Here is a 218,306-nt window from a genome sequence, read left to right as displayed (position 1 = left end):
TTCAGAAAGGTGACAGAGAAGCATTTTCTACCTTATGTGGTAAATCTCTTTGAGGACAAGAACCGTAGTTTATTTATTCTTATATTCCTGAACACATGGCTTGATAGTAAATATCCTATAGCTATTTGTCAAACTGAAGAGTAGTGAAATAGACGTTTTTAAGGAGCTGCAGAGTCCATGAACTGTTTGAGAAAAATTTAGTAACATTACATCCACTGTCCATGGTTACAGTCACACAATTATAGTTAGCAAACAGGGATCAAATATCAAAGTCATATGCTTTGGTCCAGTACTCTCTAATATGTCATCTTCTCTCTTTAGGTGTCTGGTATAACATTTTGTGAAAAAAATGGGCACATTAAAAAAATTTTTTTTTAATATTTATTACTTTTTTGGGACAGAGGAGACAGAAAGAGAGAGAGAGAGAGAGAGAGAGAGAGAGAGAGAGAGAGAGAATGAGTTAGGGAGGGTCAGAAAGAGGGAGATACAGAATCTGAAGCAGGCTCCAGGCTCTGAGCTGTCAGCACAGAGCCTGACATGGGGCTTGAACTCATGAACTATGAGATCATGACCTGAGCTGAAGTTGGAGGCTTAACCAACTGAGCCACCCAAGTGCCCCCCAAATAGGGCACATTTTATTTTTCTAAAGAAAATTTTTTGAAGTGTAGTGGGGAATTAGAAGTTTTGTTTATTCTAGCTTAAAAAACATTTGACTAATGGTATTAGAGAACCATTTTTCTAAGCTATAAACAAGAAGCTTAGATCAGGATTTTGTATTCTCAAATTTTAGTCTTTCATGTATCACCTACACTCCTTTTTCCATGCCCATGTATCGTTATTATTTACTTCATATTTTTCTTCAAATCAATGTTTTTTTCTTAAAAAATCAGTTTTGTCCTAAGTAAAAATATTAATAATCAGATTTGATGTGATAGTTAACATATAATTTACAACCATGAAAATAAAACTTATACCACATACAAGTATGTTTATATGTTGTGCACTTTGAGTTTGGATTAGATGACCTCTGAGGTCCCTCCCAGATAGACTAACATTCTGTCATTCTAGGTTAGTTCCTCTACCTGAGCATTTTAATTATTCAGTAAAGAAAACTGATCAGTGCCATAAGGAACTTAACTATAATCTTGTAACCATAAAGAAGTATTTACTAAGATCTGTGCCATGATATTCTGCTTCATAAAATCTTAGATATGCTGAAATTTATAAATTCAGTACAGCCAAACAGCTGTTAGATTGGAACATATAAAATATTTAGAGGGTATAGAAAAAAGTGATGTGGTATATGGTATGAAGGAAGTAACTTATTTTAAGTTAGGAGAATAGAAGAATTAAAGAAAACAAATTTACTCTCACCTTGTTCATTGGGAAAACTTTACTCTTTTAGACCTTCTGGAGACTCAAATGGAGGTGTGTAAGAGCTGCAAAGATGAGGGTAATTAACCATAGATTTTGTCTGAGGAATATGTTTCAGAAACAGGAATAAGGCCATAAAAAGAAGAGGCAACCCTAATAAAACGAACAGGGTAGACAGAAGAGAATTTAATGTTCTCAAACTTCAGCCAATCAAAATTCAGAACAGAATGGTGAATGGCCTTTAAATAGAGAATTAAAGAAGAAAAAATTACCCACCAGAAATTACATTTGATGGGTATGATTCCAATTCTTGGTCTCAGGTTACTCTGAAAAAGAAGGGCAACAAAAGTGTCAATTGTTTCAACTATAATGTTTTTTGGTAGTGGACACTATCTGGGTAAGATTAAAAACTAGAAAACTTTTGAGTTTTCATTCAAAACCTACTTTTTATTAAAAATTTCAGGGCATAAGTCATTCAGCTCAATATTTTCAGCAAGAGAAAGCCTATCCAAGTTATATTCATTTGCTTTTTTAAAACCAAAAATAAGTAACAATTTTAAAGGTTTTGGTAACAAAAATTCTTTAAAAAAACCGTAAATAGTGGTGCCTGGGTGGCTCAGTCGGTTAATCATCTCACTCTTGATCTCAGCTTAGATCTTGATCTCTTGAGTTCAAGCCCTGTGTTGGAGCATGGAGCCTACTTAAAAAACAAAAACTGTCTAAATAATCATCCTTCTTTAACTGTGGGAATAATACTAGTAGATAATATAATATTCCTATGTAGCAAAGTGAGAAAATTGCTTCTTTTTAGAATGAAGAAATTACTCTTCACAAATGTGACTTATTTTGGGTTTGAGTAGTTACCTGTTTAACACTAAGATTATTAAGGAGAATGAACTTAAGGAAGTGTGGTAACTGATGCTTTAAAATGCAAAGTCTTTATCCAGGAAAATTATTTTTCCATCACTTGTATGGAAGTAGGCTTCAAACAACTGTTACTCTTAAAATTTTTAGTTTTTAAATTTACAAATTGAACATATCACTTCATATAAATGTGAATTACATATCATAACTTTTAGTGTTTGGTTTTTTTTTTTTTTGAGAGAGCACAAGTGAGCAAGGGGCCAAGGGGAGCAGAGAGAGAGAGAGAGAGAATCCCACAAGGGGCAGAGGGAAAGAGAGAGAGAGAGAGAGAGAGAGAGAGAGAGAGGTGGGACTTACCTGAAACGGGCCTCATGCTCACCCCATGTGTGTCTCAAACTCATGAACCCGGACATCATGACTTGAGTTGAAGTCAGATGCTTAATGACTGAGCCATCCAGGCACCTGACAACTTTAAGCTTTGTGAATTTATATTATACAATACAAATGTACACATTCTTCTTAGATTTGAATGTTGTCTTAAAAGATTAATTTATGGAAAGTTAAACCAATATAAGGAGTATATGTAAATCCATAACCTAAGTACCATGTCTAAAAATTCTTGTAAATACTCTATCTTTGGTCATCAGAACTGAAAGTTACAGGTAAAGAAATATATATCCCCAAATTTCATTTTAATTTATAGGAATGAGACTGTGCTAATTGTAGGGTAAACCTGACCAACCAAATTTGCTTCTCCACTGGGATTAACATTTGGCCTTAACTACTTGTTTTCACTTAAATTCTTAACGAGTATTGATATTTGGTAAGCCAATCTACTTTCCGAATGTGGCCATTTGATTTTTTATTTATTTTTAAGGATTTTTTTTTTTTTTTTTGAGAGAGAGAGAGAGAGAGAGAGTGAACATGAGTGGGGGAGAAACAGAGAGAGGGAGCGGGGAAGGGGAGACAGAGAATATCCCAAGCAGGCTCCATGCTCAGCCCAACACGAGGCTTGAACTCACAAACTCATGACCTGAGCCGAAATCAAGAGTTGGACGCTTAACTGACTGATCCACTCAGGCACCCCATGGCCATTTGATTTTTATTAGCTTTTTCAAATTATAGCTTGTAGTCCTTTTAGACATAAAAATTCTACTAAAAAACTAATCATAGTAGTTTGGGAAATATATTAAACTTCTTGCAAAAGGTAGTTATACGGACAAAAACAAGCAAAGTAAGGTTAATGGTAAAGTGCCAGGAATTAAGTAATACAGTGCTTTGCAAATCAGATTTAAAAATTAGGGACAGTGTTAGTCTATTGGGAAAAAAAAAAAAAACAAAAAATAAAAACTTGTATATATTACACCTGCCAACAACTCAGCAATCACCTAACAGGCTATAGGCCCTGTGAAATGGAGAAACTGGTTAATATGTGATGACATGTATTCAGGAAACCGAAGACAGGTGATTTTAAATGGTAAAACTGGCAAATTTGCAGGCAGGAAGAGAAGCTTTTGAGTAGTGCACAATCACTTCCAAATTTTGGAGTACAGGGGAAATTTGGAATTTCATAAGTAATAACTAATAGTAACGTGAAGACAAAAAAAAAAAAAATGGCCCAACACTACTGCCAAGAATTCTTGATGCCAAGAATTCTATTGTAGTGCTAATAAACATCACTATCAGTTATGTATTCTTAGACTTGAAATGTGGTTCAAGTCACAAAAGAGGTCAGTGGAATTGTTTCTGAGGAGAAAAAACCCAGAGTAATGAGAAAAATTTCTTTTTAAGTAGGGTTGTTTTTACAAAGAAGTTTTTTAAGCTAGAAATATAGACCAGCTATCCAAGCAATTTGTGGTGTCATCAACTTATCTGAAAGCTGAGTCAAAGTAAAAAGTTTTTATTGGACAAACTGTCAGTGAGATGTGGCCTTAAGCTGCAGATTCATCAAAAAGTACAAAATCATATATGGTTCTAAAACTTGGATTAATATTTCCTGAGGTTTCCTTACAATCACTTTGATTTCTAATGTGATCAAATGTAAAGCAGTAAAATACAGAACTGAGGAAAAAAAAAAAAAAAACAACCCACCAAGGCATTACTTAAAGTTTGTTTCCTGAAAATAAAATTCCTGAAGCTGGATGTGTATCAAAAAAGCATAAAAACAGAATTACCAAGAAGGTAGCCGAGTGGCTAAGTAGTCATGGAAAACACACCAAGGACAAACCTTAGATCTTAATGTAACATGGTGTAATGGAAACAACACTGGACTAGAAGCCAAATAACTTGGATTCCACTCCTGTCTGCTACAACTAATGTTGTGACCTTGGCCTATTTCTACAATAGAAAACTGGAGGGTTTACACCAAATGGTTTCTAAGATTCCCTGCCTGTTTAAACCACTATGATTTTAAGTCTTCTAAGAAACATTTCTATCAGGTAACCCTACCTGGAATGTTCCAATCAGATGAGTTTCTAGGAATATAACTATACAATATATGACAATTGTAGAGATAAAAATGGTTTTTAAAAACTTGTTGCTGCCACCATTCTCAAAATAGGCTACATTTCCATGGTTCTTGTAGTGGGAGAACCGTATGTTGTAAATTGGTCTCTTCAACTATATCAATATTCCTGAACAAGAATATTGTTAGCAGCAGTGTTTATTGGAGTCCAATGATAGGCAAAATTCTATTTTTGTGATACTGCTATTTAAGAAGCTGCTATTGAATTGTAGTTGTTATCTCTCTTCCTCCCATCCTCCAATTCATATGTTGAAGTCCTGAGCCCCAGTACCTCAAAATATGAGCTTATTTGGGGATAAGGTCTTTACTAGGTTAAAATAAGATCATTAGCGTTAGCACTAATCCAGTTATGACTGGTGACCTTATAAAAGGGGAAATTTGGGAGACAGACTTGTACACAAAGAGAACAGCACGTGAATAAAGACCGCCATCTACAAGCCAAGAAGAAAGGCCAGGAACACCTTATCTCTCAGATCTTCGTAATTCTATGTTAACACTACAGTGTTAATATACCCACTATAGTGGGTTTTCTCAGTCAATAAATGATTTGACATTGGAAGTTTGGGCTGACTTTGCTGTTGCATAACTTAAAATAAATTGTGAACAGGTTGTGAGTTATAAAATGTTACTTTTTATTGTCAATGCCCTTACCAGTTCCTCCTCACTCCTATCTTAAATTATTTAACTCATGGATAGGGGTTGAAACAGAATAAAATAAAGACTGCCAACAAAACTGGATCTTAGCTTCCTATTGTAACTTTTGCCTCCTAGTGTTATTAAAAGAATTACACAGATGGAGAGTCTACTGACAGCCTTGAGGATAATTCCTGATGGGGCATGCAAGAGGGAGAGTCTGGGTTCTTATTAATGGGAGTATCAGTGGACTTAATTGTATATTACGTTGCATTTTAATGACTTTATATATAAAAAACTGAGCTTGTCTTGAGTTTAAAAAAGTTAATAGCACTCATGGTTACAGAAGGAAAACTGTGGTCTAGTTTCTTTAGTATATCTCTTTCTCATCAATTCATGAAATCAGAGCGTATGTAAGAAACAAGACACCAATAGTGGTTAAAACTATGAACTACCTGCATTGAAAATACCACATTTAGGTTACCATTATAAATGTAATGAAAAATGTAGCAATGCTAAGAAAATGGGACAATTAAAAAAAATCTTACTTGTTAAAGACGATTCTCATAAGTTGCTTAAAATCATCTATTTTAACATCTCCAAAAGTCAAATTTATTATTTTACATTAATATTATGGCAGTTAAAGAAAATAATCAAGTTGTCTCATGGACTGGAAGGTGACTTATTAATTCCCTCTCATTTCCAAACCTCATCAAGCAGTCACTACATTTATGAGGTAAGTCAGCTGCATGCTTAAAATCTAGATGAATTTTAAGATCTTCAATTTGTCCTGTTGAATATTCACAGTATTGACATAAATAAATCCCTTCAGATAAATGTGAATTTAAATGTTTGCAATATTCTAGCATACTTGAAAAGCCTTTCCCACAGTCATCACAAACATGAGGAAAAATTTTAGTATGTTCGATAGCAACATGCCTGTTAACATTTGTATGAAGTCTACTCCGAAAACCACATACTTGACATACAAAGAAGTTTTTACATTTGTCAAAGGTAATTTTGCTTAAGAGGCTATACTGTCCATGTTCTCCATTGTTATACTTATCACTTAACTCAATTAATTTACATGCATGTTCATTTACCACGTGGCTATGCAAGTCTTCTGGATCATTTGTTTCATGTTCACAAAACTGACACAAGTACTGTTCATCACAGCTGTGCTCCTGGAAATGTAGGTAGAGTTCACTGCTTGAGGAGAACTGTACATCACACTGCTCACACCAATAAAGGTGGTCACTAAAATGGGTGTCTGCAATGTGCTGGCTGAGGTTCTCAAAAATCACTGTTTTATAATCACAGTATTTACAAATGTAGGGATCCTCTTCATGCAGTTTGGCGTGCTCGATCAGAAGCACGTTGGTAGAGAAACTTTCCTTGCATACTCGACATACATTTGAATCAGTACGCTTATGCTTCAGGATCATATGCTGCTTTAAGTCAGAAAAATATTTGCTGTTGAACTCACAAAGTTCACATTTATAGAGGCCACTGCTATTAGCTCTCAGTAAAGGCCACTTCTGCTGGGCAGTCACATTCAAAGCTTGGCTCTTGTCAAGAATTTTGCAAAGTTTAGATGGCGGCTCCTCATCAGTTTGGTCTTGGAGACTCTCAGAGGAATTGTTTTCTGTTTCTATATCATAATCTTCAGAAATTGCATGCACTTCTGCAGCAATTGGAACATCTTCAGCGGTGTGAACTTCTATAGGACTCTCTTCTTGTGTTTGTTGGTTGACTGATTCAGGTGAGTCACACTCTTCATCACAAATTTCAATATCAGCAGATTTTTCTGAAAAAATGTAATAAGTCTATTATTATCATTAAATAAGACCTATTAAATAAATAATTGGTACAAAATTTATTTTACACATTTTATTAATGTATATAAAATAAATAAATGCTATTAACTAGTTTCCCTAACCTGTAGAAAAGGCAGTGTGGTCTAGAATTCTAAGTACAGGACTGGGAACCAGGTAGTTCTGATTTCTATTTCTGGCCTTGATCCCATCTGTAAATTTTGGCAAGTCATTTGATGTCTCTGTATCAGAATCATCATCTGTAGAAAGAGATTTGGAAAAATACTTATTATTTATACCAAAGTATTAAATATTAATTATTACTAAAGCACTAAGCATTTTCGATATAATTTTGAATTCTGATAGGAACTAAAGGACTTAGATTTAGCCAGGAAAAGAGATGTTATCCATATGCCACAGATACCCAAAAAATCTGTCCAATCAAGCAACTGCTTTTGCTTCCATGTGCCCCATTTGTACTACAATCTACTTTTTAAAGTTACTCAGGAATTTTAAGTTTAAATTTCTGACTTTGAATAAACCTTTATTCCCTTAGCCCAGCCCCAATGTTTTAAAGTTAGCATGGGGAAACTGAAATACAGGTCAATAGAAAACGCTGGGCTTCAACATCATGTCAGTGTTGTTTTTAATAGACTTTAAATTTTTAGAAGTTCTCAGAAAAACATTTGAGAAGATTGTACACAGAATTCCCACATAACCTGAATCCAGTTTCTCTATTCTCTTACAAAAAGATGGTACATTTGTTCCAATTAATAACCAATACTGATAAGATGGTATTAACTAAAGTCCATACTTATCCAGATTTCCTTAGTTTTTACCTAATGTCCTTTTTCTGTTCCAAGATCCTAAGATTCCACATTACATTCAGTTGTCATCTCTCTCTAGGCCTCTGTTAGCTGTGGCAGTTTCTCAGACTTTCCTTGTTTTTGATGATCATGACAGTTTTGAGGAGTACAAGTCAGGTATTTTGTAGGATGTCCCATTAATGAAATGTTGTTTTTTTCATGATTAGACTGGGATTATGGGTTACTGGAGGTAGACCAGAGAGGCAAACTACCATTTTTACCACATCATATAAAGGGTACACACTATTAACATGATTTATTACTATAGACTGATTACCTGGTTGAAGTAGTATTTAGCAGGTTTCTCTGCTGTAAAGTCACTCTTCTACTTTGGAAGGAAGTCCCTGCTTGCAGTCCTTACTTAAGGAGTGGGAAGTCATGCTCCACCTCCTTGAGGGAGGAGTGTTCATATAAATAACTTGGAATTCTTCTGTATAGATTCCTTTCTTACATGAGGGTGCCTGGGTGGCTTGGTCAGTTGAGCATCCGACTCTTGATTTCAGCTCAGGTCATGAACTCATGGTTCCTGAGTTTGAGCCCTACATCAGGCTCTGTGCTGACAGTGCAGAGCCTGCTTGGGATTCTCTCCCCCTCCCCATGCCTGCTCTCTTTCTCTTTTAAAATAAATAAATAAACTTAAAAAAAAAATTTCTTTCTTATTTACTTAGTCATATCAGTATGACTCATGTGTATTTATTTTATACTTTGGGTTATAATTCTTTTTTTTTTTTTTTTTTTTCCTCTCTAATTGTTTCAGCTTTGGCTGCTGGGAGCTCTTTCAGTCAGCCCCTGTGTTCCTTTGACATACCTGTATTGTGTGTGTATGTATGTGTTTTGAGTACCTCCTTATTTTCTGGCACTACAAAATACTCTAGTCTCATATATTTCCTGCTTCAGAACTAGAATCAGCCATTTCTCTAAGTACCAGTTCTTTTTACTGGAGAATGGTTTTAGAAACCAAAATCTGGGCACTGGTGTGCTCACTCCTACTGGGGTGTCATTTCTTTTAGGCCCTCTCGGCTAACAGACCAAAAATGTGTGTACACTGCCAGATATACAGAGACATATCTATAAATATCTCTGTATGTAACCATCTATGTCTCTATTAAGCCAAACAGGAGTTCACACAGATGTCTCCAACGCCTCATGTTTTTTAAAAATTTATGTTTCTGTGTCTATGAGAGGAGTTCAAGGAAATTGGCAGTTTTGATGGTTGCAAAGAAAAGAACAAATGCAAGTTGTTATCATTTACCCAATGCTCTAGAAAAGCCTCAATAGAAGATGCAACATTGAAAAACACTAAATCATTCACCCTGTTTCTTCCTTCCATTAGCCCTCTAGACTACAGCTAAGTGGAAGAACTGTACGTAATACTATTCCTAACCTTTCTTCATAAATCCTCCCAACTCTGGATTGGTCTCACTTTGCCATCAACTCTTAGCCACCTAAAATGGACTTAGGAGAATGTGCTTTTTATTTATAGGTCTGAAATAACATTAAAAATAAAAAATTCACATACTTGTTTTCTTACAAAAAATTGTTTCCTTACATTTAAACAAATTTAAACACTTGCCCACTTAGAAATCATCATTTTCACCCACATTTTCAAAGAAATACAAATACATAAAAGCAACTTAAAGAATATTTCGGAAAATATTAGATATACCTTTGTTGTCAAAATATTTTAAGTCTGGTTGTCTCATAGAACAAACACTGTAACAATGATCAGAAAAAATTCCATTGAATCCATCTGCAATTCTGCTTATTCCAGAGGAATCTGAACATAAGAGCAAAATTTTACAAATTCCAGGTAAACATACATACACTTAATAACAGCCATCCCATTATCCAACATATTTTCATATTTGAAATTTTCATATTTGTAATAAAGTATTAACATTTCCCTTAATTCTGAAAGCTTCTACATTTCAGACCTGATACTGAACTGAGCTTTGAAAGAACCACAAATTACACAATTTACAATATAACACCTTGAAGCACACAAAAATAGACTTGCCTTATAGTCAGAATTCCACAAATTATAAATATGTGATAATGTATTAACTGCAAAAAACATTGAATTAACTACCAAGATCTGCCATATAGTGAAGGCAAAACCCAAGGCATAGGGGAAATGGTCTGAGGATCAGTTAGGGCTTCTGAAGAGTCATTTCAAGTCTTGTCTGGGATGAGCTGGCAAGCACTGAACTAGATTTAATTTCCTCAGATATGAAGAATGTGTAGCTTGGGTGGGTTAACAGGTATGCTAGAGACTGTCTCAAATACATGTGGTCACAAAGACTTCTCTTCTTAAGACCTCTCTTACTACCAAGACAGCAGAGCCAACCTCAACCAAAAGATCTAAAATAACACAATCAAAATGGAAGTTCACATTTCTGAAAATAATGTACAGAATAAAACATTTTTTTCCGCAATCATGCAAAATATCTCCCACCAAGGTTAATGTTGTGCCTTAAGAACAAGTCTGGGAATCACACAGACAAATCTCAATTATGCTGTATAAGTATGCAACCTTGGGTATCTAATTTTAAGTATCTATCAACCATTAAATTGTATTAAATAATGTTTGTAAAGTTCCGATGTGTGCCTAGCACATGGTAGACAATGAACAATGTATGTTCAGAGAATTTAAAGTTTTCTCTTACCTGAAAATGGACCCAGATATTTAACTGTTATCTGATCCATTTATGAGAAAATGGGTAAGAATACAATTGTATGGGAATTAATCCATGGCCCAACTTTAAAAGTCTACTGACCTGAGTAACGAGAAGGGTGTAATGTCTTCCTTTTTCTTTTTTTAGGATATTCATTCATATCTTTTCAATCTGAAAATGGAAAAATTTAACAAAAATATCAAAAATAAAGACTTAATATTTTATAAAAATTCCACCTAACCAAAGAATTTATTGGCAATAAGAAATGTGTGTGCCACTTGAAAATCTATTTCCTAAGAGAAATGTTAAATAATGCCTCCATTTGTATTTTGGATTTATTTTTCTGATCAAGTTTAAAAGTAGGACACCAATATCTGCGTTGTTTTTTTTTTTTTCTCTTGGTGAGGTTGAGAAATCCATTTCAAATGTTCATGTAATTGTGAATACTGGACAATTACAATAAGCCGTACTCTTAGCTTTTATTTAAAAAAAATTGCTCTTATGGTACCATGTTAAGAATAAAACAAGTCCATTTCTTACAACTGAGAATATTTTGATACACTTTTCAATCTAAAGGTGGATATAATGCCTTCAAAAAATATTGTCACAAATCTTTATCTCCTGACTTTCAAAAAATATACTCATCACATAGAAGCTCAGAATACAATTTTCAAGAAAAAATCCTTTTCTTACTTGTAAGGTCACATTCAACACTCTACTGAGAACAAAACAGGTAGCAATCATTTAATGATTAATCATTTACTCAATTAATCAAATCATCATTAAGTGATTGAATTTCCACAGACTGTTATAAAATTTACTAATTGGTTTTGCCACATTCCACTTACTTGGTATAATTCTTAATACTGTGGTGAGGAGAAATGAATTACAGGGAAGTTTTCACAGATGGTAAAAAAAATAGCCTGTAGCAAAATACACAACAGAAGTCATATAAGCAAAAACGTAGTTCACTTCTGAGACTCAAGAATACAATGGCACCAGGTCTTTAATTAACTGGAAAATTATATGGAAATAATTCAAGTATAAATAAGCTTTTGGATATACTGTATAAACACTAAAAATTGATAAATATATATGTGTCATATTTCTCTGAAATAAACTTACTTTCTAAAGCTATAGCTATATTTTAACACCAAAACAGGAATATAAATCAGCCTACTTTATTCAGCCATAATGAAAGCAAATAGAATGCAAGCAAACCAAATCAGACTTCAAACTGTTTAAGTCCTTATAGATTATCCAACAATATAAGAACAATGACCACTTACTGAGCACCAATCACATAACAGGTTGTGCACCTACTTTATCTTATTTAATCCTATAACATGATAAATGTACAACAGTCTCTCAAAATTATTTACCCCTTGTTATTGATGAGGAAACTGAAACATAATAAGATTAAATAAAGACAATCTTAATAACTGGTAGAGTTGGAATTTGAATAAAGATCAAATTTTAAAGCACATGCTTTGAAAACAAATAGGGCAATAAAGAGATCACCCCAATTCAAGTAACAGATTAGTGTCAGAATCAGAACTACCTCTTCCATTTCAGGTTAGTGTTCCTTCACTGTAGAAATGGGCAAGTAAGGAATGTCAGAAAAAGATATTGAAGTTTTCTCCGCCAGCTTTACATGCTGCTTTTCTTACCATCAAAGCAATATATATAGCAGGTAGAACTTGGTACCATTAGTGAGACCATCTCATTTCTAATGATAAGTGTACATACTGTCTGCTGCTTCACTAGGTTCTGGGTGTATTAATTAGCACTACAGGTGATGTGATAACACAGTATTAAGACAGTGCTTTTTAGTTTACTGAACATTTCTCTATCTTATTTTACTGATGAGGAAACAGATTCAGGGAAAGTCAAGTCATCTAAGTTGCAGAACCAGAGACGAAAAAGCATGCCTTCTGAGTTCTGAACAACTAACTCTGTGTAAGTAATTTTCATTGCTAATCACTATTACCAGTAAGTTACATCTTGGTTCCAGTTCTTACTTAGCCCTTAGGAAGGGAAGGAAATCACCCAAAGAAACAGACAACAGTGAGATTTATAGAAATATCTATTATATCTATCTATCTATCTATCTATCTATCTATCTATCTATCTATCTATCTATCTATCATGCCTCACCTACCACAAATAGCATTCCTTGAACCCTTCCCAGTCAAGTGCCTTAAAAAATCAAAAATTTCCCATTATGTAATAAACTAAAATTTCAAGACTTATTCCTAATACCTCTTCTGTATGCTTCTAAAATTTAAAAAGCCCAGAGCATCACACTTCATGTTTTAAATGCTCTAAAACTGTCAGCCAAACATTACAGTATCTTCTTGCAATTTCAGAATACACTTCAAATTCTTTCCAACCAGAAGAATGAAAAAGTAAGGAAAGGAAACCAAGCATGGCATTAAAATTGATGTTGCAAGCTGGCATGGATTCAGGTGAGAGGAATAGGATCAGCTTGATCAGTAAAGGTCTGACTCCTACTCAGGGCTGAACAATATCCAAACATTTATCAGACCCCCCGCCTTGGCAGGATGCTAAGATGCCTACTCAAGACCAAAAATGCTATCCATCCTTCATTTCAGCAAATATTCTTATGGACTTTTTGTATACATAACTACCCTGATGAAGAAGTTTGGCTTTTTACTCAGAGATGTCACATAAACATTTGCTCACTAGCCTTCCTCTCATGGGTAAGATTCTGAATCACATGCAACTTATCATTCACTCCCTCTTCCCCACTTAAACTGCACATGTAATACATGTCACTGCAGGAAAATTAAGAAAAGGTTTAGAAACCAAGTTAATTAAATCACCTAGAATCTATTCACCCAGAAAAACCATTAGCATTTTGGGGTATAGACATCTAGGCATTTCCCTATGTTGAGGTATATATACCTTAACATTTTACATTTTTGTAAAAATGTATATGTTTCATGTTTGACACATGAAACAATTTTTTTTAAAAGCAACTTACAAAATACATATCAGCCTCTTTCCACCTGTCATTTTTTTCAATAAGAATGTACAAGGGGCACCTGGGTGGCGCAGTCGGTTAAGCGTCCGACTTCAGCCAGGTCACGATCTCGCGGTCCGTGAGTTCGAGCCCCGCGTCAGGCTCTGGGCTGATGGCTCGGAGCCTGGAGCCTGTTTCCGACTCTGTGTCTCCCTCTCTCTGCCCCTCCCCCGTTCATGCTCTGTCTCTCTCTGTCCCAAAAATAAATAAAAAACATTGAAAAAAAAATTAAAAAAAAAGAATGTACAAAACACCACATTAACAGGCAGTTAGTACTTGTATCAAAAAGATCAACATTTTAAGGCCTTTCACTCAGTGTAAATATTCTCTAGCAGATACAGAAATAAGGCAAGTATTTACAATCAAAAGCTCTATTTTTACAACAGCATTTTAACAGCAAGTTCTTTTCTAGCCTCATTTCAAAATAAGTATATACGCTCCAGATGTTAAAAGAATTGAAACATAAAAATGTTTCGGGAGAGTCTTTGAACTAGAACCAACTGTGTGCCCAACTTGAGTGTCAGTCTTCGCTGAAATACAAATTTTTATCTCTTTGTAAAGAGATAAACTGCTTCAAATTACTTGCGTCCCAGGTTATGCTGAAAAAGAAAACCAAAGGGGTGTATAAGCACCCTAACGAGGGGCCGAGGCCACCGCCCGGAGACTGGAGCGCCAGAACCAACGCCTGCTTTCTGCGGCTGTGGCTCGGGGCGAACAAGGGATGCGCCGCCAGAGGGTCTCGAAGCCGCCCCGCACGACCGGGGGCGGGAGCCCAGCCACCGTAGGACACGACTGTCGGAGGGGCCGCGCAGGAGCTTTCGGGACCCAGCCGCCTCCACGCCCGTGCCACGCGCCAGGCCCACAGGGGCCGGGTGACCAGCGGGGACTCCCAAACCCCGGCCCCAAAGGCGCCATAAGGAAAAGAGCCGCAGGGGGCCTAGGCGTCCTCCCCGGGAGGGGGAACTGCCTTCGGGATGGGGGAGGGGCCGGCATCCCGCCATAAAACGGAGGCAGGGTTTCAGTTTAAAAGACGCCGTCCGGTCTTCCATGTCCTCTCGCGTGGGAGGCTGCGCCCGCACACCGCCGGCCCGCTCTTCCCTCACACTCACCGGGACCCCAGGGCCTGTCCGGCCAGCCCAGGCGCAGCTCCGAGGCGGCGGCGGCCAAGGCGCCCGAGCGCGGGAGGAGGGACCGCGCCACTGTGGCCCTCGCGCTCCCGGGCGCTCCTGCGGGGCAGCCCCTCTCCCTCCCGCGCGCCTCACGCCCTGCCCGCCAGGCCCTAGGCCCAGGCTTGGCTGCCGCACTCACCGCCTCGCTCCGCGCCTGCGCCGCGCACCTCAGGGGCCCGCCGACTAGGCGGGGAGGTGACTAGGTGAGAGTGAGAGGGGGGAGGGCGGGGGGGGGGGGATCGGGCTGCGAGGCCACGCCGCACTCCAGACTTGGGAGGGACCACCGGCCTTTAGCCCCATCGGCCCGCGCCCCCTGCTGGCACCTCTGCGCCGCCGCAGGCTTCTTCCGGACGGGGTACCGCCCCTCCCATGCGGAGCGGGTGATTCCACTCCCTAGAATTGCTCCCGACGAGGCCACCAAGGGGACTCCCCCCCCCCCGCCCCGGGCGGGCTTTCAGCCCTTTCTCCCGCCCCTAGAGAAGTGGGAGAAGCGCTGCGTGCCAGCGGCCCCTTTCCCACCCGGCTCCTCCAGGGGGCGTGCTAGAGTGGTCTGGGACGGGTTAGGCGTGGCAAATGGCATTTCAACCCCCAGAGTGGCAGATGCTTGCTGCGTATGTAAAGGGAGACGGCAGAGTCACGGTTTTACCGAGGCCCCTTCAAAGAACTACATAGGGCTGTGATGCTGTTTACCAGGGCAAGAAGGTGAAAATCTTGAAGATCGATGAGTCGTTACTAGGCTTCAGTGGGAAGCCTTGATTCAAGAAATCCCGGTGGAATGAATGTGAAATAATGGGGGATTGGATTTGATTATTTAATTCTTTTTCCGATTGTGAGCTTCTAGGAGCAGATGTAGAGAGGATTAAATTGAACAAGCATAAGTAAATTTGTGAACACGGTTTCATAAATGATCTCTGTACAAGTGTGGTCATATGTTTAATCTTTAATAGTAAATTGAAGTTGTCAGTCCCAATTTACAAATTAGAAAAGCAAAGGACTAGACACTAGATTTTATTCATTTTTGTAACCTCAGCACCCGGGTTACAATAATTGTTAAGTCGATGAATGAGGCCCATGTGGATTATCACATGCTCAAGGTCACTCGGATAGTTAGGGCCGCAATCTGTGTCTTTTCATCCATGGCCATTGTGCTTTTTCTGATTACCACATGCTACCCAACCAAACGCTGGAGAGTAATAATCACAGACCTTACTCCGATCCCTCCAGCTGTATCCCAGAAGATAAAGCCTGATTTTAAAGAGACAGTTTGTGAGGCTCAATTTTTATGACCTCAACTTTTAAGTGTATACTCAGCCCAAATAAGTGAATGTTTACGAATGCAGCCGTGGCCTGAATAAAGTAAGAAGAGATTTAGTGGTATCTTTTAATCCTAGTATAGTTAGTACCTGCCACCGAATAGGGAATGGACACGTTTGTTGAATTTATGAAGAACAGTATGCCTCTTTCTCTCCTCTGGCTGGGCTGTTTCCGGATGTGACACAGTGGAAGCCACAAGGGGGTGGTATGGGACCATTTTAAGTTACTGCTTTGCTCTCGCTTAGCCTTGTGCCAAACGAAATCATTACATTTTAGGCTGAAGTTTTATTTCAAAACATTTTGCAGTAAGAGAACCCCCCCCCCCCCCCACTTCAGCGCATTACTTAAGCAAACAAACAAACCCACATGATTTTCCCTTAACCAGAGAAGTAAATAAGAGCATCACAATGTTTACATGTCCTTTAGCATAATCACAAGGCAGAGGCTACTTGATGTTCTTTGATTAGCTGGAGTATGTTTTCCCGTTTCATTTTTTGCCTCTCCCTTTTCCGCTCCTTCCTCTTAAAGGGAGGGTGGTGGCGGCAGGGATGAAACCCTCAGATCTCAAAAAAGTACCAAGTTGTAGAGTTTGCGATCTATAATTTTGACTAAAGGGCTATTGAATCATCCTTTCTTCCAACTTTTTAAAATCACATTTGTAGCACAGCTTAATTTTTTCCTGATTAGAAAAGGCATACATCTTTATTCCATAATAGAGACAATAGAAAGGTATGAGTAACAAAAGGAAAAGGTATCATAATCCTACAACCCAGAGCTAACCAATGGTAACATTTTGCTCAAGAGCTGTACATTTTTTAAAACTCTATATCCATCTAGAATTTGTTTTAAAAATTTGGATATTATTGTTTATGTTATTCTATAACAGCTTTTCCCCCCACTCAAATATGGCATGAATATTTTTTATGCTATTAATGTTAATGGCACCTTGGAATTCTACTATAAGCAACCATACAGTTAAATAGTGGATGGTTAGGTTGTTTCTATCTTAAAAAATGCTTGCTAATTTGCTAAATAAAATACAGTATTCCGTTTTAATTTATATATATATTTTTGTGAACTTGAATATTTTCTCGTGTTTATTGGCCATTTGTATTTCTCTTGAGAATTTGCAGTTGGTATTCTTTGTCCATTTTTCTATAGGCTATTTATCTTTTTAAAGAAAATGGAAATTTTTAGCCTTTTATCTGAGATATATATTGCATATATTTCTTTCTAGTTTGTTGTTTGCTTTTCAATTTTGTTAATGGTGCAAATGTTTTAAACTGTTGTGAAATCGTGTCTATTAATCTTTTCCTTTACAGATTCTATTATTGGCCTTATGCTGAAATAAACTTTTCTTCTATCCAATATCTAGTTGCATTTTTTACTTTAGCTTTTTAGTTTGTAATTTATTTTGGGGTGTGAGATGAAGAGAACTCTCTCACCCTCTTTCTGTCATAATACTTTTTTCGCATTTCTCTCCATCTTGGATAGCAGCCTGAAATTAAATTTGTAATAGTAGCTTCATCTGATGCTCAATTAACTTCTTAAGGCATTGGTTTTCAAACTTTAATTGCATCAGAATCACTAGCAGGTCTTGTCATACTATAAATTTCTGTGCACTAGCCCCAGTTTCTCATTGGATAAATCTGGGCTGGAGCTGAGTGCTGCTGATGTTGTTGACCTTAGGATCATGCTTTGAGAGCCACTATCCTAAGGCTTTCCCCGCCCAACCCCATCCTAGCAAATAGGCTTTTCACTCTTCCACAGACAGGCTCTAGCTTTTCTTGCCTGTGTGGTTCAGGATGTGGTTCAGCAATTTCTTTACCTTGTTTGTGTCTGTAAGATCAAGCTCACAATTTATGTATTTTGTGAAATCTTTGACTTTCCCTAGCAGAGATATCTTATCACTCTTCAGAGACTCAACAGTATTTGGTACATTGGTCCACTTACACCAGAGATGCATTTACTGTGAAGGAAACAATGCTTAAGCCTCAAGTCCCCTCAGTTGCATGAATCTCTTCCAAAATGAGGTATTTGTAATTTTATATTCTTGTGTAATTTTGTATTTAAATTAAATCACATTTTGTATTTATAATTTTATATTCTTTTTCTTAATTTGGTTCCCCCAATTTGCATAAACTTCCTTTCTCACAAACATTGGCTTCACCCCTGTTTATCATATTGTTTCTCCACAGACTTTGAATTCTGGTTTTATTATATTCCAGTCTGCTCCATCTCCCTGCTTAGCAGTGTCTTGCATAGACCCTTATTCATTTTTAATTAAAAAACGTGTTTTATTTTTGTATGTTAACTAGCTTGGATCTAAATTAAAAAAATAAAGTAAATGTTTTCTTTTTTAAAAAATATTTATTTATGGGGTGCCTGGGTGGCTCAGTCGGTTAAGCATCTGACGTTGGCTCAGGTCATGATCTCAGTTTGTGGGTTCGAGCCCCGCGTCGGGCTGAATGCTGACACCTCAAAGCCTGGGGCCTGCTTTGGATTGTGTCTCCTTCTCTCTCTGCCTCTCCCCTGCTCATGCTCTGTCTCCCAAAAATAAATAAATGTTAAAAAAAATTAAAAAAATATTTATTTATTTTTGAGAGAGTAGGGAGGGGCAGAGAGAGAGGGAGACAGAGAATCTGAAGCAGGCTCTGTACCATCAATGCAGAGCCCAATGTGGGGCATGAACCCATGAACTGTGAGATCATGACCTGAGCAGAAGTCAAATGCTTAACCGACTAAGCCACCCAAGTGCCCAACTCATTCATTTTTTAGGTAAAATATTCACTGCACATATACCTTGGGTCCAGCACTATACTAGGTCCTAGGGATATAGTGTGATCCGGATAGACATATGCTTGCCTTGCTGTTCCTTATAGTACAGTAGGGAAGATAGGCAATTAGATGGCACTAGAATGTGATGACTAAACTTATATAAAGTAAGTGAAAAATGTTATGGGACCATATGACAGGTTGCCTTACTTGGTCTAAAAGGATGGGGCAGGTAGAGAATCTAGGTATTCAACTTATTGTCCTGGCCACCTAGCTTGCTGATGCTAGTGCAGACCTGACTGAGTGACATACTTATGACTCAGACATGAGGCAGCTGCATGCCATAGCCTAGCGTCAGGGACCTTACATCCCCAATAGAGACAACTGGACTCCATAATTTTGAACCACTGAGACAGAGGTCCTCTAAACAGCCAGCCCAGTGCTTTTTTTGTGTAAGTTTACTTATTTTTGAGAGACAGAGAGAATGCTAATGTGAGAGGGGCAGAGAGAGAGGGAAACACAGAATCCAAAGTAGGTTCCAGGCTCTGAGCTGCCAGCACAGAGCCCGACCCAGGGCCTGAACTCACCAACCATGAGATCATGACCTGAGCTGAAGTTGGACACTCAACTGACTGAGCCATCAAGGCGCCCCAGCCCAATGCTTTCAAAACCAGCAACCAGATGTACGTAGTCAGCCCACTCACACTCTGCTTCCTTAAAATGGAACAGAGACAGTCTTTTAGCTTTAAAAGACACTCCATCTTCCCTTCCCTGAACCTTATCACTGAGAGTCTACCTAGACTGTATTCTGGATCAAGTTCTCTGCTTGGCTATCAAACTTTTCCACTCAGTGCTGAATCTTCAACTGCTATTAGTCTTTATTTTTTCTTTAATAGAATGAACAAATTAATGAATGATAAAATCTGACTAGACTTCCTTATTATAATATTAATAATAACTTGTATACTGTACAGCACTTTTTATTTTCTAGAGTACTGATTTTACAGCATCTGGGAATGAAGGTCAAGAGTTGTATCCATTTGATAGATTTAAACTCAGACATATATACCTGCAAAGATCTGAAGACTGAACCATATTAAGGGAGATTGAGATTAATAGATGACAAAGAGGAAGCATTTTCCCAGTAAATAGGTATATTTGTTGTCCCTAGGAAGAAAACTCATTGATTGTATAGATTTGCGGAAGGTGTTACTATTGTTGCACAATATCCAATGTCTGGTGCTCTCTGCTTTCAGGCATACAGGAGATTATACTCCCTGCCCTGTTTAAAGTTAGGTAGAACCACATGATGTGCATTGGCCTTTGAGATGTCTGTACAAGTGTTATGTGTTACTTCTAGGTGGAAGCATTTCATTTCTAGCACTTGCTTCCCTAGCCTTCCCTTCCTCTGACTGAAGAGCTACCAGCACTCATAACAGACATGACATGAACAAGAAATTTTGTTGTATGAAATTGATAAGCTTTGGGATTGTTATTGAAGAATCACTAATTCATCAATAATCATTGACTGATATACGGGCTGAATTTATACATTCCCTTCATTGTGGTCTGAGGCCAAAGAACAGAATCTATTAAAATCTGTATTCTATTAGAGTGTCTTTGGACTTTAAGTTCAATTATTTATTCAATTAACAAGCATTTGTGAAAGCCTACCATTTGTAAGATAACTATAGTAGCCACTGTGGAGGGGAAAAAACAAAACTATGTTTTTGATTACTTTTATGGCAGTCTTACCAGGTCACACTGAAAATCCATGTAAATCTATTAGAACTATAATTTTCTTGTAGTATTTTCATGTAGCACTTCTCACATATCACACCAAGTGGTGCCATATACTACCAAATGATAACCATGGGGGCTGCTTTTGACGATTGGGAATATCCAGATGACTTACCTGTTTCAAACTTTGACTAGCCCAAAATGAATAGCATTGCTTTCCTTGTTGGCAATGGGAGTCAAAAAATTGAAGGCATAATTATTCATTATGAATGCTAATCACCATAAAATACCACTTCTGGGAGGGGGTAGATAGGAGCTCTGTGGCATCTTCCCAAGTGGACTGTATGCTTTGTGAAGGTAAGAAATGAGTCTGCCTTGTTGAATGTAGATCCTGAAGCCTAGCACAATGTTGACACAGAGTAATCACTTAATATTTATTGTGTGAATGAAGGAAAAAAGGAAAGGATGCCTGAAATCTGTACCACAGGTAAATATTGGTAAAATGTTTAGCTCATTTTGTGTGTTCAAACTATGTTTAATAGTAAAAATTTACTTAGTACCATTCCTTCTCATTTTAAGCTTTCCTCCAAAATGTGTTTTGAAATGTGAAATTCATTCTGAAATAGAAAAATTGATATGGATCCTTAAGAGAGGGTAACATCGAAGCAAGTTTAGCTTAGTGACTCCATGAAATGTAATAACATTGGTATCATTGAAGTCCCAGAAGAAGAAGAGAGAAAATGGAGTTTATTTGAGGAAATTATAGCTGAAAACTTCCCTAATCTGGGGAAGGAAACAGACTTCCAAATCCAGGAGGCAGAGAGAACTGCCATCAAAATCAACAAAACCAGGCCAACACCAAGACATATTGTAATCAAAATTGCAAAATACAGAGATAAAAAAAATCCTAAAAGCAGCAAGGCAAAAGAAGTCCCTAACTTATAAGGGCAGAAGCACATCTCTACTCGGAAACATGGCAGGCCAGAAGGAAGTGGCATGATATATTCAATGTGCCAAATGGGAAAAATATGCAGCCAAGAATACTGTATCCAGCATGGCTATCATTCAGAATAGGAGAGATAAAGAGTTTTCCAGACAAAAACTGAAGGAGTTCATGACCACTAAATCAGCCCTGCAAGAAATATTATAGGGGACTCTTTAAGTGGGAAAGAAAGACCCAAAGCAACAAAGACTAGAAAGGAACTGAGAAAATCTCCAGAAACATTGACTTTACTGGTAATACGATGGCACTAAATTTATATCTAGCAAGAATCAGTCTGAATGTAAATGGACTAAATGCCCCAATTGAAAGACATAGGGTATCAGAATGGATAAAAAAGCAAGAAAGATGTATCTATATGCTGCCTGCAAGAGACTCATTTTCAACCTAAAGACACCTGCAGATTGAAAGTGGGGGGATGGAGAACAATTTATCATGCTAATGGATGTCAAAAGAAAGCTGGAGTAGCCATACTTATATCAGATAAACTAGATTTAAAATTTGTTTTTTAACGTTTATTTATTTTTGAGACAGACAGAGAGAGCATGAACAGGGGAGGGTCAGAGAAAGAGGGAGACACAGAATCTGAAACAGGCTCCAGGCTCTGAGCTATCAGCAGAGCCCGGCGCAGGGCTCGAACCCACGGACCGTGAGATCATGACCTGAGCCGAAGTCAGACGCTTAACTGACTGAGCCACCCAGGCGCCCCAAGATAAACTAGATTTTAAACCAAAGACTGTAACAAGAGATGAAGAAGACCACTTTATCATAATAAAGGTATTTATCCAACAAGAAGACCTAACGATTGTAAATATTTATGCCTCCAACTTGGAATAGCTAAATATGTAAAATGATTAATAACAAACAAATAAATTAATTGATAATAATACGTAATAGTAGGGGACTATAATACCCCACCTATATCAATGGACAGATAATCTAAGCAGAAAACCAACAAGGAAACAATGACTTTGAATGACACACTGGACCAGATGGACTTAACAGATATTCAGAGCATTTCATCCTAACGCAGCAAAATACACATTCTTTTCATGTGCACATGGGATATTCTGCAGAATAGATCACATACTGGGTCACAAGCCAGACCTCAACAAATACAGAAAGATTGAGATCATACCATGCATATTTTCCAACCACAATGAAATTTTGAAGTCAAAACCACACACACACACACACACAAAGTTTGGAAAGACCACAAATACATGGAGGTTGAAGAACATCCTACTAAAGAATGAATGCATTAACCAGGAAACTAAAGAAGAAATAAAAAAAAATACATAGAAGCAAATAAATATGAAATCATGACAAGTCTAAAACCTTTGAGATGCAGCAAAAGCAGTCATAAGAGGGAAGTATATAGCAATACAGGTCTACCTGAAGAAGCAAGAAAAATCTCAAATATACAACCTAACCTTACACTTAAAGGAAATAGAAAAAGAACAGCAAATAAAGCCTAAAGCCAGCAGAAGAAGGGAAATAATAAATATTACAGCAGAAAAAAATGATATAGAAATTAAAAAAAAAAAAACACCAAAAAACCGAGTAGAACAGATCAATGAAACTAGGAGCTGGTTCTTTGAAAAAATTAATAAAGTTGATAACCTCCTATCCAGACTTATCAAAAAGAAGAGAGAAAGGACCCAAATAAATAAAACCATGAATGAGACAGAAGAGATGACAACCAATACTACAGAAATACAAACAATTAGAATATCATAAAAATTATAATGCTAATAGTAATCTGGAAGAAATGGATAAAGCTAGAAACATATAAACTACAAAAACTGAAACAGGAAGAAATAGGGAATTTGAACAGACTGAAAAGCAGCAAAGAAATTGAATCAATAATAAAAAATCTCCCAACAAACAAAAGTCCAGGGCCAGGTGGCTTCCTAGGGGGGAATTCTATCAAACATTTAAAAGAGTTAATACCTATTCTTCTTAAACTGTTCTGAAAAATAGAAATGGAAGGAAAACTTCCCAAATTATTCTACAGTGTCAGCATTACCTTGATTTAAAAACCATACAAAGGCTGCACTAAAAAGGAGAATTACAGGCCAATATCCATGATGAAAATGGATGTAAAAATTCTCAACAAAATACTGGCATATCAAATCCAACAGTACATTAAAAGAATCATTCACCAAAATCAAATGGGGTTTATTCCTGGGTTGCAAGGGTGGTTCAATATTCACAAATCAATAGACATGATACACCACATTAATAAAAGAAAAGAACCACAGGATCCTGTCAATAGATCCAGAAAGCATCTAACAAAGTGTAGCATTCATTTTTCCCCCAACATTTTGTATCTTTAATAACATACACAATGGTTACCAACCATATTCATAATGAAAGTTATTCATAAAATATACCTAAAAATAACATTTTCCCACTTTTTGGTGTGAAAATGTTGAGAATGTCCCAGTGGTGGGTGGGGGTGGGTTGAGTAGGAAGATGGGGTTGGAATAGGGGGCCCTTGATTCCCTACAGCCTGAACCCCCATATCCCCTCCCTCCACCTGGGCTCCAGCACAACTCTTCAGCAGGAATAGAGAGACCAGAGGGTCTGTATGACTCCATGGCTGGGACAAATCTCTGGGTTATGATATAGTGTTCCACTTAAGTGAGGTCATGACAGAATAGAGGGTGGGGAAAGGATGAAAGAAAAGAGGGTGGGGAAAGAAACCAAAAGCCAAACAATCCTTTCCCTTATTCTTTTCCCCCATGTCTTTCAGCAAGAAGACCTGGGAGTGGACAAGGGTGTGTATTGGTTGTGGGAAGGGGATGTTAAGGCAACAGATTTCCTGACCTCACTTGCTGCCCTAGTTTCTGGCCTTCAACCTTTGCATCTGGAGAGCCAGGGCTGGGGGAGGGGCGGGAAGTGGGGAAGGTCTAGGGGGTCTGGAGGAGGGTCTTGCTTTACCCTTTCCCCTCGTAAAATTCAGGCTCCCCTGCCACTTTCTTGGCTCAGAGAGAGGCCTGGGGATTCTAAAAATGAGAGGGAATGATAAGAGAGATAAACCATTAAGAACTATATAAATATGCATCTTAAATAGGCCAAAGAAATTAATTGTAGAGAACCTCTGATATAAACAGGGCAGAAAGGAAGTGAGGGAACGGAGGGTGGCTCCTGTCCTCCAGGAATGATGGGAATGGGGAAGGAGAAGAAAGTGGCGAGGAGAGAGAAAGAGGCTCCTCCCCTCATCCACCACCTTCTCCTCAGCTCCTCTCAAATAACATCCAGGAGAGCAGGTTATCTACCCCACTTCTCTCTCTGCAAATGTCAGGTGGTTCTGAGCAGGCCCCACAAGATAGGAGGAAGCTGCTCCCTTGGGAGGAGCAGGGATGGGGCGGGGCCAGGTTGGGGATGAAGGAGGGAAGGAGGGGCAGTTGGGCTGGCTGGTCCCTGCCCCCTTTATCCTGGTTGCTCCCTACTTACCTGAGCCTCCACAGAGATCCCTCATTGAGCCTGGGAGTGAGCAAGGCATGTGCCAATGTTAAACAAAAGTTAAAAGGATGAGAGGGTAGAGAATTACTAGCATGTATAGCTGAGCCAGCTCACCTTCTCACTGTCATGGAGAAGCCCTTTGGGGGTTAGCCCTCCCCCCCTCCATCACCACCCAGGGAAGCTGTGCGTGCGCTGGGCTGTGGGTCCCATCAGATGGTGGAGGTTTTGTCTGTCCCATCTGTGGTAGGAAAGAGAGGAAGGGAGGAAGATCAGGAACTGGTGGGAGGCCCAAGATAAGGTAGCCTGTCATCCCAGTCATGTCCTCCCTGGAAGCTGGGCTCCCCTGGGGACCCCTCAGGATCCTCTGAGTTGCTCAGTTCAGAAGTGGAAATGATCCTGGGTAGGTGGGAGCTGGGTCAGGGAAAGAGGAAATGCTCACCACCCAAGGTGTGTTCTATCATGCTCAGACAAAAAGACTTCAGAGTGATCAGGCCCAGGGACCATGAGAATGGCCTGGGGTGAGAAATGGACAGGGAGAGAATGGGTGCTCTGCACAGAGCTGCGGCTCTGGCTAGACATGTTGTTGCTGCCTCTGGAGTTGGCAAACCACAGGTTCTGTGGGCTCTGACTCCCAAGGCTGGGGCTAGTGTGGGCATGTCGGGGAAAGATGCCCCCAATGCCTGAAGGGCTCAGACGGCCCATCCTGCCAGGCGGGAAGGCCTGGGGAGGCATGGGGAACCACTGCTGGGTCCCCCCCCCCGCCATCCCCATCCACACAGACCCAGGTACAGGAAGTGAGTTGGAGCCGAATGCCCAGCCTTTCTGCTGCTGGTAGTTCTGCATCTCTAATGCTGCTTTGTGTGGGACCATGCTGAGGAACTTCAGCACTTGCTGTTTCTAAGACAGCAGCTGTTTCTTCTGCATCTCTGTGAATGCCTCATGGGTCAGGCACTTTTCAGTGAGCTGGAGGTAACTGGTGATGTTCTCCTGGTCTGGTTGGGACACCAAGAGCCGGGTGCACACTTTGCCCATCGCTGGTATAAACTGGCTGGGGATGTCTCCATTGCCAATGGGAGCCTTCGCTGGCTCACTGCCATCAGTGGGAGCTGGAGTATAGCTCTTTTTATTCTTGATAAAAACCCTCAACAAAGTAGGGATAGAGGGAACATACCTCAACATCATAAAGGCCATATACAAAAGACCCACAGCTAATACCATCCTCAATGGGGAAAAACTGAGAGTTTATCCTCTATGGTCGAAAACAAGGCAGGGATGTCCACTCTCACCACTGTTATTTAACATAGTCTTGAAATTCCTAGCCCCAGCAATGAGACAACAAAAAGAAATATAAGGCATGGATATATAAAGCATGGAAATATAAAGCATGGAAGAAGTCAAACTTGACTATTTGCAGATGACATGATACTCTATCTAGAGAACCCAAAAGACTCCACCAAAAACCAGCCAGAACTGGGGCACCTGCGTGGCTCAGTTGCATAAGCGTCCGACTTCCGCTCAGGCCATAATCTCATGGTTCGTGGGTTTGAGCCCCGCGTCAGGCTCTGTGTTGACCGCTCAGAGCCTGGATCTTGCTTCGTATTCTGTGTATCCCTCCATCTCTCTCTCTCTGCCCCTCTCTCTCAAAAATAAATAAACATTAAAAAAAAAAAACCCCATCCAGAACCGATATACGATTTTAGCAAAGTCATTGTACAGAAATCTGTTGCATTTCTATATACCAATAATGAAACAGCAGACAGAGACATCAAGGAATTGATCCCTTTTACAATTGTAATTACAATTACAATTCCAAAACCTATATAAGACATCTAGCAATAAACCTAACCAAAGAGGTAAAAGATCTATATACTCTGAAAACTATAGAAAACTTATGAAAGAGATTGAAGAGGACACAAATAAACGGAAAAACATTCCATGCTCATGGATTGGAAGAACAAACATTGTTAAAGTGTCTATACTACCCAAAGCAATCTACACATTTAATAAAATCCTTATCAAAATATCACCAGCATTTTTCACAGAGCTGGAGTAAACAATCCTAAAATTTATATGTAACCACAAAAGACCCCAAATAGAAAAAGCAATCTTGAAAAAGCAAAACAAAGCTGGAGGCATCACAATTCTGGACCTCAAGCTATATTACAAAGCTGAAGTGATCAAGACAGTATGGTATGGGCACAAAAACAAATACATAGGTCAGTGGGACATAATAGAAAATTCAGAAATGGACCCACAACTCTCTAGTCAACTAATCTTTGGCAAAGCAGGAAAGATTATCCAATGGAAAAAGGTCAGTCTCTTTAACAAATGGTGTTGGGAACAACTGGACAGCAACGTACAGAAGAATGAAACTGGATCACTTTCTTACACCATATGCAAAAATAGATTCAAAATGGTGAAACACCTAAATGTGAGACAGAAAATCATCAAAATCCTAGAGGAGAATACAGGCAGCAACTGCTTTGGCATCAGCCATAGCAACTTACTAGACATGTCTCTCCAGGCAAAGGCAATGAAAGCAAACATTAACTGTTGGGACTTCATCAAGATAAAAAGTTTCTGCACTTTCACTTTTTTTTTTTCAGAGAAAAAAAGTCAGAGAAAAGACAAATACCATATGATTTCACTTATACGTGGAATTTAAGAAACAAAATAGATGAAAATAGGGGAAAGGGAAAAAAAGAGACTCATCTATAGAGAACAAACTGAGTGTTGCTGGAGGGAAGGTGGGTGGAAGTGAATGATGGGTATTAAGGAGGGCACTTGTGCTGAGCACTGGGTGTTATATGTAAGTGATGAATAACTAAATTCTACTCCTGAAACTAATATTACACTATATGCTAAATAACTAGAATTTAAATAAAAACTTGAAACATTAAAAAAAAAGAATTTTTAAAGAGATTACGTCATTGATTTGTTCATAAAAATGATGAGGTTTGATATATTCAAAGGGTAGTTTATTTGGATGAGAATCTCACTTAAATTTATTTTTTCCATTTCTTTTAAAGATTTTTTTTGATGTTTATTTTTGAGAGAGACAGACAGAATGTGAGTGGGTTGGGGCAGAGAGACAGGGAGGCACAGAATCTGAAGCAGGCTGCAGGCTCCGAGCTGTCAGCACAGAGCCCAACGCGGGGCTCGAACTCATGAGCTGTGAGATCATGACCCGAGTTGAAGTTGGACGCTCGACCGACTGAGCCACCCAGGTGCCCCTATTTTCTCCATTTCTAAAAAAATGTTTATTTATTTATTTTGAGAGAGATAGAACTAGCAGGGGAGGTGCAGAGAGAGTGGGAGACAGATAATTCCAAGCAGGCTCTGCGTTGTCAGCGTGGAGCCCTATGAGGGCTTGAAATCACAAACTGTGAGATCATGACCTGAGCTGAAATCAAGAGTAGGTTGTTTAACTGAGCCACCCAGGACCCCCTATTTTTTCTACTTTTTTAAATAAAAAATTTTAAATGTTTACTTATTTATTTTGAAAGAAAGAGGGAACACAAGTGGGGAAGGGCAGAGAGAGAGAGAGAGAGAGAGGGAGAGAGGGAGAGAATCCCAAGCAGGCTCCATGCTCTCAGTGCAGAGCCCAATGTGGGGCTCCATCTCACAAACCATGAGATCATGACCTAAGCCAAAGTCGGATGCTTAACTAAGTGAGTTATCTAGGTGCCCCTATTTTTTCCATTTTTAATCTGCATGCTCTTTGGGTATTTTTCATAGCTTTTATAAACTTTTTCAAACATACATTACAGAGAATAATCAATGAACCCTCATATACTCAGCATACCATTTTCAGTAATTATCAAGCCATACTTTACTTGCTTTATCTTTTCTTTTTCCTTTTGCTCTCCCACCCTCCCTCACTTCCTTTTATCCTTTTCTCACTTGTCTCAAGCATTTTAAGAAGATCATAGGTCATTTCAGTCCTATGTAATTTTCTATAGAATGTGGGCATTTTCACACCTAATAAAAAGAACATTAATTCCTCAGTATCATCAAAGACACAAATTTCTGTTCTCCTAAATATCATTTTTCAGTTGGTTTGTTCAAAAACAAGATCCAATAAAGCCAATAAACTAATGAAAACTAGTTGTCATGTTTATATAGTCTCAATTAAGTCAGAGAAATCCCCTTCCCACATTTTTCATATCATTGATTTATGAAAGATGAATTTTTTACTTTCATATATTCAAAATTTGTTACAAACAGAACTCCAAAGATTTGTACTTTAAGGAATATTTCCAGCTCTTAGTCTTTGCCAGTTTACAAAAAGCAGGAAGAATTTCAAAACACAATAACCAGTCTTATGGGGTGGGGATGTGGAGAGGGAATTACTCTGTTTCTATTAATTTATTTGGCTTCATGATATTAAGCAGAGAGGGAAATCTCATTTTTCAAGGAGAAACGAAACATTATTGAGTGCAGCATAAGTCATTCTGTCACATTTTCCTAGCTTATCACTATTAACCCTTCTTCCTTCTCTGGTTACTTCATTTTTACATCTATAAGGACCTCTGAAAATTAAAGGTTAATTGCAAATCAAGATAAATTGAGACTGAGATTTTCAGTTCCCTATCTTGCCTTCTTCCTTATGAACTAAATCCTGACTTGATGTGAGGCCAAAACGTATTTTCCAGACTTCCTTGAAGATAGAGGTAGTATTAAAATAGGTCTGGCCAATAAGAAGTAAGCACAGTTGGTTGTGAGGAGGAAGCAAGGAAACCTTTTAAAAAATGGAGACAAAACAGTTCACAGAGAAAGAAATAGAGATGGCCCTTAAATATATGAAAAAAATGCTCAATTTAATCCATAATAATATAAACACAGATTAAAGCTATCCTGAGCTATCATTTCTCACTGTCAGATTGACATAAATCCAAAAAATTGAAAATGAACTCTTTCAGAGAGGTTTATGGGGAAACAGGTGATTTCATGAATGCAAAATGATACAACACCTGGGGGAAGATCTGGACAATACTAGCAAAATTACAGATAAATTTGCCATTCGATTGATACATCCCACTTCTTGAAATTTACACTTAAAACATACCAGCACAAATATGAAGTCACACATGCACAAGATGTGTGTGTGTGTGCATGCGTGCGTGTGTGTGTTAGCCTCTTCCTGAGTTTCTTAAATCATATTTGATTATTGAAGCAAAAATCATAACGTTATCTAATGTGGTGCACACTGTGTGTAAAGGAAATACATAAGATGACTCTTTTTAAAAAGTGGAGAGGGCAAAGGGACCTAAATGAAATAAGGTTTCTGCATTTCCCATGAAGTGGTAAAACATTCATACCAGTAAGCTATGGTAACTTGCATGTGTATATTCTAATAAAAGAACAAATACTAAGAAATCCATACAATGTAATATACTAAAAGAACCCTTCAAATCAATCAAGATGGAATCCTATGTGTCTAATTAATCCATAGGAAGGTAGGAAAAGACGAATGAGATACAGAGGAAACAAACAGAAAACAATAAAATGATGCTTAAGCCCTTACATATCAATAATTACTTTAAATGTGAGTGGTTTAAATATATCATTAAAAGATTGGCAGTATGGATTAAAATTTTTTTTGATCTAGTGTGAGGAAAATGGGTGAAAGGGAGATGGAGATATAAGCTTCCAGTTATGGAATAAGTAAGTCAAGGGGATAAAAGGCACAGCACAGGAAGTATAGTCAGTTGTATTTCAATAGTGTTGTATGGTGACAGAAGGTAGCTATACTTGTGGTGAGCATAGCATAATGCATCGAGATGTTGAATCATTATGTTGTGCATGTGAAACTAATGTAACATTGTGTGTCAACTATACTAAAATAAAATAAAATAAAATTTGATCCAACAGTATGCTGCTTATAAGAAACTTACTTCAAATTCAAAGGCATACGCATAGGCTGAAACTGAAAGAGAAAGTAAAATGACCAAAAAAATACTTATTTGATTATTTTGGTAAGCTTTTGCTAACATTATTTAGTGACATTTTGTTCGAAATTTTTATGGAGAGTGCAAATTCAAAATTGTTTTTATTTTCTGCCAAAGTCTTTGATCCATTTTTAAATTATTTTTTCCAGCTTTGTTGAGAGATAATTGATATATAATATTCTGTAAGGTTAATGTGTACAACATGATGATTTGCTATATGTATATGTCACAAAATGGCTGCCACGAGATGGTTAGCTAACACATCTATCACCTCACATAGTTACCATTTTTTTTTTTGCATGTAGCAAGCATTTTTAAGATCTATTCTCTTAGCAACTTTCAAGTATACAATACAGTATTGTTAACTGTAGTCACCATGCTGTACATTACATCACCAGAACTTATTTATTTTATCAGTGAAAATTTGTACTCTTTGACCGCCTTCACCTACTTCCCTCATCACCTCCCCACTGGTCCCTGGAAAGCACCAATTTATTGTCCATTTCTAGAAGTCTGTTTTTTGTTTTTTGTTTTTTGTTTTTAGATTCCACATACAAGTGAGATCATATAGTATTTATCTTTCTCTGTCTGACTTAACTTACTTTGCATAACACATTCAAAGGTCATCCATGTTGTCACAATAGCAGAAGTTCCTTCTTTTTTATGGCTGAATAATATTCCATTGTGTATATATGCCACAGATTCTTTATCCATCATCCATTGATGGACACTTAAGTTGTTTCCATGTCTTGGCTTTTGTAAATAATGCTGCAGTGAACATAGTAGTGTAAATATCTCTTCAAGACAGTGATTTCATTTCCTTCAGATATATACAAAGAAGTGGAATTGTTGGATGATATGATAGCTCTATTTTTAACTTTTTGAGGAACCTCCATAGTGTTTTTAAATTTTTTTTAACGTTTATTTTTGAGACAGAGAGAGACAGAGCATGAATGGGGGAGGGGCAGAGAGAGAGGGAGACACAGAATCGGAAGCAGGCTCCAGGCTCTGAGCCATCAGCCCAGAGCCCGACGTGGGGCTCGAACCCACAGACCGTGAGATCGTGACCTGAGCTGAAGTCAGACGTTTAACCGACTGAGCCACCCAGGCGCCCCCTCCATAGTGTTTTTATAGTGGCTGCACCAATTTATATTCCCATGAGCAGTGTACAAGTGTTCCCATTTTTGTAAATACATGTAGCACTTGTTATCTTTTTTTTTTTTTTGATAATAGCTATTCTAACAGGTGCCAAGTTATAGCTCTTTGTGGTTTTGACTTACATTTCACTGATAATTAGTGATGTTGAGCACATTTTCATATACTTTTTGGCCACTGTATATCTTTCTTTTGGAAAAATGTCTGTTCAGGTCTTTTGTCCATTTTCAAATCAGATTTTTTTTTCTATTGAGATGAGTTCCATATATATTTTGTAATATTAACCCCTTATTAGATAGAAGGGTTTGTAAAGATTTTCTCCCATTATACAGGTTTCCTTTCCATGTTGTTAGTATTTTCTTTTACTGTGCAGAAGTTTTTTAGTTTGATGTATTCCCACTTGTTTATTTTTGCTTTCATTGCTTAGTTTTGGTGTCATATAAAAAAATTGTCAAGATCAATGTGAAAGACTTTGCTACCTATGTTTTCTTCTAGTTTTATGCTTTCAGGGCTTACATTAAAGTTTTAATCCATTTAAAGTTAACTTTTGTGAGTGATGTAAAAAAGAGGTTTAGTTTCATTCTTTTGAATGTGAATAGCCAGTTTTCCCAGCACCATGTATCAAAGAGACTATTTTTTCCCTAGTGAGTATTCTTAGCTACCTTGTCAAATATTAGTTGATTATAAATGCATTGGCTTATTTCTGGGTTCTCAGTTGTGTTCTATTGGTCTTTGTGTCTGTTTTTATCTCAGTATCTGGTTTTTGTTTACATTTTCTTGAACTGCCATATTTTTTTTTGTTTTTATTTTTAATTCCAATTAGTTAACATATAGTTTTATGTTAGTTTCAGGTGTACAATATAGTGATTCAACACTTCCACATATCATCCTATGCTCATCATGACAAGTGCACTCCTTAATCCCCAACACCTATTTAACCTATCTTCTCACCCTCTCCTCTCTGGTAACTATCAGTTTATTCTCTATAATTAAGAGTCTGTTTCTTGATTTGTTTTTTTCTTTCTCCCTTTTTTTCCCTCCTTGGCTTGTTTTGTTTCTTAAATTCCACATATGAATGAAATCATATGGTATTTTTCTTTCTCTGACTGACTTATTTGGCTTAGCATTATACTCTCTAGCTCCAGCCATGTCATTGAAAATGGCAAGATTTCATTATTTTTTATGGCTGAATAATATTCCATTGTGTATACCACATCTTCTTTATCCATTCATCAATTGATGGACACGTGGGTTGCTTCCATATTTTGGCTATTGTGAATAATGCTGCCATAAATATATAGGTGTATGTATCATTTGAATTACTGTTCTTGTATTCTTTGGATAAATACCCAGTAGGGAGATTTCTAGATCATGAGGTAGTTCTATTTTTAACTTTTTGAGGAACCTCCATACTGTTTTCCAGAGTGGCTGTACCAGGTTACATTCCCATCAACAGGGCACAAGTGTTCCTTTTTTCTCCATAGCCTTGCCAAAACCGTTGCTTCCTGGGTTGTTGATTTTAGCCATTCTGACAGGTGTGAAGTGATATCGCATTGTAGTTTTGATTTGCATTTCCCTGATGATAAATGATGATGAACATCTTTTCAGGTGTCTTTTGGCAATCTGGATGTCTTCTGTGGAGAAATGTCTGTTCATGTCTCCTGCCCATTTTTAAGTTGGATTATTTGTTTTCTGGGTGTTGAGTTTGATAAGTTCTTTATATGTCAGTAACAGTTTGATTACTATAGCTTTATGATATAGCTTGAAATCAGGAAGCATAATGCCTCCAGCTTTGTTCTTCTCTCTGAAGATTTCTGTGGATATTCAAGGCCTTCCTCCATATAAATTTAGGATTTTTTTTTGATTTCTGTAAAAAAAAATTGCCATTAGAATTTTCATAGGGATTGCATTGAGTCTATAGATGTAATAGATGGTTTAGGCAGTATAGACACTTTAACAATATTTTTCTGGTCCATGAGCACGAGTTATCTTTCCACTGATTTGTATCTTCTTTAATTTTTTTCATCAATGTCTTACAGTTTTCAGTGATCAGATTTTTTCATCTTCTTGGTTAAGTTTATTACTAAGTGTTTTATTATTTTTGATGCTATTGTGGATGGGATTGTTTTCCTTGTTTTTTGGATTTTTCATTGTCAGTGTATAGTCTGACTAAATGTCAATTTTATCTTTTCAAAGAACCAACTCTTAACTCTCGTTAATCTTTTCTATTATTTTATTATTCTCTATCTCATTTATTTCTGCTCTAATGTTTAGTATTTCTTTCCTTATGCTAATTTTGGCTTAGTTTGTTCTTTTTATAGTATCTTGAGGCACAATGTTAGGTTGTTTGAGATCTTTTTCTTTTCTTTTTTTAAAGTAGTCTTCATGCCCAAGGTGGGGTTTGAAATCACAATCTTGGGATCAGGATTTGGGAGGGGTGCCTGCGTGGCTCAGCTGGTTAAGCGTCTGACTTCAGCTGAGGTCATGATCTTGTGGTTCACGAGTTTGAGCCCTGTGTCAGGCTCTGTGCTGACAGCTCAGAGCCTGGAGCCTGCTTTGGGTTATGTGTCTCCTTCCCTCTCTGCCCCTTCCCCACTCATGCTCTGTCTCTCTTTTTCAAAAATAAATAAACATTAAAAAAAAAAAAGAGTTGGATGCTCTACTGACTGAGCCAGACAGGTGCCAAGATTTTCCTTTTCCTTAATGTAGGTATTTATAGCTATAAACTTTTATCTTAGATTTGCTTTTGTTGCATCCCATAAGTTTTGGTATGTTGTGTTTCTATTTTTGTCTCAAGATATTTTTTAATCTCTTTTGATTTCTTCTTTGATCTGCTGGTTGTTCAGGAATGTGTTGTTTAATATCAACATATTTGTGAATTTTCCAGCTTTCCTCCTGCTATGATTTCTAGTTTCATACCATTGTGGTCAGAAAAGATACTTCATGTAATTTTATCTTCTTAAATTTGTTGAGACTTGTTTTGTGACCTAATATATGGTCTATCCTAGAAGATGTTCCACTTGCACTTTGGAAAAATGTGTATTCTGCTGCTTTGGAATGAATGTTCTGTATATGTCTGCTAGGTCCATTTGGTCTATAGTGCTGTTCAAATCTGCAGTCTCCTTTTTGATTCTCTGTCTGATCTATCCATTGTTTATAGTGGGGTGTTAAAGTCCCAACTATTACTGCATTGCTGTTTATTTCTCATTTTTGTTCAGTTAATATTTGCTATATATATTTAGGTGCACTGATGGGTACAAGAATATTTACAAATATTATATCTTCTTTATGAATTGACCACTTTATCATTATATAGTGACCATCTTTGTCTCTTTTGACCATTTTTAAATTTTATTATTATTATTATTGTTATTATTATTATTTTTGAGAGAGAGAGGAGAGACAGAGTGCACATGTGTGCATGAGCAGGGCAGGGGGAGAGGGAGAGAGAATCTTAAGCAGGTCCCACACCCAGCATGGAGCCTGTTGAGTGGCTCAATCTCATGACCATGAGATCATGATCTAAGCTGATATCAAGAGTTGGATGCTCAACCAACTGAGCCACCCAGGCCCAGGCACCTCCTTTCCATTTTTTAACTTAAAGTCTCTTTTAGTAAAGTCTAGCTCTTCTTTTTTTTGGTCAATATTTGCTTGGAATAAATATCTTTTTCCATCCCTTCACTCTAGCCTACATGTGACCTTAAAACTATAGTGAATCTCTTGTAGGCAACATATCATTGGATCTATTTTTCTTAATTCACTCATCCATTCTATGTTTTTTGGTTAGAGAATTTAATCTGTTTATGTTAAAGTAATTATTGATAGTTAAGGACTTATTATTTCCATATTGTCAATTGTTTTCTGGCTGTTTTGTAGACCCTTTGTTCATTGCTTCCTCTCTTCTGTCTTCCTTTGTGATTTGATGAGTTTTGGTGGCAATATGCTTTGACTTCTTTGTCACAATGTTTTGTGTATCTAAGATAAGTTTTTTCTTTGTGGTTACCATGAGGCTTACATAAAATATACAATTATATTGTATTTTTTAAATTGATAGCAATAATTTGTAGAATGCATATTATGTGCCTGTGTTTTGCTACTTACTGGGGAAGGCAAAGTTGAATAAAAGAAAGCCCCCACCCATGAAAACCTGATAGTCTTTTGGGTTAGACAAATATTCTCTGGGCTGGTGAGTCCACGGTGAAAGGGCTTCTTGGAAAATTGGCCAGAATTAGCCATGTGGTAAAGAGGGGAGAATTTATTGGCCAGAGAGAATGCACATACAAAGGAAATGAGAAACAACATGTTTTGGCATTTCTGGAAGAAAGGGTTACATTTGAAGGTGGATGCGTTCTTACACTGGAGAAATGGAACAGTGACCAAGTATGGGAGGGTTTTGTTTATCTAACCAAGAAGCTTAGAGTTTATCCTGTAGCCAGTAGGAACCTATTGATAAACAGTAGCATAAACTTCAGATTTGCATTTTACCAAGAACAGTATGGAATAGGGGTTGCTTCCCTGGAGGTAGAGAGAAGAGTTAGAAGCTATGGCAATGTTCTAGGTGACCAATGATAAAGACTCTGAAACAAGGTAGTAGCATTAGGGATGGAGGAATCAACACAAATTCAAGAAATATTTAGGAGGTAAAATTGTCACAACTTGGTGACAATAGGATGTTTGGAGGTGAGGAAGAAGAAACAGCACAGACAGAATTCCCAGTGTCTGCCTTGTGTGACTAATTGAATGGTAGATTAACTGGCTTAAGCAAGGGGACCACAGAGAGCTCTGCGTTCTGTCAACATTCACCAGGTGGAGCACACCAGAAACACACCTGGAGTTAAACAAAGTTATGTTTATTTAGTTTTCTGCAGCAAGAGAGAACACACGCCAGAGGAATCTTGGAAGCATCTCAGTAAGGAAGAATTGGGAAGGAATTCTTACAGGATTGGTCTGTTCTGCATGATTCTAAAGGGGGATTAGGAAAGAAGTGTGCCATCGCTGGATGGGATGTAGTTGAGAAATAGGGGAATTTCAGCAATTGGATATCTCAGAAATCTTTGTTCAGGAAACTGAAGGAACAAAACCAGACTGGGCATGTCACTGATAGCAAAGCACCAGTCCCAAGAAAAGATTGTTAGTCATTTTGGCAGCTGTGGTGTAGCTCTGTATAGAAATACTGTCTATGTGACCTTGTCCCGTCCACTGGAAACATTGTTTATGTTCTTTTAGGAATATCACAGTATGATTACCACCAGGGCTGATTTTCATTTTCTCAAATCCAACTGCCTATAAGAGGGTAACTCCAAGAAGCAAGCCAATTTTCACAGCAGTATCCTGGAAAGACTTGAATTAGATACAGCAGGCATAGGAATGAGTGAGACTGAACATTTGAGAAAGTCTACATGAAAATTAAAGTCTACTTAAGAAAGGAGTTAGGACTTGTTATGGACTGAATATTTCTGTCTACTACTGTCCCCCCTTGCGCCTCCCCCCCCCCCCCCCGCCAAATTCATATGTTGAAATCCTAACCAATAATATGACGTTATTAGTAGGTGGCACCTTTGGGAGGTGATTAGGTCATGAGGATGGAACCTTCATGTTTAGTGCCCTTATAGAGACCCTAGAGAGTTCCTTTGTTAATTCCACCATTTGAGGACACAGTGAGAAGATAGCTGTCTCTGAACCAGGAAGCAGGCTCTCACCAGACACCAAATCTGCCCATGTCTTTTAAAAATTTTTTTTAAGTTTATTTATTTATTTTGAGAGAGACAGAGACAGTGAGAGTGGAGGAGGGGCAGAGGAGAGAGGGAGACTGAGAATCCCAAGCAGGCTCTGCACTGTCAGCTCCAAACCTGATGCGGGGCTTGAACTCACAAAACCATGAGATATGTCCTGAGCCCAAACCAAGAGTCAGGTGCTTAACTGACTGAGCCACCCAGGTGCCCCTCTCATTTCTTGATCTTAGACTTCCCAGCTTCCAGAACTGTGAGAAAGAAATATTTGTTGTTTAAGCACTCAGTCTATAGGGGTGCCTGGGTGGCTCAGTCGGTTAAGCATTTGACTTTGGCTCAGGTTATGATCTCACAGCTCGTGAGTTTGAGCCCCACATTGGGCTCTGTGCTGACAGCTCAGAGCCTGGAGCCTGCTTCAGATTCTGTGTGTCTCGCTGTCTGCCCCTCCCCCACTCATGCTCTGTCTCTGTCTCTCTCAAAAATAAATAAATATTAAAAAAAATTTAAACACTCAGTCTATGTATTTTTGTTATAGCAGCCAGAACAAATTAAGAAAGCCTCTAGAACTTTTTTCTCTACATACCTAGGCTCCAATTCACTACCTCAATAGAAGATGGAGAGTTTACTCTGTAGAGAGGTTGAATTAGAGAGACTAGTTTTGGGAATATGAGAAATAGCAAAGGGGAGGGAGATTCTACTGGAAGTGAGGGAAAGTTTACACAATTAATAGATTCTGGCCTCCCGCCCCAGCTCAGTTGTCAGAAGACTAATTTTTGGGATTAGAAATGGGAAGATTCTTCTCTCGGGAGGCCAGTTGTTCCAAAGAAAAAGCTTGTAGATATGGCAGCAGGGAAAGTGGGCCCCAAAAGAAATAGCTGGGTCCTAGCCTGATCACCCTATAGTGAAGCCCACATTTAGTTTCTAACTAGCTTTTTTTGTGCCTTACTCTTAAACATGGACAGCACCTGAGGACCATGAGAGACTTGAGAAAAGTATTTAATATGAATGAGAAAATAAAACAAACATTTAAAACATCTAGAGGAGAAGAAGCAATCCGAGGAGAAGATATTGAATCCATGAGATAAGAAAACGGTACTTTAAACAATGAATATTCAGTGGTCAAGAAAGAGGGTGTTTTTTTTATACTAAAAATACATTAGCTAATCTAAAAATTAAATTAATAGAAGCCTTGGAAGATAGACTTCTCCTTCACAGTAGGAAAAAAAGGTCTGAATTAGGAGAGAAAGTATAAGGAAAGTATCAGAACCAATTTTCAAATAAAAGAGTTCCTAAAAGACAGAACATAGAAAAGAGAAGAGGAAATAATCCGGGAAAAAAATTCAAGAAAATTTCTCAGAACAGAAGCACAGGAGTCTCCAGATTGAAAGAGCCCACTGAGGGCCCAGCAAATTGAATGAACAACAACAACAAAAATCCCACACAAAGACAAAAAATCGTGAGATTTTAAAATGTTAGGGTTAAAAAGAAGGTTCTAAAACTCTAGGGATGGGAGGGGAAGTGATCATATGCAAAGGAGAGGAAAGCTGGACCACCATAAGGCAATGCCTTCAAAATTGCAAGGGAAAATGAAATCCAATCTAGAATTCTTTTTTTTTTTTTTTTTAATGTTTATTTATTTTTGACAGAGAGAGAGAGCATGAGCAGGGGAGGGGCAGAGAGAGGGAGACACAGAATCCGAAGCAGGCTCCAGGCTCCAAGATGTCAGCACAGAGCCTGACTTGGGGCTTGAACTTGCAAGCCACGAGATCATGACCTGAGCCAAAGTCAGAGGCTTAACAGACTGAGACACCCAGGCGCCCCTAGTGGTGCTCCTTTCTTGGCAGAAATTGTTCTTCACTATTTATCGCTAAAATCTTGTTAGAAATGCAGAATTCAAACCCCAGAATCTGAGATTCATTGTGCCAGAATCTAACTTAGTTACCTTGGCGCATATATATATATATATATTTTATATATTTATTTATAATATAATATAATATAATATAATATAATATAATATATATAATATATAATAAAAAATATATTTTATATATATATATATAAAATATATATATATAAAATATATATTATATATATATATATATTTTAGCGCTCCAGGTAACTAGGTTGTTAACTAATGGTCTGAGCAAATCATAATTGTATTCCTGCTTATTTAATATGTGTGACTGAGTTAACAAAATCAGTGTTTCTCAAAAATTTGTGTTCATATAGATCACTTGGGGGGTCTTTTTTTTTTAACTTTTTATTTCAAAATAGTTGTAGATTCACAGGAAGCTGCAAAGACAATAGAGAGAGGATCTGGGTACCTTTCACTCAGTTTCCCCTAATGGTTACATTTTGTGTAACTATAGTGCAGTATCAAAACCAGGAAATCCATGTTGGTACAAATATAGAACTATTCCATAACCACAAAATTCTGGCTTATATTTTCCCTTTACAATCACATGTACTCCTTTTTCTCCACTTACCATTTAACCTCTGACAAGTAATCTGTGTTCCATCTCTATTTTTTGTCAGGTTGAGAAATGTTATATAAATGGAGTCCACAATATGTGGCCTCTTGAGATTGGCTTTCCTCACTCTGCATAAATGCCCTTGAGACCTATACAAACTGTTGCGTGAAGCGATAGTTTTTTCCTTTTCCTTTTTATCTTGAAATAATTATAGATCCACAGAGGATTGCAAAAACAGTACAGAGACCCCCTGTTTTCCACAACGGTACCATCTTAGATAACTATAGCACAATGTCAAAAGCAGGAAACTGATATTGGTACAAGCCACAGATCTTATTCAGATTTTATCAGTTTTATGTGCACTCGTTTGTATGTTAATGTCTATGTAGTTCTATGCAATTTTAACATGTGTAGATTCATAGAACCAACACCATAATCAAGATTCAAAACGACTCGATCACCACTCAGATCCTTGTGTTACCCCTTTATGGTCCCCATCCCCCTTCCCTCTTCTACTCCATCTCTAACCACTGGCAACCATTAATCTGTTCTCCATCTTTATAATTTTGTCATTTCAAGAATGTCATATCAATGGAATCATGCACCTATAACCTTTTCAGATTGGCTTTTTTCCCCCACATAGTGTAATCCTTGAGATCCATTAACTTGTTGCTTGTATCAATAGATTTTTCTTTTTTTCTTGAGGAATGGTATTCCATTGTTTCTTTCAGGACATTTTGCTTGTTTCCATTTTGGGGCTATTACAAAGGAATCTACCATGAACAATCATGTACAAAAAGTGTGCGTGTGTGTGTGTGTTTAAAAAGCCCAGCCTCCAGCCTAAGTAAATCAGGATCTCAAGGGTAAAGCCTGACATCGGTTTTTTAAAAGTTTCCTTGAGAATTCTCATGTGCATCAAAGATTTCTAAAACTTAATTTAGAACCTAAAATCAAAAGCCTTAAAACCTTAAATTTTAGAAATCTGTAAATTCTGCAGAATCATTTGTTAGCGACAGTATCATTATTATGAAACTGCGAGATGCTAGGCATTGTACGTATTTAAACCTCTTAACCCTGTGCGGTATATATTTTACTCTCCCTTTACATATGAGGAGGCTGAGAGGTGGGTGAAATGGGTAATTGTGGTAAAAAGGTAAAAACATCCTTAAAAAATTTTTTTTCAATGTTTATTTTTGAGAGAGAGAGAGAGAGAGAGACAGAGACAGGGCACGAGTGGGGGAGGGGCAGAGAGTGAGAGGGAGACAGAGAATCTGAAACAGGCTCCAGCCTCTGAGCTGTCAGTACGGAGCCCAACTCCGGGCTGGAATTCACGGACTGTGAGATCATGTCCTGAGCCAAAGTCAGACGCTTAACGGACTGTCCTTTTATAAAATAAGTAAGTCCTGGGAATGTAATGTACAGCATAGCAACTATATATGATTATAATATATAGTATGTATATAATAATATATATAGTATAATGTACTATAGTATGATTATTATATGAATATAATGTAGTATAGATTATAGATTATATTATATATAATCTATAATATATTGTAGATTATATGTAATGTAATACCGTATTGTATATTTGAAATTGCTAAGAGAGTAGATCTTAAAATTTCTTATCACAAGAAAAAAATTGTGACTCTGTGGCAATGGATGTTAACTAAGCTAATTATTAGGGTAATTATTTTGCAATATATACAGATGTGAAATCATTATGTTGTACACCTGAGCCTAATATATGTCAATTATTTCTTAAAAGAAAAAAATCATTCCTTAGAGATATCTGTTAAGCATCCTATATTATAAATTAATTGTAGTTCAAGAGAGAAAACTTTCAAGAAAGGGGTATTCTTTTCTCCTTTTAACTCAAGAAAATATTTTAGGATAGAACTTCAAAGAACCTTACAGGAAAAAAAAATCCCACAATTTATAAATTATAAAGAAAAAAGGATTTGTTTTCAAAACGGTATCTTACACAATTAGGAGCCAAGTGAACTTAATTACCATGCAAATGATTCAGAAAGGCAAATTAACTGTAGTAGGATACTTTGGTCTATATCCGAATTTTGATTCTCTATATCCATACAACTCAGTGAAATGTGAACAAAGAAAAAGGAAATGATCTATATCTCGGGATAGCCACATTCATTGACCAAGCTACCTTACTAAAGTGTGTGGACCAGAAGGAAGTGAGGGAGAGAGACTCCAAAATCTCTTCAAGTAGAAGTTTTGAGAAGACTGTCCTAGTGCTTCACAATAGCACATGCCAGGGATACCAAACGTCAGCATAGAATGTTCACTGAATTATTTGATTATTGGCTAATTGTCAGATGGCCTGAGAGAGAGAGAGAGAGAGAGAAAGGAAGACAGAAAATGATGGCTTCAGCCTTTGCCTGTGAAGTTCACAGTTTGAGCCTGCCAGATCTTCCCTTCCTGACTGCATGTCTTGCAGATTTTGGATTTGCTTAGACAGCCCTCATAATCAAAGAAGCTAATTCCTTGTGAACACACACACACACACACACACACACACACACACAGAAAGAGAGAGAGGGAGAGAGAGAGAAGATTGAAGGGTTGGGGCTGAAGACATAAATTTTGGGAGTCATGATTGTAGAGATGCTTATCTCACAAAATTGGTTTGGATCACCAAGAGAGAGTACCTAGAGAGAACATGAAGGGAAATGATTGAGTCCTGAATGGCCCAACATTTAGAGCTCCAACAGAGCAGGGAAGCCAAAAAGAGCATGGAAAAGGAGTGGTCCCTGAGGTAAGAGAGAACGAGAGGACTGTCATGTCACAGAAGCCCCTAGAAGACGGTGTTTCAAGAAAGGAGAGGCCAAATGAGTCTAATACTGGTGAACTGTTGAGTAAAGTAAGGTGGCCATTGGATTTGATAATGACAATGACTCAGTGTTTGTATAATACATTTTGGAACACTTTTGTGAAAACTGGAATGTCAGTTTTTTCTTACATGAGTCATTGGGAGGTTGTTATGGTCATTATTATCTTTCTTTTCTTTAATTTTTTTGACGTTTATTTATTTTTGAGACAGAGAGAGACAGAGCATGAACAGGGGAGAGGCAGAGAGAGAGGGAGACACACAATCGGAAGCAAGCTCCAGGCTCTGAGCCATCAGCCCAGAGCCCGATGCGGGGCTCAAACTCATGGACTGCGAGATCGTGACCTGAGCTGAAGTCGGACTCTTAACCGACTGAGCCACCCAGGCCCCCCTACCTTTCTTTTCTTAATGAGGAACCTAGGTTCAGATTTCAGGGAATGGCTCAAGCTTAAAGTAGCTAGTTATGGCAGACCTGGGTGAAAACCAGATTTCTTCATTCCAGATAGGTTCTCTGATTCTAAATCCTGGTTGGCATAGGAATCACCTGTGGAGCTTTCTAAAAATGGAGCTACTCCGAACCTACTACAAATATGTCTCAACAAGGAACTCTGGGGAATGAGCTTTAAAAAGAAAGAAATACAACTCAGTGAGAAGTTCTAATGAGTGGCCAGGATTGAGGGTCACTCAATTAGTTTGTAGTGTGTTCTGAGCAACCTTACAATTAGACTTCCTAGGATTAAAGTCTATGCAGTGTTTGCTTAACCTAGTTCACAAAGATCAGCTGAACTGTCTTTGAGCTTCCTCAGGGTGGAAATGCTAATTAACCCAACATGTTAATGCCTCAGTTCAATCTGCTAAGGTGTTTTTCTTATAATTAGTCTCCTGCTTCTGAGTGGAGAAAGCATTTCCCCAAAGACACTTCTTTCCTTTGCAATTGAACCTCCAAATTAAACTTAGTTGTCTCATCAGGTGAATTTCCATGACCAGGTCCTCAAGAATCATTTTGGGGTAGAGATGCGACTGATGGGAACGTGTGGAGATAATGATCTATTGTAAGTTCATGAAATAAGAATGGTGTCCAAAACAGTATTTTTACCTATTACAAAAGAGAAAAATGTGCTTTATAGGTAATTTAAAACAAGGACTCAAATTTATTAAATTCTGAGGTAATTTTTCTAAAATTTTAGCAACATATGTTCACTCACTGGGCATTTCCAGCCTTTCCTTCCTTCCCTCTTTCTTTTCTTTCTTTCTTTCTTTCTTTCTTTCTTTCTTTCTTTCTTTCTTTCTTTCTTTCTTTCTTTCTTTCTTTCTTTCTTTCTTTCTTTCTTTCTTTCTTTTGCACAAGCAGGGTAAGGGCAGAGAGAGAGAGGGAGAGAGAGAATTCCAAGCAGGCTCTGTACTGTCAGTGCAGAGTCCAATGCAGGGCTCTAATTCATGAGCCATGAGATCATGACCTGAGCCAAAATCAAGAGTTGGACATTTAACTGACTGAGCCACCCAGGCACCCCCATTTCCAGCCCTTCTGTAAGAAGAGGTCCTGCTGTACCTCTTTTTTTTCCTGGGAGTGGTCAGTCCACACTAGAGCAACCTCAGGACTAATCCTTAGACATGGCCCCTCAGAAGGACCGTTTTGCATTTGCCTTTCATTTATTATTCGACAATGTATTTTTCTACCTCTTCCTCTAAGGACTTAATGCACATTAGAATCATCTGTGAGTTTTTTTTAAAAAATGATGCCTACGCCCCTACCTCAAGGAGTTTGATTTCCTTAGCTGCTGCTTCTATAACTGTATGTTTGGACTTGTACAGTAGCCTCCCCACCTTTAGTCTGTTAGCAAACTGATATATACTACATATTCCTGACAGGTAAATCTTTCTAAAACCTAAATTGATGTGTTTAAAAGATTAAAGGTAAAAAATGATCTTCTGCCTCTCCTCACTATGCACAAAAATTAACTCAAAACAGATCAAAGATTTAACTGGAGGAGCTGAAAGTATAAAATTCTTAGATGAAAACCTAAGAATGAACTTTGTGACCTTGGATTAGACAATGATTTCTTAGATATGACACCAAAAGCACAAGGAATAAAAGAAAAAATAGATAAGTTGGGCATTATTAAAATTAAAAACTCCTGTACCTCAAAGGACACCCCCATTTCCCACACACTGGGAAAAAATTTCCAAATATATATCTGATAAGAGATTTGTATCTAGACATATAAAGAGCTATTACAACCTAATACAAAGATAAATAACCCAATTTAAAATAGGCAAAGGAAGAGGCATTTCCCGAAAGATAGGTGATGGCCAATAAGCAGACGAAAAGATGCTCAACATCATTAGTCATCAGGCAAATGCAAATCAAAATCACAATGAAATAACACTTTGCACCCAGTAGGATGGCTATAATAAAAAAGTTAGATAATGGCAAGTGTTGGCGATAAGATGGGAAAATTGGAACCCTCGTTCATTGGTGGGAATATACAATAGTGCAATAGCTTTGGAAAATAGTCTAGCAGTTCCTCAAAAAGTTCAACATGGAACCATATGACCCAGCAATTCCACTCCTGGGTATTTATACCCAAGAGAATTGAAGACATGTATCCACACAAAAACTTGTATGCAAATCTTCAGAGCAGCATTATTTACAATAGCCAAAAAGTGGAAACAATCCAAATGTCCATCAACTGATGAATGGATAAATAAAATCTGATATATCCACACAATGGAATGTTATTCATCAATAAAAAGAAATGAAGTACTGATAACATGCTGCAACATGGATGAACTTTGAAAATATACCAAGTGAAAGAAGTCAGTTCCAAATGACCATATTATCACATGACTCCATTGATATGAACTTATGAACTGACCCAAATAGGCACATCTATAGAGACAGACAATATATTACTGGTTATCTAGGGTTGGAGGGAGAAGAGGTAGTGGGGAGTGATGGTTAGGGGTAGGGGGTTTCCTTTTAGGTAATGAAATGTTCCCAAATTAACTGTAACAATAGATACCCAACTCTATGAAGATACTAAAAGCCACTGGACTATACACTTAAAGAAATTACCTTCTAAATTGAAGAAGATATAAAGAAATGGAAAAAACATTCCATGCTCATGGATTGGAAGAATAAATATTGTCAAAATGTCAATACTACCCAAAGCTATCTACACATTCAATGCAATCCCAATCAAAATTGCACCAGCATTCTTCTCGAAACTAGAACAAGCAATCCTAAAATTCATATGGAACCACAAAAGGCCCCGAATAGCCAAAGTAATTTTGAAGAAGAAGACCAAAGCAGGAGGCATCACAATCCCAGACTTTAGCCTCTACTACAAAGCTGTAATCACCAAGACAGCATGGTATTGGCACAAAAACAGACACATAGACCGATGGAATAGAATAGAAACCCCAGAACTAGACCCACAAATGTATGGCCAACTCATCTTTGACAAAGCAGGAAAGAACATCCAATGGAAAAAACACAGTCTCTTTAACAAATGGTGCTGGGAGAACTGGACAGCAACATGCAGAAGATTGAAACTAGACCACTTTCTCACACCACTCACAAAAATAAACTCAAAATGGATAAAGGACCTGAATGTGAGACAGGAAACCATCAAAACCCTAGAAGAGAAAATAGGAAAAGACCTCTCTGACCTCAGCCACAGCAATTTCTTACTTGACACATCCCCAAAGGCAAGGGAATTAAAAGCAAAAATAAACCACTGGGACCTTATGAAGATAAAAAGCTTCTGCACAGCAAAGGAAACAACCAACAAAACTAAAAGGCAACCAACGGAATGGGACAAGATATTTGCAAATGACATATTGGACAAAGGGCTAGTATCCAAAATCTACAAAGAGCTCACCAAACTGCACACCCGAAAAACAAATAACCCAGTGAAGAAATGGGCAGGAAACATGAATAGACACTTCTCTAGAGAAGACATCCGGATGGCCAACAGGCACAGGAAAAGATGCTCAACGTCGCTCCTCATCAGGGAAATACAAATCAAAACCACACTCAGATATCACCTCACGCCAGTCAGAGTGGCCAAAATGAACAAATCAGGAGACTATAGATGCTGGAGAGGATGTGGAGAAACGGGAACCCTCTTGCACTGTTGGTGGGAATGCAAACTGGTGCAGCCGCTCTGGAAAGCAGTGTGGAGGTTCCTCAGAAAATTAAAAACAGACCTACCCTATGACCCAGCAATAGCACTGCTAGGAATTTATCCAAGGGATACAGGAGTACTGATGCATAGGGGCACTCGTACCCCAATATTTATAGCAGCACTCTCAACAATAGCCAAATTATGGAAAGAGCCTAAATGTCCATCAACTGATGAATGGATAAAGAAATTGTGGTTTATATACACAATGGAGTACTACATGGCAATGAGAAAGAATGAAATATGGCCCTTTGTAGCAACGTGGATGGAACTGGAGAGTGTGATGCTAAGTGAAATAAGCCATACAGAGAAAGACAGATACCATATGGTTTCACTCTTATGTGGATCCTGAGAAACTTAACAGAAACCCATGGGGGAGGGGAAGGAAAAAAAAAAAAAAAGGTTAGAGTGGGAGAGAGCCAAAGCATAAGAGACTGTTAAAAACTGAGAACAAACTGAGGATTGATGGGGGGTGGGAGGGAGGGGAGGGTGCGTGATGGGTATTGAGGAGGGCACCTTTTGGGATGAGCACTGGGTGTTGTATGGAAACCAATTTGACAATAAACTTCATATATGGAAAAAAAAAGAAATTACCTTCTGAGTTTTTTGAACGCCTTAGCCTGATTTTCACTGTTATCTAGGGTTAGGGCTTCTGCTCTGTTCAAACTTTAGCTTTATCTCCTTTTATCCTCCGTCTGTGCTAGGTGACAGCCAAACTGGACTTCTCCAAATTTCTCCAACAGGTCTTGTGCTTCTTGTAATGTGCCTCCTTTCCTCCTCTGCGTGTCGTGCCATATCTTCAAAAGTCCAAGTGAGGTGCCTTCTCCTCCATCTCTGCCCATCCCAATCCCCATGCTATGTTTGCTCAGTCTGCTATGTGCTTAGTTTTGATAGAAGATGGAGGAAAACCTTGCCTCTCCTCCTCCACCTTCTTATTCCCCAGGGTGTCTCTTTCATCCTCTCTTCTTAATTATTGCAAAACATGTGAAAAATGTAGTCAAAACTACTTTTGGGGGAGGAGTGGGAGAGTTCAAAGTACACTTGTATTTTTCATTTTGCTTAAGTTGTTTGTGAAAATGTTCATATGTTCCTATGCTAGAGTGCATCGAGACGCTGACCATCAAGGTCAGGTTGCTCCAACCAGAACAAACCTGGAGTGAGAGAAAGCTGGGAGTGAGTCAAGATTCCAGATGTCCGCTTACAAAAGCTCCCCTTTCTCTGGAGGGAGTGGGATGGCAGGCACATTGAGTAGTTCCTCAGCTGGGGGTCCTCCCACACCATCTGCTGCTGACCTTGTGTGACAGCCCATGTGCCTGGTTGCAGGAGGCCGTGGGCAGCTCCCAGACACAAGAGGGGAACAGGAGGACTACCCCTCGATAGCTTTGCCTAGAGTGTCCCTCCTTCCTTTACTCAGGATGCAGAGGGTACTTTCCAGGTGGCAATAATAAAGTACAAGAGGAACCTAATGATTTGTCTTTAATCACATGTGTTAGTTGTGAAATTAGAAATTTAAGAGGGGAAGCAGGAACACAAAACCCTCCTCCGGAATCAGAAAGAAAACTTGAAGAGTGTCGGGTGTGCAATCTTAAGGTCCCAGATTTTTACAGAAACTTGAGAATTCAAGAATTGTTTTGGTTGAATTTACCTTTCCATTCTAAATGTCCCTAAATTAAGATTTTAGAAAATTATAGGGGCGCCTGGGTGGCGCAGTCGGTTAAGCGTCCGACTTCAGCCAGGTCACGATCTCGCGGTCCGTGAGTTCGAGCCCCGCGTCAGGCTCTGGGCTGATGGCTCGGAGCCTGGAGCCTGTTTCCGATTCTGTGTCTCCCTCTCTCTCTGCCCCTGCCCCGTTCATGCTTTGTCTCTCTCTGTCCCAAAAATAAATAAAAAACGTTGAAAAAAAAAAATTAAAAAAAAAAAAAAAGATTTTAGAAAATTATAGAAGTTTCTGGTTAAGGTAATCTAAAGTGAAGTTTGCCTTACGCTCCAACGCATTATAGTTTTTTTCTCATTGAAAATTGCTTGAGTAATAGTTGGTGTGGTAAGAAATTCCAGTACTAAGGAAGCAAATATCTGGTTTGTATGTACAGCATTTAGCTGATCATCTCTTTGTGTTTTCTAAACGAAAAAGCACTATACCATGAGTAAAAAGGCGTGGGCTATGGGGTCAGACAAGTCTAGGTTCTAGCCTACTGGGTGTTTTCCCTTGGGTAAATTGCTTAATCTATCTGAGTCTGTTTCTACAATTGCCGACCTCCTGAAAGGATTGTTTATGAGGATTAAACAAGATAATAATGATTAATGATTTAGCATATAGTGTTTGGAACTTGGATAAGTTTCAGCAATTGGGAACTAACAAGAGAAGTGCATATACATGTTCTTTTTTACTCAATTATAAGCCCTTTCAGGACAGCAACCGGTTTTTATCCCCGCAATGCCTAACAGAGTTGAGACTCAATAAAGTTTGTTGAATGAATGAGTGACTGAGCAAGTGAGTGAGTGAGTGGAGTGGTCTTTATTGGAGTCCCTGATATAAATAAGTAATGAAACTTTCAGTGGTGCGATTGTGTCTTGCATTTTTTTTCCTGCATGTTTTTCTTTTTTCTGAAGTCACTTGCTTGAAGTCACGCTGCTTTGTTTTTTTTTTAAGTAAACTCTACACCCAGTGTGGGGCTTGAACTCAGACCCTGAGATCAAGAGTCACATGCTTCACTGCTTGTTTGTTTTCATAGAAGGTTTGATTGAAGTTTGTTTTTTCTGAATGAAGTTTTTATATGGTCTGAATGCTTCACTTGCAAGTGTTTTTTCCCCACTATTTTCCCTTACTGCAGGGTGATGGAGATTTAGAGAACTCAGGGATTTATATCACAGACTTTGCAGTGAAATTAGCACTAGAATGTTTAGGCTTCACAGTCATAGAATTCTTTTTTTTTTTATTTTTTTATTCTGCTAAACTCTCTTTTCTTCTGCTTTTCTATTATGTATAGAGAATCTATTATATAAACATCATCTCTAAAGTTCTTATTTCTTGGGGCACCTGGGTGGCTCAGTCAGTTAAGTTTCTGACTTCACCTCAGGTCATGACCTCACCGCTGGTGAGTTTGAGCCCCGCGTCAGGCTCTATGCTGACAGCTCAGAGTCTGGAGCCTGCTTCAGATTCTGTGTCTCCATCTCTTTCTGCCTCTCTCCCACTCACGCTCTGTCTCTTTATCTCAAAAATAAATAAATGTTAAAAGAAAAGGAAAAAAAGTTATTTCTTCACTTCCCACAGGTGAAAAATGGTATTCCAAGTAAGAAGCATCAAAATTAATAAACCATCCAGGTGAAAGGTGAGGCAGTTGATTGATGGTTTATTTAGCCTGCCACCCCTTCTCAGCTTTTAAAACACTTCTATTGTAAAATATTGCACATTTGTTCAGAAACATGCAGCAATGTATCTGTGCAGCTTAACAAGTATTTATAGACACCCATGTAACTGGCACTCACGTTAAGAAATTGAACATTGTGAGCACTTCGTCCCAATCCAGGTATTAATTTCATGTTTTTTAAATTATTTAAAAAAAATTTTTTGGGGGGGTGGGGCAGCACAGAGCCCGACATGGGGCTTGAACTTGTGAACCGGGAGATCATGACCTGAGCTGAAGTGGGACGCTTAACCGACTGAGCCACCCAGGCGCTCCTCCATGTATTAATTTCTGATCTCAACCCCTATTCTCTCCCCAAAGGTAATTGTTATCTTTCTTTTATGTTAATCATTTTCTTGCTTTTCTTTATAGTTATACTGCTTATGTGTGCAATATCCTTAAACAATATTGTGCAGTTTTTGCCTGTTTTAAAACTGTATATAAATCATACTGTATATACTCTTTTGCATCTTGCTTTTGGCTTTTTGCTCAACATTATGCTGTTAGTCACCATTATTGTTACATGTAGTTGAAATTTATCAATTTTGTTGCTGAGTGATATTCTTGGATGAGTATACAGAATATATACTTTTATCCATTCTACTGAAAATAGGTTGCTTCCTATGTACATTTTCATATATGTATTCTGGTTTACATGTACATACTTTCTCTAGGATATATACCCAGGAACATACTTGCTACATCACTGGGTATGCAGATCTTCAACTTAACTGGATACTACCAAGTTGTTTTCCAAGGTGACAGTACCAACTTACAACCTCACCAGCGATGTATGAATAGAGTTCCAGTGGCTCTGCATCTTTAACAACATTTGATCTTTCCTTTTCCTTTTTCCTTTCCTTCTTTTTGTAGCAATTCCACTGCCAGTAGAGTATATATTGTTGTGGTTGGCATTTGCATTTCCAGGATGACTAATGAAATTTAGTGCCTTTTCATTGGCAGTTTGGATTTTCTGTTTTGTGAAGCATCTGTTTAAGTCTTACTCATTTTATTTGTTGGACTGCATACCTTTTTCTCAGTAAATTTGGCCTGTCCTTCCTTTCATGAGTAATATAGGTGGATGTTGACAGAGAATGGAGTCTCGTGGTCATTGCCAACCTTTTTGAAATCTGCCAAGAGCAGTTTAAGTTTTTGGGGAAGAGGTTGTAACCAGTCAGTTCTCCTTTTCTGATGTTACCTCCAGGTGGTTCATGAATTTTCTGTCCTTGAGCCTGAGCAAGTGACTCTTGGTAAGATTTGAGTAAGTGCCATCAAGGGAGGGCACAGGAAAACTTTCCTACACGTTGCAATCAGGAAATCATTTAATGGAGGACATCTAAGGATGTTCATTGCTTGGGGAAGGCCTCCAGTTAATTATTACCTAGAAGCCAAAAGCACAGCATGGTCTGATCAATTCCCAAACTGGTGAGTCCCCTTTAATCAGTGTTTTGAAGACATTTAAATTCCCATCAGACTAATTAGTTCATCTGGAAACTAATGTTTACTTGGAAATGAGTCAAATGAGAAGGGGATTCTCTGAAACAATTTCCTGGAGGAATGTGTCTTCCCTCTCCTTAAATAAAGTGGAGGATAGAGAGGAAAAGTAGGATAGAGTTACTTGCTGTTACTAATAAAAAAGCTGCTGGAGCATTTCTGTACGTCTTTAAATGTTGTTCTAAACAGAGTTGACAGGTTGACTTTGCAACATAATGACTGGTAGTTTCTGCATTTGAACATTTTTTTTCTATCCAGAAAAAAGTTTTTCTTATTAAGAGTATTTTGTTTGTTTGTTTTTTAATAATGCTTGAGATGGTTGAAATTTTGTAAATCTTTATTTCTCAAAGAAAAATGAAATTACAGCTTTTGATTAAACTCCACAAGGGCAGGAGTTTGGGTCTCTTGTATTCACCACTGTTTTTCCAGAGCCTAGAGCAGGGTCTGGTGCATGGCAGGCACTCAAATATTCATTGAATAAATGAATGAATAAATGACTTTCCGGAACTAGGGGGTATTGAAAGCTAATAGCCTAGAACAGAAAGAAACAAAGATGATGCTTATTATTATGTGAACATATGCAGGCACACGCAGTCACTGCTTTGATTTGACCATGTTCATGACTTTCTAGGCAAAGAGATGGAAAATTTCTGCCCTTTCGAGGAGAGTGTGTATAAATAACTAATGAGCACGAGAATAGTTTTACAGTCATAAAACTACATACAGTCATATCTTAAAGAAAAGTTTTAGTTCTTGAGGGCAAAAACTGCTTTCCTCTCTTCTATTTCTAAGGATCCTGTGTCTTAGAAATGCCTAATATAGCTCTGTACCTGAAAGGTTTTCAAAAAAGTGTGCAAAGTGTGAACATTGTTTCAACACAGTTTACCTGGAATTATAATTTAATTCATTGCAAATCAACACATTCTTTGCAGCATTTTTTGTCTGTTGGAAATAAGCCCTGAGGCAGGAAGGGTGTGGGTGGGGCAGCATCATAATCATCTTTGTGTTCTTAGTGAACATCACGAGGCATATAATAGGACTCAATCATGTCAGTTGAATGCATGAATCGATCCTATAAAGAAGAGTTGAGGAACCAAGGATGATTAACCTGGAGAAGGAGAGGTCTTGAGGAGGAGACAAGATCGTAGTCTTTGGATACTTGAAAACCTAACCTGTGGCAGGGGAGTCAAATGAAGACACTATGTGGATGCTTCTAACAGGCAGATTTTTATTTGTCACACATCAGCAGAGGAACAACTTGATCTCAAAACCAAAATCTGGAAATAAGAAAAATTGCATTTTTTTGTATTTATTTTTTGGTCTTATTTTTTTTCTCAGGATTTGTTGTGAGGCACCTCATTTCCCCCTATTATTCATTCCCTTATTTTCTCTGAGGTTCATTGTACGAGTCCCTTATTCAGCAGGCCAACTCCAGCTCTCACTCAGCATATCTGTTTCCTAGGGAATGATGATTCTTTCTGGGTCATTCCATACATATTTCAAGGCTTAGGATTCCATGCTACAATCAGCTAAGAACAATACCGGTCTACCTTTGTCTATAAATATGAGATCTAAGACATGTGATAAGATGTGAATCAATTTCAGGACTAACTAGACCTCCACATTGCTCCTGATGAGTATCTTATTGCTAAGGACTCTTCTCAAATCAATGTGAAAAATTAGTCTCTGTAGACAGTGCTGTGTCTGTTGCTCTTGGTATTATTTATACATCACCTTGTTACTAACATGAATGGCATCTTGAATTATATACTAGTTTTACCTTGATTTTTGTTTGGACAATAAAAGTCTCAATTATTGGGCTATTCCACATCAATCTTTTCTGCTTTAAATTCAGACCTCATTGCTTGTTTGAAAAATACAAATAATTTGAGAGAAATGCTATGACTTAGAAGAGAGCTAGATCCAGGGCAGAAATAGAAAATGTCCCAACCTGAAGCGTGCTCCTGAATTCTTATATAATCTTAGGTAGATTGCCCAATTTCTTAGCATCACATTCTCCTACCCATAAAGTAATGTTACCAGGAGAAGTTCATTATATTCTTCCTGTTGAAGGTAGAAGTCTGCTTAAAAATTCTTGACATGTAATGTTAAGTTGTCCCTGAAAATAGTGTTAAAAGGACTAACTTTGAAGTCATTTAGTCATATATTAAAAAAAAGTCTTTATTCATACTTTTAGCTTTCTTTCTCAATGGGGCTACATGGGACTCAACTTTGGGGCACCCAGTGCCTGAGGTTTGCAGAGTGAGTGAATCATGGTGAGGAAGCAGGAATCACCTTGATGAACTTAACCAAGGAGGGAGAGGGCTGGTATAGGAATGTGGTTAGTTTGAGGGATGATCCCCCAAATGCCAGCAAATCAACCATAGTAGTCCATAAGTTCAATAGTGCCTAACTACCGGTGGTGTGGTAGAAAGGTCAGTGTTAGGAAGCTTGGGTTAGTTCTGGCTCAGCTACCAACTGGCAACAACGCTGAGCAAGACACAAACTCTTTGGGCTTTGGTTTCTTTGTAAGTAAGTCTAGAGGGTTTGGGCTAGATCTACACTGTCCAATAGAGTAGCCATTTATTGGCCATGTGTGGCTATTGAACACTTGAAATGTGGTTGATGGGATTGAGAACAACTGAATTTTCTAATTTAATTTTATTGAATTTGAATTTAAATTAAAAATGGAAGCAGTGTAATAATTTTTTCTTTTAAATACAACCTTAAAACAATTTCTTTTTACATTTATTTATTTTTGAGAGACAGAGGGAGACAGAACACAAGTTGGGGGAGGGGCAGAGAGAGAAGGAGACACAGAATCTGAAGCAGGCTCCAGGCTCTGAGCCATCAGCACAGAGCCTGATGCGGGGCTCGAACTCATAAACCGCGAGATCAGGACCTGAGCCGAAGTCGGATGCTTAACTGACTGAGCCACCCAGGCGCCCCTTAAATACAACCTTATAACATTGGTAGGACTACATTTTAACTGCTCAAAATTTGGCATCCTTACTGAGATGTGTTACAAATGTAAAATACACACTGCATTTCAAAGTATGCAAAAGATGGTAAAATATCTCATTAATAGTATTTCTGTTTGTATTGGTTACATACTGAAATGATAATATTTTGGATCTATGGGGTTAAATAAAATATGTTATTAAGATTAATTTCACCTGCCTCTTTTTTACTTTTTAAAATGTGGCTACAATTTGGGTTGCCTGTGCAGCTCAGTCAGTTAAGCATCTGACTCTTGACTTTTGCTCAGGTCATGATCCCAGGGTCATGGGATTGAGCCTGGCTTCAGGAGTGCAGAGCCTGCTTGGGACTCTCTTCTCTCTGTCCCTGCCCTACTCTCTCACATGTGCTTTCTCTCTCAAAATAAATAAACATTAGATAAAATGTGGCTTCTAGAAAAATCTGAACTACATACATGGCTCACATTTTATCTAATTGGATAGTGATGGGTTAGATGATTTCAATCACATCTCCCAGATATGCAGCCTATTGTTCTAGGTAGCTATTGTAAAAGTTCAGCTCTGAGTGGCTTGGAGCATGAATTTCAAAGAATTTAACAAGAGATTGTGAGTTGTAAGCTCCCCGTGCTAGCTGTGTGATTTGGGGCAGCTACTTAACCTCGATGGGCCTCAGTTTCCTCATTTGAGGAATAAATACATTTACCTCATAGAATTGTTGTAAGGGTTATATGAAATAGTATATGTAAGGTACCAAAGTGCATGTGACCATGTAGAAATAAACATTCTCCAATCGTCTCATCTCTCTGATTATAATTTTTAATACCCATGAGGACCAAAAGAGGAAGTCAGGACATGAGGGTTTTAGCACAAGCTCCAGCCCTTATGAAGAGCCAAGGTGAGAAGAGGTTAGGTGGTCACAGAAAATGGGTGGCTTGGTTAACAGGAGTCCGCTATCCTCAGGTTGGATCCTTGATGTGATCCAGGTGCTCACTTTCTAGCCGCATGTGGTCATATCTCTCTCCCTTTACCCTCTTCCTTTTGCCCTGACGGTCTTTGTAGTTAGTTGTAGTCCAGACTTTTGAAGCGTCCTGTCCTCGGGATGTAGGAATGTTGGAAGACATAATTGAGACTGTTTGGGAAAGAAGACACGCGCCTTCCTTTCCTGGGTATCACTGTGGAGCATGGAGGTTCCCGAGGAAGCAGATGAGAGAAAACCCTGCAGCAGGTGCCAGCGTCATCCTACTTTGTATAGGCCCCTCAAGGCCTCCCCATGAGTCTAATCACCAACCGAGTTCCCCAGGCAGAATGTTGAAAAATAAAAAAGGCAAGGAGTCCAACACAACACTTTCTTTAGGAAATGGGGCAATCTGAAACGTTAAGGATAATAGATTTATGGCATACTCTAGTTTTATTGAATCTATTTATTCATCACAAGTTTTAATTTTATTTTATCATTATTGATTATTCATAGTGATGAGAAAAATAAGCCCTGGGGTGAGAAAAACCTAGATTTGGATGTTAGTCATGATACTCACTACTGTGTATTCTTGGAAAGTGACATGCCCTCTCTGGGTCTAAATTTCCTCCTGTGATGGCAAGGGCTTCCACTCACATAAAACTATTTTTTTTTGAAGCTGCTTTTCATCTCTTGCCTGATTTCTGTTAGGGTTACTTTATTTCTTTGGTATCTGTGTAATTGGTTCACTTTGATGCGTAAAGCAAAGAATTATAATATAAATCAGGAAAGACAATATCCTAACTTGTGACTTGTAACTCTAAACATTATCTTGTCTCAGAGGGTGATTGTTTCAGTTATGTTGTCCCTGTGGGTGGTTGAAGTGGGATTCTTCTATGTGTCCCTTGAGTCAACTAAGGCGACTGACGTCATTTGATGTCCTCAGCTGCTCCCTGCCACCCCCCGGCAGTAGAGATGCTCAAAGGATCTGATGAACTTGGCACTAAGGTTTCCCCTCTAGAAAATGGGGAAAACCACCTAAGGGATTAAATTTAAAAATGTTTGGGCGCCTGGTGGCTCAGTTGTTAAGCCTCTGACTTCGGCTCAGGTCACGATCTCACAGTTCGTGAGTTAGAGTCCTGCATTGGGTGAGCTTGAGCCCTGCTTCAGGTAAAAAAAACCAAAAAACAAAAACAAAAACATGAGCCCCGGTTCAGGTGAGCCCTGCTTCTCTCTCTCTCTCTCTCTCTCCCCCTTGTGGGATGCTCTCTCTCTTCCTCCCTCTATCTTTGCCCCTCGCTCACTCGCACCCTCTCTCTCTCAAAAAAAATTTTTTTTAACCACCTGTTGTTTTTATTCTTTCTTTCTTTATTTTTTTAATGTTTATTTATTTTTGAGAGATAGACGGAGAGTGAGTGGGGGAGGAACAGAGAGACAGGGAGATACAGAATCCAAAGCAGGCTCCAGGCTCTGAGCTGCCAGCACAGATCCCCACGTGGGGCTCGAACCCACAAACCGTGAGATCATGACCTGAGCCGAAGTCAGGCACTTTAACCGACTGAGCCACCCAGGGAGACCTGGTTTTACACTTTAACACCAGCCAATCAGTAGCATAATCCTGGGAAGAAAAGGCTAAAGGAGTCATCAGCGTTTAGGATTCTTGAGTCATCTGCTCCGTAGGCTATGGAGCATCAAAAGTCAGCCCCACACCTCACTACTGCCCAGGAGCTGTGCATTGGGAGTGGATCTGGAAGCTAAGAAATCTTCCTTTGATCCGGTATGAATTCCTTTCCTGGATGCACAGGAATGAACCATGCAGGAATGTGCAGAGGCATCCAAACCCTGGGCTGCTGTGGGTGTCAAACAGGATGGATAGAGACATTTCATTACTTGACCAGGTTCCCATGACCCTTTGCACATACCTTTATTTCTATACTTGACACCCACAATTATTTTTTTTATGGCTTTGTCCTCCGCAGGAATAGGAATGCCTCTGGTAGGGTTGTAAACTTCCAGGGGCATCTTTCACATGGTAGCTGGTGTGAATGGTGCCTTCCTGAGGTGTGCAGTGCACAGCCTTAGCAGTCCTGCAGCAGCTCAGCTGGGGATGGGTTGGAGTGGGTGTAGTAGATTCACCTTGTGCATCTTTTTTTTAACTTTTAAGTTTTTAAAATTTTTATTTATTTTGAGAGAGACAGAGACAGCATGAGTGGGGGAGGGTCAGAGAGAGAGGAGACAGAGAACCCCAAGCAGGCTCTGTGCTGCCAGTGCAGAGCCCGATGTGGGGCTCGACTCCATGAAATCATGAGATCATGACCTGAGCCAAAACCAAAAGTCAGATGCTTACCTGACTGAGCCACTCAGGTGCCCTGCCTTGTACATCTTTTATCCTGACATCTGGTACATGGCACATACTTACTCAACAAATAGTTTTTGAATGAATGACACTGGCCCTATCATTTATTTTAAATTGATTTGGCCATTTTCCTAATCCTGTTATGATGAGCCCCCCCTGCTCCCTACCCCAAAGGATTGATGTTATTGATGTTTTTGTGCATCCAGCAAAACTCTTAGAGAGGTGAGCTCCCACATGGAGGGAGCTGGGGAGTATTCAGGCTGCTTAATGCCACTGGGGTCTTGCCTGCTGGAGTGAGTGGACCTGGGGAGATAGTTGTGTCTCTGCTTGACCCACTTTGGATGCTGAGAAACAACTCAGCGACCTTCTGGCCTCATTTTCAATGTCACAGATGTGGCCCTGGAAAAGGAACCAAGTTTATAGTTTCAGAATATAATAGCACGGAGTTTGGGTCACAGCTGCAGCAAAATCAGCCCAAAACAGACACACAGGATGTAAACAAAGTGGGAATGAATTCCGTCCGTTTTCCAAATTTGGAGTTTGGAGCTGAGGAGTGAGATTGTGGGTGGATGATCTGTTTTGGATTCTTCTGATTTCCTGAATTCATATTTCAATGAAGAGAAAGTTAGCCCTGAACGCTAATGGCAGCAGGATGGGAAAGCCCTCCGGTTGTGCCCTCACCCCTGAGTGTCTCCAGTTCAGGTGGGTAAGAAGTTACCCAGTGCCCCCCTTGGCGCAGGCTTGAGACGGCCTTCAGGGATTTTTCACCTTACACCACCAGCCTTGTGTTCTATGGGAAAAGAAGCCACCTCCTCCTATGGTTTTGAAGAAATTAAACTTCTGAATTCACCAGACCTGCTTCCTCTTTGTTGAAAAGGAACATAAAGGCATTTAGCAAATCCTTTTGTCCTGCCAGGCCTGGCTTCCAAAATCTGTGGTGCTCCTGTTGATCCCAAATCATATAATTGGATGTCAGAGACTGAGTACTGAGTCTTTCCGCTTGACATTTCTGTGGTAAAAACACTATCCCTCCTTATCTCTGCCTAGATGTCCCGGGATGCCTGTAGAGAAGAGATCACGCAGGTGAAGATGCAAAGGCAGAACTTCCATTACTGTATTTTCACAATGTTTTCTGTAGGGGCACCTGGTGGCTCAGTCAGTTGAGCATCTGACTTCGGCTTGTGATCTCACATGATCTCACAGCTTGTGAATTCGAGCCCCGCATTGGGCTTTGTGCTGACAGCTCAGAGCCTGGAGCCTGCTTCCGATCTGTGTCTCCCTTTCTCACGCTCTCTCTCTCTCTCTCTCTCTCTCAAAAATAAATAAAAGTTAAAAAAATGTTGTCTGTAATCACAGAATCCACGTCAAGGCAAGAGGCTCAACAAATCAGCTTCTTGAGGAGAGAAAACACTTCAGGAAGGAAATAGGAAGAGACACAGTACCAAGTGTTAGGACACGAGAACGTAGTTTGCGCTCAAATTTTCTCAGGCAGCTTATGTTGCTGTCTTACACCTGACCTCTCACCCCACACATCTGAATTACCTCACCCAAAATGGAAGCATGGCTGGGCACCTATCTGGTTTGTGAAATTAAGCTTTTATAGTTCTCTTCCTGAGGAGTGAATGGAAATTCATTTGGTTTATTAACAAAGGCTTACTAAGGATCGACAGGCCATGCTATAAAACACAGCTTTGAAGAGGGTAAGTAGATCTTTGCATTTGGTGCTCGGGATCCAGTCAGGGTTATGACTTGCAGGGTTTCCTTTGCAGCACCCCCACCCCCCACCTTTGTTGTTAATTTGGCAGAGAAATGTGACCTAGATTTCTCAGCTTGGGTGAATCAGATGGGGTAATCTATGAAGTTGCTGATTGTTTTTGCCTCTGTGGCTGCAAAGCCAGGCACCTAGTTGTGTGCTCTGGAAATAATACTGGTATAATATGTCCTTAAATGGAGTCCTGTTTCCCTGTTGCCAAAATAATGGGCATCTGATAATTTAACTCTGCCAATATTGGTAGGTAGTTCTGGGCTTCAATTTATGATTAATAATTGGCACAGAGAGCAAATTTGTTTTTCTAGCTGATTTGCTCCTTTGTAAATCATTAGGCATTTAAGGTGGGTAAACTTGGGGGGGCATCTGGGTGGCTCAGTGTGGGTGGCTTAAGCCCCTGACTTTGATCTCAGCTCAGGTCTTGGTCTCAGGGTCGTGAGTACAAGCCCTGCGTTGGGCTCCATGCTGGGTGTGGAGCCCACTTAAAAAAAAAAATAAAGTGGGTAATTTCACATGCTCTCTTCATTATCTTCAAAAGTTTCTGAATGGGTCAGGTGTCTGTAAAGGAAAGAAGAAAATAGGGATAGTTACTTCTAAATGGCTTAGAAATTGACATAAACTCAACTCTATCTAGCTTCAGCAAAAAGTAAATTTATTGACTCATTTACCAGGGAAATGTAGCCAGGAGTGGATAGCTTCAGGCACAGCTGGATCGGGGGTTCAAACATTATCATCCAGGCAACTTTCCTGTATCTTTTTGCTTTTCCTTGTCTGTTTTACAGACACCTTAGAGGGGTGACAATAGCCCAAGGCCCATATTCTCTAGCTTAGCAACCCTGAGTGAATATAGAAGGTTTCTCTTCCATTGCCCTGACATTCTCAAAGAAAATTCTCATTTGCTCAGGTGGGGTCTTGTATTCATCTTTGAATGAGTCCCTGTGACTGGAGGGATGGTACATGTGAACTGGACAGTCTGGGCCAACTACTCATCCCTGTGGTGGAAATGGCAGGTACTAACCCCGAAGAAGTTCCTTTATGTCTAATTGGCTATAATTAAGTCACATGCCCACCCCAAATCACACACTTGACTAAAGAGTGTGATGTTCTGATTGGCCAGGACTGAGTCTCCTGTGTCACTTCTGGAGACAGAGAAATAAGACAAGAATTGAGAGTGAAGGAGGAGCAGTACCGAAAGAAAATTGGGGCACCGACAGAAGGGAGAATAGAAGTTGGCTAGCTAAGGCAATAAATATTAAGAGACTTCAATGAAAGCTTGCATTTTTTAAAAGTAAGCTCTATGCCCAACATGGGGCTTGAACTTGCAACTGTGAGATCAAGAGTTGCGTGCTCTACTGACTGAGCCAGCCGGGTGCCCCAGAAGCTCGCATTTATCGTTTACAATTTTGAGGTTGGATTTGTTTTCCCTTCTACGCAACATTATATTGAGATCTAAGGAAACATAAGCTTATCCGGATTATAAATACCTATACTAATAGAGCTTTTTTGATTTTACAAAGTTCATCCACCAATCCCTATAACAACGCCATGAAGTTTGTATCTGTTCTCATTCCACAGGTGAGGAAATGAAGGTATGGAGAGGTTAAACAACTAACCCCACACACAACTGTAACCAGAGGAGCTAGCACTCAAACCCAGGCTGTCAGATTCTATAGCTCCTGCCTTTTCCACTCTGCCCTGTGAGAGAAAAAGAACACTCAACAAAAGCAGGTCCAGTATGAATGAGAGCAGGGCATAGATTCAAGAGATAGTTCAGAGGAGTTAGCAGCAGACTGGAATGACTCACTGATGGTGGGTGGAGGTGGAGGTGGTGAGGAAGGAGAGGAGATGACTCAACCTTCAGGCTTGGATGACTGATGGGGTGGATGCTGCTGCCATTAATTAAGATATTGCTCACAGGTGGAGATGATCCCCAGCCTCTCAGGTACATCCCTCTTCTCAAGTCAGTTCTTGAGCCACTACTGATGAGCCCTAGGCAGTAACCATCCCCCTTACTCCTATGCCTGTCCCTATCTGGTGGGGCTCCTTCCTCTAGCCCTGGGATTCAAAGGTATAGCTGGATCTAGCTTTTATGGTGGTCTAGCGGCCTAGCCTTTACATCTTCTCTCAGAGTGCCTCCGGGACTCAGGTTTCTTTGCTGCCAACTTGGACTCTAGGAGCTTGATGACGCTGGGAGTGAGTCCTTGTGCTTGAGCAGCCAGTTTCAGGACATAGTAAGCTGCCTCAGTTTCTCCTCCTTAGTTTTAGTATTCTAGTGCTGCCTTGAGAATGGGTCTAATGGCTGGGCCCTGGTGTCCTACTTCTGTCTGATTTTCTGGCATGTTGATTAGGGCCATACCTCACATGGACAAATATCCCTCAGTGATGTGCTATCATCTTGACTCCTGAATATTGGCCACAGCTGGGATGCCCCAGAGTGTCACTCTGCTTGACTATTTGCATGGCCAAGGGTCAATAGGCTTGCCTCTTCCAAGGCTCTTAGATCCTGCTTCCCCCAGTTGGGGGTCCCTTCCATAATCATCAGGTTTGTTCTTGTTCCTGTTGCTGACCAAACTTTCTCCCAACCTCTGAGCCTTTGCACTGGCTGTGTCCCTGCCTGCAGTGCTCTGCTTCCTGGCCTGCTTGGCTTTTCCTTGCCATTCAGGTCCCAGCTTAAATGCCATGTTCCCATCCAATGTAGCCTGCCCTCTTCCTGATCTCTTTCCACATCATCATCCCATTTCTCTTTCCTCATCACATTAATGTATTTGGAATTCTTCCATTTGGGTCTTTGTTTCTTATCTGTTTCCTCGCTAGGATGAAAGCTCCCACAAGGTAGGCACCTCCCCTCTTGTGCTCACTGTTATATTGGAAGGCTTAGAACAGTGCCTGCTACACAGTAGGTGCTCAATAACCTATTTCTAGAATGGTATTGAATGACTCTTGATCGCTGAGACCACATCATGTCTGGTCTACGCCAGGGAAGGAGATGAGATGGACCTTGTGCTGGCTGAACTGAAGGGCTGTCCACTTGGAGCCGTCCAACTCCCTGTGCCAAAACTGCTCACCTGGTCTGTCAAGCAGACTCCTAGATTCAGTTCAGAATTTTCCTCTCAAACACCTTTCCTTGCCCTGACCTCGAGAGTGGTACTAGTCATTCCTCTTCCTTGCTCTGGTAGAAGCTCTTCCCAATATTTAATCATACACCATCACATAGCATTGTGTACTTGTTTGCTAGCCTTTCTTCCCAGTTGGACTGTGAGCTTTTTGCCAGCTGGAAATCTGCAGGGTTTGTCTTTGGATCCCTGGTGTCTAACACAGAGTTGCAATTCAATCTTACAATTATTTGTGTGGGAATATACAAGTTGGAGAATGCATGAGGAAACTGGGTGTGTGAATCTGATATGCAAGAGATAAGTCCAGATTAGTGACGCAATAATTAAATTAACTGATTTAACAGCCATTTATCCAAGAATCATGTCACTAGAGAAAAAAGTCTTTGAAACGTGGGCCATTCCATTGCAAAAGAGCTCACGTCATTATTATCGTGTCAAGTTACGTTTATCTGAGCCAACCTCTTATTCATATCCTATTCACACGCTCCTATTCACAAGCCTGGGATAGAAATCCGAAGTTGTGTCCTGACCCACTTGGGATAACTCCAGAGTCATGGTTCTGACGTTCTAAGCTTTTGAATGGCTCTATTTTCATCTAACCTGAGTTACAGTCACTAGCTTTTGTGAGACCAGCCTCATCAATCATAATAGTGTCTGTGCTGGGGAGGATCCCTACCTCATTGCACCCACATGCAGATTTAATGACATACAACCTAAGGGTGAGCTCAGGCTCATTCTATTCACGTTTGATTCGCTGCATCCTTTGGTCCAATGTGTTATCACAGATTTGAGATCCAAAGCCATAATTCAGTTGGTAATTTTATGTAACGCCATCCTGGAGATGAAAGTTTAACTGTGAAAGAAAATCAGTTGTTTATTCACTAACCACTTGCAAGTTGTGGATTACACGGCAGGCCTTGTGCTTGGGCCTGAGGACAAGGATGAGTAAGATCAAGTCCTTGTCTTTGGGGAGCTGACAGTCAAAAGGACAACACGAGACAAAAGGGTAGATGATTTTAGTCTGATTTGGGAGGGCCATGTTAAGGTGAAGTCTTGGGGGATGAACACAAACTGGTCAAAGGATGGGGGCAGGGAGGGGACGGCAAGAACAAAAGACAGGAAAGCATGGACAGGGAGTGGCATGAGACCAAAGCAGAGCAGGCTCTGGCCCATGTAAGGCTCTTGAATTTAACCTTCAGACTGTTTTCCAAAATATATTTTATTTTATTTATTTTTTAAATGTTAATTTATTTTTGAGAGAGTGCAAGTGGGGGAAGAGCACGGGAGGCGGGGCGGGGGGGAGGGGACAGGCTTTTTCACTTACAGCAGGCAGCCCACGGGGGCTTGAACTCATGAACTGCAAGATCATGACCTGAGCTGAAGTCAGATGGTCAGATGGTCAGAAGTCAGATGGTCAACTGACCGAGCCCCTCCAAAATAGATTTTAAAGAATACTTGTTTTGTGTGATAACTGCTTTTGCACTGTAAAAGGGTTTATGATTAGCCAAATTTGGGGGAATGCTGACTTAAATGGCAGTATTAATACTGTCCAGTTGGTACCTGATTTTCCTGAGCACTGTGTGTTATCCTGTGATAGGCAGGGGAATACAGGGGAGAACAATATATACTGTCCTATGCTCATGGAGCTTGCCAGGCCAATGAGGAAAGGAATTAAACAAATAGCTACAAATGATTTGTTAAGTCTATACAAATGAGAAAAGTCCCAGAAAGGAGACTGTGTTATAGGATGTAGGATAGAATGGTTAATAAGAGCAAGAACTGACATTGTTTTAGCCCTGCCATGAAGCAGACATTGGGCTAAGGGCTTCGTAAGCATTATTATGTCTAAACAAAGCTAACTGGGACAATATGCGAATACGCTTTTTGCATTTCCTAATGCTGGACACAGTATTAAGGCATTTCCAAGTGGATCTGACCATGGTATAGTTTTTTCACAGAACACCCATTCAATTGTATGGCAATTTTGGCATAGGGAACCATTGAGGGGTTCTCAAATGGGGAGAGATATGGTTAGGTTTAATTTTCCAAATGGTAGAAAACATTTACTTTGTGATCTTTGTGGCTTAGAAGTGGTCAGAGATTTTAGAAAAAGTTTAGGGATCCTCAACCTTGTCAATAAAATACAATTACCTTCACTTTTTGAAATACTGACCTATTAAATCTGAGTGTCCTAGAGCAGTCTGTAGTTATAAAACCTCTGGGTACACAGGAAACTAGTAACGTTGGTTGCCTCTGGAGAGGGGTCCTGGGTGGCTGGACTAGAGGGACAGGAGGAAGACTCCTCACTGTAGAGTGGTGAGCCACGGTTGTATATTACCTATTATAGAATAAATGTGTAAAGTAAAAAAATCCTTCTGGGTGATCTAGATGTAGCCAGGATAAAGAATCACTGGTGGAATTAATTAGTGAATTTAAAAAAATGTGGGGTGCCTGGGTGGCTCAGTCAGTTGAGAGTCTGACTCTTGATTTCAGCGTAAGCCATGATCTCACAGTTCATGAGATTGAGCCCCGCATCTGTGCTGTCAGCACAGAGCCTGCTTGAGATTCTCTCTCTCTTTCTCTCTCTGCCCCTCTCCCCTGCTTACACACACACTCTCTCTAAATAAATAAGTAAATAAATAAATAAACATTAAAAATAAAAACAAAATAATGTGAAACAAGTGATTAAAATTTCCTATTACAAGTAAGATGTGCTAGATAGATTTGATCATTAATCTTAAATGCTTAAAGAAAGCAACTCCCTAGGAATGGGGAAAGGAGGTCAGACCATGAGGGATAAAAGAGACAGAAAAAGGGAGAGCAGAGGCCAAAGACTAAAGTTTTCTGGTGGACAGCAACAGTGTGGACTGTTGGAACCCTGATGTTTCTACTCACTAGCTGATGAGCCATGGGACTTGGGGGCGTTTCTTAGTCCTCCCCGCTCCCCATTCCTCACTGTAACATAGGAATAATATTAGCTGCCTTAAAGGGTCGTTGGGAAAATCAAAGGAAATAATGAATGAAGGTTTTACACACACACACACACACACACACACACACCCTTACTGTCTGGTTTAAGAGAGAAGAAGAGAGGAAAGGGTAGACCTGGACATCTTTGTAGGGAGAGTGGAAGATGGAAGTTATAAAAGTGGAGACAGATCAAGATCCTTCAGAGGACAGAAAAGGAGGAGAACTCTTTTCCTCTGGGAGGAAAAGGAAGAAGAGGGTGGGCGGGTAAAGAGGTGAGGTGGCAACAGACATTTCAAGAGGGAGGAGGGAAGCTGAAGGAGATGAGTTAAAAAATCTTACTCTTCTCTGCAAAGGAAGAGGCAAATTGGGAATTTCATCAAATGTTTCAAATACTCACAATATTGGACACAGAAAAGCCACGTGTTTTGGTTAAAATAAATTGGTGCCAGTCTGCATATCTGATAAAAATATAGGCAACCTCCCTGCTGTGTCACCTCCCTGCTTTTTCTTTTTCTTTTCTTTCTTTCTTTTTTTTAAATTTAAATTCTAGTTAGTTAACACAGAGTGCAATATTGGTTTCAGGAGCAGAATTCAGTGATTCATCACTTGCATACAACAGCCAGTGCTCATCACAAGTGTCCTTCTTAGTACCCATCACCCATCTAGCCCATCCCCTACCCTCCTCCCTCCATCAACCCTCAGTTTGTTCTCTATCATGAAGAACCTCTTGTGGTTTATTTCCCTTTCTTCTCTCCCCCACCCCTTCCCATATGTTCATCTGTTTTGTTTCTTAAATTCCACATATGAGTGAACTCTCATGGTATTTGTCTTTCTCTTATTGACTTATTTCACTTAGCATAATACACTCTAGCTCCATCCATGTTGTTGCAAATGGCAAGATTTCATTCTTTTTGATGGCTGAGTAATATTCCATTGTATGTATATACCACGGTTTTTTTATTCATTCATTAGTCGATGGATGTTTGGGTTCTGTCTGTAATTTGGCCATTGTTGATAATGCTGCTATAAACATTGGGATGCATGTACCCCTTCGAATCTGTATTTTTCCAGTCTTTGGATAAATACCTAATAGTGTAATTGCTGGATTGTAGGATAGTTCTATTTTTAATTGTTTGAGGAACCTCTATACTGTTTTCCAGAGTGGCTGCACCAGTTTTCATTCCCACCAGCAGTGCAAGAGCGTTCCCCTTTCTCCACATCCTGCCAACACCTGTTGTTTCTTGTGTTGTTAATTTTAGTTGTTATTGTTATGCCCAGAATTCGTGATCCCCAAAGACCACCAGGGAGCTGAGTCCGATGAAAAAGCAAAGGGCCTTTATTTGAGCTAGCTCGAGCTCAATCCCCTACCTGCACCGACGCAGCGGTGAGATGCCGGGGAGAGAGAGCGAGTTTCAAAAGCACAAAGGTTTCATTGGGGTCTAGGGGCAGTTGGTGAGGTAATGGCTGTGGCCTCAGCTGATTGGCTGGGGAAGTGTCGGAGTCCTGTTACGCAGGTTGCCGGGCATGTTTTGATCGGGAAGTTTGAACGGGTGAGCAGGAGGTTACTCAAGGGGAGGAGGCGTGGTCAAGGTGGAGGACACAGAACAAGATGGAGTCGGCTGGCATAGGTCTGCCCTTTCATTATGACAGGTGTGAGGTGGTATCTCATCATGGGTTTGATTTGTATTTCCCTGATGATGAATGATATTGAGCATCTTTTCAAGTGTCTGTTAGCCATCTTGATGTCTTCTTTGGAGAATTGTCTATTCATGTCTTCTGCCCATTTCTTAACTGGGTTGTTTGTTTTCTGGGTGTTGAGTTTGATAAGTTAAAAAAAAATTTTTAATGCTTATTTATTTTTGAGAGAGGGAGAGAGAGAGAGAGAGAGAGTGGGGGAGGGAAAGAGAGGGAAGGAGACAGAATCCAAAGCAGGCTCCAGGCTCTGAGCTGTCAGCACAGGGCCTGATGTGGGGCTTGAACCCACCAGCTGCGAGATTGTGGCCTGAATCGAAGTTGGACACTTAACTGATTGAGCCACTCAGGTGACCTGAGTTTGATAAATTCGTTATAGATTTTGGATACTAACCCATTTGCAGATATGTCATTTGCAAATATCTTCTCCCATTCCAAAGATTGTCTTTTAGTTTTGTTGATTGTTTTCTTCACTTTGCAGAAGATTTTTATCTTGATAAAGTCCCAACAGTTCGTGTTTGCTTTTGTTTTCCTTGCCTTTGGCGAAGTATTTACTAAGAAGTTGCTCTGGCTGAAGTCAAAGAGGTTGCTGCCTGTGTTCCCCTCTAGGATTTGGATGGTTTCCTGTCTCACATTTAAGTCTGCCATCCTTTTGAATTTATTTTTGTGTATTGTGTAAGAAAGTGGTCCAATTTCATTCTTCTGCATGTTGCCATCCAGTTTTCCCAACACCATTTATTGAAGAGACTGTCTTTTTCCATTGGATATTCTTTCCTGCTTTACTGAAGATGAGTTGACCATATGGTTGTGCACCCATTTCTGGGTTTTCTATTCTTTTTCATTGATCTATGTGTCTGTTTTTGTGCCAGTACCATACTGTCTTGATGACTACAGCTTTGTAACATAGCTTGAAATCTGGAATCCTGATGCCTCCAGTTTTGTTTTTCTTTTTCAGGACTGCTTGGGCTATTCAGGGTCTTTTGTGGTTCCATACAAATTTTAGGATTGTTGATCTACCTCTGAGAAGAATGCTAGTGGTATTTTGATAGGGATTTTATTAAATGTGTAGATTGCTTTGGGTAGTATAGACATTTTAAAAAATGTTTACTTATTTTTGAGAGAGTGAGAGAGAGAGACAGGGTGTGAGGAGAGGAGGGGCAGAGAGAGATGGAGACACAGAACCTGAAGCAGGCTCCAGGCTCTGAGCTGTCAGTACAGAGCCCGATGCGGGGTTTGAAGTCACAAACCATGAGATCATGACCTGAGCTGAAGTCAAATGCTCAACCAACGGAGCCACCCAGGTGCCCCTGGGTAGTACAGAAATTTTAACAATATTTGGCCTTCCAATCCATGAGCATGGAATGGTTTTTTTTCCATTTCTTTGCATCCTCTTCAATTTCTCTCGTAAGTGTTCTATAGTTTTCAAAGTACAGATCTTTCACCTCTTTAGTTAAGTTTATTCCTAGGTATGTTATTGTTTTTCCTGCTTCTTTTTCAATCTTCTGTCACAAATATCTTCAAGAGGACATTTATTCATTCAAGCCTTTTATTTTGAGCCTACTGTGTGGCAGGTCCTAGAAGACCAGGGAGGTCAACATACTGAGGACAGTGTGGGGTGATAAGGATGAGGAGGGGGTGGGGAAGCAAAGCATAGCTTTGCTCTTCTTATGCATGGTATGTGAACTTAGAAACTCAGAGAAGGCTGGATGTTTTCAGCCTGAAATTCCAATTTCAGGTAGGAATTGTGTGGGCTTCTCTTTGTATAGCACATTGAAACGGACTTATTTCCCTAAATGAGCCGATTGAGATGGGATACAAATCCACTTGAATAGACATGTTCCCTGTGGCCCAAGAAAGATGATGGCACTCTGTATGGAAAAGCGTGGAAAAGAATATGTTGAGTCAAGCTTAAAAAAAATTCCTGCAAAATAATTGTCCACTTTCTTAACAACAAGGATAACAGTAGTAGTAGTGTTCAATCCCTTCAGACCCAATGCCTCCTTCATAGCAAATACTTATAATAAAGTTTGCACATTATGTTATTTTTTAAATGTATATGGGTAGGTTATATCATCAATGAGATTCATTGATGATATAACCTACCCATATACATTTAAAAAATAACATAATGTGCAAACTTTATTATATGGGGAAATTAAAATTAAGTTACCATTAAATATGTAATTCTCCATGTAAATACTTGAGCATGGCTACATCAGTAGTACAATGAAATACACAGATAGTGACACCTATATGGATAATCACTGTGCATGTGGCAGCTGGCAATGTAGGTCAATTAGGTGTTTTATTATATTAGTAACTTAAATGCCAATTCAAACAGCTTTGCTGATGGTGGTGTGATTTCCTCAAATGTGAAGAACTTTTGATGAATTTCTGGACAAAGTGGGTACACATGTCTCTGAATTTACACCATAGATGCATTTTTGGAAAATTCAGTGGATATTGAAAAAGGTGCAAAACAAACACAGATATTTTGTGTTTATATGTAAAATGAAGTTAGGTTTTAGCTCAGATCATTATAAACACGCTTTTCATCTACATGAATGCCCACTGACACATGGAAAGTTCCATGGAACTCAGGGCAGTTCTTTGTTGTGTGGGACTTTCTTGTAACTTGCAGGACATCTGCCCCATCTGGCTGTCTCCTCCAATCATAAGGACAACCAAGAAACACTCCACAGATTTCCAAAATGCCCACCAGGGGGTGGCACCATCCCCTTTGAGAACCATAGCAGCAGAATATGAATGTACTGGGAGAAGCTCACTAAATGCTTGTTGAATAAAATGATTACAAACCTTGAGGATCCCCACAGCCAACATTTAGAACTTTAATTCACACTGTGGAGAGCCTGTAGATGTAAATGGAGACCTAGACAGGGATAGCCAAATGTTTTCATCTTTCAAGCCCACCTATCCCAATTGGTTAGAAGTAGTTGCCCTTAATATCATATATAGAATAATTTTCGAGGTAGTGTCCATCTCATTCAATCGCTCCAGAATGATTGATGGAGCACACGTGCTAGGCATGGTCCTAGGAGCTGGAGATACAGTCATGAATAAAACAGACACAGCTTTGGGCCCTCACAGAGCTAACATTTTGAGTTCAGGAGGAGCTGACATAAAGGTGTCTGCCATGAGATCAGGAACCCACTGGCCACAAATGTGTCTTACCTGGAACAGAAGAGTTAACCTGAGTCATTACTAACCCAGGAACTCTCCTGGAATTTTATTAAAAAATAATTAAGTTTCTGATACTCATCCATTTTCCTATCATTTGTCTTTTTTTCCTCAGAAAGAGAAATAGCAAAAAACAACAAAACAAAACAACCCAGACAACTTCTAGTTAATTGATAATTCTGATTGAGTTCTAGTGAATAGAGTTATTCGATAGTTTGTAAAGATGTATTAAAATTAATGAAGAGACATCACTTGCCAAGAAATTGGTCAAGTCAGGAACAAGAATTTATCTAAAAGTAATTAGGACACACTCAATACCCATCAAAACGTATGACCATCTGGTCTCTGTGAAAACCTGGCCACCAACATTCCTGTGAGAACCTGAATAATAAGACACATATCCTGGGGTGCCTGGGTGTCTCAGTCGGGAAAGTGTCCAATTCTTGATTTTGGCTCAGGTCGTGATCTCAGAGTCATGAGATCAAGCCCTGTGTAGTAGTTCCATGCTAGGAATGGAGCCTGCTTAGGGTTCTCTCTCTCCCTCTTCCTCTGTCCCTCCCCTGCTCTCTCTTTCTCTCTCTCTCTCTCTCTCTCTCAAAAAACAAAAACAAAACAAAACAAAAAAACAACAAGACACATACATATCCCTAGCTACTGAGAGAGGAGGCAGGATATTATTGTCAATAAAAGGCTTTGAATCTGATCTGTTTTAGAGGCCTGGACCTGCCCTTGATTACTGTGGTTTTATGATTTGGGGCAAGCTATTCAGCATCTCTAGGCTTCTGTGGCCTCATTTTTCCAAATTAGTGAAGTATCTACCTCTTTGGGTTATGTGACTGAGGGAATAATGTTCCCAAAGCACTGAGCACAATCCCTAGTGCGGGGTTGCTCAGAAGCCTGTGATCACTACTTCCAGGAGATGTGGGGTGGGGTGGGAGGTTGGGTTCTTTCCTTTCTAGGTGAGCACTGCCACTCAGCAGCTGAGGTAAGGAGTTCTTACCTTATTGTGAATCCAGGAGAGGAGATAACATTTTCTTGCAAACAAATTTATGGTTTCATATATTTCAGTGGATCTTAAAAGTGGAAAGTACATTAAATCATCTGCTCTAAACTCCTCACTGTACTGAGCTCAGATCCAGGGAGGTCGTGTGATCTGGGACTAGAGACAGAGTTCAGTTTTCCAAGGTCAGGCTTCCAAGACCTATTTAACCCGTAATGTGACCTGGGGGTTTCCAAAGAATGAACATAGGACCACTTGTATTAGAATCACATGAGGAGCTTTTAAAATGCAGGTTCCTTGGTCTTATAACCAAGCTATTTTATCAGAACCTCTAGAGATGGGACCTAGGAACCTGTATTTCATAGCAGGTCACACTTAAAATCAAGTGCCACTCATGTAGTGATCAATACCTTGATCTGCAATATTGTAAAGCATGCCCAAACCCAGTGCCACCTGAAGACTTGGTTGCAGTGGATTTGAAATAGGATCATAAATCCAGGACTGTTGAACTATGTAACAATTTCAGCTATTGCTTCTATTACTTTCTGCTTCAATTATCCAATGAGTTGTCTTTATGCCAGGAGACGCTCAGTTCTCTGGCTCCTGTGAAATTGCATAACTCAGTGTGGCTCTCTACTCTTGCAAAAGCCCAAGGAATGAATTAATACATGTAAAGCCTTAGAACTGTGCCAGGCTCATAGCAAGTGCTCAATAAGAGTTAGTTATTAGTATTATTTCTCATTAGAGCAGGAAGAACATCTGCAGAGGGGTGATGTTGGTTTCTCTGACATGAGCTTAGGTCATAGGATCAGTGTCTATTTGATTAGGGAAGATGGCTGGAGGCAGTCATTAAGATAAAGGCAATGGAAGATCCCGTTACGACTCCTTAAGTGCGTGGCATAGATCATACACTCTTGTTGTTTTTGTTGTTTTTTTCCTGTGAAGAGAATGTAAGATCAGATATGACTTTACTTTTGATACTTTAAATTGTTGCTTGCATCAGCAGAAACTACTCATAATGGGATGATGTTTCAGTTGGGGATTTATTTATTCTCCTACCTACAAACACACAGACACACAAGAATGTAGGCTGTTGTATACTTTTTAGGTTGCTGTAAATGACTTGTGCATGTCTAAATTTGAAAAGAGAGCCATAGTGTTCACGAACATGGAGAATTTCAGCTACAGAATTCTTAGCTGTGATAGGTAATGTGTAATTGAGAGAATGTGAAAAAGAATGAGGAAGTAGGTTCTCCAGCATGATAAAAGGGAAAAGTAGTTCTTTTTTTCCCCTTGAGTAAAGCATTTGTTAAATGCAAAGGAAAATGACTATGGGCTCTGGAGCGAGGAGTCCATGATGCCAGCATTTTACAATAACATCCCCTTTCATCTACTCATCTCACAACAGTTTATGGGCACTAATTAAGCCTCACCATACTCATACAATTCACACTGTGTTTTATTTACTCCCTTTTTACTGAGGAAAACCAAGGCAGTGAAAGTTTAAAGGGTTATTTGGAGTTACAAAGCTGGGATTTGAACCCAGTACCCAAAGCTTCTGGCCCAGAGAGGAAGGGGACCCACATGGTGGGTTTGACAGTTGACTCATAGCTGATATTTGGTGGAGCAGGAAGTGATCTCGGGCAACTCTGAGAGGAAGGCATAAACCAGGAGCTCAGGGATGGTCTAGGGGACCAAGAGAAGGGAACAGACGCCCTGATATATAGTGAAGGCACATGTACCTGGTGTCTCTTACACCATACTCCTTCTGCCTTATTTGCCATGTCCCTGAATAGACACACTGGCATTGCAATTCATACTGACCATTCTAGATTTTTGGGACTGTGAGTCTTGAGTGAAGTATGTATGTGCAGGGGACTTGCTGTAGGGGCCAGAGGGGGGTGGGCTGGTAGTGGTGGGCAGAGGTGAGTCACCAAGTGAAGCGGCAGTAGGAGGTAAATCAAAGGGCAACAGATTGTTACTCCTTTTCACCTCTCATTGACCCTATTTAAAAGGGAAGAGAAAACAAAGCACTAGGTCTGAGATCAATCTCAGATGGTCAATTGTGACAGCTATGCCTCAGACATATTCAGGCCCTGACTTGTCTAGGACCTCAAACAAATGTCTGGGTCTCTCAGAACTCTTGAATGGAGACTAAAAGTAATTGGAAATAACTCACTTTCTCTCTACCCTCTTAAGATGAATTTTTAAAGATCATGCATGAGGGTTTTCATGTAATGGAGTAAGAATCAGAAAAAGGGGATGACCAGAAGGCCCCAGGAAAGGTGGATTCAAGTCCCGGGAGCCATGTAGGGATCTCACAGGCTCAAACATTAGTATATTTTTGAGATTGAATCAAATATGTAAAAATAGTAGCAAATTATTTACCTCTTCAAAGAGAGTTACATACCAAATTTCAGGGGAATTTATTAGCACATCTACATCTGAAAAAGAAAGGTTATATATTTGTAAGGTTAAGTTGCAAGGAGGGGGCAGAAGGGAAAAAGTTTTAGTTGCTATTAGATTTTATTCCAAATTATATCAGTTCATTAGAAACATATAGTTTATAAAAGACTTAGGCTATAACTCTAAGAAGTATATCAATACAATATCATACTCTCAGAAGTATATCAATATATATTTTAAGCAATATTAAATAGCTGCAAGTAACAGTTAATCTGGCTATATATACACGGATATTTACAGAAGAGATTATGCTTACATTCTTGCCCATGGTAATGTTTTGGAAAATGGTAAGATGATATTACCCTTATTAAAAACATATGGCAAAAGTGGTCTATCTGACATTTTATTACTCACCTTTTAGTAAGCTAATTGATGTTCATGATTTGAAAGTATTGAAACATCTCCAAATGTGTTCTGGGTTATCAAAGAAAGATAACAAGATATTCGATACAATTTTTTCAAACCTTGATAAATTTTATTTTTATTTTTTGTAACTAGGTCCCACACCCAGCGTGGCCCCCAAGTGTGCGGGGAGGGGGCTTGAACTGAGGACCCTGAGAGATGAAGACCTGAGTTGAGATCCAGCCAGATGCTTACCCCGCTAAGCCATCCAGGCGCCCCTTGATACAGTTTTAATGGTGAGTTATTTTATGGCCCTTGAAAATTTGGGAAATCACATATGGTATAAAAATGAATTCTCTTAATTGGAACATGCAATTAACCGGAAAAATCCACTCTCTACGCTTGCACTCTAACAGACAATTTGTGAAAAAGGAAACGTAGTCAGGGCAAAACATTTCCTCTTTTTATAAACCTTGAACTGAGTATGTCTCTCACCAATTACATAGGGTCCCTGGGGCCTCAACTTTCCACAAGCGATTAGGTCTCTATGGCAATGCAGCTGGCTGCTGGAGCGGAACCCAGGTGACAAAGCGGAACATAGGTGACAAAGCGGAACACAGGTGACTAGGCGGAGGCAGGCGCTGGGTGACCATGGGGAGAAGGTCTGGATGCAGAAGGTTATTAACGGTCTTCTTGAGCGTCTAGGATTGATACTCTGCTTTTTGAGAAAATGCAGACCTTCCTCCCACCCCCTCACCCGCCCCTGCCCCAGCCTGCCTCGACTTCCCACGTCTCCTGGAAAGCGGGCGCTGTGCACCGCTGCTCCTGATGGCTGCCTGCGCTGGGACTGGCGGCTCCCTCTGGGACCCCACTTCCGTTGATGCCTAAGCTTCGCCCTTCTTGTGCCCTCAGAGGCTATGACTCAGGTGAAAGGAGTCCATTTTGGCCAGGCCCCTGGTCTCATGCAGCCGTTCAGCATCCCCGTTCAGATTACACTCCAGGGTGGCCGGAGGCGCCAGGGGAGGTAAGCCACCACCAGAATCTCTCTTGCTGCATAGTGGCTCCAAGAGCGGCCATAAGGAGTATGAGGTTAGATTTGGTCGTCCTCCTCTAAGGGTGCCCACTTGCCATGGCTCCTGAGGGACCTTGGGGCCTTCTCCCCCCAGCAGCACTGACTTCAGGGGGCTGCATCCTTTCTTATTGGCTTCCTCCTCCATTTGCATTGCAAAATTTTGAAGGCCAGGGACCTTTTTTTTAACTCCCCTGTGGCTCCCTAGCACTAGGACATGGCCCAGTACATGTCTGGTGCTGAATAAATATCTCTTGGTTGAATGAAGGGATGAAGAAATTGCCACCAGCATTTGGTCCCCCTGGTGAAGCATGCTTGGGTCTTGGAGTCACAACTGAACTGAACTGAATTCAAATCTCAGTTCCGCCACTTAACTAGCTATATGACCGTGGGCAAGCCATGCAATCTCTGTCTGCCTCATCTCCTTGTCCATAAAGTGGGGATAGTAACAGTCTCTACAAGCCTTGGCATACTTTCTAATACTGCTCTTGGCACTATTCCATTATACTTTCTCTATATTTCAGCCACTGTTTTTAACCACTCACCTTTTAAAAAATGTTTATTTATTTATTTTGAGAGCGAACAAGCATGTGCATATGTGAGCAGGGGAGGCGCAGAGAGAGGGAGGGAGAGAGAGAATCCCATGCAGGCTCTGCAGTGTCAGCATTTAGCCCAACTCAAGTCATAGGACTTGATCCTATGAACCATGAGATCATGACTGGAGCCAAAATGAAGAAAGAGTCAGGCACTTAACTGACTGAGCCACCCACTTCTCCTTAAGGGAGGAAGTGAAAGGGGCTATCTTCAGGACTTCCTTTTCTCCCCCAGAGAAATGCAAAGCTGAGGGGCTGAGAGCCTTAAATGAAGCTGTGGTCCTTCTGTCTGCTCCTGGGTTTGGGCCAGTGGGGTGGTTGGAACTGGGCACCGAAATTGAGAGAAGAGCCATGCCGGAGGGTGTGTGAGGAATGGAATATTAAAAGCTTGCCAGTTTGCTCTTGGAAGGGGCACACCTCACAGCCAAGTTCACACACTCTATCTGGAAAAAAGGCTGGTTTGTTAGTGGCTCCAATGGAGTTGGGAGCTGAGAAAATGGAAACAGTAAAGACCACAGCTGCCATCACATTAATCCTGTAACTATACTCATGGGAAGTTGAGTGAGAATGAGGGAAAGTGAGATAGAGGGGTTTGGGGGGAGGTGGGATCAGAGAAGAAAGGAGCAGACCAGAAGGGGAAAGACGTGGGGGCAGAAGCACTTCTCTCCTAGAAATGCACTAATGCTTTTGTGAAAAGACAATTAAAGTGAATTACTCTATGGCAGAAGGTCAGATGACGAACATGCAAGGGAGCAAGTTTTAGTGCCCTCTTCATAACATAATTAACTAGATATAAGAATAGTTGTTTTCTCCCCAAAGCAATACAGTCTCCCATTTTCGTTTCTGAGATGCACGATTGGAGTATTGCTCTTTCCTCTTGCTGAACTCTGTGAACCATGCTGACTTTACTCAACCTCATTTGCTGTTTCAAAAGAAGTTGTTAAATAATTTTGTAATTAAAAAAATATGAGGATAAGAATAATCACCCAAATCGTCTCTGTAACACCAACAAATTACAGGGAAATGTTAATTTAACATCCCAATGCTTAGAAGTTGCACACACATGTGAAATGGGTGTCAGATGGATTATCAAGCTTTGATGAACAGCAGCATCTTCCCAAGGACGCTTCTCACACCAGTTACAGTGTTGGAGGAAGAGGCTGCTGGCTTCTGCAGGGATCACAGCCAGAGAAGTATGTTCAAGCTCTTTGAAACTGAGTTTGCCTGAGGCTAAGCCAGAAGGTGCCTGTAGCAGTGTGTGGGAAAGAGCTGGTGGGAAAGTCAGTTCTGTCTGCAGGGAAGCAACAGAAGGGGGTGGGGGCTGCCTAGACTATGAATACAACATCTCCAGGTAACACAGTGGCTAGAAGTGGAAATACTTTGCTGGCAAAAAGGAATAAAAATGCTAGTCATCTCACTGGCTAGAGAGCAAAATGAGATCATTCTGAAATGCTTTGAAGTCCTTGGATGAAAGGTGCTTGTAAATACCACAAAGTTAATTACAGGGATATTTATGGTCTCAGAAACCTGGAAAAAAAAAACCCCAATAATTAACAATAAGGAAATAGGTAAGGAATTTATGGCATATCCAATTGATGGAATATTATGTAGCCAGTAGAAGGGTTACAAAGAAATGTTCATGACATAAGAAAGTGTTTATTATGGTAAGTGAAAAGAGATTAAAAAAATATAACCTATATCCAAAATGATCTCATTCTATTTAAAACAATATAGAGGAGGGAAATAACCTAGTAAATGAACAGAAGTGATCTCTAACTGGTAGAACTGTGGGTGAGTTTTATTCTCTTCTCTAGACTTTTCCACACTTTCTGAGCGTCATAACATGAGCATATGAAAAGTACATTACTTGCACGAATCCTCCATTTATGGTTAGGTCTCATAAATGTCCTTATATCTTTGAGAAGAATATATATTTTGTAGGGGATAGCATTCTATATTACCATTTAGAAAACATAATTGCTTAGATAATATAATTACTTACAAAGGACATCCCAAACATTACAAAGAAATGTTACAAAGTGATGTTACAATGTTAATTACTTTGCTGAAGTCTATTTCCTTACTGATTTGTCTGGTTATCAATTACTGAGGGAGGATGCAAAAATATCTCATCATTTGTTCCTGAGTTTTGTCTGTTTCTTCCTATAGTTCTGTCAGTGAGGGAATGCTATTAGGTACATATAAATTAGTATTGTTAGCTCTTCTAGGTGAATCTTTAATCAACATTATTACCTTCTTTATTTCTAAAAAGCTCTTTAACCTTAAGGTTCATATCAGCTTGCTTGTCATTAGACTTTGCCTGACAAATTTCAACCTTTCTACATCTGCGCATTTCCCATGGTCTCTCTCAGCCTATTGGCAAATATTCCTACCTTCTGGTTGCCATTCCTGTTATGGAGAAGTAAGATCTCAGCCTGTCATTCCTTTGGGGTTAATCTGTCTTTTTCTCTGGCTGTTTTTAAGATTTTCTGTTGTGGTGTCTGTGCAATATCTCTGTGATGTGCCTAATGTGGGTTTCTTTTTATTTTATCCCACTGGGTTTCTGTAATCTACAGACTGGGTTTTCATCAATTCTGAAGTTTATTATCTTTTTAAAATATTGCTTGTGACTTATTTCCCTTATTTCTGAAATTCTGAATAGATCACATGTTAAACATTCCCTTTTTATTTTCCATGTTTCTTCATCTCTCTTCAGTATTTTCCATTACAAAAAATTATTCCGTATTATACTCTGGCTATTTTGCAGATCTATTTCTATGTTTGCTAATTATATTTTTAGATGTATCTAATCTACTGTTAAATTTGTCCATTGAGTTTTTATTTAAATTATTTTATTTTTCATTTCTAGGAATTATATTTGATTCTCTTAAATATTAGCCTGGTCATATTGTAGAGTCTTGCTCTTTCTGATATTTCTTTTTTTTTTTTTGGCCTTTTTTAAAAATATTAATTTTATTTTTAAAAATTTACATCTAAATTAGTTAGCATATAGTGCAACAATGATTTCAGGAGTAGATTCCTTAGTAACCCTCACCCATTTAGCCCATCCCCCCTCCCACAACCTCTCCTGTAACCCTCAGTTTGTTCTCCATATTTATGAGTCTCTTCTGTTTTGTCCCCCTCCCTGTTTTTATATTATTTTTGTTTCCCTTCCCTTCTGTTCATCTGTTTTGTCTCTTAAAGTCCTCATATGAGTGAAGTCATATGACTTTTGTCTTTCTCTGACTGACTAATTTCACTTAGCATAATACCCTCCAATTCCATCCAGGTAGTTGCAGATGGTAAGATTTCATTCTTTTTGATTGCTGAGTAATATTCCATTGTGTATATATATATATATATATATATATATATATATATATACCACATCTTCTTTAGCCATTCATCCATCGATGGACATTTGGGCTCTTTCCATACTTTGACTATTGTTGCTAGTGCTGCTATAAACATGGGGGTGCATGTGTCCCTTCGAAACAGCACACCTGTATCCCATGGATAAATGCCTAGTAGTGCAATTGCTGGGTCATAGGGTAGTTCTATATTTAGTTTTTTGAGGAACCTCCATACTGTTTTCCAGAGTGGCTGCACCAGTCTGCATTCCCACCAGCAATGCAAAAGAGATCCTCTTTCTCTGCATCCTCGCCAACATCTGTTGTTGCCTGAGTTATTAATGTTAGCCATTCTGACAGGTGTAAGGTGGTATCTCATTGTGGTTTTGGTTTGTATTTCCCTGATGATGAGTGATGTGGAGCATTTTTTCATGTGTCGGTTGGCCATCTGGATGTCTTCTTTGGAGAAGTGTCTATTGATGTCTTTTGCCCATTTCTTCACTGGATTATTTGTTTTTTGGGTGCTGAATTTGATAAGTTCTTTATAGATTTTGGATACTAACCCTTTGTCTGATATGTGGTTTGCAAATATCTTCTCCCATTCCATTGGTTGCCTTTTAGTTTTGCTGATTGTTTCCTTCGCTGTGCAGAAGCTTTTTATTTTGATGAGGTCCCAGTAGTTCATTTGTGTATCCTCATGATTAAAAAAAAAATGTTTATTTGTTTATTTTGAGAGAGACAGAGGGAGAGAGAGGGAGTGCACGTGCACATGAGTGGGGGAGGGGCAGAGAGAGAGGGAGAGAGAAAATCCCAAGCAGGCCCATGCTATCAGCACAGAGCCTGACACAGGGCTCAAACTGATGAAACATGAGATCATGACCTGAGTCAAAACTAATAAAATATTGTATGTCAATTATACTTCAATTAAAAAACCTGCATAACCTGATTCTGATCTAATTTAGAAATAAAACAGACCTGATAGTATAGGAGACTATACTTTCTCTTTGTAATATTTCTGTTGGTTTCATTCCAATGCTTTATGGAAAGGTGACAACCTCATAGATGTGTTATGAAGCAGCTTTTTCATGTTTGGGAGGAAGGATAATATAGCCACTAAAAATGAATATTCAGATATATTTTTATTATTATGAATTGATAGGCTTTGGTTTCACCATCACTGTGAACGAGATATTCACTCTAACTGCAGACAACTAAAAAGTTTTGGTCAAAGCTTACCAAAAGTTGGAAATACTCAAAGGACAAAAACTATGGGAAAGTAGGAACCTAGAGGGGGGGAAAATGTACTGAAGTAAATTTTCACCTTGAAGACATTTGCACTGCAGAAACTGATGGCCTTGAGCTTCAGTCTCACAGTATGGGGGAAGGACACAGGGATGAGAAACACTGCCCAGGGCCTATCCAAGGCATGGGAGTTAATATACCACTCAACTAGAACTGAGACCACCAAGGACCTCATACTCAGTATAAAAATGAACTAGAAATAATCACTCTCACAGCTCCACAGGACATTGCAAGGAAAATGCCTTTCTCAAACCTTGACACTGAGCAGAGCAGGAAAATTACAATCTTCCCTGAGATTTTCTAATCTCAACATAATCTTCAAGACAGTTTCTGCCTGAATTCACACTACCTAAACAATCCAAAACCCTTAACCTAAGAATTGTGTTTAATGTTATCTCAAGTAGGTCGTACTCTTTGGCAACTGGCAGAAGCAAATACGTAACTTTTCTGTAAGAGCTAACCTCTAATCTAGGCCTCAGGGGAGTCCTATGAAGTTTCAAGGAGTACATGTTCTCATTCAAAAGTCATAAAACACAGTAAGGCCTTTGAGTGAGAAACAGAATTGCATCCACAAAAAACTTCAGGTATTTGGGCAGTATATAAAAATGTATTTTGGGGCTCCTGGGTGACTCAGCCGGTTGAGTGTCTGACTTCAGCTCAGGTCATGGTCTCACAGCTCATGGGTTCAAGACGCACATTGGGTTCTGTGCTGACAGCTCAGAGCCTGGAGCCTGCTTCAGATTCTGTGTGTGTCTGTCTCTCTGCCCTACCCCCCCGCCCCCCACTTGCTCTCTGTCTCTCTCTCTTTCTCTGTCAAAAATAAATAAACATTAAAACGTTAAAAAAAATAAAAAATTAATAAATAAATTAAAATGTATCTCGGGGCACCTGGTGGCTCAGTGGGTTAAGCGTTCAGCTCTTGATTATGGCTCAGGTCATGATCTCACAGGTTGTGAGTTCGAGCCCCATGCCAGCAGAGAGCCTGCTTAGGATTCTCTCTCCCTCTTGCTCTCTGCCCCTCACCCACTTGCTTTCTGTTTCTCAAAATAAATGAAAATAAACTTCTAAAAAATGTATCTGGGGGCTCCTGCGTGGCTCACTTGGTTAAGCATCCAACTCTTGATTCGACTCAGGTCATGATCTCACGGTTCTGACTTATTAGAACCATATGGTTCAAGCCCTGCATGGGGTTTTGTGCTGACAGTGCAGAGCCTGCTTCGGATTCTCTCTCTCCCTCTCTCTCTGTCCCTTCCCTGCTCTCTCTTTCTCTCTCTCAAAAAATAAGCTAAAAACATTTTTGTAAATGTATCTGTAATATGTTTAAAGAAACAAAGAAAGGAGGGCACTTGGGTGGTTCAGTGGGTTGAGCATCTGATTTCAGCCCAGGTCGTAATCTCACGGCTCATGTATTCAAGTCCTATGTCCAGTTCTATGCTGACAACTTGGAGCCTAGAGCCTGCTTTAGATTCTGTCTCCATCTCTCTCTGCCCCTCCCCTGCTCACATTCTGTCTCTCTGTCTCTCTCTTTCAAATATAAATAAACACTTTGAAGAAAGAAAGAAAGAAAGAAAGAAAGAAAGAAAAAAAGAAAGAAAGAAAGAAAGCAAACATTAGAAATATCAGAAAGAAGTTTTTTCCTGCTTTCTCCTTGAGGATTTTGATGGCTTCCTGTCTTACATTTAGGTCTTTCATCCATTTTGAGTTTATTTTTGTATGTGGTGTAAAGAAAGTGGTCCAGGTTCATTTTTCTGCATGTCGCTGTGAAGTTTTCCTAGCACCACTTGCTGAAGAGATTGTCTTTATTCCATTGGATATTCTTTCCTGCTTTGTCAAAGATTAGTTGGCCATACACTTGTGGGTCCATTTCTGGGTTCTCTATTCTGTTCCATTGATCTGAGTGTCTGTTCTTGTGCTAGTACCATACTGTCTTGATGGTTACAGCTTTGTAGTATAGCTTGAAGTCTGGGATTGTGACGCCTCCTGCTTTGGTTTTCTTTTTCAAGATTGCTTTGGCTATTCGGGGTCTTTTCTGGTTCCATACAAATTTTAGGATGATTTGTTCTAGTTCTGTGAAGAATGCTGGTGTTACTTTGATAGGGATTGCATGGAATATGTAGATTGCTTTGGGTAGTATCGACATTTTAACAACATTTGTTCTTTCTATCCAGGAGCATGGAATCTTCTTCCATTTTTTTTGTGTCTTCTTCAATTTGTTTCATAAGCTTTCTATAGTTTTCAGTGTATAGATTTTTCACCTCTTTGGTTAGATATTTATTCCTAGGTATTTTATGGTTTTTGGTGCAACTGTAAATGGGATGGATTTCTTGATTTCTCTTTCTGTTGCTTCATTGTTGGTGTATAGGAATGCAACCGATTTCTGTGCATTGATTTTATAACCTGCAACTTTGCTGAACTCATAAATCAATTCTAGCAGTTTTTTGGTGGAATCTTTTGGGTTTTCCATATAGAGTATCATGTCATCTGCGAAGAGTGAAAGTTTGACCTCCTCCTGGCCAATTTGAATACCTTTTATCTATTTGTGTTGTCTGATTGCAGAGGCTAAGATTTCCAATACTATGTTGAATAACAGTGGTGAGAGTGGACATCCCTGTCTTGTTCCTGACCTTAGGAGGAAAGCTCTCAGCTTTTTCCCATTGAGGATGATATTAGCGTTGGGTCGTTCATATATGGCTTTTTGATCTTGAGGTACACTCCTTCTATCCCTACTTTCTTGAGGGTTTTTATCAAGAAAGGATGCTGTATTTTGTCAAATGCTTTCTCTGAATCTATTGAGAGGATCATATGGTTCTTGTCCTTTCTTTTATTGATGTGATGAATCACATTAATTGTTTTGCGGATATTGAACCAGCCCTGCAACCCAGGTATAAATCCCACTTGGTCGTGGTGAGTAATTTTTTTAATGTATTGTTGGAGCCAGTTGGCTAATATCTTGTTGAGGATTTCTGCATCCATGTTCATCAGGGAAATTGGTCTGTAGTTATCCTTTTTAGTGGGGTCTCTGTCTGGTTTTGGAATCAAGGTAATGCTGGCTTCTTAGAAAGAGTTTGGAAGTTTTCCTTCCATTTCTATTTTTTGGAACACATTCAAGAGACTAGGTGTTAATTCTTCCTTAAATGTTTGGTAGAATTCCCCTGTAAAGCCATCTGGTCCTGGACTCTTGTTTTTTGGCAGATTTTTGATTACTAATTCGATTTCCTTACTGATTATGGGCCTGTTCAAATTTTCTATTTCGTCCTGTTTCAGTTTTGGTAGTGTATATGTTTCTAGGAATTTGTCCATTTCTTCCAGATTGCCCATTTTATTGGCATATAATTGCTCATAATATTCTCTCATTATTGTTTTTATTTCTGCTGTGTTGGTTGTGATCTCTCCTCTTTCATTCTTGATTTTATTTATTTGGGTCCTTTCCTTTTTCTTTTTGATCAAACTGGCTAGTGGTTTATCACTTTTGTTAATTCTTTCAAAGAACCAACTTCTAGTTTCATTGATCTGTTCTACTGTTTTTTTGGTTTCTATAGCATTAATTTCTGCTCTAATCTTTATTATTTCCTGTCTTCTGCTGGTTTTGGGTTTTATTTGCTGTTCTTTTTCCAGCTCCTTAAGGCATAAGGTTAGGTTGTGTATCTGAGATCTTTCTTCCTTCTTTAGGAAGGCCTGGATTGCTATATACTTTCCTCTTATGACCACCTTTGCTGTGTCCCAGAGGTTTGGGGTTGTGGTTTTATCATTTTCATTGACTTCCATATACCTCTTAATTTCCTCTTTAACTGCTTGGTTAGCCCATTCATTCTTTAGTAGGATGTTCTTCAGTCTCTAAGTTTTTGTTACCTTTCCAAATTTTTTCTTGCGGTTGATTTTTAGTTTCATAGTGTTGTGGTCTGAAAATATGAACGGTATGATCTCGATCTTTTTGTACTTACTTAGGGCTGATTTGTGTCCTAGTATATGGTCTATTCTGGAGAACATTCCATGTGCACTGCAGAAGAATGTATATTTTGCTGCTTTAGGATGAAATGTTCTGAATATATCTGTTAAGTCCATCTGGTCCAGTGTGTCATTAAAAGCCATTGTTTCCTTGTTAATTTTTTGATTAGATGATCTGTCCATTCCTGTGAGTGGGGTGTTGAAGTCTCCTACTATTACGGTATTACTATCGATGAGTTTCTTTATGTTTGTGTTTGATTTATGTATTTGGGTGCTGCCACATTTGGCACATAAATGTTTACAATTTTTAGGTCTTTTTGGTGGATAGACCCCTTGATTATGATATAATGCCCTTCTGCATCTCTTGATACAGTCTTTGAAGTGTAGATTTTCTTTTTTTCTTTTTTTCTTTTTTTCAATATATGAAGTTTATTGTCAAATTGGTTTCCATACAACACCCAGTGCTCATCCCAAAAGGTGCCCTCGTCAATACCCATCACGCACCCTCCCCTCCCTCACACCCCCCATCAACCCTCAGTTTGTTCTCAGTTTTTAACAGTCTCTTATGCTTTGGCTCTCTCCCACTCTAACCTCTTTTTTTTTTTTTTCTTCCCCTCCCTCATGGGTTTCTGTTAAGTTTCTCAGGATCCACATAAGAGTGAAACCATATGGTATCTGTCTTTCTCTGTATGGCTTATTTCACTTAGCATCACACTCTCCAGTTCCATCCACGTTGCTACAAAAGGCCATATTTCATTCTTTCTCATTGCCACGTAGTATTCCATTGTGTATATAAACCACAATTTCTTTATCCATTCATCAGTTGATGGACATTTAGGCTCTTTCCATAATTTGGCTATTGTTGAGAGTGCTGCTATAAACATTGGGGTACAAGTGCCCCTATGCATCAGTACTCCTGTATCCCTTGGATAAATTCCTAGCAGTGCTATTGCTGGGTCACAGGGTAGGTCTATTTTTAATTTTCTGAGGAACCTCCACACTGCTTTCCAGAGTGGCTGCACCAATTTGCATTCCCACCAACAGTGCAAGAGGGTTCCCGTTTCTCCACATCCTCTCCAGCATCTATAGTCTCCTGATTTGTTCATTTTGGCCACTCTGACTGGTGTGAGGTGATATCTGAGTGTGGTTTTGATTTGTATTTCCCTGATAAGGAGCGACGTTGAGCATCTTTTCATGTGCCTGTTGGCCATCTGGATGTCTTCTTTAGAGAAGTGTCTACTCATGTTTTCTGCCCATTTCTTCACTGAGTTATTTGTTTTTCGGGTGTGCAGTTTGGTGAGCTCTTTATAGATTTTGGATACTAGCCCTTTGTCCGATATGTCATTTGCAAATATCTTGTCCCATTCCGTTGGTTGCCTTTTAGTTTTGTTGGTTGTTTCCTTTGTTGTGCAGAAGCTTTTTATCTTCATAAGGTCCCAGTAATTCACTTTTGCTTTTAATTCCCTTGCCTTTGGGGATGTGTCGAGTAAGAGATTGCTACGGCGGAGGTCAGAGAGGTCTTTTCCTGCTTTCTCCTCTAAGGTTTTGATGGTTTCCTGTCTCACATTCAGGTCCTTTATCCATTTTTTTTTTTTTTAAATTTTTTTTTTAACGTTTATTTATTTTTCAGACAGAGAGAGACAGAGCATGAACGGGGGAGGGTCAGAGAGAGGGAGACACAGAATCGGAAGCAGGCTCCAGGCTCTGAGCCGTCAGCACAGAGCCCGACGCGGGGCTCGAACTCACGGACCGCGAGATCGTGACCTGAGCTGAAGTCGGCCGCTTAACCGACTGCGCCACCCAGGCGCCCCCCTTTATCCATTTTGAGTTTATTTTTGTGAATGGTGTGAGAAAGTGGTCTAGTTTCAATCTTCTGCATGTTGCTGTCCAGTTCTCCCAGCACCATTTGTTAAAGAGACTGTGTTTTTTCCATTGGATGTTCTTTCCTGCTTTGTCAAAGATGAGTTGGCCATACGTTTGTGGGCCTAGTTCTGGGGTTTCTATTCTATTCCATTGGTCTATGTGTCTGTTTTTGTGCCAATACCATGCTGTCTTGATGATGACAGCTTTGTAGTAGGGGCTAAAGTCTGGGATTGTGATGCCTCCTGCTTTGGTCTTCTTCTTCAAAATTACTTTGGCTACTCGGGGCCTTTTGTGGTTCCATATGAATTTTAGGATTGCTTGTTCTAGTTTCGAGAAGAATGCTGGTGCAATTTTGATTGGGATTGCATTGAATGTGTAGATAGCTTTGGGTAGTATTGACATTTTGACAATATTTATTCTTCCAACCCATGAGCAGGGAATGTCTTTCCATTTCTTTAAATCTTCTTCAATTACCTTCATAAGCTTTCTATAGTTTTCAGCATACAGATCTTTTACATCTTTGGTTAGATTTATTCCTAGGTATTTTATGCTTCTTGGTGCAATTGTGAATGGGATCAGTTTCTTTGTCTTTCTGTTGCTTCATTGTTAGTGTATAAGAATGCAACTGATTTCTGTACATTGATTTTGTATCCTGCAACTTTGCTGAATTCATGTATCAGTTCTAGCAGACTTCTGGTGGAGTCTATCGGATTTTCCATGTATAATATCATGTCATCTGCAAAAAGCGAAAGCTTGACTTCATCTTTGTCAATTTTGATGCCTTTGATTTCCTTTTGTTGTCTGATTGCTGATGCTAGAACTTCCAGCACTATGTTAAACAACAGCGGTGAGAGTGGGCATCCCTGTCGTGTTCCTGATCTCAGGGAAAAAGCTCTCAGTTTTTCCCCGTTGAGGATGATGTTAGCTGTGGGCTTTCATAAATGGCTTTTATGATCTTTAAGTATGTTCCTTCTATCCCGACTTTCTCAAGGGTTTTTATTAAGAAAGGGTGCTGGATTTTGTCAAAGGCCTTTTCGTTTTGTCATTTTGAAGGGAGAAAAGGAATTAATGAGGTAGAAAAATTAAAATTAAAAAAATTAAAATTAAAAAAATATTAAAATTAAAAAATTAAAAACACACATTCAGAAAAAAAATTGAATAAATGATGCTAGATCCTAGGTGTGTTTTGGTTTGGGTGTTGAAAGTGGTTTGACAGATTAGAGAAAAAAAGGGGTGGGGGAAGAAAATCATTTGAGAATTTGAAAAAATGAATACACTGAAGTAGACTAAAATGAAATGATGGGAGTAAAATAGAATTTGAAAAAATTTACACAAAAGTAAAAAATATATTAGGAAAAAATTAAAGAAAAATATTTTTAATAAAAATTAAAAATAAAAATGAATTTTTTCTTTTTATATTCAAAAAGAAAAGAAACAAAAAAGAGAAAAAAGAGAAAAAAGAAATCGTTTGAAAATTTGAAAAAGTGAATACACTGTAGTAGACTAAAATAAAATGATGGAAGTAAAATGGAGTTTGAAAAAATTTACATAAGCGCAAAAAACAGTAAAAAATTTAAAGAAAAATATTTTTAATAGAAATTGAAATTGAAAGATTTCAATTCAAAGAAATTGAAAAAAAATGAAGTTTTTTCACTTTCTGCATTCAAAAAAAAGAAAAGAAATGATAAAGAAAAAAGAAAACAAGGAAATTGTTTGAAAATTTGAAAAGGTGAATACACTGAAGTAGATTAAGATAGAATGATGGAACTAAGATAGAATTGGAAAAAATTTACACAAAAGTAAAAAATATAGTAAAAAATTAAAAATATTTTTAATAAAAATTGAAAATAAAATGAATTTTTTCTTTCTGTATTCAAGGAAAAGAATGTGTAAAAGAGAAAAAAAAGAAAAAAGAAAAAAAAAAGAAAGAAAATTGAATAGATGGACCTGCTAACAGATTGAAATAGGACTGAAATTATTTCGTTTTCCCCTAGAAGTCAGTCTATGTAGCGCTTTATAGTCCATAAACTAAGCCGGTGGTGAGACTTGTATTCTTGAAGAGCGAGGTTGGCCCAGTTGGGCGGGGCTCAGTGAAACAGCTCCGTTCTCCACTAGATGGCGCTGCTAGCCTAGTGGGGTAGATTGTTGCAGGGCTCGTAGATATGTATGCGCATGCACGGGAGTGGTGAAATGGCATCATCCAGATATCCAGTCTCTAGTATGGGAATTTTTCTCTCGGATCAGCAATCGCACACCCATCCTGTCTTCAGCTTTTGTCCGCTCTTCGCTTCTTCACTGTCCTTGACCAAGCCCCAGGCAGTACCTCTCTCCCGAGTTTTATCTCAGATGAGGCTGTTTTCCCTGGCCCCTTACTTCCAAAGGACTGAGGCTTTGACCCATTCAGCCCCTCTGTGGGAGGGTCTCGCCGAGCAATGGCCGAATGCCAGCTGTACCCAGGAACGCCTGCTGGACCCTGCTGCTGCCGGTGCCCCGAGACTGCAGCCAGGTGCCAGCCCGCCCCAGAAAAAGTTTGTGAGATAGTGTAGCAGCAGCTTTTCAGGGACTGTGGAAAATCACAACACACATCTGGCACCAGGCTTCATCCTTAATGACCTTGTTCCAGCACCAGCGAATGTGGCCGCCTTCTGGGGTCTGCTGGGACCAGGTGGCTTCAACAGTCTCTACCAAATGTCCTTCCAGCAGTGGAACCGCTTTTCCCCGTGTGGCCCGAGAACCTCCCAGACCCCACTCTGTTCCTGGGGATTCGCCCTTCCCACCAGAGCACTTCCAGGTATCGAGCTGCGGAGTTGCAGCCTTTGCGCTCCCTTGTTTACAGTCCTAATGGAATTTAAACCCTCTCCTTTCTCCTTTCTCCCTTTTTAGTTTAGTCCCTGCGGCTATTTCCGATTTTCCACTTTCTCTCCAGCTGCTTTTGGGGAGGGGTGCTTTTCCCATATTCTCCCCTGACCCAGTCTCCGTCCTCTCTCTGCCTGCAAAGGTGACTCCCTGCCTGCCACCAGCTTCTCTCTCCCCAAGTTTACCTCTCTGTGCCACGTACCTGCTGAATTCTGTGGTTCAGGTTGTGCAGATTGTTGTGTTAATCCTCCAGTTTTCTAGGCATGTTAGACGGTTTAGTGTTGGTCTGTCTATATTTCATGGACGCGAGACACACAAAAAACTTCCATGGTGTTCCGCCATCTTGGCTCCTTCCCATGACTTTTTCATTTTATAACTGGAAGTCTATACTTCTTGTACTAATTCAATTAAGTAATTAATTAATAATTAATTAATTATTAATTAATTAATTATTAATTAAGAGAGGGGGGTGCGGGGAGAGAGAGAATCCCAAGTAGGCTCCATGCTCATCATGGAGACTGACATGACCCTGGGATCATGACCTGAGCTGAAATTAAGAGTTGGACGCTCAAATGACTGAGCCATCCAGGTGCCCGTGGAAGTCTGTACTTCTTGATTATCTTCCCCTATTTCGCCACCACACCAAACTTCCCTCTGGCAACCATCAACTTGTTCTCTGTGTCTTTGAGTCTGGGTTTTGCTTTATTTGTTTTGTATTTTAGATTTCACATAAAACTGAAATCATACAGTATTTGTCTTTCTCTGTCTTATTTCAATTAGCATCAATATCCTTGAGGTTGATCCATGTTGTCACAAATGGCCAGATTTCATTCTTTTTTTACGGCTGAGTAGAATTCCAATATATATCTTCTATATCTTCTTTATGCATGCATCCAATGATGGACACTTAGGTTGTTTCCATATCTTAGTATTATAAGTAATGCTGTTATGAACACAGGGGTACACCTATCTTTTCATATTAGTGTTTCATATTTTTTTTTTTTTTTTTTTAATTTTTTTTTTAACATTTATTTATTTTCGAGACAGAGAGAGACAGAGCATGAAGGGGGGAGGGGCAGAGAGAGAAGGAGACACAGAATCGGAAGCAGGCTCCAGGCTCCGAGCCATCAGCCCAGAGCCCGACGCGGGGCTCGAACTCACGGACCGCGAGATCGTGACCTGAGCTGAAGTTGGACGCTTAACCGACTGCGCCACCCAGGTGCCCCTGTTTCATATTCTTTAGATAGATATCCAGTAGTAGAATTGCTGGATCATATGGTAGTTCTCTTTTTAGTTTTTTGAGAAACTTCCACACTGTTTTCCCTAGTAGCTGCACCAATTTACATTCCTACCAACAGTTCACATCCTCACCGATATTTGTTACTTCTATCTTTCTGATTCTAGCCATTCTGACAGTTGTGAGGTGATATCTCCTTATGGTTTTGAATTGCATTTCTCTGATGATTCGTGATTTTGAACACATTTTCATGTGTCTGTTGGCCATCTGTATGTCTTCTTTGGAAAATATTCAGATATTCTGCCCATTAAAATTTTTTTTTTAATTATGGTTTTTTTTTTAAGTTTATTTATTTATTTTGTAAGAGAGAGAGAGAGAGAGATAACAAGTGAGGGAGGGGGAAGGAGAGAGAGAATCCCAAGCAGGCTCCATGCTCTACACTGTGCCTGACATGGGGCTCCATCTCATGATTATGAGATCATGCCTTGAGCTGAAATCAAGAGTTGGATGCTTAACTGACTGAGCCACCCAGGTGCCCTCTGCCCATTTTTTTAAATTGGATTTTTAAAGTTGTTATTGAGTTGTATGAGTTCTTTATATATTTTGGATATTAACCCCTTATTGGATATATGATGTGCAAATATTTTCTCTCATTTGGTAGATTGCCTTCTCATGCAGAAAGCTTTTGGTTTGATATAGTCCTGTGTGTTAGTTTTGCTTTTGTTTTCCTTTTCTTTGGAGTTAGATCCAGAAAAACATTGTTAAGACCAATGTCAAGGAGCTTTCTGCTTATGTTGTCTTCCATGAGTTTTATGGTTTCAGGTCTTGCATTCAAGTTTCTAATCCATTAAAACAAATTTTTTTTTTAAATTTTATTTATTTTTGAGAAAGAGAGACAGAATCTGAAGCAGACTCCAGGCTCCTAGCTGTCAGAACACAGCCCGATGTGGGGCTCAAACTCATGACCTGAGTCGAAGTGGGATGCTTAACTGTCACCCAAGCACCCCTGTTTTCATCCATTTTGAGTTAATTTTTGTATATGATGTAAGATAGTGGTCCAGTTCCATTCTTTCACATGTAGCTGTCCATTGATTGAGGAGACTGCCCTTTCCCGCTGTATATTCTTGTCTCCTTTGTTGTAAATTAATTGACTATATAATCCTGTTTTTATGCCAATACCACATTGTTTTGATTGCTTTAGGTTTGCAATATAATTTGAAACCAGGCAGTGTGATACCTCTAGTTTTGTTCTTTTTTCTCAAGATTGTTTTAGTTATTCTGGGTCTTTTGTGGTTCCATATAAATTTGAGAATTATTTGTCCTATATCTGTGAAATATGCCATTGGAATTTTGACAGGGGTTGTACTGAATCTCATTGGTTTGGGTTTTTATGGGCGTTTTAACACTATTCATTCTTCTAATCTATGAGCACAAGATATCTGCATTTATTATTTCTTCAAGTTGTTTAGTCAATGTCTTATAGTTTTCAGTGTACAGATTTTTTTTCCTCCTTGGTTAAATTTATTCGTAGGTGTTTTATTCTTTTTGTTGTGATCATAAATGGGATTATTTTCTTGATTTCTCTGATAGTTTGTTATTAGTGTATAGAAACACTACAGATTTTGTATATTAATTTTGCATACTGAAACTTTCTTAAATACATTTGATAGTTCTAATAGTTTTTTGGTGGTCTTTAGGGTTTTCTATATATAGTACCATGTCATCTGCAAATAGTGATGGTATTTCTTCTTCCTCTCCAGTTTGCCTCTTATTTCTTATTCTTGCCTAATAACTGTAGCTAAGAGTTCCAATATTATATTGAATAAAAGTGGGCATACTTGTCTTGCTCCTGATTTTAGAGAAAAAGCTTTCAGCTTTCACCACTGAGTATGATGTTAACTGTAGGCTTGTCATATATAGCCTTAATTATGTTGAGGTACTTTCCCTCCATACCCATTTCATCAAGGGATTTTATCAATAAATTGATGTAGAATTTTGTCAAATGCCTTTTCTGCTGTTGGGATGATCATATGGTTTTATCTTTATTAAAATTTTTTTTTAAGAGTTTATTTTTGAGAGACAGAGAGACATAGCATGAGTCGGGGAGGGGCAGAGAGAGAGGAAGACAAAGAATCCAAAGCAGGCTCCATGGGGCTTGAACCCATGAACTGTGAGATCATGACCTGAGCTGAAGTTGGATGCTTAACCAACTGAGCCACCCAGGTGCCCCTTATCTTTATTTTAATGTGGTGTATCATATTGATTGATTTGTATATGTAAAACTGTCCTTAAATCCCTGGAATAAATCCCACTCGATCATGGTGTATAATTCATTTAATGTTTTGTTGAATTCAGTTTGCCAATGTTTTGTTGAGAATTTTTACTTCTATGTTCATCAGGGTTATTGGCCTATAATTTTTCTTTTCTTTTCTACAACTCTGGGCTTCATTTGTTTTCTTTTTCTAATTCCTTTAGGTATGAAGTTAAATAGTTTCTTGTTTCTTGAGATAGGTTATACTGCTATGAACTCCCATCTTAGAACTGCTCTGGCTGTATCCTGTTGATTTTAGTGTGTCATATTTCTGTTTTCATTTGTTTCTAGGTATCTTTAAATTTTTTCCTTCAATTTATTCTATGATCCCATAGTTATTCAACAACATGTTGTTTTATCTCCATGTATTTGTAGTTATTTCAGTTTTCTTCTTGTATTGAATTCTAGTTTCATACCACTGTGGTCAGAAAAGATGCTTAATATTATTTCAGTCTTCTTGAATTTATTGAGACTTGTTTTTGGCCTACCATGGGATTTATCGTGGAGGATGTTCCATGTGCATTTAAGAAGAATATAAATTCTGCTGCTTTTGGATGGAATGTTCTAAATATATCTATTAAGTCCATCTGGTCTAATGTTGTTAAGGCCAATGTTTCGCTATTGATTTTCTGTCTGGATGATTTAGCCATTGATGTAAGTAGGGTGTTAAAGTCTTCTATTATTTCATTGCTGTCAATTTCTTCCTTTTAAGTCTATTAATATTGGCTTTATTTTAGTGCTATGTTGGATGCATATATATTTATAAATGTTATATCTTCTGACTGGATTGACTCCTTTATCATTACGTAGTGCTCCTTTTTGTCTTTCATTACATTCTTTGTTTAAAGTATATTGTGTCTGATATGAGTATACATACAGCAGCTTTCTTTTTATTTCCATTTGCATGAAATGTCTTTTTCCCACCCTTCACTTTCAGTCTGTGTGTGTCTTCTGACGTGAGTCTCTTGTATGCAGTATATAGATGTGACTTGTTTTTCTTTTTTCTTAATCCATGCAGACACTCCACATTGATTGGAGAATTTAGTATGTATACAATTAAATTAATTATTGATAAGTGTGTACTTATTGCCATTTTGTTAATTGTTTCTGGCTGTTTTTATAGTTCCTCTCTGTTTCTTTCTTCTCTTTTTCTCTTTCCTTATATTTTGATGAATTTCTTTAGTGTTGTGTTTACATTCCTTTCTCATTTTTGTATGTATGTATTTACTTTCAGGTTTTGCTTTGTGGTTACCATGAGGTGCACACATGTCATCTTATAACAGTCTATTTTAAGTTGATAGCAACTTAAATTTGAACACATTCTAAAACTACATTTTTACTCCTCTTTTCCTACTTTATTATATTTTTTAATTTTTTTTTTCATGTTTATTTTTGAGAAGAGAGAGAGCATGAGCGGGGGGAAGAGAGAGAAAGAGGGAGACACAGAATCTGAAACAGGCTCCAGACTCTGAGCTGTCAGCACAGAGCCCAATGTGGGGCTCGAACTCACAGACCACGAGATCATGACCTGAGCTGAAGTCAGATGCTTAACTGACTGAGCCACCCAGGCACCCCGTCCCTACTTTATATTTTTGATATCACATTTTACATGTTTTCATTTTACATATCTCTTAACTAATTATTATGGTTTTAGTTCATTTTACCACTTTTGCTTTATATTTACCTGTTCCAGTGAGGGTTTTTTTTTTTTTTTTTTGTATGTTTTCTTGTTATTAGTTAGTGCCATTTCTTTTCAGCAAAATGAAATCCCTTTAACATTTCTTGTAATGCCAGTTTAGGAGAGATGTACTTCTTTAGCTTTTGCTTATGTGGCATACTTTTTAATCTCTCCTTCAATTCTGAATGATACTATTGTCGGGTATTGCTTGGTTGGAATTTTTTTTTTCTTTCAACATTTTGACTATGTCAGGCCACTTCCTTCTGGTCTGCAAAGTTTCTGCTGAGAAATCTATTGAGAGCTTTATGGGGTTTCCCCTGTACATAACAATTTGTTTTTCTCTTGCTTCTTTAAGTTCTTTATTTGAATGTTTGTCATTTTAATTATAATGTGTCGTGATGTGGATCTCTGTTTGTCTTATTTGGAGCTCTCTGGGCTTCCTGGAGCTGGATGTCTGTTTCCTTCCTTAGGTTAGGGAGTTTTTCAGACATTATTTCTTCAAGTAATTTTTCTGTCCCATTTTCTCTCTCTTCTTTTGGGACCTCCTATAATGTGTATGTTATTTTACTTGATGTTGGTCTCTTAAGTGGTCTTCATTTTTTAAAATTCTTTTTTTCTTTTGTTGCTCTGTTGGGATGAGTTTTATTGCTTTGTCTTCCAGCTTGCTGATGTGTTCTGTTTCATCCAGTTTGCTCTTGAACCCCTCAAGTGTATTTTTCAGTTCAGTTATTGTGTTTTTCAGCTCTGTGACTTCTGTTTAGTATTTTCTTATAATTTCTCTCTCTTAGTTCAAGTTCTCACCTTATTCATTCATTCTTCTGAGTTTGGTGAGCATCTTTATGACCATTACTTTGAATTCTTTATCAGGTAGATTACTTATCTCTGTATCATTAAGGTCTTTTCATGAGGTTTAGTGTTGTTTTTTCATTTGGAACATATTTCTTTGTTTTCTCATTTTGCTTGACTCTGTGTTTGTTTAGGCAAAACAGCTACTTCTCTCAGTCTTGAAGGAGTGGCCTTGTGTAAGTGATGAATGTTCTTGTTCACCCTTTCCCTAGCTCTTGGTTGTTTCTCAAAACTTTGTGGTTGTCTAAACTGCCTGATTTATTCTTTGTATGTCCCAGCTGTTGAGGGTGTGTTAAAACCTGTCAGTGTTCCAAGGGAAGGAATTTCATTTAGCACCTAGTTTAAGGCTGATTGGAAGCCAGACCCTCAGGCAGCAGCTGTAAAAGTATGCAAATATATACAGTCCTGAGGGGCTGCGATTGGAAACCTAGTTGGCCTTCAGACAAAGTGATCTAGAAGTGTCTCCCAGATGAGAGTTGCAAAAACTGGGGCTCCAGACAAGTGTATAAGCTCCTTTCTGGGAGGTCTTGTCAAGCTACAGCAAGACCAAGAGGGTGTGCAGGGATTGTGTATCCCTGCTTGTGTTCCCTGGGAGTGCCTCCTTAGCCTCTAGATGTGTAGGGAACCTGAAGCCTGTACTTTAGGCTGAAGCTCCAGGCTAAGGAGATAGTCCCTTTTCACAGGAAGATTGTGTATTTTAGTCTGCTATCTGTGCAGTACCTTGGGGGTGGTGGCCTACCAAGAACTTGTCTTCCTAATCATTACATTCCAGTGGCACTCAGGAACAGCAGCCTCTTGGCTACCAGGGTCAGGTGATCAAAGGTGTCCCCTGTGTAGATGCTTCCCATGCACACTGAAATTATGCCAGTTTTCTATATCAACAATTATAATTGGGTCTGTTAAATCAATATATGAGAAATGCAGAGAGGCCTTATAATAAGCCTCTTCATGTGTAGATTCCATGGGTATCTTACAATAAACCTCTGGGATGCCTTAATATGAAGCAACTAAAATCTAGTTTCAGAACATGAGGGAAAAGATGGGATATTGGGTATTGGAAACCCACAAAATATCCAAATCTTAGTTTATGGCTGAAACTCTTAATCTATCATACTTGTTGACAAATTATAAAATGTACTGGCTCAAATTCCATTAAAAAAGTTTTTTCCTCTTCCCATTTTCTGAGGGTGGCATGATTGAAAGTGAGTGAAATATCACAGGAGACTAAAAATCTCCAAACCAGGTCTTGAACTCAGAGTAGTATTAACCAGGGAGTGTTGCTGTCCTCTGAAGCCAGTGCTTCCTGGTGTAGGCTCCTGGAACATCCTGGATTGCCTGACATTCCCCTCACTCTCTTTGAATTCTGAAGATGTTGCCAGAGAGAAGAGGAGCTAGGGAGAGAAAGGAGAAGGATGTGGGATAAAGTATAAAATATACTTTTGGAAGAAAGCAAGTAGCAATTCCCTTGAGGGTTTTTACTCAGCTTTAACTTTTAGTAAGCTTTTTAAGCAGCTTGATGGTGCCTGAATTTCTACCATTATAGCTGCATTCATTTGGCTTAAGATTTCGATAAGACTCTTAAAGTGGAAATACCTCTGGGACTCATATGCCTAATGAGCAAGGAGTAGCAAACCAATGACATTGACCATAGGAAGTGGTGGGACTCTGGCAAATTGGAGAATACATGCCTGTCCATGGGGACAGCCTCTGTTTGGCTTGGCCAGCTGCTCATAGGCAGGAGTATGGGATCTTATGATATTTTCAAAAGCTAGTAATCAGTATTTTTATGAGAAATTTTATGATTTTTAAATTGTGAGCAACTAATTCCACATTGCACACACACACACACACACACACACACACACACACATACACAAGGCCAAACAAAACACATTTGTGGGCTGGATGCTGTCCATGGGTCACCAGTTAGCAACTTTTGTTTTGGACTTTACTGTTCACTGGACCCCCCACTGTGAAATAATTTATCGCATCCTTTGCTGGTACAGAACAGAGGGAAGGAGAGAAGAAATATAGGACCATTCACACAGAGCTGTGAGTGAACAGAGAGGAGATGAGGGGTGAGGGGAAAGAAAACAGCAGTGAAGCCTTCATTATTCTGAGTGGACTGACCATGGGTCACCAAGCCCCATAGTAGATATGCTGCTTTTCCAACAGCTGAATATAAAAGAATAAGTCAAATCCTACTGTTTCTGGATGCTGTTAATTTCAAACCTTTTAAGTCATTCTTTACATATGGAACTCATAAAATAGTGTAAAAATCATTTTCATGGGTAATGTGCAGTATACCTGACAGAGAAGTAAGCTCATAATACTTATTCACATAATACAAATGAAAACTACAGACAGGCAATTCTTTCCTAGTCATTGATTAAACAGATCTCTAAAGACTTCCTTATGATTGTTTGTTATATGTAAGAAATAATATATTATATTACATTATATTTTATAACACATAATTTTAGCTTATTTAGATGGACTTTAAGCCAAGCTCTGAACATGGGATTTCATGGTGTTGCACTGAACCTGCTCACAAACCTGAGGTGGACAGCAAATGGGATCATCCCTCCACCCACCATGGGTTGGTATATGTTTCCATTTCTCTATGGGCTTATTGAAATATCTCCTTCCTACTTCCTCCAAAGGACAGCCTTTTCTGCCTCAGGCAGAAATAGAAATATAGACCATGATGATGGAGACTTACCAGATGTGCACAAGAAGCTGCCATCCAGTGCTGGAGAGGACCGAGCCTTGCTGCTGGGCTTTGCAATGATGGGCTTCTCAGTCCTCATGTTCTTCTTGCTTGGAATTACCATCCTAAAGCCTTTCATGCTCAGGTAAGAAACACAGAAAGGAGACCCAGAATTTTCAATTCGGATCAGATCCAAGCACAGTGGTAGAGAAGAGGAAGCTGGCTTTGGCCTCTTCAGCCCTCCTGACCACTGTGTAAGGGATGATAGAATCACCTGTTTCGTTATCAGTGCTGGGAGGCAGTTGGGTGTAGAGAAAGGTGTGGTAACAAAGTGGAAGATACTCCTTTACCACTCCCCCTTGTCAATTTGAAAAGTACTTCCAACAGCTGATCCATAAATTAGATATGCATGGAAGGAATAAATTCTTCCTTTAACAAGCAGATATCATAGGGAAGGGTTAATTTAAGTCTTCTATGTGAACACAATAAAAGTTATTTAACTCTGAGTTTTTTGAGTTTGACAATATCTACCTAGCACATAGTAGTTGCTCAATAAGTGTTTCTTCCCTTTTGTTTTATTCATTATTAAATACAGCAAATAACAGTTACCATTTATTAAATATATACTATATGCCAAAATATACTATATTTTATCCTATTTAAATCTATAGCAAACCTATCATGGTAGCATTATTTTATCATTTTAATTTTCATTTTATTTTTTTATTTTTATTTTTTAATGTTTATTTTTGAGAGGGAGAGAGAGACCACCAGCAGGGAAGGGGCAGAGAAGTGGGGAGACAGAGAACCCCAAGCAGGCTCTATACTGTCAGCACAGAGCCTGACATGGGGCTTGATCTCAGGAACTGTGAGATTATGACCTGAGCTGAGACCAAGAGTCTGATGTTTAACTAACTGAGCAACCCAGGCGCCCCTTAATTTTCATTTTATGAATGAGAAAGCTGAGGCTCAGTCCAAGTAACTTGCCCAAGGTCACCTAGCCAGTAAAGAACTTGCCTGTCATTTTGATATAAGACTCCTGGTCTCCTAATACTTAAATGAAGTTTGTAGCAATGGGGGTGGGGGATGGGAGGTTTCATTAGGGCAGGGGAGGAGCTGTTTAATTTTGGAGGATACCTTTTACAACATGGGGTACTTTGAGGGAGGGCAGTATTGGGTAGGGGGACAGCAAGGGGCACTTTCCCTTTTGTTAGCCAAAGAGTGATAAAAGGCCCAGGGAGAATAGGGAGAGGGAGGCCTAGGAGTTAAGAAAAAGGATCACAGAATAGGAAGTAGGTGTCCTGCTTTTGTCATTTATCAGATTCATCTCCTGCCATTCCTAACTTACTATTAGGGCAATAGTGTGGAGGTCACCATCACTACAGAACACAGTGCCACTATTAGAAGCATTCAGGAGAATTTTCCCTCTGGTATTATCACCATGTTCTGCTTCTCATCATCCAGCTTACTTTTATTTAGTAGACACCAGGAAACTTATATGTGGTTATACTTCCTTCATTGCTTTGGCTGCTAGGAAGCTCAGAGCGAAATTTGTGGCCCAGTTCTCATAACTGTAGGGGATCTTATGGTTTTCAGTTTACATGCTTTACCTTACTCTTGACTTCTAGCTTCTACCTTCCTTTTTCTATTACTCCATTATATGTAGAGAGATATCTATCTATCGCCTATCTCTGTCTACCTACCTACCTACCTTCCTACCTACCTGATCATCCATCCTTCCTTCTATCCATCCATCCATCCATCCATCCACCCATCCAATCATCAATCTAGCTGCATTACACATACCTACGTAAGCTGAATAAATTGTGTGTGTGTGTGTGTGTGTGTGTGTGTGTGTGTGCGCATGCTCACGCATGTGTGTGCATGTGCATAAGTGCTTGTGTGCAGGTCCAGGTCAGATTATTTTCTAAAATGTGATAATTTGGGAGATGTTTTGAGGATACCTTCTGCAACCTGACACCAAACTGTTGCTCGTATTTAAATTTTACTTTGCTAAGCATTTCTGGAAATTGTTTGCTTAAAGTAATTGAGTGCTTAAGAGTGGTGAGTTCTCATCTGTCTCTTGCCTTGTGATTTTGTGCCACCTCAGAGAGTGGTTTTGCTCCATGGAAGATGGCCTGCTCCCACGCCCTTCGACCATCATCTCTCAATCAAATGATGGATTTTGTCTATTTGTAGACAAATAGACACACAGTGCTGTTGAAAGAACATGCTCATGTTTCCAGCTCTAAATACATGCCTGGTTCCCGGTGCCTGGGTGTCTCCGTTGGTTAAGCATCTGACTCTTGATTTCAACTCAGGTCATGATGGTGCGGTTCATGAGATCGAGCCCCACATTGAGCTGTGTACTGACAGTGCAGAGCCTGCTTGGGAGTCTCTCTTTCTCCCTCTCTCTCTCTGCCCTTCCCTTTCTCTCTCTTTCAAAAAATAAATAAGTAGACTTTAAATATGTCCCTGGCTCTCCCTGAGAGAACTGGCCTGACCCTTGTGCACAGGAAGAAATATACTGCTCTCCATAATGGAGCTTTCTGAAATCTTCAAGGAAGGTTCCAACCACACTCAGTTCAGCATTTGATTAGGATTCAGAGAGCCTAAGTTCTGACACAGACAAATAGGCAACTCTAAAGAATTATTTTAAGATGCCTAGTCTAAATAAGTCCAGAATTTAATTTTGTGGAAAAGCAGCTGGTGTTAAACCTGTGAAAGAACCTTATTTTTCATATTTGTATTTTCACTTGCCCAACATTTTATTTATAAAATTTATAAAATATATATAAAATATATTTATTTAAAAAATCCAATGATTTTTTAATGCCCTGGGCCTTGAGATTATTTTAAACTGCACTGTGTCTCAAGTTTATTATATTAATACAGAAAAATGTTTACTTATGGCCAAAGATCTTAACAGGAGAGCAGTATGAATCCAGCTAAATGAGGCTTTTCAAACATTCTAGACTTTAGAATTTGCTAATCTGACTTCTTGTGTTGAAGTCACCAGGAAATAAGGTCAGGGACCCACCTGGGTGTGAGTGTGAGGGCCCCGAGGAATGGACCTATACATTGTCAAGCATTTCTTCTTACCCTCCTTTACTTTATCTAGGACTTGTTCTCTAACAATTTCATACATATTTGTCTTTTCAACACCACCACAAAATTTTCGTGGGCAGGAATTTTGTCTACCACTTCTCATGGCACCTAGAACATTCTGTGCATGTAGTATGTGTGCAAATACACAAGGAATGTTTTCCAAATCAAACTTTCATTCAGTACAACATGTATTGAGCCTCTGCTATATGGGAGGCATGGTGCTTCTTGCTTTAAGGAACATGAAGATGAATAGGATATAGCCCCTCACCTCAAGGAACCTACTGACAGTGAAAACACAGTAAGTTTTCTGAGACATTCCTTCTATGATTTGTATTTGCCTCTTTGGAAGTAGAATGAGTAAATGGAATTGTACCTTGTTACTAAATTCTATATTGACTAAGGGTCACATTGACTGTGGTTGGAACCTTCCAAAGGCACATTTTCATCAGGACGGGCCAATGGGTGCATCTTGAGATGATAAGGAATGGAAGAGGATAAGATTTCTGAGTATGTGGTTACAGTAATATTTGTCAAAGCATGGTTCGCCAAATACCTGCATCTTAAATACTGCTGAATATACAGATTCCTGGATTTCAACTCAGATCAACTAAATCCAAATCTCTGGGTGTGAAGCCTTAGAATCCACAAATACTTCACTCTTAACAAATTCGCTCAGGTGATTCTGAAGTTTGAAAACCATTGCTGTAAGGGTTGGTGTAGTAAGAAATATGCCAAGGGGGTCATAACTGAGATGAAACTTAGCAATATGCTGTTGTTTCTCTCCTATCTCAATGTTCCCTAATCATTACGTACCTTCCGTAATGGTTCCACATTCCCTGGAAATAGACACGTCTTGGGTTATCACATTACAACTATAAAAGTAAATTTTCTAGAGGGTGAAGATCATTTATCTTTTGCAATTGAAGCATTCAGAGAGAAGAGTCGAACTGTACTACCATCCACACTCATATCACGGACGACTGGATGGACTGCGCTTTCCCCTGTGGTGTAGGCTGCCGAGGCCGGGGCGAGTACCCATGTCTTCAGGTGTTTGTGAACGTCACCCATTCAGGTCAGAAAGCTCTCCTACATTATAATGAAGAGGCTGTCCAGATAAATTCCAAGGTAATGTCAAGTTCATGTAATTAAAGAGTTCTAATTACAGCTGCCCTTCCATGCCAGACTGTCCCCTGCAGAGTGCAGTACCCAGGACCATCTCTGGCAGTAAACCCGTTTCCTTCCAGTGAACACCCCTACAGTGGTCAGATCGGGATAAATGAAGCTAAAGGCATTCTTGGAGGAAAAATGGGGGTTATAGAATGGAAAGGAATCATGCCAATTTCACACACTGGTGTCTGGAATTTACAGGCTGAGCCAGTGGACATAGTCATTTGTAGGCAGTTTTACTTGTGGAAGCCCAACTCCCCATTGTATCAAAAATGTTAAAATGTATTCAACCCATCTTACATCAAGTAAGCAATTTTTCTTATCAAAATAAATGTAAAAATTATTATAATTTTGATTTTAATACATTTCTTGATTGGTTCATATGATGTATAGTGTACATTCTCACCTAACTATGAAAGTTAGGTTGCATCAGATTAGCTGACATACTATGCTTTGTTGTCTTTACTTACTTAGGCACTGATTAATCTGATGATCTCGGTTTTCTATTTTGGATGCAATAGTTTTTAAGGTCTCAAACATTTTTGTAGACCCTAAGCACGGTGCCTCGAGTGCCTACTGGATATACTAAAAAACCTCAGGCATTTTTGAAAAAAAATCACCAGCTGTCATATCCCTTCTTCACTGGTTCTGCCACCCAGGAACCAAAGCCCATGTAGGACCCCTCTCCGTGGGCCTAGGGCAAAAGCTTCAACATGCTATCCTTTAGGGAAAGATTTTACTGTAGGAAATCAAGACAAAGATGATAGAGGCATTAATAGGTGTTGAGAACACATAGTGAGCTCAGCAGATATTTGTTGAATGGACAAAGACCAAGGGGGCCTGCGTGGTCCTTATGAAGCTGGTCACTGCCTCTTCTGAAATATTTGTATTCTAAGAATCCCTTTCCACATTTCTGCATAGTGCCTGGAAATGGCCATATCACTCTGTGCCCTCCTGCCCACACTTCCCCATGAGCTTTACAACAGCTTCCATTAGCCTCTGAGATTGCAACTCTCCACGAATAGCTTCAGTGTGAAGCTCTTTCAGAATGAAAACTGTTGTTTAAATGCTTGGTTTTGGGGACAGTGCCCTCATCTTTCTTCTTCTTCCATATTCCTAGTGCTTTTACACACCCAAGTGCCACCGAGATAGGAATGATTTGCTGAACAGTGTGCTGGACATAAAGGAATTCTTTGATCACAAAAATGGGACTGCCTTTTCATGCTTCTACAGTCCAGACAGCCAATCTGAAGATGTCATTCTCATAAAAAAGTACGACCAGATGGTTATCTTCCACTGTTTATTTTGGCCTTCACTGACTCTGCTAGGAGGTGCCCTGATTGTTGGCATGGTGAGATTAACACAGTACCTGTCCCTGCTGTGTGAAAAATACAGCGCTGCACTCAGAGATGAGGTAGGTGGCAAAGTACCTTATATGGAACAGCATCGATTCAAACTGTGGAGTGTGGGGAGGGACAAAGAAAGGAGCAGAAAGATCTGAAGACAGTGGCCAGATTAAAGTCCTGGCCTTCAGATACCTGCAATTTTTGCACCTGTGGACCTAATGACGCCTGCTCGCAAACTAACCACGTCGAGGCAATTCAAACTAAGTACATTTCTTTTGGGAAACATTTTTAAAAAGCCTCACTATGTATTCCATTTATTCTATGAATACATACAAACTCACCATCTTTTTTCTACCCCACATTTCTTTCCACATGAGCCAAGGAAGTGCTTTTTGTCTCCACATGGCGAAATGAGCTCACAGTAGCTGTGCTTTATCTAATTTCAGCTCTAGCTGAACTTGTCTGCGTGGAAGTAAATGATGGAGGGTATCTAACCTATTGAGTACTGAACAGCCAGCCTAGATCTATGCAACACAGTTTACATCAAAACATTTCCCAAAAAAGTGCTTAGTGAAGAACAGGTCATTCACTGTTAGGAAGATAATAATCTGGTAATTTCAAAAAAATGTGGGCCATTTTGCTTCACCATTCATGATAAAGGAAAACTGCTCCTAGCAAATGGCACTGAGTTTAGAGTTCTCTGTACTTAACCTTGCCATGTACCATGTAATTTTTCTTTCAGCAACATTCTCCTAGTTAATTATGCTTTCCATAAGCTCATTTTCTTCTTTGTGCACATTCTGGTGGGGGTGGGAGAGATGGCCAGAAACGTGAAGTAGGGAGAAGCTGTATTGGATGGAATTTAACATTCATCTCAGATAATCTGCAATTGTAGAAAAGTCCCACGTGGACAGTCAGCAAACATCTGTACTTTAATGACTCAATCCTGGTTATTAACTAATGAATGTCACAAGGCTCTCCCAACAAGTGCTTTCCAGAGTAAGCTGAATTGGGAATTGAAAACATGTATTTGTTCTGAAAACCAATGTGCCTCAAAGTATCTCTTCAATTTTACTAAAAAAGTTTTACATCACGGTCCACAGAAAGAATGAGACTTTGAAGCAACTTTTATATGCAGATGTAATTAAAACAGAAATTTTGATTCCAAGTAAATATTATGCCTTTTAGCAGTTAATTTCAAATCACAAATTACTGAAGAGACTGAATGATTAAATAGAGCAATATTGACTTGACAAGTAATGAACAATTTTGGTACTTTCTCCTCCTCCTAGTGTGGAATAGTAGAAAATGCATGTGTTTCAGAGGATTTATTTGAATTCATAGGTCATAACTACAGCTTTTCAGATACGTATCCCCTGGAAGTTCAGCTGAACTGAAATGAAGGTTCAAGCCTCTCTCTTCTCATTTATAAAATGGGGATAATCTCTTCCTTCATGGGGTTAAGGAAGAGACAAGGTAGAGTATATAAAACACCTTAGTTTCTTGCACCTAGTAAAAGTGCTCAAAAAATGTTAGATAAATTTTTTTTGCTAAGTTTCAATATTCAGTCAGCCTTATCCCTCTTTTGGGTATGTATCCAAAGGAAATGGAATCAGTATCTCCATCTGTATTCCCCTGTTCATTGGAGCATTACTGACAATGGGCTAGATATGGAAACAACCAGTGTCCATTCACAGATGAGTAAATTGTGATCTTACACACACACACACTGTACACACATATGTGAGGTGTGTATACATATACACAATGGAATATCATTCAGTCTTAAAAAAGGAGATCCTGCCATTTGCAACGGCACAGATAAACCCAGAGGGCATTATGCCAGTAAAATAAGCCAGACACAGAAAGGAAAAAACTGCATTTCACTTATATGTGGAATCTAAAAATGTCAAATACACAGAAGCAGAAAGTAAGATAGTGATTACTGGGGGTGTGGTCAGGTAGGGGAAATGGGGAGATGTTAATTAAAATGTACAAACTCTGTTTTAAGATGAGGTCTAGAGATCTCACGTACAGCACGATTATGGCAAGAATTCTATATTGAATACTGGAAATTTGCTAAGAAAGTAGATTTCAGGTATTCTCATCACATAGACACACATACACACAATGTGAGGAGACGATACATTGATTAGCTTGACTATAATCATTTGCTGTACATGAATATCAAATCATATTGTACACCTTAAATATATACAATTCTCATTAAAAAATAAAATAAATTCAGTCAGCCTTGGTACCTTTCACTGGACAGCCGGTTATAGGGCTAGCGTAGGGAGCTGTAGGAGAGCATTCCTTCCCCTTGTCTTGGCGAAATATAATATGCATTTAAGATTCAGAACGTGCTGCTTAAAAGGTTGCGGTAAATTATTTTGTATACCAAAGACTTTCCTGAAATAAAAGAGATGTAGGCACACATATTTTAAATCATTCTACAAATTGAGATTCTGTAGATTTCTAAAGGGCAGATCTCTATTCCATTTCTTAGTAAGTTTTGACACCCATCTAACAACGTGCAGTTCTTGGGATTTTTCTCCTAACAAATTCAAAACCACTTGTTTAAAGCCTAAAAAGTGTGTGAAAGTGTGAAACCTAGTGTTGCAATTACCAGTTTTCCACTCATACAGTGCGGCTACTTGGTTCATCTCGTAACCTCATCTCAGGAAAGAGGAACATTATGCTTGAAGAACAAAGTCCATTTAGAATAATGTTAATTCAAAGTCACGCAAACCATTTGGCAAAGAAACAAAATGTGAGCAATCATTTGCTGTTAATTGCTTAGAAGTACAGAGTATCAACACTCACATGTATGTACTGGTCCAAGTACAGACTCCCCTTTTGCAAGGTTTACGATAACTGAAAGTAAAATCAGTTTGCCTCTAGCCCAACCTCACTTCTAGGTTCTGGTCTTCAACTGACTTGAAAAAAAAGTCTGTCTGCACGTACAAACACATTCATACGTATATGTGTATGTTTCTGCTTGAAACACAAACATACAATTCTTTTTGCTTAAAGGAAATGAATATTCAAACAGATATTTCTCTAATATTCATTACTTTACTGGGGCAGAAAAATTGCTTTTAAGGCATAATAGTTTCAGGTTTTCAATCAACTATTCTTAGTTGTTACTGATCAGAACTCAAGTTCAGCTAAATTTTGATTATTAGCAACACCAGTTTGCTTGTAAGTATTCCAAAAAAATGGCAAAGTATAATTATCAGTTTTTTGTTTAAAATATGTAGTACACTAAGGACTGCTTAGACACCAGTCATTTTTTTTTTTTTTTTTTTTTTAATAAACAGCGTGATGTTACAGACTGCAAAGTTAAAAGAAAAGCAGACATTGACAGTTTCTGATGAGCACAAACAGTAAGTGCAGTCACAGGCCAAACATCTTGCTAGGAACAGCAAGACTGGGAAGAGGTCTTAAATTTAGTGACACTGTATTATTCTATATTCTCAGTACAATAACACATGCATCTTGCTGTGTCAAACCTTTTTGGGCCATCAGTAAAAGAATATGTAAAAACATTTTTCTCCTAATGAATGCAGTATACCACAGGACTTCAATTCATTGAATGACAAAATAGAAATAGATTTGCTACAATTAAAAGGGGCCAAAAGAGGGTGGTAGGGGCTGTTTTTGAAGCTTCCAAAGTCAACATTTGATGTGCTTGTAGTCTTCTTTTGGTAATGCCACATTCCTCAAGATAGTAAAGCGTTACGTTCCAAAAGGATATATTCTTTTAGATTGTATTTAACCCAAGGAAGTCTGAGGACTGAATCACATCAAAACTATCAATTGTATTTGACTTAGGTTCCGTAGCCAAAAGCGTTTCTAGAAACCACATGAAATCCAAGCTCTCCAACCACTCTTCAGAACATATATTAAATGTGATAGGGGCTTTTTTTTTTTTTTTTAATGAAATTGATAGATCATGACTACATTTGTAAATTCATACTTGAATAAGTTTAGTCTTATTAAAGATATTTTGAGAAAATATAAAACAATGAAATTTTTCTTCCTCCTTGCTTAACCTAGAAGGAGTAACAAAAATAAGAATCACCTAAAAATATACATGGCTCTTAGCATAACCACAAAATTATTGTAGTGACAGATTAAATAAGGTTTCAGATAAGATTTAAGACTTAACTGGCTTACAAAATGCATTAAGAAAACCTTTCCATACTTACCAACATGAAGAATGGAGTCTACTGTTGGTAGTGAAAATCAGTTACCTAAACTACACTAAACGTACAATGGACTGATCCCCTCCCCCCGCCCACCAACCGCCCCCAACCCCCTACTAAAACTCATATGTCATTGTGTAAAAAGTGAGAAAATTTCCTTATGGCTCATAACTGTCACTTTATGCTAACTAGCACGGCTGTAATATTAACATGTCTAAAACTAAGGAAAAGGAACGACGCTTCACTGATAAAAAGAAAGTGTAAAACCTTAATCAAGTGGAATACTTGGATGAAATAAGTTTATTTAAAAACTAACATCCCAACTTGGGAAGCTCCTAATGAATTCTAAACACTTCTGAGCTTTAGAACCTGATGCTTACACCTTTTATGAATGATACTTCTTGACTAGGACTAGCGAGCAGTGTGTAGGCAAATAGAAATGTGTGCAGATATACACACACCAATTTCACTAATAATAAAGAAAAGGAAGACAGCTAATTTTGAATGCCGAATTCAAAAACCTAGTACCACAAACCTGGCGCTGTAGCCTTTTCCATGGCTGGAGCAATGATTAAATTTTAACCAAATTTTTTTCTTAATGTCTCCAATGCCATTAAAAAAGGCATGCCAACTCTGACTTTTTATAAATCTAAACTACAGTGCTCTGGAAATTTCTGTAACATCAGAGCCTGGTATTGAATTGTGACTCATTTACTTTTTTTTCTTATTAACCTTCTGAGGTAGAGTTACCAATCCAATTTTATCAGGACCATAGTTATCTCGAGCTAAACCCCATAATCTTTTCAGAAAATGAAAATAACTTTGTAAAGAAAAGAAAAAAGGCTTTCCAGGCCATGGCGCGTAAGATACATTTATAATTTTAATGTAACAATTAAAAAATAAAAATGGTTTGTGTTTATATTTTAAAAAACAGCCCAGCTGTATTTCTCTGTCACCAATAATTGTTATCTGAGGATCCTGTCCATGCTGAGTTTTATACTTCAGCCCTCACAATGCCATCCTTGAGGAAGAGTTATTTCCCTCCTGGTATGCACAGTATACTCACAGCTTTCTGCCTTGTCTTTCGAAGGCCCCGTCTAAGGCTTCCCTTAGAAGGGCCCCATCTGAGCAGGATGGGCACGAAGAATGTAATTCATTCAAACAGACTCCCCTTCTTCTTCTGCCCCCTCCTTCCACATTCCCCTCTTCTCAAAAACATCTGAAGTATGAAAGTTGTTTTTAGATAGGAGAAGCACCACAATCCATTAACGCCGCATAGGGTCTTTAAACTCAATATTTTAGTGATGTCTTGGACATCAAAATCGATTTTTAAGGTGGATTCCAAGTATGTGGGTCCAGCCCAGGTCTGCAGTTTGTGTAGACATAGAAACAAAAGTCAAAACATTCAGAAAAGGTTAACCTGCTGACTTTAAAATAATGCTGGAAATCAATTTTTTTTTTTTTTTCAAAGAGTTGGCAAGCATGGGCTATTGGGTCAGAATAGGAATTAAATGGATTTATAAAATCGTTAACAAACAAATCCAAGTTTATGTGTTGTGAAATTTCCATGGTTCTTTTAAAATAGATAGGCTGCTCATAATTTTTTTATGATGCTAGATCGCTCAATTTTTGATGGAAAAAGAATACAGATGGACTGTGTTTTACCTATGTGAAAATCACCAATCCATTTAAAATAAAATCCAAGAGGGTATATACATTCTAATCAAGTCATTGATTATTTTCCTGATTAATAAGAACTACACTTTACACAAAATACTTTATCAGCAGCTGTTTTCATCAAAAACCAATAGTCATAGTTTCACAGTTGAAAAAATTACACATTAAAATATTTTACAATTCATTGTATATTCACCAGGTTCCCATTTCCTAAAGGGCTTATAATATAAAGCAGATTAGAAGGGAAAACCTCAAAGTTGATTACTTTGACACTGAGTTTTACAGAGGACACTAAGAACCACAAAAAGCTTAGGTTCTATCAGAAAATAGTGACCAAATTCCATTCTTCTTTAAAAAAATCCAATTAGAAACATCTTTTTTAAAAACCAAATTCTACAATATGATTAACAGATTTCAAATTAACAGCAGTCTAAAAATCTTCAAAATAAATGATTCTGTATAGCTGAGAATATGATAAAAAGTTAAAACATGATTTTCAGATTATATCTTACTAGAATGTGTTTAAAATTAGGTTTTATTTTCTTTAGGTTCTTTAAACCTGCTTGTTTTTTTTTTTTCCTCCGAAAGTCATTGAAGGAAGTTATTTCTCAAGTGACCAAATGAGACTGTCGAGTCAACAGTGGGTTATACCACATTCAGTGACAAGAATGGTCGGCCACAGGAACTGACCAATCCATTGGCGGGGGGGGGGGGGGGGGGGGGGGTGACCAGACACTGCACTACCTGGAAACGGCTTACCATTGACTTGACATCTTAGTCACCCCATGTAGCATTCAATTCAATTTTTGGTTCTTTGCCTTCTGAGCACTACCTGGCCTTTTTTTTCTTATTTTTAATGTTGTTTGCTTAAACTCCGCTTGGATTTGTTTAAAACTTACTTTGCTTTTAGCGAAATCACTTAACCTATAGAATCTTAATTCTTAGTAAAATTTGTCTACGCTTCTTCAAACAGAATTAACTTGGTTGTAATAACTATTGAAAATAAATGTAAATGATGAAATAAGCTGTGTGGCTTGTGTTTTAATGGTGGAGAGGTCCCAGGGGAAGGGAACTATCTGGGCTCATGTGAGAAATGCACAAATTATATACATTTTGTGCAAGGAAGCTCAAAACTTTTTTGGCACTCGGGTAAAATGTGGTTCTCGGTTAAATCTCCAGTTTCTACCATCAGAGTTTCAGATTTGTACCATTTCACTGAGTTTTCCTGTAATTAATTCCTGACATAGAAAAGACTGGGATGTTAGCATGTGTTAACTGAATATATCTAAAAGGCACAAAATGTTAAACAAATTTTAATAAGTTATGAAACCTCTATCTGCAAAAGAATCTATTTGGCTTCCTGCTTAAAATGGGAGTTTAAATTCTTAACTATTCCAAGACAGTTTACAGAAGTAAGTTCCCCTAATTTTCAAATTTATTTTTCTTGTTGGCAATATTATGTACATGCTTTAGTGAAGTACCTAAATCTCCAATAATTAGGCCCTTTAAGGGTTCTAAGACAGCCAAATATTAAGAGTATTTGTATTAGAGTCCCTTGTTCGCTATTCAAGACTTCTATTATAGGTAACTGATTTCATAAGTGAATATCGTTTAAGTGATGCTGTTTTACTAGAGTATATAATGTACACTTTTTATAAAGTTGTATTCCAATAATATGCCTAATCTAGAAAACTGTCAGTAAATTATTGCACTTTTTCTGGTGTGGCACCTGGACGTTTGCTAAAGCTATTTCCTAGGGCATTAATCATTCATTTCAAATACTGACTAAAATAACAGATTCTAGAGTGATGACTAGCATTAGCCCCTACATCTTGGGTTAATGTTTTCCAAAGTGTTTAAGAATGCATCCTGTACTCAAATGCAATTTAATAAAGTTGAAGAGTGAGCCCTAACCGCTTGGAAATGGGACATGATCTTAAAATGGTTTAAGGTCCTACTTTTATTATCAAGATATTGCATAAAGAGCCTAAGAAGGTAGAAAGTTCATGGTTTCTATTCCCCCATATTGTAAAGTATTATTCATGAGCATACCTGGGTAGAGGGGCTGAAGCAATCAGGAAGATATGCTATATTGTGTCAATTTTGGTAACTAGTTTCATGATTGAGGCAATATCAACTATAAAAGAAGGTGGAAAATGGGGGATTCATATGAAAACAGAAATAAAAGGAAAGAGGATGAACTGTAATCTGTTTTCCTTATGTAGTTATGCACTAGTCATTGGTATAAATGGGATAGTGCCTGAGCCTCACCCACGGACCGAGAGAAAAGCTGACCATGCTGCTACGGACAATAAAAAATTTGGGGTGCAAAACAATGCATGACTATGGGACAGATCATGTAAATAAAGAATATATATTAATGATAGTTTCTATAATATAAATAGCCTTTAATAAAAAAAATAATCTTTTTAATAACATTAATACTCACTTCTATTTTCTGGAAACATGCATGAAAAATGTATTCAATTCAATTGCAAAAGGAGAAAAAAAAAATCAACCTAAGGCGAATACTGTACAATTCTGGAGCAAGAGCTTTTCCTGCTCATTCTTTCTCTATGATGATTATTGTACTCTGTGGGAGCCCAGAATTTCCCTGGGATAAGAATCAGATTCTTGTAAATACTGTCCAGAAAAAAAAAACAAAACCAAAAACACCACCTTATAACAGGTCTCATTTGTGACTGCTTCCAAAACTTTGCAGATAAGACCCCATATCGTCAAAAGGTTTGATTTATTAAAAAGGAAAAGTCTCCGGTGAAATCTCAAGAGTCCCTTCCACCCCAAGCAGTTTTCTTCATTAAACAAGGAGTCAAAAAAACCCACTTCAAACTATAAATTGAACAGCAATGGAAAAATAAGAAATCTTCATTATTTTCTAATCTTAATGCAATTTAACATCAAACTTCAGTTTCCTTGGACCTAATGCAATAATAGACTTTGTTGTGTCCACAATTTCAAAACATAGAACATTTGCAAGACAAAAAAAGAACATCATTCTTTTTCCTTCTCCACCATTTCTATATATTTTGGGGTTTTTTTGTTTTGTTTTCTTTTTTAAAAAAAGATACAAACAATCTTCAAAGTTTACCTTTTTGGACTTAAGGCATAACATGAAATTGCGCATTATTCTAAAGCTTAATTTTGAAATGAACTAGTTTAGTGCTCTCAAACCCTGTTTGCGTTTACATTATTTAAATTATATAGTATTTTATTTCTGTTCTTGTGTAAATTCTAATGCTGTTCATGGATTGTGCAATTCCTATGCAATCAGTCTTTGCCTGTTGACAGTTATTAACAGTGCAGTATAGAATCCAGATAATGAGCTTTTGGTTTCTCAGTTATCATTTCAGTTCAAAGCATGCTGCTTAATTGTGTGGAAGATCCAATCCATTTTTGTTGTCCAGCCACCATGATGTGCATCATTCATTTGTTTCATGAAATATTCCAAAGCCTCTTGTTCAGTTTTATCTAAAGCTAGGGTCTTTCGAATGTATGCAATATCATCAAAAGATTGCAGTTCTGGCATTCCAGAGCCAAGCATCATTGAGAAGAGATTTATGAAGAGATTGGCATGCTGCCGAATAGCTAGATAAGCCTTGTAACACATCTCCTGAAACCTATAAGTAATAAGAACAGTTTCATCAGTATGGAACAAATGGGGTTAATATGTTCAGGTCTCTGCTCAAATGTCACGTCATTAGACAGGCCTTCTTGGGCAAACCTATGAAAAATAACATTTCTCTTCCCACTCCCCTTACCAACACTTTTTACTCTCTTTACCCCACACTAAAATGTAACCTCTGTGAGTCCATAAGGATTTTGTTTACTGCTTTATCACCAGCACCTAGAATGATGCCTGGCACATTAGCAGTTTACCAAGGATTTATTAAATGTTTGAACTGGTCCATACTAAAGCCTTTAGGGTTTGGGCTACGGCCAGGATAGAGTTACAGACAAAATGAGATTTTAGAATTTAAAAGTACTTTAAGGTTTGAGATAGACTGATGATATACCAGAAGGTGGTAGGAAAAATTATGAATACACATGGTAATTACGGTTGACTGATTTCCTCAAATTGTAGGGCTAAAAAAATGTTGTCTTAAGCACTACACATTATTTGTCAATATAGAGAAGGTGTAGTCCATTCATTTAAACAACAGTAAATAAAAACTTTTAATATATTAAGAAGATTAAGAATCACTTTCTTAGGCTTTAATTAACTAAATAAATCATTTCAGGCCTTAATTAACTTAATAAATTGTTTTCCCTCCAGTTTTCATAGCATTACACAACAAATAAATAAACACATTAAAATATTCAGTTATGCCAAAATGTTAACATTAAGTTGCTTGAAAAATATCACTTATTTTTGATAGAGCAGCAAGAATTCGGTACTTTGCATTTTTGATTTCTGGAACTTACCTTTCGAATTCTCTTGTCTTTGTGCATTCTTGGGCTCCTTTACTAATCACTATTAAGAAATCTTGTGTCAAAACAAATGGCACACGTTCCCGTTTATAACCAAATTTTTTCTTCTTATGATCCAAAAAGTGTCCAAAATCTATATGAAATAGCTTTCAAAAATAAATAATTATATTATAGTTTGACCAATGCAGAATACAATATCCTGAATTAATAAATTTAAGAATGCCAAAACATTTTAAAAAGAGAAAGCTATTACTTGTCCATCATCTTTAACCATGATGTTACTATTGTGACGATCTCCGATTCCCAGTATGAAGGTGGCAACACAATATCCAGCACATGAACGTGTGAACAGGTCAATGGCTGCATCGTATCTACAAAGAAGAAATAAACACCTTTTCAGCAGTGTGGAAATACAGAGTAAGCCAGTCCAAATTGGGAAAAGATGATCAAAGTCTCTACTGAAGAAGGAAAACAATCACTGACATTAAGAAGAGGAAGTAATTATGTGCAAAGATTTGAGACAGAAAGTACATTTCTACATATCCTCTGACTAAAGTGGAATTTTTATTATAGTGAAAAAATACTGAACATGTCATGAAAAAAACATTTTTTCTAATCACTTCAACAGTGACCTTGAAGTATATTTTGAAACGTTCAATGATCATTTTTTTTTTTTTTTTAAAGAATAAGCAATAAGAGAAACACATTTTAGATACCTAAAACTGGATGTATAAAGTTGGGTATATAGGATTTCACCAAAATTATAAGCAATTCAATTCTGATCATTCAAACACAAAATCTCAAACATTTCAAATGTTGAGCATGGTTTTTTCCCAAGTAAGTACAAATGTCTTCTCTGGTCTCAGAGAAATGTACACAACCATTAAAAGCCTCAGCTAACAAAAACTTAGATGAACACAGGAAGACAAGAATAATAAACTCACATTTCGCCTTTGTTCTTGTCTTTGAGCCACTGGTGTAGCGTGTGGCTGTTGAACTGCAGTGCGCCTTTCAGGCCACCTTTGCATTGAATCTGCATAATAGTGTGAGAATTTCTCACCACCTCAATAAGTCCCACACAGTCACCGATTGACAGACAACCATAAGGTAACATTCTGAAAAAGGATCAAAAACATTTGCAATTAAATGATGGCATTTTAAAATAGCAAATATTTTAATAGTCTAATTACAGGAATATTCTTTTTGCAAATTTGTCATGCATCATCTTCACTCCTTTAATTTTAATTTTCTTTTATTGAAGTATGACAAACATTCCTAGAAAAATCCTCAAAATTATCTGCCATCATTTGTTATAACCTTCAAATGAGAAAGCATTTAATTATGTAAGAGAAAAACATTAAGAAAATTATTGTGGCAATTAAAATTGCGTAAACATTTATGACTTTAAAAATATGGGTGAATTTCAATTTGTTTAACTGACATCTAAGTAATACTTTAAGGCAGCAGTTCTCAGATATTTGGTCTCAGGACTCCTTTGTACTCTTAAAAATTACCCAGATCCTAAAGAGCTTTTATTTATGTGGGTTATATCTACTGATAATAGAAATTAAAACAGAGAAAATAACAAATTAAAGTATTAACTAATCTAAAAATAAACTATTCTGTAGTAATATAAATAATATTTTTTTAATGAAACGAAGAACCTTATATTAAAATAATTCTTGGTAAGAACAGTGACACAATCCCCTATTTTAAAAATCTAATGTCTCATTCCACAGTGCTGAGTTGGATGCTCATGTACACCTTCTGTACTCAATCTAATGCCATGTTTTAATTGAAGCATATGAAGAAAATATGGCCTTGTACTGTTATGTAGGTAGAAAAAAGAGGAGTATTCGAATAGCTTTTTCAGATAACTGTAGATATTTTTCTTTGGTACTACTCTAAAGCTGGATAAGAAGTAGTTTCTCAAGTTGCAGTTTGGAATATGAAACCATCTTAAACTCTTTACACTCTGTTACATTAAAATCCATTTGTCTATCTTGCCTCTGAATCGAACTTTTACCCATATGTGACTTTATCACATGCTGCATTGGTCACTTGGAAGATACCAGTTCACTGAGTTATGAAGATCTTTCAAATGCTGATATGTTTCATCATACCAACTAAAAAAATCACAATTGTTAATAACACCACTGATCTCCTCAGTAAAATCTTTACTTGGAGGAAGCTGTTCTGCTTACATACAAGTTTTTCAAAATTCTGATTTTTGCTTGAGAGCTCAAATTTGATCTTTGACAATAGTGTCAGTTGTTCACCTTGAAGGGATAGGCTCATATCAACTCATTTGAAAGAAAATGTCTGCCAAACACCTATGTCTCAATAACCAAAACTTATCTATTAGTTATTCTTTAAGTGGTGTTCCATGAAAAAAAAAAAAGCAGCTAGTTCAACTTACAACTCTAATAACCCACAAATGCTTTTTCTTGATAAAATCATACTTGGATACACAGCAGAAGTGCTGTATGGATTCCTCCCATTCATCACATGGTATTAAAAAGGACATGTAGTCAAGGGAGATGTGAGGAGGAATTAAAGAGACAATGAAAAAAAATACCATTTGGCACGTAAGTACTAAAAAGTATGGTTTTCCTTGCTCTGTTGTTCTCATAAGCTACTGGCAATTCTTTCCATCTTTCTTCGACTTAAGTTCCTAAAAGATTACAATCCACACTTATTTTCATTTTCTGAATTCCATATAGCATAACTTCTACACCTACTACTCTACTGACTCAGTTCTTCTTACAGTTAACCATGAATCATCAAATCCAAGAGCTTTTTCATAGTCCTTATGGTCTTACATCCCCTGAAGCACCTGATACTATAAACTGTTTGTGACTCTCTCCTCTCTTTTGGATTCTGCGAATTAAAAATTCTGGTTGACCTATCCCTTTGACCATTTCTTTCCTGGAAGCTTTCCTTCTACCTGCCCTGATAAATACAGGGATTTCTTAAGGTTGTACTCCTGCTCATTCTTTCTTTACATTTTAATTTTATTACTGTTGAACATGCTCATAGTTTAAAGAGTCATATAGTCCTGTAAGGCTTGTTATAAAAAAAATAAAGCAGAGAATCCAAGTTTTTTTAAGAATAAAAATGCTATGATTTTGCTTAAATTTATATTTTATTTATAATTAAACTTAAAAAATGTTTACTTAAATTACTTAAGTTAAAGAAATTTAGAAAACATTTTAAAACTTAAAACCTTTTTGAAGATCCAACTTACCTTCCAATGATCTAGCGTAACTTTAGGTGCTTTTTTAGCATAGTCTCTAATTCACAATTAAATATTGTAATTACCACAGTTACAGTTAACTTCTTTACTCTGTCTAGTTCTGCATTCTCTCTTTTGTTTTGTACTTCCCTGGGGACAGGGTAGTAATGGCATGTGTCTCTCAGATATAGAAAATTATACCAAAAGAGGAACCTTGATTAATATAACATTAATTGTTTTTGGAAAGCAGAAGGGATTAAGTCAGGAATTAAAAATTTGAAGATGATGACTCAATTTTGTACTTTAGCAAATTACTTGATGTGTCCATTTTTCTTCTGCAATAAGAGAGTTCTACTATGTGTCGCTGATACATCTTTATATAGCAGCTACCCTCCATCTTTAAGAGGCATACAAACAGACCCTAATCTACTCTGCTGCTGCAGCTAGAGTTGACTCCTATGATCACTTAAACAGACATTTTTCTTTTGGAAAGAGAGTGGCCTTTGCTGGAATGACCCTAGATTTGCAAAGAGATAATAAAGAAAAGGAAACACTATGAGAAAAGAAATGACCAGGACAAGATGAAGCATGACAGAAAATTTAAGAGATAATACTGATAATTGTAGAAAGTTGGGCAGAAATCAACAGAATGGCAAAAGCTTTTTTCTTTTCCTTTCTTTTTTTTTTTTTTTTTTTTTTTTTAAAGCTTACTTATTTATCCCGAGAGAGACAGAGACAGTGCGAGCTGGGGAAGGGCAGAGAGAGAGGGAGATGGAGAATCCCCAGCAGAATCCGCACTGTCAGCACAGAGCCCGACGCGGGGCTCGAACTCATGAAATTGTGAGATCATGACCTGAGTCAAAACCAAGGGTCGGAGGCTTAACCGACAGTGTCACACGGGTGCTCCGAAGGGCAAAAGCTTTGAGTTCTTTTAGTTCTTTTCATAAATTTTGCTATCAAACTGATTCAAGATTAGAGGCTTTATAAAGTTTTAAAATTAGAAAATTTATATTATGAAAGAAATTGTCTCTAAACCTCTTAACTTCTGAATGAAAATAGGGGGCTTTTGCATCTTCTATGTCATGTCCCAAACAGTAACACTCCAGACACAGTTGTAGAGCCCTTACCAGCTTATTAGAGATACCTCTTCTTACCTACCTGAATCTCTCAGCCATTCTAAGGCAAAGAAGAGGAAGACAAATGAAAGTTGTGTAATCGACTAGTATTAATTACTCTACTCCATACATTTCCTTATAGATAAATGCCCCGTTATGCTTTATAACTGATATTTACTAATTTTCTCAGGATAACTTTTAACATACATGTTGCCTTACTTGTTACCTACCGAAGATCAAGGCCTTGATTTTGCCAGATATTTTCCATAATGCGAATGATCTGCAGTGTTAACATATCTTGCCGTAAATCTGCAATTCAAATGATATGTACCACCACTTAATGCCATAAATGCAAATTTGGGTGTCATGTTATCACACTGCTTTCAAACAGAAAATAAATACAGCTATATTTACTTTTCAAATTGATCTATAAGGAAGCAATATTTTGATTCTTTAACCCAGTCTAAAGTATCTGCATAAACCCATCTGCATAACAATGTAGGATAAGCTACTATGTATTTCAGAAAAATTTTAGACTAAAATATTTAAAGTACTTATTTTTCTGAATCCTTAGATTTGAACTTGTTTATATTAACATATTGGGACTAATAGAATTCAGTGCTGAAATGTCATTCCCCCAAAGGCAACCCATCAAAAATCCTTCCATTGCTCCCCCAGCAACCTGTTTTCCAAGTACATTAGAACCTTCTTTAATATTTCTTAGTAGACTACACTTTTCTTTTGTAGCATGTGTAATTCTATTTTTGTAATTATTTGTTTAGTATCTCTCTTCTCCCTGCTAGACTGTAAACTTTAAGAGGGCAGGGATTCTGTTTTATTTTTACAATTTGATGGCTTAGCACATCAAATATTTATGGAATGAATGGATACTCACACAGCTAAGCAAATAGTTAGAAAGTTATTTCAGGCCATTTGGTTCTCAATTTAGTACTTCTTTTCTTTTTAATAATCATACATACATGTTCTAAAGGTTAAGACATCTGTTTAATATTATGTATTTTAACCACATGCATATTCCTTAAATGGCTTTCAATAGTCTTCATAGTTCATAAATATCCTGTGTATAAAAAGATAGCTAAATTCATGCATCATAAGTTCATTAATACTCTTCCTTACCATCCCCATTTTTAAAGATGATCTCATTGTTCTGAAAGAGTAACTCTGACATGATGTCTGGGTTCTCCCAATTCAACCACAGTGGCCTTTTTGCAGAGGACATAATTCGACACTCTTCAAGCCTTTAAAATAGTTAAAAACTTTACCAGGTACCTTACATTTTTTATTCTTTCACCCTCAAATTTATTTTAAAATACACAGTATAGTTTTTGAAGTGTTATAAAAACTTAAAACCTTCTCACTTCCATTTATGAATTCATTTCTAAGGGGAGTATAAAGAAAAAATAAATATTAAGGTTAAAAATTTCTTATATGATAACAGAAATTTTCAACAAATATAGGGACATACCACTAGGTTTACAGATATTACATTTCTTTTTTTTATTATTATTTTTTAATGTTTATTTCGGGGGGGGGGGAGGGGCAGAGACAGAGGGAGGCACAGAATCCAAAGCAGGCTCCAGGCTCTGAGCTGTCAGCACAGAGCCTGATACAGGGCTGGAACTCACAAGCCGTGAGCTCATTAGCTGAAGTTGGACGCTTAACTGACTGAGCCACCCAGGTGCTCCCAGATACTACATTTCATTTTTGTATTGTATGAAACCAGAAATTCTGGCCAGAGAAAGTTTTAAACTGTATTATTAAAGTAATAAAAACTCATTCTGACTAAATGCAGTTCTGAACTTAAGGAAATTGAACAACTCTTATTTTGCAGGGTAGGATAACAGGAGAGAGAAGCATATATAATTGAACATTCTAATTATAATGGACACTTTAACTTTTCTCTACATTTTCTCCAGACAGGGTACTTGTTTAAACATCAATAAAACTTCCAATAAGGTACGTTACCTGAGATTTCCTAGTTGATGAGCAGGATTTAGAGGAGACAGAAAACCCTGTAGAGCATCCATGAAATCTGGTCTCCGCATTTGCTCAACTAAAAACTTCATCTGTACCTAATACATAAGCACAATCATGGTTAGACTTCATAAAAGGTAACACTAACTGCTAATCGCTTTTATATGCTGGAACCTCAGTACTGTATAGTCTGTAAATCCATATCCTGTATTTCGATCAGAAGGATTTCTATTGCACAGAGCAACACAACTCAGGCAGAGGCAGGAGGGGCAGCACCATGTACTCCCCTGTGACAATTCTGCACACTGACACAGACATGTTTTGCCTCTATAGCAGGGCTTGGTCAACTATGGAGGTTTTTGTAAATCAAACTGCATTGGATGTAGCCGTGCCAATTTATTTAGATACTGGCTGTTTTCACACTAAAATAGCAGAGTTGAGTAGTTATAACAGAGACTGCATGGCCTACAAAGTCTAAAATATTTACTATCTGGCCTTTCAAGAAAGAGTTTGCTGATCTTTGTTCCAGAGGAAAAACTATGGAGACATCACGTCAGCTTAGTAACTTTACTTTTAAGCTTTGCAGAAAACACCATGTTCATTTCTCTGTTGAGTGTTAAAAAACATCTAGTGAAGCTAAAAGAAACTGTTCGAAAAGTATTTATAAAAACATGTTACACTGAGTCTCACGCTATACTCAGGTTCAGTACGTATGCAGAAACATCTCTTTTTACTCAATTTTTAAAAAAGATTTATTTTATTTTGAGAGAGAGTGTGAGTAGGGGGAGAGGGACTAAGGGAGAGAGAAAGAGAATCTCAAGCAGGCTCTACACTCAGCACGGGAGCCTGGCATGGAGCTCAATCCCATGACCCTGGGATCCTGACGGGAGCCAAAATGAAGAACTGGGACACTTAACCAACTAAGCCACCCAGGTGCCACTCTTGCTAATCAAGTGAAACCAGAGCCCAGACTGCTGAACTATATAGCATGTAATAACTGCCATTTTGTTTTAGAAAATCTTCATCTGTCAAAAATATAAAAGGTAAGTGAGGGACGAAAGAGGTTAGAAGCTAAGGAATTAACAATAAATAATTTTCGTGCTGTAATTTTAGTAACAAAGCTTTTTTTTTTTTTTTTTTCTTTTTCTTTCTCACTATGGGTAAGTGAGTAGCTAGAAAATGTAGTTATCACTGACGAGGGCAACTCTTGCTCATGTAAAGGCATTTCTTTTTCTACCATTATCAACCGTAATGTTAGCACACTGCTTCCTATGCTTTACCATGGTTATGCTACAACATGACACCAAAGAAACACTTTTGTACCTACAGCATTCTTAGTTTCCTGTCACAATCCCATTTAAGCCAATACTAATGTAATGACTTTCACGTTCCTAATTAATCCACTGTATCAGAGCCAATCTGTGATATTAGGCTGTGAAAAATCTAGCTTTAAAGAAACCCTTATATTTACAAATTTAATATCTAGTTTCTTTTTTCTTCAATCAGTTACAATATAAATATAATAAGTTTTATTCTTTCAAAGCAGACTAGTCTACCCTTGTTCATGATTCCCAGAATCAGAAACAGTACAATTATTTTCTAATAACCTTTATTTGAACTTACATTTCACAAGTTCAATAAAGTCAATTCAGTCACAGGCTCTATGACATTTAGATTAATACAGTAACTGTCTTTTAATTTTTTTCATGCAATATTAAGGTATTGGAAAAATTCATTCAGTAGTGCTAATTTATATTCTTGTGCTTGGGAACTCATCAATATATGGGGATTTTTTTTTTTTTTTTCCATTTCATTAGAGATGAGGAATGATCTCACTTTTACTATAGGATGTGGTAGATTGAATAAAGGATAGAGAGGAAAGGTCATGAGAAATCTTTACATTTCATATTCCTCAGTTACACTAAGCTAGACTGCCGATGACGAGTGTGTGATAATGCTCACTGGGTGACTAAGAGTCCATTTTATTGTATTTATTGTATTTTGTATTTTACAGAAAGAGAGAGTGCATGTGAACAGGGGAGGGGCAGAGAGAGAGAGAGAGAGAGAGAGAGAGAGAGAGAGAGACAGAGTGCAAGCAGAAGAGGGGAAGGCAGAGAGGGAGAAACGGAATCTGAAGCAGTCTCCAGGCTCTGAGCTGTCAACACAGAGCCTGATGCCAGGCTTGACCCAGAAACTGTGAGATCATGACCTGAGCCGGAGCTGGATGCTCAACCAACTGAGCCACCCAGGTGCCCCACCTAAGAGTCCATTTTAAACTTAGAAACATACAAATTAATTTCTATTATTTTCACTTGACACTTATTTTCAAGGTCATTACTAAAAGCTAATAAATGACGAAAATTACGAAAAAAATCATTTTACAAGTTATGGTGATATAAAAGAGAAGGAAGGGAAAGAACAGAGTACATTTATTGAGTACCTTTTGTGTTCTGGGGACTGTGATATGTGCTTCAGCATTTGTCATGTAATTTAATGCTCACAACTACACTACGAAGAAAGTATCAGTACGATTTATAAATGAGGAAAATGGATCTCAAACACTAAATAACGTGTCTAACATTACACAGCTGAGAGGCGGTGGAACATGGATCCAAATCCTGATATGCTTGATTCTAATGTTCACAATCTGCATCTACATCGGACTCTCAAATTACCTTGCCCCACTGCAATGAAGGGTCTCAAAAACAATCTAAAGAGTCACATACCTTTTGTGTTTCATCCTTCTTTTCTTGTTTGAGAATGTCAGTTAAGTTAATGAGTTTTTCCATAGCTTCAACTTGCCTATTTAGGTGCTTCAAATACATCCCACATGCACGACAATACGACTCCAAAAGCAGGCCAAACCTCTGACTAACTGTTTTATTGTGCATCTCAGATCTAAAAGAACAGTGTAAGATTAAAAAAAAAAAAAAAAAAAAGAAAGAAACCCATACACACACACACACACGCACGTACACAGATGTGCACACACATTATATATATACATGGTCCTTTAAAAATTTTTTAATGTTTACTGTTAAAAAAATTAATATTTTTGAGAGAGAGTGCGTGCGTGCACACACACATACGCACACACACACATGTGCAAGTGGGGGAGGGGCAGAGACAGAGGGAGACACAGAACCTGAAGCAGGCTCTAGGCTCTGAGCTGTCAGCACAGAGCCTGATGTGGGGCTCGAACCCACAAACTGCAAGATCATGGCCTGAGCCAAAATCAGATGCTTAACCGACTGAGCCACCCAGGTGCCCCTATGTGGTCTTAAATGAGTATACGTATATAATCGCTTTTAAGAAAATAAGAAAACCCATTTCTGAAATCCAATAAATGTTATAATCATACTAACAATAAAGTGATTCAAAACCTATCACTTGTAAGCAAAAATAATCAAGAGTTTAAGATCATTCCTGGAATTGTAAATTTAATAAACTAGATTTTAGGCCTATTTCAACTACTTTTCATTTACTAATGTCAGCACAAAAATCTATTAACTATATAGCACTGATGGCTACCAGAGAGGAGGTGAGTGGGGGTGGGGGGGGGATGGGTTAGATGCATGGGGATTAAGGAGAGCACTGGCTGTGATGAGCACTGGGTATTGTATGGAAGTGCTTAATCACCACATTGTACATATTGTATACCTGAAACTAATACACACTGCATGTTAACTGGAATTTAAATAAAAACTTAAAAAAAATATAAACATGGAAAAAAGGAAATTAGGCACAAAAGTAATAAAACGAATAGGGAGGGAGTGAAGAGCTCAGTGAGTACTATTTAACTCTTCTGGCATACATGCACCTTTTCTATACTGTCTTTGAATTTAAGTTATTTTAGACCTAGCTTCAAGATTCCACCTTTGATTCATTTTAACATTAAAAAAATCAAGTTAATTATAAAGATATCAAGTTAATTTTAAATCTTTCTAAATTTAGAAAACAGTGTATGACTTGTGATGACACTGAGTATTAGATCATATTCTACAAAATACTTTTTACTCTTAATTAGCTTGTTTGCTTGTTTTCTAGTAAGAAACTTGGGATTTTTGTATTATTATTCTGAATTCTGAGGTAGGAGCTTTTGTTTAATTTTGGGTATTTTAATCCACACATACAATGAAACCAACTGCAATATTAAACAATATTAATCTAGCAAATTTTGTTTTGCTCAAAGAAAAATATAAGTCTTTAAAAATATTTCAGCTCTAATTTCTGTATAAAATTCAGTTTGAATTTTATTGCTTAAAAATTTGAGGGGAGGGGCGCCTGGGTGGCTCAGTCGGTTGAATGTCTGACTTCAGCTCAGGTCGTGATCTCACGGTTCGTGAATTCGAGCCCTGCGTCGGGCTCTGTGCTGACAGCTCAGAGCCTGGAGCCTGCTTTGGATTCTGTGCCTTCCTCTCTCTCTGCCCCTCCCGTTCATGCTCTGTCTCTCTCTGTCTCAAAAATAAATAAACATTAAAAAAAAAATTTTTTTTTAAATGAAAAAAATCTGAGGGGAAACTTACAAATATACTTTCATTATGGAATAGTCTTCCAGACAAACAAAACAACAGTATATAAGTAACGAATATTTATAGATCTATTAAGAAAGCAAGTAATATATACCTAAGAATTTAATGGGAAAATAGCGTGACTTACTTTAAATGCCAAAAGAAAAAGTGCCCAATCCTTTGATTAGTCAATGCTTTCTTGAGTAAAAATCTCACAAGCAGGTTATCCAAATACTGTTCATATTTTAGGACCTATGTGATTAAACACAAACATAAAAACAACTTTGCGTTAATCAGGGTCAGTTTTTGCATGGTTAGATTTACAGAGAATTTTTTAGAAAGCAAGTAGTCACTAATGATAATAAAACTGATTTTTAAAAAAGCATAAAACCAGGGTAGATAAAGATCCACGGTTTGGGTAAAGTTGCACAGATTTAGAATAAAACACTATTTTTCTATTTTACATTATTTTACCTGTACTAGCTGAATTAAGTACTGAGAAAGCTTGTCATCTGTTAAGTATTTTTCCAAGCATCGAACAGCAAAACCTCGAACCATAGGATCTGGGTAATTACAATCCAGAAGCTCCATTGCCTGTTCAGGTTTGATTGGAGGCCAATCTTTTACTAAGCAGTACATCTGTTATAAGAAAGACAATAAATCGTATTTAAAAAGCATAGGATAGTTGTGAGTGAATGCTGTTAAGACACTGTCTTAATTTCTTATTTTAAAATTGGTTTAGATAAGAGCTCTTCTTATGAATTCAGTGCTTAAAATGTTTAATTCTAATTAATTTTATCAGTAGACGCAGTTTGAATGGTATTTTTCTCCACCATATTACCATTATTAATATAAAACATAGTCTATTTCACCTCTTACATTTATGCAGACTTTCTGAGAGAAAACGATTTGAACAACATACCAATTTTATACAACAGTTATTCCGTAATCTCCAACATGCATTTACCTGAGCTACTTCATCTCTAGAATTCCATTTAACAGACAGAAGCAGTTTGGGTAGAATTTCAGGGATAGTTACACAATAGTGTCTGTGTGGAAAAGACAAAACAAAACAAAAAACATTTCTGCATGTTATTCAAAAGGCCTACATATCTAAATCTTCAACTATGTAATCTTTAAGAAGTTCCAAACACTTTTAAAACTCACCATTACTAGCCTTCCTTAAAATCAAAAGAAATCAGTGTTTAACACTATAGTTGCATATATATGTACATGTATCCTTAGACATAGTTATAATGGCAAGGAAGACAAAAGAAAAATCCAAATGGCAGACAAATACTTAGAAAAAATTATGATTTTATTTCATAACACTTTTTTTTTTAACATTTATTTATTTTTGAGACAGAGAGAGACAGAGCATGAACGGGGGAGGGGCAGAGAGAGAGGGAGACACAGAATCGGAAGCAGGCTCCAGGCTCTGAGCCATCAGCCCAGAGCCTGACGCGGGGCTCGAACTCACGGACTGCGAGATCGTGACCTGAGCTGAAGTCGGACGCTCAACCGACTGAGCCACCCAGGCGCCCCTCATAACACTCTTTATATAGCTCTTTTAATTTACCTACTTATGCAACAGAAACCATGCAAAGAGTCACCAGTTCTACTGTTAAGTTGCTGGACAAAATTTCTGCAGAAATGCACTGCAACTGCTTTATTTAAATAAATCACTGTATACTTTCCAAGTAGTGGGATAATTTCTTCATAAGTGAAAATAAAGCACTGCACTATTACTTTGAGGAGGTATAAGAAAAAAAAATGGAAGGAACGCCTTAAAATGGAAATATCTAGACCAGCTAAATCACAACTAAATTGATCTAAAACTACTAGTTTTTTTTTTTGGATCTTGAATTTCATTAAAAAAAGCTCCAAAAACCAAATCCTAAAAAAGTGCTATTAGGGATTTAGAATTTTAAAAAAGGCTTCAAGGGTTTAAGATTCAAGGTCAGTACCAAAGGAGCGTGGGTTGCTAGAAATACTGATCCTCATCCACAGCTTTAAAAAGAATAATGTTTATAATAAAAAAGTTATGTAAATTATGCTTTATGTACTTTAACAGGTATGACAGAATCTGTAAGATAAGCCAAAATCAGTTCTTTCTCCTTAATAGAAGAAACAGGGAATCTCCATTTTAACATTTACCTGTGGCTCCACAGAAAATCTTTCTCTTGTTCAGTGATTTCAGATAGAGGATCTCGGGTACAAATTGCTCGGAGCTGTTCTTTATCATTTTCTCTTAATTCGTTGTCTCTAGCTAGTCTGTTACTCTGTAAAATAAAGTAATATCTTATATGATTTTCTTTGCCATATTTTCCCCTGGATTCATGAGTTATCTACAAAAAAAGAAAAGTGCCAATAACTTTACATTGCTTATTAACTGTTGTGAAACAGTTTATTCTCATCACAAGACTTTATTTTCAGGGACAGGAAAGAATAGACTTAAGGCAGTATTTGTGGAACAAATCCAGTATCTTACTAAGTTAACATTACCACCAACCACAGAACAGCAACTGCTAAATTAGTCAAGGATAAGCCCAGACTGGGATACTAGGGGGTAGCAGTAAATAATTTGTCTTACTGGTGAGGCCCCTTCCTAGTATTCTATTAACTAATCTGCTCATGTTTCTGGAATGGAAATAAACAATAGTAAAATAATAAAATAAAAATGTAAATTCTTTCCTAAGAATTTATTTTATTCCTAATCTTTGCTTGAGTATATCCTTATAATCACTGCAAGGCTTTCAAATTTAAAAGGTAAAAATAAGAGAAAAAGGAAGAGAAAAACCCCTATTAAAACACTGAACGTTAAATGTTCAGAAACTAAAATGAAAACACTATAACTTTTAGTATAATTCCAAGATTCCAAGTAATGTGTTTATTTCCTTTAAATACAGATATATTAACTGCATAATGAATAATTCTGAATTTATATTAATTTATTATGAAAACATATATACATTCCTTCGAATGGGTTACACATATCCCCAATGGCTAAAAATGAAAGCAGGCATCCATGCTACTTGGTTTTTATTAACATTTGTTAACATTATACTAACATTTAAATACTGTTTTTATATAATAGTTCACAGAAATATCATTGGCACATGTCCATCAACAAATATTAAAACATGTACTCTGTGCCTTGTTTTGTTCTTCCTGCTGGGGTCTTAAATAATAAAAGAACCTGCACTAACAGGGCGTCCATTATAGTGAAAAAATTCAATGAACAAATAAGAAAAATATTCAAGAGTTGATATACTCTGGGTGATGTAACGGAGAATGACTGAGTGCCCATGTCACACTGGGTGTTTGGAAATGGCCTCTGAGAAGGGAATATTTAGTTTGTGATCCAAATGACAAGAAAGAACCATCCACACTTAGATGAAGGAAAAGACAACTGCAGATGGAGGAAACAGTGAAAGTGACCCAAGGAGAGGAGTTTGGCAGGAAGATCTGTAAGCCTGAAGCCTAGTAGATGAGGGGGAGGAGAGACAGGAGGTCTGTTCAGAGCATGTAAAACTTGCAAATCAGGATGAAATGTCTGGATTTTTTTTTTTTTTTTTAGTGAAAGCTATTTAAAGGATGAATCTCATGATTTGATTTGTTTCATAAAGGTTATTTTGGCTGCTCTGTGGACTGAGTAAGACCATTTAGGCTATTATAATACTCCAGGTAAGAGATAATAAATACTTAACCCTCAATTCACCAGGAAAAGTTGTCATTGTCATTTGTCATTATCATTTATCATCTTGGTCCAATGGACTCAATATTATTTGCTTATTTTTATCTGCTTTTACTTTTAATTCAAAATAACTTACAGAATAAACAACTGTGAAAAAGCTTTGTGAAAAACAATTGTGAAAACAATTTTATTAGACATCTTATTAAGAATTTAAACACAGTAGGGGAGCCTGGGTGGCTCAGTTGGTTGAGCGTCCAACTACGGCTCTGGTCATGATCTCACAAGTGGACTCATGGGCTTAAGCCATGCAACGGGCTCTACCTATGTTGACAGCTCAGAGCCTGAAGCCTGCTTCGGATTCTATGTCTCCCTCTCTCTCTGCCCCTCCTGCACTCACACTGTCTCTCTCACTCTCTCTCTCACTCAAAAATAAAACATTAAAAACCATTAATAAACAAAAATAAAACATTAAAAAAAAGAATTTAAACACAGTAAAACTAAATTCATAATCCAAAATGGGCAACATATTTTGAAAGCCACTAACTCCTTGCTCATCAACGGTCATGCAAAAGCCTGGAACATAATTTATCAGTATATACTGATTCCTAATTTCAAATAGATAGCAATAAGTTCTAGCTTATCATTACTTCTGGTTTTTCTTCTTGTACTTGAATTGTCAAAATGTATTACTTTTGAAAACTCGGACAGTAATCCAAGAAATTAAAAAATTTCTACGTCACCTTTTTCCTTCAATCATCTTTGTATACACACTTGTCTGTGATGTTTCTTCACTTAAAAAGTGTATCAGGTAAATTTTAGTGTACAGCATCATTAAAACTGGAAGAAGGATAAGGCATGGTCCAGGTTCTTGTAAAAAAAATATTGTGTGATGAGGTTATTCCTGTTGAATGACTGAGTGTGAATATCACATTTCCTTTTTGTTCTTGGAAATATGTTGTTCACTCACCATTTCTTGAGTTTGAGAAAATTCATCTAAGATATTGTTACCTGATGTTTAACCTATATGATCAATTTACTGTCATCATTAGAGACTGGAGTAGTGGTTCTCAACTGGGGTGAATTTGTCCCCTCTACCTCCCAGGACCTTTGGGGTATCATTTGTATCCTAGATTTATAAAAGTTTTCAACAGACCCAATGGTAACTGAAAAACTGACCCAGTTTTATTCTATAATAAAAATAAAAAATTTTTCTTTTTCCTTTAAAGAAAAAATTCTTCCCAGAAAGAAAAGAGTAATAAAATATTAATCCTTACAAAGAGTTAGAACTGCTCAAAAAAAAAAACAAACAAAATGTCAAAAGCTAATTGGCACAACAGACTCTGATGGTAAACTGAATTCAGTGATGAATGTATGAATAAAATAGGAAATCAATGAGTTTTAAAGTGAACTTGACTCTGATAATTCAAATGGTTTATAGGTATACCTAATCGGACAGGACTATGGACATTTTATGGGAATGAATGCTCATCAATATTTCAATCCCAATTTCAAAATTAAGGAGTTCCTGTTCAGTTATAGCAGAAGAGTTAAGAGTGAGAGGCTCAATACTTATTAAACAGTGACATTGGAGAAGTTAAACTTAAGCCTGTTTCCTTACTGGTAAAACAGGGATTATAATAGTACCTACCCTCATAGAGACTGCTTTTGAGGTTAAATGAGGTAAAATGTGAAAAAGTGATTGGTATGACTTTTGGTACACAGTAAACACTTGACAAATGTCAGCAATTATCAACAAGAAATTAAACTGACAAAATAGTAGCTACATTTTTCAAGAAAAAGAATTCCTTTTCTAAAAAACAGTTTATGTATTCTGAGAGAGACAGCACAAGCAGGGGAGGGGCAGAGAGACAGGGAAAAGAGAGAATCCCAAGCAGGATCTGCACTCTCACCATGAAGCCTGACACAGGGCTCAATCCCACTAACTGTGAGCTCATGACCTGAGCTGAAATCAAGAGCTAGACACTTAATGGATTGAGCCACCCAAGTGCCCCAAGAAAATTAATTCCTTTTTAATGTGAAAAAAGTTAATTGTACTTTTAGTATCTGATAGAATTCAGTGATGATTTTAAATTAATTTGTACTTACCAAAACACCTGCTACATGTGTCTGAAAGTATACAGGCAGCAAGGTTATGATTATGATTCTTTTTTTAATGTTTATTTATTTATGAGAGAGACAGAGAGCGAGTGAGCGAGGGGCAGAGAGAGAAGGGGACACAGAATCCAAAGCAGGCCAGGTTCCGAGCTGTCAGCACAGAGCCTGATGCGGGGCTTGAACCCACGAACTGTGAGATCATGACCTAAGCTGAAGTCAGATGCTTAACCGACTGAGCCACCCAGGCACCCCAGTTATGATTATTATTAATCAGTTTACAAAAGGGATTTGTAAACTCCTTACTGAGAACATAGCTGTAAACTAATAAAGTTCCTCATTGCAGGATTCTAGCTGGCCCTGGGTATTGCCGTTATTCAGGTAGGCATATTTCAGGACCTCTTGACCCCATATTCATTGATTGGTCTATCTTAATGTAAAACCAGGCCAAAGAAAAAGTGATAAATTTGGAACTAGGGAAAGAGACAACAAAGAGTAAAAATAACCTTTTCTCCCAGCACTGACACCTTTGCCCTTGAGATATAGTAGAGTTAGTGGTTCTTGAACCCAGGTATATGGTGGTTCCAAAGTAATGGCCAAGATGAGACAACTTGATCCATATTTAAACTCCATTTTATATGTAATCTCTCTAGGCAATCTGGAGTATGTGGTAAAGTTATTTCCTCTGCTTCCAAGCTCAACTACTAACAACATACTCATACTTTTGTTTCAACTTCAAAGTTACTATCTCAGAGAAATAAGTTCTTTCTTGAATCCAATATATATTAGCTTTTCCCCCCCACCCTCTGTAGTCATTCTTGGCACACTATTGACTTTTCCTTCATAGCACTTAACCATGATTTATAATCTTTTATTTCTGATTTTACCACTCTGATGTCTATTTTTACCATCAGACTGCATACACAATGGAGGTCTCTTTAGGTCACAACTTTATTACTCAGTACCTTTCATACAATAAATATAAACATATAGTTTACATTCAATAAATACTTATTAAGTGAAAGCAGGAGGGCTCAATAAACTAAGAAGAGGAAGAGCTGCAGTAAAAGAATTAGCATATGGAGAATGGGATTATATCGCAATACTGTCTGAGAGCCCATAGGAGCTAAGAAAACTCAGTGATTTGCCTTACCAGTCCTGCATGGGAATAACTAAATCCTGCTTCTCGAGACACAGACCAGTTGGCATGCTCTTCAATCACTGACATATCTGGGAACTTTACCACACTGCTGAACCAGTCAAACTCCAACTCTAAGCATGGGGTTTCCTAAGAGATGGAATAAAAGTTATCATATATATTACGCTTGACTGTAATGAAAGAAAAATTCTAACGTATGATAATAAAAAGCTTACTTTATTTGGATTTGACCCAGTAACACCAATAGGGTTCAGCAAATCTTCTAATCCATGAGGTACTGGCCAAAGATTCAAAGCCATTTTTCCAGATACTAGAGTATCTGTGTAATCAAACAAGTTTATATTTCCCCAGGCCAGTGGACAGTGTTCCTTAAAAAACACAGAGAAAAGTATTCACTACTCTGTGGATTAAATTATAAAATGCATTTCAAAACACTTTTCTTTCCCAGGAAGAATTCAATAACTAATCATTACAATGATATCTATAATAAGCCATATTAATTTTTTTGAAAGTATAAGCACTCTCTGTTTCCCCATTTGAAATTACACGTATTTTTCCTTACTTATGAGTAAGTAACATGAACCAAAGCAAGCCAGGAAGACATTAACATGTTGTCATTTAACAGGTATTTGTGTGCAGTCACTTTGCATGTTTAAAAAATTGTATCAGTGTGAACTCAGGAAATACTCACTCATCATAAATAAATTCGGGAAGTTCTCCAAAGGTACTTACTCTTAGACACATTCATTTATTAAAAATTTTAAAATATTTGATCAATTTTTAAATGACGAAAAATACATTTCTTGATAAAAATTCAAATCAGCAGTTATAATTAGGAGCTTCTAGAAGTAAATATAATTATTCTTTCTGAAATACTTTACCTCTTTAGCACCCTTTCGGCCTTTAACAGAACAAATGGAAAGGCAAAGTCGAGCAGCACGAGGAAGATCAGGAATGTATATATCGTAATTTAGCCATTCATTCCACCTATGTAAAATGTTAAAGGAAAAAATAATTTACCATAAAAAGGCTTCATCCAGAGTATATAAATGACTCCTACAAATCATCAAGAAAGAGAAATCAAATGAAAAGCAGGCTGGAGATCAACTGGAACAGGCATCCTTCACAAGGTCATATCCAAACGGCCAATAAACATAAGAAAGTAGTCAATATTATTTACCATGCAGAAAATGCAAAATAAAACACCATGGAGATATCACTAAGGTAAGGATGTGGTAAGGATGTGTAGTAACAGGAAATCAGGAAATCTCATATACTGTGGAGTGATGAGTATTTGAGTATTTGCAAATATCCCCCAAATACAAACCGTCCAAATGTCCAAAAGTGGAATAAATTGCAGGAGAGTCACATAATGGTATACTATACAGCAATGGAAATAAACATGTTACTTACAATATGGATGAAATCTTACAAACATGAGTGAAAGAAGCTAGACACAGAAGAAAATTGATGCCTTGAATACATTTAGATACAATTCAAAAACAGTTCAAATGAACAAACAATGTTAGAAGTCAGGATAGTGGTTGTCCAGGGAGGTGAGAAGGTTAGTGGGAAGGGGCAATGTCATATTTCTGGTAAATGTTCTATGTCTTCACCAGCATGGTGGTTAAATGGGTATTAACTTTGTGAAAAGTCAATGAAATATACAATTAGATTTATATATTTGCATGCATTTGTGCTACACTTTAGTAAAAAAAAAAAAATAATTAAAAACAAACCAGCTTATAGAAAAGGCACACAGAAACTAAACAAGAAGCGTGAGATTTCCTATTATGATTACAATCATATTTACTCTTATATATGGTGTAGTGTTACTCGGAAGAACCCATTAAATAAGACAGCATGTTAATAAAATGAAGGACATGTAAGCAGAAGTATTTGAAGTTGAACATAACTCCTTCACGAGAGGTAATACTTAACATTCATAATAAGGAAAGAATTAAAAGTTGCTATAGAAAGTGATGATAAAAAATTACTCAAATATTTATGATAAACTCCTTTCAATTTACTGGATATTACATGTGAAATTATGTCTATTTTGTTGGACATATTTGTAAAGAGCCAAGTATAACATATTGTTTTGTTTTGAAACAATATAGCAATAGCTACGAAACATTATAGCAACAGCTACCAGTTATAAACTCAGAAGTCAGACTAAGTTGAGTAGAATCTTGTTTCTACTATTTTATTAATTGCTTTTGTCTGTTTTCTCATCTGTGGAATGAGACTAATAACAGTATTTACTCTATAAGGTTGTTGTGAAAATCCAATGAGATAACACAAGTGAAGGGGCGCATGACTGGCTCAGTCAGATAACACAAATAAAGTGATCAGAATAGTAACTGGTCCATGGTAAACGCTCAAGTGCTAAATATTAACCAAGAAAATTTTTCAATAGGCTTTTTCATAACTCAATTTTTTATTATAAGTAAAACAAGACAATAAAATGACACAAAAATTCTATTTTTAATTAGCCAAACTAGGGTATAAACTTTATCAATAAAATAAGTGCTATTTATGGGCAAAGATGAAAAAAATACGGTCTTTTGATGCAGAGAAAGCTTACATTTAATGGGAGAACTTAGTAATGAGGAATTCCAAAGGGAAAAGAAACAATAATTATAGGCAGAAGAAATACTGTGGGTTTTGATAAGTCTACAGTAATTTAAGAAAAATTAAAGACACAGGTACTTAAATGTACCCGTTTTTATTACTTCTCAATCTTTAGAATTGCTCATAATTAATGAGGAATATTCCACACACTTTCTAAGAGAGCTATATCCTATGAGTGTAGTTGTTCAATACTATGCTAATTGACTAAATTATGTTTCTCTGTTTCTCTAAAGTCCATATAGACGTGTGTGCAAATACCAATTAAGTTCTTTATTTTTACGCAATGGTTTGCTATATATAGTCCAAACTGGTTTTGATTTTGGGAGAGAACTGGTAACCTCTATGAAGAAAGCATTATGTATCTAGTTTATCTCGTACATGGGAAGCATGGATTTGGAACAATCACTTAATCTCAGTAAGAATTTTTTAAAAATCTACTTTTCTACCTTTCCAATAACTTCATATTCTTTTATCCTTGACTTTAATTCTGTAAATACAGAAAAGTTAAAAAAAATCTACTTAAATCCTCATACTACTACCATAGAGATTTTACCCTTTAACCAGAGAATTTTTTTAAAGTATCTTTTATTTATTTATTTATTTATTTATTTATTTATAAATTTTTTTTTTAACATTTATTCATTTTTGAGAGACAGAGACGGAGCATGAGTGGGGAAGGGGCAGAGAGAGGGAGACACAGAATCAGAAGCAGGCTTCAGGCTCTGAGCTGTCAGTACAGAGCCAGACACAGGGCTTGAACTCACGAACTGTGAGATCATGACCCAAGCTGAAGTCGGACACTCAACCTACTGAGCCACCCAGGCACCCCAAAATATTTTTTATTTTAATCCAATATAGTTAACACACACTGTTATATCAGTTTCAGGCATACAATATAGTGATTCAACAATTTTATGCAGTACTCAGTGCTCATCACGATGACTGTATTCTTAATCCCTATCCTCTATTTCTCCCATCTCCCCACGACCTCCCCTCTGGTAACCCTGTCTGTTCTCTATGGTTAAGAGTCTGTTTCTTGGTTTGCATCTTTCCCCTCCTTGGTTCATTTGTTTTGTTTCTTAAATTCCATATGAGTAAAATCATATGGTATTTGTCTTTCTCTGACTTACTTCACTTAGCACTATACTTTTTAGCTCCATCCACGTTGCTGCAAATGGCAAGACTTCATTTTTTTTTTTTATGGCTGAATACTACTCCATTGTATATATATACCACATCTTCTTTAGCCATTCATCTATTGATTGACACTTGAGTTGCTTCCATAATTGGTGTATGGTAAATAATGCTGCTATAAACACAGGGGTGCACAGATCTTTTAAATTTTTTTTTTTTTTTTTTTTTTTTTAACGTTTATTTATTTTTGAGACAGAGAGAGAGAGACAGAGCATGAACGGGGGAGGAGCAGAGAGAGAGGGAGACACAGAATCGGAAGCAGGCTCCAGGCTCTGGGCCATCAGCCCAGAGCCCGACGCGGGGCTCGAACTCACGGACCGCGAGATCGTGACCTGGCTGAAGTCGGACGCTTAACCGACTGCGCCACCCAGGCGCCCCGAGGGTGCACAGATCTTTTAAAATTAGTGTTTTCATATTCTTTGGGTAAATGCCAGTAGTGGGATTACTAGGTCATAAGGCAGTTCTCTTTTTAATTTTTTTGAGGAAGATTCTTTGGGTAGTATGGACATTTTAACAATATTTGTTCTTCTAATTCCTGACCATGGAATATCTTTCCACTTGTTTGTGTCATCTCCAATTTCTTTTAACAATGTTTTATAGTTTTCAGAGAAAGGTCTTTCACCTCTTTGGTTAAGTTTATTCCTAGGTATTTTATTATTTTTGGTACAACTGTAAATGGGACTGCTTTCTTACTTTCTCCTGCTGTTGCTTCATTATTGATGTACAGAAATCCAACAGATTTCTGTACACTGATTTTGTGTTCTGTGACCTTACTGAATTAATTTATTAGTTCTACGGGTCTGTTGGCTAGAGTCTTTAGGATTTTCTATATATAGTATCATTTCATTTGCAAATAGTGGAAGTTTTACTTCTTCCTTGCCAATGTGGATACCTTTTATTCCTTTTTTTTTTGAATGATTACTGTGTCCAGGACTTCCAGTACTATGTTGACTAAAAGTGCTGAGAGTGAACATCCTTGTCTTGTTCCTGATCTTAGGGGGAAAGACCTCAATTTTTTACCATTGAGTATGATGTTAACTGTAGGTTTTCTATAGATGGTCTTTATTATGCTGAGGTAAGTACCCTCTAAACCTACTTTGTTGAGAGTTTTTATCATGAATGGATGTTGTACCTTCTCAAATGGTTTGTCTGCATCTGTTAAAATGATCATACGGTTTTTATCCTTTCTCTTAATGATGTGAAGTATCATGTTGATTGATCTGCAACTACTGAACCCCTTGCATCCCAGGAATAAATCTCACTTGATTGTAGGGAATTTTGTTTTTAAGTTTACTTATTTTGAGATAGAGACAGAGAGAGACAGAGAGAGAGAGGGAGAGAGAGAGAATCCAAAAAAGGCTCTGTGCCACCTGAACCCATGAACCTCGAGACCATAACCTTGAACTGAAATCAAGAGTTGGACACTAATTTGACTGAGTCACCCAGGTGCCCTGACCCTGTGAATGACTTTTTAAAAATGTATTGTTGGATTTGGTTTGCTAATATTTGTTAAGGATTTTTTGCATCTATGGTCATCAGAGACACTAGTCTATTGTTCTAAACTAGGGAATTCTTCAAGAAAAGATAATCAAATGAAAGTCCTTTCTAAATAGTTAATTTACTAAAATTTTGAGCTTTTAATCTTGTATTATTAAACAAATTTACCTTCTACTTTTATAAAACTAGTGTATTTACTTTTGATACTTGAAACAACTAGGATAGATCTACCCAATATTATTTTGGGGTCTTTGCTTGGGATTGTTGAACTCCTTAGATTGTTTATAGGTTTCACAAAATTTAGAAAATTTTTGGCCATTATTTCCTCAAACATTGTTTTTCTCTTCCTCACACAACCACCCCACCCACCCTGTGACAGACATGCAGTGTGGATGGGAAATAAACTTTTGCTGTTAAAACAAAATTTTAAAAGAATCTGTAGTTGTTTGTTTCACAGTGCAATCTAACTTAAATGATGTGTTTTCTGACTGACAATTGTTCAGGTAGGGCAAGGAACTATTTCACTTCTTCCTGGTGAAGGCTATCATCTCTTTGTACATCACCTAAGCCCTAGAATGATGGCCACATCCAGCAGCTTAATTAAGTACAAGACCAGAACTTTTTCTGGACTCTTCTAGAATTCAGTCTAAATTCATTATAAAATTTACTTCTGGATGTTTTACTAGTTGTCTTTATTGCTAGTCTACAAAAATCCATCTTTAATCTTAATAACAATCTGAGTGCTCTTAAAATACTTCTATTATATTCATGGGTAGATTCTTTTTTTTTTTCTTTTATTTTTTTAATATTTATTTATTTTTGAGAGACAGAGTGAGACAAAGTGAGACTGGGGGAGAGGCAGAGAGAAAGGGAGACACAGGATTGGAAACAGGTTCCAGGCTCTGAGCTGTCAGCACAGAGCCTGACGCGGGGCTCGAACCCACAGACTGTGAGATCATGACCTGAGCCGAAGTCGGACGCTCAACCGACTGAGCCACCCAGGCGCCCTGCCCCCATGGGTAGATTCTTAATTCCCAAATCATTCCACAAAGAGCCAAAGAAATGGCAGTATGGCAAACTGTTGGATTATATTACCTTTTATTTCTTCATTATATCTAGGCAGTAATCATTTAAAATGTTCCTTAAAACTTCCCCTCCTTCTAAGAAACTGATTTGTTCCCAAAGACTCTTCATTTGAATGTCATAAATACCTATTCCTGTGAGTGATGTGAGTGCCTCAGAGTAGTCTGGCTCTGCAGTTGTCTGCCAACTCTCACTTCTTAATGTAAATGGAAATGGAGAGATGAATAAAATGCTAGGTTTATTTAACATTTAGATCTAAGGTGGGGAATCATCATGGTACAAAATGTAACCATATTCTGTTTTCTACTTGATATAATGGAAAGAGAGAATCAGAAAAGTCTTTCACATAAAATTTTACAGAGACTCCATAAAATGATCTTGTGACTGATACTCATTTGACCGAAAGACCTTATGTTCTATATGTAAGTGTCTGGTAATTTATATGAGTTGTATAAAACTAATGATGCCAAAAAAAAAAAAAAAATGCTTCTTGTATTGATTACATTGCTAAACACTAACAGGGCTTCCTTACCTGGGATTAGAACAAGGTACTCTTTGAGTGTTCACATTATCACATAAGGGTTCTCCTCCATGATAGATACCTGTTCGAACATAGATCTTAAAAAGAAAAAAGAAGTATGTGTATACAAATATATACAAACATAATACACACGTGCGCGCGCGCGCGCACACACACACACACACACACACACACACTACAGAACCAATAGTAAAATAATGTAACTGATATAAATGAAGAATCCATTAGAGGTTTCTGTTCAGATATAGCTTTTCTGTTCTCCCTTCACATATATAATAAGGTATGTAATTTAGAGTTTTTCATATTTTAGGAAGATAAATTAGTACATATACTAAATATTACTTCATATTCTTAGCAGCTGGAACAGCACTCCATAAAGACATTAATATTTCTGCAACAAATCACATTAATATTTATACTAAATGGGATATAAAAAGACTATAAAAATTCCTGTTTCAGGTTGGGTCAGGTTTTGCTGACAAATGAATTCTGTAAACACTTGGTTTTAAGAACTTAGATTTATGGAAATTAGAATTATTAGAATATTAGAATTATGGATATTAGAATTGCAGAAAAAGTACTGTACACTGTGCAATAGCTAAGGCAGAGGAGCAGTACTGTAGCTCTCTGAAACACAGTGTGGGTCAACAGATTATTACATACAATGCAGTTAAAAAGTTTATGTAAAATAATTTATATAAGATAATAAGCATCAACACTTGACTTCACCTTGTCGATGTCTCGAATATTTACATTCACATAGGTTGCACAAAGGATTTTTATTCTGAGTGCACTATTTATAACCCAAAGGGACTTTGTAGATGTTTCTCCATTCATATATGGTGTAGCTGTGGAGATACGTCTGGAATAAGATGGCATTGTGAAACAGTCCATTGGCAGTTGGGAGTAAAGGCTTTCTTTAGCCATCAGCATCAAATTGGGCATCCTCCCAAGCATTATACAGCTTCTTATGTACTGTAAAAGATGAAGAGGGGAGGGGAGAAGTAATTTCTTATAAGGTATTTCATTTTAAAAGCAACATGTAAGCAAAAAACAACAAAAAAAGGAATTAAAAACAATGACCAAAGGATATTCATTATGAAAACACTGTTTATATCTTTTTTTTTTAAGTTTTATTTATTTAAGTAATCTCTACACCCAGCATGGGGCTCCAACTCACAACTCCAAGATCAAGAGTCACATGCTCTTCCAACTGAGCATGTGGTGCACCAACACTGTTTATATCGCAATAAACAATTTAATCATCTTACCCATATATCTACAGTCACGCCTCAAATATTAAATACATAAAACCTAAAGGAAAAAAAGAATCTATTCTCTCAAATTAAACACATCATCAATCTCTCAAATTAAGTAATTATAGTATTAAAAATAAACTTATGAATACCGTTCATTAACATTAATCACTGAATTTTCAAAAAGTATGTCCTAAAAGTACAGATATTTGCCCCAACTTTTAAATTTAAATTTAATATTTTTGAAGCTTGTTACTCACCTTATACTGACTTAGAGGATATTTTTCAAGGAAGTATTCATCACATCCACACACTTTTAAAATATACTTGCCCTGGTATTCTAAAACACAGAGTTTTAGTTGTTCAGATGATAGCAACATACTTCGAGTTTTTTTCCTGATTGCTTCAGCAATTACTTGTTCTGGCACACAGTCATGGTTGATTTTCAGAGTATACTTCTGCTTGTCATTATTTGGAGAAACTATTACCCAAATCACCACTATTATTTGCCCTGTAACAGGAAAACATTATTAGATGCAATCATCATATAAATTTCATTTGACAGATTTCAAAAAATATGCACTACCATTATTCTAATCAAAATCGGAAATTACTTATAATCAAACTAATTAAGTACAGGTAAATATCAGGTAGAAACCATAAATCTTCAAATATGATAGGGCTGCCAGACCATGCTCAGATCTCATGTTTTATGGCAAGCACCCAACACTGTGATTAGTGGGTAACAAGTACCTGAGGCCAAGCTAATTTCCATTCTAAACTTCATGACATACTTCATGACTACAACCCCTGTGAAAAGTGACTTATGATGCTATCAAAGGTTCAACAGTACTTAAAATACAGAAGACTTTCTGGCAACTATGGGAAAGAATCATGGAGACATGAAGAAAATGCTGAATCAGAATAAAAGAAAAGATGGTGGAGGAAGGAAAAGAGTATGAATCTTTAAATGTTTTCCTTTTAAGATAAATTAAGCTGGGAGGAGGGTGGAAGATGATGAAAATGGAAAGATTTAAACGATGGTAGAGTGGTCTGGGTGTTCACAGTACAATTTTTTCAACTTTACTGCATGTTGGAAAATTTTCATAAAGAATGTTGGAAAAAAATGAAAAGAGAATTCCATTAAAAAAATTTTTTTAATGCTTATTTATTTGTGAGAGAGAGACAAAGCATGAGCAGGGGGGAGGAGTAGAGAGAGAGGGAGACACAGAATCAGAAGCAGCTCCAGGCTGCAAGCTGTCAGCACAGAGCCCGATGCGGGGCTCGAACTCACAAGCCATGAGATCATGACCTGAGCCAAAGGCGGACGCTTAACTCACTGAGCCACCCAGGTGCTCCCAAGAGAATTCCATTTTAAAAGGTATACTAGAGTAGAGAAGATTTTCAAATGAAGATCTTATGTTATACTGCATTAAACTACTTTGAATATTTTGGGTGGAATAGTAATAAGATGTCTTAACGTATTCTACTATCAAAATTTTGTATTTAATTGTGTGTGAGAGTTAACTTATTCTGTAACTTCAAATTGAAGCCTTCACTTTGTTATCTTGGAAAATACAGATATTTATCTGATACAGTGATATTTTCATTTCCCAAACTATAATATAGTTTATAAATTTCCATGTTCACTTAATTCTAGAAATTGATTCATTAAGTATCAAAAGTCAATTTATATATTATTCACTATCAGATTTAATTATTGCATTTACCACTAAGAAATTTGTTTTTCTTTCTACGTATGATAAAAGATAACAAGAATGTGCAAAGTTTTCCCAAAATTTCATAAAGTATTTCTATTTATAATTTTTTTGGTAAAAAGATAATTGATCGTAACTGTGTAATAATGAATTCCACAATCAAAGTTCTTTAGTTTTATTCTAAGATACAGAATTCACCAAGGGATCAGCACCATATGCACACAATTCATTCAATCAATAAATACTCATTACATACATATGTATTTGGCACTCAGCTATATCTTGTCAGCATAAGCAGTCCCTGCCTTCAAGAAGCTTATCATCCAGCATCTAATAAAAAGACTGTACAAATATATAGGCACAGATAGAAATTTTTATTATAGTAACCAATTACGGTAGATTGACAATTTTCTTACCTTTATCTAGTTTATTATATATGTGCTTTGGCAGTTCTGGTGAAGATTCTACATTTGGAGGATAGACATACATTGCTCTACTATGAGGTGAATTAAGATCCCGAAGATCCACAGCTTCTTTACAAACATTCAGAATATTTCTTCGGAAGTCCTGTACTTCTGGATCTTTAACCATATCAAATTCACACACTGGCATGCCAATAGCAAAACCTTAAAAAATTACATAAAGAATATAAGATTCTATTAAACATAAAGTATGAACATGTTTCTTACAAATGGGGAATTTGACAGATCTGGAAGATCACAATAGAGTAAAGAAGTCTCTCTGGGTTTAAAGAAATTTTTAATAAATACATATAGTAAAGTAAGAGTTGACAAGGACTCAAATATCTTTAACATACAGAACATAATATATTCAGCGATTTGGATCAGAGGTAGCAAACATCTGTGTAATTTTTTTTTTGAAGAGTAATACAACAAAACTGGACTATAACAAATCTAAGCCAACCCTACAAATAATATTTCTTAAAGATAAATTTAACACCAAGGTGTTAAAAATAGTTCCTTAGCCAAATAATCAAAAGATTATTATAGATTTGTAATGGTTTTTATTTCAAAATCTATTTACCTGAGGTTACAAAGGTAATTAACTGATTCAGACAGAAATATTTTAGTAATGAGAAAATAGTTAAGTTTCACAGTTATTTGCTTTTAGAATAGGACGACAATGCCATTTAGTTAAAAATTGTGTCATACCAATTTCTCGATTGAGGATCTTTTCTTCACGGTTGCCTACTGGCTCAATTACTTTTAAAAAGGGTTGAAAAAGCCGAAGGTCACAAAGTCGTCTTGTTTCATCAAAAAATTCTTCCCTTTCTGCTTCTTGGGTAACACTTACGAAAATGTAAGAAGATTCATCTTGAAGAAGTTGATGGAGAGGATATTTTCTTGCTTCTTTAAATAATTCATGCTTTATAGTTATTAATGTAGCCTCACGGAGGCATTCTAACGTCACTATCATTCCATTTGGTAGTAAACATTCTACTAGGATTCTTGGGGGCATCAAGTGGATGCCCCACAGTTCACCTGATGATGGTCTTGGAGGCATTGTTCTGATTCTTTACAAGTTTTACATATAAAACTGTTTTAAGGAATTAGATGCGTGGCTGTCCCAAAGCAGAAATCTAAACCGAAGGGGGAAAAAAAAACATGTTAAAACAAAAACAACTATAGAAGAGTACATTTATGGCATTACTAAATGTAAAACCTTTTTCTGTAGTTTGAATTGTTAGGGCAAGCATTTATCTTAAATATTTTAATGGAGACTGTTGCTCCAAATTAGGCTGAAGGAACTGATTCCAAAGCAGAAATTAGAAAAAAACAAAAAAAACAAAAAAAAACAAAAAAAAAAAACAAACCAAAAAAACTACTTGAATTTAATTATATTTAATAAAATCACTAACTAAAAACATTTTATTTTACTAGATTTTTTAAAAGTCAGGTTTTATCAGACAGAGCTGAAGCTATGGGAAGAATGAACAGTAAATTGTAATTGAAACTAAAATTCCCATCACATATCACCTTTATCATTCTCTTCTATTTTCTAGAGCAAGAGAATCTGAGCTGGAAAGGATCTTTTAGATCATGGGTCCATTGCTCTCATTTTAAAGATGAGTAAAGGCGAGAGAAGTCAAATCTTCCTTTTCACTCCCTATCTGCACTCTGTGGTAATGGGAAATTACATGGCTTAGTCTTTTTCTTAAATTAATCTTTGTAATTTCCCTCTTTGTACTGATTATTGTCTAAGTGACTTCATAGACCATTCTGCTTTGAAAGTATAATTTAGGTATATATTCACTATAATATAAAGTGTCATCAATGCATTTTCCCTGAGATATGATGAATTTGAATGATTCATCTACTTTATCAAATAACCCACTAATACTTCTGATTGAAGTGAATTGATCTACACACAAATGAGACCCACTGACTCTCTGTTAGTACAGTGTTAGAGTACTTGTAATATTTTTAAAAATACTAAGTAGTATTATGATTAGAGGCCCTAATTTTTAAAGATGTCAACAATCTCGGGGATTCTTTAGAAGATACTACAAAACCCACAAAGCACAAGTTCATTCTTGCTACTTATGTTTATATTTTCTTTTATTCAGTAAGTTACACTCTAAAGGCAGTAAAAAAGGTAAAGTGAGAGACACTAAAGAAATAAAAAAGAAATGAAAGTCAGGCTAGAGAAATGAACCAAAAGCTCAGGTAACTTCAGGCACGGTGGACAACAGCCATAAATGACACTTTGTTTATTCACTAAAAAAGTACTGGGGCTGAAAAAAAAAAAATGTACTGGGGCTATTCTACAGGACCATGTTAGGTCCTGGGAATATGATAATGGGATAAAATAGACATGGCCCTTGTCCTTACAAGGCAAAGTCAAGAGTATGAAGATTATGTGTTTGTTGGGTATAGGATAATTAAAATCACAAGTAATTAAATCCAGAAACTTTCTTTCTCTGACTCCTGTATGTCATACCCATCAAAATCTAATCCATCAACTTTGTTAATTCTATTCCCTGAATCTGTATACTCCACTACCAGTCTTAGTACCCTGGGTCAGGCCACTACTATTTCTTGTCTAGACTGCTAAAGCCTAAATTGTCTCCCTAGATCTAGGTTTGCCCCCTACAATCCATCTTTCTTTCACCTTACAGCCAGTAGGAGCTAGAGGGCAATAGGGCCTACTTTGGGCACACATTTCCACTGGTCAGTTGCAGACAAGTGCTTACAGTATGCTTCAGAGTTCTAACACATGAAGGAGTTAAAAAATAGAAATAGAAATTTCAAGCCCTCTCGCATCTCTAGAAATACAGAAATCAACTGGAAGACAGTAAAGAATATAAAACTATTTTTAATAGTTGAAAATGTTTCTTCAAGTTTATAAAAGAGTCCCACTGAAGTTATAGGATTTAAAATATAATTATTCTATTTCCTATACTTTTAAATGAAAATTCATTGGTTACTAAAAAGACCAGATGGATCAATCTGTGTGCATAATTATAGAAGTGACTTAAGCTAAGCTTTTTAAAACATACAAAAAAATTTGAAGAATGCAAGGGAAATGCCAAATGACTACTTTTAAATGATGATCTGCCTGCATAAAAAAGTTCAAATAAAAACAAAACAAAACCACAAGCCACACTAAAACAGCAGCTGTGTTTATAGTTTGCTTTGTTGAATAGTAATAACAGGTCCATGGTATGGAATCATAGGGGCACCTATTTTATATAATAAATAACATCTCAGAATCTCATATGTTCCCTAAGAATTACCAAGAGAGAAGTCTAGTACAGTAGAGAGATCATGGATTCTAATCTTTATCCTACTACGGTATATTTATGGGCAGTTAACAACCATTAAATATTCAAGACACACTCTTCTCATTAAAAGAGTAAATGTGATCATAGTCATAAAACACTTGGAGATCATGGAAGCCAGGCACTGGTTGGCACTATGGTAGTACTAACTAGAAGACAGAAGATGCTAACTTTCTTATTTGTCTTATGTCAGGCCTTATTCTGTACAAACCATTACCTCAGAGCTCACATAAACAGAAGCGTAAAAGAAGGGAATGGAGCTAACATTACTGTTAGTCCGCATATATCATACACTTAGGTGGGCAATAACCCTTTCAGCATAGGCATTACCATTTTACATATGATAATGTAAAATGACCTACAGGAAACTGAAGGCCAGAGATGTGAAGTTATTTGCTATGGATTTTGAAGCCAGGTCTAGATGATTTCAAAGTGCACACTATGACCATTCTGCTGTTTGGGCTTCAGTTATAGCCAGGTGATACTCATTGGTGGTGAATAAGAAAAATGGGTCTGGGGGCGCCTGGGTGGCGCAGTCGGTTAAGCGTCCGACTTCAGCCAGGTCACGATCTCGCGGTCCGTGAGTTCGAGCCCCGCGTCGGGCTCTGGGCTGATGGCTCGGAGCCTGGAGCCTGTTTCCGATTCTGTGTCTCCCTCTCTCTCTGCCCCTGCCCCGTTCATGCTTTGTCTCTCTCTGTCCCAAAAATAAATAAAAAACGTTGAAAAAAAAAAAATAAAAAAAAAAAAAAAAAAAAAAGAAAAATGGGTCTGAAGTTACACAGGATTTAAACTCTCCCTGTCAGGTGGGGAGGGCGGGGTGCCTGGGTGGCTCAGTTGGTTAAGCATCTGACTCTTGATCTCAGCTCAGGTCACGATCTCATGGTTTGTGAGTCGAGCCTCATGTTGGGCTCTGCGCGGACAGCATGGAGCCTGCTTGGGAATCTCTCTCTCCCTCTCTCTGCTCCTCCCCTGCTTGTGCTCACACATAGTCTCTCTCTCAAAATAAATAAGTAAACATTAAAAAAAAAAATCTCATTGCCTTAGTAAGTGGCTGCCTTGGGCAGTTTAATTCATCTCACTGAACTTCATTCTTTCCACCCCTTCTTAGATTGCTAAATTGGCATAATGGCAGAAAATTCATCAAATTGTTGTATTAAATGAGGCAATATATGAAAAACATGTAAGCAAAGAGACTGGCATACAGTAAGCACTCAATAAGTGTTAAATATTACTAATAAACCTGTAAAGTACACCCACACTATCTTTTCAAGCTATTATGAATTATCCAGGAATGGTACCAGATGGGGATGGAAAAAGGGGTTTGAGTTCTCTTAGGGAGGCAAGTAAATGAGCCTTATAAAGCAGTGCTAGTTTCAAGAGCTGAATCTTGAAGGTAGCACTGGCAATGGAAGGCTCACACACAAGTCTGGAATAGTACTGAGTGGCTCAGAGGCTGGCACCTTCGTAGCTGTTTCTAGTTCCCCAGACTCCTAATATTCCTATTTAAATGGTACAGCCATCTACAGCTTAAGTAAGGAATCCCTTGCCCCTTGTTATTCCCCCTTCACCTTTTTTTTTTTTTTTTTGAGAAATATCTACTTGTGCTAGGCTCTAGACTAAATATGCTATGAAAACTAAAGTAAGTAAAATGTGTTCTCTTTGGTTGTTGAGGGACTCATGGTTTATTGGGGAATGAAGTTAAAAACAACTTTGAAAATGGAAAAGTTTGGGGCGCCTGGGTGGCACAGTCGGTTAAGCGTCCGACTTCAGCCAGGTCACGATCTCGCAGTCCGTGAGTTCGAGCCCCACGTCAGGCTCTGGGCTGATGGCTCGGAGCCTGGAGCCTGTTTCCGATTCTGTGTCTCCCTCTCTCTCTGCCCCTCCCCCGTTCATGCTCTGTCTCTCTCTGTCCCAAAAATAAATAAAAACCGTTGAAAAAAAAATTAAAAAAAAAAAAAAAGAAAATGGAAAAGTTGTTATCAGACAGAACATGCACTTTGGAAGAGTCACAGGAATTGTCCCAACTGCCTAAGGAAGTTAGAGAAGGCACCAGCAAGATAAAATTTAAGGAGAATATTCTAGATTAGTAGGGATTTTGCAGAGAAGGTAGCTTGGACATGGGTGAGATGGATGAGGAAAGCATTTTAGATTGCCACAAGAGTACACGTGCAAAGTCACAGACTGAAAGGACACAGCCTGTTACCAGCAATACAAGTTTTTCATTATTTGAGACTGAAATGCATGGGAATAGGTAGGGTGTGTGACAGGAGGGAGATGGGAGAGGTAGGCAGGGGCCAGAAAGGTGGGCAGACCCCATGTTAAGGAGTTTAAATTTTATGTAGTACATTATAAGTAAAACAGAGTCTTCTAAAGTATTTTGAATAAAGAACTTTATGACACTTTTTTCCATGATTTTAAATTTCAGATTTTTAAAAAATACTTCTTTTCAGGGGCACCTGGATGGCTCAGTTGGTTAAGTGTATGACTCTTGGTTTTGGCTTAGCTCATGTTTTCCTGGTGGTGAGATGAGCCCCATGTAGGACTTCACACTGGGCACAGAGCCTGCTTGAGATTCTCTCTCTCCATCTCCCTCTGCCCCTCCCCCCAGCCTATACTCCCAATCTCTCTCTAAAAAAAAAAATGTATATATATATATATATACACACACACATATATATATACACATATATATATACACACACACACACACACTCTCTCATATATATGCATAGAATTTTTTTAAATACAAGATATAATCAAATAAGCCTTAAATCAAGGTACAAAAACATACCTTCTCAATTCCCCGAATTTGGACAAAAAAATCCCTAAAGTTAAGAAATCAGTGTATATACATATATAACATTTTAAATAAAAGGGCCTTTATAGAAAAAAAAAACAATTGCTGATAAAGAAGGTTTATCCAAATGTAAGTGCATAAGCTATTTACAAAGAAAAATAACTTATTTGAAAAGCAATAGAGGGCAACAAATCACTATAAAACTAATACTCTACTGGGCTTTTGAGTTCAGAATGCCAGTACTAAATATGCATATACTGAAAAATCAACAAGTATTCAGGATTCTTAGGAAATAAATTGGTTTTACATATCCTAATTTTTTAAAATTTATTTTTGAGAGAGAGAGAGAGAGAGAGAGAGAGCGAGAGCGAGCAGGCACATGCATGAGCAGGGGAGGGGCAGAGAGAGAAGGAGAGAGAGAATCCTAAGCAGGCTCTACATTCAGCACAGAGTCTGACAGGGGTCTCGATCTCATGATCGCCAAGAGATCAAGAGTCAGAATCCAGAGTCAAACACTCAACCAACTGAGCCACCCAGGCACCCCCACAATTTACCCTTTTCTTGATGAGTTACAGTCTTCATTATAAAACCAATTACTGTGCTATTCTGAAACACAATACAGCAAAGCTCTTCAACATCATTGAATACTCTGAGTGTATTTTTGGCCCTAAACCCAATGACCCCAGGTTGGAGATGGTGCTTTTAAAAATGTCCCCATCTCCTTGTTTTCTAGCAGTCAATGGTTACTTCTCAGCTGTGGCCTGCCTGCATGTGATAGTAGCTTCCTCTTCTTCAGTTATTCATTTCTAGTCAGCATCAACACTTGACTACCATTTTATAACCGTCTATACATTAGAGACCAAAAGACCAAATGAGGACACGAGAACCTTTGCAATACAAACTTGGGAGCACAAAATATGTAACAGATATCAGAGATTTTTGTATACTTCCTTGTCCCGGTGTTAAAATTACTGTTAAAAATTACTGTGTTTGGGCAGGAGGCACTGAAAGTCTTTGGTTCTTGGAAGGTTCATTACCAGTCCAAGTGAGATTGATGGGTTTGTTCAGGTGGAGTAAAGACAACTTTAAGCACAAAATAAGCAGCAGAAATGAACGGCAGAAAATAGTGTCAGATTCTCCATTGTCACTTGACTTTTATGGTGAAAGGTTTCTTAATTCATTGGACAATTCAACTTAAACATCGGATGTGCACTCTTTCAGTCTAAGAAGACAATGACATTTTGACAATTTTTTTAAATTCCTACATTCAAAGCCTCTCCTCGCTTATATTAATCTAAGGGTATTTTCAGGTTTCATCATTTAAAGCAAAGATTGTCAGGCTATGGCCCACATGCTAAATCCAGCTCACCACCAGCTTTTGCAAATAAATTTAAATGGGAATACATCCAATAAATTGTGTTTATATATTGTAAATAATGCTTTCCCACTATAGCAGCAGAATTGAGCAGATGCTCTAGAGACCATGTGGCTTAAAACATTTAATATCTGGCCCTTCACAGAAAAAGTTTGCTGATCTCTGATAAGTTATCAGAATTAACCCGATATCAACTGGAGAGTTTTCTAAATGCATGCTGCTTAATAAATCATCCCTAACCCTGCCTTTTTTTTTTTTTTTTTTTTTTTTTTTACCATCATCGTATACTTTCACTCAAAGTCCTTTGGGGCTGAGGTGGAGAGGAAGCATTAATTTTAAGCCAGTGAGGTCAAAATCCTGAAATAGGAAAGTATCTCAGAAGTCAATTAATTGGATATTTTCAGTTTGGGGAGCTCACTGCCTGATACAGAATTTTTTGTGGAGCATTTCTAAAGTTATCCCTAAACATTATTATTTCTAATCTTCATTCCATACTTTCTGCCTTTTCTACCTCTTCACATGCTTGTCATGTTAGAATTTTTTCTGGGTCTTTTTACCTCCAATTCCTTTAGCCATAATTCAAGCAAGATAGTTTATCATCAGCTTCTTTGTCATCACTTAATGTATTAAATACTTAAATACTTAATACTTAAATATTAAATACTTAAAGTATTCTTTTGCTAACTAATACTCATCTCAAAATGCAGCAACCAAAATCTAGTATGTACCTGTGAATTATGAATCTCTGTAAACACACCCTAAGACTGCAGAGACCTTTTCTGACTTGATTACTTTAAAATATAAAGTATATTTTAGGTATTTTAATTCAGGTCTCAATTTCAAAATGTATGTTTTAAACACATTTAATTGTTTTTAAAATAATCAATAGTACATCTGCATCAGAAAGTCATTAAAAATAATACAGGGCATCAGGGTGGCTCAGTCTGTTGAGCGTCCAACTTCGGCTCAGGTCACGGTCTCATGGTCTGTGGGTTTGAGCCCTGCATTGGTCTCTGTGCTGACAGCTCAAAGACTGGAGCCTGTTTCGGATTCTGTGTCTCCCTCTCACTCTCCCTCTCCCCTGCTCACACTCTGTCTCTCTGTCTCTGTCTCTGTCTCTCTCAAAAATAAACATTAAAAGAATTTTTTTTAAAAGTCACCAGAAATAATAAAGCTATTTTGAAGTATACACTTGGAAATTTAGGGGGTTATCTATACTGACTCCACTGGCAGCTTAATCACCTCAAACAGCCATAATTTTGCTAAAATAAGCACCTTGTGTTTCCTAGAGATCTATGTTCCACAAATACAGAAGCTTCATAAGTGTTTACTGAATGACCAAAGTTTTACAAATACTTATTTCTCATTTAACTGATACATTTAGCCAATGCTATTTGATTTAATGGATACATTTATAAACCAGTAAGTGTATTTAGATATATGTTGACAAGATATTTTCACCCCTCATTCTCAGAGAGATCAACAGGGAAACATTAACATGTAGTTTTATTGCTAGTTCAGTTCCATCTTTTTATTTGCTCATTAACTAGAAAACATGCTTTCCTGTTTTTAATTACCAAATGAATCCTTACTTTAGTCTGATATAAAACAAAATAAAAAACTTCTGTACTTTTACAGAAAGAACATGATGAAAATCTAGACTATTAATTCTATACTCTGATTACTCTCCTTAAAAGTTACTTTAAATACTTCCCTTTAGTTACTCTCTTTCTTAAAATTTTTTTTTTAACGTTTATTTATTTTTGAGACAGAGAGAGACAGAGCATGAATGGGGGAGGGTCAGAGAGAGGGAGACACAGAATTGAAACAGGCTCCGGGCTCTGAGCTGTCAGCACAGGGGCCCAATGCGGGGCTTGAACTCACGGACCGCGAGATCGTGACCTGAGCCGAAGTCGGCGCTCAACCGACTGAGCCACCCAGGCGCCCCAGTTACTCTCTTTCTTAATGTTACCCCGTCTCTTACATATATATCTATGACTGTTTATTCTTAATAAAGTTATTAAACATATCCATGTTTGACTTGCTACTAGACTATGGACTCTTCCAGGATAAGGTCTTTTTTTGGGTCACCACAGCCCTAGAGGATAAGAAGTAAGCAGGAAAATTAAATTGTTGAAGTTATCCGAGAGAAAATGTAACAAGGGCCTGAAACAAAGAGAAGTACCAATAGTAACAGAAGAGATGGACAAAGATACCTGATAAAGGGAAATCAAAAACACCGAAAGACTAACTGGATTTGAAGGGTAAGAAGCGTGATTTTAAACAAATTTCACTGCAGTGGACATGCATGGGAAGCAAGTGTTTTTTGGTATAATTCTTCATGAGCCCCGGTTAGGGCCTCTAAAATTCTCTTCCTCCAAGAGTCACTGAGCTGTTGTTGGAGTGAATCCAAAGGGACAGCTGTAATATACACTAGTGCTGGAAGGATGTATTTTATCCACTTCTTTCAAAATGCTGTCCTTTACTGACCTTTACAAGCTGACCATGAGAAAACAGATTTAACTCATTCTTTTAGTTATTCACAGACCTTAACAACTTGGGGGTGGAAAATCGAGTTCTCATGACTGGTATGTAGAAAATTCAAATTCCTTTAGAAGGGCATACAATTCATTTTCACTATTACATTCACAGTGCTGTGAAATACACTTGAGAGATTTAATGGGTTATTTAAAACAAGGGTTCCCAAATACGAGGTTCATAGATGGGCTTAGGAAGGGTCTGTGCTAATGGATTTTTTTAAAATAACGACAAACAGTGAAGGTCTAAATCAGTAATGCCTATGCCAATGTAAATTTGTGATTATCAGTAAATGTGAATAAGGACTTTATTTAGGTGGGTTAAAAGAATCCAAGGTGAATAGCAGAATCAAATGGGGTAAACAAGCACAAGAGCCGTTAATGAAGTGAAGTATAGATTAACAAATACTTGATCTTAGGTTATTACATAATGAATTTAAATTCCATATTTTATATAGATATGTAAAGAAACCTTACCAAATCTCAAAACATGTAATCACTAATTTTACCAATTTGAACTTTAAAAGTTTAAAAGTTCAAATTTTAGTGTGTGGTAGAATGAAATTTCTTAAAATTTAAGCTCAAAAGGAGACTAAATATTCACAGATAGAGATGACAAAGGGATAGATACGATTATGAGGAAAGGTAAATGTAGTTAAACCATGTGGAAAATACAAGAGATATTTCACAATATCATACAATTTAATAAGACAAATGATTCCACAATGACATAGTTTTCCAGGAAACGTTTCTTTTCTCTTTGTGAGGGAGTAAAGGCAGATTATTATATCTCCACATAAAACAAGCAGCAGGCAGTCAGAGGTCAATGGTATATTAGGCAACTTTAGAAACTCCATTTACTTTTTTAGATCAAGATGGCAGTACATGGTAAATTATGATTTCAAAATACAGAACTGAAACAATGACTAGTACTTCAAATGATAAAAATACATTAATATTTCACCTTGCTTTTCCTTTTTTAAAAATTTTTGTTTTTTTAAAAATTGTTACTTATTTTTGAGAGAGAGAGAGAGAGAGAGAGAGAGCAAGCGAGCACCAGTGGGGGAGGGGCACAGAGAGAGGGAGACAAAGAATTCGAAACAGGCTCCAGGCTCTGAGCTGTCAGCAAAGAGCCTGATGTGGGGTTCGAACACACAAACCTTGAGATCATGACCTGAGCTGAAGTCAGATGCTTAACCAACTGCACCACCCAGGCGCCCCTCACCTTGTTTTTTCTGGTAGTAGTATATTTTTGCTATAATTCTTTGGTTCCTCCTTATTAGCCAGCACACCTTGTGACTGATGGCATGTACTGATAAGACAGGTGGACAGAATTAAGGGTGACTTCTTTTGCCCAAAGAAAAGGACAAAGCTAATGATTCCATAAAGAGAATCTAACCTGTGACTTGAGCTTTAACATCTTAATACCCCGAGCAAACAATCAATGGACCTGAAAACATTTTGGAAACCTCTACATTTTTTCAACTATGGTATTATTCAGTGTTTAACAGCAAAGAAAACATAAATGAGAGCAGTCTAGTTCTAAGGGTACAGTAGAAATGGCCTAACCAATGTTTCTGCTTTGGTTCAGATCACTGCTCCATCATCCTCAGCTCTACTGACCCTCTGGAGAACTCTGCAGTCCATAAAACCTCCCCAGGAGTTTTCTTATTTGCACAAAGTGAATAAAAAGTTATTATCCCACAGTGACTTATAAGAATTCAATGAAATAATACATATAAAATCCTTAGCACAGTGCTTAGAGTATGAAAACTCAATAAAATTTCCCTCTCTTATCTACTGGATCAATTCTATCAAGATCCATGGGTCCAGAAAAGGGCCAGAACTTTATGGTTTCAAGCCGATTTCATAATTATGAAAAAATTTTTGATGCAGAGTATTTTGCTTATGTACTTGATATCTGTAGACATGTTTCTGTCCTCATCTTTATATCTGTCTCTGTATTCTTTTAAAAAAAATTTTTTTTTAATCTTTATTTATTTTTGAGAGAGAGACAGCGTGTGAGCAGGGGAGGAGCAGAGAGGGAGACACAGAATCCGAAGCAGGCTTCAGGCTCTGAGCTGTCAGCACAGAGCCCGACGTGGGGCTCGAACTCATGAACCATGAGATCATGACCTGAGCCGAAGTCAGATGCTTAACTGACTGAGCCACCCAGGCGCCCCTTGTCTCTGTATTCTTAATGAACTGCAAAATGCCTAAAGGATGAGACCTGTATCTATTTAACTCAGTTTGTACACTTTGAGCAGAGCATAAGCATCAAATGGGTATCTGACATATTTCAATAATGATAAAACAATCACACAAGTCAACAAGAGACATAAGAAAAAAAAACATATAGGACTACATGCCAAAAAATCTTATTTTAGAATTATGCTATACATAATTTGTAAAATCTACTTCTTTACATTCATACATGAGATTATACTGGTTTTCTTATTTAAAGAAAAACAGACAAAAAGGAATGAGCAACAGAAACAAAAATGCAAAGTCATAGTTACAAATACTTTTGGCTCTTGGACCGAAAAAAAATAACAACCAGTTAGGAAAAGAGAGAAGTGAAGGCGAATTACATAGACCATACCACTGATTTCATGTTAAAAAAAAATGCCTTTTAATCATATTTGGTTTGATTGAAAATGGGCAGGAATGATCTTTTTGGGCTAAAACCCAACAACACAGCCCATCTTCTACATTAAGTAATTGACTATCTGGTTCACTTAAAGGAAATTTGGTATAATGTGGAGGATAATTTTTTTTTAAGCATAAGAACAATTTATTTACAAAATGTCAAAGTCAGCTGCCTCATATTGGAGCATAAGTTTTTAATGAGGAAAAAAACCACTCTCCTTATAAATGGTTACAAACTAGTATCTTTATATAAAACAGAGAAATAACCCTAAGGTATTTAAATTTTATAGCTGTTTCTACATTGAAGGGCCAAGAGTATTCTTCAACAATACAGGGAAAATAGAACCTTAATTATGCACCTGATTGCCTTCATGAAAATTTAACCAATATCAGATCAATGGAGACCAGCCCAGGAAGGAAGGAAATGCAAAATATGGAGGGGTTCTTGAAATGTTACTCTAATTTCCTGCTAATCAAATATTTTAGCTCCCATGGAACATAAAGAGAAAAGGGCCTGAAAGATTAACCTTTCATAAGTAAGTTTATAAACTTATTACTGATGATACCCAAAATATGGGGCTCACAGTCCTTTGTAATTCCCCTTTACAAATGAGACTCATGTCCTATCTACTTCAGGAAGAATATCAATATATTACTTGGAATTACACAGATGTTGCCAACCACACATTGTTTCTTTCTTTCTTTTTTTTTTTTTATTTTAAATTTATTTATTTATTTATTTATTTATTTATTTATTTATTTATTTATTTATTTTTTAATATATGAAATTTACTGTCAAATTGGTTTCCATACAACACCCAGTGCTCATCCCAAAAGGTGCCCTCCTCAATACCCATCACCCACCCTGCCCTCCCTCCCACCCCCCATCAACCCTCAGTTTGTTCTCAGTTTTTAACAGTCTCTTATGCTTTGGCTCTCTCCCACTCTAACCTCTTTTTTTTTTTTTTTCCCTTCCCCTCCCCCATGGGTTTCTGTTACGTTTCTCAGGATCCACATAAGAGTGAAACCATATGGTATCTGTCTTTCTCTGTATGGCTTATTTCACTTAGCATCACACTCTCCAGTTCCATCCACGTTGCTACAAAAGGCCATATTTCATTTTTTCTCATTGCCACGTAGTATTCCATTGTGTATATAAACCACAATTTCTTTATCCATTCATCAGTTGATGGACATTTAGGCTCTTTCCATAATTTGGCTATTGTTGAGAGTGCTGCTATAAACATTGGGGTACAAGTGCCCCTATGCATCAGTACTCCTGTATCCCTTGGATAAATTCCTAGCAGTGCTATTGCTGGGTCATAGGGTAGGTCTATTTTTAATTTTCTGAGGAACCTCCACACTGCTTTCCAGAGCGGCTGCACCAATTTGCATTCCCACCAACAGTGCAAGAGGGTTCCCGTCTCTCCACATCCTCTCCAGCATCTATAGTCTCCTGATTTCTTCATTTTGGCCACTCTGACTGGCGTGAGGTGGTATCTGAGTGTGGTTTTGATTTGTATTTCCCTGATGAGGAGCGACGTTGAACATCTTTTCATGTGCCTGTTGGCCATCCGGATGTCTTCTTTAGAGAAGTGTCTATTCATGTTTTCTGCCCATTTCTTCACTGGGTTATTTGTTTTTCGGGTGTGGAGTTTGATGAGCTCTTTATAGATTTTGGATACTAGCCCTTTGTCCGATGTGTCATTTGCAAATATCTTTTCCCATTCCGTTGGTTGCCTTTTAGTTTTGTTGGTTGTTTCCTTTGCTGTGCAGAAGCTTTTTATCTTCATAAGGTCCCAGTAATTCACTTTTGCTTTTAATTCCCTTGCCTTTGGGGATGTGCCGAGTAAGAGATTGCTACGGCTGAGGTCAGAGAGGTCTTTTCCTGCTTTCTCCTCTAAGGTTTTGATGGTTTCCTGTCTCACATTCAGGTCCTTTATCCATTTTGAGTTTATTTTTGTGAATGGTGTGAGAAAGTGGTCTAGTTTCAACCTTCTGCATGTTGCTGTCCAGTTCTCCCAGCACCATTTGTTAAAGAGACTGTCTTTTTTCCATTGGATGTTCTTTCCTGCTTTGTCAAAAATGAGTTGGCCATACGTTTGTGGGTCTAGTTCTGGGGTTTCTATTCGATTCCATTGGTCTATGTGTCTGTTTTTATGCCAATACCATGCTGTCTTGATGATGACAGCTTTGTAGTAGAGGCTAAAGTCTGGGATTGTGATGCCTCCTGCTTTGGTCTTCTTCTTCAAAATTACTTTGGCTATTCGGGGCCTTTTGTGGTTCCATATGAATTTTAGGATTGCTTGTTCTAGTTTCAAGAAGAATGCTGGTGCAATTTTGATTGGGATTGCATTGAATGTGTAGATAGCTTTGGGTTGTATTGACATTTTGACAATATTTATTCTTCCAATCCATGAGCAGGGAATGTCTTTCCATTTCTTTATATCTTCTTCAATTACCTTCATAAGCTTTCTATAGTTTTCAGCATACAGATCTTTTACATCTTTGGTTAGATTTATTCCTAGGTATTTTATGCTTCTTCGTGCAATTGTGAATGGGATCAGTTTCTTTATTTGTCTTTCTGTTGCTTCATTGTTAGTGTATAAGAATGCAACTGATTTCTGTACATTGATTTTGTATCCTGCAACTTTGCTGAATTCATGTATCAGTTCTAGCAGACTTTTGGTGGAGTCTATCGGATTTTCCATGTATAATATCATGTCATCTGCAAAAAGCGAAAGCTTGACTTCATCTTTGCCAATTTTGATGCCTTTGATTTCCTTTTGTTGTCTGATTGCTGATGCTAGAACTTCCAGCACTATATTAAACAACAGCGGTGAGAGTGGGCATCCCTGTCGTGTTCCTGATCTCAGGGAAAAAGCTCTCAGTTTTTCCCCATTGAGGATGATGTTAGCTGTGGGCTTTTCATAAATGGCTTTGATGATCTTTAAGTATGTTCCTTCTATCCCGACTTTCTCAAGGGTTTTTATTAAGAAAGGGTGCTGGATTTTGTCAAAGGCCTTTTCTGCATCGATTGACAGGATCATATGGTTCTTCTCTTTTTTTTTGTTAATGTGATGTATCACGTTGATCGATTTGCGAATGTTGAACCAGCCCTGCATCCCAGGAATGAATCCCACTTGATCATGGTGAATAATTCTTTTTATATGCAGTTGAATTCGATTTGCTAGTATCTTATTGAGAATTTTTGCATCCATATTCATCAGGGATATTGGCCTGTAGTTCTCTTTTTTTACTGGGTCTCTGTCTGGTTTAGGAATCAAAGTAATACTGGCTTCATAGAATGAGTCTGGAAGTTTTCCTTCCCTTTCTATTTCTTGGAATAGCTTGAGAAGGATAGGTATTATCTCTGCTTTAAACGTCTGGTAGAACTCCCCTGGGAAGCCATCTGGTCCTGGACTCTTATTTGTTGGGAGATTTTTGATAACCGATTCAATTTCTTCACTGGTTATGGGTCTGTTCAAGCTTTCTATTTCCTCCTGATTGAGTTTTGGAAGAGTGTGGGTGTTTAGGAATTTGTCCATTTCTTCCAGGTTGTCCAATTTGTTGGCATATAATTTTTCATAGTATTCCCTGATAATTGTTTGTATCTCTGAGGGATTGGTTGTAATAATTCCATTTTCATTCATGATTTTATCTATTTGGGTCATCTCCCTTTTCTTTTTGAGAATCCTGGCTAGAGGTTTGTCAATTTTGTTTATTTTTTCAAAAAACCAACTCTTGGTTTCGTTGATCTGCTCTACAGTTTTTTTAGATTCTATATTGTTTATCTCTGCTCTGATCTTTATGATTTCTCTTCTTCTGCTGGGTTTAGGCTGCCTTTGCTGTTCTGCTTCTATTTCCTTTAGGTGTGCTGTTAGATTTTGTATTTGGGATTTTTCTTGTTTCTTGAGATAGGCCTGGATTGCAATGTATTTTCCTCTCAGGACTGCCTTCGCTGCGTCCCAAAGAGTTTGGATTGTTGTATTTTCATTTTCGTTTGTTTCCATATATTTTTTAATTTCTTCTCTAATTGCCTGGTTGACCCACTCATTCGTTAGTAGGGTGTTCTTTAACCTCCATGCTTTTGGAGGTTTTCCAGACTTTTTCCTGTGGTTGATTTCAAGCTTCATAGCATTGTGGTCTGAAAGTATGCATGGTATAATTTCAATTCTTGTACACTTATGAAGGGCTGTTTTGTGACCCAGTATATGATCTATCTTGGAGAATGTTCCATGTGCACTCGAGAAGAAAGTATATTCTGTTGCTTTGGGATGCAGAGTTCTAAATATATCTGTCAAGTACATTGTTTCTTTCTTGATTGACGGATTAAGAAGTATAAAAGGACTCTAACTTTTCTGATTAAAGTTTGTATGAAAACTAACTCTCCCCTCTCTTTCAAAAGCCTGGGACTTCACCAAAAATAACCTCATTCATTCTTGCCCTAAAGAAGCTAACACCATCCTGGATTTGGTTGATTTGTAAAACTGTTATTTCCTAGCTGCTAGTGATGTACAGAAAAAGAAGAGACAAAAGAGTACATTATTCAGGTCCTAGCTGGATAAATTCACTAAAAAGTTTAAGAATATCCAGATTAAACATCTGAATTAAGAACATCTAGCAAAAGGTAACCCTAGCAATATGTCTTCCAGCTCACTTGACTTTATTCTTTTAAAGATCTGTAACACACTGAAGGCAAAATGTTTCCGTAAGCCACAAACTTCCTTCCTAAAGTTTATCAAATGACTTTTTCTTATTTATTTATTTACTTACTTATTTACTTATTTATTTATTTATTTACTTACTTACTTATCTGGTATAGTTTAATTCCTTCACAAGCCTTTCCATGGCTTTGAATACTTCAACAATCTTCTTCCAAGTCTTCCTGCTACTATGGGTGAGGGTGGATGAACTTCGGGAAAACACGTGCTTCACAGTGTTCCCTTTTGTTTTCTATATTCACCAAGAATGAACAGCTATCTTATTTCTTTATGTCACAGGATGAAGACATAGTTTAACTACTATGGGGGCTTCTAGTCAAGTACTATTCCTTCTGGTGGTAGCCTGGTAGTGTCTAGATGCATTAAAACCTGCCTGCACTCCAGCAATTAACCATATGGTCTTTCTTGACAATGAAAAGATGAGTCTACTGCCATTATAAAGTGAGACCAGAGTTAGCTACAGATTTCTCAGTAGATCCAGTTGTTCTGTCTTCCTCAGAATGAGTAGTTTGTGGCCACAAAGAGAAAAGAACCCCCAAGTGACAAAATAGTAAATGTTCAGTCTAGTCTAGTCCAGTCCAATAAGGAGAGCTAGCTTTGACTGGGGGTACTAGCAGACCCAATATATTCACCAGATTTATTTCACAGAAGGTCTCTTTGCTTTGGAGTATAATTTTCATTTTTGACCAACTCAACATTGTAAACCCAAAATCTGCCATCCGCTCCATTTTCTGGCAATAACAGAATAGTTTAGTATTTAATAGTAAGGGCAAAAAACTCCACTGAATTATTGACCAACTTTAATCATGATTTATCATCCTTCAATATTTGATCTCTGATAAAAAGGCTATTTCACTAAAGCAAAATTTTAAATAATGCAGAATAGCTGTTTGGAAGCAAAGGAACACAGACCTCCCAGAAGTGCAATCAGAGAGAGAGGGGCTTACTTTCAGCACAAGCATCACCTACTGACATGTGAACAGAAGAGTTCTATGAGTGATAGCAACAACAATGTGGAGGCATGGAAGCGCAAACATTTTTAAAAATCATTTTTTTTCAGCCACTCTAATATGGGCACAGTACTTCAGAATCCATTTAATGATGAAAGAGATATATTAGATGGTCTTTGCATTTTAAACATTTACTGTTAACTTATACTTAATATAGTATAATACACTGTATGTCTGGGAAACTACAGTTGCTATACCTTAAAATGAGAGCAATGAGAATGACAAATTGAAATGGGTGTAAATGTGTAAAAATAGCAACATAAGCAATCAGTACATACAGTATTTCTATTTTATTCATTGATGTTCAATGTCACCAGTTGACCACTTAAGGTATATAGTTTAAACAATAAAAAATACCTTATAATAATTCATTAAGTTAAACTGCTTCCTTAGAAAATGTATCGACTGACAGGAACTAGTTATTTAACCTAAGTCATTAAACTGTCTATTATCCCAACAACTACTTCACACATTATAATGTATTAGGTAATCTTGCTGAAATTAAAGGCACAGAGAAAGATGTAAGAAAGTTTGAAGAAGAAAATTTAAAAGGGCTAAAATTCTGAACCCTCACTACGGAGTAATACTCAAAGGGAATGAGTGTGCAAAGAAAGAGATTGTGGGGGATGATAAAAGGGACTTTTGAGTCTGCGCTCAGTAATGCTTACTACAGGGATGGATACGTGATGGAGAATGCTTAGGTAAAAATTTAAAGTGAGAGCATCTATGGTAAAGAGCACATTCAAACTGCTATTTCTAAAATTGCAAGATTAAGGTTAAACTAAAACTGGACTGTCTAAACTTTTAATTTCATCTAGTCAATGCTTATACTTCCTATCATTTGACAGTGGCTTCATGGTCTAAGGGATCACAGTTTGATAGTCTCATACCAATTTGGTGGGGCATAAGAAAAAAAGGCACAGAAAAATTCTATAAAGTATTCCCAGTGTCAATACTGGAAATCAGAAATTCACCTTTTGTCTCAACCTCAAAATGATGGTTTTTTTTCTTTTAAGATAAAAGTATGGGCTCTATTTTTAAAGTGTAATTAACAAAACCACAATAATTAGCTTATTAGTTTAAAAAAAAATCTACTTTAACGTCCCTAGGAAACGGCTAATTAAAACCTGTGCTTGGTCCCTTTGTTTCAATTGGCTTTACAATACTAGTGTTCTTACCCATCACTAGTCTCTCACAATGGTATCATTAGCACTAAGATCCAAATAACAGTGCTGTATTTATGACTGCACTTTAGTTTGCACAAAAGCAAAATTCTGAGAAGAGCATGAGTCATTATCCCCAGGGTAAAAAAAAAAATGTTTCTTTGGTCAGAATATGAAACTTATTACTGAAACCAGTAATTTAGCCTAGAAATTCCTTTTCTGAATAAATGGAACAGAATGTTTCTTTTCTGTATTCGAACACTCCGAAACTAGCAGAACTGTCCATCTGTCTGCTTTTACTACTCTACATATCTGGTGTGTGGTGACAGAAAAACAACCTTTAATCTAACTATTTTCAGTACTGCTCTTTTGTTCTGTCCTGTCATAATCATAATGTCATCTTCCCAGGACAAAATACAGACAGACACACACACACACACACACACACACACACACACACACACACACACCCCTACCTCCCCTTCACTATTTGAGTAATCTATTACAAAGTCACTGCAATAATGTAGAGAACAGTCTAAAAGTGGATTATTTCCATAACGTTAAATGTTAGGAAGTTCTCAGGTTCGTATTCTATATCTTGTCTTAAAATATCTTCATAATTGAAAGGTAAAAGTTACAAAGGTAAGGAACTATTGATGTTTTAAATGATTTAAAATTTCCCCCCAAATTTCCCCAATAAAAGTCAAAATAATCTTTCTAGGATATTTTCCTGGCCTCTTTTAATTGTTTTTCTTGTTGGTACCTCTTACTCTGTGTATTCATGACACCACCACTCTCTCAATCTCCAAGGCTGGACCCTTTGGAGTTCTCAACTTGTCTTGCATGATGTCACTTCCACCCATTAAATCACCCTCAAATGCATCACTTTGGCGGGGGGGGGCATCTTGTCTATCACTTCTAAACCCTAACAAGTTCTCATATGGAACAATGACAGGTCTCTAATTCAACAAGCCTTCATAAAGTAATTGCTATCTATAACACACTGGCAATTAAAGTGAAGGGATGACTGATGGAAAAGAAGAGGGAGAAGATCATTCATATGTGTATATAAATGAAGGTGAAAAGAATAGAGTTCTAATACCTTACAATCTGAAAAGCAGAATATAGTAATTACAGGACAAAGCGTATGTATGCGCTTAAGGGAAAGGTGCTTAATGAATGATAGGATTTCTGACTGGTACAAAATGAGCAGCAGCCTAAGTGCTGTATGAACTAAGGCAAAAAGCCGTGAAAGCACAGTATTTAGTTTCTTCCCTCCCCAATTAATTAGCCAGTGTGAGGAATACTGGCTACCTAAAACATCTACCTAATCACATCACTACTCAATTAAAATAATATGGTGAATTTCTAGTATCTACAGAATATAGTTCAAACTCAAAGCCTCACCAACCATTACAACTATGCTCCCCCCCTTACTCTCTTTCCCCCCACACTTCAAACTCTAAGCTTTCTAGATCAATCATTTTCCTTTACAGATTTTTTTTTGGTTTTGGAAAAAGGGCCCATGATCTTTCTCCTACCTCTATTCCTATTCATTGCCATTTCAATCATACCTATCCTTTCAATTCAGCCCAAATGCTTTCCATTCAGTCCCATTAAACCTGGTTTCTAATTCCAAATTAACTTCAGATTCATTTCGTTAAAGTCAAAACAAAGATCAAAGCAAAACTGGTATTTTGATTGAGAAACTCTGATTTCTACTAGTTTAGGGAGGCATACTTCCTATCCAAGTATGTACTTACAGTTTTCTGTTTTTCAATGTTCCTTAGTATTAACTTTTTAATTGTACTGTAATTAACTTACAGTGAACTGCACTGTGTTCTTAACTGAGCTTAAGTGTTCAGTTTGATGACTTTCAACAACTTTTTATATCCATGTAACCACCATACAAACCAAGATATAGAACATATCTATTAACCCGGAACATTATTTCATGCTCTTTTGCAATTCATTTCTCTCTCTGCCCCTTGATTATCACATTTTGATTTCTGTAATCATAGGTCACTTTTGCAGGTTCTTGACTTCATATAAATTGAATTATACAGTGTATATACTATTTTGTGTTTGGCTTCTTTTGCTTAACATACTGCATTTGAGATTTATGCATGCTGTTGATATATGACCAATTAATTCTTTTTAATTGCCAAGTAGCAGACCAAAATATATTTCAGCTCATTTATCCATTCTCCAATTGTTGAATATATGAGCTGTTTCCAGTTTTGGCCACGAACATTCTTACATTAGTTTTTTTGTTTTAGTGGACATATACTTTCACTTCTTTTGGTAAATACTCAGCAGTAAAATACTGGGTTGTAAGGTATGCAGACTGACTACTTGTCCTTAAGAAGGCCTGCTTGCAAAGTTGGCCCTTGGCGGGTATTTAGGAAGTTGGATCAAGGAGTTTAGTGAATTCTTACTCCCTAACTGATAAAAGTGGCTCACTGTGCCTTAACTGTTAATGAAAACAATATGGTTTATATTGAGTATCTGCTTGCCTTCTGGAATTTGGGTATGTGTTGGGCAGAAGGATCAGCCTCAAAACATTTGTGTGCTGAACCTAACAAGCTTTCCTGGTTGTCTACATTTCATACATGTTGTCTCAACTTCTTGCTGGGGAAATTAAGTCTACCTTGGGTGACTCCACTACAAAAGGACCCTTGGAAGCCTGCACATAATCTCCCCTGGATTTCTCCCCATGTACCTTTTCCTTTTGTTGACTGTGGTTTGTACTCTTTGATCATACATATGATTACACACCAAGTCCTATGAATCCTCTTGGCTAGCAAACAAACCTGGGGATGGTGTTGGGGACCTCTCAATACATAAGGTAAACATTATGTTTACCTACCTACCAGTTCTCCAAAGTGACTGACCATTTTGCATTACTGCCAGCAATAAGTGAGAATTCCAGTTGCTCTTTATCCTCATAACTAGTTAGTGGTATGAGTTTTTCCATTTAAGCTATTCTAGTGGGTATGTAGTGGTACCTCTACAAATTAAAACCATAGTGTTTTACTGTTTACTGATGACTAATGATGTTGAAATTTCTTCATGTGCTCACTGGCCATTTGTTTATCTTCTGTGAAATGTCTGTTTGAGTATGCATTTTTGTATTTGGTAGTTGATTTTTTATAATGTTGATTTCAGAGGTTCTTTATATATTCTGGTGTAAGTTCTTTTGTCACTTCTGTCACTCAGTAAAAACTGAGAATATTTTTTTTCCCATTCTGTCTTTTGATGAGCAAAAAATTTTAATTTTGATAAAGTCTTATTCATCTTATTTTCTTTTATTAGTGCTTCTTGTGTCTTGTCCAAGAAATCTTTGCCTTCTCAGTAGAGTTTTAAAAGATTGCTTCATGTAAGTTCTGCTATGGCTTACTAAGCTTATTTCTAGATAAGTGATCTTATTGTTAATTTTATAAATGAGTTCTTCTCGTCCATTATATAATTGGTTATTGTTCATATAAAGGAAAACTATGGTTTATTTACATATTAATGGTATAATACCAAGAAGACATACGGGGAAAAAAGTGGATAAATATGACTAAATAAAAGATTTTGGTCTGGCAAAAGTACCACAAACCAAATTCAAAGACCACTGGCAAACTTGTAAAGATGTATTTACAACAGATAGGACAAAAGGCTAATTTATTTTTGGTAATTTACAAATAGTTTGGACAAGTCAGTAAGAAAAAGATGAATAAGAAAGCATTGCAAATAGTTTGCAGAAAAGGAAATTTAAATGGGATAAGCTTAAGGCAATAATTTTAAAATGAAAATAAAAACAATGATATATTCCCATTTTTTACTTATCAGATTGAAAAAAAAATTAAGCTTGATGAAACCCATGACTGTAAAAATAGCACTCTTAGAAAGTTGGTGGAAATGTAAACTTTCTAGAAGACAATTCTAACAATATGATTAAATATTTATTTATTTTGAGAGAGAGAGAGAGAGAGAGAGAGAATGAAAGCAGGGTAGGTGCAGAGGGAGAGGGAGAGAGAATCTGAAGCAGGCTCTGCACTGCCAGCACAGAACCTGACGTGGGGCTTGAATTCACAAACTGTGAGATCATGATGTGAGCCAAAATCAAGACTTGGACATGTAACCAACTGGTCTACTCAGGCACTCCAATATGATTCAAAATTTAAAATGTACATATTCTTAGGCTAGGCAATCTCCCAGCAGAAGTTATTATATGGATATATTTGTACAAATTTACCAAAAAGCAGGTTAAAGAATATTCAAAGAGGCAATGTTCATGAAAGCAAAAAACTGGAAACAACCTCATATTAATAGGGTAATAATTATGTAAATTATAGTAGTGTAATTTATGAAATCCTACACAGCTATTAAGATGAATGATGTAGGGGCGCCTGGGTGGCGCAGTCGGTTAAGCGTCTGACTTCAGCCAGGTCACAATCTCGCGGTCCGTGAGTTCGAGCCCCGTGTCAGGCTCTGGGCTGATGGCTCGGAGCCTGGAGCCTGTTTCCGATTCTGTGTCTCCCTCTCTCTCTACCCCTCCCCCGTTCATGCTCTGTCTCTCTCTGTCCCAAAAATAAAAATAAAAAAAATTAAAAAAAAAAAAAAAAAAAGATGAATGATGTAGATCTATGTGTACTAATACGAAAAGAACACCAAAATACACAAGGAGGTTGAGGAAGAGCTGTAGAACAGTGTGCTTATAAAAAGGGAAGAAACAGGGGCGCCTGGGTTGGCTCAGCTGGTTAAGCCTCCGACTTTGGCTCAGGTCATGATTTCACAGTTCATGAGTTCGAGCCCCGCATTGGGCTCTGTGGTGACTGTGGAGCCTGGAGCCTGCTGCCAGTTCTGTGTCTCCCTCTCTCTGTCCCTCCCCTGCTCATGCTCTGTCTCTCTCTCTCAAAAATAAATAAAACATTAAAAACAATAAAAAAAAAAATCAGACTTCTGATTTCAAAATATCAGGGTAAAAACCTCTGTGCCTCCAATCACTCCCAAATAAGGAGAATAAGGTAAACACCTTCTTTGATAAAGCCAGAAAACTGTAACCCTAAACCATAACATATAGACAGGCTAAAAAAAAAAAAAAAGAGAGAATGCTCATTGAGATGAGGAATATTAAATTTAAGTGCCTATAGATAAGAAGCAAGCCAATTCTTAACCTCAGAAAGGTTTGGAGCTAGGAGATACCTGGAACTATTAGAATTCCAGGTTAAGTCCACTTAGTGTAGTCAATGACTTCCCAATCCTTCAGAACTCAGAAGGTAGAGTTTCTGGAAAAATTAAACCCAAGGGACTTTGGACTTAAATATACACAGAAGTAGATAAGGGTAAAGTTGTGACTAAAACCAGAAGATTATAAGAAAGACTCGAAGCCCCTTTCTTCAGTATGGCTCAAGAGCACTTGCAGCTCTACACAGGAGATGATAAATTTTCTCCAGAAAAAGATCCAAAACTGACTAACCCAGAGAAAGATCATGACATTTCGGGATTTCCTAGAGCATGGTCCACCAACAGACAAGAGCTCTGCTCTCAAACTCTATTTCCCACCAGCCTTTAAATTCTTTTAAATATGGGGGTGCCTGGGTGGCTCAGTCGGTTAAGTGTCTGACTTCAGCTCAGGTCACCATCTCGCGGTCCGTGAGTTCGAGCCCTGCGTCAGGCTCTGGGCTGATGGCTCAGAGCCTGGAGCCTGCTTCCGATTCTGTGTCTCCCTCTCTCTCTGACCCTCCCCCGTTCATGCTCTGTCTCTCTCTGTCTCAAAAATAAATTTAAAAAAGTTAAAAAAAAAATTTAAATTCTTTTAAATATGAATGACAGTCAAAAATTCTTATGCATTTCAGGCAAGTCTCCAATACTAAAGACAGAGACCAAAACATCATAGGAGTGCTGAGAAACAATGATGGAACAGAAAAAAATGTCAAGAAAACTAAGATATTCTAAGAGAAAATACTATTATCATTTACCAGATGAGCAATCAACAAGAAAAGAATAATTAGACAATAAGAGCTGAAAAAAAGTTCAATGAAAACTTGAATCAAGGCAATTTTCCACAAGGCAGAAAAAAGAGAAAGAGATGAGTAATAGAAGGGAAAGGTAAAATATTAGAAAAAGAAATCCAGGAAGTTTAATACCTGATTTGTAGGAATTCCAGAAAGACCAATGAAAACAGAGGTGAGAATATATCAAAAAAGGCAAAAAGTTTCCAAGAGCTGAAGGATGTTAAGTCGGCAGGAAGCAAGGACCTACATAGTGCACAGTACAATAAATGAAAAATACAATGCTTTAAAGTTTCAGAATACTAGGCATGAAGAGAAGATAATAAACACTTCCAAAGAGAAAAATAAATAAATAAAAGATCAGGAACCAGAAATGGCACTGGACCACTAAATAGCACAACTGGAAACCAGAAGAAAGAATACTGTAAAAATTCTGAGTAAAAATGATTTTCAATCTAGGATTCTACACTCATCTAAAATATCACATAATTGTAGGAGTAGAAAATGACATATTCAGGTATGCAAAAATCTCAAAAAATTTACCTCTCAGTTATCTCTTTTCAGGAAGCCACTAAAGGATATGCTCCTGTAAATGAGGGAATAAACCATGAAGATATAGGGTACAGGAAATGAAGGCTGCAACACAGGAAGCAGGTGTAGGGAATTTCCAGGATGAGAGCAAAGAGAAGTCTTACCGAAACAGCTGTGAAACAGACCTAGGGAGCAGTCAAGATTAAATCAGAGAAACTGAAGTCTCTAGGAAGGTATCTTTGGAAAATAACCAAACTATCTCATGGGTGAATGGTATTACAAAGAGGCTCGAAGCATGTGGGAAGAAACTCAGATATGATGGTTTAACTAAGCAAAATTTTTAAATGAGGTAATTAATTTAAACAATAAACACAAAAATATTGTACCATAAAAGATATAACCACATGCACTATTTGTTTCATTACTGAATAATATTATGTGGTCATAATAATAAAAACACTAAGTGTATATTTAGCCAGAAATAATATACTAGGACATGAGATAAGGCAAAGTAAGGCATTAAAAGAGGTAAAATCATGTTATAAGAAGAAATTAATGGATGTCAAATATTGGTGGACCAAGAGATAGCAATATACCCCATTATTATAAGTGGTAAATATGAGCAGCTGAAATAGTTGAAAGTGGTTTTCCTGAAGAATTACTTAAGGCAAGACAAGTTTAGGGGACAGGATGGGAGGAAGGAGGAGTGGTAAACTTTTTAATTAATCTTTCAGTAGTAATTAAAAAATTTTTTTAACGTTTATTTATTTTTGAGACAGAGAGAGACAGAGCATGAACGGGGGAGGGGCAGAGAGAGAGGGAGACACAGAATCCGAAGCAGGCTCCAGGCTCTGAGCCATCAGCCCAGAGCCCGACGCGGGGCTTGAACTCACGGACCGCGAGATTGTGACCTGAGCTGAAGTCGGACGCTTAACCGACTGAGCCACCCAGGCGCCCCTTTCAGTAGTAATTTAAAACAACATGATTGTATTTTTATTTATCTGAGGTAATTTAAAATTTGGTTCAATGTGTCTTGGTAAATGTGTAACAGTTGTGAAAATTACCACCACAATCAAGTTAAAAACAGCTACCTACCCCTATAAGTTTTCTCCCTTTGTTGTCAATCCTCAATCTTCATTCTTACCCTAGGTCCTAGGTAACTAATAATTCGGTTTCTGTCTTTGTATGTTTTTTCTTATTCTGGACTTTCACATAACTGAAATCATTCAGTATGCAATGTTTTGTGTCTAGCTTCTTTCACTTAGTAGGATGTTTTCATTTTTACCATTTATGTTTAGGTCTAGGATCCATTTTGAATGAATTTTGGGGGTTTAGTGTGAAGATTGTGTTAAGGATCTTTTTAAAAATTTCTCCAAATGCTCAGGTCACTATCTCAAGGGTTTGTGAGTTTGAGCCCCACGTGGGGCTCTGTAGAAAGTGCAGAGCCTGCCCAAGATTCTCTCTCCCTCTCTCCCACTCTTTCTCCCTCTCAAAGTAAATGAACTTAAAAAAGTTTTCTCCAGGGGCGCCTGGGTGGCGCAGTCGGTTAAGCGTCCGACTTCAGCCAGGTCACGATCTCGCGGTCCGTGAGTTCGAGGCCCGCGTCGGGCTCTGGGCTGATGGCTCGGAGCCTGGAGCCTGTTTCCGATTCTGTGTCTCCCTCTCTCTCTGCCCCTCCCCCGTTCATGCTCTGTCTCTCTCTGTCCCAAAAATAAAAAAAAATAAAAAAAAAAAAGTTTTCTCCAAATGGACATCTAGTTATTCTAGAACCATTTTTTGAAAAGATTATTCTTTCCCCCTTGAATTATATTAGTACTTTTGTAAAAAATCAATTATCCTATTAAGTATGGTTCAATTTCTAGATTCCAAATTTCCTCCATTCATCTATATGTCTATCCTTATGCTAATACTGAACCATTCTGACTACTGTAGCTTCATAGCAATTCTAAAAATCAGGTATTTTAAGTCCTTAGATGACTGTGCTTAAATTTTTTTTTGGCTGCTACTTTATGCCTTTGCATTTCCATATAAATTTTAGAATCATTTTGCCAATTCCTATGAAAAAGACTGACAAGATTTTGACTGGGATTGCATTCACGCTATAGCTCAGTTTTATGAGAACTGCCACCCTAACAATATTTACTCTTCCAATTCAAAAACATGGTGTATCTCTCAATTAATTTAGGTCTTCTTTAATTTCTGTCGGCAATACTTTGTAATTTTCAGTGTAAAGGTTTTGCATATCTTTTGTTGAATTCATTTCTAAGTAATTACACAATATTACCGTGGTTTTTTGTTTAATTTCATTGTTGGATCATTCATTGCTAGTATGTAGAAATACAATTAGTTCTTGTTTATTAACAATCTTCTACAGCCTTGTAAATTCACATACTCATCCTTTTTTGCAGATTTCTTAGAACTTTCTATATACATGCCACCTGTGAATAATTTTACTTCATTCTTTCTATTCTGTATGTCCTTTCATTTCTTTTTCTTGCCTTAATGCACCAGCCATGCATGACCTCCAGTGTAATACTGAATAAAAGTGGTGACAGCAAACATCCTTGACTTGGTCTTGATCTTAAAGTGGAAATGCATAAAATCATTCACCATGAAGTATGTTAATGGTTTTTTCATAAACATCCTTTATCAGGTTAAGGAGGGTGCCTTCAATTCCTACTCTGCTGAGAGGTTTTATTGTAAGTCTGTACTGAATTTTGTCATCTGTATCTACTGGGATGCAAATATATTTTTTTCAACTTTATTACATTGAATTGATTTTTTGGAAGCTAAACCAGCCTTGCATTACTAGGATAAATCCCACATGGCTATGATGTATTATTTTTTTTATATACTGCTAGATTTAACATGCTAATATTTTGTTAAGGGGTTTTGTGTCTTATGTTCATGAGGAATATTGGCTACTATTTTTCTTTTCTCACAATGTCTTCATTTGGTTGTGGTAAGTGGGTAATGTTGGCCTCATAAAGTGAGTTGTGACATTTTTTAGTCCTGTATTTTTTGAAAATTTCTGTAGGACTGGTATTTTTAATTCTTTCATGTTTGTCAGAATTACCAGCTATGCCTTCAGGGTCTGGATTTTTTTTTGTTGTTGGAAGGTTTTAAATTACTAATTGAATTTCTTTATGTAAGTCTATTTACATTTTCTATTTCTTCTTGAGTCCATTTTGGTCATTTGAATTTTGCAAGGAATTTTTCCACCTCATCTAAGTCGTCAAATTGGTTAGTGTAAAGTTGTTCATAATGTTCCTTTATTATATTTTTAAGTATCTATAAAATAGATAATATTGTTTATTTGCATCTTTTTTCTTGATCATTCTAGTTAAAGGTTTGTTAATTTTATTGAACTTTTTAAAGAACCAGCTTTTCATTGATTTTCTATTTTCTATTTCCTTGATTTGTGCTATGAGCTTTATTATTTCCTTTCTTTTACTTATTTTGGGTTTAATTCACTCTTTCTTTGCTAGCTTCTTAAAGCAGCAGCTTAGATCACTGATTTTAGACCTTTCTTTTCTAGTAGGTCTTTAAAGCTACAAATTTCTTTGTTAGCACTGCTTTAGCTATATACTGATTATTTTCATATGTTGTTGTATTTCTATTTTCATTCGGTAAAAATATTTCCTAATTTCCCCTGTGAATTCTTCTTTCACCCATGGGTTACTTAGAAATGCATTATTTAATTTCTACATATTTGGGGATTTTCCTTATTTCTTTCTGTACTGATTTTTTTGTATTGATTTTTAAATTTAATTCCTTGTGGTTGCAGAACACAATGCATAATTTCAATTTTCTTATATTTACTAATACATTTTATGTGTGTGGGTCAGTAAATGGCTCATTCTGATGAATGTTTCAAATCCACTTTGAATGCATTGGGTATAATTTATTGTAGATGTCAATTAGGTCAACTTGCCTTACGCAAGTCTTATTTATCCTGTTTTTCTGCCTACTTATCCTACCCATTGTTGACAGAAGTGTACTAAAATCTCCAACACTAAATGTTGAACCATTTCTTTCAGTTTTGTTGGTTTTTTGCTTCCATGTATTTTGTGCCTCTGTTACACTGATATACACTTAGAATTTTTATATTTTCCTGTTGTATTCATTCCCTTACATTTATGAAATGTATCTCTCTGTCTCTAGTATTACTCTTTATTTTAGTATATGTGCTGCCGAAGCGAGCACGTATTACTCTTTATTTTAAAATATATCTTCACTGGTATTATTATAGTTACTCCAGCATTCTTGTGCCTGTTTCCTATGGAGGAGAATCACCCAACCTCATCATTCTGTGATTACTGGAAGATGCAATTATTTTAATGATGAAAATTAAATACAAATTTAAAAAGGGAATATAATGATAGACTCAGAATATACTTTTAAAAAGAAAATGCTGATTATAATTCTACATGAATAAAATGAAAAAATACAGATTATATTCCTTTATCCTCTTCTATTTCCCCCTGCCCTAGAATTAATCACATGCTATTAACATTGGCTACACTTGGAGGGCAGGATATGAATGGGAAGTTAGGATACAGAAATGGAAATACAAAATGAAAAGCAAAATTTTCAAATAATAATTTGTCTCCTCCTTTGTTATACTCATTTTCTTTCCCTTGTCTAACTGTATCAGTGTTGCACACCAACACAAATAAGAGAAGTTATCGATTGTTCCTTATGTTATTCATAACATGAATGGAGTGTGAATCTTTCATTATTAAGCCTGACTAAAGCTTCTGGTTTGGGACATTTACTATTTAGTATGTCAAGTCATCTTTTACTAAGGTTATGTGTTTATGTGTGAGTGATTAAGAAAATGTATGTGTACATGCGCGTTACAGATTTCCTAGTGTTAATATGACCCATTGTAGGGCACCTGGGTGGCTCAGTCGGTTAAGTGGCTGACTTCGGCTCAGGTCATGATCTCACAGTCCATGAGTTCGAGCCCCGCATTGGGCTCTGTGCTGACAGCTCAGAGCCTGGAGCCTGCTTCAGATTCTGTGTCTCCCTCTCTCTCTGACCCTCCCTCGTTCATGCTCTGTCTCTCTCTGTCTCAAAAATAAATAAACATTAAAAAAAATTTTAAAAAAATATGACCCATTGTATTTCTAGAATAAATGCCATTTGTGCAGTGTGCAGGTGTATGTTTTCACAAACTATTCAATCCATTAGCTAATACTTTACATAAGATAATTAACACCTGAAGTGAGGGTGTAGTTTTCTGTGTGAGTGTGTGTGTGTGTGAAAGAGAGCCTTTAAAACAGTCTAAGAAGTTTCATAATAGCTTTTATTATACTGAGTGTTTAAAAGAAGGATAATGAGGGGACACTAGCCTAGTAGGCATTAAAGCTTCAGTTATAAAAATAGTATATATAGTATTGGCTGATGCAGATCCAGAGAACAGAACTCAGTACAGCAATGAACACAAGTAGTTGCTGCAATTTTGTATGGGGAAAAAAAAAACCCAGAATTTCTAAGTGAGGTAATAGGATAGATTATTTACTAGATGATACTGATAGCCACTTGGAGGGGGAAAAAGTTTAATTTTTACTGCTTTAAGATAAAGAAAACTTTAAAATGTTTCTGAGTAAAACAAAAGACTTGAAGGAATGGAGAAACGTTATCATGTTCTTAGATAGGAAGACTCAAATTCATAATGATGTCAGTTCTCCCTTAAATAATCTATACATTTAACATGATCCCAATTAATACTAGTATGATTTGTGTGTGCAGAACTTATTATGCTGATTCTAATGTTAAAAAAAAAAGAAAAGCAGAAAACTCAGGAGAAATTAGAGGAGGGAAAAAAGAAAGGAGAGAAAAGGGGCTAGTCCTACCAAATATCAAAATATATAATAAAATCACAATAATTACATGGTTAAGATGTTCATAGCAATAGAACAGAAAATTTAAAATAGACACAGAATGTATTATAAATAAGGATGTCATTTCAAATCAATAGAGAAAAGACCATTTGTAATAACTGGTTGGACACTTGAAAAAAAGAGAGGGTTCCCAACTTACATTCAGATAAATTCTACTTAGAATAACAATCACAATGTAAAAAAAAAACATAAAAATACAGTAAGAACACATGAGATGACCCTTCTACATATAAGTCTTTCCTAAGTGAAATCAAGATGCCATAAAAAGATTGCTAAATCCAATTACACAGAAACAAAAATTCCTGTATGTAGTCGAAAAATACCATAGGCAAAGATAAAAGATGAACTAGTAAAAATTATTTGCTACTCATATAATTAACAATGGGAGAAATCCCTACTGTATATATAGGAACCACCCAATAAAAAATGGATAGAAGAATATGAACTGAGAGTTCACAGAGAAAGAAATGCAAGTTGCCAAAAATATCAGATAATTACTCATCTTTATTCATAATAAAATGCAGATTAAATGATCTATCTCACCTACTGGATTTTCAAAATTAAAAAAAAAAACTGCTAAAACACAGAGCAAAAGAAATGTATTGAAAATAAGGGGTAAACAGATGTAAGATGAATCAAAGAGGTCCAACAACCAAATACTTGTTATTCCAGAAGAAATAAGAGAAAAATGGAGAAAGAAAATTAAAGAAATAAAAAACATATGAGCTGGAGAGACCTACATGTTTAGATTAAAAGAGACAACGGAGCAGAATAAATGGAAAAAAAAAATCCTGCATACTATATGATAAAAGACAAAGATAAGAGCCTAAAAACTTCCACAGGGCGGAAAATAGGTAATAGGTAGTATGTAAAGGGACAATTATCTGACTGCCAACAAACATTCTTCTCATTAATAACCATGGTGAATATTATATAGGTGAAACACTGGATGTTAACTGCACTGGAATTAAAAAAATAACAAGTGAAAAACTCTGCAGTAATTAAAATCTGTTGGAAAACAACTGACCAGGAATTCTATGCTCAGCAAATTATCATGTGTAAAGAAAAAAAATAAAGGTATTTCCATGGGTTTTCCTTCCATGAATCAATTCTGAGGGACCTGATTTATTATTCTAGCCAACCACAGATGGAAGTCAAGAAAGAAGAAGATATCCTATACTAGAAATGGTGAAACTGGCCCAGTGGCCAAACAACATAAATAATAAGAAAAAGCAATCCTAGGATAAAGTTTTATCAATTGTAGGAAGAAATAAACCCAAGCTAGAAGATGAAATCTGTATGGCCCAAGTAAAAAATATTCAGGAAAAAGAATACAACTGGCTCTAAGCAACAGATGAGGAAATTGAGGAGTTATTAGTGGTATTAAAGACATGTATATAAAGAATGTACATGACTATTTTTACAATAGAAAAAAAGGCAATTGGAAACTTTGGGGAAAAACTCAAAATATATAATAAAATTATGCTCAAAATATGAGGCAAAACAGCACAATTTTGAGAAACTTATACAGTATATGAAAAGAGGAACCATGTGACTGGAATGCTAAAAATATTCTTTGTGTGGCTCATGATGTTGAACACATAAAGAAATCTAATCCTAGGATTCTTAGTTGTGGAATGAAACATTTTTACATAATCATTTTAATATAACTAACATTAGTTTCAACTATTAAAATCTACCTATAGACAATACATAAGCAGGGTTAAGTATGGTTGTAGAATAGAATGTAAATGTTACCATTACTTGACAATGTAAAATTTGTATAACATGTGGTGAAAGGGTAGGAAAAGACTTGAAAGGAAAAATAGAATAATATTATCATTGTCTAACATAGTGGGGAATCAGGGCTATTACTTAAAGTTGACATGATACAAAATAGACATTTGACAGGGACATCTGGGTGGCTCAGTCAGTTAAACTTCCAACTCTTGATTTTGGCTCAGGTCATGATCTCACGGTTTGTGGGTTCGTGGGTTCGAGCCCCACACTGGGCTCTGTGCTGACAGCATGGAGCCTGCTTGGGATTTCCTCTCTTTCTCTTTCTGCCCCTACCCTGCTCTTCTCTCTCTCAAAATAAGTAAGTAAATTTAAAAAGAAAATGGAGATTTGAGTATATTAAAAGTAGAAAGATAACAAAAGCTAAAGAAATGGAGAATCAGAGGATAGTGAGATGCTGATTAAACATGGTAAAAAATTAAGAAACAACAAAATTTCAAAATGAAATTAAAATGCTCAAATTTACTTTAATAATCTTCAAGACCAGTGTCTATTTATAGAGGCAGTTTTTCAAATTCTCTAATGCTCCTATTATTTACCAATGCATATATTTCAACTTAATATTGGGGAGGGTTACTATAGGTCTTTGCCTTTTATAAACATCCTTGAGAAACTGAGGAACTCTATTTGGAAATCTTTATAAGGTATAACAGTTTTTCAAGTGTTTAGTGTATGTCAAAGTATGGTACCCTAATTTCCATTTTCTTGATTTCAGTTCCAGAAATATTGGCAGAAAAAGTAAAAAGCTGACAGCTGGGTATAAGGATATTACAAGATGACTCTAATTATCTAAAATGTTTCTTTTAAAAGAACAGTTGCTACTAAATATTTCATTGCTAACATTTGGCTGAAGCCATAGCTATGTGTATTCTATGGCACACTGGATCTGAACCTTGCAGCTGGTGGTTGATTTCCATCAACACCTTAAGGCTGAAGTCTACAGCAAGGCTAAACACATTTAAACTATGAAAATGGAGCTTTAAAAAATATGATGGAGAGGTGTCTGGGTGGCTCAGTTAGTCTTTCAATTTCGGCTCAGGTCATGATCTCGTGGTTTGTGGGTTCGAATCCTGCATCAGGCTCTGGGCTGACAGTGCAGAGCCTGCTTAGGATTCTCTCTTTCTCTCTCTCTCTCTCTCCCCCCCGCCCCCAACCCCTCCCTCCTTCCCTCCCTCTCTCTCTCTCAAAATAAATAAATAAACTTAAAAAAATATGACAGTGGGCGCCTGGGTGGCGCAGTCGGTTGAGCGTCCGACTTCAGCCAGGTCACGATCTCGCGGTCCGTGAGTTCGAGCCCCGCGTCAGGCTCTGGGCTGATGGCTCGGAGCCTGGAGCCTGTTTCCGATTCTGTGTCTCCCTCTCTCTCTGCCCCTCCCCCGTTCATGCTCTCTCTCTGTCCCCCCCCCAAAAAAAAAAAAATTAAAAAAATATGACAGAAACCTACTTGAATACTTATACATATATAGATAACTTTAAAAAAAAAATTTTTTTTATAGATAACTTTTTGTCTTAGTTGTTGCAGAAAATGTTACCTACATAAATGTCAGCTGAATTTAATTAAACCAGCATTTGTGGAAACCCCATCAGGTACTATAATATGGTTTCTGCAAGGGATACAAATAAGCATCATGAAGTAGAGCATACAGGGTTGGATGTGAAACAGGGACAAAGAGCTTAATATTCAGTAACCAGTTCTTAATCTGGAGGGATAGGTTTTATTTTATAAAGAGTATGATAAAAACGTTTATTGAAACATCCTTTTTTGTTTATTTTTGAGAGGGAGAGAGAAAGAGAAAGGGAGAGAGAGACAGAGCATGAGTGGGGAAGGGGTACAGCGTGAGGCAGACTCAGAACCCAAAGGAGACCCCAGGCTCTGACCTGTCAACACAGAGCCCAACACACGGCTCAAACTCAGGAACCAGGAGATCATGACCTGAGCCAAAGTCAGACGCTTAACTGAATGATCACCCAGGAGCCCCTATTGCAACATCTTCTGCCCCAAACATGATCACTGATAGGTGAGTGGAGGGGGATGCTTAAAAAAGGGATGTGTTTGGGGCGCCTGGGTGGCTCAGTCGGTTGAGTGTCCGACTTCGGCTCAGGTCATGATCTCACGGTCTGTGAGTTCGAGCCCCGCGTCGGGCTCTGTGCTGACAGCTCAGAGCCTGGAGCCTGCTTCGGATTCTGTGTCTCCCTTTCTCTCTCCCCCTCCCCTGCTCATGCTCCGTCTCTCTCTGTCTCAAAAATAAATAAAAACATTAAAAAAAAAATTTTAAAAAAGGATGTGTTTGTGTGTAATTTTACTATGACAGTCTACCTTTCCTGTAAGGACCAGAACCAGAAGAGAAGCCAGGTTATCTTGGGGGTGTAAATCTTAAGTCTATAAACTCCCAAGATGGGTAACTAAGCAAATACTTAAGACCTCATTTTTCTCACAAAAGTGGAACTAATCACTCCTCCCCCATCTTTACTAGATTGTTAATTACATGACATACATGTATTTTAGCAATTATTATGGGTCAGGCTTATGCTAGAAGTAAAAGATAAATAAAGTGACATCCCTGACTTCAAAAGGCTTATCATCTATTGAGGAAGACAGATATGTAAATAAGTAAGCAAAACTTAGTACAGTGTGTGCGTGCTGTAATAAAGAGGCTATAGGAAACAGAGGAGGGAGAGACGGACTCTGTCTAGGAGAGCTGAGTCCAGGAATACTTTACATAGTTTACATAGAAGCTCAAGGTAGTGTGCCAGGTCAACAGGTTATTGGGTAGGAGCAGCCATAGCGAAAGGGGCTCTGAGCAGCAGAAACAGGATGAACTTGATGAGCACAGGAGTCCAGAAAGGCCTAGGTGAGCTGAGGCAGCTCACAATGGCTAGACTGCAAGGTGTTCAGTGGGAAAGTACAGAAACTATATACAGAAAAGTGGGCTGGTACGGAATTGTGAGACTGATAGTAAATTAATAAGATTGCACTTTATTCCAAGGTCACTGTTCCTCAAAATTCTGTCCTGGGATCACATGTATAGGACCAAGAATAGGAAGTCTTGTTAAAAATGCATGTTCCAGGACCAGAGATGCACTGAATCAGATTTTCTGGAGTCTGGGTAATTTACATTTTGGGAGGGGGGATAATTTACATTGTAACAAGTTCCCCTGGTGATTCTTATACACCCAAAGCTTGAGAAGCAGTAATGTAGGCCACAAGGAACTACTAAGCTTTAAGCAGATCAATTTTGTATTTTAGGATGAGTGATACTTTGGCAACTGTGTGGAAGCAGTGTCAATCTCTCCCCTGTTCTCTTCCACAGAATCTATTTATTATAGCACATTCATGAAATTCTGCTAGTTATTTACATGTCTGATAATTCTGGCAGCAGTGTGGAAAGTGAAAGTGGAGAGACTAGTTGGGGTACTTTAGTGATACAGGAAAGAAGTAAAATAAGGCAGGGACTATGAGAAAAAATGACAATGAAATCAAAAGCCATTTCTTAGAAAGAAATACCCAAGATTTGATGGTTAATTGAATTGTGGTGGGCCAGAGAGTTTGATAAAGTCAAGGTTAACAGAAATTCTTAGCTTAGCAAGTAATGATGTCATTAACAGAAAAGGATCATATAAAATATAATTGTGAAAACATTTTGAAAACTGGAAATCTGAGTGTAAGATACTAATCAGGTTCCTTTCTAGAGCACTTCCCACACTTCTCCTTTTCTTAACTTAGATGTGGATTATATTCATATTTCTTTCAATGTAAAAGTAACTCATGCTTATTATAGAAATTCATTCACTTAAAAACCAACTGAAATGTCTGTTAAGATCTGGGACTCTGCCTTGTACCTACTTAAAATGCAATGGTGTACAGATGAATGAGGAAACAAAACAGTGAAAAATGCATCTGAGACAACCATTATTACCATTTTTTATGTACTCACGAGTTTTTTTTTCTATGAATATTTTTTAGTTTATTTTTTTGGTTTATATAGTTGTGCTCATATAGTATAATGATTTTTATCTTGTTTTTTTCACTTCAAAAACATTTCCTCAAATTATTGTAAATTTCTCATACACAATTGTGATCTATGACCACCTATTTCTATGGAAGATATAACTGAATACATTTTTACTTACTGAATACTTAAGCTGTTTTAAAATTTCCATTATTATATAAAAAACCATAAAATACCTAGGAATAAATCTAACCAAAGAGGTGAAAAATCTATACACTGAAAACCACAGAAAGCTTATGAAAGAAATTGAAGAAGACACAAAAAAATGGAAAAAGATTCCATGCTCCTGGATAGAAAGAACAAATGTTGTTAAAATGTCGATACTACCCAAAGCAATCTACATATTCCATGCAATCCCTATCAAAGTAACACCAGCATTCTTCACAGAGCTAGAACAAATCATCCTAAAATTTGTATGGAACCAGAAAAGACCCCGAATAGCCAAAGCAATCTTGAAAAAGAAAACCAAAGCAGGAGGATTCACAATCCCAGACTTCAAGCTATACCACAAAGCTGTAATCATCAAGACAGTATGGTACTGGCACAAGAACAGACACTCAGATCAATGGAACAGAACAGAGAACCCAGAAATGGACCCACAAACGTATGGCCAACTAATCTTTGACAAAGAGGGAAAGAATATCCAATGGAATAAAGACCGTCTCTTCAGCAAGTGGTGCTGGGAAAACTGGACAGCGACATGGAGAAGAATGAACCTGGATCACTTTCTTACACCAGACACAAAAATAAACTCAAAATGGATGAATGACCTCAATGTAAGACAGGAAGCCATCAAAATCCTCGAGGAGAAAGCAGGCAAAAACCTCTCTGATCTTGGCCGCAGCAACTTCTTACTCAACACGTCTCTGGAGGCAAGGGAAACAAAAGCAAAAATGAACTACTGGGACCTCATCAAAATAAAAAGCTTCTGCACAGCAAACAACCAGCAAAACTAAAAGGCAACTGACAGAATGAGAGAAGATACTTGTATACGACATATCAGATAAAGCGTTAGTATCCAGAATCTTTAAAGAACTTCTCAAACTCAACGCCCAAAAAACAAATAATCCAGTGAAGAAATGGGCAAAAGACATCAATAGACACTTCTCCAAAGACGACATCCAGATGGCCAACCGACACATGAAAAAATGCTCAACATCACTCATCATCAGGGAAATACAAATCAAAACCACAATGAGATACCACCTTACACCTGTCAGAATGGCTAACATTAACAACTCAGGCAACAACAGATGTTGGTGAGGATGCGGAGAGAAACGATCTCTTTTGCATTGTTGGTGGCAATGCAGACTGGTGCAGCCACTCTGGAAAACAGTATGGAGCTTCCTCAAAAAACTAAAAACAGAACTACCCTACGACCCAGCAATTGCACTACTAGGCATTTATCCACAGGATACAGGTGTGCTGTTTCGAAGGGACACATGCACCCCCATGTTTATAGCAGCACTATCAACAATAGCCAAAGTATGGAAAGAGTCTAAATGTCCATTGATGGATGAATGGATAAAGAAGATGTTGCATATATATACAATGGATACTCAGCAATCAAAAAGAATGAAATCTTGTCATTTGCAACAACATGGATGGAACTAAAGGGTATTATGCTAAGTGAAATCAGTCAATCAGAGAAAGACAAAAATCATAGGACTACACTCATATGAGGACTTTAGAGACAAAACAGATGAACATAAGGGAAGGGAAACAAAAATAAAAACAGGGAGGGGGACAAAACAGAAGAGACTCATGGAGAACAAACAGAGGGTTACGGGGGGGTTGTGGGAGGTGGGATGGGCTAAATGGGTAAGGGTATTAAGGAATCTACTCCTGAAATCATTGCTTCACTATATACTAATTTGGATATAAATTTTAAAAATAAAAAATTAAATTAAAAAATTTCCATTATTATATATAATGCTGCAAAAATGAAATTATGGGATCAAAAGGTATGTTAATTTTAAAGGCACAGGGGCGCCTGGGTGGCTCAGTCGGTTGGGCAGCCGACTTCGGCTCAGGTCATGATCTCGCGGTCCGTGAGTTCAAGCCCCGCGTCGGGCTCTGTGCTGACAGCTCAGAGCCTGGAGCCTGTTTCGGATTCTGTATCTCCCTCTCTCTGACCCTCCCCTGTTCATGCTTTGTCTCTCTCTGTCTCAAAAATAAAATAAGCGTTAAAAAAAAAAATTAAAAAAAAAAAATAAAGGCACAAAAATTGCTGACTTGTTTTTTTCCAAAAGTGTTCAATCAATTTAGACTGCCAAAAGAAATATACGAACAAGCACATTTCATGGCATATTCACCAGCAACAAAACCATTAGAAAAATTTCCTGGTAACTCAAAAAGTAAAAATATATCACTGCAACTTAAAAGTTTCACTTCTTTGATCTGTCAAGGAGAAACATTTTCCCATTTGCTTTTATTTTCACTTTAGTAAATGAACCTGTTTTCTCAAGTTCTTTGCTCATTCATGTACACTGAACTTGGTGCTTTTGAAAGCATTTGTAGGAACACCTTAAAATTAAAGGTAAACATTTGGCTTTCTGCAACTGTGAAGTTGGAGAGATCCTGGCCAGGCCAAGGATGTTGGATCTTATTGGTCTCCCAGCCGTTCAACCCTTCCCTGGAGCCCCAATAAAATGATCTGATCCACATAAACAAATAGAGATAAACCTCTGTCTGCTACATATTTGCAAATTTCTAATCCCAGTTTGCACATCTTTAATTTATTCATTTGTATTGGGGGGAGGGAGGTGGGAGAAAAGGACAAAATAAATGGCAATGTTCTGAGTCAATGTAATAAATTTTCCCTTCATGAGTCCTTCCAGTTCTTTAAAGTTTGGAAGGTATTTCCCCATTCACATAAATTTTTTTTTTAATTTTTAAAAAATGTTTTATGTATTTTTGAGGTGAGGGGGAGAGTAGGAAGAGGGGTGGAGAGGGAGGGAGAGGAGACAGAGGATCTGAAGCAGGCTCTTGTGCTGACAGCAGAGAGTTTGACACTGGTTTCATGACTGGGAGATCACGACCCCAGATGAAGTCAGACGCTTAACTAACGGAATCACCCAGGTGCCCCCACATAAAATATCTTTCTTAAATGAAACTAGCATAAGGATATTTACTCTTTTTCATCTAACTCTTCAATTTACCTTGAATTTATTTTGGTATATAAGATGACATAAAGATTCAAATTTATTTTGAATACTATTTACCACTCTCAAAAACATGCACTGAATGTCTTCCTTTTTCTGCTGATTTCTGATGATTCTTTTATTATATTTAGAATATATATTTCTGGGATCTCAATTCACTTTCACCAACTTTACTATCAGTGCTATGCCAGTACCCTACTCTTTTATTTATTATAGTTTTACAGCGTGCTTTGATATCTGATAGGGCTACAGGGTTATTAGCTCTCTGGCACTGTTCTTGGTTTTTTACCTAAGTTATCTCATTTTTACCTCTAGTTTCTTGGACAAAACTAAGAATTATCTTGTTAATTTCTCAAACACATTAAAAAAAATCAGAATTATGCTAAACCTCAACCTCTAAGTTAACTTGAGAAAAACGGATATTTGTTAATAGTTGGGACTTCCCATTCAGGCACATGATGTTTTTCTCCCTGCAACCCCCAACCCCCCACCCTGCGCGTATCCCAGTAATTTTCAGGTTTCTACACAGGGGCTCACACATTTCTTATTAACATAATTTTATATTTTCTGTCCTTGTTATAAGCAACTTTTTCTACCATATTTTCTAAACAATTACTGCTATTATAAAGGAGAACTACTGAGTTTAAAGTATTTTCTTAAATCTAGTTACTCTACCTTCCTATTAATAAGTTCTAATAACTTCTCAGGTGACTCTTGGTTTTCCCAGGAATGCAATCATACCACCCAAAAATGGGATTGTAGAGCTTTTTTTTTTTTCCCAGTATTTACTACTTTTCATTCTAATTCATTTCTTATTATATTGGTCAGAACATCCAGAGGAATATTATATAATAATGTAGTGATAACAGGTTTCTGAGTTTTAAACACTCATTGCTTCTCTAGTATTTCACTATCAATTTTTACTTTAGCTTTTAGTTTGATATGTTTGTTAAGGAAACTTTTCTTTATTTCTGGCTTTTAAAGGGACAAAAGGAAATTATTATTTTCTTTTCCATGTTTACCGATATGTTTACTTTCCTTATCAGATCTATTGACCTACATATTATAAAATTTCATATTTACCCATCTTTGCATTCTTAGATATTTGATAATCATAAAAGACTTAACATACTTAATTATTTTTATTTCTATTTTATTCATAGCTATTTGAGTTCTACATTCATAAAGTTTGCACAGGCTCATTTCTGGAATACAGCACCCTGGAAACATCTCTTTCAGTCACTAGCCATCTGGTGACAACTTTTCAGGCTCACAAAACCTAAGTGGCTTGTTCAGTGTCATGTGGTTGGCAGGCAGGTTAGATATTCTGGTTCTGATCTAGAATTATAAGCAAATGTCCCATTTCAGTGCATCAACCCTTTATTCTCCCCCAATGTGAGAGAGAGCATCTCTTTTCAGCCCTCATCTTCTGGACAGCTAGAAAGATGGGCACATGGCAGCTCAGGGTACACTCTTCTCTTCTAAGACTCTAGGGGAAGTTCCACCTCTCCACACAGATCATTCAAAAAGTGGGTGTTTGTACAAAGGGAATGAATATTTCATAAGGAGGTGAGAGTAACATGGAGATATGTTACCTTATTTATATATGTCCTGTCTTTTACTTTTTCCCATTTCCCTAGGTGAAAGTGTTAACAGAAACCTACTCAGAGTTTTCATAAAATAAATTGTGTGTAACATGGCTGAGTTTCCTTCAGCAAAATAAGTAGTTAATTCTTAACTTTAATTCCTAGGTTAATCACAATGACACAGTATGGCAATGAACGCTTGGTTAGTACTAGGGCAGTCCACGGTCATGTTTTGTTTTGTTTTTGGTTTGTTTTTTTCATTATGCATACCACCCCCTAGAAGAGACGAAATTCTATATATAGTTTTACACATATAAAAAATGTCTGAAAGTATGCTTAGTAATTCTTTAAAAGTAACAATGAAAAACTTTGAATAACTGTGCCAAAATTATAGATCCTTTGTAAAGCAATCTCCATATAAATTAATTATAACATTCATGTAGTTTTAAAAAGTACATGGACTTTATTGTTTACTATCAACCTGGTGAATGAGAAATACAGACAATAGGATCATCAACTTGAGAAGAATAAGTTATGGTGTGTGACCATCAAGAGCAGTCTAAATTGCTAAAAGTTAAGAGGTGAGAAAACATAAACACGTATCTTTACCAAAAACTTAAATATGAACTAATATTCTCATTTATGTAAAGTGCCAATACAATGATGCCACAAAAACTTGTATCAATGATGCCAGGTAGGTAACTTAGTAATTAAAGGCAAAGAATTAGAGACTGAACTCATGTTAAAATCAAAACACATGGTTGTTTTCCTTATTTTCACATACATGACTTGTAAGGTTTATACAATGTCCAATGAGTACAAACCAGGTAACAAACAAAATGATATCTAAAAAGAGTAAATACTGTATTTAATAAAGACTTCATAACAAGTATCATGGGTAAGTGAAATATAAGCAGCTTCCAACATGACATGAGAATTCTATAAAAGTCTTATAGGGACTATATGACAATAGGACACAACTACAGACTTTAGTGCATGAGGGAGGACAAGGAAAGGAAATGACGGGTAGCATGAAACAAGTGCTACTTCAATGGCTATTGAATGCTATTAAGATATCTGTCAGGGATTTTGAGATTCCAGGAATTGACAGGGAAAAATCAATCCATGGGAACATCAGACTAGATGTGAAAAATGTACATCCATTTCTTAGTATCTTCTGTCCATCAATACCTCATTCCCATCAAGCTAAATCTCCATGTGCTAACTTCTCTTAGGAGTAGGTGTGAAACACAATTCAGATTCCTAGAGTTAGAATGAAATTTTAAGTTGTAATAGAACAAAAAGAACATTACTGCTTAGTAATCAAGAAACTTGTTAGAAGGCAGCCTTACTGTTCACTCTCTAGAGACTGGATCCATTAGTAAATCCTCAGAATGGACAAAATTCAATTCACTACATAATGTTAACGCCCCCAAATAAACTGATGAATAGGACACAGTTTGTGCTCTCAAGGAGTTTACAAATATTTGTCGAGTGTTTACTACCAACTAGGCACTGTCAAAAAACTTAACTGTATTAGTCATTTAATCCTCACTACAATGTTATGAGGTAGGTATTGTTATCATCCCTCTTTTACAAACACGGAAATATGTGTTAATAACCCAGAGAATATTTAACCCAGACAGGGTAAATAACTTGCTTTAAGCTAAAAAAAACTACTAATCTCCATAGTCTGGCTCCAGAGCACATGCTCTTAACCATTATGACGTATATTTTGGAGTAAGAAAAGAAAACTAAAGAAGCCTAAGTACAGTAACTGTATTTTGTGAATATTCGAAGACTGTCCTGCCTTCAAATATTCCTACTGTCAAATTACTTACCTTCATTTTGATTGGGGAAAAAAATTATTTGCAGGAGAAATGTACTAATTTACATGCTTAATATTTATACTCAACAAAAAGACCACAGCATGATACATTTAACTGTTTTAATCATCGTACATTAGTAGATACATTTAACTATACAATAATAGTGTCCATGAACATTATTACATGGCTGTAAAAATTACTACCTTTTATTGTACAGAATTAGTGAAACTGAATTTGAGGAAATCTGGAGTCCCATAATATCATTAAGAAACTTGAAAGTTGGTCATTTCTAGTGAACAGAAAATGAACAACCAATCTCCACACTATAAAATTACTAATATTCCAGACTGCTTTGAGTGTTGCTACCATTATAATTATCAAGACAAGTACAGAAGCTGCTTTGGAAAAGTCCTGTTCAACTTTTACAACTGCTATATAGTTAGAGAAAAAGAATACAGGGGTGCCTCGGTGGGCCAGTTAGTTGAGCATCGGACTTTGGCTCAGGTCCTGATCTCCTGGTCCATGAGTTCGAGCCCTGTGTCGGGCTCTGTGCTGACAGCTCAGAGCCTGGTGCCTGCTTTGGATTTGGTGCCTCCTTCTCTCTCTGCCCCTCCCCCACTCTCATTTTGTGTTTCCCTCTCTCTCTCTCTCTCTCTCTCAAACATAAACAAACATAAAAAAAAAAAAGAATACAAGTATCTTTCATAAATACTTTAAGAAGCTGCCTTTCGGGGTCTCAAATGCAACTAATAATAGCCATTAGATTTTAAGGAAATCTTCATATAGAAAATAACTTTAAAGTGATGTTACTATTGGGTGCCTGGGTGGCTCAGTTGGTTAAGCGTCCAACTTTGGCTCAGGTCATGATCTCACGGTTCACGGGTTTGGACCCCGTGTCAGGTTCTGTGCTGAGAGCTCAGAGCCTGGAGCCTGCTTCAGATTCTGTGTCTCCCTCTCTCTTTGCCCCTCCCCTGCTCACGCTCTGTCTCTCTCTCTCTCTCTCAAAAATAAACATTAAAAAAAATTTTTTTTAATGATGTTACTATTAATATTTATAAATAAAAAAATGACAGTATCACACAGTTTTTCCTTTCTTTCCTGTCATGTGTGGTTTGATTTCAGATTGGACTTTAGTAGTTCTAGTTTCAATCTTTTCCCCCACAATTTTTCCCATGAATGATGACGTGCTCTATATTTGATGACGTACCCTACAGACCTATATTATTCACAGAATAGCTTAGCTGGCGAAAAACTTCAAGGTTTTTGCACTTGCCAAGAAGTTAACCTCCTCAGACTCCTAAGGAAAACACACACACACACACTTCACTCACTTTTTAAGCTAAAGGCAGTCAATTGTTTCAAAATGCAACAATAGTACTTTCAGGTCTAGACCTGTAATAAGTCCATCAAAAAAGTACTTGAAAAAGCACAATCTCTCAAAGAAAAATAAGGTACAGAAATGTGCTTAGCTTGTTGAAAAATGAGTACATACTCCAAATAACATCTCATAATTTGAACAGTTTGTTGGCTACAAAATATTCAAACCCTGAAGGTGAGTAATTTGAACGTTTATAGAAACAAATCAGTGGCATAAATACCAATGCTTTCCAATCAAGGACAATTATTTTTGTCATCTTTCCTTATATTTGCACAAAAAGGATATATCTAGAAAAAAGGCTTACTATGCCTCTTGATTTATAGTCCTAAGATTAGAACACATTTTCTGAAGAACATTTAGTGGGACAGGTCATCAAAGGAAATTGTGGAACATACCTTCCTAGAAGTCTTTAACAAGTAGGGATGGTGATCAGTGGTATTAAGGGTGCTGTGACAGGTTTGCTGGCCTTCATAACTCTGTCACCTGGTGTGCAATAGATGACCTACTCTCAATGCCTATCAGTCATTTAACTGCTCTCAATGCCAGTAACCAAAACGGCCACTCCTACAGTAAGTCTGATTCTACAAAATCCCTGATGGTTTCAGAAAGAAAAAAAATCTTTCCAGTCCATTCTTTTTCTGATGGCAGCTTGTCTATGCCACAGAATTTCACACAAGAGCCTTCAAATATGTGCAAATTTATAAGCAAGCAGACAAAAAGATTTTAGCTTCTGAAAATACAACAGACATGGACTATCCTCCCTCGAGGGAGTGGTTTACTTACTCTTCCCTGAAATCAGAAATAGACTTTAAAATACTAGCAATATCCCAGAATTTTGGAATAGCAAAGAACATTAGATGTTTTGTGGGTAAAAGAAACAATTGTTGAAAGGTCAAGCTCTAAAACCAAACAGCCAGTTAACAGTTCAATACAGAGTCTAGATTTTAGATTCTTGATCCAATGTTCTTTTCACCATAACACACAGCCTCTCCTTAACCTATCAATCTTTGTTAAAATTATCTCTAAATAGCAATAGAAATCTGCAACTACTTAGCAACTTACAGAAAAGTGTTTCTGATATACTTCAAACCTATACTCAATAAATGATCAACTAAGACTGGCACAGAGCAATTTACCTAGTTTTAGATAGTTTGAAGTATGTAGCTACAAACTGATAAAAGAAAATTATTTTGATTCTCAATTATGATTCTACTGTGAAAATATCAATGCTTAGTGGCCAGTTATATCCAGGCACTATGCTAAGTGCCGAAGATAATAGGAATGAACATCCTGTCAAAAAATTTATGCTTAAAAATATCTTTATCATATTGTTTCAAATTTCTATAGTGCTGGGTTTTTTTTAATGTTTTTTGTTTATTTTTGAGAGAGAGAGAGACAAAGTGTGAGCAGGCCAGGGGTAGAGAGGGAGACACAGAACCTGAAACAGGCTCCAGGCTCTAAGCAATCAGTACAAAGCCTGACTCGGGGCCTGAACTCACAAACTGAGATCATGACCTGAACTGAAGTTGGGTGCTTAACTGACTGAGCCATCGGGTGCCCCTCTCTATGGGAAGTTTGTACGATGCACCTCTCCATTGAGTCTTACTAACTCCTGAGTTAGTATTCAGTTTGGCAAGAGAATTAAGATCAGAGTAGGATGATTCTATCCTGGTACAGCTTTTTTCAAATCAAAACACTTGACTTTTTTTACACAAATATTTAAAATATGATGTGTACCAGATAGGTATGGTCTGTAAAAATTCTTACTACATTTTTAAATCCCACCTTTATTTCAAATGGCAATGCTGGCTTTGATACAAAGACTCCTTTGTAACAACTGCAATTATATGCTAAAGGTTACTAAAACTTAATCTAGCAATTTAGATAAATTATCAAGGTAACTACTAGAATACTACAGAAAAAATGAGTATTTAATTGTTGGGCTAAATATGAAAGGTGTTATTCTTGTATTAGATGTAAACTTAAAATAATGATTAGTATGTATACATTCTTCCTTAATAATTTTATGTAATTTTAGGGATCATTTAAATTATCTCATTAATTACATGAGTTACTTAGCAAGCAACATATTAGAGTTCCTATCATCTCAATGCAGAAAAAGAGGCAAAAACTTGATATAATCTGTCTCCTCTCCCCCATACACATATATAAAGCAGCAGTTTGTGGCTGGAATTCAGTCCATTAGTCCTCTAGATCAGAGCTCTATAATCCACCCTAAGAACAGCTTCACCTTAATAAATATTAAACTTGAAAAAGCTCTAAGGTACCACATTTATTACAAATTCTTTAGTGGAACATTTTAACTTTAAACTCCCCAAACTATGTATTTGGGGACAGGGAGAAGAAACACCTAAAAATTCCTTAACCAGGATCAGTCAATCAGTTCATAGAAAAAGGGTTAAATGTGAATAAGATATATAGCTATACAACATTACTGGTATATCTAAGGTCTAATAACCTTTTTTGAATGATGGAAATCTCAAGCCTTCAAGTTGAATGCTCAGACTTCATTCACTATGTGTTGCTTCAAATTTCTTTATGCCCTAACACTTCAGTTTCTTCTCCCCACAGTTTTCAGTTTTTATTATAGAATTTTTCTCCAAAATGGTAATAAAATTCACTTTAAACATAAATTTAAGGGAAAACTCAAGCATGCCAATTCGATTTATATAAAAATAAGATCGGTATCAAAAAACTTTAGCAAAGAGATATTAGTACACTGTAAGGTTGCTCTCTATTACCAAATAAATCCTAAGATAACTATATAAAAAACATGGCTCCCAAATAAACAATTACAGTCTGTTGATATTTGAAATTGCTACTGTGACATCAAGAACAATCTTATCTTCTGGAATTGGCCCTGACCAGAGAAATTACCAAATAATGATTCCTGAGTTTTAAGCTTTGGTGAACAGAGACTTCACCAAAATTGCTGGGTCTTCTTTTTATAGATCACCCTTAGTTTTAATTTGTCCCCTTCTTTTGGAGCGGTCAAGTCTGATTTCACTTATCTTTGTAGATGGTATAAGGTCACCAGACTCTCTCCTCCTTCAAATTATAGATGTATTGATAGTTTAGCATTTGATATCCTGTCATGATTGAAATTTCTAAGCACAATTAATTCCCAAGCTAACACGTGGGTATTTGACAGTCTAATGGGGTTCTGAGAAAATGAAACTAAAAGCCACAGTTGTTTTGGTCCCTAGTCACATCTGTAATGCTAGCACTCAGCAAAGTGGAAAACAGGATTTAATACATAAACTATGTCTTTCTGTTATCTAAGTCCACTCATGAGATCTAACACCTCCTAAGGGGAAAGGAAATGAAAATTTATTAAGTACCTAACACAGGACAAAAACTCTTTTAGATGTATATTATCTCATTTAATTCAACAACAACTCTACTGAATAGTAATTACTCCTATTATGCAGATTAGGAAATCTGTCTAAAGTAATCCTGACAGTAACTCTAAGAGCCAGGTATTAAACCAAGGAGCTTCAGATTCCAAAACCAATTATTTTTAGTTTTTTGGTACTCATAAGACTTTAAGGCCAGATCACTGAGTACCATGTAGAGCACCCAGTACAATCTCTCTGTGTTACAGATGAGGAAACAGAAGCCCCAAAAGACTGAGACTTGCCCAAGGACACAATGCTTGTAGTGAAATGGATTTGAATTCAAGTCTCCTGATTTCCTGGGCAGTTCTGTGCATAATAATGATCCTTATTTTTGTTTGTATGTGTTTGGGGTTGAGTCACACTTGATATAATTCATGTATAATTTATAACGTCTCAACTGTCTCTAAACGAAATTATATGTGTGGCAAGTTCAGGGATAGACACTTTTAGTGACCAAAGATATTAAATGTATTTAGCAGAAGTAAAAACTTAATTGGTGTTCATAAATTATTACATGTTGTAAAAAATCTGTTGCCAATATATTTATTCAGTTAATAAGTGCCTATTATCTGCTGGCTACTGTGCTTGGCAATAAGAATACAACTGTATATAAAATAGAAAAATTCCCTATCCTTCACATAGAATTTATATCCTGGTGGAGGATACAAATAAACAGTCAATTATAATGCAGTGAGTCAATGCTATGACAGTAGGAATACAAGATGCTATGGGAACAGGAGGCAGGGATACCTAACCCAGACTAGACTTTTAGGAGGAGGAGGTATGAAAGATGAGTAGGAATCAGCTAGTTAAGGCAGAGGTATGGAGTGCGCGAATATTTCAGGAAGAGTATTTGCACATGAAAGCAGGGAAAGGTCAACGAAGCTGTGGGAGGAGAAATTAACCTAGAAAGACAAGCAAGGACCAAATCACACAGGTCCTTGGAAACAAGGGCTTTACAATTTTGTATATTAGAATTACCTGGGGAACTTTAAAACAAACAAACAAACCACAGATGTCTAGGCTCCATTTCAAACCAATTAAATCAGAATCTCTGGGAATGAGGCCCTGGCACTGGTAGTTTAAAAAGGCTAACTAGAAGATTCTAATATATAGCCAAGATTGAAAACCACTTTTAAAGCTATATAAGGAATTAAAAAATATGCTTATTACTGGAAATCATGAAAAAGGTGGTCTTAAGTAATTAACTTTTCTGGGCCTTAGTTTGTCTATCAGAAAGCAGGAAGAAGCAAGTTAGAGATAGTCTGATATAGTGAAAGCAGTCAGAAAACATTGGTTTTGTCAACGAATCTGTCACCTGACACCTGTATGACCTTAGATTAAAATGTCACTTCTCAAAGATAGTGATACTGCCTGCCTACAGGACTGCTGTAATTCAAGACAACACTTAAGAAAACAGCTTAATAAATGGGCTAATAAAATAGAAACTAGAATATTCCAAGATTTATGCTGCCAAAATTGCACAATTTTAAAGATCATAAATATTTTCACCAAGGATGAAATCTTGTATGATGCTTAAGGAATACATCTCATTCATTTAAAGAATAATGCCTACCTTGGAATTCAAGATATTAAAAAAATAAAATAGGGAACTGATCCTTTTAATGCTATTCTAGTTGCTAAAGAGATCAAATGGGATTAAGTTAGCTCTTTTCAAATAAACAGATCAACAGAGCAAATGCCCTTTAATGGTAACAACAAATGTTTAAAACTCCTTTGTTCACTAAAGGGCTCTAATCATGAAAGCTACACATAAAGTAAATTGTCTTAGGAAAAACATTATTATGATCTACCTTATTATACAAGTATTTTATTTATAAATTTAGTGTTTTTTTTTTTTTTAAAGGAATACTTCTTTGGGATGGAGAGGATCTTATCCTCACAGGAAGGAAGCTCTGCCTCCAGAAGGACTGTTCCATACACAGAGCCAGGCAGTCACTTGTTCTTTTAGCCTCCCTTTTATACATATCCAGCCCATGAGAATATACACTTTCATGAAGTAATCTTTCAGTTCAAGTACAGTATTGTATGCAGTGATATCTCTTTCATGTTATATCTAATTTACTTAAAATTTAAAAACTTTATATATATTAAAGCAATTCTGCATTTACATGTGTGGTTTATTTTGAATTCTTCAAGTAAAACTGACAGAAATGCCTTTCAAACTTCATACTCATAGTTGATAGAATATTAACTTAATGTTAATTTACTGTCTTGCTATTTCCCCCATGGAGCTATTACTATTATGATGTGCTATCACATCATAATCACCTATTTTGTGATTTTAATAGAAAACCACTCCATTTTACAATGATGAAAATTGCACAAGAAACTTGTGAAAAAAGTTATGGATGAAATTTTAATTTTATCCCAAAACACAGGATGAGAAAACTTAAAAAACGAAACAAACACCAACACACACACACACACACACACACACACACACACACCCCACACACACACCCCCTGCTGGGCCCTCTTCAGATAATTTTGGTTGATGACACTGCAGAACAGTTAATCTGATAATTAAAATTTTCCATACCATGTGATGTTTAGCTACAGATCTACGCTATCAACCAGAATTCAATACTTCAGTTAAAAAATCTTAAAACTTGAAAACACAGACATATTAACAAATTCTTACACTTGCAGTTGCTCTGAGGGCTCCTTAATAAAGACGTAAAGTGTTCTGATCTATCCAAGTTAAATTAGCAACATGGTTAACTTAAGTATTTCCAGGTCTTAACATCACACAATCCAGCACACAAGCAAATTTGTAATACCCGAAGAATCTATTTTCTAAGCAGGAAAACATGCAACCAATATTGCCCACAGTGGTTCAAATGTTGGCCATTGAAATCACCCGACTTGAGTTACCAGGAGTTCATCTACCCAAGTTTTCTGGGGGTTCTCCCAGGCCTCACAAACTGGATTCAAAACATCATCTCACAAACCCATGTCCCGCATGTGCACAAAGTCGCTGGAATGAGGAAGCTTCTCAAAAACGAAATCACAACTCTAATTCATTAAAGAATATGCAGGCTGTTTTCTACAAAGCCCTCTCTTGTCGCGCTCCCCTTATCGTTCATATAACTATGTAAACAGTTCCCCCGTTATTGACATCTAAGAAAACAGTTTTCGATCCCCAATTCTGGGAACAAGCCACCATCACCACTATTTCTTTAGCATCCTAAAATAAACCCCTCAAGCCGCGATCAAAACACTGGCAGAACGTCTGGTGTTTACATAGCCCAATCCTGGGCGTACCCTACCTTTCTGAACCACTTAGGAGCTATGAAGCAGACATCGCATAATAGACTTAGTAAAGACACAAATCACGAGACAGTGTCTCAGGTCTATGAATGAAAGATCCAATACGTTTGATTGTCTTGGTTAAAAGGGGGGAAAAAAACAACCTCGGGAGGAAGGGTGGGAGGGGAACTGCGGGGTGGGGGGAGCGGTTTTCCTTCCCAGCCCCAGCCGGGCGATTTAAACTCAGCGTGAGGCAAACACAGGGTCGCCCGGCTGGCGGGGCCGGAGTCCTGGGGCATGACAGCAGCCCCTCTGGAGCAGCTCGCGGCTCCGCCAGGATCCCTCACGCCGCGCTGCTCGCGGCAGCCCGGCCACCCGCGGGCCGGGTGGGCGTGCAAGGGTGCGGGGGACCGAGCTACCGCGACCGGGGCGGCGGCCCTTGGGTGCGCTTCCTCAGATTCCAGCCGCCCATCCCCAAAAATGAGAAAGGAAGGAAACGAGGAGCGAGGCGGCGGCCAGGGTGGAAAGGAGAGTAAGCCGCGAGCCCTCGCCTCTGCATCTGGGTGAGGCCAGCGGCAGGCGGGGAAGAGGGAGCGGCGATCGCTGGCGAACTCCGCCGCGGGCCGACGCTGAGAGACGACCCGTGGGTAGCCCCCGCCCAATACGACGGGCGCGCCGGAGAGGCCCCCACACCCACCCCGTTCCCATCCCAGCCGCGCCCGCTCCCAGCCATTCCGCGCTGTACTCACGCTCGGGGCTCCTCCAGGCTCCGCGGCTCTAACCGCATCGGGTCCCAGCCCCGCGGGCGGCGGCGGCGGCGGCGGCGCCGAGGGAGAGGAGAGCGGGCGGCTCGGCCCCCGCCTCCCGGCCCCTCTCCCCCGCCGCTCCGGAGCTGCCCGGCCGGGCCCGAGCCCTGCCTCGCCGGCGGCCCCAGCCCCAGCGGCCGCGGCAGCAGCAGCCCTAGACCTCAGCGGCCGCAGCGGCGGCACCGGAACTGCCGCTTTCTCCTTCTAGCTCCCTCTCCTCTCTAGCCCCCGCCACACGCCCCCGCCCCCGTCTCCTTTCTCTGTCACCCTGTTTTTTTTCCTTTTGTTTCCAGAATAAACTTTATTGGTCTCTTTTCCGCTCACATCGTGTAAACAAACAACGAACTCTTCCCCACCCCCTCGACTCCCCCCCTCCTCCGGCAGAGGAGGGTAAGAGCTGAGGAGGGGCTGAGCTTACAATACCCCGGAAGTAGATGTGCAAAGGAGGGAAGTGAAATTGCGGAGACCTGGAGGGGGCAGTGGGCAAATCGGGTAACAGTGTGCCAGTGCGCCTGCGCCTTGCTTTTCCGCCCGAAGTTCGCGAGTTTTGTGTGCCGGGGTGGGGGGGCCTCTGGCGCACGGGTGTTTATGTTCCGTCCTTTGCAGCAGTGGGGATGTTGTGTCATCTTAGGACGGCATATGTGTTGTGTGTCCATTTCTGCGGGCACCAGGCAGGCCTGGGTAGAGAAATAGTGTTAGGATCGAGTTCATTTACGCTCTTGGAGGAAATGAGATTTCCTCGTGTTTGGGAGCGAGAGAAGGGGCCTCGGCTAACCGCGGCTGTCAGTGACTAACCAGAAGCGGTTATGGATATTAGAAGGCATTTTACAAAGCGTTACTGAGTGTCCTTCTGCCAACATAAAGTTAAGTTGTAGCCCAAATTGGAAGAGAAAGTGCTATTTCGCTCTGCAATCCTTTGACTCACTCCGGGGAGACCTTTTGCAATGCTCTTTTTTTCAGATTTGAATCAGCTTGTAGGAATAAATTCTGGCTTGAGAAGACGAGTGTTTCTCGCGTAGTGTCCACAGAGACTTCAGAAAAGCCATCTCAGCTATAGATTAGATTGAAGCTTTGTGCTGCGGGCCATAGAAACCCACTCTCCCCACCCCTCCACCCCCCCTTTTTTTGAGAGTAAAGAGATCTATTGCTTTTTGAGATCGCTACTGGTAAGGGTCCAGCGTTCTGCGTATTTCCCCCCCTGGTGGTCTTTCATTGTATCGAAAAGGCAAAGGAAAGTGATTGGAAGTCTTTGATACAAGTCCCCAAATATCCGTTTTCCCTTCAATTTTTTAAGTAGAGGACTTGGAAATGACCCGCCCTAGAGATGTTACAGGCAGTTTCATTTGTCATCCAAGAGCCAAAAACCTGACCAATAACCAATTTTTGTTGGAACACCACACGTTCATAATCGTAAATGAGATCCATTCTTTTATGTTGCCCTAGTTTTCATTTGAGTGCGTTTCTTGTTTTCTTTCTTTTCTTAAGCTCTGGTTTCCATCTCACATTCCAAGGGTCTATGTTTCTAAATATTTTTCTTGAATCTGTTTTTTTCCCCCACAGTTTCAGAACATTATGTTACACCAGAGCAGGGAATTTAAGAGCGGGGCGGGGGAGGGAGGAGAGGGAGGGAGGCGGGAGCAATAACATTGAATCGCTAGTCAAAGTAAACCTTAAGGCAGCACTTCCAAAACTGTGTTTCCAGACAGAGTTCTGTGAGATACTAATAGGTAGTCTTTGCTAGATATATTTTTCCTTCTAAAATTTATTTTTAAATAAGAAAATGCTAATTACATTATATAATTTTTGTTATGTGATGACAACCCTTTAAGAAATGTGTCATAGCAGAAAATGCCATGCCTGGTATTTGAATGCATGATTATTCACTGTGCAGGAGTAGCATTTTTTGCCCACTTCACAGTTGATGCATTTGGTTTATTTGGTGACCATTGATCTATCATGTGTTTTATCTTGCTTTCAAAGGTGTTTGTACTATTATTCAGTGTATAGAATATGTTAGACATGTATATGACAAAACTCATTGGTCAAGGTCCTGTGGCTGTAGGAAAAATGTTTTATTTTTTAATTAAAAAATGTTTATTTATTTTTGAGAGAGAGAGTGTGTGTGTGTGTGTGTGAGCAGGGGAGGGGCAGAGAGACAGGGAGAGGGAGAATCCCAAACAGGCTCCACACTCAGCAAGGAGCCCACCTCAGGGCTCAGTTTCACAGCTATGAGATCATGACTTGAGCCGAAATCAAGAGTCTGATTTTGTTGGATTTTGGCCTACCATTTTATTATTTTATTATTTGTTTTCTGTTTGTTCCTTATGTTTTTTCTGTTTTCACTTTCCTGCCTTATTTTGGATTATTTGAATGTTTTTAATTTTCCATTTTAATTTATATATTGTCCTTTTGAACATTCTCTCTCTCTCTCTTTGTTTTGTATTTGCTCTATGGCTTACAGTATATCACCATAAACTTTTGCAGTCTACTGAGTGTTAATATTCTATCACTTCAAGTAAATTTTAGAAAGATACTTTGCAGTCATATAGGTCCTTTCCCCCATTCATTGACCTTTATTTCATAGCTGGTATATGTATTTGGGAATCCCATCATTTTTGCTTTCAATAGTTATACATATTTTTTGTATGTATACAATATACATACTATTGTATACAATAGTTATACATAGAGAATTTAAATGGAAAAAAAAAGTCTTTTATACTTAGCCATCCATTTCCATTTCTCTTCTTTCATTGCTGAAAATCCATGTTTCCTTTTAGTATAATTTCCCTTTAGCCTGAAGAACTTCCTTTAGCATTTCCTTTAGAGCAGTTCTGCTGGTGACAAATTCTCTTAGTTTCTCTTCATTTGAGGAAGTTTTATTTAGTTTTTGTTCCTGTGGGATATGTTAGCTGGCTATAGAATTCTGGCGTTAACAGGTTTTTTCCCTCTAATATTTTAGAGATGTTGTTCTCTTCTCTTCAGGCTCCACCTGTGGTCATACAAATAGTTTTCCCCCATATGTACTTTGTTACTTTTCTCTAGATTATTTCCATATTTAACATTTTTTCTTTCATTGGTTTATAACGTGTTTAGGTGGTTTTTTTATTTGAGTTTATTCTACTTGGGTTTGCTGAGTTCTTTTAAAAAGTTTGTTTTAATGTTTTATTTATTTTTGAGAGCAAGAGAGACAGAGCATGAGTCGGGGAGGGGCAGAGAGAGGGAGGGAGACACAGAATCTGAAACAGGCTCCAGGCTCTGAGCTGTCAACACAGAGCCCTACTTGGGGCCAAACTCACAGACCATGAGATCATGACCTGAGCTGAAGTCGGACACTTAACTGACTGAGCCACCCAACACCCCATGGTTTGCTGAGTTCTTGAACTTGAAAACTTACATATTTTGCTAAATTTGGGAGGTTTTCAGCAATTATTTCATCAAATATTTTCCTATCTCAATTTCTTTCTCCTCTTCTAGGAATCCAATGACAAGAATGTCAGACATTTTGATATTTTCCTACCTGTCTTTAAGGCTCTGTTAATTGTTTTTGATCTTATTTATTTCTCATATTGGAAAATTTCTGCTGATCTGTCTTCCAGTTCACTGAATTTTTGTCTGTTTTATATCCATTTCTGCTACTGAGCCCACCTAGCAAATTTTAAAATTTCAGATGTTGTATTTATCAATTCTTAATTTTCTCACTGGCTCTTTTTTAATGGTTTCTATATCTCTACTAAGAACCAGTGTTTTCCCATTCATTTCAAATTTGTTTGTCTTTACCTCAGAGACTATAGTTAGTAGCATACCTTGCAGGCATTTTTATGAGGCTTAGTGGGAGAAACAGTTCCTAAAGGAAGAACAGCCAATTTTACTTCCTTTAAAAAAAATCAACATTGCTAAGAAAACAAATTGCACACCTTGACTACAACAGAGAACAATTTTCTTATACTCAATAGCTATGGTTATAATTAAATCTGCAGTTACTAAAGATATTTGCAGTGATATTATATAGTCTAAGGTTTTTCACAATACTCTGTTAAAATATTTCTACCTAGGAAATAAGAATATGTGTATTTGTGCTAACCCTGTAGTTAGTCAGACCAGTTGTAGGAGAAGAGTAGGACCATGAGGTTCGTTTATTTATTTATTTATTTATTTATTTATTTATTTATTTATTTATTTTTACATGGGCTGTATGCCCAGCATGGAGCCCAACACAGGGCTTGAACTCATGACCCTGATGTCAAGACCTGAGATGAGATAAATAGTCAGGTGCTTAACTAACTGAGCCACCCAGGCACCCCTTGAGTTACTGATGGGTCAGGTGAAACAAATCTTTTAATTTAGCCAAATCATTTTTAGTGTTCCCTGACTCATAAATACCTAAATATTGAAAAAACCAGCTGTTTATTTTCTTCCCTTTGGTGAAACATTCTCATGTGAAACAGAGTTTTTGCATTATGTAAGAATAAAAGCAATTTGTAGAAATGGACTTGATTTTGCAATGAGTAAGAGTATCCATTTCAACAAACATCATTCCTGGTAGTTAGTGGGTATTATAGGATAAGGCAGAAACATCTATTCTTATTAAAATGTTGGCTTTTTACAAATGTAATTGTATAAGAGCTTCCTCATTAAAATATTATTTTTATTCCCTTAAAAATAATACATAACGACAAAGAAACAACTTATCAAACTCAACACCACAAAAATAAATAATCCAGTTAAGAAATGGGTAGAAGACATGAACAGACACTTCTCCAAAGAAGATACACAAATGGCTAACAGACACGTGAAAAATGTTCAACATCACTCATGAGGGAAATACAAATCAAAACCACAATGAGATACCACCTCATACCTGTCAGAATGACTAAAATTAACAACTCAGAAGCAATGGATGTTGGTGAGGATGCAGAGAAAGGGAAACCCCCTTACACTGTTGGTGGGAATGCAAACTGATGCAGCTACTGTGGAAAACGGTGTTGAGGTTCCTTAGAAAGATAAACATAGAGCTGCCCTATGACCCGGCAATTGCACTACTAGGTAATTATTCAAAGGATACAAAAATACTGTTGGAAGGGGCACATGCACCCCACTGTTATTAGCAGCACTGTCAACAATAGTCAAGTTATGGAAAGAGTCCAAATGCCCATCGACTGATAAGTGGAAAATGAAGCATATACAATATATACAATAGAATATTACTCAGCTATCAAAAAAAATGAAATCTTGTCATTTGCAATGACGTGGATGGAACTAGAGTGTATTATGCTAAGCGAAATAAGTCAGAGAAAGGCAAATACCGTATGATTTCACCCATATGTGGAATTTAAGAAACAGATGAACATAGGGGAAGGGAAGGAAAAACAAAATGAAAAAATAAGATAAAACAGAGAGGGAGGCGAACCATAGAGATCTTAACTATAGACGACAAACTGAGGGTTGCTGGAAGGGAGGTGGGTGGGGGATGGGCTAAATATGTATGGGCATTAAAGGGCACTTGATGAGCACTGGGTGTTATATGTAAGTAATGAGTCACTAAATTCTACTCCTGAAACCAATACTGCACTATATGTTAAATAACTTGAATTTAAATAAAATCTTGGAAGAAAAATAAATTCAACCCATTAAAAAATGTTTAAAGGGAAAAAAACCAAGGCTCCCTAAAAGATAGAGGATGGTTATTTTTACTTTGGTATACATCTTCCTAGTCTTTTTTCCCCCCAATGTATATACACAAGTTATTTTACAAAATAATAAAAAATTATAGCCAACGTAGATGTTTTTCAATAAGTGAATAGTTAAACTGAAATACTAATCAGCAATAAAAATCAGCCCTGAAATACTAACCAGCAATAAAAAGGAACAGACTCCTGATACATGCAACAGCTTGGATGAATCTACTGAGATGCATCTTTTGTAAATGATTTATCTTGCTTCTTTGCCATTTTCCTGGTCTCTTCATATATTTGAAATGCCATATTTTTAATGTAATAAATTCCTACATACATCTGAATCTGTTTCTGGACTTTACTCTGTTTTATTAATCTCTGTCTATGTTAGCATGGCAGTATTTGAATTATGGTAACTTTATTATTCATTTTGATATCTAATACCTCACTATTCTCTTAAAAATGTATTGGCTAATCTTTTGGAGAAAATTTAAATTCAGAAAAGTACAAAAATAAGATAACAAACACTCATTTTCTTACCACCCAGAATTAACAATTATTTAACAGTCTGTTATGCTTGAGTGAAATTTGTTTTACATCAAAGAAATAAAATATTGCAACAAAGCTGAAGTACTTGACCCCTTACCCAAGTTCAATCCCAATTCCCTCTTCCCCAGAACTAACCATTATTTTCAATTTGGTATTCTTCCTTCTTAGTTTTACCTGTAATTTTTCATATTTTTACCTACCTTTATCTAGGAACAAGAAATAGTATTATTATTTTAAAATTATTTTTAAAAATAGTGTCATGTGGTATGTTTACTTTTATAGCCCTTTTTACTCAACATTATGTTTTTAACATCTATCCAGGCAGATATATGTTGATCTAGTTTATCTATTTTAAAAGCTTGGTACACTCATCTCCCCACCCCCAACTCCTATATTCACTTGGCTTGCTCACTTATTTTTTTCTAGTCTTTATTCCAAATGTCAGTATGGATTTCCCTGTCCATCCTTTATTTTTTTTTTTAAATTTTTTTTTTTTTCCAACGCTTTTTATTTATCTTTGGGACAGAGAGAGACAGAGCATGAACAGGGGAGGGGCAGAGAGAGAGGGAGACACGGAATCGGAAACAGGCTCCAGGCTCTGAGCTGTCAGCACAGAGCCTGACGCGGGGCTCGAACTCACAGGCCGTGAGATCGTGACCTGGCTGAAGTCGGACGCTTAACCGACTGCGCCACCCAGGCGCCCCTCCCTGTCCATCCTTTAAAAAAATTATACACACACTGTTTCCCAGGGCTCCTGTTATCCCTCCCCACCTTTGTTTTTTTCCATAGCTCATATTGCCATCTAAAATTTTATTTATTTCTTTATCATATGTCTCCCATGAACATATAAGCTACATAAAGGCTAGGATTTTTGTCTGTATTATTAGCGGTTATATTTCAAGTTTTCAGAACAGTGCTTGACAGACAACATCCATTTAGTAAATATTTGTTGAATGAACAAATGAATTTTAGTGATATGCCAGTGGATAGACAAGTTATTTTCAATTTTTCCATATTACAAGTAATGCTGTGTTGGCTAGCCTTCTATGTCTCATGTATGAATGTAAGTTTCTAGGCAGTAGTATGTGCACGTTTTCAGTTTTACTTTATTGCTAAATTGCTTTCCACAGTTGGTCACAAATTTACTATTCTATCAGTTGTGAATTTCCCCTTATCTTTCCTGACTATTGGTAATTTTGAGTTTTAAACTTTTGCTAATCTATTGAGTAAAAACTGATATCCCATTACCAATTTATTTCTTTTTAACACTATTGCTGGTGAGTTTCCTTATGTTCTTTTCTTTTTAAATTTTAATACAGTAACACATGCACATAATGGAAAAGAATATAATACTGAAAAGATTATATAAAAAAACAGTAGTTCTCCACACATTCTATTAAAAATTTTTTTTTTAACATTTATTTATTTTTGAGACAGAGAGAGAGAGAGAGAGAGAGAGAAAGAGAGAGCATGAACAGGGGAGGGTCAGAGGAAGATGGAGACATAGAATCTGAAACAGGCTCCAGGCTCTGAGCTGTCAGCACAGAGCCTGATGCGGGGCTCGAACCCACAGATCGCGAGATTATGATCTGAGCTGAAGTCGGACGCTTAACCGACTGAGCCACCCAGGCGCCCCCGTTCTATTTTATTTTTGAAGCCAAACACATTAAACTCTTCTGTTATTCCAGAAATTAGTATTATAGAACTATTTTGCAATTTTTTGTCTTAGCTTCTTTAAATAGATACATATGTAGTCTTCCCTTTATCCTATACTATCGGTATAAGGATAATTTTCAGTTAAAAATCAATATTTACTCTATGACTATATTCATATTGTTAATGTCACAGCAAACTAGTACATACTTTTCTGTCTTGATAAGCTTTTAATTTTCTTAAGGGACATAATTGCATCATTTATCCTGCGTATACCTTTTCTATGTACCTATTCTTACTTTTTTTCCAATTATTTATCAATTATGTCATATGCCTAATACTAGTTCTCGTCCTCATTGCTCAGATGTATCAGATAATCCATTAATTCCACTTCTATTTTCTTAGAGACCTCCTTCTGGAGCCCTTCACCCCAATGCTCCAGTCTGGACTAGTTACTTTCTAAGCTCTTGCTATCTGTCATCTTGAACTTCCCTTTGCTATTTCCTATCTTACTATCCTTGTTTCCTGAATCCTGTGTTTTCCTCTGTCTTGCTACTTCCTCATTAGTAGCTTCTTGAGAAAGGGTCAGTGGAAGTAAACTCTTTGAGATCTTGGATATCTGAAAAGTGTTTTATTCTATTCCAGTGGTTTTCAACCCTGGTTGAATATTGGAATTATAAGGGAAATTAAAAACAAAAACAAAAGCAAAACTTCTCAAGCCCTGCTTCAGACCAACTAAGTGAGGAGTCTGATGTTAGGATTTAATAGTTTCCCAGGAGATTCTAATGTGATAACAGAGTTGAGAACCAGATTACCTCAAACTTGAAATGAAGTTTTGGTTGGATTTGTTAGGCAGAATTCTAAGATGGCCCTCAAGATTTCCTCTCCCCGATGTACATGACTTGCATAATACCTTTCTGTTGATTATGAGTGATACTAGTACATATAATGGGATATTATTCCCATGAATAAGTTGCTAATCAGTTGACTTTGAGTTAATCAAACAGAGATTATCCTGGTTGAGTCTACCTACTTAGGTGAGTCTTTCAAGCGAAGGAGTTTATTTATATTTTTCAAGAATCCATTTAATGTCATTTTTAGATGGGAATTTGGAAGAAGAGGAATTAAACTTCCATGGTCAATGTGCTATCTGTTTCCATTTCGATGCATTATTCTTCTTGATAAGAATTTGTAAGCAGTTGTCCATGTTATTCTAACTCACCTACCATCATACACATAGGAATCTATTTAGAACTGCATTAAATCTATAGATTAATTTCAGAGAAACTGGTATCTTTATAACACTGAGTCTTCTGTTCTGGAATTATTTGTTTATTCCAGTGTTCTTTGATATATTTTAGTAAATTACCACCGGTTCTTCATATAGAGCTTGTATATTTCCTGTATTCTTATTGATAGATATCTCATCTTTTTTATTGCGTTAGAGAATAGACCTCTACTCAAACCCCCTCACTTCTTTTTTAACTGATTATAGAAAAGATTTGTATATTTATTTTTATCTGATCACCTTGATGAACTGCAAGTTCTAAAAAATACAGTTGACTGTTTTATTTAAATGTGTATAAATGTAATTTGTAAATGTGTATCATGTTTTATAATAAAAATATGAGATGAAAGCTATTATACTAAGCTTGATAAATGTTGTTTTTGTAGGTAGGCTCCACATCCAGTGTGGAGCCCAACGTGGGGGTTTAAATCATGACTGTGAGATCAAAACCTGAGCTGAGATCAAGGTCAATGCTTAACTGACTGAGCCACCCAGGCGCCCCTTGATAAATTTTGTTAATAAATATTTTTTTTGTTTTCTTGCAGCAATTCATCTGCGAAATTTTTTTCTGTTTCCTTTTTATGAATATAACTATTATATGTTAGAAATTCCTCTTGATGGAGACATACTCACATACCTTCATTCGAGAAGTATTATATAATCAAATTAATTTGAAAAATGCTGTCTTGAAATACCCAACACCAGCACAGTGCCAGGCACTTAGCAGTAGCTCAGTAAGAACTTCTTGTATGAATGAATGTATTCAGTCTTTCTAACCATCTTCTTTCCTTAAGGCTTTTTCTCTAAACTCAGATGGAAATGTTTTCTAAAAACTCTCGAAGGTGAAATTTTTATAACATCCCTAGAAACCTATGTTAGTGTTTAACAAATCTCAATGTCAGGAAACTTCCTTACCCTAAGGCTATTTTGCTGTAGTTTAAGTCATTTCCTTTTATTCTTCCTTTATAGTGCTGTTAAAGAACAGGTTACCATTCCCTGTGTATAAGAATGTTACATGGAACTAAAATTTAGTTTAAGATGCGCTTTAAATTTTTTTTCTCCCCTCTCCACCATGATTCTATCAAATTAGGAAAATTCTGCCACTCATTAAAAAAAGTGGATTAATTTGTAGCATAATATTAGAAAAACATGTCCAACAATTTTAGGGAAAGGAAATCCTTAAATATGAAGATGTTTATCTCATTCTCCTCAGAGCTCTTTAAACCAATTATTTCTAAGCTTGGCTCATCTTTAAAAGTGCTTGGGGAACTTAATAGATATAAAGATTTTTAGTACCCACTGCAAACATACTGAATTTGAATACCAGATGGGTGGTTCTTGGAAACTTGTCATTAAAAAAACCAATTTTACTTTAGAAACTTTTATGATCCTATCTTTATTTCTAGTGTTATCAAGTTTTCATTTGGGTCATTTTTTATACTTTGAACTAGGCAGTAAGGGATCTCTTTTACAAAGTTGGAGATTTGTATCCTTTGAGTCAAGGGAAATTTTTTCTTTAATTATTTTCCCCCTCTTGTTTTCTTTGTTTTCTCTTCCTGAAATTCCAACAAGTTGGGAATTTGAGCTTCTGGATTATAGCACTATTTTTCTTACCATTTTTCTTATGATAACCATTTCTGACTTTTTATTAACTCTTCTCAAATTCACCTTTTAATGTTCCTATTGAATTTTTATTTTGATGGTTATACTTTGATCATATTTTAATTTCCTGGAGCTATTTTTCTTCTTGTGTGGTGATTTACAGTATGTCCACAAATTCTTTGATGCTCCCATCAGAAAATAGAGCCTAATAACACTACCTGTAAGTATGGGCTGGACCTAGTGACTTGCTTCTAATGAATAGAAAAAAAGTGCAAGCGATAGTGTGTGACTTTTGGATACCAGGTCATAAAGACAGTGTGGCTTTCTTATTGTTGTTTCTCTGCAATACTTGCTCTAGGAGAATCCACTTGCCATGTTATAAGAACACACATAGTATTATGGAAAGTTCCATGCAGTGAGAAACTGAGGTTTCCTGCCAACAGCTATGTAGTGAGCCATCTTAAAGAGGATTTTCTAGTCCCTGTCAAGTTCTCAGAAAGTTGCAGTCCCAGCTGACTGCTTGACTGCAATCTCATGAGAGAGCCTGAGCCAGATATCCAGCTAAATTGCTCCCAGATTCTTGACCTACAGAAACTGTGTGAGATAGTAAATGTTTGTTGCAAGTTGCTAAGTTTTGGGGTAAATTGTCATGCAGCAATAGATAAGTAACATATCTTGCCTCTACATGTTCCTTTTTATAGAATCCTGTTCTTGTTTCATAAATGCTTACCATTTGTAATTTCATAGCACATTAATAATTTTTGTTTATCTTAAATTTTCTTTTCCTCACTGCATTGTCTCTTTTCCCTCTAAGTTTTTCTCTAAATTCCAGTTGGCTAACATAGAGTATAATATTAGTTGCAGGTATAGAATTTAGTGATTCAACACTTAACATACACACTCAGTGCTCATCATGACATGTGCTCTCCTTAGTCCTCATTATCTATTTCACCCAACTCCCCCCCACCTCCCATCACCTCGTCTCTGGTAACCATCAGTTTGTTCTCTATAATGAAGAGTCTGTTTCTTGTTTTGTCTCTCTCTCTCTGTTTTTTCCCTTTGCTCATTTGTTTTGTTTCTTAAATTCCACATATCAGTGAAATCATAGTATTTGTCTTTTTATGACTTATTTTGCTTGCATAATACTCTCCAGTTCCACCAACATTGTTGCAAATGGCAAGATTTCATTTTTTTATGGCTGAATAATATTCCTTGTGTGTCTGTATATACACACATATATATGTATATATATGTGTGTGTGTATATATATATATATATATATATCTGGTATATATCTGGTATATATCTGGCATATATCTGGCATATATCTATATCTATATCTATATCTATATCTATATCTATATCTATATCTATATCTGCCACCTCTTCTTTATCCATTCATCAACTAATGGACATTTGGGCTCTTTCCATAATGTTGCTATAAACATCAGGATACATGTATCTCTCTGATTTAGTATTTTTGTATTCTTCGGGTAAATATCTAAGAGTGCAATTGCTGGATCACAGGGTAGTTCTATTTTTAGATGTTTGAGGAAACTCCATACTGCTTTCCAGAGTGGCTGTACCAGTTTGCATTACCACCAGCAGTGTAAGTGGGTTCCCCTTTCTCTGCATCCTTACCAACACCTGTTCTTTCCTATGTTGTTAATTTTAGCAATTCTGACAGGTGTGAGGTGGCAGCTCATTGTGGTTTTGATTTGTATGTCCCTGATGATGAGTGATGCTGAGCATCTTTTCATGTATCTGTTGGCCATCTGGATGCCTTCTTTGGAAAAATGTCTATTTATGTCTTCTGCCCATTTCTTAACTGGATTATCCATCTTTGGGGTATTGAGTTTTATGAGTTCTTCAAATATTTTGGTTACCAACCTTTTATCAGATATGTCATTTGCAAATATCCTCTCCTGTTACAAAGGTTGCCTTTAGTTTTTTTTTAAGTGTATTTTGTTATTTATTTATTTAGAGAGAGCACGACCAGGGAAGGGGCAGAGAGAGAGAAGAGAGAACCCCAAGCAGGCTCCATGCTGTCAGCACAGAGCCCTAAGCAGGACTTGAACTCACAAACTGTGAGATCATGACTTGAGCCAAAATCAAGAGTTGGACGCTTAACCGAGCCACACAGGCATCCTTTAGTTTTCTAATTGTTCCCTTTGCTGTGCAGAAACTTTTTATTTTGATGAAGTCCCAATAGTTTATTTTCCCTTTTGTTTCCTTTGCTTCAGGAGACATATCCAGTAAGATGTTGCTACTGCCACTGTTAAAGAGGTTACTGCCTGTGTTCTCCTCTAGGATTTTAATGGTTTCCTGTCTCACATTTAAGTCCTTAATCCATTTTGAATTGATTTTTGTATGATGTAAGAAAGTGGTCCATTTTCATTCTTTTGCATGTTGCTGTCCAGTTTTCCCAACACCATTTGTTGAAGAGACTCTTTTCCACTGGATATTCTTTCCTGCTTTGACAAAGATTAATTGCCCATATAGTTGTGGATTAATTTCTGGTTTTCCTGTTCTGTTCTATTGATCTATGTGTCTATTTTTGTGTCAGTACCATACTGTCTTGATCACACCTGTTTTGTTGTTGTTGTTTAAAAATTTTTTAAAAATATTTATTATTGAGAGACAGAGAGAGACAGAGCATAAGCAGAGGAGGGGCAGAGGGAGAGGGAGACACAGAATCTGAAGCAGGCTCCAGGCTCTGAGCTGTCAGCACAGAGCCCAACACAGGGCTCAAACTCACGAACCGCGAGATTATGACCTGAGTCGAAGTCGGAAGCTTAACCGACTGAGCCAGCCAGGCGCCCCAATCACTACACCTTTGTAATATAACTTGAAGTCTAGAATAGTGATGCCTCCAGTTTGCTTCTCTTTTTCAGGATTGCTTTGGCTATTCAGGGTCTTTTGTGTGTGGTTCCATGTAAATTTTAGGATAATTTGTTCTAGCTCTGTGAAAAATGCTGGTGATATTTTAAAAAAATGTTTATTTTTGAGAGAGAGAAACAGAGCATGAACAGGGGAGGGGCAGAGAGAGAGGGAGTCACAGAATCCAAGGCAGGCTCCAGGCTCTGAGCTGTTAGCACAGATCAGCACGGAGCCCAATGCGGGGCTCAAACCCATGAACCGTGAAATTATGACCTGAGCTGAGGTTGGATACTAATGGACTGAGCCACTCAGGCACCCCTTCTGGTGGTATTTTGATAGGGATTGCATTAAATGTGTAGTTTGCTTTGGGTAATATAGATATGTTAACAATATTTGTTCTTCCAACCCATGAGTATGTAATGTCTTTTCATTTGTTTACATCATCTTCAATTTCTTTCATCAGTGTTTTATACTTTTCAGAGCACAGATTTTTTACCTCTTTGGCTAGGTTTATTCCTAGATATCTTATGGTTGTTCATGCAGTTGTTAATGGGGTTAATTCCTTGATTTCTCTTTCTGCTGATTCATTATTGGTGTATAGAAAACTGCATTGTATCTACTTCCTTTGAGTTTCTTTTTTTGGAGTCAGGATAGTTGACAAAAAGCCAAAAAAAAAAAAAAATGGAAGGGGATACAGATTCTGGGAGTCAAGTGCGAGGAGAGGAGACAAATGGCAAATGTCTGTTATAGGATTCAAGAAAAGTAAAGTTGGAAGAAAAAATTGAATATCCTATAAGAGAAAAAGATCTATGAATATATTCTAGAAGTTTTTGTTTGTTTCACTCATGATTTTGTTAACTATCACCACACTGAAATTCCATAATCCACGCTATCTCTGGCAAAGATTTTTATTGTAGCATAAGTTAGAAGTACTCATGGTGATTTTGCACTGTTTTACTAAAGCCATATGATGGATAAGCCAAGAAGCTATATGGTTATGGTAAGATAACCCACATATTGTTTGCATATTAGATTGAGTGTTGACTTAGTATGACAGTGGTTTCCAGACAAAGCTAAAGGTCTATGGAATCATTGGAGATCCCATCACCTATTGTCTATGACTTTGAGTAAGTTTCCCACATTTTAAGAGCCTCTTTTATAAAATGGGAATATTAATAGTATCTACCCTAGGGGGATAAAGATTTAATGAAATAAGATCCTTAGAATAGTGCCTGGTGAAGTGTTCTGTGCCTATTTTCCTCTTCTTCTGTTTCCCCTCCTCTCTCTCTCTTCTCCTTATTCTCATTCTTCTTGTCCTTTTCTGCTTATCCTCCTTGACCTCATATTTCTCTTTAGTATTAATATTATATAACAATGTATTATCATGAACCTTGAGACTGTCTTGGAGGCACTTCTGGCTTATTGGCCACTTTCACAAGTCTTATCCATATGTTACCACATCACATTATAAAATATTGGTATCTACATTTGTAAGTTATTATCAGACCTCTGACACAGAAGGTTGATTTCCTGTAACACACCTAAATCTCTCAACAAAGTTTTACAGAAGACCTCTTTGTGAAAGAAACTGTCCTGGATAGTGGCTATATAAAAACACTACTCAGAGTCTAGTGGAAGAGACAGTCAAATATAACACAGAACTCTCCACGATTATAGGCATTCTCAGAATTCTGTGGGAACAGGGAAGAAGGAGCTCTGCTTTACTTATGATGGTTGTTAAAGCTGATCTGAAAGAGATAATAGTGCAGTGTGTATGGGGGGCATTGGACTAATTCCAGATACAGAACATGATATGCAAAGCTACAGAGGTACAACTCTCATACTGTGATTGGAAGCTAACAAGTAACTGAATGTGAAATCTGAACCTACTATGTATCAGTTATATAGTAGCACAGAGTATTCAAAGAGAAAACATAGTTCTTGCCTATACAAGAGCAACAAATTAAGTCCTCATGTGCTGTTTAAGGATTATAAAATCAGCATGAAGTACTCACATTGCACTTTGTAAAAGTTAAAGGGTTTGTTAAATAATTTGGTAATGTTTGTTGAATGAAGGAATACATAAATGGTAAATATCAAAGAGTTCAGGGGGTTCCTGGGTGGCTCAGTTGTTTAAGCCTCCAACTCTTGATTTTTGCTCAGGTCATGATCTCATAGTCGTGCGATTGAGTCCTGGGTGGGGTTCCGTGCTGAATGTGGAACCTGCTTGGGATCCTCTCTCCTATTCTCTCTGCCCGCCCCCCCCCCCCCCCCACTGGCTCATGCCCTCTCTCTCACTCTCAAAATAAATAAATAAACATTTAAAAAATAAGAATGTTCAGGAGTCATACAGAAGTTTTATTTTTCTGTCTCAAATATCATTTCTCTATTCAATCCAGTGCCTCAATATATATGATACTCAAATGTTTGCCTTTATTTGGCCCTCCTAATTATTTGCTGCCACCTAGTGTAATAAAATTGATGTAATTTTTCCCAGTTTCATTGAAAAATAACTGATATGCATTATTGTATAAGTTTAAGGCATATAGCAAAATGGTTTGATTTATATATATTGTGAAATGATTATAGTTGGTTCAGCTAACATCAATTTTCCCATATAGATGCAATAAAAAGAAAACAAAGAAGGAAAAAAGAAAAAAAAATCTCCTTTTGGTAAGAGCTCTTAGGATTTACTTTCTTAACAACTTTTCTATATATCATGCATCAGTGTCAGCTATAGTCATCATGTCGTACATTACATCCATAGTACTTAAATGTAATTTACATTTTGTACCTCTTGACCACCTTCCTTCATTCACCTCTCCCTCAGCCTGCCTTGAGGAACCACAAGTCTGATCTTTTTTCTGTGAATATTTTTTAGATTGCATGCATAAGTGAGATTATCAGCTGTCTTTCTCTGTCTGATTTATTTCACTTTGAATGATGCCTTCAAATTCCATCTATGTTGTCCCCGGTAGTAGGATTTCCTCATTATTTTTTATGGCTGAGTATTATTCCAGTGTGTGTGTGTGTACAATTTCTTCATTCATCTATTAATGGACACTTAGGTTGTTTCCAGGTCTTGGATTATAAATAATGCTGCTATGAACCTGAGGATGCAGATGTCTTTTTGAGTTAGTGTTTTTGTTTCCTTAGGATGTATTCTCTGAAGTGTAACTGCTGGATCATAAGGTAGTTTTAGTTTTAATTTTTTGAGTATCCTCCATACTGTTTTCCATAGTTGCTGCACCAATTTATAATCCCACCAACAGTGCACAAGGGTTCCCTTTTCTCCACATCCACGTCAGCGTTTGTTATCTCTTGTCTTTTTGATGATGACCCTTCTAACAGGTGTCAGGTGATATCTTATTGTGGTTTTAATTTGCATTTCTCTAATGACTAGTATGTTAAACATCTTTTCACGTACCTGTTGTCCTTTTGCATATATTCTTTGTAATGTTGTTCTTTAACCTGTTGCTCTGTTGGTTTTTAAGGAGTACTTCCCTTCATAATTCATTTTAAAATTTAAGCCATAATTAAAATTTGAAAAAAAAAGTGCGAAAGTATCATAAATGATGGCGCTCCTTTTTTCTTATTTATTTGTAACTTGTTTTATTTTTTATTTTTTTAAATTTACATCCAAATTAGTTAGCATATAGTGCAACAATGATTTCAGGAGTAGATTGTTAGTGCCCCTTACCCATTTAGCCCCCCCCCCACAACCCCTCCTGTAACCCTCAGTTTATTCTCCATATTTATGAGTCTCTTCTGTTTTGTCCTCTTTCCTGTTTTTATATTATTTTGGTTTCCCTTCCCTTACGTTCATCTGTTTTATCTCTTAAAGTCCTCATATGAGTCAAGTCATATGACTTTTGTCTTTCTCTGACTAATTTCACTTAGCATAATACCCTCCAGTTCCATCCACGTTGTTGCAAATGGCAAGATTTCATTCTTTTTGATTGCCGAGTAATACTCCATTGTCTACCACATCTTCTTTAGGCATTCATCCATCGATGGACATTTGGGCTCTTTCCATACTTTGACTATTGTTGATAGTGCTGCTATAAACATGCGGGTGCATGTGTCCCTTTGAAACAGCACACCTGTTTCCCTTGGATAAGTGCCTAGTAGTGCAATTGCTGGGTCATAGGGTAGTTCTATTTTTAGTTTTTTTGAGGAACCTCAATACTGTTTTCCAGAGTGGCTGCACCACCTTGTATTCCCAGATGGTGGTCTTTAATAGTGTATAATGATGATTTTTCAGATTAGAGTCTATGTATTAAAGCTAAATCAGTGAAAGAATCTGATATAAAATTCAAGGGATGGTGGGTACAAAAAAAGATAATTAACGTAGTTTTAAAAATTAAGAACACTCTAAAGTAATGTAATGGAATTTAGTTGCAATTTGGAATACCCTCTGTCCTGTGTTTCTGTCTCCTTGGTTCTGTACTCTATCTGCCCCAAGTTTGTTAATATTTTCCTGATGACGATTTTTAATGTTTTAAGATGAGGTAAGTCATATCATTTTTTGATAATTCAAAATATCTTAAGTAAATTAACTTCAGAAAATACTATTTAATTTATTTGCTGGCTTTAATGGTCATATAGGTATGGTTACATCATTTTCTATTTCTCCCTCCATCCCCTCTCCTTTCTTTTGTATTCTGTGCAAAGGAAAATACTGTTTTGTTTTTTATTTCAGTTCTAGAAAACCTGTGGCCCTGAAGGAAATGTTGGCTGGGTAGGTCTGCCATGACATCATTACTAGACTTTTAAGGCAAGTGTAAAATTAAGTTGTTTTTGAAGCCAGCACTTGCTGTGATGGAAGAGACTCCGGAAGGAGGACTTCCTGCCCTTCCAGGCTTAGGGCCCCTCACAGTTTCCTCTGAGAGGTACCAAATTAGAATGGGAATGCTTTATTAGAATATTTCATCTTCCTTCTTTTCCCCACTTCTCTCTTGAGTTATACCATTAACATGATGAATTCCTACATGGGAAAAACTAAGTTGGTACCAGGAGACCTTGAATTCTAATCCTGGCTCCTGTTACGAGTGGTGGTACGACACTAGTTAAGACAGATAGGCCACCCTGGGCCCCACTTTCCTTTTTTTTAGAAGTTCAAGCAATTAATTTAGAAAAAAAATTTTTGGGTCCTTTCCATTTCCAAGATGCAGTGATTTTTCTTACCATTTATTGAACTTGATATATTCTCCAGATTTGAAAGGAATGCAAACCTTGGCTAGAAAACAATTCCTGAAGAGGGAGGGTTGAGCAGTGGAAGAGCTGTTGGAGAAATAAGGAAGGTTAATTGGTTGCCATTCTCCTCTTAGGTCCATCTGCTAAGAGGCAGCAGAAGAGCTTCAGACATCCTCCCATGATTCAAAAAGCTGGTTATATTAAGTCTGAACATGTGTTTCTGTTAGTAAAGGATACAATCTCCAGTGTCAGGAAAGATGTGAGTCTACACTATGCAGTTTATCACAGAGAGCCTCGTGCTCCGGTGAGATAAAATGAACTGGAAGGCACAGGACAGTCCTGGAGGCAAGTTGAAACATTCAGAACACCACAGGGGACGCTGAATATCCTGACTCCTCACTGATAAGCTGTAGGCTGTAACCATCTACTTGCATTACTTGTGGAAACTGGAGCTCTTTTTTATGAAATAATTACTGATTTTCTGGAGTGGTTTATGAAAATTGGTCTTATTATCGGCTCATAAATAGGATATTAGACTTAATGAACACATTCTTCAGATTATCTGAGAATAGAAAGAATTTCACCTTTAAAAGTGAGGCAATTTTGCTTCATTTGGAGATAGCAGCACGGAACCACTTGACCTTATAAAGAAAATAAAGAGTTATGTGTCAGATTGAGAGTCTATCACGGTTAAGAACTTTTCCCAGGAGTTGTATTATGGGAAAGAAGATTCAAGCACTTCACTCTTTCTTTTCCATTTTTTTTTTCTTTTTGGATCCTATTATCTATCCAAAAACATTTACTTAGTTCCCTATTATTTCAAAGGTCCCCTTTTAAAAACATAAAAAAAATAATGAGATGCTCATCTCATAGCAATGACATTTTTGTATCTAGTAATTAGATGACACAATATGTAAAAACCTGCTATGAATTTAGACCACTTTTAATGGAATTTGATTCATTATGCATACTAATTCTATGCATTTGAAAGAGTGCATATATTATCTGATGATACTCTTCAGACTATAGATAATGTTAAGTGAGCAAAAAGATTGGGTAATCTCTTGTATTGTCTCCAAGGGCCAAAGATAGGAACCAGTCTACTTCTCTGAAATAATGGAACTCAACCAGGTTGGGGAAGGGAAGCCCTGCGATGCAAGTTGGTTAAGCTTTTGCTTCTGTAGTTAGTGTTATGAAAACAGAGTGTATTGAAAGTATGTATGTTCTTGTCCCTCAGACATTCCCCTGCCTTGAGATTTGTGCACTGCTTTGCCATCTTCCTCACCGTCCTTCAATACTTCCTTAGGAGCTGAGAGGTTCCTGCAGTCAGTGGTTTCATGCACAGGGAACATTTAATAAGACAAAACCAAACAAAAACACATAATGCTAGGGGAAATGAGAAAATGGTATGATTAAGAATATTTAAAAAAAAAACCCACACCATAGAGGCACCTGGGTGGCTTGGTTGGTTAATCGTCCGATTCTTGGTTTCGGCTCAGGTCATGATCTCACAGTTCATGAGTTTGAGCCCCGCATTGGGCCCTGCACTGGTGGTACCCATCTGTCTCCACAGGACTGCCTGGGTGCCCTTAAAACATGGCAGATGGATTTTCCAGAGTGAGTGATTTAAGAGAGAAGGCAAGAGCATATTGCTTTTAATGATTTAGTCTTGGAAATGACATACTATTATTTTTATGGTATTCTGTTGGTGACATAGACCAACCCTATTACATTGTGGGATGAAACTACCCAAGAATGTGAGTATCAGGAGATGGGGATCATTGGAGATACTTTGGTGGATGGTGCCACAATGATCAAATTAGGGATTCAGTGTTATTAATTTAAGAAACAAAGAAGTTTTGGGGCGCCTGGGTGGCTTGGTCGGTTGAGCATCCGACTTCGGCTCAGGTCATGATCTCACGGTCCGTGAGTTCAAGCCCCGCATCAGGCTCTGTGCTGACAGCTCAGAGCCTGAAGCCTGTTTCAGATTCTGTGTCTCCCTCTCTCTCTGCCCCTCCCCTGTTCATGCTCTCTCTCTGTCTCAAAAATAAATAAACATTAAAAAAAAAAAAAAGAAACAAAGAAGTTTTGTGGGAAAAGTTTGTTCCTGACCACCCCCAGACTGAGATATAGAAGAAATTTATTTCATGGAACTACATAAAGGGGACATTATATGAAATTATAAAAGATGATCTCAACAATCTAAAAGAGCTCTAGTATGAGTTACATATCAATGTTTTTTACGTTACTTCTTATTCGGAACTGAATGATTGTGTCCTCCCAAAATTCATATGTTGAAATTCTAACCCCCAATGTGATGATGTTAGGAAATGGGTCCTTGAAGAGGTAATTAAGTTTAGATGAGATCATAGGAGTGGGTTCCTCATGATGGGAACTGTGCCCTCATAAGAAGAGTCTGGAGAACTCCCCGCCTCTGAGCCGAGCCAAGGGAGGATACAGCAAGAAGATGGCCATCTGCCAACTGGGAAAAGGGCTCTCATCACACACGGAATCTGCTGACACCTGGATCTTGGATTTCTCAGCCTTGAGAACTGTGAGAAATACATTTTTGGTTTTTAAGTCACCCAGTCTCTGGTATTCTGTTATAGCAACCTGAACTAAGTCACTCTTTAGTGTAAACTAATGGCATAAAAACAAAGTAACACTAAGTGAAAGCAGTGATATGAGAAATCTATACAATCAGTCAAGACCCAAAGTATTCAAGAGTGTAATACAAAGATAATTTTTAGGAAAACTAAAGTGATGCTTCTCAAATTGGGGTAATTTTATCCCTAAAAGTATACATATCAGTGTTCTGGGGATACATAAAACCAAAGAATTAACATGTCCCATCTTTCTGAAGCATTAAATTTATATAAATATTAT

General features: G+C 37.5%; 3 protein-coding genes across 6 annotated transcripts; 1 reads left to right on the top strand and 2 right to left on the bottom strand.

Annotated features, from left to right (window-relative positions):
* Positions 1-3,140: 3,140 nt before the first annotated feature.
* ZNF639 (zinc finger protein 639) lies at positions 3,141-15,215 on the bottom strand. Of its 2 annotated transcripts, none has more exons than XM_058730559.1 (6): positions 15,105-15,215; positions 11,599-11,673; positions 10,853-10,921; positions 9,742-9,852; positions 7,335-7,469; positions 3,141-7,202 (listed from the first exon to the last, which is right to left on the bottom strand). In XM_058730559.1, the coding sequence occupies exons 3-6, from the start codon at positions 10,908-10,910 to the stop codon at positions 6,049-6,051; spliced, it is 1,458 nt and encodes a 485-aa protein (XP_058586542.1). In that variant the 5' UTR covers positions 10,911-10,921; positions 11,599-11,673; positions 15,105-15,215; the 3' UTR covers positions 3,141-6,048. The 2 variants fall into 2 exon arrangements, with proteins under 2 accessions (XP_058586542.1, XP_058586541.1); XM_058730558.1 differs by lacking the exon at positions 15,105-15,215 and adding an exon at positions 14,906-15,048.
* A 60,849-nt stretch (positions 15,216-76,064) lies between these two features.
* Positions 76,065-108,015, top strand: KCNMB3 (potassium calcium-activated channel subfamily M regulatory beta subunit 3). Of its 2 annotated transcripts, XM_058730561.1 has the most exons (4): positions 76,065-76,375; positions 99,065-99,256; positions 103,146-103,344; positions 104,507-108,015. In XM_058730561.1, exons 1-4 carry the CDS (start codon positions 76,269-76,271, stop codon positions 104,885-104,887), a joined length of 879 nt encoding a protein of 292 aa, XP_058586544.1. In that variant the 5' UTR covers positions 76,065-76,268; the 3' UTR covers positions 104,888-108,015. The 2 variants fall into 2 exon arrangements, with proteins under 2 accessions (XP_058586544.1, XP_058586543.1); XM_058730560.1 differs by lacking the exon at positions 76,065-76,375 and having other exon boundaries at positions 98,552-99,256.
* A 1,200-nt stretch (positions 108,016-109,215) lies between these two features.
* Positions 109,216-196,980, bottom strand: PIK3CA (phosphatidylinositol-4,5-bisphosphate 3-kinase catalytic subunit alpha). Of its 2 annotated transcripts, none has more exons than XM_058730555.1 (21): positions 196,521-196,980; positions 143,989-144,416; positions 143,233-143,442; positions 141,359-141,609; positions 140,572-140,817; positions 139,834-139,919; positions 133,775-133,880; positions 133,109-133,261; positions 132,888-133,022; positions 128,083-128,207; positions 126,893-126,974; positions 126,400-126,564; positions 126,074-126,177; positions 124,141-124,312; positions 121,406-121,512; positions 120,557-120,678; positions 119,650-119,728; positions 116,014-116,184; positions 115,323-115,440; positions 115,064-115,215; positions 109,216-114,258 (listed from the first exon to the last, which is right to left on the bottom strand). In XM_058730555.1, the coding sequence occupies exons 2-21, from the start codon at positions 144,338-144,340 to the stop codon at positions 113,988-113,990; spliced, it is 3,207 nt and encodes a 1,068-aa protein (XP_058586538.1). In that variant the 5' UTR covers positions 144,341-144,416; positions 196,521-196,980; the 3' UTR covers positions 109,216-113,987. The 2 variants fall into 2 exon arrangements, with proteins under 2 accessions (XP_058586538.1, XP_058586539.1); XM_058730556.1 differs by lacking the exon at positions 196,521-196,980 and adding an exon at positions 160,789-161,467.
* Positions 196,981-218,306: the final 21,326 nt, after the last annotated feature.

The sequence above is a fragment of the Neofelis nebulosa genome, chromosome 5 (genome assembly GCF_028018385.1).
Source record: "Neofelis nebulosa isolate mNeoNeb1 chromosome 5, mNeoNeb1.pri, whole genome shotgun sequence".
Lineage (NCBI taxonomy): Eukaryota > Metazoa > Chordata > Mammalia > Carnivora > Felidae > Neofelis > Neofelis nebulosa.
Note: the sequence above shows the minus strand (reverse complement) of the source record. Positions and strands in the feature narration are given on the sequence as shown.

What these genes read in the sequence shown, in the direction of transcription:
- ZNF639 (XM_058730559.1), bottom strand. Translation starts at nt 10,910, where the DNA reads ATGAATGAATATCCTAAAAAAAGAAAAAGGAAGACATTACACCCTTCT. An exon ending in ACACCCTTCTCGTTACTCAG is followed by an intron (nt 9,853 to 10,852) that starts GTCAGTAGACTT and finishes TCTTATGTTCAG; the next exon opens with ATTCCTCTGGAATAAGCAGA. An exon ending in CCACACTGCCTTTTCTACAG is followed by an intron (nt 7,203 to 7,334) that starts GTTAGGGAAACT and finishes ACATTTTTTCAG; the next exon opens with AAAAATCTGCTGATATTGAA.
- KCNMB3 (XM_058730560.1), top strand. Translation starts at nt 98,919, where the DNA reads ATGGGATTTCATGGTGTTGCACTGAACCTGCTCACAAACCTGAGGTGG. An exon ending in CTAAAGCCTTTCATGCTCAG is followed by an intron (nt 99,257 to 103,145) that starts GTAAGAAACACA and finishes TTGCAATTGAAG; the next exon opens with CATTCAGAGAGAAGAGTCGA. An exon ending in CTGTCCAGATAAATTCCAAG is followed by an intron (nt 103,345 to 104,506) that starts GTAATGTCAAGT and finishes CCATATTCCTAG; the next exon opens with TGCTTTTACACACCCAAGTG.
- PIK3CA (XM_058730555.1), bottom strand. Translation starts at nt 144,340, where the DNA reads ATGCCTCCAAGACCATCATCAGGTGAACTGTGGGGCATCCACTTGATG. An exon ending in CATCTTTAAAAATGGGGATG is followed by an intron (nt 119,729 to 120,556) that starts GTAAGGAAGAGT and finishes TTTGAATTGCAG; the next exon opens with ATTTACGGCAAGATATGTTA. An exon ending in GACAAGAACAAAGGCGAAAT is followed by an intron (nt 115,441 to 116,013) that starts GTGAGTTTATTA and finishes TCTTCTTTGTAG; the next exon opens with ATACGATGCAGCCATTGACC.